The sequence below is a fragment of the Haliotis cracherodii genome, unplaced genomic scaffold (genome assembly GCF_022045235.1).
Source record: "Haliotis cracherodii isolate W230 unplaced genomic scaffold, xgHalCrac1.p SCAF_4, whole genome shotgun sequence".
NCBI lineage: Eukaryota > Metazoa > Mollusca > Gastropoda > Lepetellida > Haliotidae > Haliotis > Haliotis cracherodii.
The window spans coordinates 24767238-25007469 of record NW_027266297.1 but is presented as its reverse complement, the minus strand read 5'-3'; the positions used below and the strand labels follow the sequence as shown (position 1 = coordinate 25007469).

The window sequence follows — 240232 nt, the reverse complement described above, 5'->3', positions numbered from 1 at the left end:
CGAGTGAGCAGGGCGAGTGACATGGGGCGACTAAGATGGGTCGAGTGATCAGAGCAATTGACATGGGGCGACTTAGATGGACCGAGTGAGCAGGGCAACTGGCATGGGGCGACTTAGATGGGCCGAGTGATCAGGGCGAGTGACATGGGGCGACTTAGATGGACCGAGTGAGCAGGGCGAGTGACATGGGGCGACTTAGATGGACCGAGTGATCAGGGCAACTGGCATGGGGCGACTTAGATGGACCGAGTGATCAGGGCGAGTGACATGGGGCGACTTAGATGGACCGAGTGATCAGGGCAACTGGCATGGGGCGACTTAGATGGACCGAGCTATCAGGGCGAGTGACATGGGGCGACTTAGATGGACCGAGTGATCAGGGCGAGTGACATGGGGCGACTTAGATGGACCGAGTGATCAGAGCAACTGGCATGGGGCGACTTAGATGGACCGAGTGATCAGTGCAACTGACATGGGGCGACTTAGATGGGTCGAGTGATCAGAGCAATTGACATGGGGCGACTTAGATGGGCCGAGTGATCAGGGCGAGTGACATGGGGCGACTTAGATGGACCGAGTGATCAGGGCAACTGGCATGGGGCGACTTAGATGGGCTGAGTGAGCAGGGCGAGTGACATGGGGCGACTTAGATGGACCGAGTGAGCAGGGCGAGTGACATGGGGCGACTTAGATGGACCGAGTGATCAGGGCAACTGGCATGGGGCGACTTAGATGGACCGAGTGATCAGGGCGAGTGACATGGGGCGACTTAGATGGACCGAGTGATCAGGGCAACTGGCATGGGGCGACTTAGATGGACCGAGCTATCAGGGCGAGTGACATGGGGCGACTTAGATGGACCGAGTGATCAGGGCGAGTGACATGGGGCGACTTAGATGGACCGAGTGATCAGAGCAACTGGCATGGGGCGACTTAGATGGACCGAGTGATCAGTGCAACTGACATGGGGCGACTTAGATGGGTCGAGTGATCAGAGCAATTGACATGGGGCGACTTAGATGGGCCGAGTGATCAGGGCGAGTGACATGGGGCGACTTAGATGGACCGAGTGATCAGGGCAACTGGCATGGGGCGACTTAGATGGGCTGAGTGATCAGGGCGAGTGACATGGGGCGACTTAGATGGGCCGAGTGATCAGGGCGAGTGACACTGGGCGACTAAGATGGGCCGAGTGATCAGGGCGAGTGACATGGGGCGACTTAGATGGACCGAGTGATCAGGGCGAGTGACATGGGGCGACTTAGATGGACCGAGTGATCAGGGCGAGTGACATGGGGCGACTTAGATGGGCTGAGAGAGCAGGGCGAGTGACGTAGATGGGCCTAGCGAAAGGGGTGTTTGAGATAGGACAAGCGGTTGAACAAAAATTTTAGTAAGCCTTTTCTCCGGTTTCTAACAATGACGAGTGTCCCTAGACTCCTCCCTATGACACATTAAAGGACAATAATAACAAAAAGCACTGGCTATAAACAGGATCCACGTCCTCTATATGGGTCAGTACAAACATCATTGTGATATGTTCATGCTTTGAACAGCGTTCACTAGGGTGTACACTCCGTGCCGGATACAATACATCACCGTTCGTAATATGCCGGATCTGTCACTTCCAAACACAGTTAGAGTCGAAAATTTGTTAAGAATGGGAAATAAATTCACGGGATTGGATACTATCGCACGACAATCTCATACAAAAGAATTATTTACGTCAGTGTATTCAATTTCAGGGAGAAATACTCTTAACGAAAATATACTCTTAACGAAAATATACTCTAAGCGATAATATCCTCTAACCATGAATATACTCTTAGCGAGAATATACTCTAACCATGAATATACTCTAAGCGAGAATATACTCTAACCATGAATATACTCTAACCATGAATATACTCTAAGCGAGAATATACTCTAACCATGAATCATCGCTGGCGTAGGGATGCATGAGTTGAAATTTAACGCCAAAACGGCTGTCTCCGTCATATATATGTATATCGAAAGGGTTTTCCGATTTTTGCTTAACATGATATTTGGGTATTTGTCGTGGAATAAAATTGCACCAATTATTCTCTGACGTGGTATTATCCTAAAGTGACGTCATTGCATTAAAAAGGCAACATTTTGTTCTGATGGCAAAACGATTGGTAGTGACGTCATGTCATAATGCACTCAACAATACAGCAGCATGACATCGTATAGCTCAACCAACCAATCATCTTTGAGTATCGCTAAAATTGAACATGCGCAGATACTGGAAAGTTGTTCCACTCGATGACCCTTATGCTCAATAATGTTACTTATCTTTCTACAGGACCAACCAGTCGCCTAAGGCGCCGCAATTCGTTGTGCAGAGTTGCGTCCCTTGGGCACTCCGGAAATCGATGATCGTGGGTTCGAATCCCGATTCGCCCCGACTATGTTTCAAGGTTTGTCAGCACCAAACCCGTGCTCGTGGGTTTCACTCACCAAAGCGGTAAACGTCTGAGAGACCAGCATCACTTCGGGCTTTTCTCCCACATCAAGTTGACACGCCGTTATATAACTGGAACTCACTCACTCACTCACTCGGACCAACCGAAACTTGAAATGTTATCGTGACAAAGCTAAAATAATGCTGAAACCGACATAGCATCTAGTTCACTCACAACCGAAATATGCTCATAACTTACATCCTAGATGTCGCTTTCCGGTTTCCTTACACAGGTTATGTGTCAACGCCAAATACCTTTCCTTGATCTTATCATTGGCGTTTCCAGGGCAACCAAGAAACATGGTGGACCACTTCAGAGCAGTATCTAAGTTTCTTTCGTTTTTGTTTGATTGTTTGTTGTTTAACGCCGCGCTGTGCAATTTTCCAGCTATATGACGGCGGCCTGTATATAATCGAATCTGGACCAGACAATTCAAAGAGTGACATCATGATGACATGCATCAACTACGTCAGAGACCCTGACCACTCGATCCATTTAGTTTCCTCTTACGACAATCATCGGTTGCTTGTCTTTCCCGGAATCTCAATCGGATTAACATCCAAAACAAAACTAGTAGTAGTAGTAGTAGTAGTAGTAGTAGTAACAGTAGTAGTAGTAGTACTAAACTAGCTTCCACGTGATATGTCGCTTGGGTGATATCAAAAGACACAAGAGTAAAATTATCTTTATCATCTAAACTTATTCTTTCAACATTTACAGTTAATAAAAAAAAGCAGTGTCTCGAGTGTAAAAAACTACAGCTATTCAGCTTCAGAGGCAAAAAGTTTAGTGATGTCATTTGTATTATGATGTCATCGTAACGATGACGTCGCAATGGTCCCCAAAGCATTGATATCAAATATATCAGCACTTATCGATGAAAGTTTTAGTCTCCTCGGCAAGAATTGGAGTTTTTAAGTTTTATCGATTCGTGTTGTGAGATTTTCTATATTTCAGAAAAAAAAAACATACTTCCCAATTAACAATGAATAACTGAGTTGGGCTTAACGCTGGTTTGAACAGTAATGCCGTTGTATCCAAAACAGCAAGTAAACTCATTAAGCATCAAGATTGCAAAGCGTATCCTAAAAGTTCTTCGCAGTACACGTAACATCGGCTGTCTGGCAGAACTTGGACTCTATCCCCTTAACATTTCAATATTCATATCAATGTACAACTATTACCTTCGGCTTTTAGAAGGGAAGAATGACAGATTACTCACTGCCGCCTTCAATGAAGATAAAACATTGAACTCATGAACCTCCTTAATAAATACTCTATTCAACTATCTTTTCCCTGATCTGGCTCACATTAACATCTGTTCTGGAAAATTGAAGGAAACTGTGCATGAAAAGTTCACGTCCATATACCTCAGTGAAACTGACCAAGCTCCATCTACTGAACCACATAAGCTCAGACACCTCGGGAAAATAGGAGACAAATTCGGAATTAAACCATATCGGAAAATAACCACCGCATTAGAACACCACAAAGCAGTTACAAGGCTAAGACTCAGTGCTCACGACCTTTAAATTGAGAGAGGAAGATACTTTAACACTCCAACAGAAGAAAGAATATGGGCCTTCTATGATATTAATGAAATAGAGAGATGCGGAACAATTCCTGCTGCAATATCTCCTATTTCATTTACAAAATATAGCAATATTTGTATTCCATTGTGTATGTCAGTTTTTATAACTTTTCGTTTTAACTAGTCATGTTCATGTTTTGTACTCTGCCCCCTCCCCCCCCCCCCCCCCCCCCCCCCCCGTGGTTGTTAATGTACAATAAATGTTCTTCTTCTATCGCCATTCTATTATGGCTGGGTAATCGAGGTTGACTTACTATGGAAGCAAGGCTGAAGTGGTTCAGATGTTTACCACTTTGGTGAAACCCGCGAGCACGAGTAAGGTACTGACAAACCAAGACTTATAATCAAGGTGAATATGGGATTCAAACCCACAATCATCGGATTCTGACGCGACTAAGGGACGCAATTCTATCGCAGCGCCTCAGATGACTGGATTACCGGTCCCCACACGTTGGGTTCTACGGAACATGGCACAATAATCCATTTAATCATCAATGCCTGTTTTCCTTTTAAAAACAGAAGAATCGGCACATTTAATCTACATCCTGACTGAAATTCAAATAATCTTCTAAATATCGAAGTGCAATGATATAACAAAATGGAAGGTATCTCGAGGGCTGCTTGCTCCTTAACTTGCGCAACATGACGTCATGAGTGATGGCGTCATAAGTCAAAGGGGTTCGGAAGTTCAGCCTCCTTTTGTTGTGTGTTGCGTGCGTAAGTATCTTAAAGGAGTGTAGAGAGGGGGGGGGGGGGGGGGGGGTCGGAGCTCCGCCTGCTTCATGTATATCTTCGTCTTGCTTCATCATATGTTTACAAGCTTTTCTTAACAAGAATAGGGGGCACGGGTGGCCCAGTCGTCTAAGGCGCCGCGATTCGCTGTGCAGAGTTGCGTCCCTTGGGCACGCCAGAAACCTATGATTGTGGGTTCGAATCCCGGTTCGCCCCGATTATGTTTCTAGGTTTGTCAGCACCATACCCGTGCTCTTGGGTTTCACCGAAGTGGTAAACGTCTGAGACCTGCATCACTTCGGGCTTTCCTCCCACATTAAGCTGACACGCCGCGATATAACTGGAATATTGTTAAAAGCGGCGTTAAACCCAACTCACTCACTTAACAAGAATAAGCACACGATAGGAAAGTTACATATATTAGGGATAGGATATAACAATATAATAATTGATTTGGGATTACCCACAATTATAACATCGACACAGCAGTTTTACACCCTTCGGTAACTGAATGGCGTACTTGCAAATCTTTTTCATATGTATCACTTAAAAGTTATGTCATCTTCAGTGCCACTGACTGTTGGTTGGTGTATGGTATACTACAGCATATGCTGTATGATATCATGTAGCATACCCTGTATGATGTTCTGTAATATATTCTGTATGAGGGTACTGTAGTATATACATATTATATTTACAGCTGCCAAAGTTACTTATATGTACCAATATTCGCACAGTACATTACACTTTTGAATCCATCTATCAGCGTCTATGCAACCACGTTTCCAACAAGCTGTAATACTCATGTAATATTTATAAATAAAATAATTTTAAACGTATATGTTATTCCTAAGTCCCAGTCACATGTTTCTGAAAAATATTGGTGTTTTTTTCACAATTCCGTTTGTTCTCGATTAAATACGCGTGAAGCTGTGCTATCCGTTACGGAGATGGCAACAGTTGGTGTGTGCTTGGGACGGTTAGCTTCGCGATAGGAGATCCTTGTTACCGTCCGGGACTGGGAGGGAGGGGGGCTTGTTGTGGGAGGGGGGGAATTGTTTACATTACTCTAAGATTTACCTCATGCGATGAGAGATTCGAGAACTGCACTCTTGGAGAAAAAAATACTGGGATGTGAAAATTAATTTGCGATCTTTACGAATGAAAGTTAGTCGTAAGGAAAGCTGGTTGAATCCGGCATGAGATTTCACATATGGCAGGCACATACGTGGGAATTTACTCGCGTTATTTCACTCAGGTCAAAAACTACAAACACACACTTGCTAAATTAAGATGTCCTTTGCCCCAGTGCGCTTAAATCAAACTATTTTATTGTGAGACGTAACGTTTGTAGCTGTCAAAGTTATTAATGCATTTTTTTTAAATGATCTTGGATACTTAAGAATGTTTGGAATGGTAATGTTCATGACGGTTTGTGTGGAATGATATTATCATATATTCGGAATGTACACTATATGAAATTGATTATGATATATTGTAAAATATCAAGTTATCAAAAAAATATATGCAGACAATGCGGTTACATTTTTAAAAGTTTGGAGTAGGAACTATTTTTTTTTCTAAAACAAATTCGAGACATTTTGTCAATAGCCAAGTTTCTTTGAAATTAAAAATGGCTTTAACCGAGGAACAAAATATGCAGATCTCGCTAGAACGGGCGAGAAAGATTATCTTAATTAAGGGTTGAATTTAAATTTTCATTTTATCACTGCGTAATCATATATGACTGCCTGGGTAGAATCTTGCAGCTGAGTCATGTCTCGTCTCTTCACAAATAATTGATATTTCGCTTCAAATCTACACAACAATGTCGCCAGTATATTAGATCTAGAAGAAAAAGTAATATTCAGCAATTTCCAACGTTCTAACGTCTCTCCGCCGGCTTGTGTGGTTGAGTGCGTCTCAGAAATGTAAATATCGGTTTGTTTTGTAGGGTCATTTCGTTCAAAGGGGAGTTTCAGACGCTAAGGAAATGAAATTATTATTTTGATTAATTTTTATCCATGGAATCTGACATGTATCCTTGAGTAAATAAACACATTTCTGTTTTACAAGTAACAGAGCTAAGAGAAACTCGATACAGTTGGAGATAACTAGCTTACAGGGGTATAAGATATGCATGTCTCGTGGTCTGAAATCAACACCACTTGCACTAAAAAAACCATTCCATTGGACATATACGAGAGAAAGTATCGTAGAAAGGGATAAATGGTAACCCTTTAAACTCATTGAGGGAAATTGACATTAAGCATATTTTCTATATGGTACTTTTTGCCTTTTATGTAGCAAGTTGTTTGAAAGTGTTCGCCTTTTAAAGAAAGAATGTCTGACAAAAATTTCAACACTGAAATTTAGCTTTTAAGTATGCTTCTGTCATCACGCAAACGTATATCCTGACAAATCATAATTAATTACATTCATATACGATAAATATACCAATTCGAACTTATAATTCTCATCGAATTAGGTTAATCACCTTGGCAAAAATTGTTTTAAAGGGTAGAGAATTCACACTTCATGTTATAAAATGTGTCATTGATATTGTTTTGGTGTTTGATGGTCGTATATCCCAAGCAATAAATAACGGAGTGAGTGAGTGAGTTTATATTTGACACTACATCAGATACGCTGGAACATTTTATCAAATACATGACCACTTTCCAATGTTATCCGCTTTCTTGCGTATCTCCTATAATATAAACAGTCTACTTTTTAAACATTAAATAAGAAATCTTCAAGATGTGGGGTTTTTTTCTCTTCCCATTTTCTGTATCTAATGATAAATGTGCATGGACGGCTTAAGTGGTTTCCGTGAGTTTTTAGAATTTCACAAGTGCGTTACAATGTTGAATTTTCCGTCTGAGACGAAATAAAAAGCATATTTGTTTAGGTTTATTAGTCTATAAAATAAATACATGAAGACGGATGGCTCTTATTCGAAAGTGTTGTGCTACACGGAGAACACAACGATAGATACATTTTATCAACAGAGTAGTGTTCTTGATTTTAAATGATAAATAAATAATACATAAACAAATGTGGGTCATGAAAAAGAACGGTTCCAAAACGCCTAGCACATCAAACGGATTACATATCGGAATGAACGAAATAGAATATCCAAATACTCTCGCAGGATGGAATTAATAAAATTTCAAAACTGTTTCTTAATATGAAAGGTTTTAAAGGGGAAAAAAAGAAACCGCTTACCTAAAACAATATATAAAAAATAGTGTAATTCTTGGATAAAAATAATTATCTTACTTCTTAATTTTATTATATGATATTGGGAGAAGTACAGAATAGGTAAATGAAGCTAAAAAGAATAGTAAATGTTGTTGCCATTTTTGCATGAACATAATCATTCTATTCCACTTTAAAATTGGTCTTAGTCAACCTTTTAGAGCCTCTACGTAAACTCGTACACAAGACTCGCAAAGGGCGGTGCCATGAATTCGTGAATGACCATATCTTGATAAGAGATAAGGCGCTCGCGCTCTAATCAGTCAGTCAATTGTAAATTACACAGATATCAAACTGTTGATGGACAACCCACCAGCCAGCCCGGATTCGAAAACCACCAAAAAATGGATGAAAAAAAATTCGTTCATTTACAGGCAAACTGCCCGTACGTGATTTTGCACACATCTCCTCGTGAAATCGACACCAAATCTTGTATATATCACCTCAATCTCCGAGCTGTATATCACTGTGAAAAAATCTCTTGTTGTTAGAACGCAATTCTAAACTGTTCACTGACACGCTGGACTTGTTAATTGCTGTCAATTAGCAGAACCCGACAACTTTCTCGTGAAATGAATTGTTTTCCGATAACATCGTTGACATCTTTACTGACCGTTTGCTATCGCTCTTGCATAAATTTATCCTTTCGCAGATTTGCTTCCTTTTGATGGGGTGATCAAGAGAAGATAAGAGCGTTTACGAAAGGAAACTCGAACCCAAGAAAACCAAAGCTCCGGCTGTGAAAAGACAAGGCGCGTTCTCCCATACGCACAGGTGCTCGTTGTCCGGCTGATGCAAAGCGTGACACTTCGTCACCTCGTGTTTTGACATCAATTTCAGCACGCGCTTTCTAAAAACTCGATACATATCAATCGGGAGGATAAAACGAGCGGAAAAACAGAAATATTGTCTGAATTTCTCATTTTCCTATTTCCCCGTAAACTAGACAACCAACCGCAAGCCTGAAGGTCTTATTCTAAGATGTTTATCAGACTGTTTCTTGTACCCGAAGTTGTGTGCAGAAAGAAAATATTTTGCCCCATTCCACATGAAAAAAGTCTGTTTGTTTACTTGATAATTCAGAAAAAAGTCCCTAACTATCAAGTCTCTTGCAACAACAACTTAAAAGACCATTTCTGGTCGTAAATTGAGCGAAATCGTCTCATCTTTGTCTAGAAATCGGGGGATTCTAGCAGCTTGACATGTGATATACTTACTTTTAAGAATTCCTTACTGATTTCGATCAAAATCTTTTTGTTTGGACACCCCTTGTTTAGAACTAGTGTCAGCTTAATGTCGCAACTGTAAAAGGATCTCTTTAAAACGGCAAAAATTGGATCTGATATTATCGTTAGGAACAGACATCTTGATATAGTGTGCACTAAATGAATTACATATTGCACATAGCTTCCATTTTTCAAATATTTTAGTGTTGGGAATTTGCAGGTTGTTTTAAAAACAGTCCTAAAAACAGTCCTTTAAAAAAATATCTGAATTAAATTTTTGAAATAGGTCAAGTAGACACTAAAACGACACCCTTAAGCTTCGTTATGATTCACGCCTTTCAGAATAAATTCAACCACGATATATCATTTAAATAAGGGCTCATAAGAAATTTTGCAGTAGTCTTTTAACTACCATCCCGAAACGATCGAGATTTGTTTCATAACTTTTGTAAATAATATCAAAGAGAAAAAATAATTAAATCAACGACGTTTAGTTTGCACTGATGAGTGAGAACAGTTGACAGTTTGTGAACTTTTTTCCCGTTCCTATTCATTTAATTTTCAATTTAGATTAATACACAAAGTGAAAACTTATCTCTTGAAAATCAGATAGTGGATAAGAAGGACCAACGTGTTTTCATGTAATATTTAACTAATGTGTTAAAAACATTACACGGCCCAGAGTAATAAGATGCGTGTCGCCTTATCTTCAGTCAAGCATCAAATGACTGCAGATTTCGACAAGGGGGGTAACAATGCCGTCTTTCAGGGTGGCTATCCGCTAAAAAGTTTCATTGTAAATCAAGATCGGGAGCAAAGCAAAAAACTACTCTTCAGACCAGTCTTCTTGTCGCCAGTTGTGTTTGATTGAAAACAAGTCGTGTGAAAAAATAGTTCAACTTTATCATAAGATCTAGATACATAAACTAAAGCCTATTTTTCTGGGACTAGTCTGCAGTAATTTTTACCATGGGCGATTACCGTTTTAAGAGAAGTTTCAATGTTATCATATATTTTTATGAAATTGTTCAAGGGCGTTTAAATTCTAAAAAAATGTTTTATTCGTTTTAAACAAGCTGTGCCAAAATAAATCATACATTGAGGTATAGAGCCGACGCTTGCAACACAAGAACTAGTTAGGGTTGTTTTACAAATCTAGATTACAAACCACGGCAGAAATCACGATTTGATGACGAATGAAATAAGGCTCGCCCTAATATTTATACTTTGATAAAATTGACATTTATTGTGTACTAAATGACTTCATAGACTAAACGTTAGTCTATCATCACCTTTGTTTGATAAAATAGTGTTACATTTTTAATGTTGATTCAGATATTAAAAAAACATTGCTTTTCTTGCACAAGTCAGATTAATGCATAGGAATATATTTCGTCTATATGAAAGTGGGTTATACACGTATTAACCCTAAAAAAAACTTGATATCAGCTTTCATGACGCCAGGAAAATATATCCTTGGATGCTTTTCAGTGCCCTTATTATGATTACTGTTTGTATAAATAACACGAACAATAACTTGTACCTCGTGGGAGTATATATACCGGGTATGTGTATGTATGTATTATGCGAAAATTGATATCTTGCAAACGTAACGTTATTGTGGTTAAGACACGACTCTTATTCAACCTACCTGCACAAATCACATACCGTGTAACTCTGAAAGATAATGAATGATATATGACAAAGGGGGGCTAGGTCTGACCGTAAAATGTCCTGTACAAAAGTCAACCATTTACTCTGCCACTGACACGTATATTTATCAATGATGTATCATTTTAATTACCGAATCACATAATATGCTCGTTTGTGGTATTTTATAGCTTTGGATCACGGTTTTTGCGAAAATAACAAAGAGTATAGTATCTCTGTGAAAGTGTGCAATGCGAATTTCCCATTCACACAAATGTCAGTCAGTACGTATATGAAATCAACACTTTTGAAACAACCCTGCTATTGACAGGAAGAAACGATATTAATATTACAGAAATAAATCTTCAATCAAAGAGTCCTGGCAACTTAATTTCTACAGCAACAGATCGAGAGTGTGAAATCCATCTGCTGTCGTCATCAATGTAGGCGTCCGCGCACAGTCTGTAGTTTGTCAGTGATGAAATCAGATGCTATGTCCATGGAATGAACACGGCGATTGTTGGTCAACGCTCGCCCCCGCATTCAGGGCGGGAGGGAGAATAATGCCCCACTCAAAACATTTCTATAAACACTACAACTTGTGTTTAGGAAATATCCTGTCGTTATGACTTAGTAAAACAATTTTGGTTTGATAAATGCAATGAAAACGTGAGTCCATTGTTTCATGATACGATGATATATATATATATATATATATATATATATATATATATATATTCAAAGACAATGTTATAATGATAGTAATATTTAAATAGTATACATTCAGAGTATGGGGATCCACAATCCCACTATTCTTGTTCCGTGACTGAGAAATATCTGCATATAATTCAATTTAAAAGTCTAAATGATGAAAATGGGCATGTTCATCTAGCTAGAGCAACATCAGCATTAGAAAAAAAATTAAAAGAGGGACAGTTATTGTGTAATAAAGATTTCAAAGACCACATGTTAATCTAAAATCCGACGAGCCTTTTCAATAAAATCTTACTGCATTTCTGGTAATAAAATTGACATTTACCACTTTAAGTTTTATGCACAGTGGGTCTTATTTTATTAAAATAGTAAAATGAACATTGGTATAAAAAATATAATATTGTTTATTAATAATAATAGATTAAATATTTTTCTGCATTAACCTAAATAATTGGGCCTACAAGGATTTAATTCTAAAAGCATGCAACAGAAATAGAGTAGGCTGTCTGGCTGATGCTTGCAATGGACACGTCTGAGATTGAAACCAACACGAAATGCTGATAAGATAAATATACGCAGACGGAGACTCTGGTCTTGTTAATATATCATATAAATATTTCTATATAAACACAGCCTGTTATGACGCCTGGTTGTATATCTTTTATCTTATCATTAGAATCATTGTTGTATTTACATTCCTATAATATAATTTATAACTTAAGCTTATGTTTACTTTACCTTAGAATGTAACAGAATACATGTTTAAGCACCGACTACATGTTTTGGAGATAATGTCCATTTTATACATACATTATATTATACAATATGATAAAAGTGATGGATTGTCATAACCTGACTCAAATATATGAAATGTCATGTAAATAATCTGTAAAATATCTAAACAAAACTTCATAAAGATATGTAAGTTTAAATATTAATCGTGAATCAAATTCGTTGATCGGGGTCAACACAGGTGCCTGATAAACAAAAAGAAATGTTTCAAACTGTATCACTCAAACCTCCCTCGCACGGCGCTAATGAAAAATCATTTAACGTTTACGCTATAAACACTCGCAAAAGGAAATATACAAAGGATGTGACGAAATTCAAACCACAAAGCTATAGCTGGAAAACAAAACGATCTCAAATGACAGGCAAATTTAATAAAATGGAAAACATTAAAGTGCTACACTCTGGCGGGATATCGCCTGTTTGACGCCGAGTAGAAGGGAAATATATTGTTACATACCTTTAATATACAGCTGTTCTATATAGGGAGTGGTCGCAGGCAGTCGCCGTCACACTCTGTATGCTGTCAGGCTCGCTACTACCGTGCTCTCAAATTGCACCCCAATAACCGGTAGCGAATTTCGACCAGCTGAGGAAATGCGAGGTGGAATTTAAGCCTTCACGAGGCACGTGACTTGTACTTGCCTTGTCAATTCCACAATGGTCGCGAGCGTATCACAGGCATCATACACCGTGACGTAGTCGATTGCAGATACATTAATATGCATCACGATTTCGCGGCAAATCTTCTAGCGCGTGTTTTGGCGATCTTCTTGGAGGTTTGCTGGGTTTGTTTGAATGACGTTTTCAACAGTCTAGCGAGGAAGGGTTTTATCTGATAAAACGAAAATGGAGCTGGAAGACAAACAACGATTGTTTCACGATCTTTACCGTTCATATCGGCTGTAATTATTTTTTCACCAACGCCTCTTTGTATTCCGTCTCACGACGGAGAGGACGTTTTTAGTTTAAACATTGTTTTTATTTCTGATATACGACAAGATTTGACATGCCCCGTTTGTCTTTAGATCTTCCAGAACATGTACTCTAAAAATATCCGGGCAAGTCGGATACCAGGCATCAAACACGCTATCACACATTTGACTTCAAACTTCTTATATGGATTTGCTTTGTGAAAGGTGTTGGAACTAGCTTCATTTGTCACTACTGGTTTGATCATCTCAGGAATAGAAGACAAATGGATAGTACTCTTTGGGGGAAACAACTTGATGAACAGAATAATCATTACTCTTTGGAATTCAAAACAATTAATGCATTGATTGCGTGAAAATATTAGATATTGATTTATGTAACTTATTGGTAAGCGATGTGAATGGTTTGTTTGTTGTTTAATGCCGCTCTCGGCAATATTACAGGTATATGACGGCGGTCTGTAAATAATCCAGTCTGGACCAGACAATCCAGTGATCGACTTCCTGAGCATCGATCTACGCAATTGGGATACGATGACATGCATCAACCAAGTCATCGAGCCTGACCACCCCATCCCGACAAGCATGGGTTGTTGAAGATCAATTCTAACCCGGATTTTCACAGGTTCAAATGAAAGGGCGGGAAGTGCATATGGCAGCAAAGACATTAAGTATTGTCACTAGAAAAATGGAAAGTGCATATAGCAGCAAAGAAATTCAGTATTGTAAAAAGGAGAGAGAAAAGTGCATATGGCAGCAAAGAAATAACGCATTGTGACTAGGAGAAAGGAAAGTGCATATGGCAGCAAAGAAATAACGCATTGTGACTAGGAGAAAGGAAAGTGAATATAGTAGCAAAGAAATAAAGCATTGTGACTAGAAAAAAAGGAAAGTGCATATGGCAGCAAAGAAATAACGCATTGTGAATAGCAGAAAGAAAAGTGAATAAAGCCTCAAATAAATTAAGCATTCTGACTAGAAAAAAAGGAAAGTGCATATGGCAGCAAAGAAATTAAGCATTGTGACTAGAAAAAAAGGGAAGTGCATATAGTAGCAAATAAATTAAGCATTGTGACTAGAAAAAAAGGAAAGTGTATATGGCCACAAAGAAATTAAGTATTGTGACAAGAACAAAAGGAAAGTGCATATAGAAAAAAGGAAAGTGCATATGGCAGCAAAGAAATAACGCATTGTGAATAGCAGAAAGAAAAGTGAATAAAGCCTCAAATAAATTAAGCATTCTGACTAGAAAAAAAGGAAAGTGCATATGGCAGCAAAGAAATTAAGCATTGTGACTAGAAAAAAAGGAAAGTGCATATGGCAGCAAAGAAATAAAGCATTGTGACTAGAAAAAAAGGAAAGTGCATATGGCAGCAAAGAAATAAAGCATTGTGAACAGGAGAAAGGAAAATGAATATAGTAGCAAATAAATTAAGCATTGTGACTAGAAAAAAAGGAAAGTGCATAGGTCAACAAAGAAATTAAGCGTCAAATTGGAAATGTCCTCCATATGTCTGACATAAAAACTTTACAAAAATCTTCACTAAGACCTTGCATGGTGTACATTGCCAAGATCAAAGGCTTTGAACAATAGTTCTTTGAAATCTTTGTAGAAAGAAAGATAGAAAGAAGTTAAGCAGGGTGAATAGCAGCAAAGAATGTACATACAGCAGCAAAGAATGCACATACAGCAGTAAAGAATGTACATACAGCAGCAAAGAATGTACATACAGCAGTAAAGAATGTACATACAGCAGCAAAGAATGTACATACAGCAGCAAAGAATGTACATACAACAGCAAAGGATGTACACACAGCAGCAAGAATGTACATACAGCAGCAAAGAATGTACATACAACAGCAAAGGATGTACACACAGCAGCAAGAATGTACATACAGCAGCAAAGAATGTACATACAACAGCAAAGAATGTACATACAGCAGCAAAGAATGTACATACAGCAGCAAAGAATGTACATACAACAGCAAAGAATGTACATACAACAGCAAAGAATGTACATACAACAGCAAAGAATGTACATACAGCAGCAAAGAATGTACATACAGCAGCAAAGAATGTACATACAACAGCAAAGAATGTACATACAACAGCAAAGAATGTACATACAGCAGCAAAGAAATTAAAATGAAAGAAGTGAATAAAGACAGGCGTTAAGCAAGTCCAATAGATGCAAAGAGGACAATAATGAAACAACTTACTCAAACATCTATCAAATCCCAGAAGCCTGTATAGAGAGGCTTCTTACAGGTGTTTTGATTAAAAATAATGAACATTGCACATTATGCTTCAAAGGACTCATTGTGTGAGCTAATGTAGACCAGATAGACGCTTGTCTCCTGACATGATATGTCCAAACAAGTGTACAACAATCCACACCTTGTAAATATCATTAAACGTGCTATTCTATGCGTACATGTTTGTAAATACAAGATAAACATATTTATTGCCACTTGAACTCTACATAAAACATGACTTTACTTATGAATGATGCTTATGTTAGAAAATCCCATAAAAATTAATAGCAAGGCGGTGACAAAACATTAATCATAATGAAATCCACGTATCACAAGGGCAACGTGTACATAATAAACCTCAAAAGTTTCATATATACGACTCAATAAATGTCAAGAACCGATTCTTTCATATAACTATAGTTTATCCATCGTGGCAAATACATGCATAGGAGTAGGCTTAACATATATCCAAGCGGAAATAATACCGTTTCCTTTACCTGCGTTATGAAACCATACAGGAGTCAATTAATATTGCTACATTTATATAAGTGTTAGCAACATTCAAGGCCTCATTTAAGCTTTCAAAAAGTTCTATGGTAGACATGTGCAGGACAAGAATGATGTCCGATGCAATTACCTATTTTGACTTGAAAATATGTTCCCGTGTTTTTTTAGGTGAATAGTAGACTTGCCTTTGCATGTGTTTGTGACGAGTGCAACCGGTGGTTCGGGATACTCTCACCTTTTCGCAAATACCTGGTATCATCACTATTTGATTGTGATTCATAAATACCTGCTCATGATATGGTAGGAATCGTACAATTTGACAGATATTTCTTATGAATAAGGAATATAAGTTGCAGCAGATCACGAGGGGTACATGGGATTTTATATCACTCTTCCGGTGAGTGGTATAAAAACCCATGTACCCCCAGTGATCCTGCTTCAACGAATTTATCTTACCGACATGTATTATTCTGCTATTGTGAAAAATTAAAAACAAATTAAAAATTGATAGAAAACTGTTGCTCGATTGAGCTCAGGTTAACTCATACTATGTCACGTGACTTTCATTGACTCGGAAAAAAGCGTGCGGCTTTGTGCTTCGAAGCGGGGTATAAAGGATTCATTCTCCCGCTGCGAGATCCAGGTGCATCCTGTTTTCTTCATGAAGGGGTATAAGGGATTTATTCTCCTCAGAAATTCTGACATGGAGGTATGATAAAGGGTTTTGTCGCCTTTACTGTACATTCATAGTAAGACTGTTATGGTATTGTTTTCTTCTCTCAAGGTGGATAAGAGAGAAGCAAGATATGACATACGTATGTCGGGTACTCTACACACACATCAGACTGTGTGCTGTACGATACTGGGGAGAAGTTATAGTACTGCTGGAAGGATGCATATTCATTGTGATTATCATTCTTGAATTTATTCGAATAAACTCATAAAGGAACGGCAGTACTATCACATTTCTCGGGCAAATAGTATCATGCCACAAATCATATCCTAACATGAACGATGAAGAAATTGTTGTTTAACACTTATATTTATACGTCTGAATTCTGATCATACTATTCTTTTACCTATTGAAATGAAAGTACATTGTTATAAGACAGGACCACTTCCGATCGATTTGAACACACATAGTCTTGTACTAAATGATGAAGATGCACTGGTGCTGCATGGAGCATGGCTACTCAAGTCCCTTGTGTTGTTAGAGTGTGTCAGTATGTCGTAATCTCCATACTAGTATTTATAATAGCGGACACACTGTGCATATGTCTGGTATTGTGTTTGTTTGTTTGTTGTTTAATACCACACACAGCAATATTGGTATTATGACAAACACGTTACGTGTGTTTCTCAGATATTGTATTTTATAATTACACCAGTAGATTGGCTTCGGAATATATATATTTCTTTTTCCAAATGTGGCCCAGCTATTTCGATACATATGTTATAGTACAGTTAGTACAGTTCTGGTTGTTTTTAATCCCCAGACGCTATGTTTGACGGGATGTTTCGGGTATGGCTATTTATTTTAACTCAGTTCTCACAAAATCAACTAACGTGACTTTGTGAGCACACCGCTTGATGGCTTCATATTAAAGCTATAAAATCAATATAATATTTTCAATTTATGTAGGCACAGTTACTGTTTCCGGTTTGTGGTCAGACATTAAATATGGTAGGCTGGGCAAAAATAGTTGAAAAAATTGATGCGACATGAATAAAAGCGACAAAACCCTTTTCATAATCATAATAAAAGCAGAGTCGATTGTATGATTCCGACTTTACTATGAGCGAAATGGTATCCTGCCTTACCAGTCTCACCAATCACAAATACATGCGTCACGATATGGCTGAAATATTTCTGACGTGGCGTTAAATTTTAACTCACAAACACATGCAAAGGCAAATCAATTGTTCAACTGAAAAAAACACGTCAGCATATGGTCCAAGTTAAAATGTGGAATTGCGGACATACGTTTCGTGACTGGTGCGCCGAATTTGCAAATGTCTACCACTTGTCTGCCTTACCTTTTGCAATCTTCTCTACGGCCACGAATGTTGTCATCCAAAAGAAGCAAGTTTAGAGCAAGGGTTACCAGCAATGTCCCCTGTCTTTCTCTCAAACAGTGTGTGCACACAGATACATGTAGATACGTCACGGTATTGATTTTACACCAACCTAAGAAATCGAACCGAACATTACCGATCAAGATTCATTAAATAAAAATATATTTAAATCATACTGAACCTTTTCAATGCTACCAAAATAATACTTCCAAACAAATTGTATCCATTGCTGGGGAAACGTCAATCGTTAATATGAGGCTGAGCTGACTAAAAACCGGAACAAGACCGATTAATGTGTTTCATTGTGTTATTAATATACTTGGGTTTCACGTTGCATTGAAGAACAGGGATCCGTGTTGTTATCAAGAGACAGTCTCATATGTCGGTGTACACTGCCGGGCAAAAGAAAGTATTCACTTGAAAATTGGATTTCACCCCAAAATTACAAACTTTACCAAAACGTTACTACGTGGAAACAGCCCCCGAAACACGGCAGAGTTACGGTCCAAAAAAACAACGGTGATACCCGTATGAAATACATTAGCATCGAATGACCATCTCGCGTTTCAGCCACCAAGGAAACATAGGTGTATACTTTCTTTTGCTCGGCAGTTTACATCAGGTGTATGCATTATAGCAGTAGAAGATGTTTCCAGTCAGTAATCATTGAGATCTGTTGTACTGATGCGAAAAGTGGGTAAACGGATAGAAATATTATCTGGTGTGTCTATTTCAGAGATGCTTCATATCGGGGATATCTGCTTCATCACGATGCCACCAACTCTCTTGTCACCGTTGTGGAACATACGCGATGCCACGCCAAACATGCGTTTATAACCGTTCCATTATTTCGTCAGTGTATGGGCGGTGAGGTAGCCTAGTGGTTAAAGCGTTCGCTCATCACGCCGAAGACCCGGGTTCGATTCCTCCCTTGGGTACAATGTGTGAAGTTCATTGCTTGTGTCCCCCGCCGTGATATTACTACATGGCGTATGTCATTTATCACATCATTTGTATAGAAATCTTATGATTATTCTTGTCCAGGTTTGCTATGTCTTTGCTCTTAAATTGATGTATAGAAAGGTGAGACATTTGTCAAATGTTATGACTCCAGATTAATTTCATTTAAATTATTCATTATTTCATTGGTAATGAGTTTCTTGGGCGTGGTTTGTGAATGTATTTTTTGATTGCCAAGTTTATGTTGATATCAACACAGAGATGAATAGATAGATTGATCCAAACGAAAAAGACTGGATTATCTTTCGGACTGAAAGATACAACAGTGAATACGCAAACAGACAGATTAAAGAATAGATGAATAAATGATTGAAATGGCAGATTATGTAAACCCCTGACATCATCTAGCTGGCTAGATACAATCAGTACACGCCCTCATTTGAAGCATTTCCTTCAAGTCTCTATGCATCAACAACATAAAAGAAGATGGCACCAACCATATACTTGTGAGAGCAGCATGATTGTATCAACAAGTTTCTACCCAAATTCTTATAAAACAAGTCCAAGTTTTAAGTTACGCTACCTCATTACTTTTTCCCTGTGTTTTCTTCTTAAAATAAACCCGAGGAAATGCAAGGACCGGTCTTAGACAATCTTTCATAAAAAATCACGAAAGCAATGTCTAATCTATCTTAAACTCAAATTCCGCCTTTGGCTTTTCGAAATTTGCTGTAAAAACTCCACAAGAGGTAGGGAAAACAATTTAGATAAGGTTCTCTATTTGCTTTTGTTATAAGATCAGATTTTCGCTTTGTCGTTGAAATTCACAATCAGAAATATCTTTAAGTCTCACATAGAAAGGCGATCGGAGACCGACGGTTGCTAAGAAAACTTAAGCTGTCATTTTTTTACAAACGTCCGTGTAAGGCAACACTTGGTCCGCGGACACACAGTAGAAAACACGTCTGGTACGTAAACATGGATCGTTTACTTTTCACGTCATATATATATTGTAGATTTCATTGGCAGCAGACCCATCATGCTTTTGAAGCGATGTTTTCCTTGGATTCGATTTCCTCTTGTTAGCAAACTACATCTAATTAGTGATACCCAGGAACACGGAACACATGCCCCGTCTTACCATGGGGGATTCAGTCCCCGGGACGGTGTCGGGAAGTTCAGGAACAAGTCACAGAATTTAAATACTTCTGATAATGTAATGGTTTGAATGGCAGGATAGAATGATGACGATGGGGATATTGACTGATCCGAAGATTAATCGTAGCATGTATCCCTCTATTGTCTGGCGACGACCAAGAGGGGTATGATAAAGGTCCAACTTTCCCCTACTGGAAAAAGTAAATTTAACTTTTTAACCCCTTTTCTAACGTTCCAATGATGAGTAAGTCTATGACCGAAGATGAATGTTTCGCCATAGTATTTACTGTTAACTGCATCTTCAAAAGCTATCCAAAAACATGCTTGTGTTCGAAAAATAGAAAAAACACATCTTTAAAACCTCCAAGGATAAAGGATCAACTTTATTGACGCATTAGCTTTCCCAGCTGTAAGTTCTGTGAGGGATCAAAAAAATATTTCCATTCATATCAACATATCTGATATCATTCATAATGACTTCTTACGCATACTTTCTCATTTTTAGTTATACCACATGCTGTATTATTCATTGTAACAGCAATAAAGAACGACCCGTGAAGATTCGGGGTAGAATAGGTCTTCAGCAACCCATGCTTGCCGTAAAAGGCGACTGTGTTTGTAAAAGGCGACTAACGGGAACGGGTGGTCCGGCTCGCTTACATGGTTGATGCATGTCATCGATCCAAATTGCGTGGATCGATGCTCATGATATCAATCACTCGGTTGTCTGGTCCAGACTTGATTATTTACAGACCGCCGTCATATAGCTGGAATATTGCTGAGCGCGGCGTTAAACAACAAACCGACATAAACACCATAACAAAGATTGACGTAGATACACGTCAACGGCCAGATGTACACCTTTTGCTGTTGCGTGAAATTTCTCAGTTTGTAAACCTGGAAAACAATTGCCTTAACATACAACATACAAACGAAACAAAACGCTTCAATGGAAGATCTACTGAGTGTAGGTAGGAGATATTCTGGGTCAGCGTGACCCAACAAGTCGCAACACCGGGCGGCCAATAAATACAGCAAGTCTCCGTTCTGTCGAAGTAAAGATATTAAAGGGACATAATTTAGCTTCGCGATAGGAGGCGTCATTGGAATAGAAGAATAAATGTTCACCTTCTAAATAAAAAGGCCTTGTGCAGATAAACGGATATTGTCTGAACTGTGGGATACCTCCGAGATAAAAACTGTATAATAAAGAGATACGAGTATTGTCTGAGCTGTGGGATACCTTCGAGATAAAAGGAGTTGTATTAGGAGGGACTGGTATTGTCTGAACTATTGGATACATTCGAGACAAACGAAGTTACACTTAGAAAGATGAGTATTGTCTGTACTGTGCTATACCTTCGACATAAAAGGAGTTGTATTAGGAGGGACTGGTGTTGTCAGAACTGTGAGATACCTTCGAGACAAAAGAAGATGCACGTAGAAAGATGAGTATTGTCTGTACGGTAGGATTCCTTCGATTTAAAAGGAGTTGTATTAGGAGAGACAGGTGTTGTCAGAACTGTGAGATACCTTGGAGATAAAAGAAGCTGCACGTTGAAAGATGAGTATTGTCTGCACTGTGGATACATTCGACATAAAATTTGTTGTTTGTTGACAAGAGTAATTTGGGAGAACATTATAATTACAATTCATGATTAAAAAGTTAGCTTACCTGGATTGCTGGCGTGTTACTAAACGGTTTCTTCATCTGTCGTCCTGGATATTGCGTGCAGTCCAAGCGCTGGAAAATAATTGCGTTGTCCGCAAAAAATAAATAAATTAATTGTTATTTTTTGTTGAAAACATGACACCAAATCATCTATTCGTTTATATGCCAACATGAGCTTTGTCGGAACAGCGGGATACCTTCGAGATAAAAGAAGTTGAAAGTAGAAATATGAGTATTGTCTGTTCTGTGGGATATCTTCGACTTGTGGAATACATTCGAGACAAAGTTCGTGTTTAATTAAAAACAAATATTTAATGAAAGAAACATAACACGTATATAACAAGCTGAACAATCTCCATCTTACACTTATAACTCTAAATGCAAGAACGTCCCAAATATTCCACAGACGAAATCAACATTTAAAAATGCCTAAATACCACAACGCTATCGGTTACAAATACAAAAAGCAGCCTAACGTAAAGTAAAGCTGATTATCAAAAGGTTTAATTACCATGGCTCGTTGATGTAATTAGATATTTTCTTTTAAAACGATGAAAAATAGCATGTTTGTTTGCCTATGTTATCATGCGGATCAGCTTGACCGGGCGAGACCTATATACGGAAACAATGCGACTTGGAGGCGGAAGGGAGACTTGAGCTGCTCAAGATGTGATCTTAACCTTCAACATTCCTTCTTTAAACACGGGCAGATAGGACTGGGGCATGACGCGGAATTGTAATAGCTCCAAATATGAGCACGAAGATAGCGAGAGTAGAGGTGGATTTTAAGAGGCACTTGCAGAAAGTTTATTAGCATATAAAGTGGGCGAAAAACACGTCTTTTGAGTACTTATGAAGAGTTTCGTTTTCTGTAAACTCTTTTGACTTTTTTCTGCGGTTTACGGTCAGATAATTACATTTTTCAAGTGTAGCTAGTTTTATTTCAACGATTGACTCTATAGATATTCCAAATCTTGAGTAATGGTATACGTACAGCTAAAGATGTCTATCAACTAATTTTTTTTTAAATTTGATACAAAACAGAGTGAGGAAGAGAATATATGGATGTCAACTTCTTTATTATGAGCAACACAACGTTTCGGAGTATATGCTTACTCCTACATCCTTCATCACCTGATGTAGGAGTAAGCATATTCTCCGGAACGTTGTGTTCCTCATAATAAAGAAGTTGACATCCATATATTCTCTTCCTTATGTGAATCACTTCTAAATGCCTTTCAAAGGCCTGATAAAACAGAGTGGATTTTATATTTTTTCTCTAGGGTCTGGGCGACACGCTGAAGGCCCAGGTATATTATAAATTATTATTATTATCATTGGTAGTAGAAGTAGTAGTAGTAGTAGTAGTAGTAGTAGTAGTAGTAGTAGTAGTAGTAGTAGTAGTAGTAGTAGTAGTATAGGACGGAGCGCAGGTTTCCTGGTGTTCTCACTGTGACGAGTTGCGTCCCTTGTAGCCGTCCAGGATTCCCTGTAAGGTGTGGGAAGCGGTTTCCCTTTCACATGAAGGTGTTGGGCTATGATATAATAATGATACTGTTAACATGGTCCTAAACCCATCTTACTCACTCAACGTTATTCTGGTGACCCACATATTTTACGTTGTTACGCATCTCCCCGAGGCAAGAGCGTCCTCTAGCCCTTTTTATCAAAGTCTGTAACTGAAACTGGGCTCTTATATGGGCTAGTGGACACGCTTGTCCGAAAAAATGATTGTTACACAATGAATGGGATGGTGATTTGTAAAACTGAACAGATCTTCTGGTCTGTCTATCAGTGTTTTTATCGTAATATTTTCATTATTATTTGGCATCATGGTTCGCTTAGCCTACTTTAACATAGACTTGCGATAGAGGCGGCATCATTACATAAACTGATTACATGAAATCATTACATGAAATCATTACATGAACTCATTACATGAAATCATTACATTAACTCATTACATGAAGTCATTACATGAAATCATTACATGAAGTCATTACATGAAATCATTACATTAACTCATTACATGAAGTCATTACATGAAATCATTACATGAAGTCATTACATGAAATCATTACATTAACTCATTACATGAAGTCATTACATGAAGTCATTACATGAAATCATTACATGAACTCATTACATGAAGTCATTACATGAAGTCATTACATGAAGTCATTACATGAAATCATTACATGAAATCATTACATGAAGTCATTACATGAAATCATTACATGAAATCATTACATTAACTCATTACATGAAGTCATTACATGAAATCATTACATGAAATCATTACATGAAATCATTACATGAAGTCATTACATGAAATCATTACATTAACTCATTACATGAAGTCATTACATTAACTCATTACATGAAGTCATTACATGAAGTCATTACATTAACTCATTACATGAAATCATTACATGAAGTCATTACATGAAGTCATTACATGAAGTCAATACATGAAATCATTACATGAAATCATTACATTAACTCATTACATGAAGTCATTACATAAAATCATTACATGAAGTCAATACATTAACTCATTACATGAAATCATTACATGAAGTCATTACATCAACTCATTACATGAAGTCATTACATGAAATCATTACATGAAATCATTACATGAAGTCATTACATGAAATCATTACATTAACTCATTACATGAAGTCATTACATTAACTCATTACATGAAGTCATTACATGAAGTCATTACATTAACTCATTACATGAAATCATTACATGAAGTCATTACATGAAGTCATTACATGAAGTCAATACATGAAATCATTACATGAAATCATTACATTAACTCATTACATGAAGTCATTACATAAAATCATTACATGAAGTCAATACATGAAATCATTACATGAAATCATTACATACATAAAGTTTAGAGCACATTACAATATATAAAAACAATCCATGTTCGCGACTTCACATCACCACGTGATACATTACCTGCAGATGAATGTCACGTTTTGTTTCACTGCCCAGTATATGATTATTTTAGAGATATGCTCTATGAATGTGTCTTTAAATGTGATAGTATTTTTTAGATATGTCAGATGTTGATTAGCTTTGTTTTGTAATGGGTAATAATGATGTCTGTTTCATAACTGCCAAAATCTGCTTTTTAATTCTTAATCGGCGAAAAAATGAATTATATGGTTAATGTTGTATACTGTTTTAATATATAATGTTTATTTATCATTTATATTACCGTGTCTCATGATTCTTCATGAATGGTTCTGTACATAATTTTACAAATATTGTTTGTCATAATCATGCCTTTTAAATGTTTGTACAGAAGTGTGACGAAAATAAACGAAAAAATATTGTCTGTCTGTCTGTATGTTAGCTTACCTGGGCTGCTGGCGTGTCACTCAACGGTAACTCTATCCGACGTCCATCTCGCGTGCAGTCCAAGCGCTTGTGAACAATTGCGTGTTCGCCAAAAATGAATATATTAATTGCAATTTTTGTTGAAAACTTGAAACCCATTGATATATTCGTTTTATCGCCAACATGATTAATATGCTTCAAAAGAGTGTCTGCCCACCAGAAACTCCAGATTTCCGAATATTTCCTGGTATCTGATGTGTTTGTATCAATGAAACCTGTAAAAGTAAAAAGTGTATGAGTGGTTTTACCTGCCTTCACACACATTCCACTAATACCACACGGGGGCTTCCAGCATCAGAGGCGGATCCAGGATTTTGAAAAAGTGGGGTGCACTCGAACCCCTCTCTGGATCTGTCGGAGAGCATTATACCCATTATCGGGAATCGAACCGTGGCCAGGGGAGACTTAAACAAATTATAATCCGATTGACTCTAAAAACAGCAATGATGATAGATCAATATCAATAACGATATGCGAGGTGACGTCACGTGTAATTCATACTGTGGTACATCACGCTAGAGGTCAGTGAACCTACTGACGCCCTTTCATTGTACACAGGCGCCAGGGGCGAAGTGATGCGCCAGTGTTATATTTCCTGTCTTTCAGTAAGGTACTCTAATGCTATCATTCCTTGCTTCCATGGGACCTGCCATTGTTTCTGCACTCCGCAATAAGTCTCTGGCAATCGACCTCCGGAAATGGAACGATATCTACGAACAATGGCACGATAATAATTCAGATGGCGTGACCTTGCTGTCAGTGTGAACCGGATGTGAACCGAACACAACGTGTCCGCAACCCAATATTAACACGGTTATTGGAGTACATATTTTTTTAATAGGGTGAAGTATCTCAGTTTCAACTATGTAATTTGCATGTTGAAGTTTCAAGATGCTTTTTGTTTTCTGGCACATTCACGTTGCAAACTTTTACATTTATGGTTGTGGGGCGGTGGGATAGCCTAGTGGTTAAAACGTTCGCTCGTCACGCCGAAGACCCGGGTTTGATTCCCCACGTGGGTACATTTCTGGTGTCCCCCTCCGGGATATTCCTGGAATATTGCTATAATGCTGCGTAAAACCACACTAACTCACCTACCTACTCATATATGGTGGCGAGTCCCACAGGAATAGTTTACCCATCTGTATAAAGGGGAAAAGGCCGGTATTTATCCTCGGAGGGTACATGGGTCATTGGGTTTGTTTATTACTAGGTGATCGGCCTCGTAAGATACATGGGACAATACTTATTTTATACGTAATTTGTTTTGTACAGCTACGTGTTCCTGAGGTTGTCGTGAGGTGCTATCTTCATTAAGGGAATCATCTTTCTAAGCGTATAGTAATCAAAATACTGTTACATGTTCTCTGTGGATTCTGATTCCGAGGCTGGCAACCCCTTACGGTACGTGAAACTCGAGGGTCTGTTCCGCTGGTATTCGGGACTCAGAAGTGAGGTACGCGTGATGCAAATAGAATCATATTTGGCTCGCAGTTTCAACGTTTAAAAACCTAATGGTGTAGGTAAAAAATCCTTTATACATTTTATATTTTTGATATGTTTTTAGTAATTGAACTTCAAATAGCAACCTTTTCTCAGTGCTTTTGTATTTGTAGTATTCGGGATTCAAGGGTAAGCAATGAGACTCAGAATGGAATAAACACACGACGTAGTTTTTGTTGTTGCTTAATATCTTTTTAAAGCAAGGACAATGAAGCAATTAAATGGCCATGGCTATAGTGCTACGGCCGTGTTGGGCTGCAGGTCCGAGGTTCCACGTATTTTGACAAAATGGGTGTAGTGCTGAACTTGTGAAACCGTGGACTATTTAAGCTAAAAGAGTGTAGCAAAACGTTTACGAGTTATAAATGGTCGTCTAGCGCAATGGTCACTTTGTGGAGCAGGTCGGACTAAGGATTACTTTGCAGCACTAGAGTTTTTCCAGCCCAGGTTATAGTATGGCAGCCCTACAGCTGCTATGTGCTGCTCTGGACACACAGCAACAATGCACACACATACTCGAAAAAGGTCGCAAGAATCTTACATGGGGAAGGAAAGTCGTAAGCATCCCCCAACACAAGAGAAAATCGAACGTTCTCCCAAAATGTTCTGGAAAGTCATATGTTCCCCCAAATCACTCGAGAAAGTCGAGAATTCCTCCCTAAAAAAACGTAGGCTAGCCACAAATACTCGAGAATGTCATGAATTCTCCCCAAATATTCCAAAAAGTTGTAGGTTACCCCCAAATACTCGCCAAAGGCGCAATGGTCCCCTTTTACTCGAGAAAGTCGAAAGTGTACCCCTTATACTCGAGAAAGTGGTAGGTATACCCTTCTATTCGAGAAAGTGGTAGGTATCCCCTTCTATTCGAGAAAGTGGTAGGTATCCCCTTCTACTCCAGAAAGTGGTAGGTATACCCTTCTACTCGAGAAAATGGTAGGTATCCCCTTCTACTTGAGGAAGTATACCCCTTATACTCGAGAAAGTCGTAGGTATCCCCTTCTACTCGAGAAAGTGGTAGGTATACCCTTCTATTCGAGAAAGTGGTAGGTATCCCCTTCTACTCCAGAAAGTGGTAGGTATACCCTTCTACTCGAGAAAATGGTAGGTATCCCCTTCTACTTGAGGAAGTATACCCCTTATACTCGAGAAAGTCGTAGGTATCCCCTTCTACTCGAGAAAGTGGTATGTATATCCTTCTACTCGAGAAAATGGTAGGTACCCCCTTCTACTCGAGAAAGTATACCCCTTATACTCGAAAAGGTCGCAAGTATCCCTATTATACTCGAAAAAGTAGAAAGTATCCCCCTTATACTCGAAAATGTCGTACGTATACCCCTATACTCGAGAAACTCGTAAGCATTCCCCAATGACCAGAGAAAGTCTTGCGTATTCGAAAGGCATTCGTTGTCCCAAAATCCCTCGGATAGTCGTGAGCTCAACACAGTCTAGTAATGAATTCACTGTCCTTTCACCCCTGCTGCATTCTCGGCACTACAATCAAGGAGACAGCGATCTGACCACTTCGCTATATCTGGTCGCAGGGTCCTTCAGGAATCTGAACAGAAGCAACAACAACGGTGCATTCTTATTTCTAGTATCTCCTGTAAGATTTCCAACAGATTTTGTTTCGACTTTTTTTTAAATGAGCCTGTCTTTTATCATTATTCAAAAGGCATCTACAACCAACAAAATACAAAACAAAGCGGTTTCTTTACGGCTTGATCTTAACCACGGACAACTCAAGATAACCGTTTGATTCTTCCATTAAAATAATACCCTTTGATAGCAAGTGTTTACTATGTATCATCTAAGGATAAAACTCAATTGATAAAAAGTTGATAGGGCTCACCCACATCGTACAAATATACATATTCCATCAAATGATTTAATTATGATAAGTGACGTCACAGGATACACATCAAATGATGCTATCCGCTGCCGAGGGATAAAGGTATCCTTTTAGCATGCGGCCGACAGAACATCGCGACACAGACATCAGCTCAACATCTTAATAATCTGTCGACATGTATTTATTTAATAGTTAAGGCAGGGAGGGTGAATGGTACCTCTTTATATTGAAATTTGACATAGGAAGTATACGAGCGTTGTGGACTACTGTTGGGAAATGTAGACTGGGTCTGGTCTCCCATCAAGTTAATTGTAACTGAGTCTACATACGCGGCTCGTACTTGTGAATGAGTTGGGTTTAACGCCGCTCTTAACATTAATCCAGTTATATCACGGCGTGTCGGCTTAATGTCGGAGGAAAGACCGAAGTGATGCAGGTCTCGGACGTATAACACTTTGGTGAAACCCACAAGCACGGGTATTGTGCTGCCAAACCTAGAAAACATAATCAGGGCGAACGGGATTCGAACTCACACTCACAGGTTCTGGCGTCAACAATTAAATTTCAAACGTCAACGCCTGAGAGTAACCAGTCTCGGTTTTTCAAAGCAGATTCCATTAGTCTTAGCGGATTACACATGTCTAGCCTGACAAATGGAAATAATGTTCATTTAGAAATGAATACTCAAACCCGTATTTCTACAAAACGTTATACTCCTAAAATTGAAAATTGAAGTCGACATGGAAGTCAGATCTTATACAACGTGTTCACGGTATTGTTTCATCAAACGCTCGTGCCGGAAGTGAGCTGAGGGCCAACCAAACCCAACCATTTTATTTATTAATAAGAACATTAATCTGCTTCCACTTTTGTAGGGGTGGTGGGGTAGCCTAGTGGTTAAAACGTTGGCTCGTCACGCTGGGTTCGATTCCCGACATGGGTACAATGTGTGAAGCCCATGTCTGGTGTTCCCCACTGTGGTATTGCTGGAATATTGCTAAAAGCGGCGTAAAACAATACTCACACTTACCACTTTTGTAACAAAGACACACGAGAAAGATATTTACAATTGAACATTTCTTTATTATCTTGATTATACGTGTATTCATTCTAAAATACCAGAATGTTGAATTGGGATGACAATCGAAATTAGATATGCCTCATTTTCATTATCTGGGCCATCTTTTTTAGGTAAACTTAAGGCAGCACGTCTGTTCGAGAAATCTAAACAATAAAAACATCAACCTAATTGTCAATATACACAGGCACGTCCGTCTTGCCTCGTTGTGTTACTTCTGTCAAGAGAGTGTTTCTAACTCAAGTTGTCAAAACAAATAATTTCACGTTCAACTGAACATGGCAGTGACTTCAAAGCTCGGCGGGGCGACACAGGCGTCTTGGTCTTCCTTGAACAAATATACTTAGTAGATGTAGGGAAACAACATGGCGGTCGCATAGTTTCCGCTTGACTTCCGTTCTAAGGCAACTATAACGAATTCCTTACTGCCGCAGCAAAGTGTGATTCAATCATCTTGATTTGCGTCGTACTGAATGTGTCGTGTCTTTGTTTGTGATGTGACATAAAATATTATTTAATATTTTTTATATTTCAGAATGGTTGCAATTGCTGCGTTAATGCTGTTCTCTGTACGTAGTGATGTTCCTCTTAAAAGTATAGTGGAGGCTTGAAGAGACACTTCATCAACATAACTAACTAAATAACGATGTAATAGTGGACATTTTGTTAAATGTTCAGTGAAACAAAGTATGTATTGTCCAAGATAGAAATATAAGTAAATTATGCTTGACTTGATATTCGCTGACTAACTCACTTGTGCACTTAAGGTGCAGCAATTCGCTGTGCTGAGTTGCGTCCCTTGGGCACACCAGAAAACCTATGGTCGTGGGTTCGAATCCGGGTTCGCCCTGATTATGTTTCTATGTTTGTCAGCACCAAACACGTGCTCGTGGGTTTCACCAGAGTAGTGAACGTCTAAACAACGCATTACATCGGGCCTTTCTCCAACATTAAGCTAATACGTCGTGATAAAAATATATTACTGTTCAAACGACATTAAACAACCCAACTCACTCACTTATTGCTAAGGTCTATCGAATTCCTGGTACAAAGATGTGTTTCTTTGATGCTTGCCTGTTTCCAGATTTCAGCCTGCTAAAACCGTGATACAAGGGCGTTTTCATTCATATCAGTCTGTAGATGTCCCGGTACCAGGATATGTTTTACTGATGTCAGTCTGTTGACGTCCCGGTACCAGGATATGTTTTACTGATGTCAGTCTGTAGATGTCCCGGTGCCAGGATATGTTTTACTGATGTCAGTCTGTTGACGTCCCGGTACCAGGATATGTTTTACTGATGCCTCTCTGTTGACGTCCTGTTAAGAGAATATGTTTTACTGATGGTACCAGGATATATTTTACTGATATTGATCAGTCTGTTGACGTCCCGGTACCAGACCATGTTTTACTGACGCCTCTCTGTCGACGCCCTGTTAAGAGGATATGTTTGACTGATGTCAGTCTGTTGACGTCCCGGTACCAGGATATGTTTTACTCATGCATCTATGTTGACGTCCTGTTAAGAGAATGTTTTACTGATGTCAATCTGTTGACGTCCCGGTACCAGCATATGTTTACTGATGACGTCCTGTTAAGAGAATATGTTTTACTAATGTCAGTCTATTGTCGTCCCGGTACCAGGATATGTTTTACTGACGCCTCTCTGTCGACGTCCTGTTACGAGAATGTATGTTTTACTGATGTCTGTTGAGGTGACGGTACCAGGATATATTTTACTGATATTGATCAGTCTGTTCACGTCCCGGTACCAGACTATGTTTTACTGACGCCTCTCTGTCAACGCCCTGTTAAGAGGATATGTTTTACTTATTTGAGTATGTCGACGTCCTGGTAACAGGGTATCATTTTGGTATACTGATTCAAAATTTCACAGAACAAAGATTTCTACCAGGGAATCATAAGACACTCACCAGATTACAACGCTTTAAACTTTCATTGTAGGCATAGAATTGCAAAGTGTTTACTACATCCAATTACATATACAGTAGACTACGGTTATAACGAACTCGAGGGCACCACTAATTGTAGTTCGTAATAACCGTAGTTCGTTATAAGCATACATACAGCATATATACAAAAATGGTCGGGACTAAAAGTAAGTTCGTTATATCCGTCAGTTCGTTATAAGCGTGTTCGTTATAAACGTAGTTTACTGTATGTAACATCGACTCGTCAGTGGCAATTGTAACGGTGCTGACAGAAATATGTCTCAGCTACCGATTCCTGAAACCAAAATTAATTGCAAAAAACACAATTCTACTTCATTTTTCATGTTAAATATTGCAACGTCAACACAAAAATAGCGTATACACTTACATTCCTCAATTTCATCACCATTCTTCGTGTCTGACACACAAATGAACTACAGAATTCTCAAAATATTTTTCTTTTTGTTCATGGAAACATATGTGAAAAAGTCCGTATTTTGTAACATGTCTCTCAATCCCTTGATATAGTTACGTGAGCTATGTCAGTATCTGTGCTCGTCAAGCGATGCGAGCGCGATACAGAAGAGATAGGCCATGCTGTAATTTGCCGCAGTTTATGTTGTTGAATATACAACACGTTGTCAGCGTCTACTTCTTCATCTCACGTGGTTGCGTGGGTGATGGGTACATACGAAAATCAACGAAGACCACTGTGTTGAATGCGAGAAGCGCAACACACCAATTCGGTGCCTATCGGACGTTTTCCCACGATGCGTCAACGTGAAGTTTAGGTCGCGGAGTGTAACATTTTATAATATCTTGAATTCCGTTTACTATCTCAATTTTTCTTGTGATAACTACTCTGATTTTTTTTTCGGAAGCACCAGATGATAAGAGGCCCTTGAAGTGATGGCGATGATACTTAGGTGTCCTTAAGATAATTATTAGTCCTCTGTGTTTGAGACATTTCATTTTTTACATAAAAAGAAAATGGGGAAAAATGTATGTCTGTACGTTAAGATTGTAACATTCCATTTGATAGGACTTGCAGTATTTGCCACGAGTAGATTACATTAATTTCATATCTTCTTCCAATGGGTTTTTTATAATTTTAATATAAATAATTATGGTAAAATAAAATAATTAGATACGTAATGTGGACATAAAAGTTTAGCTTGAAGAATGTTGCCGATTCTAAAGTAAGTGTGCGATAAAAGAAATGTTAAAAAAAACAAAGAAACAATCCGGGCGAACCAGGATTCGAATCCACAATCACATACCCTGCTGATATATTTTTAATCGCATGTGGAAAAGACAAACGTCTAAGGCGCCGCGATTCCCTGTGCAGAGTCGTGTCCCTTGGGCACGCCAGAAACCTTTGATTGTGGGTTCGAATCCCGGTTCGCCTCGATTATGTTTCTAGGTTTGTCAGCACCATACTCGTGCTCGTGGGTTTCACCAAAGTTGTAAACGTCTGAGACCTGCATCAGTTCGGGCTTTCCTCCCACATTAAGCTGACACGCCGTGATATAACTGGAATACTGTTAAAAGCGGCGTTAAACCCAATTCACTCACTCACTCACTCATACGTGTAGTAGGAGTCAACTGATGAAGTGATGGTGACAAGGTGTGACCTGGTGCTGTGTCACCGTGACCCAATGGCGTACATCTTTACGTCTGCTATCAACCTTTTTTACTACCCGTGGGGATAACGGGTTAGAATTTATCCCCAGCGACCTATGCCTGTCGCCAGAGGCGATTGTGTGGATCGGGTGGTCAACTTGGTTGATTGCATGTCATCGTATCCCAATTGAGTCGGTTGACGTTCATGATGTCAGTCACTTGATTGTCTGGTCCAGACTCAATTGTTTACAGACCGCTGCCATATAGCTAGAATGTTGCTGCGTGCGGCGTTAACAAAGGTGACATACACAAAAACAGACTGTTTTTACTATCAGAAAGTCACCTGCCTGACCCAGGTGGCATTATTTACAGGCCGCGGGGATAAAACTGGAAAAATACCTACTGTGGCGACCATCTCCGCGGTCCGCCCCGAGAATGGAAGGACGGGTTTCGATCCCCGGCCGCTTGACTCCTGGGAGTTTCAAGGGCTTCGGTCATGCCCCACACTGCACCACATGTACCACATGTGGTGTCTCCTTAGGCAAGTGAATTTGTTCGAAATGTGCCTCTGTTCACCCAGCAGTGAGTGGGTACCTGGTAGGTGGCTGCTAACCTTCTAGCGCCTCACAGGCAGCTTGGGTTGTATACTCCCCAGGGAGCTGAGAATGAAAATCGAGTGCTCACTGATCCATTGTCCGGGGTAATAATAGTGTAGCGCTATGAGCATCCATTTGGATATTATTATACCAAAAGACGTTGGACGATGGTACTTGTTACCATGCCTGGCTCGAAGTCAGTACACTGTCCGGTATTAGGGGCGGTCGGGCAGCCTAGTGGTTAAAGCGTTCGCTCGTCACGCCGAAAACCCGGGTTCGAATCCAGACATGGGTACCATGTGTGAATCCCATTTCTGGTGTCCCCCGCCGTGATATTGCTGGAATATTGCTAAAAGCGGCGTAAAACCATACTCACTCACTGTCCGGTATTCATGTTGAAACTGCGGCATGGTATTTCAGTGGGCTAGCACTATAAAATCCGGACTAGTACAAGCAGCCATATACATACACATAAGTGCAACAATCTTGAACGCGACGTTAAACCCCATTTCACCTCACCTACTGTGTCATTACCCTAAATTAACTTTCACTCACTCAAGGAAAAACGGGTGATTTGGTTTCAATCTAGACTCTAATACAGTCGTGCCCCGCTTATACGGACTTCAGATATCCGGAAACCTCGGTTCCCGGACGATTTTCATTCAAAACGAAATAATTACTATATAAATTAACCCGTATATCCGGAAATTCAGTTTCCGGAACCAGACGGTCATTTCCATACACAAAACACTGAAATGCACACAAAATTGTCTCACTTATCCGGACAATACACTTCCGCTGGTGGTAATCCTTCCGCTGGTGGTAATCCTTTGATTCGTGAGAAGTCAATTAACCAAGTGACACTGTAGCAAGTTTCAGTACAGTTTGAGGACATTTTTACATTATCCGAATAAGTATAGACCTATTGTCAATAAATGGTATATACAGTTCGATCAGTACCAGCTTATAGTCTATCTATAAGATCAGATATCTATTTTATCACTATCATTTATGATTAAAAAAATGATAAAAGTCTGAACGTAAACTTCAGAGAATAGTTAGTCTCGAGTTTCTGCCGAACAGATTCCATCGGGCTTCAAAGCCAAAACATTGGTTAAAAGTATGTGAATGGTTCATCGAAAATCAGTGGTAACGCCAGGTGATTGTGAAAAGGCTAAGTATGCTCTGTGCTACCTGTAAGCACTCGCTACTAGCACACTTTTCATAAAATAAATGTTTGTTGCCTAACGCCGCACCCAGCAATGCTCAAACAAAAACTTATTGTGTAGAGTATATAGGTGTTTATATCGAAGCCTTTATCGTGTATTATATTGTGATTACGAGGCTAAGTAATTCCAGTCTTTTTTATAAAAGTTTTGCTCTCATATGTTTTAGAACGTGACGTAAGACGCAGTTCCAATTCTTTGCAATATTTCCTTGTCCTAAAGTGTGCGGAGGCCGAAATATTGCAAATATGTTAAGGAGAGTTGAACAGTTTGTACAATCACTTAACATAATTAAAATAATAAAAAAAGATGCAGATATCATGTTATGAATACCGAAATGAAAAATTATTTCTTTTCATCTAAAATATCTATGTTGTCATGGATGTAATGCATATATACAATAATATAAAAAAGCAGTGGAACTGAAGTCAACTTAAATCGTACTGTGGGTATCTCAGAGTCTGGCATTGCCATAGTGGGATCATTTCAACACATAAACTTATCAATATAACGAATTAAAGGGACATTTGATAATACATCATCCCTGAAGTAGTGTATGTTTTACATTATCAACAGTCGCTTTGACATGAAATGATTAATTACAACTTTTAAGACAGTTCCTTTCCGAGTGCTCATATCTAGCTAAACAAGCACTTCATTTTCGCACACCGACAGGGCACGCTGGCTCAGTCTTGTGAGGCATTAGTCAACAATCAAGTTGGACATCTTCCAATTACTCCGACAGGGCACAAAGTTTTTCCCGACTTTGATTGAAATTTAAGGATTATTTAATACGAGTTATCTGGCGAAATATTTATGACGAAATTCGCATCACATTAAGATACGATTTACAAAACAAGATCACCCGGGTTGAACCGTCCCTGCTTTTTATTGATGAATTCATTTACATATCTCGCTGAAACAGGACTGTGACGTCTCGTATGGACTCTTCTCGCGCTGATATTGCATGCGGTTTAAAAAAAACTCCATCGCTATAACTGTTGAAGAAACTCTTGAGCTCCTTGCACTAATCAGATAGGCGATAAATCATCTCCTTGTGTTACTCCAACGATCGGAGGCGAACCCGCCGTCGCTGACGTTGACGCAAGGGAGCACGGAAGCGTTTACGGAAAGCCAATTACAATATTTCCCGCAATGAATATCGCCACGTGAACAGGCCCCTTAAAACTCATTTTACGCTCGTTTAATTGAATGCCTTGACTTTTCGTTTGTGCAGAGAGACGTAATAGCTTCCAACGATTTTCGGTTCCTCATTATACTATTCCGTGTGTCAATATTTGTATAACAATCATGGATAAATGAACAGTTTGAAAGCTATAGAAAGGAGAGTTCTAAAGGCGAAATCAATCAATTATTTTTCAACAAATGCAGGCGTAATTGCTCTCTAAATGCCTGATAGTTCACAAGTCGGTGTTGTTTGTCATAAAGTTAAGATATAAGGTGTGGTTCGATGACTTTGAAGAGTTAGAAAGTGAAGCTGTTGACAGCTTGAATATATTTTACAGTACAACAAAAACACAGATGAAAGTGAATTTCTGATATTCCTGCTCCACTTACGATTCGTGGCTTTAAGCTACCTTGATTATTTTCGTTAGACTAAAAGTCTTACATAATGTGATCCCTCTCGCTAGATGAAGAAACCCAAAGTGAGGACTTGTATTGCCTTCAACATTGGTATGGATATACATACATAAACTACTCACAAGAAGTTAAAGAACATCTGATTCTTTCATGTTACTGTAATGCTATATCATGCGATATATATTTAGACGAAGGTAGAACTCAACATGGAATTCAAGTCAATCCATTTTAATTAAATTGCCCTGACAATCATTAAAATGCGTGTTTGTGAACAGACACATTTCCGTTTTTAAGCGCAACACAAGTGTCTATAGTTACAACTAAAAGATATCATATATATTCAGACGAAGGTAGAACTCAACATGGAATTCAAGTCAATCCATTTCAATTAAATTACCCTGACAATCATTAAAATGCGTGTTTGTGGACAGACACATTTCCGTTTTTAAGCGCAACACAAATCTCCATAGTTACCACTAAAAGATATCACCTAGTTACATGATGCAAACATGTACATAGCGTCCGTAGTGTGTGATTAGCATATCTGCTTCAAGTGCTTGCATATATAACCATTAACAGTATATTGTTCTTACGACCGTGCATGTACCTGTATAGCACATGTTACACCGTATGGTCTTACCCGGGGCCACGGGTGGCCCAGTCGTCTAAGGCGCCTCGATTCGCTGTGCGTCCCCTGGACACGCCAGAATCCTATGATTGTGGGTTCGAATCCCGGTTCACCCAGATTATGTTTGTAGGTTTGTCAGCACCATACCCGTGCTCGTGGGTTTCACCGAAGTGGTAAACGTCTAAGACCTGCATCACTTCGGGCTTTCCTCCCACATCAAGCTGACACGCCGTGATATAACTGGAATAATGCGAAAAGCGGCGTTAAAACCCAACTCACTCACTCACTCTTATAAAAAGCCCAGCGTTATATGTTCTCAGGATTGCACGTGGTGTTCACGGTAACAACTGCAGCGTATAGTTTTGCCTAAGATAAATTGACGAATAAGTAATTCTCATCGACATAATTAAATACAAGCGACACAACCCTTCCCACAGCCATAAGAAATCTACTGCACGACCCCAACCACACCATGAACATGCGTCCACGAACTACTCTCAAACCACTCCTTCTTGTAACTGAAAGCTTGTTTCTTTTAGCCTCACAATATTAAACTGCCTGATAGAAGAGCATAACTATTGTTTAAGCACAATATCGATTTAAGTATTAATATGCTTTATTACATCATTTTCACTTCATTATTTTCACTTTTTAAATAGACAACGGAAAACAAATACGTCTTCATAAGCTTTAACTCACTGACGTGCTGTAAGTTCGGGAGAGACACATTGTTAAAGTACCGACATTATACGAGATGGTGGACTATGTAATCTGCCGGACAAAAGAAAGTATACACTTGAAAATGGATTTGATAAAAAAAATTACAAACGTTACTATGCTGAAAACAGTCGCAGAAACACTGCAAACTGAAGGTCAAAAACACAACTGTGATCCCCGTATGAAATACATCACCATCGAATAACCATTTCTTGTTTGTTTCATGTTTCGCCGCCATCAAACACGGGTGTATACTTTATTTTGCCCGTCACTATACTCCTCTCATGTTTGAGGATCTCGATCTGTATTTAGTTTTCGTTGTAATGGCACAGTTTCAGGATTTTGTGACGGAGATGTTGGGGGAGTGCTTTGGACCATCCACTATTCCAGTTATATAACACGGCAGCCTGTAGATATCTAAACCCAAGCAATGTCATTTATAAGTCTTATTCTCTAAAAACGTGAATGGTATTGGGAAAAAAGTTATATAACTTTGAATACCCTGTTCGCATTCATCATCGGCCCTGTCCGATTATATCGGACGAAAATACAACACAGTGATATTTCATTTGGCCGTAGAAAAAGGTTTATCGGATAGACTCATAATACATACGCTGCCGCAATACTGACCTAACCTAGTCTCTATGAGACCAAGGTCGTTGCATCGCGTGACAGTCTCATTAAAATCAGATCTAAGCGTGGCGAGAACTAAAGTCTGATTTTAATGAGACTGGGAGTGTGATCTCTCCGTATGGGCCTCGGAGAGACTGCTGTGGAAATCTGTGTATCTCCGGGAAGATCCGGGGTAGAGTGGGTCTTCATCAACCCATGCTTGCCGTAAGGGGTGACGATGCTTGTCGTAAGAGGCGACTAACGGGAACGGGTGGTCAGGCTCGCTGACTTGGTTGTTGCATGTCATTGTATCCCAATTGCGTGGATCGATACTCATGATGTCAATCACTTGATTGTCTGGTCCAGACTGGATTATTTAGAGACCGCCGTCATATAGCTGTAATATTGCTGAGTGCGGCGTTAAGCAACAAACAAACAAACAAACGCTCGAACAGTCACGTCATGGTAGCTCGTTGAATGAGATTTAGAATATTGATATATTCATTGAAAAACTAACACATGCGCCTTTAAAATTACACCTGTCTCACGCTCACGTGTTGCAAGTGCAATAGCAAACATTAAACATGGTGTTTCACATTTTACATCTGTTGTATTGATATGGAATGCCCTATGAACGCGCGAGAATATGAGTCACCTCCCACACAGAGGTCAAAGGACACATGTGTAACATACGCCCCTATCAGTAAAATTATGTCAGGGCATCGCCAAGGTCGAAGGTCAGTCAACGTAATCTCCAAACTGACGATATGGACGTGTCGTCTGCCAGAAGCCCAGAATAATTAGTAGTTGATGCGATGGAGTCAAACCATACTGATCACTTGATAAAAACTCGCAAAATGCTCTGGTTCGCCCTCTCAGATCTAGGTTTATAGATTATAAAATGAAGATTTGGCAAAATTGTGTCAGCGTTAAGATGCACAATCAAACATGCTGTAGTCGGTTTTTCGTGGCTGTACAGTGTTACGTCCCTTGGGCACGCCAGAAACCTATGATTGTGGGTTCGAATCCCCTTCGTCCCGATTATGTTGTAGGTTCTAGGCACCATACCCGTGCTCGTGGGTTTCACCAAAGTGGTAAACGTCTGAGACCTGCATCACGTTGTTGTTTTTTTCACACACATGAAGCTGACACGCCGTAGTATAACTGGAATACTGTTCAAAGAGGCGTTAAACCCAACTCACTCAATCACGCACTCAATGTTTCGTGCGCCGGAAGAGTTTGTCTAAAGCATGTCTAGACAGACACGTAACAAACGTAAGGTGAGGTGAGGTGAAATGGGGTTTAACGTCGCGTCCAAGATTATTGCACTTATATAGCGACGTGCATGCACGTGTGTGTGTGTGGCTGCTTGTACTAGAACGGACTGATGCCAATTTATAGTGCTAGCCCACTGAGATACCATGCCGCAGTTTAACATGAATAGCCCACTCAGACACAGAATACTGACTCCGAGCTTTAACCCCTTAATGCCGAGCGCCAGACAGGGTAACAACAAGTACCGTCTTTTAACGTCTTTTGGTACGACGCGGCCGGGGATCGAACCGGGCGGACGCTCTATCACGAGACCACGGAGGCGGTCCTAACAAACGTAAGAGGATAGGAGTGACTTGTATTATGATCGTAAGCATTGAAGCAGACGTACATCAATACTGTTTGCCTCGCAGCCAGTATAAATGTGTCTGAGTATCCATGTTAAACTGGGGCGTCGTACAATATACAAGACTGAGTATGTTTACGGTACAGTGAACCCGTGAAGATCCGGGGCAGAATAGATCTTCAGCAACCCATGCTTGCCGTAACCCGTGAATATCCGGGGTAGAACCAGTCTTCAGCAACCCATGCTTACCGTGACCCGTGAAGATCCGGGGTAGAATAGGTCTCCAGCAATCCATGCTTGCCGTAAAAGGCCATTATGCTTGTCGTAAAAGGCGACTAACGGGATCGGCTGGTCAGGATCGCTGACTTGGTTGATGCATGTCATCGTATCCCAATTGCGAAAATAGATGCTCATGATGTCAATCATTGAATTGTCTGGTCCAGACTCGATTATTTACAGACCGCCATCATATAGCTGGAATATTGCTGAGTGCGGCGTTAAACAAAAAAAAACCATCACATTTTCCATTTTGTAGCACTGTGACGGCAGGTGAAATCTGTTATGTGCTTCTTGTACTGTTTCCACACGGGGAATCAAACCCGGAACTTATAGGTGGCTGGCGGAACACAAACAATAACCCCAACGTCCATTTTATATAAAACAAAAGGTAATAACAATATTGTCGTTATAAGTCAGTAAGTTAGTAAGTAAGATAAATAAAAAGAATATTCATACAAAACTGTGAGGCCACAGGTCCATAGTTTACAGCATTTAGGAAGTAAGTTAAAATATGTAGTTTAGATACTGATTAAGGAAGCCCTTGTAAATAGTGAAGTTAGTAAATACGCGCGTAGAATGTACCGAAAACTAAAGCATGTGAGCAAGTACCTATGTATTAAACCTCTTAAAGTGCAAACGTCTTCATCATATTATAAGGAACATGGATTCCAGTTACAGTTCTTAACTAACGAAAGAAAAACAAACATTTTGTATAAACAGACTCAAACTTTGTGAAAATATGTTCGTGATTGCAAAACGTGACCGAACTCCCCCCAAACTGTGTTTATATATAAACAAAGTAAGTAAGTTTTCATATCAACGGCGATGACGTCATGGATCCCCGGGAGGCAGTGACTTTGATGTCCACTTGTAGACGCGGCAGCTGATACCCTGCTCCAGAAGCGTTACATTGTGCAGGAGTCGCTGTGTTTAACATTCCTATCGTGCAAGCAGAAAATAAAATGTGTAGTTTGCCTTTGTGGGTTATAAAAAGAAAGCGTCAATATGCCTCGTATTTCTCGCCGTTAACTCGACACAAATCAGCTGAGGACAGATAGGATTTACTGTGTTTGCAATCTTACCGGGAGAGTTTAATTCTTGAAATTTTTGAAATAGTTTCCCTGAGATATAGTTTTATAATGCATCATTTGCGGAATTTACAAAGCACCAGCACCAGTTGAAAGGAAAGACGTATTAGGCAGTCTGTGGTTGTCAGCGGGCAAACTGCATGTCGCGTTAATCAAGAAATTTTATGATGGTAACCCGAAACAAGCCACATTAATGTCACAATTTAGCATATCCCATGAATGTGTAACTGCATGGCGCTCTCAGCCTAATATGGACATTCCAAGAAGAAAAGGACAATGTCCTATAAATATTAAAGTCGGATTGCTTGCAAAACTTTAACTTTGGTTTGACCCGATACAGTTGGAAATATGTCGATGCTTATGACATATTGATAGTACATATCGTCTTGTTGATATAGAATGACGTTCGTAATATTTATTTATCTGTGCCAAGTGAACCAGTGGTATTGGTCCGAGTGGGTGAAGAGGGGTCTACATCCTTGAGTCGCGGAGGACAAGTTATCCGTAATAACTCCTAGTTTTAGTAATTCCAGGTTATTCCTTTTATTCCACATTGTCAAGAATATATATAAAAGACATGGATTTCAACTAAAGAGGCAAAACAAAGGTACCAGCATCTGGACTGATATAAAAACAAGTTGCTATCCTTGCCTGACAACGGTATAGAGATCTATACCGAAACGTCGCCTTTACAGTAAATAAAGAAGTTCCTATCCATAAATTGTGTCTGCTTTGTCATCCGTCAGCTTCTAAGTAAAGCCCATCACACAATTAATGCCTTTGTATAATTGACACGAAAATGAAACAAAAAAATGATGTTTTTTAGAAATTCAAGTTCTTAGCCTCTTCATCAGAGACGTCTTTGAATGTGTGTATTACTATATAATGTAATTCATTTAAAGTATTTCAAATTGATTTTAAAAAGAATAAAGAAAATCAGTGTATCAACCGACTCGGTCACAAGTCAATATTCAAATCCAATTCATCGCTAATCCAATCAATCTTTGAACGTGAAGACCAAATGTATGAAAATCTTCACTGGGTTCCTGCAAAGTATGGGAAAAGTTTGTTTCCCAGAGAATAATGCATCCTTCAAATGTTCAGTGTTAATAACAATTCCATATGAAAAAATACCAAGTCAAGAGCGGAGTCCAAACTGCGAGCCGGCTTGTATTGTTGCTATTTCAATCAACGACTTTGACACTTCCGCCAATTAATTGCAATATACTTTTGACCTTTCTATAGGTAAGCGTGCTATATAACCCTCTGCGCCACACAATGCCCACTGTTCTACACTGATATTACCCTGCATATTTCTCGGGTTAACAATCATGTAATGAAATAAGCACCATTGGTTCTAATAGTGAAATAAATCAAGTTTCAATATACATCTATTTTCTAAACCATTCGTGGAAATGATATTTGTACAATTGCAAATGAAAGTGAGAATTCATATAAAGTTCTGATAGGTTGATGTCTAGTTAATTTCAAACTGACATGCGTTAAAGCTGTTTCATTCTCAAAGGTACCATGTGTGCTTCGGTGTTTTTCGTTGCTATTCGTGAGTGGTTGAACATTTCCGGAAGACATTTAAAATTTGAATTTTGAAATCTTACTGTTTGAACGATCATTTTCTTCTCTCATAATTATATGTAATTATTATTATTGTTTTGGTTTTTTTCCATATATGTTTTGTCTATTGTATTATTGGTATAAGAGTTTCATTCTGTATTCAGTATAGGGATTGGACCATGGTTTGCTACATAAAAGAGAAAATACTACCAGACTTTCTATTTTAGAGTAAGCATTGCTTTCCTGTCAACTATTTTCAGTTTTCTTATTAACTATGTGAATTGGTGTTGGCGATGTAATGATACGTTGGATATCGACAAATTGGTATTTTGAAAGCGAATTAATTCAAAGTATTTATAAAATGAAGGCTTGTGAAGCTAATGATTTCCTCAAATGCTAGTATAGTTATTTTCGTCAAGTAATGACCACTAATGCAGTAATTCTACACATACATGAAACAGACTGGACGTCCTATTACAAATTGGGTGAGAACAAAAAGTGGAAAAACGTATCGCAGTACCAACTAGGGTACACAAGCTCGTGACAAGTACACTTGTTAACTGGTCATCTGTCAGTGTCATGCAATTTCGACAATTTTACAATGCTGTTACGTGTTTCTGTGTCTGTGAAATATACCTTTTGGACGCAATATACGGTAAATACATTTACATACTTACATACGTTTAAATTGTATGTTCAAGTATATGCAAATATGTATCAAGCACGTAAACATTCTGGTATAAATCTCATGAATTTGTTCTGGTTATTTGCAAACATATGTGTAAAAAATAATTAAAAACCTGTTAATTTCATAAGCAATTTAAAAGTTACCCGCGCAGACAGCATGTATAGCTCAATCAATCAAACAATCAATCAATGTTTTTGTCAGAATGTAGGCCATCCAACCCATAGTTCAAATAATACGTTGATATTACATAACAATTCAAATATTGGTCATAATATATAAGCTCTCCATATTCAATAATGGAAAGTTTTATTTTTCAAACATGGAAACCCCCTCTTGCATACCTGATTTTGGTTATTAGTATTTTCATACCATATATCTCGGATTGTAAGATATTTTGTCAAATCATAAATGTGATAAATATATTTGCCTCCATTTTTACTTAATCTGGTTAATAAAAACAGGAAGAAATTTAATGTTACAGGCTTCTAAAAGTAATTGATGTCAATTGCATTACTATTTGTTTAAGAGTATGAGCATTTTATACACTGATTATATTTTATTAGTCGACCATAACGAGGCATCGTTTAAACTGAATATTGATGTCAGGTTATATTTTCGATAGAAAAGCTAAGATAATGTAACATTAAAATGTTTCACCATTGTTGAATTAAGTTGCGACATGACGTTTGTAAATAACAGGCATGTTGAACTGTAGTCATTATGAACTACTCAAAACAAGTTAAGGAACACCCACACCTGAAGGCTGTGTTGCAATACCCAACAGCCGTGACAGATTAACTATAGTCATATGTACAAAATCTAGTTCTTTAACTTCTTTTGAGTAGTATATATTATAACATGCATAATTCATTAATTCTGAATAATAAATTGTAGTTCCTCAAACTATCGTAGTTAATTCATGTACCCTTCAAGCACAACAGCTTTTTCATCAAGTAACTCCTTTACGATTCTGAAACATTTGAAAAAAAATATTTCTCAGGAATAATTTCCATGATTAACTTTGAAGTATAATACTTGTCAAACTATGTGACTATTCTACGATATTCTACAGTAAACTACGGTTATAACGAACACGCTTATAACGAACTTACCGATATAACGAACTTATTTTTTAGTCCCGGCCATTTGTTGTATATATGCTGTATATATGCTTATAACGAACTACGGTTATTAAGAACCAAAATTAGTGGTCCCTTTGAGTTCGTTATAACCTTAGTTCACTTTTTATGTTTGTAATATCATCGTCAGGATGTATTAATTTCATACTTCTCTATGCAATGGATGGAAGGGAGTAATATAAACAGAGTCAAGTACCTCGTGGCATTCATCAACTATGCTCAATAAAACCTCCACATAAAGATCCCTTTCTTTCTTTTTACTTCCCAAAATAAAAGATAAAATCTTGTAAATAAAAAGATTTAATTCTAATGAGTCAACAACCCATCTGAACATCAGATAAGGCAGACTGTAGCGAAAGGAGCGCGTCTCTCCAATAGCGCGGGCCAAATAAATGACTTGCTAATTACTTTAAACTAAGGGCTGCTTGAGATCGCAGATTTCGATTTGCTCTAGACTAAAGCTACTTCAGTCGAAAGCATTTCTCAAGTCTCTATATGAAGAATTGAAGAATACAACTTAGGGTAAATACAGGACTATTTCCGTAATACTGGAAACAGGCAGGGCTGAATAGAAGCTAGAGCTGATGTAGCGAGCACGCAAGTCAGATTGTGATATTGCTTCATATCAAATTCAGCCCCATTGGAGCCATACGGTACTTATAGTGTTTACAAAATATTATGGCTGTATTGAATTTTGAGATATCAAACGACAGAAGTGTTTTGTAAGAGAAATTGTGGCATGAACTTGAAACAAGTGTTAAAATTTAACGAGTTTTCGATTTAATCCTTTTAAAGCGTGTCAAAGGTTATTATACTATTGCTTCGCCCTACCTCCCCACTCCCCGCCATCCCCGTCTCTGTTGCTGGAGCTTGATATGATCGTCCTTGCACTGTGGTGCAAGTGTCATGGTTAAACCAATGCCGTTACCAAGTGTTTGTTTTCTTATAAACAGAATTGGAAATAAAATCCAAATTAGTAATTTTAATTCTTTTTTTTTATTGACTATGTATTTTTTCACATCCATTAATTCTCACATTTAAAAAAACACAAGGACATACAACAAAGTTATCCCAGAGATCGGTTTCTTGTTAAGTAAAAAAAAGGCTCTGATTTTGGGGTAATTAAAACATTGCTTGATGTTGATATCGTATTTATCTTTGATGTAGGTCTTGGGAATCGGAGATTCTGTTTTTGTATGAAGAAAAACATCGCCAAAGAAATCCACGTGGAGAACAATAAATGTGTGTGTGTGTTGAACAGCCACCCTATATGATAGCGAGGCTCGGTTTTAGCTTGGATAGTGGTCTGTGGTATTATTGTTTCTTGGGTGACAAATAAATTGACAATTTGATAAGGAAATACAAGCAAGGTGATGTTGACTTACGTGATATCAGGAATCTGTCAGATAACGAGTTATGACAGATGTAGTTTTGTACAGTTGTAAAATGGGTAAGTCATCTTTCTGTCTTTGAAAAGAAATAGTGGGAAATTAAAAATGAGGATCTATAAAACGAAATCGGAGATTATAATGATGAAATGCACTATTGTTCTCTAACCAACAAATAGATACAAATTAGATGTATCTCATATGGCAGTGTGGTTTCAAAGGTTTTATGGTAGTCGACATGTTGGTGACTGTTCCAAATGTGACACATCTGTGACAAATGTTATGTCTGATGCAATTCCCTATTTGAATTGTACCATATGTTCCCATGTTGTTGTCTTCCAGATGAACAGTTGACTTGCCTTTGCATGTCAGATCCAGCGTTTATAACGAACATTGCCTCTGTAGAGAATATCAGGCACATATAGACTTTATGGTGTGTGTTAATTGTCAAAGGGAGGCATTCCTCAAAGGGAACAGTCCAATGATGAATCATTTGATGACACGGCTAATCTAGAAAAAAGTGGCTGTTTGTTTTGTAGATTTGAATCTAAAAGTCGTTTCATAACCATAAACAAATATCATAAACTACTATAAATAATATATACTATTGTTACTAAATTCGTGTTTTGCTCTGTTTAAAGCATACAAACACATGTAAAAATTGCCTGTCACGGATTATGCTTTTGCTGGTGATCTGCAGTCTACACTAGCGACTAAACTGAGTGAGTAAGTCTGTTGGGTTTGACAACACGGATAACAGTATTTCAACAGCTTGACACCTGAGAATTTCGGTCCTGCCCCACACTGAAGCACATGGCGCACATGTGACTTTGTTCGAAATATGCCTGTGTTCACTAAGCAGTATATGGATACCCGGTAGGAGGACATGATGACTGTTAACCTTCTAGCGCCTCTCAGGCAGATTGGATTATATACTCCGCAGGGAGCTGATAATGAAAATCGAGTACACACTGATCAATTGACCGAGGTGATAAAGATTCGTCTTAAGCATGATATATAGCATGAAAAAAATCAATACAAAAAGTGTTTTTTTAATAAAAATTAGTTGTAGTAGTAGAAGTAGTAGTAGTAGTAGTAGTAGTAGTAGTGGTGGTAGTAATAGTCGTACAAGAAGTGTTAGTTGTAGTAGTAGTAGTAATAGTAGTAGTAGTAGTAGTAGTAGAAGTAGTAGTAGTAGTAGTAGTGATGGTGGTAGTAATAGTCGTACAAGAAGTGGTAGTAGTAGTAGTAGTAGTAGTAGTAGTAGTAGTAGTAGTAGTAGTAATAGTAGTAGTAGTAGTAGAAGTAGAAGTAGTAGTAGTAGTAGTAGTAGCAGTGGTAGTGGTAGTGGTAGTAGTAGTAGTTTTTGTAGTTGTAATAGTTTTTGTAGTAGTAGTAGTAGTAGAAGTAGTAGTGGTAGTAGTAGTAGTAGTAGTAGTAGTAGTAGTAGTAGTAGTAGTAGTAGTAGTAGTAGTAGTAGTAGTAGTAGTAGTAGTAGTAATAATAGTAGTAGTAGTAGTAGAGGTAATAGTACTAGATGCAGAAGTAGTAGTAGTTGTAGTTTTTGTAGTAGTAGTAGAATTTCAGCTAGTAGTAGAATTTCAGCTAGTAGTAGTTGTAGCAGTAGTAGTAGTAGAATTTCAGCTAGTAGTAGTAGTAGTAGTTGTAGTAGTAGTAGTAGTAGTATTTCAGCTACCGGGACGTGGTGGGAGAGCCAAAGTGATTCTAGCCCAAAGTGATTCAGAAGCTCTGATATTGTGATCATAATCGAACAGACGATTCTTGCTGGCAAGGTTAGGGCCACAAATCTCTGCGTCAATTTGCAGAGATAAGTCATTCCAACTTCAGATGGGTTATCCGAATAAAGCGAGTGAGTATTGCTTTACACCACGTTCAGCAATGTTCCATCAACATCACAAAGGGGGATACCAGAAATGAACTTCACACAGTGTACCCATCTGGGGAATAGGACTCCGAAAAAAGAAGTGACTAAACAAATGTTCGTATTGGTTACCTTAAATGTTTAGGTTTAAAAGATTTCTCGTAGTTCTCCAGCAGTGATCTTTAAAGTTGATTGTAGAGTAAGGGTTTGAATATCTCGGTGCCCACAGTACAGTTACTTCAATAAATAATAACAAATGTAAGTTTACGCTTATATATTCACCAAAAGCGACGTTAGTCAAAATTAATATATTCGTGGAGTGACGATTTATTCTGTCGACACATAACTTTTCAACCAGTTTTGGCTATAAATTCGGTGACGTCGAGCACAATGGATGACTTTATTTACATGGCGTTGATATGACGTCATGTTGACTTGCATCTTCCAAACAATGAACACGGGGGAACAATATGTGTGATCTAGCCAATCAGCATGAAGTAAAAACAATAATGTTCAAAGGGAATTACTTAGAATACATTGCACCCATATAAAGTGTATTATACGAGCATGTGCGTCATAATGATTTTACGAGTGAGTATGGTTTTACGCCGCTTTTAGCAATTTTCCAGCCATATCACGGCGAGTAACACCAGAAATGGGCTTCACACATCATAGCAATGTCGGGAATCGAACGCTTTAACTACTAGGCTACCCGACCAAAAGGAGTCAGAATTCTTGTATTTCCTGAGCGAGAGCGAGGATAATTCTTACACGAGTTTCGTAAAATCAGTATGACACACATGCGAGTGTAATACTGTCTATATTACCCTTGATTTCTTAATCCATTAAGCTCCCCTTGGAGTGCATTGATCACGTTCGCCGTCTTAGACAACCACAATTGTCGAGTGACGTCAACAGCTATGACGTTTTTGCTAGTGTGACGTCATTTCGACATTACGTCACAATAAGATTCGAATGACGTCAACAATGTCGTCCTGATGACGTAATCAATACAGTGGTGCGCTTGAAGTAATATTTGCACTAGTGCACATACGATTTTTTCTTTACTCGGTTATTTCTAACCATATGGGTAATAAAAATAGAACACTAAACGAGATCCCGTAATATCAATTTTATGAAAAGAGTGAATAGTTCTGGTATCTGACGAGCGAAAGCGGGTGTATAGTTCTGGTATATGATGAGCGAAAGCGAGTGAATAGTTCTGGTATCTGATGAGCGAAAGCGTGTGAATAGATCTGGTATCTGACGATCGAAAGCGTGTAAATAGTTCTGGTATCTGACGAGCGAAAGCGAATGAATAGATCTGGTATCTTGCGAGCGAAAGCGAGTGAATAGTTCTGGTATCTGACGAGCGAGAGCGAATGAATAGATCTGGTATCTGACGAGCGAAAGCGTGAGAATAGCTCTGGTATCTGACAAGCGAAAGCGGGTGAATAGTTCTGATATCTGACGAGCGAAAGCGTGAGAATAGCTCTGGTATCTGACAAGCGAAAGCGGGTGAATAGTTCTGATATCTGACGAGCGAAAGCGAGTGAATAGTTCTGATATCTGACGAGCGAAAGCGAGTAAATTGTTTTGGTATCTGACGAGCGAAAGCGAGTGAATACTTCTGGTATCTGACGAGCGAAAGCGAGTAAGTTACCAGAACTCTTTACGAGTTTCATGTGACTGGTATTACACGGGATCGAGTTAAATTTTATTTATTACTTGCCGTTTATAAAAACAAAAAAATCACTGTCGTTTGCAGGCATCTAGGCGATCCACAGCTTACTCCAAGCGGGTTTAACAAAATAATACTTCAAACACGTCAATAGTTGATACTTATTAATTCAATACCACACAACGGCTCACCTTTGGAATTCGGGGGTCCGTACCACAAAGATATCGTAGCGCTAAAGTTATCGTAACTCCTATATTTTAACATAGATTTACGACTGTCGTTGCACTACGGTCGACTTGTGGGACGTGGCCCTTCACCACAAAGTTTACGATCATGTCGCAATGTCCTATGATGTTATTTGTGGAATTCGTTTGCAAGATTCACCGGTTAAACAATGCCATGTGACGTCAGCCTAGCAACAGGGTTGCTGGGTGATCGAGTGTGCATACTCTGCTCTCAGTGATCTATCATCTCTACACGCGATGTCATTGAAAAAGCCCCGGGATGTTAGTGTTTTTCAATATTTGTGAGTGAAACTTGTTCCCGCAGTACATAAGCAATGTGTAATACAGCTGTATGTTTATAAAACAGGTGATCTCTCTTCACAGGCGAGTAATAAATCATAATATTACCTCTGTGGGTAAATAAGTATCTCATTAGTATGAGATAAACCCGTAGCGCTAAGATCGCGTTGTAAATTGAGATCATGGGCGCTGTTCCACAAAATTATCTTATTGCTTCAACTATCGTTAGTCTGTGTCAAAGTGACAGCCTTCGTGGTCTGGGTGCCGTTGTGCAAAGCGTTCTTAGCGCTAAGGTGATCGTTACTCACATACATTGACACAGACTTACGACAGCTGTAGTGCAAAGGTTGTTTTGTACAACGGCACCCTGGTCCATAGGACACATTTACGATGAGCAGTCTACATATACCAACACTATACAACGTATTCATTTAAAAACACCAACCACAAAGTCACCTAGTAACTGTTCTCAGCCTAAAGGTGTATAAAGGTGACCATCTCATCTGAGGATCCACAACTTCCTATGCAATGTTGTGTCACTCAGAAACCCATCGTGGGATCCAAACCCGCAGTCGCCCTGATTATGTGTGTTTTGGGGTTTGTCAATACCCTACCCGTCCGTTCTCGTGCAATACTGCTGTTTCCCTCCCACATCAACCTCACATATGCCATGATAACTGAAATACTGTTGAAAACAGCGTCAAACTAAACTCACTCAGTCACCCAACCTAGGTGCGGTCGGGTAGCCTAGTAGTTAAAGCGTTCGCACGCCATGCCGAAGACCCGGGTTCGATTCCCGACATGGGTACAACGTGTGAAGCCCATTTCTGGTGTCCCCTGTCGTGATATTGCTGGAATATTGCTAAAAGCGGCGTAAAACCTCACTCAGTCACCCAACCGAAAGTATTTGCTATCAGTTATTGTAGTTCTAAGTAACTATTTGACGAGTGTGTACTCAAGAATCCCTCTTACTTCTTGCCAGTCATCTCGCACGTTGTGTACATTATAGATTTGTATGTTTCCATAAACCAAGTATTATTTTTTCATAATTTCTACTTGCTCTACATTTCTCAAGTGCTTCAAAAGGGTTGAAGTATCTGCACCGGGACGTCATAGCAGTGTCCAAAAAGACATTCATGTAAACAATTATTTGTTTTACTTTAAGAATATGAACAAAATGTTCATTGAGTGAGTTTGGTTTAACGTGGCTTTGAGCAGTATTCCAGTTATATTACGGCGTCAGCTTAAAGGGGCACTGATCTAAAGCAATTCCCCGGGACTGGTGGTTGCCTTTGTTATTGTTTTTTCCTCGTAAGTACCCGGATGATACGTACCGCAACTGAGCGTGACAAGAGACTGGGCTACCGTCTGCAAGGACAGCTGAATAAACTTGGAGGCAATAATTGTTTTACTCATTTTTGAACACTGATTGGTTAACCGTGATCTATAAAGATTTCGACAAAGGGCGCATGTTAATTAAATTCTTCAGCCTAAACAAACAGACAAAAAGAAGCTCATCGGATGTCGTCATTTGGAAATAGTTATATGATTGTTATAGTTTAAAAATAAAAGAGTATCCATGCAGTGAAAGCATTTTCGGATTTCGGATTGCGTCGATAATATGATTACTACTCCCTTGTTGTCATCCACGTTTCCTGGTATAACCCTACACTTGTGTGTATTTGTCATTTGTCGTCCGGGAGAATGATACTAAATAATTAAGTGTATTCTATATAATTGTGTTCTTGTATTAATTATACAATTTTATTTACATACACCCCTATTCTTTTTAAATGGTGAATCTGCAAAGCAAATACGATTTTATCTTATTCGAACTGAGGACGTATTGGTAACGTAGGCTTTGAAGGATACAATGTAAATTTGCTTATGGAACAAAAATAATGTTCTTTTATAGTGTCATATTCTGAATACTATTCCATAACTACCGTATTCGACGTAATAAGCGCCCCGCTCTAATAAGCGCCCACGGCGATATTTGCTAATATATTGGCAATTAGCACCCCTTCCGATTGATCAATGTACACAAGACTTATTTATTCGCGTATAATACGCACCCGTGTGTTATATGCACCCTTAATTATGGGCAATTAAATTCTGGAAAAAAATATCAGTCGTACATAAACATTTCAGGCCGTCAGCATAAACCGCGAAATTTATCTTTTATCTGTTTTTTTCCCCACCAAAATAATATTCTAATAAGAGCTCCCTATTTCTAATTTTGAGAGCGCCCTAGGCGCTTATTACGTCGAATACGGTAATACTGAAACAAAGACTTTTTCAAAAGTTCATGCGTGGCCCCAGAAAATGGAAGTACCAGTAACCGGAAGTTTCTGGCCGCTGAACGTGGCAAACACGTACGTCAGTTGATATTCTCACGATCTTACCAAACTGAGAAAGACATGTTTTATTGACTACACTGTATTTTTAAACTCCCGGGCGTCTGATGAAACCTCCCGGACATTTCCGGACGTCTGATGAAACCTCCCGGACATTCCCGGACGTCTGATGAAACCTCCCGGACGTTTCCGGACGTCTGATGACACCTCCCGGACATTTCCGGACGTCTGATGAAACCTCCCGGACATTTCCGGACGTCTGATGACACCTCCCTGACGTAACCGGACACCCCCGGACGTTCCCCGGCGTCCCCGAACGTTACATAGTAGGACCCACGAACACGGGTTATAATATCCCGAAACGATATATAGAGAATCTCACCCGAGTGTCTCGGAAGTCTCGGAATTTTTCCACTTTTATCAACTCGTGTTGATATATTTGATATCAAAAGACACGAGGGTGAGATTTTATTTATCATCCAACATCATTTTTCCCACTTTTTCAATTTGTAGACAGTAATTAGCTGTGTCTTCAGTGTAAAATATACTGCTAACACCTTCAGTAGCAGAGCCATTAGTGATGTCATTTGATTGTGACGTCATGGTAACCAGTGACGTCCAATGGTCTGCAAAGCATTGTGATGTAATTTCATTGCAGCGATATCTACAGTGTAGATATCGCTTGATCTAATCCAAGCGATATTTCCTGTGGGAGCCAGTTTTGGATGATAAATATTTGTAAAAATATTTGATTGTTACAGAGACACGTGACATCGAATACGTTTCTTTGTACAGCTGCAGACGTGTGGGATATTGTTCCTTTGTGTGGATATTCACGGATACATTCCTCGAACAAGGAAGCTGCCTAATATCATACACATAAATTTGGTTGGTTGTAATTATTATATTTTCATTTTGTTTTCCTTAATTTGCTGTAGCATTGAACAGATTCATTCTTGTTCCTCTTCGTCTTGGTTGGGAAATTCTTCGATGCGCGATAGACGTTATTTTCACAAGTCTTTTCCTTTGTAAGCGTGTATATATTACAGTCAATTTGTAAAATGTGATTCTCTCAGGCAATTTATAAAATCTGTAAACCTATAAACATCACAATAGATTATTATGTAGGATTAGAAGCCAAACAAAATAGAAATGTACTTTTCATCGTAACATTTTCAGGCCCTTGGTGATTATATTAAACATAACAATCTTTGGAATTCGTTATCATAATAATACAGATGGACATATTTTCAAGTCAGTTTGTAAAATAACTGAATATTCAGGCTTTTAATAAATTTCCTGAGTGAAAATTTTGCACATTTTGACTGTAAAAAATATAAACACGATAAAATAAGCAATGCTCAGGAGAAATATTTATTTTGTGTTGCAAGTCAAAATAGTGTAAATCAAAAGTTCGTCACCATTATCGATGCTACCCACAAAGATACCTTATTATTTCCAAAAATGTATTCCATTTTGTTGTTAGATGAGAACATACGCCCTTATACTATCAATAAAAGTGACAAATGCGCTTACGAATTGCGCAGCACAGGTCGCCAACTAGTCTAGGTTTCTGCTATATCATCCGGGTACTCGAGCGAAAAAACAATAACAAAGGCAACAACCAGTCCTGGGAAATTGCTTTAGATCAGTGCCCCTTTAATGAGGGGGGATAGCACAGAGTGATGCAGGTCTCAGACGCCACAGAACCACTTTGGTGAAACCCACAAGCACGAGTATGGTGCTGACAAACCTAAAAACATAATTGGGGCGAACCGGGATTCGAACCCACGATCATAGGTTTCTGGCATGCCCAAGGGATCCAAAACGTATGGGATCAAAAACTTACAAAGATAAAATCAACTGATCCTAAACCATCTAATAATCTATATTACCAGCCACTAAAACACTAACTTATGATCCTGCTTCTTTTTATTCATTTTTCTGTCATTTATCCGTCTTATCACACGTAGAAACCATTAAGTGTTTTCTAATAATGGTCACTCTGGGTGCGAAATCTGTTCTTCTTGAAGCGCTTCTTAAATCTCAAAAGTAAGTGTGAGTGAGTGGTTTAGGAAGCAACACAAACCACCGGGGTAAATTTGTTTCTGGTACAAGACTGATGGGTTAATTGAGTTAATTCTCATATATAAGCAGGATGTTTGTGAAAATATGTGTTAGTGAACGCCGCGACCTGCAACTCTACCAACATTTTTTTCATTACGGCGACTCTCTTGTCCATTTTGTAAAAATAATATTTAGTGGTATGCCAAAAACGTCATGTTAAAATTTGCCTCCCTTTCACCGTTTTTCATTCCAGTTCCGGTTGTAAACAAGTGCACGTTTTTCAGATGAAACCATGTCAATAATGTTCCCATGAATGCCATGGGAGGTTTCTGCTGCGTAGATTGATTTTCCTGTTCAAGGTCTGTTCTGTGGTCGTTCTATTTCACGGATAGGTTTCTTCAAATCAGTATGTAAGTCCAGAGTCCATATCAGTATATGGTCACTGGTAAGTCGGGACATTTCGAACATAAAATTATCAAGTCGTACACATCTGGTGCTCACAGTTTTGACAACTGGTCTCTGTTGCTAGTCTCCAGAACTCAGTACCGAGAACCTCTTCAAATTACTACGTAGAACCGGGATACGAAAACATCTTTTAATAGACTGTGTTATTTGTTGTTAAAAGGGAGATAATGCAATGTGGGTTGTAGTCAATCTCAAGTCTTTATTCTTGTCTAAGGATTGACGTTGTAATTAATTAATGGTCCCGCGCAAATTAGACAGGTCTCTTTGAAGGATAGATCTACTCTAGTCTCAGTAATTGCTAGATTGGTATGCATTCTAAAATTGAGAAAAACAAAGTTGGTTTTGAATGACAGATTTTGATCAAAGTCTGGCTATTCCATGTTTGCTGATCTCGCATCTACAATCTTTGTACGACATTTCATTTGTAGATCTCCCGTTTATGATTGTTTATATTACATCTGGTTCAAACTGCAATCAATCACTAACCTGGAACTGGATTTACCATGATTACATAGTGACTCATTATCGTTTGGATCTACTAACATTGCCTAGACTTTCAAGCTAAAGTTGAATTGTTTCATTTTCATTTCAGTGTTGCACATCATCCTTTGTATAGACTGTGAACCAGATAAAATAACTAAACAAGAACCATGGAGCCTTCAGGTACATTTGACAAAATGTGTTTAAATCATTTGTACATATATTCAGGATCATCTCTGTGTTCTAGTGCATAGGGCATTTACCCGTCTACCATTTCACCTCACCTAATCATAATTAAGGTTGAAACTGTGATGTGTGCATATAAGTGGTATTAAAAGCTTTAATCATCAGTCTTTTACACCCTGTGATGATGCCAGTTCCATTGCTTGTCATGGATTAGAGAGGATGGAGTTGTTACCATGGTAACAGTTTGTGACGTGGATGATGTTGAGTCATCATGCCTGATGTGCTAACTTATTGTATAATTGCTTATGTTATCACCCACTGGCTTGTCTATCAATGCCTATCTGAGTTAGCTTACAGTCTGACTTGATGAAGCTGAAATGTTGGTGTAAAACAACATAAAAACATTCATTCACTGATCCTATTCCCCTGTCTACATCATCTACATGCAGATACACAGAAGAAGGCACGGACATTTGACTTCATGGCCATGTTTGAACAAGCCCGCCAGACTGCTATAGAGAGAACACAGGTTAATGAGGGTAAGACCAGTTATAGACAAGGTTTGAGGAACCTGCCTCATGTTTCTAAATACTCAAAATCACTCATTTAAAAATTATTCTTTGGAGAAAGATATATCACCTATTTAACTTTAGTGATTAGTAACTAATTTGAATCACTTTCCAATTACTAGGGACCCGTGGGGAAGAAAGTAGGTCCCCAGCAACCTATGTTTGTCATACAAGACAAGTAAGAGGATGGAGTGATCAGGCTCAGTGACTTGTTTGATCACAGGTCATCTCATCGTGGATCCATGTTCATGATGCCAATTTCGGGATTGTCTGTTCCAGGCTTGATTATTTACATACATGTACTTCCGTCATCTAGCTGGAATATTGCTGAATGCAGCATTAAACAACGAACAAGCAATTGCAATTTGATAGGGAATGAGATTTTGTCATATTTTAATAATCTACTGGTGTTTTTTAGAAAAATAATCTCGGGCATTTCTCAGGCAGTTTTCAAAATAAAAATTGAGTAGCAAAAACAATAGACATGGAGCGTTTTCTAAACAATATGGTGTGTCAGGGTGATTTGAGAAAAGTTAAACACTCACACTGCATGGAATGTTTCCTTGAATGAGATGTCAAAGAGTTACTTCCCTTCCCTGTATTGATTTAGCTGGTAGTCTTTTCGGGTTTATCATTGATGGAATTAATGACTGGATCATCTTACCCCTGAAAAATGCAATTGTCTCTATTTCTGAGCAGGTCCACATGCCGATACCCATCAGTATTCGCATCAGTCTCTCAAAGGATGAGACATGATAAGACAGCTGTTTAATCATATCGATACCATTTTCACTGATATTCCTTCCAGTTGTGACTGAAGAAACTGTAAAAGAAACTACAGAAAAACAAAAAACATCCAATGATGATTCAAGTGACTCCAGTGACTCTGACAGTGACTCTGATAGCTCCTCCTCCTCCTCTGACAGTGAGGGGAGTACAGACAAACTCAGACAGAAGTTGAAGGGAGGTAACTCTGATGATGATGTTATTGGGCCACCACTTCCACCTGGATTCGCTCAAGGTGGAGGCGAGGATTCAGAGATGGCTGGACCGTCAATGTCAAAGAGAGGAGAATCAGAGGAGGATGATGATGATGATGATGAGGAAGATGAAGAAGAAGAGGTATCTGACAAGGATAGATTATGTTAATCAAATTGTTTTCAAATGATCATTCTGATGGGAATTAGTGAAAAGTGCTATGGATCTTAATATATATCACAAACATTTCAGATAAGACAAATGTAGATGAAAGGTAGGTGTGGTAAATGTATCTTTATGCTGCGCTCTATAAACTATTTTGATACTGACTTACCATGCTTACAAGCTGTTCCATAGTGTTTTCCAAGTAGATCCCGAGCCAAATTTGCATTACATTTTTATATGCTTCAGCAAAGGGTATGCATCCTGATCTGCTGTCAAATTCACTTCCTAAGACTCTTGCCTTCAAATATGAATGCTTGTATTTGAGATCGTGCAAATAATGTTAGTATATTCATACATGTATTTATCAAGTTGGATACGGACCAGTAAATATTTTTATCTGCAATGGCCAAAAACCAATACCACATCATGATATGGTTATTGCAGCTAGGTAAAAGAAACCTAAGACCTAGAGTAAGTCTAGGGTAGGAGTCCACTATGTAATGACAAATAAATTATTTTACTAGTTTGTCACCTGGAACCTGTGCTGAGGTATTAACATGATAACACCTATAGCATGGGGAGTGTTGTCATTTTAACCATGTAATCAATAATGTGATGTTTCATTCCATTTGCAGTCACTTGACAAGAAAATTCCATCAAGTCATGAAGTTGTCCTCGATCATGGGGGCAAAACTGTAAGTTACCATTGTTACAGCTACTAAACATTACTGATTATTAGTTTAAGATAATGCTTTGTTTGTCCTTTTTGTAAACTGAAGCAAAATTGCGTTTTTTTGAAGGTTTTGCTAGCCACAGACTGGCATTTATTACCAACTTCTCTCTTTAAAATTACCCAGCCTAGCTGTGAGCTAAAATCAAGAATAAACAGAGGAGAGTTTTGCATTCAACAGTGGCTAGAATGCCAGCCAATCATTTAAAAAATGGGTTTCTTTGGGGCAGTATGAAGATTGGTAGGTTAGCAGGTATATATTTATTTTTTTGTCATCCATGCCAATAACCGAAGAATGACTGAGAGACAGTCATTCATATTTGGGGTTGAATTCTAATAAAATATTAGATATTAAAAAATGGTTAAAAACTTACAGGTGTTTTTGTTTGGACAGGTTGCAGTACACAAATGGTTTCATGTCTGTTACAGGTGTCGGCGCTGGCATTAGACCCATCAGGGGCCCGTCTAGTTACCGGAGGGTTTGACTTTGATGTCCGATTCTGGGATTTTGCTGGAATGGATGGCTCATTACAGAGTTTCCGAAATTTACGCCCATGTGAATGGTAATGATGACTGACTCTAATAACCAATGCTGAATTTTTGTTGTTGACAACCAGTGCTTGTATTTTTGTGTCCTTAACCAGTAACAAATCTGGGCTATACTATTGTGATTCTTATAGAAGTTTTGTTTCTTTATGATTCAATTAACATTAAAATGCAATAAAAATATAAAAGAATTGGTTCTCAGGCAATGGCTTTTTAAAATATAGTGAGGGCGGACAGCTTTTTTTTGTTGACTTGTTCAAACTAGTATGTAACCAAATAAACAGTTGTGTACCATCAACCTGGGAAAGGTCCTCCCTACATAAACAAGCATACAAACTCCTATTGCCGCCATGACCATAACACAAGATGAGCAGTAAAGAAGTTCGCATGGAAAGGGAAGTAACTGGGTGCTATATTGGATGACATTTTTCAAATATTAGGATTTTTTTTTTTTTAAATGGAAATAAAAACGAAACGCGTGGCAGACATTATGATGATATGGGCAGTGCCTGAGAACCAAGACTATTATTGTTTTTAGCCTAATAATGCTGCGATATTGAAAATGTCATTATGATGTACAGTAAGCATGTACAGTCACTCATATGGTGGATGGTTGTCATCTGTACACAAACAACTGTGACATATTTCAGCCATCAGATCAAGTCCCTCTCGTACAGCACTACAGGAGATAAGATTCTGGTAGTTGCTGGCAATGCTCAGGCCAAGGTGATCGACCGTGACGGCTTCGAGGTGCTGGAGTGTGTGAAGGGAGACCAGTACATCGTAGACATGGCCAGCACAAAGGTACAGTGAGACAAACAGGGAGCCTGGGGCTGGGTTGTCTTCCAATCTCATTAAAATCAGATCTTAGTTCTTCCTACTGGTAAGCAAAGATCTGAGGACATTCCACTACATGTCACGTCAGAACGACTTTTCACAGACTTTGATTGACCACTGAAATGAATAACAAGAAGTTGAAATTAGCAAGTCAGAAAGCAGCTTTCTCAAGTTGTAAGGCACTAGTTCCAAACTGGAGATTTCCATTCCAGACTACGCTCTGATTGGTCGGATTAATGGTCTTTTTGATGTGACCCGTAATGGGATCTCTTCAGATCTTTGTGAGAATTAAAATCTGATTTAAATGAGATTGGGTAGTCATCTCAGGAACAGCAATTTACTGTGCAGAGTATTGCTTAAGCATTGCTAAAGCATTTAAGTATTACTCTTTCATTGCATTAAACAAATAAAGACGTGAAATCATCAGTCAACTCAAACTGCACTAATTGGAAAGAAATTGATGTCATTTATTTAAGTGTTTAGAAACCTCTTTTTTTCATGTTAAGATGTAATTTTTCGGGAATGTATGTTTGATTATTCCTGTTACCATGGTTACTGCAGGGCCATACAGCAATGCTGAATAGTGGATGCTGGAATCCCAAAATCAAGGAGGAGTTTCTCACATGTTCAAATGATGGGTAAGGATGGTGAAACTACTTGTGGACATAAACACATGATAAAATAAGCACCTGTAGTTTCATTTGGATGCTTATGTTTTTATCTCAAGGAGACATTTAATACATTCATACTCATTGTATGTATGCAGGGCCATAGACGATCCAGTTATCTTACATCGCACAACTGTGCAGAGCTATCTCCTTTCTAGAATCTGCTGGTAATGGGTTTGATATGATTATGATTATTATTGTTAAAATGACTTTGTTGAGTTTGAACAGTATTCCAGGTATGGCACGGTGTGTCAGCTTAATGTGGGAGGAAATCCCAAAGTGATGCATGTCTCAGACGTTTACCACTTCGGTGAAACCCCAAAGCAAGGGTATGGTGCCGACAAACCTAGAAACATAATCGGGTCGAAACAGGATTCAACCCCACAATCATAGGTTTATGGCATGCCCTAATAACACAACTCTGCACGCTGAATTTCGGCGTTGGGGACGACTGAGCCATTTGTGTCCCTTTCATTATTATGACTTCATTTGGCACCATACTCTTGTGGGTTCCACCAAAGTGGTTAATATCTGAGACCAGTGCTGCTTAGGGCCTCCTCTTCTCATTGCTGACGTTGTAGATAGAACTTAAACACAATTCAAATCAGTGACTTACTCCACTCCATTGTGACTTGTACAGCACGTTGAGGCTGTGGGATTGTAACCAGTCCAAGAGACACAAGGGTATCATCAAACCAAAGTGTAATTCCGGTCGTCGGACAATCCCTACCACCTGCACCTACAGTAACGACGGTATCTACATCGCAGCCGCATGTCAAGATGGCTCTATTCAGCTGTGGGACCACAGGAAACACACATTTGTACGTACATAACATACTGATTGTAGAGTCATTAGTATTATACATGCGGCTCAATATTTTACAGGTGCCATATCCACAGTTTCCTGAATTCCCAGTTTCCATAATCCCCCAGTTTCCATAATCCCCCCCCCCATCCGTTTCCTTAATCCTCCAGTTTCCATAATTCCACAGCTTCCTTATTCCCCCAGTTTCCATAATCCCCCAGTTTCCATAACCCCCAGTTTCCTTAATCCCCAGTTTCCATATTCCCCCATTTTCCATTATCCCACAGGTTGTTAGCTGCAATTACCGTATCCCCTCATTCGTTGATTAATATCACAGTTTTCCTACATGTCACAACTGAAGCTACGGTTGATCAAATAAGAAAAGTCCAGGTTCCTTACACTTCAATCTTATTAAGATCAGATCTTTTACTCTTTGTAGGATTTTGAATCTGTAACTTCATCTTTGTAGAAATTAAAATGATTGATTACTAACTTTCAGGGATGTGAGCAGGTTTTCCTGAAAAAAGAGGAAAAGTCTAGGGGGGTCCGGGGGCATGCCCCCCAGAAAATTTTAAAACATTTGATTGCATTTTAAGCAATTTCGTGCAGTTTGGACAACTTTCACACCAAGAAATGTAATAAGTCAATGGCAAAAGTCAATAAGTCAAATAAACAAGATGGCAGATGCAGTAAAATTTCGAAGTTAAATCAGTACTTTTAAAAAATCGGGCATAGCTTTCGCGCACCTGGCTACCCGCCAGGTCTGGGAGCAATACTGCCATAAACTTCAACCCCCATCCCCCAGACACAAGGACAACTGTCACAAGCGTGCAATGTCTGACCCTTTCCCCATGTTGAAGCATATTGAAAAAAACTTACCTTGTACTTACCTTTTGATGAAAAAAACAAAACTCCATTGCAAACATAAGACATTAATACAACATATATCCCCATGACATGGGGTTTTGGACGCTGAAGAAACATTCATAGTTTTTTCAATTATCACATGAACAACTGTAAAACATCTCATTCACTTACAGGCTAAAAGACAACTTTATCTTAAAAAACAAGCCATCAGCTGACTCTGAGTATTTACAATTTATGTGGGTTTTTTTAAATTTTATAATTGAATTTTTACGCGGAAGATGATTTTTTCCGAGGACTACTGTTTTATAAAACGCGGAGATTTCACATCCCTGAACTTTCTACATGTCTAATTCCACATTGCATTACACAGGTGAATGTCGCTCTCTACAACAGATCAGCCCACATGAATGGAAGCGATACTTCATGTCTGTGTTTTTCCTACGATGGGACTGTGTTGGCTTCAAGGGGAGGTAAGTCAGTCTGCAGGGTGTTTCTCTCACTGTGGCCTGTGTTGGCAAGTTCCTCACAGCAATATCCTGCGGAGCTCTCCAAACTATCACTGCCAACAGTCACAACTCCCCAGCTATGCATGGAGTTTAGCTCACAACTGACTGACTGTTATGTTTTCAAACAAGCGATGACTGTCGTGACTCCTAATACTCTTCTTTCAGTTGAATTATTTTTTTATCAATTTGAATTTCTGTTTCATTTCAATTAATATGTAAATGGTAAGGTGAGATTGTAAGGGGGAAATTGGGTGCTTTTCCATTATCTGGAAAGTAGTAAGTCATTTGTAAACCTTCTCAAAAATGCAAAATGATGGCATTCCCAATCTTTTACAGACAAATATTTGTCACTACATATGGGGTTAGAGGGCAAATTTCAGGATTTTTGTAATGGCCTTGCCACGCTGATAGTAGCCATGTTACCTAGTGTGTCACGAAGGTGTCACACACTGGAAAAGGAGCTTGCTGTGTTGGCTTCAAGGGGAAGTAAGTCAATCTGCAGGGTGTTTCTCTTCCGATGGCCTGTGTTGGCTTCAAGGGGAGGTAAGTCAGTCTGCAGGGTGTTTCCGTTTACGATGGCCTGTGTTGGCTTCAAGGGGAGGTAAGTCAGTCTAATGGGTGTTTCCTTTTACGATGGCCTGTGTTGGCTTCAAGGGGAGGTAAGTCAGTCTAATGGGTGTTTCCTTTTACAATGCCTGTGTTGGCTTCAAGGGGAGGTAAGTCATCTGCAGGGTGTTTCTCTTACGATGGCCTGTGTTGGCTCCAAGGGGAGGTAAGTCAGTCTGCAGGGTGTTTCCTTTTACAATGGCCTGTGTTGGCTCCAAGGGGAGGTAAGTCAGTCTGCAGGGTGTTTCCTTTTACAATGCCTGTGTTGGCTTCAAGGGGAGGTAAGTCAGTCTGCAGGGTGTTTCCTTTTACGATGGCCTGTGTTGGCTTCAAGGGGAGGTAAGTCAGTCTGCAGGGTGTTTCCTTTTACGATGGCCTGTGTTGGCTTCAAGGGGAGGTAAGTCAGTCTGCAGGGTGTTTCCTTTTACGATGGCCTGTGTTGGCTTCAAGGGGAGGTAAGTCAGTCTAATGGGTGTTTCCTTTTACAATGCCTGTGTTGGCTTCAAGGGGAGGTAAGTCATCTGCAGGGTGTTTCTCTTACGATGGCCTGTGTTGGCTCCAAGGGGAGGTAAGTCAGTCTGCAGGGTGTTTCCTTTTACAATGGCCTGTGTAGGCTCCAAGGGGAGGTAAGTCAGTCTGCAGGGTGTTTCCTTTTACAATGCCTGTGTTGGCTTCAAGGGGAGGTAAGTCAGTCTGCAGGGTGTTTCCTTTTACGATGGCCTATGTTGGCTTCAAGGGGAGGTAAGTCAGTCTGCAGGGTGTTTCCTTTTACGATGGCCTGTGTTGGCTTCAAGGGGAGGTAAGTCAGTCTGATGGGTGTTTCCTTTTACAATGCCTGTGTTGGCTTCAAGGGGAGGTAAGTCAGTCTGCAGGGTGTTTCCTTTTACGATGGCCTGTGTTGGCTCCAAGGGGAGGTAAGTCAGTCTGCAGGGTGTTTCCTTTTACAATGCCTGTGTTGGCTTCAAGGGGAAGTAAGTCAATCTGCAGGGTGTTTCTCGTACGATGGCCTGTGTAGGCTTCAAGGGGAGGCAAGTCAGTCTGCAGGGTGTTTCCTTTTACGATGCCTGTGTTGGCTTCAAGGGGATGTAAGTCAATCTGCAGGGTGTTTCTCGTACGATGGCCCCTGATGGCTTCAAGGGGAGGTAAGTCAGTCTGCAGAGTTGACAAGTAGGTCAGTCTGTAAGACCTTCATCAGCTTTCCTCCCAAATTGAGTCAACATGCCATGAAATAACTAAAATTGTGTTCAAAGCATGCAAAGCAAACTCCCTCACTCCCTCCTGCTTGATGACAGGTGACGACACGCTGAAGCTGTGGGACATCAGAAAGTTCAGGGATCCACTTGCAGTTGTCAAGGATCTTGAGAGCGTCTTCCCAATGTAAGTACATGTTATACTAGGCTTAATGAAATAAAAGAATGGTTCTCAGGCAATGGTTTTTGAAAATATAGTGTGGGTGGGCGATGTCTTTTTTTTTTCTTGGGGTCGGGGGGTGGTTGGGGGGGTCAAACTCAGTATGTAACCAAATAAACAGTTGTGTAACCAAATTAAAAGTTGTGTACAATCAACCTGGGAAAGGGCCTTGTATTTCTTGATGAGTGAAATACTGGAATACAGTATTTGACTACTGTTAGACTTGGAATATTTAAGGATTATTTCTTTTAAAATTTGAAAATGGAAATAAAAACGAAACGTGCAGCAGACTATGATGATGCGGGCGGGGCCTGAGAACAAAGATTATTATTTGTTTTAAGCCCTATAATCCTAACATGATGCATGAAACGAAATATAATGCATGACATTTCCATTTGTTTGTTTGTTGATTGTGACAAGTAGCAATTCTGTACATTCTGTAAGAATAAATACCTGTAACTGTAAACAATGGTTCATTCATTCATTAATACTATGATCTTCTACAGGACCGACTGTCTGTTCAGTCCCGATGACCAGATGGTGGTGACTGGGATATCAGTGAGGAAAGGTCAAGGTTCTGGGAAACTCATCTTCTTTGAGCGGAACACACTGAATCGTGTGACTGAGATGGAGATAAGCGATTCAGTAGGTGTTCATGATTTCCTACACTAACATAGAGCCTAAGAAATCTTTTCTTACACAATACATTTCTCTCATCTAATGTTTCATTTTTCTGATGATGTTTTTCACATGGACTGGAATTTCCACACTGCTAACCTGACACGTAACTATTTTTATTATCCGGATTGGTTTTGAAATTATATTCAGATATCGCACAGTCATGGTGCAGGACTAATAATTTCCATTTACAGGACATCTAATAAACTACACCCTTGCTCACCAATGCAGGTATCTTATATATCCAATTTTCCTTGTATTTCATTGAACATGATGAACAACTTTAGCTAGGTCCTTATAAGAAATGGACAAATTGACCTGATGTTTTATTTTGTTGTGATAAATATACCCCTGTTATATATATGTCTTTTGTTGATAAATGATATAAATGTATTTGAAAAGTCTGTTCTTATTTATTTGAAACATATTTTCAGCTTAAGAAATCAATTAATGAAATTACTACTCTGTGTAGATGTATGTTCACATGATCCAAATATTCTGTCTTCAAAATGTACAAAAGGCCATTTGGGCCAAATTGTCAGTCCTATACTGTCTTACACTAACTCCGAGTCAACCACTCCTTGTTTTATCCCCTCAATGCCAAGCTCCTTAACGTCTTTAGGTATGACATGGTCAGGGTATCAAACCACTGATTTTTCACTCTCCGTTCTCTATTCACTACACTGGACGCAATAATGTTCCTGATGAAGATATGTGGGCCTTAGCATGCTTAGGAAAATGTTCCAAACAAAAATGCCTTTAATCTGCTTGATTACAATTAATTAATATCTCAGATGCAATTGTATCTCAATTGTATTTAAAGTGTCTCAAGTAAATCTTGTCCTGAAAGAAAAAGAAACCATATCAGATTTATAATGTTTATAGGAGCTTCAAAGAAATCTTGATTTTAAAAAAGATTTTTTGAAAATTTGCCTGTCAAAGGCACTAAGTTTTGAATACTAAGTCAATCCCTGCTTGTTATGTTGCAGAGTGTGGTACGAGCTCTGTGGCACCCGAAGCTGAATCAGATGGTGGTTGGATCAGGAGATGGCTTGGTTCGTGTCTACTACGACCCCAAGAAGAGTCACAGGTCAGTTCCAGCCCTGAAATGTTCCTTGTCACTATCGGACATTTGCTTGTAACAGACCTGCAGTCTACCATGTCCAGTAATCCATTTGCTCCTTTTGAATTTGAGTAAGCTTTAACTGCTGTCAGTTTGTCTGTTGTTTACAGTATTCTAAGTGCTAGACAAATTTCAGGCTTTTTAGCTCACCTAACTAAAAGTCGCCTAATGATAATTTTGTTACCTTTGGCCTAGCAGTGTACAAGCCTATTCAGTTTGTAAAATCATGTATCCCCCGCTAGTGACACAGGTAACTCGTTGTGATGTCTCTGTTATAGTGCTGATTCCGGGTGTTTTTCAATCCTTAAGCATGAAAAAGTCGATGCTCATGATATTGATCACTGGATTGTCTGGTCCAGACTTGATTATTTACAGACCACTGTCATATAGCTGGAATATTGCTGACAACAAACCAACCAACAAACAATGGATCAATGTGCTCTTGAATTTCATTCTCAGCTCCTTGGGAGTATACAACCAAAGCTGCCTGTGAGGCACTAGGTTAACAGTCACATTACTGTCTCATCCTACCTGGGACCCATTCAACATACAATAAGCCTTGGCATTAAATAATTTTGGCTGTTGCATTTGAGTATTGCTACATTGTTAGAAGGTTAATACTAAATAACAGTCACATTAACATCTCATCCTTCTGGGTACCCATTCATCATACAATTGGCCTTGGCATTTAATACTTTTGGTTGTTGTTTTCGTGTAATGATACTCAGTTACTTTGTCACTACATGTGTCTTTTTTGCAACAGGGGTGCCATGTTGTGTGTTGTCAAGCAGAAGCGGAAGGCCAGACAGGTGCAGGTGATGGCGTCACAGACCATCATCACACGTAAGTCTAGTTGAAGAAGGTGACTAAAGTACTCACGGAAATGGAAAAACCTGTTTTTTCGATCTCAGATTTTAAATAAATGCAGTTAATATACAAAATATATAAATATTCAAACAACTCAATTAGTACTAATTGGGCCTTGGCACAAATACAGCATATCAAAGGTTTTTATGTCTTTTTACACGTAAAAGTGTGTAAAATATGAACAAAACAGACTATTGTGAAACTGAGCATAACCAGGTGTAAGTAGATCAAGGTGAATGTCCATGACCTATGACACCTTGACGTCAGGAGAAAACAGGTGCTTGAAACCCACTTGCATGTGATTTGTCAGTGGTTAGTGATTTGTGAGTGGCATTGTGGGATAGTGAATCATCGTCAAAATATCAGAACGTAAAAGTAACATATTCCCTTCTCAAACAACAACCTACATGTCATTATTATTATGTACATAAACATAATTGTTATTTTTATTGTTTTTTCCAGGCTAATTTGCATAATGCCTATAGCCTGTTTCTACCATGTCAATTTGGACTTAGTTTTATTTTTGAATGTTGAAAGTGCCTACAAATTACCTCCTGTAAAGTACATTTTGTATTGAGCACTGAGATAAAACTAGCAAATCCAGACTAGTACTTTTCCAGTTGTTTTGTTATTTCGTATTTACATCTACGTAATGCTTTGTGTCGATTATTAAATCCAGCAAAACAGATTTTTTTCATTTCCCTCAGTACTTTAGTAGCTGGTATTGTAGCCAGTGAAACCTGGAAGGTATTGGTTAACACTGAGATAGGTTATGATGGAATTAATATGTCTCAGGTTAAGACGGGACAGGGAAATATGCAAGACAGGCAGATGGTATCTGATGGGCAAACAATGTTCTATGACCATTTTAGAAATAGGTTTTTTTAATCAAAATAAGAAAGATAAACAAGTTCTGACATAGTTTTAAATTGTGTGCGATAAGGTTTTTGAAATCCTGTTAGTCGCTTCTTATGACAAGCATAGTCGCCTTTTACGGCAAGCATGGGTTGCTGAAGACCCATTCTACCCTGGATCTTCATGGGTCTTCAGACATTTAGTTTGATATACATGTATTGCTGTTGGAATTTACATTGTTTTGTCGCCTAAGGTGCCGCAATTTGCTGTGCATATTTGCCTCCCAATGGCCTGCCAGAAACCTATGATTGTGGGTTTGAATTCAAGTTCACAATAATTATGTTTTTAGGTTTGTCAGCACCATACCTGTGCCGAAGTGGTAAATGTCTGACACTTGCATGACTTCAAGCTCTCCTCCCACATTAAGCTTACATGCTGTGATATAACTGAAATACTGTTAAAAGCTGTGTCAAACACAACTAACTTTCTATTGTGTTGATTTCCACGTTCCAGCGTATGCACTGCCCATGTTCCGTCAAGGTAAACCCACCAGCACACGCAAACAGGAGGAGAAAGTCAGGAAGGACCCCATGAAGAGCAAGAGGCCAGATCTGCCTGTCAGTGGACCAGGTGAGTTAACCAGTGGTTTTTAGGGAAGGAGAGCGCACTTGTGGACCAGGTGAGTTAACAAGTATGAAGTGGACCAGTAATTTAGCTAATGTAAGCATTTTAGTGGATATGGCGAACGATTGAGATAAAGAGAGTATATTAGTGGACCAAATGTGAAAGCAAGCATAGAAGTGGACCATGCGAGTTAACTAGCAAGATAAAGAGAACATATTAGCAGATCAGGTGATTTAATAATTGAGTTAAAGAGAGCATGGAAGATGACCAGGTGAGGTATGAGTGCATGTTAGTGGACCAACTGATAGGACGAATGTGGAAGTGAACCAGTTGAGTTACAGGAAATTTTAACTTAAAGTTAAAGTGAGTTAAAGAAAGAATGTCAGTGGACGAGACATGTGTGGACTAGGTTGGTTGAGGAGAGCAGGATAGTTGTCAATTTGGGTTGGGGGGCATGTCATAAGAAAATCAGGTAGATTGAGGTGCTGTTGGATAGATTATTGAACAAGGTGACATTTGGATGGGTTTCAGTGATCCACTGTTGGTCGGGGTCCTGGATGAGGCAAATGCATTATGTTGTCGTAGGTGAAGGCGTCAGTGCGTGATATCATACATTTTCCAGTGACTCCCACCTATCATATATTACAGGTACCGGTGGTCGAGTTGGAGCAAAAGGAGCTACTCTATCTCAGTATGTGGTTCAAACGCTCATCAAGCGCAAGCCGGACAAGTACGAGAATGATCCTCGTGGCGCCATTTTGAGGCATGCAAAGGAGGCGGAGGAGCATCCCTACTGGGTGGATCCGGCATATAAGAAGTGAGTAGCTGTGTAACAATTACTGAGCTTGATTGTGAAGACTTAGCAGATGAATAGCACTGATGAACTTTGTGTTGCTTTTTTCTATGAACTTGCGAAAGTAAATACTTTCTTGGCCTTGTTATACCGAGGTTCCGTCCGTCCGTCCATCCGAAAACTTTGTCTGCACGATTTCTCTTAAACTATTCAGTGGATTCATCTCAAACTTAGTACATATAATCTGTCATATGGAGGGGTGCAGTCAAAAGAAAAAAATTGTTTTTATTAATTTTCCATTTTTTTATTGAATTTTTCAAACCCTAACCCTATCCATTATTTAATTTGAAACTACTGACACCCTAGGCGGGTCGGGGGTATTAGTGAGCCATGCTCACTTTTGCCCTTGTTTCACAGTAATTTTACTGGTACGATCATCGCTAATCAGTGTATGGGGGTTACGGTCGACTTAGTGCCAAGACTGTTTTGTGGATTATAGCCCTGGTATTTCTAGATGTTGTTATTGGCAGACAATTGAAATTGCTGTTCTGAATCAGGAAAATATATCTGCATTCAACTCAATTTTTTTTTTATCTAAAATGGTACAAATAGAAGAAACTATTTAATCAAGTGCATAATATAATTTCATATCTACATGAAACTTTAGTTGACTACAAGCCCATTCTATGCAATTTGCTGTCAGTAATATTTGTATGAGATATTGATGTGTGTAAAATAATATTTCTTGTTTGTAGGACCCAGCCTAACAAGGTGTTCCAGGAACCTGAGACGGAGAAGAAAGATGACGATACCCCACATTGGAAGAAGCAGAAGATAAGCTAGAGAGCAGCCCCAACCTCAGCTGGAGGCCCTGTGTATCTCACACTGTTGTCATGACAACTAGTGTGAGCATCCATCTGCATATTTTCCCGAGGCAAGAGAGTTAACTGACTTTAAAAGTCCAGTTTCCACCCTTGCCAAACTAGGCTGGAATTAATGGGCTCGATCGTTGCACCACCAGTGGCTATTACCAGTTATGTCCCTTCTAAGCCTCTCCTAAGGACCAATCAGATTCCACCTCTTGTATTACTTGCATTTGCTTCAAACAAAACAGTGGCTCCCAGTCAAGACGATCTGATTGATAATCAATGTCTTTATTGTGCTAAAACAGGTCTTGCATCGCGAAATGCATCAAATCACGTGAGCACCTTGATTAAAAACATGAAAAGATTTGGAAAATATCTGTTGACAACAAGCTGGCAGTGCACATGCTTTGCAAATCCTGCAAATGACCGAAATCTAAACAACAGTTTACGAACCGGATTTCGATTTCGTTACGCGAATTTGATTGGACTATGCATAGACTTGTTAGCCCAGCCAAAATGTAACTCCATAATACCAGCCTAGATCAGCAAGGGTGGGAACTGGACTTTTATAGTCAGTTAACTCACTTGCCTCGGGAAGATGCCATCTGAACTGTGGATGAGACATTGTTGTCCTCTTTCTGCAATCGGAGTTGAAATGAGCATCAAGAAAGCACCAAACCACTTCCTGGTCAAAACATCTCTAAGACTGGAGTGACCTGCATCATATACATCTGGCAGGAGTGTATTTTAACCTGTGAATAAACAGCGAGTTCCTCATGAGCCAAATGATGAATCAGTCAAAGAAGAATTTAGAAAAAAAACGCTGGCAATTTAGATGAGAAAATACACGACAGTCTACAGATGGAGGGTGAATCAAACTCAGACGAAATTACCTTCCCTTGCAATGTTTAAGCAGAGGTCAATCCCTTGGTCTGTTTAGCTGTCCTTCGTCAGGCAGTTGATGTCCGACCTCGGGGTTCTCCAAATAATGCCTCCAATAATATGTTACCCTTAAAGGAACTACATGCCTCCATTGTTGTTTGTTTTGTATTTACTTGTAAGGACATCATGCATGTCATGTCTTACTAAAGTTTGTTATGGTACATCATGTTTCTTGTTTCAGGATGATATTGGCTGCATGACAATGTACATCGTGTAGCTGCCATGTGGGATTGCAGCTACACCTAGGAGATTATAAAGGATTAAGAGATAGTAGAAATAGGCAACATTCCTTTTGAAACTATTGATTTGTATTTTAAGATTAGATCCAGATATTCATCCATTGTATATAAATTCACAAGACACTTGTAAATATTGAATATGTAATAAATATTCATGATTTAACATGACTTAGTGTATTTAGTGGTGTGATGTTTTCCTTTTCAAAACAGTCCCTTCCACTTCATTGAAGATTTACCAGTGGTGCATAGTATGAGAAATGATTCACACGCCTGCAACCTATGCTTGTCGTAACCCGTGGGGATTCCGGGTTAGAATGGGTCCCCAGCAACCTATGCTTGATGTAACCTGTGGTGATTCCGGGTTAGAATGGGTCCCCAGCAACCTATGCTTGTCGTAACCTGTGGTGATTGCGGGTTAGAATGGGTCCCCAGCAACCTATGCTGGTCGTAACCTGTGGTGATTGCGGGTTAGAATGGGTCCCCAGCAACCTATGCTTGTCGTAACCTGTGGTGATTGCGGGTTAGAATGGGTCCCCAGCAACCTATGCTTGTCATAACCTTTGGTGATTGCGGGTTAGAATGGGTCCCCAGCAACCTATGCTGGTCGTAACCTGTGGTGATTGCGGGTTCGAATGGGTCCCCAGCAACCTATGCTTGTCGTAACCTGTGGTGATTCCGGGTTAGAATGGGTAACCAGCTACCTATGCTTGAGGTAACCCGTGGTGATTCCGGGTTAGAATGGGTCCCCAGCAACCTATGCTTGATGAAACCTGTGGTGATTGCGAGTTAGAATGGATCCCCACCAACCTATGCTTGATGTAACCTGTGGTGATTCCGGGTTAGAATTGGTCCCCAGCAACTTATGCTTGTCATAACCTGTGGTGATTCCGGGTTAGAATGGGTCCCCAGCAACTTATGCTTGTCATAACCTGTGGTGATTGCGGGTTAGAATGGGTCCCCAGCAACCTATGCTTGTAATAACCCGTGGTGATTGCGGGTTAGAATGGGTCCCCAGCAACCTATGCTTGGTGCAACCTGTGGTGATTCCGGGTTAGAATGGGTCTAATATTGCTGAGTGTGGCGTAACAAACAAAACATAACCAACTTGGTGAAACCAACGAGTATGGTGCAGACAGAAGAAGGGTCATGAACCCATAACCATCATGATCATTGGTACCTGACATGGCCAAAGTGTAAATACTAAACTGTGGGTTATGGTGCTGTAATGCCCTAGATTCAAGGGGATGAGAAACACATACAAATAAAATAAGATCACCAAATCTTTCAACATTCCTGATATATTGTTTTCTTTGATAACCTGTAAACTGAACATCAACATTATCAAATGACCCTGAAGCATTTTGCAAATACAAATTATTATTCACTTACCTGAATAACAAAGAAACAGGTCATGATTTTCAGTGTTTATTTGGTTCTATCACATAACTTACATTCAAGAAGGAAGGCACTCTTTCATGTATTGACTCAAGGCTTTCCTGAGAGAAGACTTGTAACAATACCATGCAATTTCTCAGTAAATTGTTCAAAGGAGAATTTTGCAAGCACTCTTTCTTTCCCAGCGTTGCCCATTTTCTTACTGAGGCCAGAATCCTTCACAAACTTGTCCATTGCTTCACTAAAACTATCTGGAATAGGCTGACAAAGAAAGCCAGTTTTCTGGTCCTCGACTGTCTCCAGGGGCCCTCCACTCTTCACTGCAATCACCGGACACTTCATGTACATGGCTTCAATAGGTACAATACCAAAGTGTTCCTTGTCAGGTGTGTACAGGAGACACGAACAGTGAGTCAGCAGTGTTCTCTTCTGGGCGTCACTGAAAGAACGCAGGAATGTGATGTTGTCTGTCAGTTTCAGTTTTTCCGACAGCTGCCGAAGCTCCAGATAGTGTTCTACATTTTCAGTTACCCTTTCATCATACCCTCCTGCCATTATCAAGTGAATGTCTTTCACATCAGGGTGACGCTCAGTCAGCTGACCTGCACAAAACAAAGGACTTGATGATTAAATGCTGTACACTAATCTCTACTGAAAACTAAGGGACCGGTCAATTATTTCAGAGGGGTGGGCGATTGGTCAGAGGTTCCTGACGCACTAATGTACTTAAAATAATCACCCTCACCTTATGCTTGTCATATATTTAGACGACCCTCCCAATGTCCTTGTACGTTTTGTTCATGACCCTCCCCCAAAAAGCACTTTATAATTGATTAAATGTCCATTTATACATGACTCTCTCCAAATACCCGGTATGTGTATTCTTTTAATGACCCTCCCCTTTAGATTGTCATAATAACTGGGATAATGTGATGGACATCCTCACGATTTTTAATGACCCCATAATAAATGACTGGTCCCTAACTGTGAACATGTGAAAGCACATTACTGTATATCCTGCTGTTCTTTATCATGAAAATGAGGAGTGAGAAGAGGGGTTTATTTGCAGAAGCTTGGTATCATGTCAATTTGAAAAGTGTAGTCTAATTTAACCAGTAGCCAAATACTATTATTACAAAAGGACTGTCCATACTTAGCACCTGTTGTACCAAACAAGTCCTGTTCCAAAAGCAAATAAAGTGTTTCGATTATCGATAGTCTATGCGAATAATGATTATCTTAACCATGTTAACACCATGATCTGATTGTGGAACATATTCTTGATCTTCTTTCATGATGAACATACTACACTACAACTACTAGAGGTGTCACAATATGCCGCCCTCATGAATTGTTACAAATCATGACACGAGAGTATCTCAATACTTATTTGCATCTCACATGACAGGTTTATTTATGATTGTTCTAATGGTAGCATCCAATCAGATTTGATCTTTTTTCGTGCTAGGTGCTAAGGGTAATTATCACGCCTTGATATTGTGCAAGTTTATTAACATAAATACCGGTAGTGCTTTTGAATTTGATAAACCAAGATCAATAATTTGAGAAGCATACATATATAAGTAAGGTGGATTAGATTTCATAGAGATGAGCTAGTGACGGAAATACCTTCCAAGTTGCTTCAGATGACTTGATGAAATTACAACAATTATTGAAGTCATTTTTCATGATGATGCTATACTAACCAAAAGCTTCTATTGCTAAGCCAAGATTCTTCTTCCTCTCATATCTGTTGATTGACAGAAATATCAACTTTTTGTTTTGGGGCATCAGCTCCTCGGTAGGTGGCTCCACCGGCTTGTTGAATGCAGTAAAGTCTGGGATAGGGTACAACACCTCTGGCTTCATGTGGCTCAGTGAGCTGAAAGTATCCCTGAACACTCCAGCTGTCAGAAAGAGAGTTGGAAATTAGTGTACATCTGTCAGTGACTGCATTCAGTCTGTTGCTTATTGATAATAACATCAGTTGATCCCTAGCCATCAACAATGTATTTTTGGACGGTCAAGTTAATGAGAATCTAAACAATAAGATTGCTAATCCAAAATGACATAAATAAATGTCTTAAACTGCAATATCAATTGAAGGATCTACTTTGAGAGCATGAGCTGTACATGACTCAATTACTGTAGTAAATATTTTTCATTCAAATTTGCTCAGAAAATATAACTATTGCTAAAGTATTTTTCCTACCTCTTGAAGACAAAATCATTTAAAGATATTTCTCTGCTTTATGTCATAAATACAGTAGTAATCATGGTGATACACATAATTGTCATGCTGTCTTGCCTTTACAATTGGCTTACACAATAATGTGTGGCGTACTTAAGCAAATGCTGAGGCATGCAACTCTGCACAATAATATGTGGTACAAACACATGTTAGACGACGGGTCCATCCATGCTCCCAAAAACTTGGAAGTAACACCATAACACTTATCATCATCATGGCATACATTACCTGTGAATTTACTGTTGACGAGAACACAGTGCGCCATCCCCGTTGTCCGCTCCTCAAGCCAGTCTAGTGGTGTCCGATACAGCTTCTTCAGCAAACTCCTCCGCTGCGTCAGTAGCATGTCAGGGAAATGACAGTAGAAAAGAACTTTGGCACTGCTGAATCTTAACACTGGCATACATGCGGAAATTTGATCACAAAAAATGAGATCAAAAGTTAGAGAACTAAAAACAACCAGGTATATTGCCGCATAGATCATTCTGAGATAGGCACACAGGGCATAACACTTCCCAAATATACTCCGTGGAAGCCAGTCACCAGCAGTGATCACCTCAAAAGTTCCATCTTTAGTTTCTTGAAAGCAATGTCCTGGATCATGATGTGCTGTAACAAATTTGACGTCCATACCTTTTGATTTCAGGGCCAGGGCAGCATCGATCACTGCTCTTTCGGCTCCCCCTATTCCCAGATCGGGATGGAGAAAAATTACTTTTGACATGCTTTGGGGCCTCTAGTATTTTATACACGATGTGAGATAGGTTAAAATCTAATATAATGGTGTATAGAGAGCATGTTGCGTCAGTTCACGTCGTCATCAGATTTACCGGAAGTTGACACCAAGTTGACCTCAAAACTACGAAGAGCTACTTTTTACCGTTTAACCATAATCAAAGTACGGATAAACGACTACTGCGGTTTGTTCATCATACCAAGTTGTCGTTTATGAGTTAATAAAGTACGCGTGTGATTTTACCGATGCGGTTATTTTTCGGAAACACACATTCAAGAACTTGGAGTGTGTGTAAATTGATGTATCTGTATAATCTGAATTGCTGTTCGGCCATTTGCGGGCCTGATGTTAGCTCACCTTACTAATGGAGTCTTAAAATTATTATAGAATATATAGAGAGTGAAAGTCACGGGAGCTTATGTCGTGGCACGTTGTTTGTTGTCCTTCCGTCGTTAACGTTTTGCATTCTTTGCTCTGAAAGTACAAAGTCTACGAAGCTGAAAGTTTGCACCCATTGCTTCCCGGTCGTCCGACTCAAGGAATGAAGTTTGCCCTTGTACAAAGTTGAAATGTCAAATGTTTTGACAGAAATGAACTTGGTTCTTTTCTGAAATTGAAAACAATCAAGCAATCCTTTAAGTTTCTGACAATCTACATGGCAATAAATTCAATTGTCTCAAATATTTTCTGTGAATATAAAGAAAGTCATTCCTTGATTGTTTTAAGTATTATGGGTAATCTTTGAGACAGGGATTTGGTGGTATATTTGCTGGACCCAGCAATATAAATTTATCTCTCTTTGTACGTATTTTTATGGTGCTGTGGAATCCAGTACGAAAGAGGAATGGACATGTCTTCGGGTTTTAGAGTCAAGCCAAAAGTTTTTAATACTTATGCATGGTTTTGGCAGACAGATGGTATACACATTTATGCAATATATATATATACGCGTTTACTAAACACTGATTAGTTAGTTTTCGATATTACAATGGGCGCATGTTAATTTATTTCATCAACCTAAACAAACTTACAAAAAGAATGGGGGAGGCCCATCGAGTGCCGTTAGTTGGAGTTAGTAAGTAAGTATGGTTTTTCGCCGCTTTAACAATATTCCAGCTATGTCACGCCGGGCACGCGAACGCTTTATCCTATGGGCTACCCCACCGACCCCCGTAGTTTGGAAAAAACCATGATAAAAAAGACTTGTCTTTCGTGAAAGCATCTTCAGATTTCTGATTGTGTATGTTATAAGATTACTGAGATTGATTAAGATCTCATTTCTGATATCGTTTCTGTATTTTAAGCTTGATATTTACATCTATCAGTCCATCTTCCCGAGGCAAGGGAGTTAACTGACTATAAAAGTCCAGTTTCTGGACTTTTAAAGTCAGTTAATTCTCTTGCCTTGGGAAGATGCTCTATGATATCAAAAATAAACATTTGATTTATTTGAGACGTAAAAATGAAACCCCATATTTCCATTGCATGGTTATTGTATACTATCGACTATTGGATGCACATTTTATAAAACCTACTCATTAAACTAAATGGGTATGTTCTCTAATGTACTCTTCAGTTTAGTCTCTCAGATTACCTGACAAAGTCTCAATAAGCACCTGTCGACTGTCCTGCTATGGTTCTCATGTGTCATTTCTCATTTATTCAATCTATTAAGATTAAAGGCTAATCCATGTCTGGTGTTGTCATTGTATTACATGTTATGTACTATGCACGTGGCAGTGCACCAAGAGTTGCAAAATGCAAAGGATTAAGCGATAATATGTTGATTGATTAATAATTGTTCTTACACAGGGGATTTGTTAATATAGTAAGTGTTAATATATGTATTTTTACTGGAGCACACGAGATACTCCCATCTGTGGGCGTGTAGTACCTATGCATTTGGTAAAGGATTAACAGATGATACGTTGATTGATCAGTGTTATCTAACTCAATTGATTTGTTTAACCACCCTGGAAATCGTGAAAATAGTTGAACGTCTTTATCTATATGCCTGCACAACGTTTCAGGGCGTTCATTCACGTGGTGAAAGGGCATGAAGTTAGCCTGAAGCGTTGTGTATCTATAATATGAAAAAGTTGTTATTCATAGTCATTCTCAATGTCAAGGTTGGTTTTATTTATTTATTTATTAAATATATTCAGAACATCACATTTTGGAAATGACTTTCAAATCTTATTCATAAGAACACCATGGCGTAGATATCAGAATAATCTGGTTGAACGAAACTACACAACATTTGTGGACGAAGAGACCATAATTTGTACTTCATACACCACATTGCACAACAATCGTGGAGGAAGATCCTTTCCTGCGACCCCCTTCTAGTTCCATCATTATGTTTTACACTTTATACAACACACTACACACCATTTAAGAAAGAAGTGACGTCGTTTACTTTGTTGATATTCTCTAGTTCCAGGAATATATGTTCATATTTTATACAACACACTATAAAATTGTGGACGAAGATAATTTTTTATCACCTTTTTAGGAATTTGTCGGTATCCCCTTCTGGTTCCATGAATGTGTTTTACACTTTGTACAAGACACTACAGATCATTTGCAATTGAGACATTTCTTGGTATCCTGTTCTAGTTTAGTGACTAAGTTGTACACTTTTTATAACACGCTACATCATTCGCGATTGAAGATTCCTCATTTCTTGATATATTTGTTGGTATCCTCTTCTAGTTCCATGAATACTTTATACAACACACTATACACACCATTTGAGAATGAAGCTACGATGTTTTCTTAGAAGATGTGATGGTATTCTCTTCTAGTTCCAGGAATATATTTTTACATTGTACATCACACTTCACACCATTTAAGAATGAAGCGACGTCGTGTTTTTAGATTTCTGTTGGCATCTTCTTCAACTTCCAAGAATATATATTTTGTATAATATACACCACACTACAGAACAATTGTGGGAGCAGATACAACCTTTTCCTGGGTCATTTGAGGTATCCTCTTCCAGTTCATATGAATATATCTTTTACAACACACAACAGTATTTGCGGTTGGAGATACCGCTTTTTCCTAACACATTTTTTGGTATCCTCTTCTTGCTCCATGAATATACTTTATACCTTACACAACACACTACACAGCATAATTGTGTTCATGAATCTTCAACCTTTCCTTGTTTCCAGTGATTCTATTGTTTCCTTGTATCCTCTTCGAGTTCCACGACTATATATTTTGAATAATATATACATCTGCACAAAAATTACAGACGATTATTCCACCTTTTCTTCAGACATTTGTTGGTATCCTCTTCTTGCTCCTTGAGTATGTTTTGTACTTCATACAAGACACTATACTCAACACATGTGAACGAATCTACAACTGTTTCCTGATACATTTGTTGGTGTACTCTTCTCGTTCCATGTGGACGACGGTACTTTTTCCGGAGACAGATGTGTTATCCTCTTTTAATTCCATGAATATAGCTATATATGTTTGATACAACGCACAATACAACAATTATGGACGAAGATACCACCCTCTGGGTGCATGTGTTGGTGTTTTACCGATTAAAAAGATTTTAGCATATTGGGGGGATGGTGAATGACCCTGGATATAAACCAGTGTGAAACCTTGTCATGTGGGCTGCCATTACCACTGTGTTAGTACTGAAAAGGGTCTTTTCATTGTCATTTATTTTACATATTGAAAAGCCTATGGTGTTTAATTACTTAAAATAGTACTGTAATATGAAGACAAACTGGGTTCTTGTTCTTTCAAAGTGTTCCGTTTGCTTCACACAAAGTTCAGAAGTTATTTGTAAAAAGTAACATTTAAGTTATGCTAATGAATAAGTCTCTCTCTCTCTCTCTTCTGTACTTACTTGCAGCTCAACCATCTGACGCCATTCTAAGGGAAACAATGGCGTGATGTCATCAATGACATGACGTCACACTTCCGCAATCAACAATGACGTCATAGATATTGTTGTAGTAACACCCCATTGACGAATCAAATATGCGATTCAGACAGCATTTATATGGTGAGAAATGTGTTCAGAAAATCGAGCAATCACACCTCTGCCTTGTTGCTTAGTTTTAGAAACCTGTGTTTGATGAAAATCATCAATTTTTACCAATGAAATAGATTAATACAACCTCACTTCATGAATGGTTCCTTATTGTAGGAGTGGCCCGTTTATTCGGATGACCGTTTGAGTTCATTTGTTCCGATATAACTACATTTCTTAAAATACACATGACCTGTAGTTCTATAAAAAAAGAGAATAATTTGTTTCGACAACTGTACATGTGAGAGTAATTTGAGGTGTAATTGCGTTAGTTTTAAGTTTGCATTAACGATGGCTCGGTCGTCTCAGAAACAGCAACTATAGCCCTTTTCCGTGGGTGTCACAGAACAGTTTTCAGTTCACACACAGCCGTCTTGATGTGACTGAAATGAATCCCTCACTTATGCTTTGCCATTACCTTTTGTTTGTTGTTTAACACAGCACTCAGCAAACTTCCAGATATATGAAGGCGGTCTGTGAATAATCAAGTCTGGACCAGACAATCCAGTGATGGACATCATGAGCATCAATCTACGCAATTCGGATACATTGATATGCATCAACCAAGTCAGTGAGACTAACCATCCGATCCCGTTAGTAAGCCTCTTTCGACAAACATAGTCGTGTTTTAGGGCAAACATGAGTTGCTAAAGACCTAACCGGTATTCTTCAGGGGTCCTTTGCCATTCTCTTAGAAGTATGTTATGTAAACCGCATGTACCACCACGATCACCGACCCTTCATTGCAGCTTTTCGTAAATAAATGACTGGCATAAAATAATACATTTGGTAGATTGTTTACTGTTTACCTGCAGGATAAGTTGTATTGGGAGAAAAGAGGATCAAACTGTTCTGGTCCCTTAACTACACTCATCTCTGCCCCTTGGTGATTCCCCAGTACAACTGGTCCCAGGCAACCTGAGGTTGTCGAAAGAGTAGACTAAATGGATCTGGTGGCCAGGCTCAGGGATGAAGTTGATTGCTTGTCATTCTAGCCGGAACGTGTGGACCGTTGCTCATAATATCAATCACTGGTTTGTCTCGTCCAGTCTCGGTTGTTTACTCGACTCACGGGGCAGAAATGTGTCCCATAGCCATTGTGCTCTCTGCAGGTTCTCGGCTGACATATAAACGGCTGCACACTTAAGGCATTCCTCTCGCTGTGAACTAAACCTTCACCCACTCTGTCAACAAATACTCACGATCTTAAAACATGTGTTTACATGTATATAGATTTACACTGGTACCTAATTTGCTTCTTTTCTGTTTAGAATTCACATCATGTTTAACAAATAGGTAACTCATGAATTCATTATACAAAATAATTTATTCACAAGTTGCAAAAATAAATACTTGAAATGACAATTTATAACAATTATATATTATGTACGTCACACACCTTATCAACAAAATATTAATGGTCTTCACATAATATGTGGCAACAGAAGAACTTCAAAGGACATCTGGCTATTCAGTGTCACTCTATATTAGCTCAGCTGGGTGACATAAAGGAAGCAGTCTGAGTGGATGTTTTTAACAGAGGTAGACATGAATAAATTAGAGTTCCTAATGCTAACTTGGTTACACTGGAGAAACTAGTATTAACTAACACAATCTTCACTTAATAATTAACTTTTTAAAATCTGAAGTATTTGTCCTCAGACAGTCCCAAAGTGTTTAGATGCTCAATCATGTCTGCCTCAAATGTCTTAGTCCCACAGATTAGCACTAGAAGATTCTCCTTCCTGTCACCTAGCTCAGTGTCCAGCAGTGTGGCAGTCACTCTCCCAGCATGCACTTGGTCTCCATATCTATAACAACTGGACGATTCATCTGTTTCCTGAAAGGCACATGTGACACACTAAAGTAAATTCTTATTCGCAAGTATACTACATAATATATATATATATTAACAAAATAAACGTATTCTATACCAAAATAAGAAAAAACTTAAACAACACTCACAATCAGCAATATTCCAGCTATATTACAGAGGACTGTACATAATACAGTCAGCACCAGACAAACTAGACCTAGGATATCACAAGCTACTATTCACCTGACTGAGAGCGTATGTCACTGAGAAGTTCCAGAAGGAGGACCAAGCGTCTAGTTCAGCCTTCATCAAGATATCAGCGTAGGTGCGGCACGCATAGATCAGCCTCACTCTGGTCTCCTCATCCTCATCTCCCACAATTCCCTGTATGACCTGTGACATCGGGGCTATACCTGTGCCCGCTGCTAGAAGGTACAATGTTTGATACTGAAAAGACAGTAAAATTGAATTACATAAATAAACAACATAAACATGAAAAGGGAACAGAAAAAGAGTGAGTGAGTGAGTGAGTTTGGTTTAACGCCGCTTTTAACAGTATTCCAGTTATATCGCGGCGTGTCAGCTTAATGTGGGAGGAAAGCCCGAAGTGATGCAGGTCTCAGACGTTTACCACTTCGGTGAAACCCACGAGCACGGGTATGGTGTTGACAAACCTAGAAACATAATCGGGGCGAACCGGGATTCGAACCCACAATCATAGGTTTCTGGCGTGCCAAAGGGACGCAACTCTGCACAGCGAATCGCGGCGCCTTAGACGACTGGGCCACCCGTGCCCCTGGAACAGAAAAAGAACAAACTTGATCAACATGGCAGTAAAGTAATGGTGAGCAGTATTTCAGTCAAGTCACAGCATGTCAACTTAATGTGGGAGGTGAGCCGAAAGTCATGGAGGTCTCAGACAATTACTATTTTCTAAATCTCACTGAAATCAGATCTTAGTTCTCGCTACCGCTAAACAAAGATTTGAGGACATCCCATTTCGTGTCACGTCAGAACGACCTTTCATCTGACCAATCAGAGCATCGTTTATCAGATCATGAAAGTGACAGTTGGAATGTGATTTTTGATTGTGCAACCTTGAAAAAAACCCACACACAGCGTATTCTGAACAACAGTTATGGGCTTTATGTCTATATTCATACAATCTAGACCATTTATTAGCCATTCCAGAATGTTCTTTTATTCATTTTATAATTTTGCAATTGAGTATATGTCAAAATATGTTTCGAGGCGTAGTCGCCAGTTTCAAACTTGTGCCGTAAAGCTCGATAAAGCTGCCTTCTGATTGGTTATTGTCGACTTAGTCATTCCATTGGTCGGTCAAAATTCACGCAAGGTCTGTCTGACATGACCCATAATGGGATGTCCTCAGATCTTTGTTTAGCTGTAGCGAGAACTAAGATCTGATTTTAATGAGATTGCCATTTTCTTTAATCCAAGCAGGGGTATGGTGCTGACAAACCTTGACACACAATCACAGTCAATAGTAGAGAAAGACTGAATAGATGTAGAATAAACAATACTACTACTGAATAGCAATAATAATCGTACATTATTTCTAATTATTTTGTCATGCCAGCTCTCAGTAATCGTTAGAATGGTAAGTTTGTTCAATCTTGTTTTCTCAAAGCCACAATTCAAGTTTGGTAGTATAATTCAAATTTAATTTTTGTAGTATTACCAACAACAGAAAAGAGAACAAAAATGTTTATGGGGTCTAACAATATTTGAAAATCACTGCAGAAAGGACTTAAACATGTTGAAAGTGTTTTTGTAAAATGTAACTTTAAGAAACATACAAACCTGGTTCCGCTTGTAGGAGAAACTACCAAATGGACCTCGAATGTCAACATATTCTCCTTCCTTCCATCTTTTAACTATCTGGGACATCTGACCCTCAGGATACGTCTGCAGCAAGCATCATACATGTATGTCCATAATGGTATATTTTGGGGACAGTTTATTCACCATAAAACAAGTGTACTTTAGATAGGCAGGTTTTCATAGTCTCGGATCACATACTCACCTTAATCAAAACATCAAAATAACCCTTGATCTCAACATCAGATATAGGTGTGTACTGTCGGGTTACGGGTGTGGAATCCAGATATCCCCTGGAAAAATATTAAGATGAGATTACTGATACTCTTAACACTTAGAATTGAGTTTACACTTTAGAGCTCTTTTTACATTTTCCAATAACCTACTATCTTATTGCAATACAGGCTTAGGAAAAGGGTGCCATTCGCAGCCATTCAGTGGAAAGGTGGATGGAGTGAGTGGGTGAGTCAATTACATCAGGATTAATGATCCTCACTGTTGGGGTACAATGACACACAATCAGCCTTGTGTCACATTATAAACACTTGCTTAAAATAATAATTTGTTATTCTGTACTTGTAGAGATAAAAAATTCCTATCTAGCCCTGTAAATAATCAACATAATGCTAAATATGAACAAGGCTGATCCATTCAATTATTAATATTGAATTATCTGCCTTACTGTCCATCTTCAACATGGTAACCTTAACAAATGTAAACATTTCTTTGGCAGCGAATTTTTAACTTAAAATCGATATTCATAAATTGGTATTCATACAGTACTGACATTAAAAATCTATGGATACATATCAATATCGCAACATACAATGACATCCCTGAAAAACACTCAAGCATCAAGGCTTTCCTCCCAAATTAAGCTGACATGCCGTGAGTGAGTGAGTATGGTTTTACGTGCTTTTAGCAATATTCCAGCAATATCACTGCGTGGGACACCAGAAATGGGCTTCACACATTGTACCCATGTCGGGAATCGAACCCGGGTCTTCGGCATGACGAGCGAACGCTTTAACCACTAGGCTACCCGACTGCTCCCTGACATGCTGTGATATAACTGGAAGACAGTTCAAGGCGGAGTTAAACCCAACTCACTCACTCACTTCTACAGACCTATCCTGACATTGTTTGGTATGTCCTACCTGATAATGATATGTTGACCTATACACAGACCCAATGATTTTCCTCTTGGCAGCTTCATCCGGTATCTAGCAGAGTCCTTGGTTTCCGTGGTGATAAATATGATTTTAACTCTTCTGTATCTGTCCTTGGATAACACTGGTTCCTGCAGAAAAAGGTATCTGTTTTCTATGATAAGTTATAATACCAAGGCCAGACAATTTGTTTTCTTGTTTGATGAACATGTCTACAAGAGAAATTTAACTGCCGTTTTTCCTTGAAAATATCTTCTTTTTTTACAAAACTTCTATTTCAAGAGCTTCTTGTGGAAATTCAACCATTAATCAACTCTCATAAAATGGTGCAAATCTGAGATTTGAAATCACATCCAATGAGTTCTTCCATCGCTATGGGACATATTTCTGACCCTTGAGTTTTAAATAATTGAGTCTTGATGAGACAAACCAGAGGTTGATATTGTGAGCAACAGACAACAAACTCAGGGTATGATGACATGCAATCAAGTCACTGAGTCTGACCACCACATCACCTCATTTGACATGCATAATGGAGACCAATTCTAACCCAGAATCTGCATGGGTTGTCTGACATGAAATAATACTCCTGATTTTTTAAGACATAAAATATTACCATAGATGTTAAGACAATTAAGTATTTTATAGACAAAGAATATCAAATTTTGGTTTGGTTTCTCAACAAAGAAATTGTTCTTTAACATCAAAGATTATCCTTTGTAACTATGTTTGCATAGTACCTCATCTGCCTCATCTTCTGAGTCAGACACATTTTCATGTTTGTTGTCGCTCTGCTGCAGTTGAAGACATTCCTTTTCCCAGATCTTCACTTCTTCATCATAGATATCCAACACACATGTCACACACCCATTACCACAGCAATCAGAGTCCAGGGGTTTGATAGGCTTCTCAGGCCAATCTGTACATTTAGCCATCATCAGCTTTCACACTAATAAGCAAATAAGACATTAAAGTGTCTGAATTCCCAACAGTCACCAGGCAGAGACTTTTGAGTAATATTTGTTCCAGAATAATCTATTTTAACTTTCATCTGTTCATACTGTGATTCAATAAAAAAAAAGACAAGTTGATCATGTTGACAGATTATGAGGCATTGTGAACAAATATTTCAGTCTTCTGTTTTTTTGACTGCGTGTGGTTTTGTACTTTCATAAGGCATTCCATACATAAGACATGTCCACCATGAAAAGCCTTCTTTAACATGGCATTTGGAGGTGGAACTGGCATTTCTTGTATTGTAGTTATTGTTGTTGTCACTGATCCTGTCATTCATTCCATTATCTATCACTTCCTCCACAACCTGTTCTAACTTTCTCTTTACTTGCTTTGACTTAGTAAGCCCTGAAACATGAAAACAGTATCACAGGTTCTGCAGCTTTTGTTTTTCCTCAAATAATGATAATTCGAGTTCTCAAATGGAAGAAAAACATGACATGATTCAAATCGTAGCAAGATTTGTAGCAAAATAACCAGCGGATGTAGTGAAGTTACAATGTACATTTTAAATACGTTTCCCTTTTCTCCAGAAGTAACAATGGCTGTTTATACTTCTAGATCATTCTTACCACTGCACACATGCTGACTTTCTTCATTCATCCTCAATTGATTTACATCGTTTTAATGACATAAAAGTGCTTAACCTTCAGGCTGCCAGTTAGAGTTATCCCCCTTTAGACATCTTTTGTCCATGAAAGTAATAAAAGTGTCCACTTCCGTATAAAATAAATGCTCACATGTGCAATACCAAATACTGTTAATCTTGCACAATAGTCAATGCATTTTTTTGTGTTGTTATGTAGATAAACTCTGATGTTATTCTAGAAATACTGCATACTGCAGACATCATCGTAACTGCTGTCGAGGACGAGGAGTGTAGAAATGGCTCATCTTAGTCGTGAACTCATTTTGTGTAAAATGATTTCGTCTGCTTCATCCATTAGACAGACGAGACGATGTCTCCACAATAGAAGATACGTCACAAAGATGTTCCAGAATTTTGGAAAAGTTCAGCCAGCTGTGACAGAGTTTACATGTTCAAGTCAGAAGGTTATTTTTTGTCTCAATGTTTAAGTAAAGACCTAAGACTACACACATCATTCATGATGCATTAATTAATACAGATAATTAAATTAAATCATTTTACACATTTTGGTCATCACTTCATACACTGTTCGATGTTAGTAATGGTAGTAAATCCAGAAAAACAAATAACACCAGTTTATTTTTAGATCGTGAGATACTAGTACAATGAATGATTATTTTTTTGGTGAGATATAAATTTATAACGCATTTAGAAGTTGCAATTCTGACATGAAGTAACCAACTTTTAAGAATTTAAATGATGAAAATGGGAAAAACCCTTAGACCCTTAGCCACACACTGCTTTTCCAATTATTATAATAATTTTGAGAAGCAGTAACTAGGGGCAGATGAACATCTACAGCTTGTTAAAAAGTCATTATGTCTATATGGCCAAGGACCTGTTTTCAGCAAAAGCATGTGTTCAGTGCACAATTCGATGGAGAATACATAATGTCTGTACAACCACTACATCAATACACAAAATATAACTCTATGGCTCTTTTGGTATGGTGAAATGTATGCATGTATATACATAACATAATGTGACATATTATGATGATGTTTGTAATGTACTGAACATAGTATGTGACAATCTGAAACACATGTGAATTTAAACATGGTAAACAAATATCTGTTGACTGTGTACATATTGTTGGGGAAATAAAAACTTAAATAAAAAAAATTCTACAAAATTAATAAATCCAGATTGCAAACGGAAATGTGTATTTAGGGAATCCTAAGGATTATTAATTTAATGTGTGTAAATCGAGAAGGATTTTTATTCCATCATTAATGAAATTAATTTTATGTCTTCTGTTTCAGCTGATGTTGTACAATGAAGTCATACAATCATGTCATTCTGGTTCTTACCACATGCTTCCCCTGGGATTGAGAGCTTTGGAGAAACTCATCAAGATCATAGACCAGGAGATGCAAGTTATTGGTGGACAGAAGATTGCAATGCCAACCTTAGCCACTGCTGTAGTATGGAAGAAATCAGGTTGTTAAATGGTTAATGTCATCATGGTCATATATGTTTTGGGTACCAGACAATCCATACCCATAGAGATATGTACCCATAAAAAATGTCTAACCTCCACCTAAAATTCTTGCCTGATCTGCCCCTGATATGGAGCATTCCTACTCTTTTTGGCTGACTCGTACATAAATTTGGAGGACATTTACACAAATCTGGAGGACCCGTACATACATCTGAAGGACCTGTACCCGTTAAGTTTAATATTTGTTGCATTTGTTTTGAGCGGTATTAAAGCTAGATGAGTCGGTACGAATGCACGAGTCCACCAAAATATACAAGGTATGGCTCTCTGTGGGTACTGTTTGTCCAGATTTCTTTGTTTTGATTTTTATTGATGTCAGTAGTTAGAATCTAAGCTTTTGTTACATTGAAGTAATCTGATGATCATCTTGTAGAAAGTTCAATAAAATTAATAAACAATCTTGTGATAAGTCAGTGATCTCTAAGCTATGATCTGTTTCATTTGTCTCTCAGGTCGATGGAAAGAGGCTGGTGCCGAGTTATTCAAACTGAAAGATAGACACAGTATTGAATATTGTCTGGGCCCAGTAAGTATATACAATGTTTAGAAGTGTGTGTGGTATGTCGTCAAACAATGTTGTAATACTGTGATCTAGCATGTTGGGGACATAGTTGAGTACTAGAGGGTGTGTATAATTAGCTTGATTATGTATGTGAGAGTTTGTATAAGAAGCTGATCATTATTAACAAATGTTTGTAAGACATGATGATCATATAATATTGATGAGTTAATCTGTACTAATGAAATGATTAATTGCAAGTTTTCAGAAACGTTTGTGTGAAGAAGAATCCATTAATTAATCAGATGTACATGAAATATAAATACACTCATTGATGTACAACATACAGTGAATCTGGTGTTCCATACTTCAAAGACTGATAATGATAAGCATTTTGATGACATGCTATTTCTGGAAAATATAGGTAAAATATTCTTATTAACAATTTTTTACGACAATGATTGATGTTGAATTCACACTGATTCCAAACACCACAACACAGTTACAGTCTGAGTCAATCTGAGTAAAGGGGTGATACTTTAAATGGCAAGGAAACTCAACATAGCAACTTTTCGATTTTAAATACTTTAGGGCATACTTATTCACAAATGCTTGACCATAATTAATTTTGAAACTAAAAAATACTGTAAAAAAGACGATAAGAAAAAACAACCCAAACAACAAATATCCTGCATTCCCTATCCTGGAGGTTAAGATGGATTCCCGCTGCTTGACGCGCTGCACAATTTCCATGATCGGGTCAGCACCCAGTCTGCCTGGTGGTTTATTAGGGGTCTTCCTACTTGTCTCGCACCTATTTTCTTGGGTACAAATTCACCTGAGTGTGGTGATGGGTAAAACAAGTAATTGGTGAATATCTCATGAAATATATCAACAGGCTACAAATGGAATTACAGACACGAAACAGTTTTCCACTGTATCAAAGATTGTAGGACAAAAGCTCTCATGAACATAATCCCTTTGGGCAAAACCCCCTTGGACAAAAGACCCCTGGGACACTTAGGACAAAGGCCCTTATTTGACAAATGGGTCAAAAGCCCCTTCATGAGCTATCGGCTATTATTTATAATGATTGATTATGATGGATGGATTTGCCTGTCTCCCTACCAACGAGGCCAGCCTAGGCATGCAGTACCTTCAAGACAACACCCCAGCAGGCCTAGAACACCTACTTTGATTCTACAGTAGAACACGGATAGAACGAACAAACGGATACAACGAACTGTTAAAAAACTCGATTTATCTCCTATATGTTATATATAATTTACGTACATAACAAACTCTCTACAGCGAACTAACGGATATAGTGAAGTGATATTTGATCCCCGACAAGCCCATCTACCACTAATTAGTGACGCGTATAGCGAACTGAGAAATCTCACTCAGTGTCAAGTGTCACTCACAATTCAACCTTATTAAACTTGTATTATGTTAATCCTACATGTCCATGTAATTTGGACCAATCTTGTCTGTAAAACAAACATTGATCCTACAATTGGATCAAAATGTTTTGAAGTTGTATCATTGGGTACTTTTTAACTGAATCACCGGTAGATGCGGGAGGAAACGTGTATAAACGTGTATAAATGTGTATGTTTGTATTGTGTTTTGCTTTAGCCAAGATGGCGGACGTTTCCGAGTGAAAACGTATATAACGGACTGGTTCCTCCGGTCCCTTGTTGTTCGGTATAACCATGTTCTACTGTACTTATGTGTCAGAAGAATTCAGCCACCTGCTGTAAACCTAGATGAGGCCCCTCTCTTTCCACCACCCATGTGGAATGTCCATGACGCCGCACTGAGATGTGACAGCAAGATGAACAACATCTGTTAGTCATTAAATTCTGGCTTTAAGCAGCTAGTAGGTCACAAACATCCCTCTGTTTGGACTGCTATACAGGGGTTCCATCGAGATCAGGCAGTGGTAGCAACACTGCTTCAACAGCACGCCAGGGACATAAGGCCTGCCAAGAGACTAAAGAAGTCAAGAGATGTCAGACAGCTCTGACTGCAGAACCTGTGTGTTGAGAGACGTGATTGAAAGATCAGTGTTGTAGAGTTTCTGCACAGTGTAGGACATAGCATTAGGTTAAATGAAGACAGTCCCACTAAGACACTCCCAGTATATGCTATGTGCTGTGGGGGGGCATGGGTAGCCCAGTCGTCTAAAGCTGTGCAGAGTTGCGTCCCTTGGGCACACCAGAAACCTATGATTGTGCGTTAGAATCCCGGTTCGCCCAGATTATGTTTCCAGGTTTGTCAGCACCATTCCTGTGCTTGTGGGTTCCACCGAAGTGGTAAACATCTGAGACCTGCATCACCTGGGGCTTTCCTCCCACATTAAGCTGACACGCCGTGATATTACTGGAATAATTTGAAAAGTGGCGTCAAACCCAACTCACTCACTCACTATGTGCTGTGTGTTAAAAGACACCCAGAATAACACGCTGTTGTGTGTAGTAAAATAATAAAATATTGAAAAAACACACATATCTTCTGTTTCTTTACTAATGGAACTTATAGGGGCTTTTGTCATAGGGGGTTGGGGGTCATGTCCGGGGATCTTTTGTCCAAGGGGGTTTTCACCATGAGGGCTTTTGTCCATACACCGTGTCAAATGTGCAGGTTGATTTACAGTTCCCAATTCTAAGACAGTGATCAGCACTTGGTCTTTGCCAGATACATGTTCACAGACGTCAACTTTCATTCAACCAACCATCATTAAAACCAAAGGAGACTTTGTCATGAAGCAGAATTATATGTCGCTGAACAGAGGAACGATGCCTCAAAACATCTTGAGGGCTGCATCCAACTATGTACAAATTCATTGAGAGAGGTTGAGCAGGATAATACTTAATCATCCCAAACTGGCTCCCACAGGAGATATAGCTTGGGTGAGATCAAGCGATATCTACAGTGTACATACCGCTGCAATGAAACTGCATCACAATGCTTTGAAGACCATCGTGATGTCATTGGTTACCATGATGTCACAATCAAATGACATCACTAATGGCTCTGCTACTGAAGCTGTTAGCAGTACTTTTTACACTTAAGACACTGCTTATTACTCTCTACAAACTGAAAAAGTTGGAAGAATGATGTTGGATGATAAATAAAATCTCACCATCATGCCTTTTGATATCACATATCAAAACAAGTTTATATATTTGATATCAAAAGACTTAAGGGTGAGATTCTCTATGCAATCACAATCCAGGTAGTTTGATACCACCCAAGTATTGAGTTTTATGCCCTTGAGAGAGAGAAGGGACAACTTCTTGCCAGCTAGAATCCAGTGAACGATTATCACAATGCTGTTTCACATTTGGACTGTTAATTATGTAAAATAATAAATTGGCCAAATAAGACAATATTTAATACAGTGATCATTCATGTTTATTATATATTTTGAAGTAAAAGGATGCTGGAAGTATATGGATACTGTTTAAACAAACATGATTGGGATTATCCCTTGAGGAGCTGCTGGGCAAGTAGGTAGTCACCGTTGATAGTACCCAAACAGGATGTTAGTCGTAAAAAGCTCACTACAGACATTAATTGTTATTTTAATTATTCACAATGTCAGGATTATAGGTCGTTTTCAGATTGACCACTTCCTGATGTATCCATATAGCTGCCAAGCTTCACATTTGTCATGTATAGTGCCCTGTTGCACTGGTAGCCCTAGGCCACGCCCCCAAGTAGTTTTGTTTGGGAATGTGTGATTTAAAGGGGCACTGATCTAACGCAATTCCCCGGGACTGGTTGTTGCCTTTGTTATTGTTTTTTCCCAGTGAGTACCCGGATGTAGAGCAGAAATCTAGACTAGCTCGCGACCTCTGTTGCGCCATTCGTAAGCGCATTAGTCACTTTTATGGATACCGGTAGTAATAAGAGCGTATGGTCACATTGATCAACAAAATGAAATACAGTTTTCGAGATAATAAGGAAATGTAGGCATCTTTGTGGGTAGCATCGGTAATGGTGACGAAGTTTTGATAAGTCACTTGCTTGGTAATTTTGCGATTTTCGTTTACACTATTTTGACTTGCAACACAAAGTAAATATTTCATCTGAGCATTGCTTTTTTTATAGTGTGTATATTTTTTTACTGTCAAAATGTGTAACATATTTATTAAACGTATAAATATTCAGTTAGACTGAAAAACATTTCCATCTGTATTATTATGATAACGAATTCCAAACATTTTGATGTTTAATGTCATCACCAAGAGACTGAAAATGTTACGTTGAAAAGTACATTTCTATGTTGTTTGGCTTCTAATCCTACATAATAATCTGTTGTGATGTTTGTAGGCCCTTTTGATCGTCTTAATCAATCTGGACAGATCTTTTAGTCAAAATGACTGAAATATTTACACATTTTATAAATTGCCTGAGAGAATCACATTTTACAAATTGACGGTAATCTATACACGCTTACAAAGGAAATGACCTGTGAAAACAACGTCTATCGCGCATTGAAGAATTTCCCAACCAAGACGTAGAGAAACAAGAACGAATCGGTTCAAATGAAGGAAAACAAAATGCAAATACCATAATTACAACTTACCAAATTTATGTGTATAAATAGGCAGCTTCCTTGTTCGAGGAATGTATCCGTGAATATCCACACAAAGGAATAATGTCCCACTCATCTGCAGCTATACAAAATAACTTATTCGATGTCACGTGTCTCTGTAACTATCAAATATTCTAAAAGATATATATCGTTTCGGGATATTATAACCAGTGTTCGTTTCTCAACTGATCACTTGGATTGTTTCAGGTGTTTCACATAGGTGTCAAGTCTCAAGGGTTGGCTGAGAAAGGCCACGTGACAACTATTTTCATAACGTCCACGGTTCCTAAAAAATCCACTGAGTTTGATAACAATGAGCAACCAATCAACGTATTATCAGTTAACCCTTTGAACAAAGTATGTTGTTTTTACATCGGCACTTCACGCCATGATATGAGTGTATTCCCTTTGTTTTAGTAAACCTAGACATGTAAACACTCACTTTTGACATATCCACTGTGCAAGATAACAGTGATTAATCAATCAACGTATTTTCTGTTAATCCTTTGATGACTAGGAACGATCCGTTGATTTACCTAAAAAAGTAAATCAACTGATCATTCATCTCTTGCTGGGCTGCCACGTGCATATTACATAACGCACATTTCACCTCACTTCAAACCTGGATATAGATTGAATAATTACCCCAGACACAATAAATGCCAAATGAGAACCTTTGTCAGGTAATCTAAGTGGTGCTACCACTAATTGTACCTGTAATAAATTCATTAACTGAGCATCAAGTGAATGACGACAAATACACAAGTGTAGGGTTATACGAGAAAACGTTGATGACAACAAGGGAGTAGTAATCGTATTATCGACGCAATCCGAAATCCGAAAATGCTTTCACTGCATGGATACTTTTTTTAGTATTAAACTATAACCATCTGGGGTATTTCCAAATGACGACTTCCGATGAGCTCCGCCGTTCTTTTTGTCTGTTTGTTTAGGCTGAAGAAATTAATTAACATGCGCCCTTTGTCGAATCTTTATAGATCACATTTAACTAATCAGTGTTTATTCAAAAATGCGTAAAACAAATATTGCCTCCAGCCTCCAAGTTTATTTAGCTGTCCTTGCAGACGGTAGCCCAGTCTCTGGTCACGCTCAGTTGCGTTGCGTATCATCCGGGTACTCACAGGGGAAAAAACAATAACAAAGGCAACAACCAATCCGGGAAATGGCGTTAGATCAGTGCCCCTTTAAGCACTTTGTGTGATTTGAGTGTGTGATTTAAAGATTTTACTTGGACATCAAAATACTTTCTACGAATATCATGATATGTCTTCTCTCTGGAATTGACTCAATATATCTGGGACAATTGATATTCGCAACAAAATCGCAATCATATTTTTCATTTTACTTTCCCTTTTAATAATAGTAACTTAACTTCTCAAGGAAAGTTTGTCATGGCATGACAGATTAACTATAATAATATGAAAGAATCGGGTGGTCCTTTGTTTGAGTAGTATAGTTGTGTATATTGCATGAGTGATTGATAAATGATCTTATCATCGGGGCGGTCGGGTAGCCTAGTGGTTAAAGCGTTCGCTAGTCACGCCAAAGACCCGGGTGTGAAGCCCATTTCTGGTGTCCCCTGCCATGATATTGCTGGAATATTGCTAAAAGTGGCGTAAAACCATACTCACTCTCTCACTCGCGCACTCACTCTTATCATAGTATATGATTTGTTTTGTTACTAATATATCCAATACGCTTTCAATTACAGACTCATGAGGAGGTGGTCACAGGTCTGTTTTCTTCCGTGTCCCCTGTGTCGTACAGACGATTACCGCTTTTACTGTATCAGGTAAACATAAAGCATGGTTCATGACAGACAGGACACTTTCATAAACAGGCTGCCCAAACAATTACTTGCTGTAACTCCAACCTAAACAATGATCTGGCAACAGTTGGCCCAGGAGTCTAAGGCAATTGTGACCTTTGGGATTGTCAGGACAAGATGATTTGGGGTTAGAACTCCAGATTTGCCGTGATTCTTCTTCTTGGTGTGTCAGCACCATACCCATGTTAATAGCTTCCACAAAGTGCATCACTTTGGGCTTTCCTCCTGTTGATTTCTGAAACAAAATTTGGTAAGGCTAAAAAAAATGAATAGACTTGATTCTCAGGCACCTCCCGCATCATCATAAAGTCTGCTGCAAGTTTCGTTTTTATTTTCATTTAAAAAATAAAAAAATAAAAATCCTAATACTTAAAAACAATGTGATCCAAAATAGCACGCAATTACTTCCCTTTACATACGTCCTGCTTTACTGCGCATCTCATTTTATGGTCATGGCGACAGTAGGAGTTTATGTAGGTAGGCCCTTTCCCAGGTTGATGGTACACAACTGTTTATTTGGTTACATACTAGTTTGAACAAGCTCCCCCCAAAAAACAAAAAACACAAAAAGAAACAAAACACTGCCCACCTGCACTATATTTTCAAAAGTCATTGTCTCAGAACCAATTCTTTTACTTTTTTAAGCCTAACAAGTTTCTCAATTTTAGATTACAAGAAAGTTCCGAGATGAGATGGCTCCAAAGTATGGATTACTAAGAGGAAGAGAATTTGAAATGAAAGGTATTTGTACTGCTTCTGTCATTTATTCTTCATTTTGATTCCTAATATCATGCTGGGGCAGTCGGGTAGCCTAGTGGTTAAAGTGTTTGCTCATCACACTGAAGACCCGGGTTTGATTCCTGACATGGGTACGTGTGAAACCCGTTTCTGGTGTCCACATCATGCGTGACACACAGGAATGGGCACAGATGGCCCTGTTGTCTTTGGTGCTGCAGTTCACTGTAAACCTATGATAGTGGGTTCGAATCCCAGTTCGCCCTGATTATTTGTCTAGGTTTGTTGGCATCATAGTCATTGTTCTAGGGTTTCACCAAAGTGGTAAACATTTGAGACCTGTATCACTTCAGACTTCCCTCCCACATTAAGTCGACACGCTGTGATATAACTAGAATACTGTTCAATGCGGTGTTAAACACAAATCACTCACTGGACACACAGGAAAGAGAAAAAAAACAGAAATTAGACTGAATAATTTGCTCACAACCAAATGACTTTTAGTGTCATAATTTTTATGACATTATTTTGCACTCAAACATGTTTTGTTTCAGATATGTACACCTTTGATTCTACAGAGGAATGTGCCAGAGAAACCTACTCCTCTGTGTGTCAGGCTTATTGTAAAATATTTGACAGGCTTGGAGTTAAATATGTCAAAGGTGAGGATATGATTAATTCATTTGGGATTATTGTGAACTTTTTGAATGATGTTGACTAAATTATCATGCAAAAATATCAAAGAGGTGAAGTAAAAAAAAATATATAAAAAAACAAAATAAAAAACAACATCATCATCATCATCATCATCATCATCATCATCATCATCATAAACATCATCATCCATTTATATGGCGCTGAACTCCATGCATAAGCATACTCTAAGCACGTAGACATTTATTACCCTGGTCAATGGATCAATGTGCACTCAACAATCATTCTCAGCTCCCTGGGGAGTATGCAACTAAATTCATGAGTTTCTTTCTTTTGTGTTTGAGATATTTTTGGTTTTTTCTACAGTTTTTCAGTTTTGGGTTTGATGAAACTCCTTTCTGTAGTTGGTATACACTGGTAATGGTTGGTATCCATGACTCTTGTTGCTTCCTGACAGCTGCTGGAGACACTGGAAACATCGGGGGGACCATGTCACATGAGTTTCATCTGCCTGCAGAAGTAGGGGAGGACACGCTACTTGTGTGTGACAGGTAAGTACAGTGTGTGATAGGTAGGCTATATACCGGTATAGTGTGTGTTCTTAACGTCATAAATTGTTTTGGGTTTTATTCTTTGCTTTGAAGTTCACCAAAAGAGTATTATTTAAATGTTTTTTTGGCGACATTATTGGGAATAAATAGATCCCAAATTTGGAATAATTGGTGATATTTTAGCAAAACCATAACCCAAAATTCACAGATATTGGCACCAATGAATAATGACCCCTCTGGACTACTGTGGATAAATTGTTTAATGGTATTTTCAATTTTGTTTTTACAGATGTGGATTTTCTTCAAATATTGAACTCCTAGGTAAAGTATTATTTGTTTGTATTGTTGTTTATATATTGTTTATATACTGGGTGGTGGGGTAGCCTAGTGGTTAAAGCGTTCACCTGACACTCTGAAGCTCCAATTTTGATCCCCCACATGGGTACAATGTGTGAAGCCCATTTCTGTTGTTCCCGCCATGATATTGCTGGAATATTGCTAAAAGCGGCGTAAAACCATAATCACTCACTCACTCATTCTTGTCAGTTCAAATCCCATAGCATTGGCATAGTGCTGACACCATAAAACAGGAGAGTTGGGTGCACAGCCATTTTGAGTAGGCTACTGAGCCACCCTTATCATCAATGTGTTTCAATATGTTTTTACCATTGGCCACGTTAACCATATAGGATTATTGTGATTATGCAATACAGTCGAGTCTCGTTAATCCGATAATCAGCTTTATCGGACACTAATGATTGGAACCGATTAAATCAGTGCTATTTAGACCCATTAATCCGACAGTCTCGCACTCCATCTCCGACACAAACAATTTTCAACAAATAACCGAAATCACTCATTAATCAGTCTCGTTAATCCGACACAGTGATCAGCGTAGGTCATTTTGCCCGCAAGTACACAGCCCGTGTCAAACTTGCGACTTCCATTCCAGACTATGTTTTTAACGAACGTTCAAACTACTTTATTTCTTTTATCCGACATACTCGTTGACCCAACATAATCATATCCAACCAACCATGTCGGATTAACGGGACTTGACTGTAGTTTGCTTATGTTTTCAGAGAATGATGCAAAGAGTGATTTCAAAAAATTCTGTCCCAACAAAGAGAATGACTGTGATATGAAGAAATCGCATGGCATAGAGGTGTGTACAAGATGCATAGAGACTTGATTCATGCACAGGCATGGCATGCATCAGTTAATAGTTAACAAAATTCAAGCCTTGGTGACCACCTCCGTGGTCTAGTGGTTGAGCATCCGCCCGGAGAGCGAAAGGTCCGGTGTTCGATCCCCGGCCGCGTCATACCAAAAGACGTTAAAAGATGGTACTTGTTGTTACCCTGTCTGGCGCTCGGCATTAAGGGGCTAAAACAAGGACTGGTCGGCTCGGAGTCAGTATACTGTGTCTGAGTGGGGTATTCATGTTAAACTGCGGCATGGTATCTCAATGAGCTAGCACTATAAATCGGCATCAGTTCAGACTAGTACAAGCAGCCCCACAAACACACACATGTACATGCACGTCGCTATATAAGTGCATTAATCTTGGATGCGATGCTAAACCCCATTTCACCTCACCTCACCTCACCTCAAGCCTTTGTCTCTAAAATAATTTTGTTGTTTCATCTTGAGGAGTCCATAAGTATCTATAACAGATGAATATAGTGAAATACACACGTATACTACCGGACTGATGAAGATTTGGGTTAGAACAGATCTTCAGCAACCCATGCTTGTTGTAAGAGGCGACTAACGGGATCGGGTGGTCAGACTCGCTGCCTTGGTTGACGCATGTCATCGATCCCAATTGCGTGGATCGATGATCATAATGTCAATGACCGGATTGTCTGGTCCAGACTTAATTATTTACAGACCGCCGTCATATAGCTGGAATATTGTTGAGTGTGGCGTTAAACAACAAACGGCATACTACTGGTATGGCTTCTGTCACAGTCTCACAGGTGTGTCTCAGAAACATGTACTTTTAGGATGTTTTTGACATATTTGTGTTTGGAATCGGTTTTGGTTGATGATCGAGGTTATCCTCTGGAGTTTTATATTCATATTGTCTGTGTCGTTTCATTTGTAGGTAGGGCATGCCTTTCTGCTGGGAACCAAATACTCCTCTGTGTTTGGTGCAAACTGTCAGACTGAGACTGGCCAAGTGGAGTAGGTTATTAATAACACAGTAACGAGTACTGAAGTCATACAGGCGCTGTAGCCAATATATACAACTCAACTTTTGATAGGGATAGTCACATATGTATATATACCGTATTCGACGTAATAGGCGCCCCAGCGCTCTCAAATTAGAAATAGGGCTCTTATTAGAATATTATTTTGGTGAAAAACAGAGCTGAAAGATCAATTTCGTGGTTTATGCTAACAGCCTGAAATGTTTATGTACAACAGATCTATTTTTCCAGAATTTAATTGCCCATAATTAGGGGTGCATATAATACACAAGTGCGTATTATACACGAATAAATTAGTCTTGTGTACATTGATGAATCCGAAGGGGTGCAAATTGGGATTGTTCACTAGCCAATATATTAGCAAATATCACTTATACGTCGTATACGGTATTCTATTAAATATACACCTGACTACTCAAAAGAAGTTTTATTCATGACATTCTGCCATGACAGATTAACTGTAGTAATATGAGTAGCAGCTTTACACTTGAAGTGTTATTGATCTTATAGACTAGGATGTTAGAGGAAATTACAAAATGTGTACATCAGGCTGATTTAGAAAAAGAAAACTTTAGGGTTAGGGGAGTTTTCGGTTTGTTTGTTTGTTGTTAAATGCTGCTCTCAGCAATATTTAAGCTACATGACAGCAGCCTGTAAATAACTCTGGACTAGACAATCCAGTGATTGATATTGTGAACAATGAACCACATCATCGAGTACCGTGACACGCACTGAGCCAAGCGGCAGGGCCCTCACTACCTGATACATTTTGTTCCATTGGTTGCTGGGGGCCTATTCTTACCTGGAGGTCCCATGACAGGCGTTAGGGAAGTACTGCACTTTACCAAATGCTCTGTTTAGTATTTCAAGTGGTACTGCATATCTCAAATGAGGTGTATGTTTTTTTTGTAATTAATATTATTTATTTAATAGTTTCCGTTACAGAATTGATCAGGCATTGTGGGTAATGGCTGACCAGTGTATGACAAAGAAATTAAAAGTCTTTGTTGAAACAGAGGCAGTATCTTAACTAGGTTATATAGGGTATTGATAATGATAACAAGAAAATTTCTAAAGAATTATGGTAATTAGGACTCAGAACTTTATTAAAACATTGACAAACACACGCATTCACATTCATACCATGTTTGCACAGATAAGTTTGAAATAATTTCATCAGTTTTACGTGGGACCTTGAAATATGTCGGATAAATCAGGATGTCAAAGGTGACAGGTGACTGAGATGGATGTTTCTCTGCCATTGTTTCAGACCAGCGCAGATGGGATGCTATGGGTTGGGAGTCACCAGAATCTTACAAGGCTGTGTAGAAGTGTTGTCATCCTCGAAACAGATCCACTGGCCTGGTCTTGTAGCACCGTATCAAGTCTGCATCATCCCACAAAAGGTAGACAATCCGAGATGAATGTGGGACATATATTACCAAGTGCCTCAAAAGAAATTGACAAGTTTTATAATGGGTCTGCTTTTGTACCTGGCTGTAGTCTAGTATCAGAACTTTAATATACATATATATATCTTAGAAGTCATTTTTTCAGCTGCTGTTGGGGGCTTGGGTGTTGACATCCCATTAGGCATGCCAGAAACCTGATTGAAGGTTTATGATTGACGCTATGATGTACTTTATTACTCAGGAAGGGTACGAGGCGGACACCTTATTCAGACTGGCCAATGACTTGAGTGACCAACTCACCTCGATGGCCAACTTGTCAGGGGAGGTAGTCATAGATGACCGCACGCAGATGACCATAGGGAAACGCCTGTATGAGGCGCGGAGACTGGGCTACCCCTACATTGTGGTCATAGGGAGGAAGGTAGGAACATAGTGAATTCCGTATTCGACGTAATAAGCACCCAGGGCGCTCTCAAAATTAGAAATAGGGGGCTCTTATTAGAATATTATTTTGTAGAAAAAAACAGAGTTGAAAGATAAATTTCGTGGTTTATGCGGACAGCCTGAAATGTTTATGTACGACAGATATATTTTTCCATAATTAAATGCCCATAATTAAGGGTGCATATAACACACGAGTATGTATTATAAGCGAAAAAATAAGTCTTGTGTACATTTATCAATTGGAAGGGGTGCTAATTGGGATTGTTCACGTGCCAATATCTTAGCAAATGTCGCTGTGGGTGCTTATTGCGTTGAATACGGTTACTCTAGCATGTCATGTTGTCAGTGCCATGTGCCCAGTGGAGATCGGAGTTAGAAATGGTCTTCAGCAACCCATGCTTGTTGTAAGAGGTGACTGACGGGATCGGGTGGTCAGATTTGGTAACTTGGTTGATGCATGTCATGGTATCCTAGTTATGTCACTGGATTGTCTGATCCAGACTCGATTATTTACAGACCGGCGTCATATAGCAGGAATATTGCAGAGTCAGTGACAGGCAATCAGATGAATTTTCACATCATGGAATAAAATAATTAAAATCAATAATTTGTAAGCCCCCCCATATAGTTTCACTTTTTAGCAGCATGTTTCTTTTATTTTTTAATTTTACATCCTTCTGACTTTCCATTCAAGAAGTGTTTGGTAACTCTATTTCCCTTTTTTGGTAAGCCAAGTAAAAAACAAATAATGTCCTTATTCAACCAACTTCATGGAACCCCGAACCTTATTTATTTAATATGTTAAAGTAATGTTTTCCGACCATACCAACACACTCTAGTACAAGGCAGACTAAAGCATACCCAACATTCTTCTTGCAGGCCCTGGAGGCTGAACCTCAGTACGAAGTAATCCACACGCAGGACGCGGAGCCAGTCTTCCTGTCACGTGACCAGCTACAGCATCGTCTGGCATCAGTAGACACTGTCTCACTATCATGAAGTGCGGGACTCAGTAGTAGATATGCTGTGATCCAATTGGCGAGAAGAGAAAAGTTATCATACTGTGCCTGCTCAGGTATTACCACAGTACAGGCAGGCAGTAGTAGCAGCGGTTCCTGCAAGACAAAGGTGCATTGTCTCGGCAAGTCTGTGATTCTGCAAATCCTGGCAGCAGTACAAAGGGGTGCAGGGGGGGCACCTGGCACTGTTATTAGAGATTATGTTTATGGCCACAGGCTTAAGACAGAGCATTTCTATCTCTCCTTGGAGTTGAACAATTTATTTTTTTTTCCACAATTTGTTTTGAGATCATCCAGCATGTCCCACCAACAGTTTTTTTTAAATACAATCTGAAGAGGACAATGTTGAACAGTAATTTTGGAACAATTTTGTTTGGGTAGGGTGGGGTGGTATATATAATCCTAAGCCCCTTTAGAATACTTTAAACTATCTCACTCCTTTCAGATCCAGGTTACAATGGGTCTTCAGCAACCCATGCTTGTTGTAAGAGGCAACTATGCTTGTCGTATGCATCCCAGTTGCGTAGATCGATGCTCATGATGTCAACCACTGGATTGTCTTGTGCAAGCACGCTTATTTACAGACCGCCATCATAATGGAATATTGCGGCATTAAACAACAAAGAAACGAAACACACAAGCAAAGCATCCCTTAGACCCCTGACACCATCTCAGATCACTGGGTCACGTGACGAGGACGAGAGGATACAGTGATGAGAAATGAACTCCATTGTGGCGTGTCCATGACTACAACAGAAGTCAGGCGGATGTTAGATTCATATTTATTCTGGAGTACGAGGTGTTGTACAGCTGCTAACACTTACGTTCCAGAGGACGCTTGGTGGGTGTCAGCTACTCAACATCTGATGTACTTTGTAAAAAAACAGATTGTATTGAATATATATTTTACATAAATACGTTAGCACTTTCAATGCGAGTTGCTTCTCTACAGTCACAGAAACCATAAGAATATATTAGGCTTTAAAAATATAAAAGAATGGGTTCTAAGGCAATGGCTTTTAAAAATATAGTGCGGGCGGGCGGTGGTCTTTTGTTTTGGTTGTCGAAGCTAGTATGTAACCAAATTTTGTGGAATATTTAAAGATTTTCTGTTTTAAAATGGAAATAAAAACAAATGTGCACAGACTTAATGATGGTGTGGGCGCTGCCTGAGAACCAAGACTATTATTTTTTTTAGCCTTACCAAAGAATAATCCCACATCACGCATGTCAAAATCTTGATTACTGAACACATAGCAAAACAATATTAACTAGGTTGTACTCCTTTCACAACCTATTCTCACGATAATGGCACAGCAGCAGTAAGTAATTTGAGACATGAAATGCACATGTAAAATAAATGAATTTCAGTCCCAGTATCTACCTGTGATTGCTCCACTTTTCTATCCGACACTTGTTCAATGGAATGCACACATGCTACATGATTTTTTCAATCTCATGAATATCAACACTTCAGCACAGATCAAAACATTCCTAAAAAGCAAATAATACAAACCAGTGTTTTTTCAATAAATACGAGAAAATAATAAATTTGTATTAACATAATACAGTAGAACATGGATATAACAAACTACAAGGGACCGGAGAAATAAGTTCGTTATATTTGTTGTTTGTTATATACGTTTTCACTCGGAAACGTCCGCCATCTTGGCTAAAACAAAATACAATACACGTATATACACGTTTTCTCCTGCATCTACCGGTTATTCAGTTAAAAAGTACCAAAGTTTATATGCAATGGTCGGACGAAATTGTATCTGAAATTATTATGTGATCAGAATTAAGATTAACATAATGCAAGTTTAACAAGGTTGAATCGTCACCAGTAATTGTGTTGATTCGCGTCTGGTTGCGTACAGCCAATTGTCAGTGACACTTGACACTGAGTGAGATTTCTCAGTTCACTATACACGTCACTAATGAGTGGTAGACTGGCTTGTCGGTGATCAGATATGAGTTCGGTATATCCGTTATTTTGCTGTAGAGAGTTCATTATGTATGTAAATTTTATAAGATAAAATATAAGAGATAAATCGGGGATTTTTTAACAGTTTGCTGTATCCGTTTGTTCGCTCTATCCGTGGTCGTTATATCCGTGTTCTACTGTACTTGCTGTGTTAGGAAATAATACATGGTGCATTTGGAAACAAATATGAAGGTTCCACAAAGCTCCTCCATCAGCTGAACACCTGACTTAAAGGACTAATACATTAACTAATTGTTTCAAGTGAAACTTAAATATCCTAGCATTACCTAACAACACAGTATCTACCAATATATAACTGAAGCTTTGTTAAAAAGATTCTTGAAATGTGAAACTTTCAGTGGCAATCTGGCTTGGAAATAGCACACGCTCCCTTGAAACTAAGTCTTAGTTTTCAAGCACCAAGGACACATATATTACAAACATTGGGAAAGCCGTTAGTATTAACTCGATACTAAAGTGCTTGAACTTCAGACACAGTTTTGTGTCATTGAAAAAAACAAAAAATGTGTTAAAAACTCAAAAGACGAAAAAATATTAATTGGATGAAGAAGGAACAAAATACGAAAAAAGGCGACTAGTTTCGTTCACATGATGAAATTACATAATGAATTTTGACAATGATTGTTGGCACAATGATTTGCAGTAGGAAGTTGTAACTATGGTAACTGTTAGGTGCAACACTGATTGTTACTTTACTGTCCAACAAAGGACAAGGTATTAGTCCATATGATAAGGCACATGGCATATGCAATATTCATAAAAATATGAGGAAAACGTTTACAAACTGTTATGTAAGTTATCGGATGTGTTCACACAACAATTGCATGTTTGGGATTTATACAACAGTAGCTGAACAGTTAGCGCTAAAAAGGCTGATATTTAGAGGTGTTCAGGAAGCATGTATCAGATACTTGAACACAGCTTACTGTCTCTGGAGATGTAGATTAAGACACTTTAAACATATGGTCCAAACCTTGCAAGTTTATGACAGAAACAAAATCTTGTCAGCCATTTCAATGTCTTGATAATTTTCATACCAGTATTACCAGTGATTACTTAATTTTCTGCAAATCTAAAATTTGACATTCCCTGTGGGTCAAAATGAGCCCTAGTCCTACCATTGATCTACCTAATTCACCATTCAGTTTCACTTAACCTTAGGCGTCTGTTTGAATATGAATAATGTTCACATTCTATTTTTGTAGGTTCAATACAAACCTAAAAATATTCTTTAGTACTGACATTGACTATTAACAACACAAGTTATTAACATGTTAAAGACTCTTAACAATTATGGTTTAAATAAAATAAAGTTAAGTACCTCTTTAAAAAAAATAAAACATTCGATTCAAACAAATCAACATAAAATGTTCAAAACAAACGGCATAAAACAAGAGTTGAACAGTTGTTGATAAGAAAAAGATTTCTACATGAAGTAAGTAGCAAGGGGAATAGTATGAGAGATGCATCACATATATATGGAGTGAATTAGGGCAGTTTAGAGATTCAGGTAGGAAGGAGGTACTCAAAGATATGATATCAGATTGGAAGGAATCATATTTATATTGATATGTTGGTGTTATTAACACACCATTTAGCAACTCAATATTTGAAGCAGTGCACAGTTGTCAGTGTCAGGTGGATGAACTTGTTTTCATCACCTTAATGAAACAAATATAAATACATGTATTGACTGGATACAAATGATACCTCAACTTCTACTGGTGGACAAAGGTTACTCTCACCATGATTGTTATTCATGATAAATTTGATGATTAGAAATATATGGCTTCAGAAACTTCAATTGCGTACACAACAGCTTGTCTCTTCAAAGTGTATTTGTTATGCTGGTCGGGGTAAATGTGAAAGTCACAAAAGTGACAGTATCAGTGACAGAAATTAACAACATCCTGCAAGTTCTGACAACTTGACATTGTCAGGATTGTCATTATTTTGAACTCCAAACAGGTTCCTCATAAAATGGTTCTTAATAGCCAAGATGTTTTTTGCAAATAACCCAAGAATTTACCACTGCATTGTTCAGAACACCAAACATGCTAGGAAACTGTTAAATATTAAATTTGAATCGTCATTCATACCATCAAGAAGCATGTTATTTTTTATATTTGATTCCTACGACCTAACTAATCATTCAATGTAACGATGCATTTATGAAAAATGGGTTCTGCAACCTAATGATGATTTTGACCAGGGCCTGCTTGCACAGATCTTCAGGTGATCGGCCTCCACAAAGGGGGCTTTGTGCAAGCAGGCCCAGCCTCTCCAGTTTACAACGAAATCCCTGAACAAGCCAATGAAGGCCTGGAGGCAGTTTTGTGCTGAGAAACCATGACTTATCATCAGAATGAATGTTGGATTTGAACCCATGACAAGACAAGCCTGGCGTGCCTATGGGGCACAACTCTACAGCACCTAACTTAGGCTACTGGGTGGGTTGGTTGGTTGTTGTTAAAGGCTGCACTCAGCAATGTTACAGCTATATGACAGAGGTCTGTAAGTAATTGAGTCTGGGCCAGACGATCCAGTGATTGACATTATAGGCTACTGGGTACCACATGTCACACCCAACAACAGAGGTAAATTATTCAATTGTAAAACATCATATATTTCTTTTAATGTATCACAAGTCATGGTGACACCCATCATTGGATTGGACTCCAAATGATACAAGAACCAGTGCCTGCTCCTTGTGTACAGCAGTTGGTACCATCAGTAGACACTACCACGGACATGTACCTGAGGAAATACTGGTAATCCATTCTTCATATGATCTACATTCACATGATTTTGGGGGCGGTCGGGTAGCCTAGTGGTTAAAGCGTTCGCTCGTCACGCCGAAGACCCGGGTTCGATTCCCGACATGGGTAAAATGTGTGAAGCCCATTTGTGGTGTCCCCCGCCGTGATATTGCTGGAATATTGCTAAAAGCGGCGTAAAACCATACTCACTCACTCACTCACATGATTTTGACGAAATATTGGCACATACATTCAATATGAACTGACACTTTCAAAGTGCCGGTAGTTATGACCTGATATAAATAATGTTGCACCAGTGCAACTAATCTACTTTCTTTGGTCATGCTTGTAAACATTAGTGGTAACAAACAAATCTGATTTTAGTGAGATTAGTGCCTGATGGGGAACACCATGATGACATGGACTATAAATTCAAGGTAAAGTAACCGGTATAATATTTGGCAATATTCACATAAACAAACCACTTTGGCAATTGTTTTACCCACTCAACCCCACAATACAAAATACAGGTGCCAAATAGCTGGCATCAACATACATATACGAACATAAGGCTTAAAAAAATAAAAGAATTGGTTCTCAGGCAATGGCTTTTGAAAATATAGTGCGTGCGGGCAGTGTTTTTTTGTTTTTGGTTGTTCAAGCTAGTATGTAACCAAATTTTGAGGAATATTTAAAGATTTCTTTTGTTGAAAATGGAAACAAAACCAAAACATGTGCGGACTTTATGATGATGTGGGCGGTGCCTGAGAACCAAGACTATTATTTTTTTAAGCCTAATATAACCATTCACAAACACTGAAAATATGCTGTTGGTAAAAGTGCCTACATCATAATCTGCCCTAAACGTACATCTGTCAGTCCCCTACTACACTGCAATGGTACACAGCAAATATTACAGCCATTATCAGATCCACAGCAAACCTGATCATACAATAATATTCAAAAGAATAGAACACGTATTCTTGTGGCTGAAGGAAAAATCTTCATCAACTTTTATCTGGCTGTTTTTGCAACAGGTCTTGCCAAGGAGAATTCATTTGATTGTGAACTTTATCAGTTTATAGTTTGATGAAGGATGCAAGCTTCTCACTCAAAGATGTATGCATCTATTTCTGTAACCATGGTAACTTGCACATTTCTTCCAATCACAAGTGAATCTACAGCACACCAAACCTGATAGTATTCAATCCTCATTTGGGGTTGATGAAGAAAACAGGACCTATGTTGGCATATTTCAAGGCTTGGAATAGACTGGATGCCTTTTCACAGAGGTCATAGAGGTCATAGAGGTCTGACTAGTCCACGTGAAACATGACTGTTCGCAGGGCATCATCATCACAGATCTCCAGTGTAGCGGTAGCGCCATCGTTAAACTGGAAGGATGAACCCCCATCAACCACCAGACAGGCATCCCACATCCGAGACCGAATTACAACTCTGACAAGGAAGAATGGATGAATGAATAAATATTGCCTTATGTCACGACATCAACATTAAAGGTAATCGTGGCTGACAAGGAAGAGGATGGCATAAATGAGTTCATTCCTGCCAATTGATGTGGTAATTTAGTTATCAGGGCAAAATTTGTCTTCATTTGTCGACATAGATTTTTCTAATAACCAAGTTGTGCAATTGTGAGTTTGGTATAACATCATTTTTAATGTGATTCCATTTATATCACAGCATGTCAGTTTGATGTGGAAAGAAAGCCTAAAGTGATGCAAGTAATTACCACTTTGGTCAAAACCCATGAGCTGACAAACCTAGAAACATAATCAGGGCGAACAGGGATTCGAACACACGTTCATAGGTTTCTGGTGCATTCAAGGTACACAACTCTGCACTGCAACTAAGCCACTAGTGCCCTCCTCAATACATTGTCTAACTTATATAATATATTTAATATACATATATGATGGTGAAATACTGTTTGATGATTAACTTCTCTTTAATATACATACTTGTCAGCAAATCCTCTTGGGTTATTTGTTTTAAATACATCTGAAAGTAGAGAAGAAACAATGATAAAGGTGATAAATAGAAAACACTACAAGCTTTTTGAGGGTCGCATTCAATGTCTATCACAGCTGGAAACAACCATCAAGAAACACTACACTTACCATGTTTACATTCAGGAAATAGTGCCATACTGTGGTTTGTGCCCAGATGATTCTTACAGTGGAAAGAAATGCATATTGAGAGTGTGTACCAATTGCAAAGGTCAAATAAATATCAAAATTTAATATTTCCGCAAAAAGAAGAACATGTATGTTGAGTCTGACCACTAACTACACCTAAAACCAATATCCCTACATATTTAACTAAAATGCCAGAGCAATGGCTATAAATAGTTTTTTCATTAAGGCTGCTATGGTGTCCATATTGAAAATCAGATGAACAAATTTGGGTGTCCACCTTGATGTGAACAAACATGTTCAATGGTCAAATTAAGACAAAATATAAAATATTGCAAAACTGGTGAGTTTTTTTAGCCCAAATACTAACTGCGCTTGAAACAATTTCATTACATTTTTAGTACTGGCCATAGACAGGTTTTTCAATATGGCTGCATTGCCATGTGGGTACAAGCATGTGAAATGTCAGCTTCTTTGGTCCAGTGGTTTCTGAGAAGTTTACTGACTATGCTACTGCCCGATAGCTGGCGTTTAGCCAGGTGTGTTTCTGCACTAACTGTTGCTGTAGCTTTGCAACTGACATCAGTTCTAGAAAATTGAATTAAACTAAAAACATCCCCCGACCTATAACTGTTTGGTCCATGTTACCTGACACACAAATATATTGAGGGGGCTATACAAACACTCTGCTGGTGAGAGAGCAGCAAGATGGAAGTACCGTTTACTACAGGGTCTCTGATGCTGTAAGCCATCCGCGGTTCACTTGGGTCAAAGGTGAGAGAGTAGTTGAATGAGTCCTTGATCTTCTCGAGGAGTGAGCTGTCGTCTACAGGGAACTTGTGTTCAGTGTATTTGTTGGCTAGACAAACAAACGTACTGTCTCAGATCACACATTGTTTATGAGTTTATAGCATGTCTAAAATTGCACATTGTACAAGAGTCAGACAAAACACTCATGATCACATGCTAACCATATTAGTCTAAAATATAGAAATCCTCCCAAGATATTGCTGGAATGGCTAAAAGCAGCATAACACCATATTCATTTACTCATGTAATATATGGATATTCAAATAATATTTGAAATGTGCAAAGCCTTGAGAATATCTGAGAATTTTTAAATTTGGAGGTCATCTTACATGTTTGTTTGTTGTTTAACGCCTCAAAAAACAATATTGCAGCTATATGACAGCAGTCTGTAAACAATCGAGTCTGGACCAGACAATCCAGTGATCGACATCATGAACATCGATCTACGCATTTTGGATATGATGACATGCATCAACCAAGTCAGCAAGCTTGAACACCTGATCCTGTTAGTCGCCTCTTATGACAAGCATGGGTTACTGAAGACCATTTCTAACCCGGGATTGTCATGGGTCTAGAGTTCATCTAGGGACACTGACCTATATCTAGTATCTCCTTGACCCCCTCCACAGGGAGATAGTTTATGTGGAAGAACCAGGAACTCGACCCAGTGCCCGTAGACACCGTGACTCCAGAACTCTTCTGCTTCTCTGAGATTCCCTTGCCCACCGACAACTCGTAATAAGAAACTCTGAAATAGACATGTCAAACATAATCACAAATTATTCTGTGAACAGTCAGTCCGAATATGAACATTGAACAATTTCCCACCATATCATTGTAGCTTGCAGAAAGTGTAACCAATACACTTCACTTAGAAATGCCAGTGTTGAAGACCTCCACACCGAACCTGCCTGAGAGATAGTAGAGAGTTGTGCTTATCTCTTAACAAGTTCATCTAATAAATGGTTTTAGTTTCCAACCACACAGTTTCCATTGTCAATACTTCTGTCTTGTATACACTACATTCCTTATTTTATTCCCTTAAAGCCTAGCGCCAGGCAGGGTAACAACTAGTATAATCTTTTAACGTCTTTTGGCATGATGCGGCCAGAGGGTCGAGACACCAACCTTCCGCTCTCCGGGGTGACGCTGTATCCATTAAGCCATGGAGTTGGTCCTTTAAGCGGGAGGGAAGCCATCTACCCGAGGCAAGAGAGTTAACTGGTTAATAAAGTCAAGTTTCCACCCTTGCCGAACTAGACTGGAATTACTGGGCTCGATCGTAGCGCTACCAGTGGCTATTACCAGTTATGTCCCCTTGCGTTTGTTTCACACAAAATGGTGGCGCCCAGTCAGGACGATCTGATCGATAATCCAGATCTATATTGTGATCAATTGGGTCTTACATCGCGAAATGCATCAAATCACGAGAGCACCTTGATTAAAAACATGAAAAGATTTGGAAAATATCTGCTGACAATGAGTTGGCGGTGTACATGCTTTGCAAATCCTGCAATCGACCGAAACCTGCACGACAGTTTGCGAACCGGATTTTGATTTCGGTGCGCGATTTTGATTGGACTATGCATAGACTCGTTAGTCCAGTCAAAATGTAACTCCATAATACCAGCCTAGTTCGGCAAGGGTGGAACTGGACTTTTATAGTCAGTTAACTCTCTTGCCTCGGGAAGATGGAGGGAAGCCAGCATCTTCGCAAAATACTTCACATCGCTTAATAATGTCATGCATTGACTCAATATCAGGCAATAGTAGTGTTTGCACACTGTTCATACACAGAGGAGGGTTAATTTGACGTTCATCTCCGTTTCATTAGCTAACCAACCAGACACATATCACTAATACATGACACAGCAGCAGTGTGTACACATGGCTCATTGAACAACATGGTGTACACATAACCAGAAAAGTACGACAATGGCAATCTGTGCCTGATGATGCTACAAACATAACATCATTACAATCTATATGTAATCCATCATCAATTTCTTGTTTTTCACCAATGACCAATCAATGCCTAAATTTACGAACTGAAGATTCCTCCTTGGTTCTGTGGTTAAGCCATGATGTTACAAACATCTCAGGCGCTCCAAGGAAGAAAAGGGTCCGGCATTTTGAGAGCTAATGTTTCATAATGTTCAGTCTAGGATTGGTTGATCTCCTGAAAAAACATACTGATGTTTTGAAAGCTGAGAAATCATTGCGTTTCAACACGGAAAGGATGCCAACATATTAGGGCTGGGACGGGTAACTCGGGTACCCGGGTCGGGTGGGTACTGAATAGGACCCGGGTACCCACAGGACTACCCGGACCCGTGGTTAGTCACGTGATATATTGTTTAATGACAAAATATATCAAGAACTCTATTAGTTACGTGATATATTGTTTAATGACAAAAATTATCTAGAGCTCTATGGTAACACTACAAGTCACTAATGTTCGCATTTCTTTCTGACTGTGCACCCATTCCTTCCGATTTTTCATATGGTTGAATGAACATATAACTTAATTCAACTTCAGTGTATGAATGACCAGATTGTTTAATACATGTATCTAAAAACGTTTTGCCAGGGCTATGCTAAAGATGTTCCTAATCGGACATTTTGAGACATCTCCTGAGACAGTGGGTACCCGGGTAATGTCGGGTAATAGTGAGCTGGTACCTGGGTAGTAAATTTGGACCCGTCCCAGCCATAGAACATATTGGTATTTACAGACCCACCTTGCTGACAGTTTTTCTGCAATAAACACTTCATTGAGGGCAAGCACTGGCAGAACGCGCTGTGCTGGAATGTTTCTCACAGAACAAATAGGGTGCCGGACTTGTTCGTTCTCTTGAATGTGTTCCGTGAATCGATGTTCAACAAACTGCAGTTGTTGATCATGAAGCTCTATTGCTTCATCGTTGTTATGGCAACCTGACATGGTGATTCTTATTCTATGACGCCATTTCCACCTAAAAAAGAAAAGTAAGTAGATGTCATGTGTCAGTATCATGATGTTAGCATGTGTGCATATTCTTCATCACAGCAAATAATTAAAAAGAAATATTGTTAATACAATTGTTGTTCAACAAAAAGGAAAGTCAAATATTAAATGTCAACAAAATTCTTTGAAGAGACAATACACTGAACACATGCTAAACTGGGGTAATTTTCTAATTTTTTCATGATCACTAAAACATACTTCCGATTAAGATATGTTCCTAGCAATTGATGTTGATTAGGATGGAGTAACATGATAATAAGTTGCGATACCTGAAATTCCCATCCAGCAATCTCTTCAAAGCAGAATGGAAGTTCTTCCCACAGTAGCCAGTTTTAGGTAGACAAAGATGGCCTTCCGATCTGAACAGGTAGCATAACTATCTCAGCAAAGCATATAAAATGACACACTTTTTCAGCTAGTCATTTCTTTTATTCTTGACAAATTTCATGAAACAAAGTGGGCAAGTGAATGTTGGTTTATGCCACAGCCATAATAATGTGATATCTTATTCTTCGAAGACTTTCATGATAATGGTTGTCAATTCCAATTTCTTGAGCAACTACATCATGTACAAACGCCATCTCCTGTCCCTCCTATCAGTGATATGTGTCAGTAGGATGTTACAAGGTGAATGGACTTCAAGATTGAGGGTCAAGGTGTGTTCACGATCCTGTACACGCCGTTGACACATGTGACAAATTCATCGTTACAAGCTCACAAGCTGTAGAGACTACAGTTCAGTTAAATACATCTGTGTGGCACTAAGATCGACACTGTGTCAACCATCGACTCTCAGTATGATAACTCAACGCTGGAATTGTGTCAACCTTTGACACTCACTATGATAACTCAACGCTGGAATTGGGTCAACCTTCGACTCTCACTATGAGTGAGTGAGTATGGTTTTATGCCGGTTTTAGCAATATTCCAGCAATATCACAGCGGGGGACACCAGAAATGGGCTTCACACATTGTACCCATGTCGGGAATCGAACCCGGGTCTTCGGCGTGACGAGCGAACGCTTTAACCACTAGGCTACCCGACCGCCCCTACTCTCACTATGATAACTCCACGCTGGAATTGTGTCAACCTTCGACACTCAGTATGATAACTCCACGCTGGAATTGGGTCTACCTTCGACACTCACTATGATAACTCAACGCTGGAATTGTGTCAACCTTCGACTCTCAGTATGATAACTCAACGCTGGAATTGGGTAAACCTTCGACACTCACTATGATAACTCAACGCTGGAATTGTGTCAACCTTCGACTCTCAGTATGATAACTCAACGCTGGAATTGTGTCAACCTTTGACACTCAGTATGATAACTCAATGCTGGAATTGTGTCAACCTTCGACTCTCAGTATGATAACTCAACGCTGGAATTGGGTCAGTTGTGGTGTGACAAGCAACTGATGTGTGACAAGTAAGTGACGTGACAAGCATGTGACATCACATCAAACACAATGACATCCTTATGTCTTCACAGGCCAGCCAGCTGACTTGTATGGGCATTTTTAAGAGCGATTGGCCTATCAGAGACAAGGGTCGATTGACAAGTCCTGAGCCTCACATAGAAGCTGATCACAGTATGCTCAAGTTTTGTCCTTTTTTTCTAAAGGTCACAGATCCCTGCTTGTTTTAGTGACCTGTCAAGGCGAAACAATTTTCTCAATTTACTCAAATTGTAGCGCTTATATTGCACACCCCTAGACAGCAGCCTGTCAATAATTCAGTCTGGACTAGAAAATCAAGTGATCAGTATTGTGAACAAAGATCTACACCATAAGAGTACGATAACACACAATCAACCAAGTTACTACGCCTGACCTCCAGATCCAATAAGTCGGCTCTTACGACTGGGGAGCAATTCTAACCTGGCACACACACACCCAACCCACCCACCCCGACCCAGGGGTACAAGCTACCTGAGATAACAAGCACCACAATGATAACCTGGCACCCCCCCCCCCCCCGACCCAGGGGTACAAGCCACCTGAGATAACAAGCAGCACAATGATAACCTGGCACACACACACACCACCCATCCACACCCCCGACCCAGGGGTACAAGCCACCTGAGATAACAAGCAGCACAATGATAACCTGGCACACACACACCCCACCCACCCACCCACACCCACGACCCAGGGGTACAAGCCACCTGAGATAACAAGCACCACAATGATAACCTGTCTCACCTGTCTGGATCAGTGTTGATCCCAATGACAGGTTTACTTTTGTCATTCACTTTACTGGCAGCCAACAGGAATGTTCCGTCTCCTCCCGCTGTGAATATGACATCAGCCCAGTCGATCAGCTCAGTATCAAACTGTAGTCGACTTACAATTCTGGTCTCTATGTTAGCTCCTCTGTAGAAAGAATTGCAGAAAGAGTTGAGTGAATGTTGTTTTACGCAGCAGTCTGCAATATTCAAGCAGTGTTTTGGCAGACTTATATCTGGTCTCGGTGTTTGACAGAATGATTAATGACGCACAAGATCATGTCACACATTATGACCACCTGCTCCTCAGTAGAGAGAGGAAGGTTTACGGGTTGGTGTTCGATCCCCGGCCGCATCATACCGTTAAAGATGGTACTTGTTGTTACCCTGTCTGGCCCTCAGCATTAAGGGGATAAAACAAGGATTAGTCAACCCTGAGTCCATATACTGTGTGTGTGTGGTATCCCTGTTAAACTGTGGAATAGTATCCCAGTGGGCTAGCACTATAAAACCGGCATTAATCTGGACTAGTATAAGCAGCCACACACAGACATGTGCATGCTTGTTGCTATTGAATGCAATAAATCTTTAATGTAATGTTAAACCCCATGTCACCTCGCCTGACCTAGACTACTCTATGACAGCATATTGAATACTGAGAGTCCATTCTGCTCTGAGGTCAACACAGGAACTTAGAAAGGTAAAAGAGATATTATTGACTTAACTTTCAAATAGGATGCATAGAATATTACAAACAATTATAATTATAACCATGATAACTGAAATATTTGCAAGATGGTAGAAATAAAGGTCCATTTTGATTCATAAATGAAAATGTGATATGGTTGTCAACAATAACATGACATGTCTAATAACTGAATAATACTATGATAAAGAACCATGTTGGATATAACTTTATAATCGTGATAATTATGGTCTGTGTAACCAAACACTTACTGTAAATTTTTCTTGATAACTTCCAGTCCTGCTAGATGTGTGTTATGTCGATCCAGAAGTCCTTGATAGTCTGAGTTTTTCGACTCGAGCTAAAATGTTCATAATAATTGAGCATATGTTAAGGCAAACATGGAAAATATTGTTATCAACACAGTTTCTGATAATGGCACTTAACATTATTAACAATGAGTAAGAACAGTCATGAGTAAATGTTGTACAAATGTGCAAACCTTAATGCATTTATCTGTCTCAAGGGTTTAATGTTTGTTTGTGTGTATGTTTGTTGTTTAACGCCCCACTCAGCAATATTCCAGCTATATGACGGCAGTCTGTAAATAATCGAGTCTGGACCAGACAATCCAGTAATTGACATCATGAGCATCGATCCACGCAATTGGGATACGATGACATGCATCAACCAAGTCAGCGACTATGCTTGTCGTAAGAGGCGACTAACGGGATGGGGTGGTCAGGCTCGCTGACTTGGTTGATGCATGTCATTGATCCCAATTGCGTGGATCGATGCTCATGATATCAATCACTGGATTTTCATTGATCAAGCTAGTTATCAATCTTTTGTTCATATTCTCTGAAGTGATACAATGTTGTTTTTGACTGCGCTTAGCTGAATACTTGAAATATGTAATGTCAGCATGTGTGGTCAAGGAAAATGAAGGGAATTAACTCTTGACATTCAAGCAATGCGTAAGCTTGTTTCATACACTACAGAAATCCTCTAATGAGCATCGGTGCTTGTGTCATGCATCCTGACCACTGCCAGGAGAAAATCAGCAGGGCGACCCAATGTATTACACTCATGATCATTAATGATAATCTACTACTGAGGCCTGTCCCTCGGTATATGGTCTCTGCATGACAAGATAGACACAATTTTTTATGGATAACAACTTCTTTAATACTGTAAAAGGCGACGTTTCGGTATAGATCCTTATACCGTTGTCAAGCAAGACTGAATGAGGGGCATAGTGTAGAATATATATAGCAAGTGGATGATAACAATAGAGGATTAACAGTAACAACAGAGGATTAACAGTAACAACAAGGGCATGTATGCCCTTGTTGTTACTGTTAATCCTCTATTGTTATCATCCACTTGCTATATATATTCTACACTATGCCCCTCGTTCAGTCTTGCTTGACAACGGTATAAGGATCTATACCGAAACGTCGCCTTTTACAGTATTAAAGAAGTTGTTATCCATAAAAAATTGTGTCTATCTTGTCATCCGTCAACTTCTAAGTAATGCCTATCAAACAATTTGTCTCTGCATGACACTAGCATTAGCATGATTACTGTACTTGTAAACTTAGTTGCTAGCACATGATAGAATTTAGTTACTATTTAATCAAGTCCACTTTGATCATTAGGTGTATTTCTAATATCATATCACAGGGGCAAATCAGCATATCACCTATGGAATAGAAACATGTCAGTTCAACCTGTCAGTTATCACAATTCACATAAATACTTACATATTTCTTCAGTTCCGTCTCTGACAAGCCGCTACATCGTCTTTTCTCAAACTCGTATCTGGTTATCCTTGTCAAGACTGCAGCCTTACGCGGAGTGAAAACGGGTCTGTCATCAGAACCGAGTTCAGTGCTCAACGAACGTAAACAGAACAGTCTTGATGCCCACGCCTTCCCGGCATCTGTCAGTCGCAAAGGCATCCGATGCATGTGGCAAAACAATCTCGTGACATGCAAACACTGAACGTTCATTGTAGAAAATATGCACTGTATTGGTTGAATGATGAAAGACTCTGATAGGCTTCAGCTTCAGGGCGTATCATAACAACTTTATCGCTTTTCTACTTGAAGGTCTTGGCAGGTCCCCTGAATGGCGGCCATGATACTATAACACGTAGAGCTATCATTCTTTTGGTATTTTGTAATAACTAAACTCCTGAATATTAAATTCCTCCGAATATTCATATATTACCTTTTATGATAATCCGAACTAAAAGAAAAATCTGCGGTACGATATGTCCGAAACTTGGGCAACGTCAAAACATGAAAAGTATTAGGCTATTTACAACAGCAGTTGTTCCCCTTGCAATCAGCGGCAACTCCAAACAGCGCAACATCTCATGATTTAGTACACGCTTAAAAGAATCATAACGTCATAAGGAGTATGAGTTTATCCAAGCGTATTAGCCAAAGATTATTCAGGTTGATATTACCTACTATTTTCGTTTCCACTTATTAAATATTATGAATGAACATGGCTACTTAGCACACCGCGGAGGCTTTGAGGATAAGCTATTTAAAAAATACACATTAAAAAATTCATCAAAGTGAAACGTGACAAATGTTTTGTTGTGTCTATTTCTTTCCCGTTAAACATTTTTATTTAATAACTTAAGATGATTATCATTTAAACCAAAATTGTGAAATAAAAGCCGAATTCGTTTAACATACGATACACATACAACAACAGTGTTTCAGTTGCGCCACAATACCGATGCGGGCATAACTTATAAGTTCAGTTGTCAGTCAGTGATAGTAGACTACTGGTGAAGTATTTTATTTGTAGATTCGTAATATTATGGAATGTTTCTTGGTTATTTATTTTAGCAATATTTTAGACAATTCTGCTTATCGGGTGGTTTTAAAAATATGGACAAGAAGGGGGGTATAAATATTTCACAGAGTATAGAAATCCTGATAAAATTACTTGAAATGACGCATGTGTGTTCTTTGTTTGTCAAATGGTAGTGTCGAAAGGCAATGCGCACGTACGTATTGTGTACTTACTAATAATTTCATAAGGGAGCATTTCTTAGAACATTTTATTGTCCCCAGCTGTAGCAAACAAACTATTTTTTTTACTGAGAACCATCAAACTATCTATTCATTTTTACTATCAACACAAACATTTTGACTTTTTGGGTATTTCCCATAAAACAAACAAATAATGTTTTTCACCACTTAACAGCTAGACTATTCATTTTGGGGATAATTCTGAACAAATTATTCATTTACCCATGTATATTTAGATATCGTAATTACCGGGGTATTACCATGGATTATATAGGATGCGTACAAAACATCAAATAATAATAATAATAATAAAACAGCAACAAAACAATCCTAATCTATCAGCAGTGAATGTATCGTTCCAATATATTTGTTTAAGTACAAAATAATTATTTGGGAATATATTAGTGACTAATTCAGAGTATATATGTAGCATTTACAGTTAGCTGGCCGAATACACACCAACGGCTGATTATCTAACAGAAGCTCGTAAGCTGCCATCTAATTAACGATGGGTGGTTAGGTTACTAGTATCTATAGTCCTTCAGCCACGACAGTAGTGGCGAATCATGTGGAGTTCACACTAGACTGTGTTGCCGGTAGATTACGACCGTTTTTGTACGATTCAACATGTTGCCACTTCACGTAGATGACAAACAGTTCCGACCTGGTTGGAAACTAAAAGAATCTATCCTGGGATGGCTTCGGTGAGATTGATATTTATGGACCGTATGCTAAGACGTGGCATTGCTCTCAAGTATCTGTCAAATGATTGAACGAGTATTGCAGGAAGTGGGCCGTTTGAACTCCATTTGTTTTTCTTTTGCAAACTTCATATTTGATTATTTCCTCTTGGATTTCATTTTGCTCTAACTGTTATTGTTTGCAACATGTTCATGGTCAATTACGCTCAATGTTGAATCAGTTTACAGAGTAAACAAACAGACTTATGGAAGTGTGAGGGTCCATATGTGTGTCCAGTGTTGGTTGATTGAAGCCAAGTTATGACAAATACTTTTACATAGTGCTTTCTAATATTAATATAAATATTTTTTATGTCAATTTTATAAATAGTTTAACATGTTACTGTTATTTCTGTATTTTTTACACTGTAAAACTTCATACGTTGTTTGTACAGTTGTAAACACAATCTTTTCATACCTTGTTTGGTATACTGCTCATGAATTGTCATTCAAGTTTGAAGTTATTACTCCTAGTATATGCTTTATGATTCTTGTTTAATTGTTCACTACCTGAATATCTATTGAATGTCAATGCACATGATGCAGTTTGATGACATTTGATTAATCTACATGATCTATGCATTGGTTTACTGTTAACATGGTTAACATGTGCATCATGTGTTACTTTCAAAACAGTGAGAAATGTAACAGAAATTTACTTAGTGAGAAGTGAAAAATTTGTATTATCCTTTAGCATGTTCAGACATATTAAACATGTCAAAGGGAAGACACTGACAGCTGATAATGCCCGAAACTCATTTGATCATTATGATAATTCAGTATTCATGTGTGGGTCCTTTGTTGAAAGTGTAATAGGATAACCCAAGCACACTCCTGAATCTATAGAAATTGTTTGCTTCGGCATGACAAACCTAAATCATGTGTCAATCTCTATGCTGGCTTCTTTCATGTCAATCTGACAGCTGTCCATGTCAAACATCTTTGAAGTAGTCTACAACTAATTGACTGAGTTTGCCTTTCAAGATGATTTTCAATATATTTTACCATATTTCTTCTGTAATAAGTACATTGGAAATAATACACATTGTTGTGGGTAGCCTAGTTGTAAAGCATTTGTTAAGTATGCCAAAGACCTGGTTTCAAGTCTTTGCCTGGGTACAATATACATGTGAAGCAACTTCCTGGTGTTCCCTGCCATCCTATGGTTGGAATGGGAACTAGTCAACTTGTTCACACTCACAGAGAGATTTGTTCACAAATCTAAACTAATCCATTCTTAAAACAATTGTTGACCCTACATAAATTGGCTGACCCTTGCTGTGTGAATCTGTTAACATGCTGTGTGAGTCTCTGTTAACATGCTGTGTTAGTCTCTGTTAACATGCTGTGTGAGTTTCTGTTAACATGCTGTGTGAAACTCTGTTACATGCTATGTGAATCTATGAACATGCTGTGTGAGTCCCTGTTAACATGCTGTGTGAGTCTCTGTTAATATGCTATGTGAGTCTCTGTTAACATGCTGTGTGAGTCTGTGTTAACATGCTGTGCAAGTCTCTGTTGACATGCTGTGTGAGTCTCTGTTGACATGCTGCGTGAGTCTCCGTTGACATGCTGCGTGAGTCTCTGTTGACATGCTGCGTGAGTCTCTGTTAACATGCTGTGTGAGTCTCTGTTAACATGCTGTGTGAGTCTCTGTTAACATGCTGTGTGAGTCTGTTAACATGCTGCGTGAGTCTCTGTTAACATGCTGTGTGAGTCTCTGTTAACATGCTGTGTGAGTCTCTGTTAACATGCTGTGTGAATCTCTGTGAATATTCTCTGTGAGTGTCTGTTAACATGCTGTGTGAGTCTCTCTTCAATTGTTTTTAATTTGCTTTATTTTCGTAAGTTTAGGCCATCAGTCCATAGTTACATTTGTATTACAATGGACGTGATGTACTCAGATGTTATTGTTCTGACAATAATCGTGATAATGTACTACGAAGTGACATCACTTGATACATATAGATAGCTAGGTGTTTAATTAATTTACAATCAGTTGTAGGCATATTGATATTAAAGTTTTGTTTGGTCGGATATTCACAATATTTCTGTGGCAAGTGATCCACCTGTAACTAGTTATAACCAGGGCAAACTAACAAAAAATGATACTCATCCTCTCTGTTAACATGGTGTGTCAGTCTCTGTTACCATGCGTTATTCAACATGAGCAGTACACATGGTACATGTATTTCGCTGACTGGATGGCATCTGCAGCAGCACAGCTGTTCAATTGTTTGGACAGACTGGCATGCGGGAGACACATTGATTGTATTTGAGTCAATACTAATCAAGTTTACTGCAATAAACACCCTTATTTAATGAAACTAATCCATGGGTCATTGCAGACTAGTGGTTATTGTACAATAAATAGACTGTGTGGAAAATGAAGTAGTGTTCTAGTCACAACTAGCCGACTAGTCATGCTGGTGTCAGTGTCGGCGTGGTCAAACCCTGGTTCATATGTAACAGTTTGATACATACTTGTATAATTCAAGCCTGACTTGTGAATCTCAACCCTGAATCATTTGTTTTTAAATTTAAGAGAACGAAGATGTGATTTTGTAGGGCAGAAATATATGGGTTAGAGGGCACTGTGAATGTTATTGTTATGCTTTTATAGCCAACAGGGAAATATTAAAGAATCTGCATTAGTTGGTTGTTGAACAGTTTAAGGTATAATTCACATATGTTTACACCAATATATCTTGTAATGTAATCATGGTAATGCAGCATGTATCATGTGTATAGAGATACAGGGTTGTAAATCGATATGTTGTATCGTGGGCCTCGGATTGGAATACAACACCGTACCGCCGTATCATGTCACCATGCTTAAGTGGTTATGCTGGTGAGGATTGTTGCTCATGTTATCGCTCACCAGTTTGTCTCTTCAAAACTTGATTATTCAATTTATTGATACAGCTGCAAACTTGAATATTGCTGCATTGTTAAGATGTTGTCATTTGTTACCTGATCAGATTTATGATATGATGAATACAAAATGTTTGACAATGAGTTCCCTGTTTCAGGTTGATATTCTCTGAGAAGACGTCTCGTCGATTGTTTGGATTCCTGGTACTTAATCTGTCATTTGCATTTGTGGAACTTTTTTATGGAGTATGGACAAACAGGTATGGATAATAACTTTTACATGGATGTGTTTCTATCCATTGTCCACCATGGTGCCAATGTTTGAATTAAGTGCTTGTCCACAGGCCTGTGGCAGGTAGATCTCGTGTTCGGGCCTGTAGTTTCAAATGTGTATGGCCTACAGTAAAGAAAAACACTGACCATGTTCACTCTGTAGGGATCATACCTGAAAGAGAAAATGATGAATTCGTATAATATTTACAACTGCTGACAACTTCTGAAAAATATTCCTGAACATTCACCATCCTCTGTTGGTTATGTCACAAAGAGAGAATGAAAAAGTGTGTATTCGTCAAAAATGATACGCAAGAGGACCCTGGTGTAATATTTTCATGAACAGACCCAAGATCTTTCTTTGACGTAAAAAATTCAACGCTGACAGGGAGGAAGTGCACAAATACCACCAACTACACCTGTGTCGAAATGAAACAGGCAGTTGCACATGCAGTTCGAGATGTCGTGGGTACAGAACTTGTTGCACGTGGTGAACGAATCTGCGGAGATACGCGATGACAGTGGAATATTTATGTTGATAGCGGTTACAGCTATTTGGCTGAAATTGTTTGTAGGCAATAATACATGATTAGAACAACAGAGTGGCGTCACAAGAATGATTTATTCTGTTACCATTCCCCCTTATCAATGTTTCTTGTCCAGCAATATGTTACCATGAAAACCATTTTTGCATATTTGTAACCGAAAACTAAAGTTGATATATTTCTTTGTCTCCTACAGCCTTGGTCTCATCTCGGACTCATTCCACATGTTTTTTGACTGCACAGCTCTTTTGGCTGGTCTCATTGCATCGGTAATCTCACGATGGCGCTCAACAGAGGCATTCTCATATGGGTAACTATTATGCTTTGTGCACAATGATTTGAACCCATGTAGATTCCGGGGTGGAATAGGTCTTCAGCAACCCACACTTGCCTTAAAGGCGACTATGCTTGTCTTAAAAGGCGACCAAGGTGGTCAGCCTCGCTGACTTGGTTGATACATGTCATCGATCCCAATTGCATGGATCGATGCTCATGATGTCAATCACTGGATTGTCTGGTCCAGACTCGATTATTTTACAAACTGCAGTCATATAGCTGGAATACTGCTGAGTGCAGCATTAAACAACAAACAATCAAACAAAAACAAACAGTATCAGTAATCTCACGATGGCGCTCAACAGAGGCAATCTCCTAATGGTAACTATTATGCTTTGTGTTCAATGATCATGATGATTTGAAATGATCACATATATTTTAGACAATGTAGAAATTAACCTGGAACTCTATGACATTGCGATTGATAATACACATCTTGAATGAATGAGTCCTCGCTGACTTGGTTGGTGCATGTCACCATTTCCCAATTGCTTAGATTGAAGCTTATGATGTCAATCACTGGATTGTCTGGTCCAGACTCCGTTACATTAGCCGTCATATAGCTGGAATATTGCTGAGTGCAGCGATAAAAACAAACTAACAAATAATATGAGAAAAGTTGTTATTGTTATTATGTTTCTTTTTCATTTTGGCATGTTATACTATTAATATGATTAAGTTTGCATGGACTCTTCGAAAAGAGTTGTCATTTTAGGGATAGATGTGTGATTCTGTCTTCACTTTTTAAACAGACTTGATTCATGATAACTCATTCCTTCATAGCTCTCAGAAGGCCCGCAATGCTGTAGCATTGTAGACCACAGTGATTAAGCTGCTAATGTATGTCATGAGGTGACTAAAAGATTCAAGTGTTTGGGCTCGGTGACGTTGTTGATTACGTGTCACCGCACCCCAATATCATAGATAGTTGCTCATAATGTCAAACACTATTTGTTCTGGCCAAGACATGATTATTTACAGGCCGGCGTCATCTCGCTGGAGTATTGCTGAGTGCAGTGGTAAGCAACAAGCTCATTCTTCAGCCCTGTTGTTTCAGATATGTGCGGGCTGAGGTGATGGCGGGCTTTGTGAATGGCCTCTTCCTCCTCTTCATTGCTTTCTTCATCATGTCCGAGGCTGTAGAGGTAGGTTTTCCCAGCTCTGTAAGGTGTTAAAGATGTTAGGATACGATTTTGGTCAAAATTTGCCTATGTATTCCAGGGACCCTAATGATAGGTGGAAGAATCATATGAGTCATTTTATAAATAAAATATAGTAGCTAATAATCAATGGTCAGTTGAAAAAAAAATATTTAAGAAAAATTAATAATAATCAATGGTCAGATTGGTCAGATGAATTTCAAACTTATTGCTAATATAATCATTCATCAATGATATTCATTCAGAAAACTGGCGTGTTACAAAAATGTTGTATAAGATTGGACTTTAATATAGGTGAGCTTCTGTACCTTTTGTTAGCTGTGGTTTTGATGGTGTTTCCATCTTCTCTCAAGCGTGCTGTGGAGCCACCCGAAGTGAAGCATGAAAGACTGTTCGTTGTATCTGTACTTGGGTTTTTAGTCAACTTGGTTGGTATATTTGCCTTTCAACACGGACACTCTCATGGAGGAGGAGGTAGGTTGTTTACAAATGTCCCTAATGCTGAGGCTAGATTCATGTTACGAGTAGACAGTCCTTTCCTTGAGCAGGCATTGACATGATTGGAACTAAGTTTTCAGTAAATAAGAACCTAATATATTTCTAGTTAGGTCATTTGATTGTCATTAAATTATGTTTGTTAATACTATTTACATTCTCTTACAATGGCTTAAAATAATAAGAGAATTGGTTTTCAGGCAATGGTTTTCAAAAATATAGTGCAAGCAGGCAGTGTCCTTTGTTTTAATAAAATGGAAATAATAACAAAACATGCAGCAAACTTTATGACTTTGCGGGCGGTGCCTAAGAACCAGAACTATTAATTTTTTTAGCCTAAGATGAATAGGTGTTTTGTGTATGTCATTTGTCACATGCTCGGGGTCTCATTTTCAGGTCACGGTCACTCGCACTCGATTGGTGGTCACGGACACAGTCATGGCCTTGGTAAGGATATCCCAACCTTTCCTGTTGATAGGTTATTACTTATTATGTTTGAACTTTGTCACTGGCTCAGAAATGTCAGGTCTAAGTTAATAATAGTCGGTGCCAGAGTTATCGAGGAGGAGGTGTCCCTCAGAACCTGCATTTGTTGTGAGTTGCTGTGCAGTTGCCTCCCTTATCTATGCTGATACTGAGTTTGAGTCCCAGAGTTGTCTCCCTTACCTATATCAACCAATGCTTGTAAGCATCGACTAGCAGATTTGGGTGGTCAGGTTCTTTGACTTGGTTGATGCATGTCATCATATCCCAAATACGTAGATCAATGCTCATGATGTCAATCACTAGATTGTCTGGTCCAGACTCGATTATTAAAAGACTGCTATCATGTAGCTGTTGCTGTGTACAGCTTTAAGCAGCAAACAAACAAATGACATGCCATGATACAGCTAAAGGACTGTACAAAGTTGATGTTAAACCCAACTCACTCACTAACTCACTAGGTGAGAACCTGTATTTAAGGTTGGTTATTTCTTTTTAAGGTTTGCAAGAGAAGGAGGAGGATCATGGTCACAGTCACAAAGGTCATGGTCACAGTCATGAAGGTCATGGCCACAGTCACGAAAGTCATGGCCACAGTCATGACAACCATGGCCATAGCCATGGGGATAAAGGTGATGAAGGACATGGCCACAACCATGCAGGAACCAAGCCTCAATCTTCCCAAAGTCAGATCATGGAGGGTATGTACATCAGGGTTAGAAACGCCTTGCTTTAGAGAGCCTTAGGCATGGTTGTACAGAGATGCAAACCATTACGATTTTGAGCCTTCAGTTACGTATTACGCTTGTCTTTCCTAAAATTACGATTTTTGTGATTTCTTTTTATGGATTATATTACTTCAGAACTCAAATGGGGCGGTGGGGTACCCTAGTGGTTAAAGTGTTTGCCCGTCATGCCGAAGACCCGGGTTCGGTTCCTGACATGGGTACAATGTGTGAAGCCCGTTTCTGGTGTGAATTTGCTGGAATATTGCTAAAAGCGGCGTAAAACCACACTCACTCTCTCACTCACTCACTCAGAACTCGAAACACCACATTGTCTTTCTGAAAGTTAATTAGTGTCTCAGCATCATATGATGAGGCTTGGACCACATGCTTCACTTCCATCTAGGCCTGCCGAAAATATGGAGTCGCAAACCCGTATCGAAGATTTTCAAAGGTGTTAACATTAGTTTTTTCACGTGAAATTACCCCACTGATTAAGCTTCAATTCGGTTGGCATCAATTTGGTCTAGTGGTTGAGCGTCCGCCCGGAGAGCGGAAGGTCCGGGGTTCGATCCCGGCCACGTCATACCAAAAGACGTTAAAAGATGGTACTTGTTGTTACCCTGTTTGGGGCTCGGCATTAAGGGGTTAAAACAAGGACTGGTCGGCTCGGAGTCAGTATACTGTGTCTGAATGGGGTATTCATGTTAAACTGCGGCATGGTATCTCAGTGGGCTAGCACTATAAATCGGCATCAGTCCGGTCTAGTACAAGCAGCCATACACACACACACACGTGCATGCACGTCGCTATATAAGTGCAATAATCTTGGACGCGACGTTAAACCCAATTTCACCTCACCTCACCTGTTAGTTAATGCATGTTAAGGTAAGTAACAAAAATACCTTCACATTACAATAAATGTACAGTGTACTTAAAAGCAACTAAACAACATAAACATACTTAATGGTTGAAACTATTATAAGCCATGAGATTCCAAAGTTTACAAATCTCAATTGAAAGAGCAAACTTACGAAGTTACTTATCCATTCCGTTGATGACAGACAATTTAAAGAAAGTTGTGGAACTACTCTTATTCACTTCTGCTGTAAGCAATACGCAATCTGTCATTCAATGGGAATATATATATAAGTAAATTGATATATATATATAACACCCTATCTTTGTTTTCACTTTTGTGTCATGCATGGCTTCATTTTTGCGATAGACTAAATATATGCTGATACTTGACAGTTAAATGGGAATTTATATATAAATAGTTTTATATATCATTTATATAGGCTAAAGTACTGTTGTTTGTTTCAGGTGTGTTTTTGCATATATTAGCTGACACATTAGGCAGTGTTGGAGTTATAATCTCGTCTGCGTTGATACACTTCTTCGGCTGGATGGTAGCAGACCCTATTTGTTCCATGTTCATCGCTATCCTCATTGGAATCAGGTAACCATCCATACAGACCTGGATCGAAGTATTGATGATGTCTTGGCACAAGCTGAAAGAACAAAATCAATAGGGATTAGTTTGTCTTTGTGACCTTAGACCATTATAGACCAGCAAACTTTGTGATGAGACTTTAATAAACATGAAAACAAGAATGAATTGTACTTGTCAGGGACTGGTCATTTATTATAGGGGGTCATGAAAAAACGACACAGTAAAGAAGGGGGGTTGTCAAAAGTTACCTAAACTATCAGGCTGGGTGGACATGAAAACAGGACAATATTTGTTCAAATAATAAAATTCTGAATTTGAACATTATTTAGAGACTGGTTGTTTATTTAAAGGTTGGGTGGGCGGTGGAAGGGTGTGTGTGTAATGTGTGTTTGTGATGGTGGGTGGGGGGGGGAGGGCTTAAAAAACGTTACATCACATGAGGGAAGGTCAGCAAAAATGATGCAGTCCAAAGACCCTTCTCCTCCTCCTCCCATTTTAAAAGACTGTGATAATTTAATTGTGTGGGAATTATTATTACCTGATATTTGACATGTATACAGATATGGCTAGGTGGGCGTAACAGGTCTTCATTCACATGCCATGCCTTATAATGTGTAACATTTCTGATTGCTCTGTTTTCAGTGTGTTGCCTCTACTCCGAGATTCAATAGGTATTTTAATGCAGCGCACACCACGGCAATTGGACCATGTTCTGCCAGGCTGCTATAACAGGGTGAGTGGACATTGATCAGCGTTAAACAATCATCTTGTCATTGCCCTCATGCTATAGGGGGCACAGGTGGCCCAGTTGTCCAAGGTACCACAATTCACTGTGCAGAGTTCCGTCCCTTAGGTGTGACAGGAGCCTATTATTGTTGGTTTGAATCACAGATTTGCCCTGATTATGTTTCTAGGTTTGTCACCACCATATCCATGCCTTTGGGCTTTATCCCAGTTGTAAAAATCTAAGGCATCCCTTCAGGCTTTCCTCCCACATGAGCTAGTCTGTCATATTGTAACAGAAATACTGGTAAAAAATAAGCATTGGGGCGGTTGGGTAGCCTGGCGGTTAAAGCGTTCACTTGTCACCCCGAAGGCCCGGGTTTGATTCCCCACATTGGTACAATGTGTACACCCAATTTCTGGTTTCCACTGTCGTAATAATGCTGGAATATTACTAATAGGGGCGTAAAACCAAACTCACTCACTCAAATCAGCGTTAAACAAAAGCAAGTCGTCCCTTTCCCATTTCCTTTTTCCTTATCTCGACATTTGATTTGTTGGAAAAATGTTCACGAAAAACAAGGATGGGTAATTTGCGATGGCAAGAACCACAGGAATGGATCCAGGGTTAGTATGGGTTTACCGAAATGCGAGCCCTGGAGATATAGAGGATGGGCAGTACATAGAAACAGACAAAATGTCAATTATAAACCTGATGTATGACAGCATATATAACCATAGCAGATTTCTGATATGGTGCATGATGTTACCTTTTGTAAAGTAGAAACATCTTTTGTTTTAACCCGAAAACCATCAAATAGTGATCAGGTCGGTTGGTCAGGTCAAATGTTTGAGTTGTGTCATTGACCGTTAAGTAATGAGATGCATGTATGTAGATGTGTGTGAATGTGTATAACCGTGTTGTGTTGTGTTGTGTTGTGTAGGTGAGTCAGCTGGAGGGGGTGTACAGTCTACAGGAGCCTCACTTCTGGACCCTCTGCACCGACGTCTATATTGGCACCGTCAAACTGGAGGTTGCTACAAATGCTGATGCCAAATATATCCTAAGTCAGACGCACAATATATTTACACAGGTAAGTCACACCATATGCTATTTCCATGCTCTCAGTTTTCCACCCACCCACTCACTCACTCATTCACTCACTCACTCACTCACTCACTCACTCACTCAGGCCTAAATTGCAACCCTTTGTTGTTTGTAAGTTGGTATGCGGGAAACTTTCTGAGGGATACTTATTGTATATAAATGGTTACGACTTCATGTTGATTTTGTTAAATAACATACACATTTTGACTTTTCAGATTGGTGTGCGGCAGTTATATGTACAGATTGACTATGCTCCAATGTGAAGAGACAGACCAGTTATACTGGACCAATGAAGGGAAGCTACTTCAAGAGGATGGTGCTAGTTACCACACAGCTAATCTGACTCAAATATTATTTGGCAAGCCTCTGCTGGCTAACAGCTTTGGTGTTGTATAATTATCAGTGAAGCTGTTTGCCATGTCACATTTTGGGGCTGCTTCTGTTTGCTTGTGAGAATGACTTGTGAGACTGAGTGTGAGTGTGTGGTTTCGTGTACGTGTCTAACGTGTCGACCATGTAGGTTCGAGCATCTGTGGCGTACTGTCACGTGACATGAATGTTCTCTTATCTATTTGTTTTTAATGCACATGAACAGTCATTCTCTTTTTGTTTTTATTTTATGTTGGCTATTAATTGTTTTAGATTCCTAATAATGTATTGAGCCAAAACGTATATATTCTCTATCATTGTCATCAGTCAAAAGTAGTGGCCCTATTCAGTGATGACGCCTCAAGCAATATTCACTCACTCACTCACTCACTCACTCACTCACTCACTCACTCACTCACTCACTCACTCACTCACCCGCACTCGTTTACACCTTGACACTAGCTCCAGATGTATGGGAACTTTTGTTAATAAATTGATTGAGAGGAACAAACTTTTTCAGATTATTTGCATACGAATTCATTAAATATGTTAATTGCTTACATAATAAATTCAGAATGAGATGGTTGTCGTAAGAGGCGACTAACGGGATCAGGTGGTCAGGCTTGCTGACTTGTTTGATGCATGGCATTGTATCCCAATTGCGTGGATCAATGCTATTGATGTCAATCACTGGATTGTCTGGTCCAGACTCGATTATTTACAGACTGCTGTCATATAGCTGGAATGTTGCTGAGTGTGGCGTTAAACAACAAACAAACAAACCAAAACAAACAGTGAGATGGTATTCTTTCTTTTAACTGTAATCATGTATATTCTGTCAAATTTCTCTGTCCTCATTCAGTGAAGGAAAGCTGTGGGTTATGATTGTATTGTGGCTGTGATTGAGTGAAATATTGCTTAGCTCTGTATTCATAGCACTTCATCATGTTCATGGTGAATACAACGTTAAAACATTAAAATATTGCAATTTGGCAATGATTAAGACAGGAATTGTCTGTTGTGTGTGATACGATTGAAGAATGAATATGTGGGACTTACCATATTTCATCAATTAAACGACTGGCCTCGATTGTACGTTGGGTAAGTTTTATGTATGGAATTCTCCCCATTATTATCTTTGCCACTGTCCAGCCCCAGATACAGTAAGAGTGTCTGAAAGAAATATAGGCCTGGGCGTTTAATGGAGGAAATATGGTATACAGAAACCCTACTGCTTCTAGTAGTGTCAGTTATTATGACCAGCTTTCGCCAAGACCAATGATGTACATATTTTTCAGACTCAGCTACGCTGGGATGATGATTATGAGTGTGAATTGTGTGGGTATAATTTCATCATTCCGAGTGACATATTTAATGTGCTTCCATACAAGCACCTCATCCAATGAAAACTCATGGTAATGAACTCATTACTCGTTGAATCATTGTAGGTTCCTGTTGTCAAATGTTCAGTTGGCTTTGATAAATATAGCCCAAGATTATGTGTCATGAAAGTTGGAAAATATGAAATTGATATATTCTAATCAATTTTCTTTTGTCAGGCTGTTGCTAAAGAAAGTCAATCAAGGTATGACAAAGTCTGATTAGAGGAAATATCTTGATTTAAGTCTGCTGGACATCTGTTACATATGAACAGTCTTAACTTAGAGAAGACAAGATGGGACCATGCCTGATCATCAGGAAGTATGTATATGAAAGGCCTGTCATATTTTTCTTAACAATAAATGTTTAATGCACATAAAATCAGTGGTTAGGGATGGTGCAATTTGTTGGATGACTTGAAAATATTTGTATAGAGGTTTCTACACATGGAAACAATCAGTGATGTTAGGATTGAAAATTTGGTAAACAAAATGATATTATCGCTAAATCAAGTGAGTGAATGTTGTTTTACGCAGTAGTAGGGTTGGGTTGCGTGGGTCCTGAGTAGGACCTGGGCACCCACAGGAGTACCCGGACCCGTGGTTTGTTACGTGATATATTGTTTAATGGCGAAAACTTATTGTAGCTCAGTGGTTACACTGCAAGTCGCTAATGTTCACATTTCTTTCTGACGATGCACACATTCCTTTTGACTTGTAAATGTTTGAGTAAAGATAAAGCTTCAGTAAACTTCAGTGAACGCATGATCTGATTGTTTGATACATGTATCAAAATAGTTTTAGCCAGGGCTGCGGTAAAACAATTACCAATCAGACATTTTGATCCCTACTCTTGAGACTTGCAGTGGGTACCCGGGTAGGGTCGGGAAATAGGGGGTCGGGTACCAGGGTAGTAAATTTGGACTTGTCCCAGCCCTACGCAGCAGTACAGCTACATCATGACAGCCTGAAGTGTTGTCAACCAGACAAAAAAATACCTGTGGGGGTTCAGGGTTAGAATAGGTCACTTGCTTTCTATGCTAGTGGCAAAGGCGACCGAGCGGAGGGGGTGGTCAGACTCGGTGACCTGGTTGACAGCATTTGTTCGTACTCTGATGGTATTGATCGCTGCTCACAATATCGATCACTGAACTTTCTATTCAGGCTTGATTATGTGCAGGCCGCCATCACAAGCTGGAATATTGCCTAGTGTGGCGTTAAATTATCAAACATGCTCACACAGCCACTCAAACCTGTGGTTGATAGCACGAGCAATGATCTATGCTGTCAGGTTAAGATGACCACTATCCTCCAGGCCACACTGTAAACCCAAGATCCCCTGGACGGTCAACTCCTATGACAAGATATGGGAACGTGAATCTGCCCTTAAGTCATGCCTCGATTATCCAGCAATTCATTCCGCGATTCAACTACATAATGGAATGGAGGTATAATGATAAGCTGGATAACGGAGGTTGCCGGAATTCCCACAAGGACATTGCAAGAGTGTGGATGATGATAGATTCCCGCATGGAACAGCTGACTGGTCAGATCTGAGTGAAATATACATGACATGTTTGATGTACTTAACACTTGTTATCTAAGCCCCACCAGTGATCATTGTCATCTCATCATGCATGCCGAATACCAAATAGGATGTATTTTGCATCTTGCGCCCAAATAATATTGAGAGGATGTTTTTTGAGAACATGTTAGTTATCGGAAGAAAGAAGGAATGTCATGGAAGGAGCTATTTTATCAATCCCTTTAGGATACAAGAATAAAGTTCCATTTCTTTTTCCCCTTTTATTTAAACAAATACATGTAAAGTTGGTGGCAGTGGAAAATTATGTAAGTGTGATCATTGTACTGGCAGTAACAGATATGTTGCTTGTTGATCGCATACATAGCTTGTTTGCTAGCGGTTCAGGTTGGTGGTTTGTTTCTATATTGCACAGTGGGTTGCAGTAAGTTGCAGTAGGTTGCAGTTTTTATACTTACCAGCACTTGGTAACATACAATGCAAATTTTTTAAATGAGTTTATTTCTTCGAATACCCTACCTCTATTACGCCAGAGCCTTAAATTAATGTGTAGGCCGGAAATCACAAAATAAAATCTTATAAATGTTCAACTGATGTCCTATTCACTGCCAACATATCTAATAGTTTTGTGGAAAACCCTATCCTTCGCAGGAAGTGCAACTGCACATGCACAAGGTGGGAAAGCATCACTTCTTTCCTGTGTGTGTCAACACTAGAATTAAGATAACAACTACAACATGAGCTATTTGTGTTCTGGCAGGAAGTAGTTCTAACAGTCATCCACTTTTTTTATTTAGATAGGGTCACAGGGTATTAGTAAGTATTGTCAGATTCGTTTAAGCCTTGCAAGTAGACTTCATGAACCAAGTAAGGAGAGAAATAAGAGTTTCTCAGTGACAAGTAACAATGACAAATCCCTTAAGGACACAACAAAATATATTCTTTTTCCATCCTAAAGATTTAGTTGTGAGTTTTCTGATTGTAGTAAAAATACTGTTAGGTAATGAAGTTCCACCCTGCCAGACAGTTGCAGGATAAGACATAATCAACACTATCGAAGCTCAGGAGAAAGTAACAATATGTAAACTGAGTAATATGTAATCATTGGTTTCAGTTCATGAGATATTAACATGGAGCTTGAGAAAATAATGTAATTTTTCAAATCCTGATACAATTATTGAAAGTAAGGAATTTGTAATTGTTATGAAAATGTAAGTGAAATATTGTCCTCCCCAGCTTTAACTTGTGAAGAGATTTGAAGAACTAACAATCAACTGGTGGCCTGAAGTATATTAGTGAATGTGTAGTTAGATGTGTCATCTTATTAACCCTGGAAGCAAGGTGTTTAATGTGCAAAATATGTACAATGATTAAATAGTGCAATATTACTGCTGTCATTCATTTGTAATGACCAGAACAGGCAGAGTATCACAGACCACTAACATGCATGCTTTGGTATTAGATGTCATAGGTTGACAATAGTTACACTTTGGTATCTTGTCCATTTGTCATGATATGTGCAGATATAGATTGCTGCCTTAGTTGTAGAGCAAACAGTTTCTAAACTGAGCAAAAAAGTTAGGGATCATGAATATTTTTTGGGATATTTTCATGAAATTGTTTGCAGTTTTCACTACAAAAAGATTGCCCAGTGATATTCATGATACCTAACTTTTTTGTTCAGTGTTTGTCACTAGTCATGATGTGGAGATGAAACAATCAATCAGGAAAGTGCTTTTGTGTGTCTCCGAGATGAGAATATTTACTGTAGATTCTTACCATGCACATACAGTATACATATATAGTGTTCTGAAAGGTTCTTTGCAACAAGATCATTGCTTTTATTATGTTTGTATTTAATGACAGTATTTTCTAAGCTGGTCGATTCATTCAACAAAGAAAATTTGATAAAAGTTAAAACACATTTATCATTTCAACTCTTCATCCTCACTTCCATAAATTTAACATTTTGATGTCATTGCTAAACTCTTAACATTGTTACTATTTTAGCAACACATTTGTATTATGAAAGAAATGTATGGTTAACTGTATTTCCGCCTGTGCTATAACGTTGTAGGGCCTGAGGCCTAAGAGTACTGAAATATTTTTTTGTTTGAACATTTCAACTCCATATATTTTATTTTGATTTTGGTGACTTCTATATCCTGCGTTTCCTCAAACATTTTTCAACAATAGATATGTAATTTGTTGGAAAAAGGTCTGAAACATCTTACAATATTTCATTGATTTGTGTACGTTGATACAATGATATGCCATCAGCCAAAACATCGGTGTGCAAATAAGACCAGTAACTTGTGCATTTTATTAATCCTGCGAGTGTATGCTGCCAGAAATCTGTTGAACTTACAATTGTTGTTTTGTACATGATATTTACTTTTCAGTTGAAAACTAGTCTCTCTTTTTTTAGTTTTGTAATATAATGTATAATAGTATATTGGTTATGTTGTACATTTTAATTTTATGTTTCAATATTGTTATTGTTGTTATGTAGAACTATGTTTATGCACAGTAAGATACACAGTAAGAAAAATGCTCTTGCCAAGTTATTTCTGTCACAAACTCTAACAAATCTGTCCTATAGTCCTGTTGCACACTACAAGAAGACCATTGTATTAGCCATAAATATTGCAAAGATATTTTCTTCAACATATTTTTGTACCTATATCAAGAGGTTATTTTAAGGAATTAACCTAAAGTCAGGCTTATTGACATTTATTTAATATTTTGACTACATTGACCTACAAAATCAAGAGAGACAAAAACAATTCTATTTAAGATTGTTGGATGTTCATTGAAAGGTCTGGATTGAAGCTCACAGTATTGCTCAACATCAGTTGTAAGGGAAATACTACACTGATCAAACTATCAGTGTCACCTGCATTGCATTCAGTGTTACGTTTTTAGCATATCGAATACTCATTTCAAATGTTGGATGGTAATGTGACATGTACAAGGACAATGTGAGAGTGGGCATTCGTAATACTCACAAGTGACATTCCAAATTATTTCTTTTTCCAACAAATTAACAGATTAACTAAAAACTATAGAACTGTAAAGAAATTCTAGTATTGGCTGGATAGTCAGATGACATCTTCCGTTGACGACATTTAGGGTCAGATTTCGTTCTAAATTCTGAGTTTTGAGTTATCCTGTGGAAATTGTTACCGGAGACTATCTTCCATGCACCAGATCGTCATATTGTTGTGAGAGTATTTATGCTGTTGTATGCTGTTTTTGGTGAAGGACTTGTTTTGTGAGGAGTGAATGAAATGATGAAAGTACATACATGCATGAATACCTGAATCGGGGAAAGGAATAAAATCTTTTGAAGAAGTTGTAGTGTTCTTTAATTCCTTCATATTTATTGACCCATGAAGATCCGGGGTAGCAACCCATGATTGCTGTAAAAGGCAACTATGCTTGTCGTAAGAAGCAACTAATGGGATCGGGTGGTCAGGCTCGCTGACTTGGTTGATGAATGTCATCAATCCCAATTGCGTGGATATTAATCCCTGGATTGTCTAGGTCAAGACTTGATTATTTCCAGACAGCTGTCATATGGCCAAAGATATTGCTGATTATGGTGTCAAAATCATGTTGATTGTTTTGTGGAGTACGAGAGCATGAGTGAGCTGGGTCCACAGCATGTCACTTTAACATGAAATGTAAATTGAAAGCCTGAAGTGATGCAGGTCTCACATTTGGTGAAAACCCGAACACGGTGGAAACATCGGGATGAACTGGGATTCGAACGGGGTTTCTTGTGTGCCCATGGGCCGTAACTCTGCACAGTGAATTGCTTCCCCTTAGATGACTTAGCCACACATGCTCTCACAGACACAGGAATGTTAGTGGGGGATGATGTGACGTGACGTGTAAATGTTCCCTACACTGAAGTGATGAAGGTCCTGCCATCGATACACCCTGGTAGGGCTGGGACGTGTAACCCAGTTACTCGGGGTACTGAGTAAGACTAGGGTACCCACAGGACTACCCGGACCCGTGGTGAGCTACTTGATGTATTGTTTGAGACAAAATGCACTACAGGTCACAAATGTTCACATTTCTGACATATAATTTTGTGTCCCCCGCCGTGATATTGCTAAAAGCGGCGTAAAACATATTCACTCACTCACATATAATTTTGAATAAAGATAAAGCTTCAGTCAACTTCGGTCATGCATGCCCAGATCGTTTTATAGTGTACCTAACTACTTTTTGCCAGGGCTCTGGTACAAAATGTCCTATAGGAAATTGTTTGACCAATCTCTTGACACCTACAGCGGGTACCCAGGTAGGGTTGGGTAATAGGGGTTTGGGTGCCCGGGTTGTACATCTGGACTCGTCCCAGCCCTACATCCTTGGTTTGTAAGAACTATGTTCCTTCATCACTGATGCATTGTGGTGAAGTTGCTATTTTAAACCAATGAACCAAACGACGGCCTGGTTCCAGGAGAGCATTCAGTCTACGCTGCACAAACATGTCTTGCTTGACACATTGCTTCAATACCAGGCTATGTTATAACGAAGTTTGGGCACAGAGTTGGGCTCATTTGACTTCTGTGAATTATACAAGACCTCAGTTCATTAGCTGACTAAAAATAACCAATACAAGTCCCAGACGTATTTTGCGGTAAAAAATACCAACATTCTCCAGCTTTAATTACATAATTCTCATAAAACTTCTATGCATTGTGTCACTGATATTTATGGTGAGATGTAAACTTAGTTTATGTGCTCAAAATACCACAAGAACATTAAAAAGTGAGAATTATTCATTTCAAATTTTGTTTTATTGTAGTATTTATATTTTGTTTGTTTGAATCCAATGTTCAATGTTTAGGCATCATTCGAGAGCACAGTTTTATGGAAAAGCTTGAAAATTAGTGTGTTGAATGAAAAAAAAGGCAAAATCCACGATTTTTCTGCAACTCGTAAGTTATAGTTTCTGCAAATATTCACGGAATCACAGAACTCTCTGGGACCGCAATACACTGCAAAGCAGCCCAATGTATAATACATGGGTAATGGCGAAATCCATGAAGTATTGACAGTGGAGAACAGCTTTCTACCTTGATTCCGTCACAGCTTGTGTGGGTTAGTCTGTCACACTGCTGTTCCCTATAACCTGGTGAACTGATGGATGAGAATACAACAGACTGTTAAGCCCTTCTTATGTTTTATTTCGTCTTCCAGAGGGTATCATAAATAAAGCATGTACACACCATATCTAAAGGTAACATTCGTGCAGTGCGCACCAAGTATGTACACGTTACTATACACAACCTGTATTACAATATAACCTGAAAAACTATAACAATACTGATGGAAGAAAAAAAGGGAACAGTAAAGCTACAGAAAGTATACAGCTATATAAACCGGTATATGTACATTCATATTAACCAAATATGACATCAAGCATGGTCATCTTCAGGTACAGGTTGTCATGGCAACAAATGCTTCCTGTGGCTAAGTTCCTTTATTTATTTCCATCAGTATATGTCCATAACTATTAAGGCTTTTTATCTCTATTCCATAACTAACTTTATCTATACCTAGAATGGCAAGACAAGAAATTGAGATTTCTTTAGCTATATTACATGTAATGCAAGTGATTTGTGCAAAAATACACTAATATAATACTTCAGTGATTACCCCGCAGTTCAACTGAATCCGCGGTATCGTGAAGGGCTTTGTCGCCACAGTAATATCCCTGTGCCCACACCCACATCTTATTCATCTTGTATTACATCTATGTACTTTGTGATTTCATTAACAATAACAGTATAATAATCAAGAGTCCAAACAATGATTTGTGTATGACTTAAATTGTCATCACCCTCTTCGAAAGAACTGAAAGAAACCAAAATACTGCTGGAGGATAGAAGGTAAAAAAAAAATAAAAAAAATAAAAAAAACCATAACATCATGAAGTCTTTGAAAGGCATTTAGAAGTGATACAAAAAGGAAGAGAATTTATGGATGTCAACTTCTTTATTATGAGGAACGCAACATTTCGGAGTACCAGTATATACTTACTCCGTCTTCTGGTGAATGATAATGAAGGAGTAAGCATATACTCTGAAACGTTGTGTCTGTCATAATAAAGAAGTTGACTTTGAGCACAGAATAAAAACACTCGTATAATAAATAGTTGCGCCATAATGAAGATATATATTCCTCCCAGATATATCAACATTTTCTATATCATAAACAAACTTTGGGCTAAAAAACTGATTTTGTAAGTCCCAATGTATGCTAGTGAGTAAGTGAGTGAGTGAGTTGGGTTTAACGCCGCTTTTAACAGTATTCCAGTTATATCACGGTGTGTCAGCCTCATGTGGGAGGAAAGCCCGAAGTGACGTTTACCACATCGGTGAAACCAACGAGCACGGGTATGGTGCAGACAAACCTAGAAACATAATCGGGGCGAACCGGGATTCGAACCCACAATCATAGATTTCTGGCGTGCCCAAGGGACGCAAGTCTGCACAGCGAATCGCAGCGCCTTAGACGACTGGGCCACCCGTGCCCCCCAATGTATGCTAGAGTTCACCAATCCTGATATACACATTGAACTTAAATGCCAGTTACCATGATTCATTGGCATTAATGGTCCCTTTCATCAACCACTGACCAAGTCCTATATCATAACACAGGCTAAGATTGTTTTGTGCAAGCGAGTCCAGAAATATTGGTAACATCTTGTGAGTGTCCACTGGTGAATATAAGAAATAACTAAAATGTAAAGGAATGATGTGCTTGGGGCGATAAATATATGGGACATCGTCACTGGATGAAGATGACACATGACCTTCCTCCTCTTTGAAACATCCCATGCTCCTAAGATGAGGTGGTGCAGGACATGATATGATCTGAATCGTGATACCTGGCCCACAATACCATGTGTCATGAGTGAGTGACTTGGGTTTAGTGCTGTGTTCCAGTTATATCACAGTGTGTCAGTTTAAAGTGGGAGTAAAGCCCAAAGTGATGCAGGTCTTAGACGTTTAACACTTGCTTGCTTAAAGGATGTAGCTATCCACAGCAAACTGCGGCGCCTTAGACGACTGGGCCATCCGTGTGTCATGAGACACTACACACAGTAAATAACACACTCACACAGTGTCACCTTGATCACGACATGCAGGATGCGTAAGTGAACATATCGACCGTAATCTTTAACTTATTCCTTCAAGGCTAATGAATATATTACATTCACAAAATGAACTTTCAAAACTCAAAAAAAATTTTGATAATGGAAGAAGACTTCCTGAATAGATGATATATTACTCTTACAGGATATCAGATGACATACAAAATAAATTGCAAATATAATGTCAGTGAAAAATAGATTAATTTGTATATATTGCAACAAGAATGCCTCTACATAATTAGATAATACTATATGATAATAAATTTAAGTCAATGAGAATAATTTGATTTCATTACAATAAGCTAAAAACAACATTCATAAAATATTCTGTGACAAAATATACCATATTCATTTGTTCAATACTTTTAAGTAGAATAAAAGTCTAGATCCCAGTGAAACATTTGGTGAAGAGAATGGCCATCTTGTACATTGTTGTATGCAGCAAGCCAAGCGGGGTGAAATACCCAATCAGTGTTTGGTTTTGGTTTGATCACATGCATTTTAGGGTTAAAACTAGAAAAGATATTAGTAAGTGGCTTGAAATGCAGTGTGAGAAACCAGTCCACCTGCAGCTGCGACTGCTGAGATCAGTGAACAGTTCAACCCGTTACACCACACTCGATGGTCCGGTCACTCTGAGCATGCTGAGCAAAAGCCACATTAAAGTTGTCATCCATAATATTCCTTGTCATTGCTTTACAGGTTAAGTTGTTATCCAGAACATCCCTTGTCACTGCTAAACAGATTACATTTTCACATTTGCAAAATTTACACTAAACAAAGAATTTATGAAAGTTGTTCTTAAAGAGAAAAATTAAAAATTATTCATGGCTAGCACACCTTCCCACACTCAAACTAAAAAAATCTTCCTGACACCGAATCTATCTCATGATAATTGTTTGGTGGATCTAATATTTATATATAAAATCATATATATACAAATTGTAACTTTGACATATACCATCAATCATACTTAACAGAGAAAGTCAAAATGACCCTTTCAAAGATATCCATAATCAAACAATGCCCCATTGTGAGTCACAACTCTATTAACTGTCTAACCAAATATGCTAAGATTACAAAACTTTCAAACATACAAATAAAACATTTGTTCCCTACTTAACAGGAGCTGTTGCACAAAGCCATACAACTGTCGTAGTCAATGTTAAAGAAAGGAAGCTTTATGCAACGGGCCCCTGGTAGTAAATAGGTGCTCCATGGGAGCAAGTTGCATCCAATGGGACACAACATTCTATCTGTTGCACAAAGCCATACAACTGTCGTAGTCAATGTTAAAGAAAGGAAGCTTTATGCAAAGGGGCCCCTGGTAGTATATAGGTGCTCCATGGGAGCAAGTTGCATCCAATGGGACACAACATTCCATCTGTTGCACAAGGCGATACGATTGCAAGCTTTATGCAACGAGCCCCTTGTAGTAAATAGGTGCTTCATGGGAGCAAGTTGCATCCAATGGGACACAACATTCTATCTAATGCACAAAGCGATACGACTGTCGTAGTCAATGTTATAGAAGGAAAGCTTTGTGCAACAGGCCCCTGGTAGTATATATCACATTTAAGTAAGTTGGTTTAATGCTGTTATTTCAGTATTTATTTCAGTATTTCAGTTATATTACATACGTTAGCTGCATTGAGAATGTCAGTCCAAAGTGGGCCAGAGGTTCAGATCGACAGAGTTGCATCAGCAATCACTGTCTGTTTGTTGTTAAACGTCGCAAGTAGCAATTTTCCACCTATATGAATGTGGTCTGTAAATAATCAAGTCGGGACCAGACAATCCAGTGGTCGACATCATGAGCATCAATCACGCAATTGTGATAAGATGACAAGCAATCAACCAAGTCACCGAGTCTGACCACCCAATCCATTTAATCGCCTCTTACAACAAGCATGGGTTGCTGGAGCCTTTATTCTCACCCTGATTCCCCACAAGTACCATCAAACGATGAACCCAGAAACAAGATTAATAGACCGAGGAATATAACTGGGACAGCATTGCAACCTGAACCCAAGGGAACCCAAGAAGCCCCATACTATTGACTAGAATAGCTGTAGTTCCTCTTGTCCACTGATGACATGGCTAGCTGAATAATATTTCTGACACAGGAGTCACAAAATTCTAGGTGAGACTTTAAAGGTTGATATTCCAACTAAAAAACTATATACCAAACACATCTGTATAAACCATGTTGTAGACAGGCAGTTAAAATATCGTCCTAGATACTCAAGATTTAACACAAAGTGAAACAGTTTGAATTATAACCACAATTATCACCAATTACTAAGTTCCACATAGTGGAAAGCTAAGGTTTTCTTACTCCAATCCCAAACCAACCTTTATTCCATAACATTTCCCCATAAAGCTTCAAGAAAGAAGGAAATGGTTTTTCGGGCATTGGCATATCACTATATTTCCTGCGTCATTTGAGTCAGATTTTGTTATCCACAAAATGAACACAAACGGCACTGATATTGCATTAAAGAGCTGAATTCAATGTGTGCCAATTTGTGTTTGTTGGTATTATATGTTGGAAATAAAAAAAAGTGTTGCACTTCAGTTTTTTTTTGATAAATTATTTGAAAAAGTTGTACCTCTTTACTTTCGAGAAAATTGGCCATAATTTTTTTTTCCTGATTTAGCCTTAATGTTATTCTACTGAAGCTAGAAATAGATAAGTGATATTGTCCTACCCTTCCAATGTTAAAAATACCCTTAACGGTCACCAGGTAGAAATGATTTTATGGATAGCAACTTCTTTAATACTGTAAAAAGCGACGTTTCAATATAGATCCTTATACCGTTGTCAAGCAAGACTGAATAAGGGAAATAGTATATTTTCCTATGAACTGCATCATCCTCCCATTTATGGGAAAAGCCTCCCACATCATCAGCCGCCTCCTCAAACAGCAAACCAACATCGACACCCACTTCACAACATCAACTGGGACAACGTCCAAATCCTCTCCAACTCCATGATTTCACTAAAAGAAAACTAACAGAAGCAGTCCACATTCGTCGCCACAAGACATCAAACAACAGAGATCAAGGCTATTTCATCCCATCCGCCTACTATGAACTCATCAAGCAATAATCACCTATTCTGTTTAACTGGCTTCATGTACCATTGGCTTCCCCCAATGTGTTCTCTGCCCATCGTGTTGTGACAGTATTATCCTTTTGTTGTCAACACCTACCTATGTTATCCCACTCATGTATGCAATTGTTGTTACTGTTAATCCTCCACCTACTATATATATTCTGTACTATGTCCCTCATTCAGTCTTGCTTGACAACGGTGTAAGGATCTACACCGAAATGTCGCTTTTTACAGTAATAAAGAAGTTGTTATCCATAAAATTGTGTCTATCTTGCCACACGTCAACCTTTAAGTAATGCCTATCAAACAATTCATACAATTTAAAGGGTCACGTCTACTCATTTAAATAGCATCAAGATTATCTCACTAGAAATAGACAAATGAATTTTCATGGCATAAACGACCATTCCAGGTGTATGAGATTCCTATGATTAAGCTGTCGTGATGTTGATGTGGATATTGTCAAATGCAATTTACAGATATTGCTTAAATTGGAAAACATTGTTTCGTAGAATGGCATGTAAGAAATGGAAATGTTCATAACACTCCCAAGTACTCCCTTGTCATGATACAACAAAACTCATAGTGAACTCAAGACTCACCGATCAGTCTTACACCCTTATTATTAAAAATACTTGAAAAATGAGTTGCATCATTACACCATGAAAGCATACTGACAATGTTCGAATTCATGAAAGCTTTCAAATGTATCAATCATATCACATTTATAACACATTTATAAACATACTTCATACACAAAGATCATCAATGACTGTATTTTCCTAATACACCTCTTCAAAGTTAAAACTTTTGTTAGATCTGATGCAGACAGGAACGACTTGGATCTTGGTTGTCCAAGTTCTACTCATGAACTGAGGCTCTCAGTTTAAGCAGAGACCATATAATAGATGGTTTATTATATGGTCTCTGGTTTAATATGTACATGGCTTCATGGTATATGCGGTTGCGTTCATCAGTATACACACTTATCAATAACGTACAAATCAAATAATAATATTGACTTTGACTTTCATTCTCACTTTGCAAAATGTACACATACAGAATTATGGCCTCTCGTATTACCAGTCATACATAGCTGTTACACACACTTCATCACATAACTACCATTCACACACAACTCTCATCACTCTCTCAACAGGAGTTGCCTCCCTCCTCACAAGCCTGTCTCAAGCTCCTCACAGCAATGGCCCGTTTGCGGAGCTCTCTGTACTACCAATATGTTAAAAAACAAGTGATGACTGCCGTGACGCCTTGTATCATTACCTCTGCTGAATTATTTTCTTTGTCAATTTGAATTTCTGTTTCATTTCAACAATCATGTAATTGGTACCGTAAGAATGTAAGGAGGAAGTTGGTTGATTTTCCATTCTTCGGCAATCTCAAACAAATCTGATTAAACAAAAGAAAAGGTAAATTCATCTGGTAAATATGGTCACAATTCACTATGATGGCATTCCCAAAGACAAAAGTATAAACGTTACTACATTTGGGGTTAGAGAGTAAATTTCCAGATTCTTGTAATGGCTGAGCCCACACTGGTGGCAGCGATGTTACCGAGAGTGTAACGAAGGCATCATGCGCTGGGAAGGAGCCTGTCTGTTGTCTGTTCCAAATACACATTATGGGCTAGAGGACATCAAAGCCAAGAGTTTTGCGCAGAGTTCCCTCCCTTGGCATGGGGCATGGTCTCCAGTGGCTAGTAATCTGGTCAAACTTGACCAGCAAGGACTGTGTTTATGAGAGAACAGTTATCTCCCTTGTATAGAAGCACCTATTCAGAGCAGTTATATCCCCTGGTTCAATGTTGGTTGCAGTCTCCATGTGCTGGGCATGTCTATATGATTTTCTTTCCTGTACCAAAGAGGGTGTAGACTATCAGTCCGAATATACAGACCAAAGCAGTTTGATTGAACACAGCACTCCAGCTCTTTGTCACTTCTAGAATATGACCCGCCATATATACTCCTATGAAACCTGAAATTACAAACAATATATAATGGAAAACTTGTGGGTAGAAGGTCTGAGACAGCAATGACACATCTCTTTGGTCTGGTTGTTGTTTACGCCAGCCATATGGCAGATGCCCATCCATCTGGATCTGACTTCAAGATCAGAATTGTTGAAAGAAAACCAGCTTGAGGAAGAAAACTAGCTCAATTGTAATTATTTTAGTGAGTGAAGCAAGAGTTGTGCTACAGCGATATTATAGCATGTCGGCCTGATGATTTTCAATACCAGATATGCCAGTGGTTAAAAGCATGAGTACACAGTCACACAATCTGCCAGGTCAAACACTGCATCATCTGCGAACTTTCATCTCTAGTGCTAAATCCAAGTCAAATTCTGTTCAGTCTAGTGAGTGAGCGAATGAGTGAGTATGGTTTTGCGCCACTTTTAGCAATATTCCAGCAATATCACGGCGGAGGACACCAGAAATGGGCTTCACAAGTTGTACCCATGTGGTGAATCGGACCCGGGCCTTTGGCGTGATGGACGAACCACAAGGCTACCCCACTGCCCCTGTTTGGTCTAGCAAGTTCAGCATATTATAACACTAAAATCTGAAGAAAAGATGCCAAGAGCAAAGTTCAGATGGTAGACTTATTTTTGTTTTGGCTCAGACTGCACCAGCTGTTTCTTACCGCAAGCATGGCTGCTTGGGACATATTGCAGAATCCAAACAGGACATAATCATGGATGGTATGCAATGGCAATGGATTCTAAAATATCAGATTTTACACTTCTCAGAACTGTTGCCCGGGTTACTAAGAGATAAAGTTTCTTACCTGGAATGGCTCCCGCCATGTTCATTATACCTGTAAAAGAAGAGTGTTATATTCATATTGATTTGTTACAGGGAAGTAGGTCAACCTTGAGGGTTGAACACAGAGACTTGAACAGCATCTTAATTAGGGCTGGCTAAAAAGATTGATAATTGGAATTATTGTCGATGAGAAGAAATATTAACGATTATGGATATGAAATTGTTGTCATCAATTTACCAAAACAGACTTGTTATTGTCAATAATGTCAATTGTCTAAGACGGAAAGCAATTGTTTTTATTATATCGAAAATGTCCACAAAGTAATCTATGCATAAATGTGTCACTGCTCACCAGTTGTGTGAAATATGTTGATTTCTTTGCACATTTGTTTTAAGATACTTCTTTGATATATATATATATCTATCGATAATTGATTGATATTTAGTCAGTGATTATCGAACTCCATAATCTGTATCAATAGCCAGCCTTAATCTCAATACGGACATTCAGTTACAGCTCGGTACAGTTATGGGTTTGAGTACATCAGCACTGATCGAGATACGCATACACAGATGTCTAATCGGAATAAAGAGGAACCAGTATAGGGCTGGCTACTTATACAGATCATAGCGATCGATAATAGCTAACAAAATATCAATCAATCATTGATAAATAATAGAAAAGGAACTTAAAGGAAATATGCATGAGAGTCCTGAAAGAAATCAACATATTTCATGCCACTGGTGTGCAGTGACACAATTATGTATGGATTACTTTGTGCACATTTCAGACATAACAAAAACAGTTGCTTCCCGTTTTCGACAATTGACAGTACTGACAGTAACAAGTCTGTTGGTAAATATTAACTTTAATCATTCACAATAGTCTATGTAAGTTAGTATGGATGACAACAGTTTTATATTGATAATCCCTTATATATATAATATAACATTCTAATTGTCGATCTTTTCAGCCAGCCCTAGTCACCAGCTAACCATGTAAAATGTACAGTAACACATTTTTAACAAATATGCTTGACTTACTTGCCGTAGAAGAGTATGTACTGTGTCGGGTGTTCCATTTGAGTGAGTGAGTGAGTTGGGTTTAACGCCGCTTTTAACAGTATTCCAGTTATATCACTGCGTGTCAGCTTAATGTGGGAGGAAAGCCCGAAGTGATGCAGGTCTCAGACGTTTACCACTTCGGCGAAACCAACAAGCACGGGTATGGTGCTGACAAACCTAGAAACATAATCGGGGCGAACCGGGATTTGAACCCACAATCATAGGTTTCTGGCGTGCCCAAGGGACGCAACTCTGCACAGCGAATCGCGGCGCCTTAGACAACTGGCCCACCTGTGCCCCCTGTTCCATTTGAATAAACTATGCATTGTCAAACAATAGGCATCACTGCATATGATCTACTGCTTTTTGATATGCTTCTAGATATTCCTATTGCTGAAAAGCACCCCAATAAAACAAAACTAATTTTATGTTTTGAAATAAACTGATAAGTATAGAAAAATTCAGAAATAGCCAATTTATCAATGAAAAACAAACATGCTGAAACAGAGCCAGACACTGATGTTTTCTTAGAATAAAGATTCATGTATGGATAATTCACCATTTACTAAGAAAATCTCAAGGTCAAATTTTCAAAATACATATTTGTTCTTTCTTAGTCAGTCTCAATAAAATCAACTAAAAAATATATGACTGTATTGAAAAAAACATTTTCGAATCTTTTCGAAATTGCAAATAAAAGGCAAGGTAATCAAAAGCTGCAGGCAGCGAGGAACAAGAGAGGGCACCTACCAAAAACTGATCCTGCATGTTTTGGAGCGATGTCCTGTGGATTGACGAGGATGCCGCTGTTGTGGAAGCCGCAGCAGCAGACAGAGAGGGCCATGCAGGTGAGCGCCGCCTCATATGAAGTGGTGTAAGTGATGATGACGAGGAACAGTGCTGTGCCGCCCAGGGCGATGAACTGCATCAGTTTCCTCACAAACGTCACAGAGTACCCTGTAGACACAGTGAGTGACTGATTGGGTTTCATGATGTTATTAACAATATATCTTTGATATCATGTGTCAGCTCAAAAGATGAGGAGAAACTTCTGAAGTGATGCCAGTCTCTTATGTGTACCATTTTGGTAAAACCCACAAGCATCAATTTTAGTGCTGACAAACCAAGAAACAAAATCAGGGCTAATCTAGCATTTGAACCCACAATCATAGGATTCTGGCACGCCTAAGGGACACAACTCTGCACATCGGACACTGATGAGTTGAGGTAAAGCCTTACAGTCTACTCATGCAATAATTTAATGCAATGAACAATATAAGCCAAATATTCTCTATTCATACCCTTGTTGTAGAGCTAGTCCTACTTGAACAAGACAAAAATGGTCACTATGTTTACATTTTCTGTCAGTTTATTCAGTTCAAATTTGAAGAAAAACCGAAGCATTAAGAACTGGTTCAGAATTGCAGCCCTCAAATCATGCAAATGCTAACAGTCAATAAGGTCTACCATTTGATTCTTACTTGTCTCCCCCCCCTACTATTTACTTGTCTCGGGCTAGCAGACAAGCATGAATTTCTAAGGCTGCCCATGCCGTCTGGCTTTGCTGACACACATTCAACCGAGTAACTGAGTGAATGAGTGAGTTGGGTTTAACGCCGCTTTTAACAGTATTCCAGTTATATCACGGCGTGTCAGCTTAATGTGGGAGGAAAGCCCGAAGTGGTGCAGGTCTCAGACGTTTACCACTTTGGTGAAACCCCCGAGCATGGGTATGGTGCTGACAAACCTAGAAACATAATCGGGGCGAACTGGGATTTGAACCCACAATCATAGGTTTCTGGCGTGCGAATCGCGGCGCCTTAGACGACTGGGCCACCAGTGCCCCCACTGAGTAACTGAGCCTGACCATCTGGGCCCCATCACACAAAGCTATCTTAGCACTATGATGATCGTAAGCCTTTGTTAAAGTATGGGAGTTATGATCAGCTTAGAGCTAAGATCCCTTTGTGGAACAGTGCCCTGATCAAGTTTATCTGCCTCAAGCATGATCACATTGTGTGAAGAGATGCAGCACCTCAGAGATGACACACATCACACATGTGGTAACTCGGTGGTGAAAAGTCTGCCTCAGAGTTGCATGACACCGGTTCCATCCAAATAGAATGTATCCAGTTGAAGAATGGGTACCAGGAAGGACCAATTGGTGATTGACTGATGACATTTAAAATGGTCTTAGATAACCGGATTGTAACAGGTGCTTGTTTGGAGCAACTGTACTCATCACTATAACCACCATCATCATCATAACCATAACCATTGCTTACTGATGCCAGACACTCACCTGAGGAAATCATCTTGTCTGCCAGGTAGCCACTGAATATAGAGCTTGGAATTGTCACTACCCAGGGCACAACATTGAACACCCAACCCTGAAACACAAACTGCCATTAATCCACAGGGACATAGATGTAACATACAAGTCAAAGTAATAATTATAATATATATTTTTGTCTTAGAGCAACAATTTCAAACATCATGGACAAAGAATCACAGAAATTATATCTCCAACATATAAGTAATCTGGTTTTGCGTTTCTCGAACTCATTCTGTAGACATGCAGTGAGGCCCTGTGGCCGCAGATGCCCCTTTTAATTCTAATTCAAGGTTACAGAAACTTTAGCAGTTAGAATATTATATCCTTGTGATCACGCTTAAAATTAAAATTAAAATTAAAATTAAAATTAAAATTAAAATTAAAATCAAAATCAAAATCAAAATTAAAATTAAAATTAAAATTAGAAATACCCCAAAACTTACAATAACATTTAAAAAACTAGGGCATGTCATTGAGTGAGTGAGTATGGTTTTACGTCGCTTTTAGCAATATTCCAGCAATATCACAGTGGGGGTCACCAGAAATGGGCTTCACACATTGTACCCATGTCGGAAATCGAACCCAGGTCTTTGGTGTGCCTAGCGAATGCTTTAACCACTTAGCTACCTGACCCCCCCCCCAATGTACACTGAAGTAGATAGTGTTACACATCTGAGTGGAACGAAACTCTCAGCCTAATCAACTTCCATAGCCAAGTATGATACATAAAAAAATACCAAGAATGTTATGTCACTACACATACTTACTACTACACATCAACTTTCACAAATATATATGCAGATACGGCTATTTATGACATTGCATAAAATGAAAATTCAAAATGGCTGCCTAGACGGCCATGTTGAAAAATTTAAAATCAGTGAACAGGTATTACAGGCAAAATTTCAACTTGTGGTTTCAAAGAAGAAATCAATAAAGCTTATGGTACACAATCTGCTATGACATTTGCTTGCAAGAACCTTTGGTTCAAGTAAGCTAGACATCCTGGAGAACCAGCAAACAATATAATTCAAAGTACAGTCTGCATGCATGATAAACACCCATAACCAGGGAACAGACACAGTCAGGGCTACTGTCTTAATGTGGTGCAGGTAGTAACTACAGCTGTATGATCACAAGCAGGAGGAGACAGTTATCAGGCTGCATTCAAGGGAAGCAGAAAGAAACTGTATGGACTCTAGCAATGAAGTAACTGATCATGAGGATGAGATACTTAGTTGCATTCCCATGGGGCGAGAACTGATTCTCACAAACTGCATGTCGTAAACGGCAACTTTGTGGATCGGGTATTCAGGCTCCATGACTTAGTTGATTGCATTTCATTGTGACCTGTGAAGATCCGGGGTAGAATAGATCTTCAGCAACCCATGCTTGCTGTAAAAGCAACTATGCTTTTCATAAAAGCCGACTAACGGGATAGGTTGGTCAGGCTCGCTGACTTGGTTCATGCATGTCATCTTATCATGATTGCGTGGATCGATGCTCATGAATTCAATCACTGGATTGTCTAGTCCAGACTCGATTATTAATAGACCGCCATCATGTAGCTGGAATATTGCTGTGTGCGGTGTTAAACAACAAACAAACAAAGCGTGTCATCGTACCCCAATGGTGTTGGATGATGCTCATAATATCAATCACTGGTTCTTTTGGGCCACACTTGATTATTTACATGTTGCTCACATATAGTTGGAATAGTGCAAGAAGGATCAAACCAAATAGTGGAATAAAATATGACTAACACAATATTGAGACGACAATTTAACGATGCTTAGCGCGCATAGGTAGTATTTACACAGAATTTGAACAATCAAAAACATTGAAGAGGATATTGGTCTATTGTACTATCATTTTTGGAAAATGATTATTCTGATTCATCATTCACGAAAAATTTCCATAATATATGAGCAACTGCCATTTCTGACTCGACCATTGTTGCCGATTTGAAAACATTTGATTACCGGTATCTATTATTCATATGGTAATCCATTTCGCATATCAACTGACTTGAAGGCTTGAGTGCAAAGCTTGTTGAGTAACCTGTAATGCTGTGTCATATGACATCCCCAAAAGTCTTACACATCTACAAAAAAGAGACCTCATATCTTGACAAGAACCATAGTGAGTGAGTAAACATGGTTATATGCTGCTTTTAACAATATTGTGGGGACACCAGAAATGGGCTTCAAGCATTGTACCAATGTGGGGAATCAAACCTGGGTCTTCGGCGTGAAAAGCAAAAGCTTTGACTACTAGGCTACCCCACCGTCCTGACAAGAACCATAAAATGAATTAATGAAATATCAAACTTCTAAAGACTCTCAATACAAATTCATTTTGGGAATTTCAAAGACTACAACTGAACTTGACATACAAGCAAAGGGGTTGAAAATTGAATCCTCAATTTACCCCTGCAACATTGAGTTAACCCATGCCGTTTACCCACTTGTAGAAGCATGCATACAGGCAGCAGGAGGGGAGACTACCGGTAGTCTTCATAAACCTTCAGGATCATTCCAAGCCAGGGACACAGTAATATACCTAGTGACATTGATAAGGTCACTGTAGATCGGTTTATCATCAAAATGTACCTTGGGTACAAAATGGTATTTCGAGTTGTACCTAGATTTTCGTTTCCCTATTGTTTTGTACCCAGACCATGTTTGGAAATCTTGCAATAGTCTATGTCGTAAATGTACCCATAACTGGTTTACAGCATTCAACAACATGGTCGCTCCTTCTTCCGCCATAATTCCCAAATAACTTTTTGTGTATTTACATAGAATACCAATGTTATCCCGAGTTGATTCCGCTAGAAAGAGATTTGAGATTAAGTCCATCAATGGCCTTGTGCAAAGAGTTATCTCCCCTAAAACCATACAGTGGGTAGATGTCATCCTGCTAAATGAGAACAAAAAACTGGATACACTTAGATATCGACTGGGTACAAAATGATATGGCAATTAAAGTCTAGGTACAAACTCAATATAAATCGTCTTGTACACAGGGAACATTTCGACAGTAAACCAATCGAGAGGGACCCTATCAGACAGCCCTAGTGACAGTGTGAGAAGATACAAGTAGGAAGCAACTCCACAAACACCTTCTTCTATTACACTTCAGTTCTCACCTTGCCTGATGGAAAATTGTCATGGAAGTAAGTTGGTGCCCAGAATAGAAGGATTTGAAATGACAGTGAATGGCAAAAGTGTCCAACTAACAAAGCCCTGAAATAATACAAACGTACGGCTTACTGTTAGAACAGTGATAGGAAAGTCCTTGGATTCCCTGGTATTTTAGTTCCATGCTGTTTCTAATGAGTCAGTGTCGATTTATCTAACTTATCAAGAATAATATGAACCAACCTATTGTTTTTTTGTGAACAGCAAATGACATGTTACCATGGTTACAGCTGGTACCACTTGTATTTGTCGTTGACTACAGCTAGTCTACTGGCTCCTTGCTGTCCGAAGAATGGGGTTTGTGCAACTAGCTTCTGAAGGTGAGAACCTTGTCTAGGATGAGTGAGTTTGGGTTTAATGCTGTTTTGATAACTACCAAGTTCATATCATATAACTGACTGAGTATGGTTTTAGGCCGCTTTTAGCAATATTCCAGCAATATCACGGCAGGGGACACCAGAAATGGGCTTCACACATTGTACCCATGTCGGGAATCGAACCCGGGTCTTCGGCGTGACGAGCGAACGCTTTAACCACTAGGCTACCCGACCGCCCTCATATCATATAAAATAGTTCAAGTTTACTGTGGGAGGAAATCCTATATTGATGCATCCTCTATATCTCCAGGGCTAGCACTTCGTTAAGCCTACATTATCCCCTGGATCCATTCCCGTGGTTCTCGCAATCTCAAATTACCCGCCCTTGATTTCCATTTGGCAATTTGATTGGCTACACTACTAGGTCTAATGTACCAATCAGAATGCGAGCTACAAACCAGCCTGCTGGGTTGGCCAGTCCCATTGATTATAATCAAGTTTGCAAAAAATTAAACATTGAAAAACTGACTGACATGCGAAAAAACCCTCCAAAATCTTTTTGATGAAAAGGATGTGTTCATGTCCATTAAAACTGGCCGTGGCTTTGGTTTCTAGGTAATACAAGTTACCTCCTTTATCCTGTCCCTTATGTTGACGTTTGTTTGGTCGGTAAAATGTTAATGAAAATCAAGGGCAGGTAATTTGCGATGGCAAGGACCATGGGAATGGATCCAGTTAGTGTAGGTTTACCAAAATGCAAGCCTGGAGATATAGAGGATGATACTGATGCTGGCGGTAAATGTTTACCAATGTGATGAGAGGTTGGATGGGGACAGCCAGGGATCATATACATGTATAGGTCGGATATGGAATTTGAACCTATTTCATGTGGATCCTGGCACAGTCAAGGGATGCAACTCTGCAAAGTGAATGTTAGTAGCTTCGACCCCTGGGCTTTAAATAGCACACAATGTGACCTCGCAGGTCTTTGGTTGGATAATCCATCACAAGTCGCACATTTCCATTCAATCACTCAGGCAAAACTAAGTCTAAAAGGGTTAGTCAGTTTAGCAGGGGAAACAAGTTTTACTAAAGTTTGTATGTTATTTAATCAGCAATATTCCAGCTATATGATGGAGGCCTGTAAACACTCAAGTCAGCACCAGACATTCCAGTGGTTGCTATTGTGAGTAACAATCCACGCCACCGGGGTACAATGATGTGCAATCAACCAAGTCACAGAGGCTGAACACCCAATCCATTTGGTCGGCTCTTACGACCAGCATAGGTTGCTGGGGATCAGGGTGCTGGTGTGCAAACATACCTTAACATAGACTTACGACAGTCTTGGCGCTTAGCTGTTTCGTACAACAGCACCCAGGTTTACTCAGGATCTTACTAAAGTTTATCATTATTTTGTCCAAAATTGGGATTTTATATAAATTCTGATTTTTTTTCAAATTCAAGAGTACATGTTTTGTAGCAATATATTTTCAGATTGCATCTAATGCAAAAATATGAAACTTAGCATTAAAACCTCTTCTTCTATACTGGTCTTGTTATCAGCAAAATACAGGTTACTTCTACATGCTCTACACACCCATAGAATTACTTACATGTTTTAAATTTTAACATGAATTGGGAATTTTTAATTAGAATCCCTATTGCCAGACATACTGAGCGGTCAAAGCCTATCAATGAAAAAAGTCGGAAGACAAAATATTCATGGAATCCAAGGATGCAATGATATCTGGTCAGCTTCCCAAATCCTTACCTTCGCAGAAGGGAAATTATCATGGAAGTAAGTTGGCATCCAAAATAAAAGGATTTGAAATATCAGTGCTGAAGAAAAATGCCCTGCCAACATTGCCCTGAAACCAAAACAAACGTCAGAACAATGGTCGCAGCTACAAAGGGAGGTAATGTCGTCAGCCATGACAGGTTAGAGTACAACATGCATGCAGACAGCACTTTGAATGATCTACAGTAAACCAGGCAGGAAGGAATTAGTCCCATGATCTTGTATTCCATGTACCAACAACATCACACTTCAACATCTGTCTAAGTATTTCTATGAATTTCAACATTAATCAGTTGTGACGTGCGCGGAGACATCTGTCCGTCGTGTGAAGTTGTGGCACATACAAAACAAAACATTGCGAAGCCAACTACACAACTGATCCCCTTAACACAGACAGCTGGTTTAATGGTTTCGGCAAGGGTAAATAAAAAGAATTCCTGTGAAATCGCAAACAGAATTCTAACTCACTTCTGATATTTTTTTAAAAGGAAACAAGGTGATACATGGCCTTATGGACCAATCAAGATAACAGGAAGGGATGGTAGATGCCATTCTTGTCTCAAACCTTTCACCTTCATTTATTTGTACTGAACCAGAGCTAGAGATATCTAAAATGTACCGAGATAAAAAAAAGTAAAGTTTTGCAAGAATACTGTCCTTCCTAAATCTGAGTCAACTTCAGTTGCAATTCTCTGTACCGCAAGTCTTGAACCATTCCCTGTCTGTGTTCAGGTGGTCAGTCAAGCACTGGGCAGGACACTGAATAACAGTTGGTGGACAAAACTCACCTTGGCTGTGGGGAAATTTTCATGAAAATATGTGGGCAGCCACGACAAGAGGATGTAAAATGCATTGTTTTCACAAAAGTGGCCTACAATTAATGACCTGGAAGTAAGAAGTAGAGATACAGATCAACCAAAGTATGAACATGGAATATTACCCACGTACAGGCACTTGGATATTGGTGAAATTAGTTTCAGTAATTCTCAATGAGTGCTTAATGTTTGGCTTAATGCTGATTGACAAAGTGTTTCCAAATTTGTTTGTCCCATTGTTTTCAAGCAGCCCAGAGCAATGTGACATCATACAAACACAATGCCTAAAATAACTGAATATGATGTCACCCATTTATTGTGACATTGTTTCAACAACAGACTAACTGTGTTGAGGTCTTCCAAACTTGAGATCAGGGGACCCCAATTTTTCCATGTTTTCTCAGAAAAGAGGCTATGGGTAACCTACTTGCAACTTTGAATTACAGATAATCTATCTATTGTGAATTAATGTTGAAAGTTCTTCGCCAAGGCTTGGAAGCTGGAACTTGAAACATTGATTCACCATGTTCACTTGGGACAAATAATGCATGATTTCTCGAAGCTCAAGGGGTTATTCTCCGAACGTCAAGGAATGAGGACTATGGTTGGTTATTTTGATATCTACAGGTTTGTGATACATGGTACTGAATGATGAAAGAAATTTCAAAAAGTCTCACAATTAATGTGAAAGATGATGGCAGAATTTCGGTAAAACCAACAAAAGTTCATGTATGTATACCCAACAAAATATTTATAGGAGGAAAATATTGATAACATTTGTGAAAACATGGTGAATATGATAAAATCACCATTATTACCAATATTTACATGAATTATATTCCGTTTCAAGGAATGTTGAGTTGAAATTCAGTTTGATTGTCTGCCAACTGAAATCTGTCACATACAGACGATACATGAATTATTTTACTTTAGGATATTTGTAGTACATGTAAATATTTTCACAGAAACCTCCCACAAGGTTCATTGTGCCAGATGGATTTAATAAAAAATATGAAGTTGTGCGATGGTAAACTTGGCAAAAAAAAACAACAAAGTTTGGAAAGAAAATGAAAGGGACTAGTCTACAGTGAAGAGTCACCGAAGTGCATCTCAAACCTTGGAGTATCAGTGGAAGTAAAACATGATTTATGACTATTATATATACCGTATTCGACGTAATAAGCGCCCCGCTCTAATAAGCGCCCACAGGGATATTTGCTAACATATTGGCAAGTGAACAATCCCAGTTGGCACCCCTTCCAATTGATCAATGTACACAAGACTTATTTGTGTGTTATATGCACCCTTAATTATGGGCAATAAAATTCTGGAAAAATATGTCTGTCGTACATAAACATTTCAGGCTGTCAGCATAAACCACGAAATTTATCTTTCAACTCTGTTTTTTTCAGCAAAATAAAATTCTAATAAGAACCCCCTATTTCTAATTTTGAGAGCGCCCCGGGCGCTTAGTACGTCAAATATGGTAAAACATGTACAAGACAGATATGTATCCATAGTCCCAGACAGTGCTCACATATGACACTGGGGAATAACGAAGTCTCATCCTTTCAAACCATATATTTTTTCAAACATGTTTAAGTTTATATATTTTGAGTTAACAATTTTGAGTCATTCTTGTCATTTCACGATAATGAGGTCTGACTGAAATCCCATAATTTTCAGGTCTCTTTTTGTTAGTAAATCAATATGGTCTTCCAGAATATGTTGTTGAAAATGTTAAAACTCTTTTGTGTGTCGATACTAAGCAACTTGTGCCATTGATTTTACCAGCACAACAAAGTGTCGGGTGCATGTTACTGTAAAGTTAGAGAAGGTGGTATAGAAAACCATGATGGATTACATGATGGAATGCTTTGTGAGAATGAACAACATAAAAAGAAAATAAAAACACATGATTGTTCAAAATAACAACTTCAGTTAACATTGATAACATTTCACAGAGCTAAGTCTTAACTTTTCAAAACATGCAAGCACCGCTGTTCCTTTTACCAATAGAATCAAATAATGTCAATTCAGTGGCAATGACAAACCTATTTTCTTTCTCATGTTTGTTTCTGGACATTTTGATGTACACCTTTCCAATCATCTGACTCTAGTTGGTAGATGTTTGGAAACAAGTGAGGACTTTCCCACCTTTGCACATAGCAGAGTTGTATGCTGCTTGGTGCTATCTGGGAACAACTAGTGATGAATAGTTGACAGTGAAGAGGACTTCTGTTGAAACTTTGAAAATTCAGTTGTAGTGTGATTGCAGCCAAAATACAGGATTTATGGCAATGATGTAATAGAGGTAGAGGATTGGTAAGCATTGTTATATTTGTATCCCTGTTTGAAATAGAAAATCCTTGCAAGTTTCAGTTCTATCATAAATAAAATAAATTACAAGAAGCTTTTGTAAATCAAGCTTGTTCATTTGTCTATCAACTGAACAAAATGTGAACATCAGCGATCAATATAAAAATAACATTTTCTGCCCGATCATGATGATCCTGTTGTTTGATCATGTCGACTGATCATGTTGACTTGGCAAGAAACTAAATTCGGTTCGTCCTAAACATGTTAAAGCTATAATCCTGATAATAATTTCCTTGAATGATGTTCAAGATTGGTAACTTGAAAGAGATAAAATCCAAACAGTACCAACCATTCTTTCACATACTGTAGTTAAGGAAAACCAACAAGAGAGTGCCCGAAACAGAAGTGCCTCCCAGAGCTCCAGATATTATAAGTGTAAAACATGCAAACTATATCACCATTATCCAATTAATTTTGAATTGCTTGCTTCAGATATACACAAAAAATTTAAAGATCAAATACTGGTATCACACATACATGAACTCCACAGTTTTTAATAATGCACAAAAAGGCTTTACGTGTGACACATTGTTATGGTAATTTAACATGTATATCGTGGTTGTGAGTTTATGCTACACTTGGGGTATCAAAGATACAAAATAGAAGTCACCTGAAACAGCATTTCAAGTAGAATTATCAAAAAATGGTGTAAAATACCTAACATACTTGCCCATAGGAACTAAAAATATATTGTTGAACTAAAGAAAACTAACCAATGTGAAAGATAACTAATTAATAAATTGAGTAAATGCTCAATGGCCAAAAACATTATCTGGTGCACTGGCCTCGTGACAAAGTTGACCTAACATGATTAATCATTTGAAGATTTCTTTTGAGATGTCTGTTACATAGGCACAACCATAAATCAACTTATGTAACAACTGAGTTTCAGCAATTGTCCATTGTCTGGCAGATCAGAGATAATATCAATAATGATGAATGTCTTGGTCTGAATGTCAGCAAGTAGCCAGAGGCAGTCAACACACAATGAAGCGTATTTTGATTTAGACTATCGGTATTTTGATTTTGCAAGGACTTTTCTTAGGGTTTTATGTGTTGTATATTACTCAAAAGAAGTTCAAGAACACCTGATGGTATGACAGATTAACTAGGAAAAAATCTGTTTTTCTTTAGCTTTAGCTTAGAGTTCCTAATAGATTTCGAATATTATTATATTAGAAAGAAACTGTCTTCACACAGCTTCTATCAATCAATTGTTGCTTCAAACTAATTATGTTAACCAAGGTGTTGATAATAACTCCCACAAAAATATCAATTCCAGCACAAAACATACATGATAGACTTCATCAGATGTGAGGCCACAGGTTGATAAGGCCACAATAAATTAATTATTAGATTTTCAACCAAACAAATCTGCAATGTGTAGAGCAACTGTTAATGGATATCAGTGTTGTATATTTCATCAAGTAAAGTTAACTTGAGTGAGTAAAGCGGTGTAAAACCAGAATTATCACGGCGGCAGACACCAGAATAAGCCTTCACACATTGTACCCATGTGGGCAATCGAACCCGGGTCTTTGGTGTGATGAGCAAAAGCTTAACCACTAGGCTACCCGACCGCCTCTCATCAAGTAAGGAAACAAGGCAACACATGAACTGCTTTTCTTCATTTGTACGTGCTATAGGTACTTGGGGAACTGTAGGTACTTGGGGAACTGTAGGTACTGGGGGAACTGTAGGTACTTGGGGAACTGTAGGTACTTGGGGAACTGTAGGTACTTGGGGAACTGTAGGTACTCGGGGAACTGTAGGTACTTGGGGAACTGTGGGTACTTGGGGAACTGTAGGTACTTAGGGAACTGTAGGTACTTGGGGAACTGTAGGTACTTGGGGAAAAATGAATGGTGTGCAGCGGAGTGTTTGGCATCTTCCTGAGGCAAGGGAGTTACCTGACTTTTGAAGTCCAGTTTCCACATTTACTGAACTAGTCTGGAATTTCTAAGTTATGTTTTGGCTGGACTGACGTGTCTGCATAGTCGTAACAAAATCAGCATCCGGTTCATAAACTGCTGTGCAGATTTCATTTGATTGCAGGATTTGCAAAACATGTGTAACATCAACTGGGTGTCGACAGGTATTTTCCAAAACTTTTCATTTTTTCAATCAAGGTGCTCAAGTAATTTGATGCATTTTGCAAGGTGAGACCTGTTTCGTAATAATATATATCTTTATAATCGAACAGATCATCTAGAGTGGATGTCACCATATTGTTTGAAGCAATAGCAAGTGATATGATAGGTGGAATCTGATTGGTCAGCATGAGGGATACAGAAGGGACATAAATCGAAATACCAACTGGTAATGCTGGTGGAGCTACGAGCCTATAAATTCCAACCTAGTTCAGTGAGGGTGGAAACTGGACTTTAAATGTCAGTTAACTCCCTTGCCTCAGGAAGATGGGTGTTTGGTGTTCGGGCAAGGAGATGAAAATCTAATTATCAATTCATTATGGCCTTGCTAGAGATTGACACATCAGTCAAATATCTTAGTCAAATATACAGGATTCCTATGCTCAGGGAAATCTGTGTTCCTTCTAAACACTATCAACAATTCAATAATCATGATCATGATCATAAGAAGGATGTTTTAAAGATATTTTATGTTTGTTGTTTCATAGATTAAATGTGAAAATAGATCCTCGCAAGTTGTGTCTACACTATGATATATACTACTCAAAAGAGGTTAATGAACACGAGATTCCATTAGTACTATAGTTAATCTGTCATGGCATGAAATATTAACTGTAGTCATATGAAAGAATCGGGTGTTCTTTAATTTCTTTTGAGTAGTATATTAATAGCCAGTGCCACTTAATTAATATTACATAAATGTCAAACATGAGTGCTTGCTAAAGTTGGTTCTTTTGGTTGTCAGAAACAGTAATCTAAGCAATGGGCAATCAAATTTGTCTATAATGTTATCCGAGTAGGTTACAGATGCTACTTACCAGAAGGCAGCTTTTGTAAATAAAGTGATCCATGGAACCCCATGTGCTTCTCTTGTTTTGTCTGGGTACCCGGACCCATCATGTGAATGTAAGTTGATATACTTCTTCCTATGACGGTTTACAAGACAGTATCTCATCAGCAACATCCAGCCCAGACCGCACAAACCTATCAAATACATACAGAGTTAGACAATAAGACTATGAGCATTTTTGTGGTATATGAATCTGTAGCTATCTATTAAGAATTGACTTTTGCAGATGAATTTATGTGTAAACATATGCAAAGCAAGATATTGTCAAAGCTAAAAAAATCCCTACCAAAGCAATGTCAACTGTTATGAAAGAATAACAATGAAATTCCATTCTGAGAGCCTCAGGCCAACACTTTGGATGACAATTGTTCCTCTATATGCTATATAACCGTCTCCATTACCAGTCAGTGACTTTACACACTGGTCTGAAGCTGAAGGACAATTCAGGCTAGGAAGCTCAGCTAATGATAATCTATATGACAACAAAATATCATTAAATTCAGAGTGAGTGAGTGAGTATGCTTTTACACCGCTTTTAGCAATATTCCAGCAATATCACGGCGGGGGACACCAGAAATGGGCATTAAATTCAGATCTTAGTGCTCACTAAGTCTACACAAAGATCTGAGGACCTCCCATTACAGGTAACATAAGAACAACCTTTTGCTAACGTTGACTGACCACAGAGATGACTGACAAGAAGTCAGCATCAGCCAGTCAGGGCAGTTTTCTCAAGCTTCAAGGCACTAGTAGACATCCATTCCAGACTACGCTTTGAAAAATATTGAACAAAAATTTGAAAAATGAACCAATGAAAATCCTGGAATGTCTCATAGATGGCCCCGGGCTATTGAAAGTCTCTTCTGTTTCAAATGTTTATCCCAAAGAAGCGAGAGAAAGATGATTTAGATGGAATTAGTCGTGCAGCCTATAACTGTGGGAATACTCTGTGTTACCCTTTTCAAGGTTGCATGATTAGAAAACAAACTGACCTTTGGTATCTTTGGGAGGTAGCGAGAACTGAGATCAGATTTTAATGAGAATGTTTGATAACTATACGCTACTGAAAATGATGATTAGAGACATAATATGGCCAATATATTCAATAGCTTTTGGTACAGACTACCATACAAACATGGTGAAAGAGTAATAGGGCTATTGGAGCTGCTAACAGCCACTACAATGTCCATACTCTATCCCAGAGTGGAGGTCGGCAGTTATACCAAGCTGTAAATTTCTCAGCCTGGGAACAATTGTTATCACTTGAGCAGTGTGTCAAGAAAGAACATTTTGATATCTGTTTTAATCAGCAGGCCAATTGCAAATTACCGTATTTGACGTAATAAGCGCCCCGCTCTAACAAGCGCCCATGGCGATATTTGCTAATATATTGGCTAGCGAACAATCCCAATTAGCAACCCTTCTGATTGATCAATGTTCACTTATTTATTCAAGTATAATACACACTCGTGTGTTATGCAACATTATTATGGGCAATTAAATTCTGGAAAAAATATCTGTCGTGTAAAATACACATAGACTTTTCTTTTGTATCATTTCAGGCTTTCAGCATAAACCATGAAACTCTGTTGTTTTTTCCATCAAAATTATATTCTAATAAGAGCGGCCTATTTCTAATTTTGAGAGCGCCCTGGGTGCTTATTACGTCAAGTACGATATATTTAATAAAAGAGATTCAGCAGCATATTGTCCCATTCTTTATGGTGGAGTTAGTGGGTGTTCTGGTATGTTATCCAATAGGCCTTTCAACTTAGTTTCTAACCCTGAATAATCGTGAGTAGCAAATGGACTACTTACCAATAAAATAGAACGGCATTTGCCAGCCATATCGGTCTAACAGGAGAGACCCCACACTGCCTGTCAAAAGAGTGCTAAAACACAACAAGTGAGTGAGTGAGTGAGTGAGTGAGTGAGTGAGTTTGAGCCCTGTTGAAGCACAGATCTAAAAACAATTATTATAGCACCATACATCACCTGTATATAGCAAACAATGCATAAATGCTTACTGTATGAGAATATATATATTACATTATTTTGATGTACATACTGATTCTTCTTAATGATTTATAGGATCAGTTACACAGATTGCAAACACATCTCATGCACTGAAATTATACGAGGTGTGTGAGTTACTCTGATAAGATTTAATCAAAACACTTTAATGTTCTAAAAAACCCAAAAGAAACGACAAAATACAAGACGTTTTCGTTTGAATATGAATCATGATCTTAAATATGGTTAGCTAGTTGTAGTTTTCGCAGCAACTTGTTTTACAGTCAGTATGTGCAAGATGGCTTATATACCAGTTAGTTTACGAATAAAACTGAAATGCATTGGCGGAACTGCAATTTACAGTCACCCAGCTTATCAAGGTATGTTAAGGTATGATCATTGACACGTGAAATGTACATATAATCAATCAGCTGTTTACTGTTTATATAGGACATGTAACATATGTCTGCCAGCAAACAGCTTTATCTGGCTGAGGTTTCTGGGGTGAATAATACTGCTATTATCATTACTTTCATCATGTATTAATCTTTAATTAAAGTGTGTAAATAATTTATATATGCATCTCTGCATTCTGATTAACCATTTGTTAACAATTTCAGCAACAATAATAATAGCAATCATCAATCAAATTGAACATCAACATGTTTGTCAGTTTTCTGAAAAAGAAAACAGCTTTATCAACAATCTACAACATAAACAGATTTCAGACATTTTGTCAAAAGTAAACAATTTCAGTTTTGAAATCACAGCAAACTTGACTGACATTTTCATGTTACAGTTGTGTCAATATTTGTTAATGGAGAAACAGACATATTTAAGAAGTATGAAATCTGTTTTTGTCATGCTAGCTGATAGAAACAGGCAGTTACATAGATGGAGAAAACATTAATTTCTATCCCTGTCAAGCCATAGGATAAATCAGTTTTTTTTAATGAAAATTCATTCCTAAAAGTATATCAACATCATGACCATGAGTGATAATCACGAGTGTTCAACATAACAATGAGCTACAATACTTTAAGTGACGGGACACTGGGCTCAAACACGTTGACACACTTTGAAAATGCAGTTCCCTTGGTAGTCTCTGGTTGTTTAGAACGAGAATCGTTCTGGTGACTAGAGTGAGTAAGTGAGGTTTAACACCACTTTGAACAGTGTTTCAGTTATATCATGGCATGTCAGCTTGATGTGGGGGAAAGCCAGTAGTGATGCTGGTTTTAACAAATTAATTCCTATTTTGGAATTTTTACTGAAATTTGCTTCAGATATTGGTCTCTGAGCAGGTTAAGATAAACCAATGGGTGCTGACAAACCAAGAACCATACACAGGGTGAATCCGGGTTTCAAACCCATCATCATTGGATTCTGGCATACCTAAGGGATGCAACTCTGCAAAGTGAAGATGTTTGGGTCACCTGTGCACCAAAAAGAGGACTGTTGTATAACCATTATTATTTCCTTGAAATCATTTGTAACAGACACTGCATATATATCATGTTTCAGCATAGATTAATTTAAACTATACCACTAAATAAAAAGATAACGACCAGCTGATTCTTCCTGTCATGTCATGACATATTATCATACCATATTAACGTGAAAGAATCAGGTGGTCCTTAATTTCTTTTTAGAAGTATATTTCATTCACAATTCATTGATAATGAAACTTTGGACATGGTTTTTCTCCATCTATGGAACCTGAGGAGAGAAGACCCTTACCCAAAATGGGATCCCGCTGCTATAAAGCTATATGTGAGAGATCGTTCCTGCTCCACAACCTTCCTTGATATTAAACTTGTCATTCCTGGGTAATGGAACCCTGCCAGAGAGATTAGGCCATAGTAGACAGGGGTAGACAGAGCTGGTCAAATCTAACTAGTAGGGAGCTCATTTTCGTCGATTGTTACAATAAAAGAGCTAGATCTTGGTTGAAAACAACTAGTCCTTCTGGACTTTCACAAGTCTAGGACTAGTCGCCATGTCTCTGCCTGGTAGAGTGTTGGTCTATTACCTCAGCAAGATAAGCTCAGTTATGGCTATCATGTTGGAATTGATGTTGGACACGTGGAAATGTGGCAAGGAAAACACTAGGCACTTGCCAGCTCACCTAAAGCAACCTTCCTCAAAAGTACAGTTTGCCTATATTAAACTATGATGGTGATGTCAGGCTATTGTTGCAGCAGTTGATACTGAGCTAGATATTCACTGGCCATTCTTTGTTGTAGTTTAACAAGAAAAACTGATGCAACTATAGGTCATTACATGAAGAATGTGGAGAATGTATATATCAACCATTACATGGTTGAAGTCAGAGAAATTACTTGAATCTACTTTCTGAAGTAGAATCAACATATTCTTATGATTACTTTATTACATATTTTATTATATTTATTGGTAGAGGGCAGAAAATAGAGCTGATGTCCCTACAGTGGCCAGGATGCTCAAACATGCAGTGATCACATCTGCTAATTATCAATCTTATTTTTACAGTTTAAACTTTATCATGTTCATTAAACGTCAAATATATATTTATTATGTATACTTTATATCTATGATATTTCTTATTAATGACATTTAAGTGGTATTTATAAATTTGAAAATCAGATGAAATCTGTATGTGGCTTGTCAGACAGACAGCTGAAATGTGGCTCAGCATGAACTACATTAAAGGCTGCAATTGTTGTTTTATTTAAATCATCAGTGAAAATTTGAAGACGACAGTGCATAATGATTAGTATGAAAGACTGTGTGTTATGACGAGTATCATATCCCACTCCATATACTGCAATATACACTGACTCTCATACCCGGCTGACCCGTGAAGATCCAGGGTAGACTAGGTCTTCAGCAACCCATGCTTGCTGTAAAAGACGACTATGCTTGTCGTAAAAGGCAACTAACGGGATCAGGTGGTCAGTCTCGCTGACTTGGTTGATGCATGTCATCGATCCCAATTGCGTGTTTGGTGTCACTTGAACAAGCATAAACCAAATCTCATTAAACTCAGATCTTAGTACTCGCTGCCGCTGAACAAAGATCTGAGGACATCCCATTACGGGTCACGTCAGACTGACCTTGCGCGAACTTTGACCGACCAATGAAATGACTGACAAGAAGGCGACATTAGCCAATCAGAAGGCAGCTTTCTCATGCTTTACGGCACTAATATCAAATTGGCGACAACACTTCGAAACATATTTTGACAAATTCTCGATACAAAATTTGAAACAAGAATAAAAGAACATTCTGGAATGGCTAATAGATGGTCTAGATTGTATGGATTCAGCCGTTAAGCCCGTAACTATCGTTCTGAATACCCCGTGTTAAAGTTTTCGAGGTTGCATGATTAGAAATCACATTCACTTTGGTAAGCGACGCTCTGATTGGTCGCATGAAAGGTTGTTCTGACTTGACCCCTAATGGGATGTCCTCAGATCTTTGTATAGCGATAGCGAGAACTTAGACATCCTTAAACATTGTAAATATACCATAAAGTGCCAGGCTAATGATTGATCGTATCGTCCAGCCTATAACGTATCATAATGCACTGTGCATCTGTGGATGAGTTCAGTCTTCTCCCATGAAATACTATCAGCTGACTATAGGTTTCAGAAAGATGAGTACCCTGTATCAAAGGTCATGTTCCTCAACTGACAAAAAGATAGTGTGAATGTTTTGAAATTCAAGCAATATGTTAGTTTGAGTGTAGTTAACATGGTAAACAACTTGTGCCATCTGCCAGTAGCTACTGTCTTTCATTATCTGATGGTACATGAACACAATATTATTTGTGTTTCTTTAGTTAAACGTGACATTTGCCTCTCCAAACTCTCTATTGGCTCAGGCCCAATCCATTTTCAGACAAAGAAAGTCATCTGTACCGACTGTGCAAACGTGTGAACAAAACCCAACTATCTAAATATCAATATCAATTCAGTGGAACAAACTGTTCATATTTTGTACATTTTTTTTATCAAATTAATATTAAATAGGCAAAAAAATTTGCATTTGCATTTATTATTATTTATGTAAGCCGAAAAGAGTAGTAATAGACCCACAAGGCTCTGTAGCTCACCTAACTAATAAAGAAATAATTTTATGACACTTCATCCTTACTTTGGTAACAACAGTGAGTTACAGAAAACATTATGCAAAAGATTCCAGAAAAAAAGAGAGTACAAATAGTGATGCCCTGAACAAACTTAGATCTTCTTATATTCATTAGACTCCCACAAAGCTAAAGCCCTTGTCCTGTGGTTCTTCAGAATAAGATTTTAATACTTTTTGTAAAATTTAATTTTATATAAAAACATTTTTTTTATTTTACAATAAAATCACATTGACTCTGAAATAAATATGATGTTTTTATCAGGAGGAACCTGCATGCCAAAGTTCAGCTTCATCAGTCCAACAGTAGTGGAGGAGGAGATATCAAAGAGCATGGTAAATGTGTAGGGTCAGTGTCTTGTTTACTGGGGGTCACGGGATTGTAGTAGTCTGTCATGTGAAAGGGAACCCTCTTGAAGTTTGTTTGTTTGTTGTTTAACGCCGCACTCAGCAATATTCCAGCCATATGACGGGGGTCAGTAAATAATCAAGTCTGGACCAGACAATCCAGTGATTGACATCATGAGCATTGATCCATGCAATTGGATACGATGACATGCATCAACCAAGTCAGCGAGACTGACCACCTGATCCTGTTAGTCGCCTCTTACGACAAGCACAGTCGCCTTTTACGGCAAGCATGGGTTGCTGAAGACCTATTCTACCCGGGGTCTTCACTCTTGAAGTGCTTGTGGCTGAAGCAATGCGGCAATTGTGGCTTTGGTCAGCCAGGGATAACTGACACCCTAGTGAAATCTGTGGACTGTTTGGATCTGTTTGAACTTGTTTTGCTAGTGCCTCCTATATTCTATATAGGTGTAGGGTGTCAAAACATTGCTTGGACCAATCTATCCTACCGACAGTTTTTCCTCATGTTGCTTGTGTTGCTTGAACCATTTTTTTGTTTGGGTTCCATGGCAAACATGCGAAAGCCTACTTTGTGTTATTGCTCCTCAATGTATTCAGATAATTTGATGAAACATGGTGGCAGACTTGTGTGTGGTGGTATCTAAGATATTATTTTCCAATTTTGCACATAACTAGAAGCTGTTTGCCTTATCAACATTTTAGCTTTGGTGATATCATCTGTTATGCTGTAAAGGTTGAATCAAGGTCAAAATATATGATATACCCAAAATGGAACATACATGTTAGGCCCCACTACCAACTACAGTTATGCTAAATTTCAATACATTTTAAAGAAAATGGCCGATAAATAGCCACTAATGCGTACCTAAATATAGTTGCTGAGGTGGCCATTTTTAACATCGGATCAAAATCCTGTGAGCACTTGTTACAGACACAATAGCTTCATTCATGATGTTTCAGATTCATAGGCCTTGTAAAAAATAAATAAAAATAAATATAAAAATGCCCAAACCTTTATTATATGTTCTTACGCAAACCACACACCCATGGGAATCTGGTTTAGAGTAGGGCCCCAGAAGCCTATGCCGGTCACAAGAGTCGACTAAATTGATTGGGTGGTCTGGCTTGACTGACTGTGTGACTTTGTGCCCTGATGGTGTGGATCATTGCGCACAATATCAAACACTGGAATCAGCTGTTTCTAGAAAAAACATAGCTCGGGTCATTCATACAAAGTTTCAGTTACAAAGGCCTTGTAGTTTCAGAGATGTTCAAAATGCAAACGATAATAATGGATGGGTAGATGGACAATGATTGACTCACAACTAAGCTCCCCTGACTGTCAGCCAGGTGAGATAAAAATCTTTCACTGTTACTATGAACCATGCTGTATGTTGACGCTGTGGAAACAGCTGTCTTCATCACCAAGCCGTGCATCAACAACTGCATCAACAGCTGTTGATAGGTAATGTCTATATTGTATCTGCAATTATTATCTTGTTACGATCAGACACAACAGCTGCTTTTGTGAGACAAGCTCACATTCCAATGCAGTACACAATGCAACTAGAGACTGTAGACACATAGAATATGGGCTCTAAAATAGGGGTTTCAATTCAAGAATTTAATCCTCAACTGATATGAAAAAGCATTTATAACAAAGCTTTAAATACATAGTTTTCCTTAAAAAATATTGCGTATTGAGTGAGTGAGTTGGGTTTAACGCTGCTTTTAACATTATTCCAGTTTTTCGCAGCGTGTCAGCTTAATGTAGAGGAAAGCCCGAAGTGATGCAGGTGTCAGACGTTTACCACTTCGGTGAAACCAATGAGCACAGGTATGGTGCTGACAAACCTTGAAACATAATCGGGGTGAACCGGGATTCGAACCCACAATCATAGGTTTCTGGCGTGTCGAGGGGACTCAACTCTGCACAGCGAATCGCGGCGCCTTAGACGACTGGGCCAAGTACTTCATTATAATAGTATTCTTCTAAGTACTAAGCAATAGAGTACTTAATGTACTCAAAACTTGCAAAACCATGTTGACTTCCTCAGTGCTTGATACAAGTATACTAATCAAAACTAATATTTTCACATGACTGTAGTTAAGCTGTAGTTTCTGACATGAGTGAGTGAGTATGGTTTAATATTCCAGCAATATCACGGCGGGGGACACCAGAAAATGGGCTTCACACATTGTACCCATGTCGGGAATCGAACCCGGGTCTTTGGCGTGACGAGCGAACGCTTTAACCACTAGGCTACCCGACCGCCCCGTTTCTGACATGAAAATCTGCAGTCATAAACTAAAGTTAAAAATAGATTTGTTGTATCCTTTCACATGATCATCACTTGTGTGCATTTTATTCTGTGTTTTTATATGCATGTGTCTCTTGTAAGATAGTATTGATGGTGGGAATGTAACTTCTTTTGAGTAGTATATATTGTTTGAGACCTTTATGGACCTGCAGAAAAGTCATCAGCACAATATTACTACACATGGACATAAACCACAGATAAACTTAATATTCTTCCCTCGGACTGAGAATTAACATTGTTTCTCTCACAGCTGAGTGTATCTTTACATAGGCACAAAGTTTCATATCGGACCATGTTTCAAAGTATACTGCTATTGTCATGATTGTAATCTTTCCATGTTGTAGAGCGTTTTCTTTTTCAGAATACATAAAAAAATTATGAAATAACTACAAGCCTTAAACAGCAACCATTAACGGAGTGAAACATCCACAAATCTTGAATGTATGAACTTATCAGCATTGCATTTGTTGATAAAGAATCGGTGCAAACTACTCCGGCACCAACCATCAGTTTCAATAGCTGCAATAAACTAATACAGCGAATAATTGACCTTACTTGTTGTCAAGAGATAATGCGGGACTAATTTCAGTAAGGATAATTGTACAGAATTCTCAAACTTAACAAGGATAAAGATTTAGATCATATATTGATCATGTACTATGTACAGACTGTGTGCAGGTTTGGGCGCTCTCCATACATATTGACGTAAATACAACCAAGCGCCTCTTCAAAATCAATCCTTAAATCACCACTCCAAACTCTGAACATTCTCTTCAGAATGTTTAATAATCAAAACATCAATAACATGTGTGAATGTTAAACTTGTCAAATAAAACATTAGAATTAAGAGGTCCCCGAGTCCTTGAGGTTTCTGGTTAAAGTATTTAACACTGTGATCCAACGTGACTGAGGACCTTAATGTTATTTTCAGCTATTGCAATAAAACATCTTCAGTTTCGACCACTGTCAGAATATTGCCACACAAATTCGGTTTTCCAGCGGTTTGAGGATTGATGATGTCTAGCTTGTCTATGATGGCGAGGACCCATTGAGCGTGAGTCTGGATGCGAGCCAGGTACTAGTCTACTAGCCGAAGACGAGGACCCAAAGAGTGTGAGTGTGGATGCGAGCCAGTTACTAGTCTACTAGTCTACTAGCCAAAGCAGCAACCCTCGTACTCACCCCCCGTATGTACCAGCGACCACGAGAGAGCAGTATCCGGACCGCTCGGACTTGGCCACGTACTGACAGGTCATACTGGTGGTAGCTGGCATGTGTACACCTTGCACAACAACAGGTCAACACACCACAGCATCAATACAGGCCATGGGGGCAATGATAGAAGCATGAGGAAGTGAAATGGGGAGATTAATACAACTTGATCTAACCAGGGTGCTGTTGTACAAAACAACCTCAGCACTACGGTTGTCGTAAGTCAATGTTAAGGTAAGGGAGTTAAAATCGCTATGATCGCTTTGTACAACGGCACCCTGGTGTTTTATTAGTTCCATAACTAATAAGGCCATTGATGAAGCATGAATGCAAACAATGAAGGGAACATGCATAGCCATTTTCAACAAGGCTTGGTGTTTGGTAGTGAGGCGGGCAGGAATGAATATCTAATAATTTATAATTTCATAAGGTTTTAAATTGGTATAATAGAATGCTTTCATCTTCAAGCATGACAAGGTTGTGTATGAAATTTGCACTAGCCTGCTAGTTCACAGCTAGAAAAAAACCTGACCAAACATAGGCATAAATTGCCTGTTACGCTGCTAAAATACATCTCAAAAACTTTGTCAGACATTAGTTCACTACTACACAAAATTGACCTACTACAGAATTGCAAGCTACCTAATCAGCCTTAGAAATTCATTTTTAAAAATTCTAGTCCAGAGTCCATAGGACTAGTGTAAACCTTTTTCCTCTGGTCCTCACAGTATGTGGCCAGTCCTGCTTAAACAGGACAGAAATGTTTACCATGTTTACATTTTCGGTCAGCTTTATTCAGGACCAATTTGTAACAAACTGCAATGAAGTATTAAAAACTGGATCAGAAAAAATAGCCCTTCAATGCTACTAGTCAATAAGAACTACTCCATTGAGTTTTTACTTGCCTTCAGCACAATTAAGTAGACTTTATCCGGCGGACTAGAGAGAATTTCAAAGGCTGCCTAATGATAAAAGTGGTAGTCCATTAGCATGATTAGGAAATCTCAAGTCTTTTCTGAACTTTCTAGGCTTGGACTAGAAGACTTATGTTAATTTGGAAACCCTGCCAGAAACTACAGGCTACCTCGTCACAAGACTTTCACAACAGATTTTTTTCATGTATCCCATGTTGCTCATATACAGTGAAACCTCATTAGACTGGACCCTAATAATCTGGAAAACCCCACCTACCAAACATTTACTGTTGGGAACCGTTACATAGTGACATTACCATGTACCCATGACTAATTAATAAAGACATTCATTAATCAGGAAGATTTCCCATCACACCATATTGTCACAAGCAAGATCAGAAAAATCAGCTAAAAAGCTTCTAGTTTAAAAAGATAGAGTAAGGGTTAGTAAATGTTTCTGACATACAGCCTGAGTTCGAAATTATGACAGTCCCAGGGTGGTTGAGGTTTGCTCCGATAGAAATTTAAATTTAAGTATTCGATAAATATTTAACATTTAACATTAGGGTTAAGACAAGGACTCCTTAACGTCCATGCTTAATTTTGAACACTGTTGAAAGACATAAGGACATGAAAGACTTTGCTCATACAATTTCGATTCAGGTCTTGAAATTGATGCCATGGTAGCAAGAAGCAAACTTTCCACCTGAGACTGGTCAGCTACCTGAGAAATATATGGCAGAATATTTCAGCTATTGATCTTTTTATCTAACTGACCTAAACAGTATATTGCCTTCAAGTCAACCAGTCCTTGTTTTAGCCCCTTAATGCTGAATGCCAGGCAGGGTAACAACAAGTATATATGTATTATCTTTTAACATCTTTTTGTATGATGCGACTGGGGATCGAACCCCTGACCTTCCGCTGCTTTCAGCAGATGCTCTATTTAACAGACCATGGAGACATTAGTGAATGAAGAGACTACTAAATGGCATCACTTGATTTAACGAAACATGTATTTGGTATATTTGGAATTTGCTGTCATGGAGTTAGAAACTACCTGAAATGAAATTAGTACTAGTAGCAAAAACAGTTTTCAAAACAGTTCATTTCTCATTTCTCTAGCTCTGCAAAATTAAGGTATCAACTGTACCAAATCTGAAACCTCTTATAATATATGATAATTTATTGCAATTTATGATAAGAAAGAAACAAAACGTCAGCACATATCTTGTATCTGAGTGATTTCCTGTTTGATGAAGCAGGGCATCAAACCTCAGTGCTGCAGCAAAATATTTCTATTGTGATGCAAATGTGTCTGAATTCTTGATCACTCTGCCTGACAATGAGTGAGTGAGTGAGTATGGTTTTACGCCGCTTTTAGCAATATTCCAGCATTATCACGGGGACACCAGAGATGGGCTTCAAACATTGTACCCATGTCGGGAATCGACCCCGGGTCTTCGGCGTGACGAACGAACGCTTTAACCACTAGGCTACCCGACCGCCCCTGCCTGACAATGATTATTGACTGCATCCACACCCAGGTATAACAGCACAAGCTGTCATTGTCCCGGGTTTCTTTGGCATGACTGACATCCCTATTCATTATTCAAGATGTTCAAAGAAAGAAATGAACTTTCTATAACCAATCTCACAACCGGGATTTATCTAGGGTTCCAAACTAATTGCCCTTGGCAGGCAAATTGAAAAAAATCTATATTTTGTTCAAGTTCTTATTGTCCTAAATAAAGAGGTATTTTAACTTTGAATTTTCACATTGTATTCAAAGCAATAATATTAGATTAAGCATTAAGGACTCTTCCTCTACATTATCCTGATATTTGTATTACAAGTCATCTTACAAAGCCATAAACAGCATGAATTGGGAAATGTTTAATTCGAATTTAAATTTTTGACTGACATTAGCTGCAGACTTAGGGCTGAATATTGGCCTCTCAGCAGGTGTAGATAAATCCCAGCATAACCATGTTAAGTTAAATTTAACAGCTAAATAAATTCATAATCATTGCATATTTGACCTTTTAGCTTTTGCAGTAATAGATGGGTAAGAGGTGACAGAGTGAAAGCTGTTCTGTTAGGAACATTATTTAGAATATCACTTAGTGATGTGCACCGTTATTGATCTTATACATTGGTAGACAACAAACTGTTTTGCATGAGGAAGATAATAACCCAATAGTGTGAGTATCTGTCTGTGCCACTGGAGACTAATTATGTAATAGTTAATCTAACTAGCATTAACAAATGTACATAATGATACACTACTAATGTGTTTATGAAAATCTGAAATAAACACGTCATATCATATATGATAATGTATGGCATATCAAATAAACATTTTCTCAACAAAAGATTATGGAAATCTACATTTGCTTAAAGCAAAGTTACAGATTAACTGTTTGGTTTGTTGTTTAACGCCGCACTAAGCAATATTCCAGCTATATGGCGGCGGTCTGTAAATAATCAAGTCTGGACCAGACAATCCAGTGATTGACATCATGAGCATCGATCTACGCAATTTGGATACGATGACATATATCAACCAATTCAGCACGCCTGACCAACCAATCCTGTTAGTAACTTCTAACGACAAGCATAGTCGCCTCTTACGACAAGCATGGTTCTCTGATGGTGCTGATGATACTGATGATGAGATCAGGTGTAGATAATAATCAGTTAACTGAATGCTATCATTGAGACCACCTCATGATATCAAAATGAACTCAATAAAGAAATTCAGCATCAATCTCCAAATGACCAAAGTCTGGATAGTCAGACTCACCATTTTAAAACAAAATCACAAAACATATATCATAGAACAGTGTGAGCTTACCTTGGCAAACTCCTAACAGGACTCTGGACAACACAACGATGTAGAGAGACATGTGTTTGTCTGTTGACAGGTATGCAACTTGTGGCGTCCAGAATGTGATGAGTGACCACAGACATGCTGCTATGGGTAGGACAATGTCCCCACCGATGCGGTCACTCAGGTACCCACCCAGAAACTGTGTCATGGTGTACCCCCAGAAAAAGGCCGACAAGACAGTGCCCTGAAAAGGAAATATGTAAACAACTAGTGATATACAACCATGAACACATCAAGCAGCATCCCTGATGAAAACATATATTTTGGATAATTTTCCTGGAAAACGTCATTATCATGGTTTTCATTATTATGGGTGGGGGTGGGTTACCAGTCATCAAAGGTGCCAAACTATTCACTATGCTGGGTTGTGTCCCTTTTGTGTGCCATGATCCTATGATTGTGGGTTCAAACCTCAGATTCAACCTATTAATATTCTATGACGGTGAGGACCATACCCTGGACAACCTATGCTTGTGGGTTCCACCAAGGTGGTAAATGCCAAACACTTGCATCAGGCTTTTCTTTTACATTAAGCTGACAAGACACAAAACTGAGATATTGTTCAAAGTGGCTCATTCACTCATTATAATATAACGTAGCTAATGTGTGTGATAAAAGCAGTGTGCGAAAAGTATGGGTAATATTGGCCTTATGACTAGCCCCACGCTTTCCGGTCCTCCACTGAATCAAACAACACTTGGATGAGACATGATTGGCGACAATGAACTTTTACAATAGTATTCACATTATTGGGATCAATAAAAGCACTATTGCCTGATTGTAATAATTATTCTACGATGCCTGTAAAGCTGTAACAAAACACTGAAGCATGACATGACATGTATTCTGATAGGGTCGTGATATAATACACCTAGCAAAGAGGTAATACTGGAAAGTTTTAAGAATCATTTGTACAAACAAAAACTTTGTGAACTGACATTGATGTACATGATGTAGATGTCATAATATCTTAAAAATATAAATGAAACTTAAATGATATTTTGTTCAGTTGAAAACCTTTATTAATCAAAAACTATTACCATGATTACGCCACGTACAATTCTAACTTTACATTATGTCTTTTATTAGTTTCACAAAAAATGACCAGATGAAACCAGGCCAAACAATTCCAGAAACTGAACCGAACCTGTGTACATTTTCTTTCCATAAACCTAAAACTACGGTAGAAACTAACATGTTTTGTCCTCTAGTCCTTAATGATAACATAGAGCAAACCCTTATAATGGCAAATTTCTACTAGTCCTTATGATACCATAACTATTGGCAAGGACTACAGGACAAGTGCCAATTTCTAACGCTGCTAAAATACTAACCCTGCTAACTGTGACAAATAATTACAAATACATGGAATAACTTTCAGTATTGTAGAGCACAATAAACACATGACAAGGCATGTTTCTTTTATCTGATGAGAAAATGACTTCAATCATTTTCAAAAGCAGCATATTGACTGCCATTTTCACATTCTTGTAAAACATTTTGTTAAAAATCATCTCACAGCTGTTGTGAAAATTGCTATTGATCATAACTCTGCTATGCAACACCACAGTGTCTTTGTTAGAATGCTTGTCCACTCACACTGGAGTAAACCAGATCTATTACATCATGTACATGGAGCAGTGAATTTGATGACTGAATATTGATTTGTTTTCATCAAAAGCATGACATGAATACCAAGATGGCATATTTCTACAAGTTCTTATAGTTAACTATTGGACCCGTGAAGATCCAGGGAAGAATAGGTCTTCAGCAACCCATGCTTGCCGTAAAAGGCGACTATGCTTGTCGTAAGAGGCAACTAACAGGATCGGGTGGTCAGGCTCGCTGACTTGGTTGATGCATGTCATCGTATCTCAATTGCGTGGACCGATGCTCATGATATAAATCACTGGATTGTCTGGTCCAGACTCGATTATTTACAGAACGCCGTCATATAGCTGGAATATTGATGAGTGCGGCGTAAAACAACAATCCAACCAACCAACCTTAACTATTGATCATCTTGGCAAGGACTATAGGACGAGTTCCAATTTCTATCGCTGCAAAAGCATGATATGAATACCAAGATGGAAAATATAACATGTTCCTAATCTAATAATCATGAAAATAGAATCACTTATGATTTTGATATGATACAGCAGCTCACGTTACTGTTTTGTATAACTTGTTTCATCACATATCGCAGTGCACTGAATATTTTGTGAATCGTTACATCCCTAGATGGCATATTATTAGCTGTTATAATGTAGCATGATATAGATGCAAACTATTGATTTCTGTTTCTGGGCATCAATAATTTGTCCCTACAATCTGAACTGGATCAATATCGTTCAGTTGTAATGCATGGAATAGTTGGATCGAGTAGGTCTGACTTGGCCTGTTATACATGGAAAGAACAAAACCTAGCGAATGAAAATTACAAGATGTTTTCAGGACTTTCTATACAAAATATTTGCCAGTGAGAGAGAGAGAGAGTGAGTGAGTGAGTGAGTGAGTGAGTGAGTGAGTGAGTGAGTGAGTGAGTGAGTATGATTTTACGTTGCTTTTCGCAATATTCCAGCAAGATCACGGCGGGAGACACCAGAAATGTAACCATGTGGGGAATTGAACCCGGGTCTTCGGCATGACGAGCAAACCCTTTAACCACTAGGTTAGCGTTTCAATAAAGCAAGGTTACTCATGGCTCAGTTTAACCATATAATCCTTGCACCAGTGCAGCTTTATGTAACATGCTACATCACTAATCCCTGTGTCGTGTATAATTTTGTCATGTTTTCTTGATGTCATCAAACTGGGTACTGCAAGATTATGAATATATGTTCCTCTAATGTTTTACAGCATTAAGTCATTAATTTATATAAACTCATGACACAGTCATCAGAGATTTGCGATTTTATTTATTTAGACTAGTTTATCATCTATGTTTCAACTTTGATAAATTGATGGGACCAGGGTGCACCCTGTTTTTGTCTGACTAGGTTTTCATGTCAACATGCATCCATGTGCATGTTAAATATAGTTCCTTAAACGCCATCCCCTGGAACTATTTTTATAGTCTATTCAATCATCTTAAGACTCATCATTGTTTATTTATCAGATGTGTATTAAAAAGTCAGAAGAATTATCAAAGTAAACTCACTGCTTCTGTCTTGTCCCAAGACATCTCCTCTGAAACTGCAACTACCGCCATCGGCATGATTGTACGAGATGCGTATAACATGGATGTCCCAGCAAATAAGGCCAAGGCCCATTGCCTTTTTTCTTGTCTGTAACGAAGCATTGCATAGACATAGTAAATATTGATTCATGAAATATAAATACAGCGAATACAAATATACATATTGTATGAATACTAGTGTCCCATCACCTGTTTTCATGGGAACACCATTTTCACGATTTTCGAGGTATTTTGATATCACACTACATGTATCTCACAACACAACAGTGTGAAAGATATTAGGAAAGATATATCTAGGACATCAGACTATGAGCAATGTGGGTGGACATAAATACTATCAGATTTGACATTACCTATTTATCATGTTTACAAACAAGTTAAATTTTGGGTGTCGTGCCTGGTTAGAGAAAATCCAATTTTCCCTAGTATCAGTAAAACGAAAACCCAAGTTGGGGTATTTGTCCTACGAAAGCGAGAAATGAGTAATTGCTATAAAAACACCTGATTACCCTTGTTTAGATAAGCGCCCGTGCTACTAGTGTTTGTGCAACTATACTATACTTCAGCATCTACTAAATTACTACTGTGATTACGATATACGCATTTCTGTGTTTTTCTTGTAATTTGAGAGTCCTGGTAAAGCAATATCCCGTGTTTACAGTAGCGTGACCAGTCTTACTGTAGCTTCACGAAAGCGAAGAGATTTTAGAGTTGATTATGGCTAGGTTTTGCTCTTCCGGCCCAGAACCAAATTTTGGGGGTTTGAGGGCGAAATCATGATGGTGCATAGAGACACCAAATAAATCCTGAAAAGCCCTCCAGGAAAAGTGTACTAGCTCTGAAATTTGAGGTTTTGAAAGACCAAAAATGGTTGTTGCTTTACTCAGCATTGTTAGTCAGTGAGTACTGCTCTCTCAGAATGCCTATGTATATATATATATATATATATATATATATATATATATATATATATATATATATATGGTCTTTGAATACAAGTAGCGACTAGTCTACGTGTTACAGTAGCTTCTACATAAATTATGTTTACAGGTTCGCTGTCTCCTTGGTTGTAATCATATAAGAAATCAGTGATCACGCTGCCCTCAAATAGGTAAAGATCAATTAACGCAGTGAATCGGAACGACTTGTTAACACACTTCTGATCTTCCGAGACTCCCAACCACATCTAGTATGATCTAGGCCCTAACAGTTTGCACCGCAACTTCTCTGAACTTTGACTGCCGAGAATGTGACAACAGTCTGGATCAGATTAGCTTATACACACAATCATGAGCTTTAGTGATTTTTACTGTACCTATTCCAGAATATTCCACCAGGAACCTTTTTGTCTTTGATCGAAATTGTGATGTCTGGTTTGTAAACGTCATCTTCGGTTTTCGCCATGTTTTGAAAGGTTGACTTAAAAAATAAGATGTCGGAATACAATAATTAAAATAAATATTTTCTTTGAGACATACACATGTCATCGAATTTCTTTCTTTCTATTGAATATGACTGTCCAAAATTATATGTTATGTTTGATATATAGACAATATTCTTTGGATGTTTCAGCACATTGGCACTCTTATTTCGTTTTAACTTTGTGTTTTACTTTTAAGTCATCTGTTTGTTGCAACTTCCGGTTGGAAAGCACGTTGCGTTGTTATTCATTACTGAAGTTGGATATGTGCTTAAACTGATTGGATTTGTTGTTAATTTCATGTCCAGATGGTGAGGGTGGACTTATTGTTTAAGCATTACAGACTGTGTATTTCGTTTGACAAAATGGTATATTTTGATACAAATACGATAAATCCAAATACGTGAGTTATTTGCACAGCTGATCACAGAATAGGGCATGTACATATTTCTGAATGAAGAGTTCAGTTGTTCACAGATTCGTTGTCTCCTAGCAATCCTGTTTGTACTTAAACGTGTCTCAGAACATCTAATAAACGTGACACAGAGACAGTTGTTCTGTCGCAGCATTTTGATGAAAATATCTTTCCTATAGGGAATCGTAGGGATGCGTGTACTTTCTGATATTAATATGAATATTGACGTACATATGTGGGTTTTACCCAGCTCATGTTATTGAGTCAACAAAATCAGTTTACTGGGTGCAGTTTATATTAAGCTAATTGGCTGAGGCTTGTGGCTGTGGCTCCATCTTCTCATATATATCTCTCTTCAGGCCACTTCGATCCTTCGGGTTAGTTGTGTTAGGGATAGGGTAAGTTACCCCCAACTCTATCCTTAGCCCTTGGAACCCCTTTCCAACCCTAGCACCCTTTTATGATCTTTAGGGTTAGTTATGCCTCTCCGATCAAAAACCCCTTTAGGCACCTTGTTTTTTATGTAATTTCAGGGACATCCGTACATTATTTATATCAAGTTTAGACTTTATATGACTTGTCTTTGTCAACTATTTTCTCATAAATTTGTCATCTGTTTTAGCCTCACAGAAAGAAGAAGAAGTTTATTGATAAGAAGAATGCACAAACATTCCGCTTAGTTCACAGAAGTCAGAAGGATCCCTTACAGGCCAGCGATGATGTTGGACAACGTGTCCTCCTGCCTGTTGAGGATAAGGTATGAAGGGACCACAATCTCATTAAAATCAGATCATAGTGCTTGTTACCGCAACACAAAGATCTGAGTACAGATCAATTACTGGTCACATCAGACCGACCTTTTGTGAACCGCCGAATGAAATCTCACAAGATTTGAATGTGGTCATAATCATGATCATATTCATAACTTCTTTAGCATGTTTAGCCTTCCAACTTTGTGAGCTTGTATAAAATATCCCCATCTATATTATCAATGGATCTGTAGAAACATGTGAAAGGGAGATATTTTTGGACTGTTTGATTGTCATGGTCTTATTGATCATGTTAATGGGTTTATCATGTTTATTGCTCAATGAACATATGCTTTGAGGAAGACATAGGAGAAAAATACTGCATGACGACCATGTCATCATCATTATATACTATTCCACTTTTGATACGGATATTTGTAATTCTCCATGATACACAAAACTTCTAATATCATGAATATGTCAAGTGTATATTTAAATAGAATGACATGTCTGTTTATCCCTATCAAAAGTTGTGAAGTGTGTGTGCATGGAGTAAGTAGCTGTTGACATGGCAAATATAAATCAGTTCTTTTCAGTATTATATATGATGTTTTGATACAGGAAGCGGAGAAACGTAAGAATACTCAACGTGAGTTTGGTGTGTTCTTTGAAGACGATTATGACTACCTTCAACATCTCAAAGATGTCGATGAAACAGTGGAATTTGAACCTGTGGAAAGTGTCCGTGTTCCCAAGTCTTCGCAAGGAGTTAAACAGGTTTGTTCACCTCACGATTCTATGGAGACATGGTAGAGAGCTTATATTCAGAGCTCCAGATAAGCTTTTGGTGTTGTGGGTATTTTACCCATGCATTTTAAAATCATTGGGTATCAGTAATTCTATCTGCGTATTCAAATTTCTGTTACCCACTAGTTTTTACACATGTGGATATTTAAGTTAAATATTTAAAAACACTATTCATCTAGTCCCTGCAAACTGGTGTTGTGTGGGTTCGAGAGCTTTATAGGACTAAAAATACCACGATACTTCCACACGAAAGTGTGATGGCAAATGATCATGATGTGACTGTCATAGTGGAGTTTGGCAAGGTTGATGGAATGCCCGTTTATAATTTCAAAATAAGTTTTGGTAATCGAATACGCAGGGTTACTTCACAATATTTTGATGATACGCACAAATTATATTTTTGTAGCGTATCTGTAATGTTCGTTGCGTATTTTAATACGCTTGGATTATATTTTACTACGTATTTCTGCATTTCTGATGCGTATTTCACGCAGATACGCAGCTTATCTGGAGCTCTGTATATTGTTTAACAGTTGTGTTGAAAATTATTTCTGAAATTTTATTACAATGGACGATGGATACTAAAGTTTAAGAAATAATTTTCAATATGTAATTTATGTAATTGTTGGGGAAATATTCAGTTGCTGCAATTCACTATTTAGACTTATGCCTCTTAGGTGATTGTGGGTTCAATTCCCGGTTCACTTTGATTATGTTTCTAGGTTTGTCAGCACCATGCCCATTCACCAAAGTGGCAGACATCCAATACCTGCATCACACTTACTTATAAACTTGTCAGCTCTCAAGTTGTGTTATTAACATGGTTAACATGTCCCAATCTGCTGTACAAACATTGATGACTTTTGTCATGGAGATTTACTACCAAAAATGTTCTTAAAGGTAAAGAATATCCTAGCTTTGATGACATACTGTCCTTTCACATCAAACACAATATTATACACCATGGACAGTTGTACACATATGAAACTGCTAAATGATGTTAAAACATTTCTTACAGTATAACATTCAAATCAGTGCATGCATATGCAATGTAACCATGGTAACTGGTGAGAAAGTCTAGACAGGAAGTTTTGTTGTTTCATCTCACACAACATGCACAATGTTCAAGGTGATTTTCGTTTATAAAACATGGATTTACATCGTTTAACATGGTGAAGAATCTAATAATATATGAAAGGATAGACATGTGTCAATCAATAATAATTCAGATATTGTACTTGCTGTTGAGTGTTGTTGATATCGATTTAAATATGTCGTATGTTTATTATCCGTATCCTCATCTTTAAGTCTGACGCGACAGCAAGGGATCCTATACTGAAGCTACCGTCAACTGTCTTTGCCTCTCAAGTAGAGACGGAGGTCGGCCTCCTCAACAAGGCAGCTCCTGTCTCAGGTGATCCTAACCTTACATTGTCTACCGGGGTACATCAAGGTGTCCATGGGGACCCAGGGAACGATAGGTCCCGAGTATGCCATGCAGCAGTAGAAACTTACATTTTTAGTCCACTAGTCCTTATAATGTCAACATATAGCAAACCCCTTAAAAGTGGCTAATTTCTGCTCATCCTTACGATACTTTAACAACTAGGCAGTTTGGCAAGGACTACAGGACTAGTGCGAATTTCTAACGCTGCCATGCATGTATAAGAGCTGACTGAAGACAAACATGGGGCGGTCGGGTAGCCTCATGGTTAAAGCGTTCGCTCATCACGCCGAAGACCCGGGTACGATTCCCGACATGGGTACAATGTGTGAAGCCCATTTCTGGTGTCCCCGCCGTGATATTGCTAAAAGCGGCGTAAAATCAAACTCACTCACTCACTGAAGACAAACGTGGTCTCGCTCGGTCAAAGGATTACTTCCCTTCCTGTATTGTCATCTTTTGAAGTAATTCATCTTCCAGTATTTGAAGTCATTAATGAGATAAGTTGACCTGTTAAAAGGTCAGTTGATATAAAACAAAAACATTTCTCTAAGTTTTATTTATAGGATAAATGGTTCTAATTGAAATTCGTCCTGTTGCCCAGTTATCAGTCTTGTTCAGTGTCTAGTCATTAATTACACTTCTTATTAAAAATATGAACACTTCTCAGTGGTAGAAACTAACATTTTTAGTCCACTAGTCCTTATAATGATGACATATAGCAAAACCCTTAAAAATGACAAATTCTACTACCTTAACTATTGGGCAGTTTGGCAAGGACTACAGGACGAATGCCAATTTCCAATGCTGCTTCTTTGATATCCTGAATATTCATGTATAGTAGATTACAGATAATGTGTAATGCTGTCTGCGACGTCAGCCACTAGTCCAAAGCATGAGTCTTGTAAAATTTCTTCTGGTCTAGTAAAACACATTATACTGGTCTACAAGCTAGGACTAAACTTTGCTGAAGATTATTCCAAAAGAAAAGTTTTTGGCACAGACTTCTAATATGAAGGTGATTGGTTTCAGGTCCACGATTAGACTGGGATCCAGACATTGTTGCAGGCTTGGATGAAGACTTTGATTTTGATGACCCTGAGAATGTCTTGGATGATGACTTTGTCCTGAAGGCCAATGATGCTGTTGGAGAAGGGGGTCATGGGGAGGGGGAAGGGGAATGGTAAGGAGCATTCATACTCTTTCGTTAATGCAAAACACTATGCTGAGGTCGAATTAATTTTGTATGTAGATCTAATGTCTCCTTAGTTTTGGACGAGAGCCATTATTGTTGTTATGATAATGGTTGGGGTTCTGTGAAATAGGCCTGTCCATGTTGAAGCCCTATGTTTGTATGAATTTGCTGTAGCAGTGTTATAGAATGCTTACTCGCTCAGAGCTCTAGATAACACGAGTATGTGTGTAGAATACGCCATAATATTTTACCATTACGAATCTCCAGAAATGACATCATGACAGAACAATGTTCTGTCGTGAAATAAACCATGCCTCTTTCTTCATCCTGCTGTGCGATTTATTGCATAGCCATCTTATATATGTGTAGAATACGGCAAGAAATTTTACCATTACGCAATTTGAGGTGGTTGCATACAAATATGCACGAGAAACTAAGCATGGGCCTAGTCTTCAAAGGTGTTGCAATTTGCTGTGCAGAGTTGCGTCCCTTAGGCCCCAGGTACCCAAGCTCCTTCCCAGCGCGTGACACCTTCGTTACACTCTCGGTAACATCGGTGCCACCAGTGTGGGCGCGGCCATTACAAGAATCTTGAAATTTGCCCTCCAACCCCATATGTAGTAACGTTTATACTTTTGTTTATGTCTTTGGGAATGCCATCATATTTCAATTTGAAATGGTTAAAGACTGACCATGTTTTCCAGATGAATTTACTTTGTTGTTTTGATAATCAGATTGGTTCGAGACTGCAGACTAACGGAAAATCAACCAACTTCTCCCTTACATTCTTACTATATCAATAACGCGATAGTTTTAATGAAACAGAAATTCAAATTGACAAACGAAGAAAGTAATTTAGCAGCGATAAGTGTATTCGGCGTCACGACAGTCGTCACTTGTTTGTAAACATAACGGTCATTCGGTTGCGAGTCTAACTCCAAGCATGGTTGTAGCCACCTATTCACAGTGGGGAGTTTTGACTGGTGGCAGTGATAGTATAGAGAGCTCCGGGAACGTACTATCGCTGTGAGGAGCTTGCCAGGTACCCCTTGTTCATGTCTCCCGGGACGGTCGGGTAGCCTAGTGGTTAAAGCGTTCGCTCGTCACGCCGAAGACCCGGGTTCGAATCCCAACAAGGGTACATTGTGTGAAGCCCATTTCTGGTGTCCCCGCCGTGATATTGCTGGAATATTGCTAAAAGCGGCGTAAAACAATACTCACTCACTCATTGTTCATGTCTCCCAATTTGCCAACGCCATAATCGTGGTTGTGGCTTTCACCAGAGTGACTGAACTTGCATCACGTTGAGCTTACCTATCTAGCTGACATTCTGTGATATAACTGAGCATGCTGAAATACTGTTTAACAAGTTCAAGGCGGTATTTAACCAAACTCGCTACAAGACACAGTGATATAGCTGAGTGGGGCGTAAAACTATCTCGTTCAACATGTTCATTCACATCCTTGTTTTCCAGGGCTGATGATGAAGACGCAGCATCAGATGCAGCAGATTTCTCTGACGAGGCCATGGACCAGCTTGGCGATGGTGACATGTTTGAGAACGAGGAGACAAAATCCCGTTTCACTCAGTACTCCATGACCTCCTCTGTCATTCGCAGAACGGAGGGGCTTACGCTGCTCGATGATAGATTCGAAAAGGTGGAGTACCCAAGCAGAAGTTGGATTTAAATTAAACCCTTTTTTACGATGCATGATTTGATAGTAATTATCGTTTGATTTTGACATATTATAAGAATGTCTGGTCATGTAAATATTCTTTTTAAGCTGAATCTCATGTACTCTTTTATCATGTTTTTTTGGTAGCCTAGTGATTAAGGCATGTTCTTTTGAAGCGGTTTGAATACTGGCTAAAAGCAGTGTAAAACTATCCCAACTCACTCACTCACTGCTGTGCCAGCCAGTAGATGCTCATGGTGTAAGTCCATCTGTTCCAGCTGTTCGAGGAGTATGATGAGAGCGAGATTGGAGCACTGGACCATGAGGACATCGATGGCCGAGTTGAACCCAGCAGTCAGATACTGGACAGTGTTCTAGATGAGTTTGAGAAGGAGCAGGCTAAAGTGTGAGTAGGCAGACGTGGCCTTGTTAACATGGTGTGTCAAGTGGGGAGGCTAAATGGGAATCAGGGAGACTTGGTCGTATGAACATGGTGTGTCAAGTGGGGAGGCTAAATGGGAGTCAGGGAGACTTGGTCGTATGAACATGGTGTGTCAAGTGGGGAGGCTAATTGGGAGTCAGGGAGACTTGGTCGTATGAACATGGTGTGTCAAGTGGGGAGGCTAATTGGGAGTCAGGGAGACTTGGTCGTATGAACATGGTGTGTCAAGTGGGGAGGCTAATTGGGAGTCAGGGAGACTTGGTCGTATGAACATGGTGTGTCAAGTGGGGAGGCTAAATGGGAGTCAGGGAGACTTGGTTGTATGAACATGGTGTGTCAAGTGGGGAGGCTAAATGGGAGTCAGGGAGACTTGGTCGTATGAACATGGTGTGTCAAGTGGGGAGGCTAAATGGGAATCAGGGAGACTTGGTCGTATGAACATGGTGTGTCAAGTGGGGAGGCCAAATGGGAGTCAGGGAGACTTGGTTGTATGTACATGGTGTGTTACATGGGGAGGCTATATGGGAGTCAGTTAGACTTGGTCGTATGAACATGATGTGTCAAGTGGGGAGGCTAATTGGGAGTCAGGGAGACTTGGTCGTATGTACATGATGTGTCAAGTGGGGAGGCTAAATAGGAGTCAGGGAGACTTGGTCGTATGAACATGGTGTGTCAAGTGGGGAGGCTAAATGGGAATCAGGGAGACTTGGTCGTATGAACATGGTGTGTCAAGTGGGGAGGCTAAATGGGAATCAGGGAGACTTGGTCGTATGAACATGGTGTGTCAAGTGGGGAGGCTAATTGGGAGTCAGGGAGACTTGGTCGTATGAACATGGTGTGTCAAGTGGGGAGGCTAAATGGGAGTCAGGGAGACTTGGTTGTATGTACATGGTGTGTTACATGGGGAGGCTATATGGGAGTCAGTTAGACTTGGTCGTATGAACATGATGTGTCAAGTGGGGAGGCTAATTGGGAGTCAGGGAGACTTGGTCGTATGTACATGATGTGTCAAGTGGGGAGGCTAAATAGGAGTCAGGGAGACTTGGTCGTATGAACATGGTGTGTCAAGTGGGGAGGCTAAATGGGAATCAGGGAGACTTGGTCGTATGAACATGGTGTGTCAAGTGGGGAGGCTAAATGGGAGTCAGGGAGACTTGGTCGTATGAACATGGTGTGTCAAGTGGGGAGGCTAAATGGGAATCAGGGAGACTTGGTCGTATGAACATGATGTGTCAAGTGGGGAGGCTAAATGGGAGTCAGGGAGACTTGGTCGTATGAACATGGTGTGTCAAGTGGGGAGGCTAAATGGGAATCAGGGAGACTTGGTCATATGAACATGGTGTGTCAAGTGGGGAGGCTAAATGGGAATCAGGGAGACTTGGTCGTATGAACATGGTGTGTCAAGTGGGGAGGCTAAATGGGAATCAGGGAGACTTGGTCGTATGAACATGGTGTGTCAAGTGGGGAGGCTAAATTGGTGTGTCAAGTGGGGAGGCTAAATGGGAATCAGGGAGACTTGGTCGTATGAACATGGTGTGTCAAGTGGGGAGGCTAAATGGGAATCAGGGAGACTTGGTCGTATGAACATGGTGTGTCAAGTGGGGAGGCTAAATTGGTGTGTCAAGTGGGGAGGCTAAATGGGAATCAGGGGGACTTGGTTGTATGAACATGGTGTGTCAAGTGGGGAGGCTAAATTGGTGTGTCAAGTGGGGAGGCTAAATGGGAATCAGGGAGACTTGGTCGTATGAACATGGTGTGTCAAGTGGGGAGGCTAAATGGGAATCAGGGAGACTTGGTCGTATGAACATGGTGTGTCAAGTGGGGAGGCTAAATTGGTGTGTCAAGTGGGGAGGCTAAATGGGAATCAGGGGGACTTGGTTGTATGAACATGGTGTGTCAAGTGGGGAGGCTAAATTGGAAACAGGGAAACTTGGTTGTATGAACATGGTGTGTCAAGTGGGGAGGCTAAATTGGTGTGTCAAGTGGGGAGGTTAAATGGGAGTCAGGGAGACTTGGTCATATGAACATGATGTGTCAAGTGGGGAGGCTAATTGGGAGTCAGGGAGACTTGGTCGTATGAACATGGTGTGTCAAGTGGGGAGGCTAAATGGGAGTCATGGAGACTTGGTCGTATGAACATGATGTGTCAAGTGGGGAGGCTAAATGGGAGTCCGGGAGACTTGGTTGTATGAACATGGTGTGTCAAGTGGGGAGGCTAAATGGGAGTCAGGGAGACTTGGTCGTATGAACATGATGTGTCAAGTGGGGAGGCTAATTGGGAGTCAGGGAGACTTGGTCGTATGAACATGGTGTGTCAAGTGGGGAGGCTAAATGGGAATCAGGGAGACTTGGTCGTATGAACATGGTGTGTCAAGTGGGGAGGCTAAATGGGAGTCAGTTAGACTTGGTCGTATGAACATGATGTGTCAAGTGGGGAGGCTAATTGGGAGTCAGGGAGACTTGGTCGTATGAACATGGTGTGTCAAGTGGGGAGGCTAAATGGGAATCAGGGAGACTTGGTTGTATGTACATGGTGTGTCAAGTGGGGAGGCTAATTGGGAGTCAGTTAGACTTGGTCGTATGAACATGATGTGTCAAGTGGGGAGGCTAATTGGGAGTCAGGGAGACTTGGTCGTATGAACATGGTGTCAAGTGGGGAGGCTAAATGGGAGTCAGGGAGACTTGGTCGTATGAACATGATGTGTCAAGTGGGGAGGCTAATTGGGAGTCAGTTAGACTTGGTCGTATGAACATGATGTGTCAAGTGGGGAGGCTAATTGGGAGTCAGTTAGACTTGGTCGTATGAACATGATGTGTCAAGTGGGGAGGCTAATTGGGAGTCAGGGAGACTTGGTCGTATGAACATGGTGTCAAGTGGGGAGGCTAAATGGGAGTCAGGGAGACTTGGTCGTATGAACATGATGTGTCAAGTGGGGAGGCTAATTGGGAGTCAGTTAGACTTGGTCGTATGAACATGATGTGTCAAGTGGGGAGGCTAAATAGGAGTCAGGGAGACTTGGTTGTATGAACATGGTGTGTCAAGTGGGGAGGCTAATGTCTGAATGGGGAGACTTGGTCGTATGAACATGGTGTGTCAAGTGGGGAGGCTAATGTGTGAATGGGGAGACTTGGTCGTATGAACATGGTGTGTCAAGTGGGGAGGCTAAATGGGAGTCAGGGAGACTTGGTCGTATGAACATGGTGTGTCAAGTGGGGAGGCTAATGTGTGAATGGGGAGACTTGGTCGTATGAACATGGTGTGTCAAGTGGGGAGGCTAAATGGGAATCAGGGAGACTTGGTCGTATGAACATGGTGTGTTACATGGGGAGGCTATATGGGAGTCAGTTAGACTTGGTCGTATGAACATGGTGTGTCAAGTGGGGAGGCTAAATGGGAGTCAGGGAGACTTGGTCGTATGAACATGGTGTGTCAAGTGGGGAGGCTAAATGGGAGTCAGGGAGACTTGGTCGTATGAACATGGTGTGTCAAGTGGGGAGGCTAAATGGGAGTCAGGGAGACTTGGTCGTATGAACATGGTGTGTCAAGTGGGGAGGCTAAATGGGAGTCAGGGAGACTTGGTCGTATGAACATGGTGTGTCAAGTGGGGAGGCTAAATGGGAGTCAGGGAGACTTGGTCGTATGAACATGGTGTGTCAAGTGGGGAGGCTAAATGGGAGTCAGGGAGACTTGGTCGTATGAACATGGTGTGTCAAGTGGGGAGGCTAAATGGGAATCAGGGAGGCTTGGACATGTTGTATTGGTTCTGATGCCAGCTTTGGATAAATGTAGAGATTAGAGTATTTGCCTGAAGCAGATATATTCAAGTAAAACCAAGGGCAAAAAATAATAATATTTCACTTCTTCATATTCTTATCTTGCCCAGAATCTCATGTCCAGTAATTAATGTTTTGTTATCATCTTATCATGCTTATTATTAGATTTCTGTTTTTGTTCTTGCAGAAAATTGTCGGATGTAGTTGGGAATAATGTAACTGCTGATTCTGAGAGTGATGATGACACAGAGCTGGTGAAGATGGTCATCGAGGAGCCTGGGGAGAAGTGGGACTGTGAATCTATACTTAGTGAGTCATGCAGACAGAGCTTCATCTTTGTGGGGATGTAGGAGCACCTGCTTCTTTGTGGGGATGTAGGAGCACCTGCTTCTTTATGTAAGATTGTAGAAGCACCTGCTTCTTTTTGCGAGATTCTAGGAGCACCTGCTTCTTTTTGTGGGGATTGTAGAAGCACCTGCTTCTTTATGGGGATTGTAGGAGCACCTGCTTGTTTTTGTGGGGATTGTAGAAGCACCTGCTTCTTTATGGGGATTGTAGGAGCACCTGCTTGTTTTTGTGGGGATTCTAGGAGCACCTGCTTCTTTATGGGGATTGTAGGAGCACCTACTTGTTTTTGTGGGGATTCTAGGAGCACCTGCTTCTTTTTGTGGGGATTGTAGAAGCACCTGCTTCTTTATGGGGATTCTAGGCGCACATACTACTCTCTCTGGTGATTTTAGAAGCTGCTATTGCTCTTTGTGTCGATTGTGCTAGACTTTCGAGCACCTGTGCCCTTTTTGATCAAATGTGCAGATAGGTGCACTTTTCGAGTTACGCAATCATTGGCTGACGTCATGACATTTTTCAAATTACCTCCCCTTGTGACCTAACGTATCCTTGGTAACGTTGTTCTATCAGTCCTGTCAGTCAAGATGGTGTATCCACATCTATTATTGATTTGTGAAATAGTTTCGTTAAGGGAAAAATATGGCAAGCATCCTTGTGCTATAACTATACTGGTTCAGGGAAAACTTTAGTGTACTTTATTGTATCATGAACTTGCACTGTTTCCTTTGTTCTCAACAGTTCAGTAACCACCGATACGCCAGCGAGGGGAGTCATTTAATTATATGAGACCTATACCTCTTATTACTGGTCCATCAAGCATATCCTGTACCACCTGGGGGAGTAGCCAAGTGCTACTCACACGCATGTTGCAAGGCATACCCATGGCCTTTATTATGACAAATGTCAGCAAGAATGGAAAATTTATTTCACTAAATATACCTAAAAATATCTCATGATGCACCAGCCAAGTCATTCAGTAAATGTTACTTACTCTTCACATGGGGGTAGAACAAACTTTATTACCTAATTAGAGAGCATCTTCCCGAGGCAAGAGCGTTAACTGACTATAAAAGTCCTGTTTCCACCCTTGCTCCACTAGGCTGGAATTTGCAGGCTTGATCGTTGCGCCACCAGTGGCTATTGGAGTTATATCTCTTCTATGTCCCTCCTATTGACCAATCAGATTTCACCTCTCATATCACTTGCAACTGCTTCAAACAAAATGGCAGCCCCAGTCAAAACCATTTGATCGATAGTCAAAATCTTTGTTATAATAAAACGGGCCTTACCTCGCGAAATGCATCAAACTACAAGAGCACCTTGATATTAAAATCATGAAAAAGATTTGCATAATATCTGTTGACGCCCAATTGACAGTACACATGATTTGCAAACCCTACAGTCGACCGAAATATGCACATCGAAATCCATGTTGTTTACGAACCAGATGTCAAGTTATTTACCCGATTTTGATTGGTCTATGCAAAGAATCGTTAGTCCAACCAAAATGTAACTCCGAAATTCCAACCTAGTTTGGCAAGTGTGGAACCTGGACCTCTTATAGTCAGTTAACGCCCTTGCCTTGGGAAATATCTCGTGATACACTCTTCAAGTCACTCAATGAATGCTACTTACCCTACACATGGGGGTAGAGAGAACTGTATCAACTAATTAAAGGGGTGCTGCACCTCTATGTCCGGAGACAAGAGTAATGGTCACTCCTATCCTGCAGATGTGTCGTTGTTTGTGAATCTCTATACCTCTTTACTTCAGGCACCTACTCCAATCTCTACAATCATCCCAAGTTGATATCAGAACCAAGAAGTCAAAATGTAAGTAGATGGTTGTTGGCCGTGTTTACACGGCATGATCCATACTGGTAGACTGAAGTCAGTGATACTGATAGACACAGGACAGAAGCATGGATAGGGGATACTCATTAACTGAAGTGGGGAATTTCTGCTAGCATTCTGTTGTAAGCATGGTAACAAAGATTCAAAAGGGTGTAAGGCTAATAATATAATAGTCCTGGTTCTCAGGCACTGCCCGCATCATCATAAAGTTCGCAGCATGTTTCATTTCCATTTTTTTTTAAAAACTGAAAAAATCTTCTTCTCAAGAACAACATGATTTCGCCGAAATTATTGCAAACAAAATTTGGTTACATTTGAGCTTGAACAAAAAACAACAAAAAAAACACTGCCCTCCCTCACAATATTTTCAAAAGCCATTGTCTCAGAACCATTTCTTGTATTTTATTAAGCCTAATTAATCTTTTTTAAGTGAAGTTTGCTATATATGTGTTAACATGAGTAATAATAGGGAAGCAAATAACAAGGCTACAAGAACATGATGAATTTAAATGGTTATACTATTTGAAGCAACAATTCAGATTCTAATACAGAGCATGTTTGGTATTGAAAGTTATGCATTTAACATTTTTGCTAGTGAGGCTCTCAATGAAATAATTCCCCAAAGCCTTTGTCATGAATCTCAGAATTTTGCCACAAGGATGTAGTGATATTGTTTTTAGAATAAGAACATCAAGTTAACCTCCAAGCTGGGGATTCCCCTTGACGGGCTGCAGCAGCCCGGCCTGACGCAGAAGCAGATAGAAAAGGAGATGCACGCCTCGCAGAAGGCCGACCGGGCCAGCACATACAGGCCTCGGGGAGAGACGCCAGATGAAAAGAAGGCTCGGAAAATGGCCATCAAAGATGAGAGGAAGGTCAGTGTACATACATTGCTGGCTGGATAAAGGAGAATCCAGGTGTGCAGAGCTTAGATGTATACCAGTCTAGCTGCTTTAATCTTATATCTGTGCTGCTTTGCCACCCGATCCCGTAAACCGCTTCTTACAACAAGCATGGGTTGCTGCAGATCAATTATAACCAGTATGGTCTCCACTATGGTGAAAGCCAAGAGCCCAAGAATCATAATCAGGGCAGATTAATGATTTGAACCAAGGGGGCCATGACACATCTGAAGGAACAAACTTTGTAAGGCAAATTTCAGCTGATTCGACCAACTGGCTATTTCAGCCTTAACCAGACAGCCTGTGTGGTGTGTGATTGGGTCTTATACAGGCATCCTCATGTAAAAACTTCTTTTCTGGGTGGGGGGGGGGGGGGGCACGGGTGGCCCATTCGTCTTAGGCGCTGTGATTCGCTGTTTTAGAGTTGCATCCCTTAGGCACGACAGAAACCTATGATTGTGGGTTCGAATCCCAGTTTACCCCGATTATTGTTTCTAGGTTTGTCAGTTTGTGGGTTTCACTGAAATGGTAAATGTCTGAGACCTGCATCACTTCGGGCTTTCCTCCCACATTAAGTTGACACGCCGTGATATGACTGGAATAATGTTAAAAGCGGCGTTAGACCCAACTCTCTCTCTCTCACTCACTCACTCACTCACTCACTCACTCACTCACTCACTCAACAGGCTGCTGTGCTATGGCTGAATTTGTGACTTGTCTGGCATTTAACAAACGAAATGCTAGAGGGTTGAATCTTTTTTCATAGGGTGAGATTCTTTTATATAGGTTTTGAAGATAGACTTCAGCATGAGTGTGCTGCTTTGTTAATATTATGGTATGTTTTGCTTCAGGAAAGACGAGAGGAGAAGAAAGCTAACAAGGTGGCCTTTGGTAAGGAGAAGATACGCCAGGATAAGGAACAGCACAACCTGAGACAGAACTTACAGGGCGTGAAGATGCTTTAGCCCTGGTTGGGACGGAGCTCTTGACTCTCTGACTGTACATGACTGTACATAACATATGGTGGGTGAAGAGCCTTTAGCCCTGGTTGGGACGGAGCTCTTGACTCTCTGACTGTACATAACATATAGTGGGTGAAGAGGCTTTAGCCCTGGTTGGAATGTAGCTCTTGACTCTCTGAGTCAGGGGGTGAAGATGCTATGACCCAGGGTGGAATAGAGCACTGGATTCACTGACTCTTGCTACAGACCCAAAAGGGGGTGAAGTTGCTTTAACCAAGGATGGAACAGAGCCCTTGACTCTCTGACCTGTACAGATCCTACAGAATCGTCAGGTGGTGAAGATGCTATGACCCAGGGTGGAACAGAGTACTAGATTCACTGACTCTTGCTACAGAACCCACAGGGGGTGAAGATGCTTTAACCAAGGATGGAACAGTGCTCTTGACTCTCTGACTGTACATAACATTCATGGGGTGCAGATGCTTTAGCCCTGGTTGGAATGTAGCTCTTGACTCTCTGACCGTACAGATCCTACACAATCTTCAGGGGTTGAAGATGCTCTGACCCAGATGGAGCAGAGCTCTGGACTCACTGACACAACAAAACCCTGGTTCCCTGTTGTATAAGGCAGCTGTCATAACCGTCTTGAAGGACAGATCATTGCTAATCATTCAGCACTGCCAGTGTCTGTTAGATTTGAAATTTCTCTTGTGTTGAACAATATTTGACCGTGTAAAAAATGTTCATCAAATTAGATATTTTGAAAGTTCAGACTACATATCGAATTACATTAATAATTTATTTGAAGATATCAATCAATGCTTACCTCTGACAGTACCGATCCTTTCTGTGTCACTACAGGGGCAAGGGTGGCCCAGTCGTCTAAAGCGCCGCGATTCGCTGTGCAGAGTTGCGTCCCTTAGGCACGCCAGAAACCTATAATTGTGGGTTAGAATCCCGGTTCGCCCCAATTATGTTTCTAGGTTTGTCAGCACCACACCTGTGCTCGTGGGTTTCACCGAAGTGGTAAAAGTCTTAGACCTGCATCATTTCGGGCTTTCCTCCCACATTAAGCTGACACGCCATGATATAACTGGAATAATGTTAAAAGCAGCGTTAAACCCAACTCACTCACTCACTCACTCTGTGTCACTCTAGATTGACTAAATTGGTGATGAGATGACAAGGAAGGTTAAGGTCATAAGGGCATGAGTATGTTGAGATGTGTGAGTGGCATGTTAGACTGACCAAACTCTGTCTCCCTGAAAAGAAGTCGATATGAGGATGCCTGCAAAAGACCCAATCACACACCACACAGGCTGTCCGGTTAAGGCTGAAATAGCCAGTTGGTCGAATCTGCTGAAATTTGCCTTACAAAGTTTGTTCCTTCAGATGTGTCATGGCCCCCTTGCCTCAAATCATTAATCTGCCCTGATTATGATTCTTGGGCTCTTGGCCTTCACCAAAGTGGAGACCATACTGGTTATAACTGATCTGCAGCAACCCACGCTTGTTGTAAGAGGCGGTTTACGGGATCAGGTGGACAAGCACGGTGACTTGGTTTCATGTCATCATATCCCAATCGCATAGATCGATGCTCATGATGTCAATCACTGGATTGTCTGGTCCACACTTCGATTATTTACCGACCGCCATAATATAATGCTGAAAGCGGTGTTTAACAACAAACAAACAAACACAAAACTCACCAAAGTTGTATAAATGAAATACTGTTGAAAGGTGTGTTAATCCCAGTATTCACTGACAGTAGTGTAACACCAAGAACACACAGTGCTGTTCTACTTCAAGGAGGGCGGTCGGGTAGCCTAGTGGTTAAAGCGTTCGCACGTCACGCCGAAGACCCGGGTTCGATTCCCGACATGGGTACATTGTGTGAAGCCCAGTTCTGGTGTCCCCTGCCGTGATGTTGCTGGAATATTGCTAAAAGCGGCGTAAAACCATACTCACTCACTCACTCTACTTCAAGGCTTGTTTTCTTTTTCCAGACATTCTGTTTATTGTTGCATATCTGGAGTTTTTAAGACACGTTGCACAAGAGAGATGTTTCATAGTGTTTCTAAGTTTGCACTATTATTTTGGTTGATAGGCAAAATATTGGATTGTTTTATTGAGAATTTTATCATTTAAAAGTTTTAAAAATGTTTTTTTATTTGTCGATGTGTCATTCTATCGAAATAATCGTTAGGGTCAGAAAAACACTCCTGTGTCCTTGTTGTTTATGAGGAAAGTATTTACTGTTAATCTCTTTTTGTTTATTTCGTGTTTGAAACAGAATAACATGAAATAACTCTTTCAGATGTACATAAGTGTTTGCGGTTCTGTCTGAAGTGTATTCAGAGAGAATGTACATAATATCACTGAGGCTGGAATGATTCTCCACATAGTAATACATCACACTGTTAAACTCTACAACATAATAAGCTTTGTTCAGCTTTGTAGGGGCGGTCAGGTAGCCTAGTGATTAAAGCGTTAGCTCGTCACGCCGCAGACCCGGGTTCGATTCCCGACATGGGTACAATGTGTGAAGCCCATTTCTGGTGTCCCTCGCTGTGATATTGCTGGAATAGAGCTTAAAGCAGCGTAAAACCAAACTCACTCACTCAGCTTTGTAAAATGAAGTGAAGTGTGTGCTGCAATCTCATTGGTTTACAAGTATTCAATGCCCAGAAATATGTATCGAATAACCGATAACGCCTGAACATCTGAAAGCATGTAATGTATTTATCATAATATACCAGTTATAAATAAGTTAAGGAACACCCCCAGGTGGAAGGCTATGTGTGGCTATACCCACTAACCATGACAGTTTAACTATAGTTATATGAAATGAAGAAATGGGGTGTTCTTTAATTTTTTTTGAGTGGTATACATGATATATATGTTGTTTTAACATATTGCGTTAAATGTGTTCAATTTAAAAAGTCAGGGTTTATTTTTCGGGTAACTTAATATATTTCTGAACAACTGGTATCCGGATGCAAATAATATGGATATTTGTGACTTTGGTGAGTCGTTCCGCCTGATTATCACCATACACTCCAGAAGTGTGAATACTGTATGTATGACTTGGGTGATACAATGAAATAATGTAGCAGAAATATACTGGACAATATGCTCATAAACCAAGTGTTTTGTTTTGAGGTTTTTGCTCAACAGTCATCACGTGGAGTTGCTATGGTGACGCATGATGCGTGTATACAATTCCAGGTCAGACAGTCTATGTTTTGCTGAAACTTGTTTGCTCATGATTGTAAACCCAAGTTATGTTGGGATAAAAATTGGGTCACATGACTTGAAGGCCACTGGACATACGGAGATTGTCTTGCACCAAGAGCCAAGGTTGTGGTAGGATTTTGTTCGAGCTTTGTAGTTGGTTTTGCTGGCACATGAACCACACCAGGAGACCCCGATTAGGGTAGTTTTTGAAGGTATGAGGGCAGTTCTGACAACATGAATTTTGGTTTGAGCAGTTCCGACATATTACCTCTTTCCAAAGTAGATTGCCACATTCTGAGACATATTACCACTTTCTGAGGGACATTACCACTTTCTGGAGCATATCAATACTTTTCTACTCATATTACCACTTTCTGAGGGACATTTCCACTTTCTGGGGCATATCAATACTTTTCTACTCATATTACCACTTTCTGAGGGACATTTCCACTTTCTGGGGCATATCAATACTTATCTACTCATATAACCACTTTCTGAGGGACATTACCACTTTCTGGGGCATATCAATACTTTTCTACTCATATTACCACTTTCTGAGGAACATTACCACTTTCTGGGGCATATCAATACTTTTCTACTCATATTACCACTTTCTGAGGCATATCAATACTTTTCTACTCATATTACCACTTTCTGGGGCATATCAATACTTTTCTACTCATATTACCACTTTCTGAGGCATATCAATACTTTTCTACTCATATTACCACTTTCTGAGGGACATTACCACTTTCTTAGGCATATCAATACTTTTGTACTCATATTACCACTTTCTGAGGCATATCAATACTTTCGTACTCATATTACCACTTTCTGGGGCATATCAATACTTTTCTGAGGGACATTACCACTTTCTCGGGCATATCAATACTTCCATACTCATATTACCACTTTCTGAGGCAATTCAATACTTTCGTACTCATATTACCACTTTCTGAGGCATATCAATACTTTCATACTCATATTACCACTTTCTGGGGCATATCAATACTTTTCTACTCATATTACCACTTTCTGAGGGACATTTCCACTTTCTGGGGCATATCAATACTTTTCTACTCATATTACCACTTTCTGAGGGACATTTCCACTTTCTGGGGCATATCAATACTTTTTTACTCATATTACCACTTTCTGAGGCATATAAATACTTTTCTACTCATATTACCACTTTCTGAGGGACATTACCACTTTCTTAGGCATATCAATACTTTTGTACTCATATTACCACTTTCTGAGGCATATCAATACTTTCGTACTCATATTACCACTTTCTGGGGCATATCAATACTTTTCTGAGGGACATTACCACTTTCTCGGGCATATCAATACTTCCATACTCATATTACCACTTTCTGAGGCAATTCAATACTTTCGTACTCATATTACCACTTTCTGAGGCATATCAATACTTTCATACTCATATTACCACTTTCTGAGGCATATCAATACTTTTCTGAGGGACATTACCACTTTCTGGGGCATATCAATACTATTCTACTCATATTACCACTTTATGAGGGACATTACCACTTTCTGGAGCATATCAATACTTATCTACTCATATAACCACTTTCTGAGGGACATTACCACTTTCTGGGGCATATCAATACTTTTCTACTCATATTACCACTTTCTGAGGGACATTACCACTTTCTGGGGCATATCAATACTTTCGTACTCATATTACCACTTTCTGAGGCATATCAATACTTTCGTACTCATATTACAACTTTCTGAGGCATATCAATACTATTCTACTCATATTACCACTTTCTGGAGCATATCAATACTTATCTACTCATATTACCACTTTCTGAGGGACATTACCACTTTCTGGGGCATATCAATACTATTCTACTCATATTACCACTTTCTGGGGCATATCAATACTTTTCTACTCATATTACCACTTTCTGAGGGACATTACCACTTTCTGGGGCATATCAATACTTTCGTACTCATATTACCACTTTCTGAGGCATATCAATACTTTCGTACTCATATTACAACTTTCTGAGGCATATCAATACTTTTCTACTCATATTACCACTTTCTGAGGGACATAACCACTTTCTGGGGCATATCAATACTTTTCTACTCATATTACCACTTTATGAGGGACATTACCACTTTCTGGGGCATATCAATACTTTTCTACTCATATTACCACTTTCTGAGGGACATTACCACTTTCTGGGGCATATCAATACTTTTCTACTCATATTACCACTTTCTGAGGCACATTACCACTTTCTGAGGCATATCAATACTTTCGTACTCATATTACCACTTTTCGAGGCATATCAATACTTTCGTACTCATATTACCACTTTCTGGGGCATATCAATATTTTTCTACTCATATTACCACTTTCTGAGGCATATCAATACTTTCGTACTCATATTACCCCTTTCTGAGGCATATCAATACTTTCATACTCATATTACCACTTTCTGAGGCATATCAATACTTTTCTACTCATATTACCACTTTCTGAGGGACATTACCACTTTCTGGGGCATATCAATACTTTTCTACTCATATTACCACTTTCTGAGGGACATTACCACTTTCTGAGGCATATCAATACTTTTCTACTCATATTACCACTTTCTGAGGGACATTACCACTTTCTGGGGCATATCAATACTTTTCTACTCATATTACCACTTTCTGGGGCATATCAATACTTTTGTACTCATATTACCACTTTCTGAGGCATATCAATACTTTCGTACTCATATTACCACTTTCTGAGGCATATCAATACTTTCGTACTCATATTACCCCTTTCTGGGGCATATCAATATTTTTCTACTCATATTACCACTTTCTGAGGCATATCAATACTTTTGTACTCATATTACCCCTTTCTGAGGCATATCAATACTTTCATACTCATATTACCACTTTCTGGGGCATATCAATACTTTCGTACTCATATTACCACTTTCTGAGGGACATTACCACTTTCTGGGGCATATCAATACTTTTCTACTCATATTACCACTTTCTGAGGCATATCAATACTTTCCTACTCATATTACCACTTTCTGAGGGACATTACCACTTTCTGAGGCATATCAATACTTTCGTACTCATATTACCACTTTCTGAGGCATATCAATACTATTCTACTCATATTACCCCTTTCTGGAGCATATCAATACTTTTCTACTCATATTACCACTTTCTGAGGGACATTACCACTTTCTGGGGCATATCAATACTTTTCTACTCATATTACCACTTTCAGAGGGACATTACCACTTTCTGAGGCATATCAATACTTTTCTACTCATATTACCACTTTCTGAGGGACATTACCACTTTCTGGGGCATATCAATACTTTTCTACTCATATTACCACTTTCTGAGGGACATTACCACTTTCTGAGGCATATCAATACTTTTCTACTCATATTACCACTTTCTGAGGGACATTACCACTTTCTGAGGCATATCAATACTTTTCTACTCATATTACCACTTTCTGAGGGACATTACCACTTTCTGGGGCATATCAATACTTTTCTACTCATATTACCACTTTCTGAGGCATATCAATACTTTCCTACTCATATTACCACTTTCTGAGGCACATTACCACTTTCTGAGGCATATCAATACTTTCGTACTCATATTACCACTTTCTGGGGCATATCAATATTTTTCTACTCATATTACCACTTTCTGAGGCATATCAATACTTTCGTACTCATATTACCCCTTTCTGAGGCATATCAATACTTTCATACTCATATTACCACTTTCTGGGGCATATCAGTATTTTTCTACTCATATTACCACTTTCTGTGGCATATCAATACTTTCATACTCATATTACCACTTTCTGAGGCATATCAGTATTTTTCTACTCATATTACCACTTTCTGTGGCATATCAATACTTTCATACTCATATTACCACTTTCTGGGGCATATCAATATTTTTCTACTCATATTACCACTTTCTGAGGCATATCAATACTTTCGTACTCATATTACCCCTTTCTGAGGCATATCAATACTTTCGAACCCATATTACCCCTTTCTGAGGCATATTACCACTGTCCAGTGCAAGTTACCGTTTCAACATTCCAAGCATATTGCTGGTATCTCATTAATAGGCATATTACCACTTTCCCAGGCATATTACCACTCTCCCAGGCAAGACAGGCTGGTGGCTACAAAGACAAGACCACAGCCCATTAGCATTCCAAGCAGCGTCTATATAGATAAAATGAGTGAGAGTGTGAGTTGGGTTTTACGCTGCTTTTAGCAATAATCACGGTGGGGGACTCCAGAAATGGGCTTCACACATCGTACCACTATCAAACGGGTCATCTGTCTTGCTGTAATCCCACCCCATACCATAACGCTGCCGCCCCCGAACCGATCTTCTTCCATGACACAATGATTGACGTAACGTTAACCTCGACGTAGGTGCACCGGAATCCGTCCATCGCTGTGGCTGAGGTGAAAACGAGACTTGTCAGTGAATAGAACTTGTCCCCACTGCATGGCTGTCCAGCGTAGACGCTGTCTGCACCACTGTAGACGTGCTTGACGGTGGTTTCCTGTCAAAATGGGACGTCTGGCGGGTCTTCAGGCGACAATCCCTGCACATCTGAGGCGACGACGTACGGTTTGTGAAGATATTCGTCGAAGGCCAGGGATGCTTCTTGCAGTCACTGTTGCTGGCTGGAATCGATTTCGTAGGTGTGTTGCTCGAATCCCGTTGTCTTGTCGATTATTGCTTATGCGTGGCCTGCCATTCCTAGGATGGCCTCTGACTGCATTCGTCTGTTGCCAACGCTGCCATAAACACCAAATGGTGTTTCTGTGGACGTTAAATTGTCTTGCAACATCACGTTGACTCGATCCTGCTTCAAACATACCAATGGCTCGCAGACGGTCATTTTCGTACATTGTGGCATTTCGTAATGTTAAATAATTGCGTAATTTTGTTGTTTTTCTGAGTGGTTGTTGTCAGCACGATGCTAAACAATGCATATGAAATTCCGTTAATGCACATGTTTTTATACCCATTCTTGGGGAGTGAAATGCAAAGGGCTTGCATAAAAGTCAACTTTTGCATGGAATGCAAGCTTTTCTGTAGAAGTTGCGTTTTTGTGACTTCATTCCATACATGTACTACAATATTGAAAACCAAACCTTACTTGTTTGAAAAATACACTAAAATATTGGTGTCACAGGAACTTTTGTTGTTGAGTATATATAGAAAAATGTAAAGGGCAAGAGAGAGAGAGAGAGAGATATTTATCTTGTTAAATGCCTCATAAAACAGCTCAACTGAGACAAACGTGTCACAAAAAATCCATATCCAAATTTCAATGATAGCATCCAAAGCAATCCATTGAAGCTGAAGTTGTGATATATATTAAAAACAGTTGAATTGTTTAAATATGTAGTTGCATGTCACAGTTTGTTGGGGGATTACAAGTCCACACCTGATGTAAAACCATAATGGTGGGATTGGAAACATGTATTGTTGACTTTATACAAGAGGCGGTGATGCATGTTGCAATACATTTTCATCTATTATGCACTGAACTCGTTTATATTAATTTGGTTTTAATCTAAATTAAATCCGGGAAGCAGGTGGTGATACGCAGACATGGTTTTCTATACACCATTTCATTGCCTGCGAAAAGTCCCAAAATAATTATCACCGTTTTTGCCTGGATCCTTCACAGGCACACCATTCACACACTCTGATATACCACCCACACACTGACGCTTTCACACGAACACCATCCACGCACTCTAATATATACCATCCACACTCTGACGCTTTCACATGAACACCATGCACTCTGAAATACCATCCACACACACTGCATGACGCCTGCACACGAACACCATCCACGCACTCTTAAATACCATCCACACCCTGACCCCTTCACACACGCATGATCCATGCACTCTGAAATACCAACCACACACTGACGCTTTCACACGAACACTATCCATGCACTCTGAAATACCATCCACACATTTTGATATACTATCTACACACTGACGCCTTCACACGAACACCATCCAAGCACTCTGATATACCATCCACACACTGACACCCTGACACGAACACCATCCACGCACTCTGATATTCCATCCACACACTGAAGCCTTCACACGCACACCATCCACGTACTCTGATATACCATCCACACACTGACGCTTTCACAGGAACACCATGCACTCTGAAATACCATCCACACACACTGCATGACGCCTTCACACACGCATGATCCATGTACTCTTCAATACTAACCACAAATTGACGCCTTCTCACGAACAACATCCACGCAATCTTAAATACCATCCACACTCTGACGCCTTCACAAACGCATCATTCACGCAATCTGATATACCATTCACACACTGACGCCTGCACACGAACACCATCCACGCACTCTGATATACCATCCACACATTTTGATATACCATCTACACACTGACGCCTTCACACGAACACCATCTAAGCACTCTGATATACCATTCACACACTGACGCCTGCACACGAACACCATCCACGCACTCTGATATACTATCCACACACTGACGCACCATCCACACATTTTGATATACCATCCACACACTGACGCCTTCACACGAACACCATCCACGCACTCTGATATACCATCCACACATTTTGATATACTATCTACACACTGACGCCTTCACACGAACACCATCCAAGCACTCTGATATACTATCCACACACTGACATCCTGACACGAACACCATCCTCACACTCTGAAATACCATCCACACATTTTGATATACTATCTACACACTGACGCCTTCACACGAACACCATCCACGTACTCTGATATACCATCCACACACACCGTCACCTTCACAAAAGTATCATTCACGCACTCTGACTTACCATTCACACATTGACACCTTCAATCGAACACCATCCACGCACTCTGAAATACCATCCACGCACTCTGAAATACCATCCACGCTGTGACATACCAAATATACGCTCTTACACACCATCTACACACCGACCTTTTCACACGCACACCATCCACGCACATACACCCTTTGATACTGTCGTAACTGCGTTTGGGGGTTAACTGAGCCCTGTTACAGTTACCTATGTTATTGTCGTTCCGTGTTGTCATAGGCAAGGTAAGCCATGACTTGGTAGCTCGCTTGGTCAGAATGGGATCATCTTACTCAAAGAGTGATTGGTCTATCGACTCTTACTCCGAACTGTCTCTATCAACCACATATACCGGCCCTTGCACCCACCAGGAGTAAACACAAAACATAGGTTATACTCACATACTTTTCATAACACTCCAGTTCATCTTCAAATACAACTTCTACATAAGACAGGGGCGGTCGGGTAGCCTAGTGGTTATAGCGTTCGCTCCTCACGCTGAAGATCCGGGTTCGATTCCCGACATAGGTACAATGTGTGAAGCCCATTTCTGGTGTCCCCCGCCGTGATAATGCTTGAATATTGCTAAAAGCGGCGTAAAACCATACTCACTCACTCACTCTACATAAGTCAGGCTGGAATCGTCAAGGGCTGGACAAACAGAGTGGTATCGCTCGCCTCAGTCACTGCCAAAACCGCGCACTACTATTGGTGCTGCACGTATCTTTTCAAAGGAGTCGAGTCTAACCTTTCTTTGTCTATCAACGGTTTGGTTTGTTACTATTTGTTACCATTTTCTGATGTTTTTGAGACGCATTTTAACCTTATAATAATACCCACTCCATTCACACTCGGACGCACCATTCACATACTCTGACGCACCACCCACACACACTGTCGCAACATCCACACTCTGACACACTATCCACACATGCTGACACACTTTCCACACTCTGAAGCACCATCCACACGCACCACTTACCCTCTCTGACGCACCATCCACACACACTGACGCACCATCCACACTCTGAGGCACCTCTTCACCCATTCTGACGCACCATCCACACACACTGTCGCAACATCCCACCCTGACACATTATCCACACACGCTGACACACTGTCAACACTCTGACGCATCATCCACACGCACCACTCATCCTCTCTGATGCACCACCCACACACACTGTCGCAACATCCACACTCTGAGGCACCTCTTCACCCATTCTGACGCACCACCCACACACACTGTCGCAACATCCCACTCTGACACACTATACACACATGCTGACAAACTGTCCACACTCTGACGCATCATCCACACGCACAACTCACCCATTCTGACGCACCACCCACACACACTGTCGCAACATCCACACTCTGACACACTATCCACACACGCTGACACACTGTCAACACTCTGACGCATCATCCACACGCACCACTCACCCTCTCTGACGCACCACCCACACACACTGTCGCAACATCCACACTCTGACAAATTATCCACACATGCTGACACACTTTCCACACTCTGACGCATCATCCACACTCACCACTCACCCTCTCTGACGCACCATCCACAGTCTGAGGCACCACCCACACACACTGTCGAAACATCCACACTCTGACGCATCATCCACACGCACCACTCACCCTCTCTGACGCACCATCCACACACACTGTCGCAGTATCCACACTCTAACACACTATCCACACAAACTGTTGCAACATCTCACTCTGACACACTTTCCACACTCTGACGCACCATCCACACGCATCACTCACACTCTCTGACGCACGTCCCACACTCTGACGCACCATCCACACACTCTGACTCACCTCTTCACCCATTCTGACGCACCATCCCCACTCTGACGCACCATCCACACTCTGACGCACCATCCACACACTGACGCACCATCCACACTCTGACGCACCATCCACACTCTGACGCACCATCCACACTCTGACGCACCATCCACACTCTGACGCACCATCCACACACTGACACACCATCCACACTCTGACGCACCATCCACACTCTGAGGCACCATCCACACTCTGACGCACCATCCACACACTGACGCACCATCCACACTCTGACACACCATCCACACTCTGACGCACCATCCACACTCTGACGCACCATCCACACACTGACGCACCATCCCCACTCTGACGCACCATCCACACTCTGAGGCACCATCCACACTCTGACGCACCATCCACACACTGACGCACCATCCACACTCTGAGGCACCATCCACACTCTGACGCACCATCCACACTCTGACGCACCATCCACACACTGACGCACCATCCACACTCTGACGCACCATCCACACACTGACGCACCATCCACACACTGACGCACCATCCACACACTGACGCACCATCCACACTCTGACGCACCATCCACACACTGACGCACCATCCACACTCTGACGCACCATCCAAACTCTGAGGCACCATCCACACTCTGACGCACCATCCACACACTGACGCACCATCCACACTCTGAGGCACCATCCACACTCCGACGCACCATCCACACTCCGACGCACCATCCACACTCTGACGCACCATCCACACTCTGACGCACCATCCACACACTGACGCACCATCCACGCTCTGACGCACCATCCACACTCTGACGCACCATCCACACACTGACGCACCATCCACACTCTGACGCACCATCCACACTCTGACGCACCATCCACATTCTGACGCACCATCCACACTCTGAGGCACCATCCACACACTGACGCACCATCCACACTCTGACACACCATCCACACTCTGACACACCATCCACACTCTGACGCACCATCCACACACTGACGCACCATCCAGACTCTGACGCACCATCCAGACTCTGACGCACCATCCACATTCTGACGCACCATCCACACTCTGACGCACCATCCACACTCTGACGCACCATCCACACTCTGAGGCACCATCCACACACTGACGCACCATCCACACTCTGAGGCACCTCCCACACTGACGCACCATCCACATTCTGACGCACCATCCACACACTGACGCACCATCCACATTCTGACGCACCATCCATACTCTGACTCACCATCCACACTCTGACGCACCATCCACACACTGACGCACCATCCACACTCTGACGCACCATCCACACACTGACGCACCATCCACACACTGTCGCACCATCCACACTCTGACGCACCATCCACACTCTGACGCACCATCCACACTCTGAGGCACCATCCACACTCTGACGCACCATCCACACTCTGACGCACCATCCACACACTGACGCACCATCCACACACTGACGCACCATCCACACTCTGACGCACCATCCACACTCTGACGCACCATCCACACTCTGACGCACCATCCACAGTCTGACGCACCATCCACATTCTGACGCACCATCCACACACTGACGCACCATCCACACACTGTCGCACCATCCACACACTGACGCACCATCCACACACTGACGCACCATCCACATTCTGACGCACCATCCATACTCTGACTCACCATCCACACTCTGACGCACCATCCACACACTGACGCACCATCCACACTCTGACGCACCATCCACACACTGACGCACCATCCACACTCTGACGCACCATCCACACTCTGACGCACCATCCACACACTGACGCACCATCCACACTCTGACGCACCATCCACACACTGACGCACCATCCACACACTGACACACCATCCACACACTGACGCACCATCCACACTCTGACGCACCATCCACACTCTGACGCACCATCCACACTCTGACGCACCATCCACACTCTGAGGCACCATCCACACTCTGACGCACCATCCACACACTGACGCACCATCCATACACTGACGCACCATCCACACTCTGACGCACCATACACACACTGACGCACCATCCACACTCTGAAGCACCATCCACACTCTGACGCACCATCCACACTCTGACGCACCATACACACACTGACGCACCATCCACACTCTGAAGCACCATCCACACTCTGACTCACCTCTTCACCCATTCTGACGCACCTTCCTCACACTGACGTACCATCCACACTCTGACGCGCCATCCACACACTGACGCACCATCCACACTCTGACGCACCATCCACACTCTGACGCACCATTCACACTCTGACGCACCATCCACACTCTGACGCACCATCCACATTCTGGCGCACCATCCACACTCTGACGCACCATCAACATACTGACGCACCATCCACATTCTGACGCACCATCCACACTCTGACGCACCATCCACACACTGACGCACCATCCACACTCTGATGCACCTCTTCACCCATTCTGAGGCACCATCCACAGTCTGAGGCACCTCTTCAACCATTCTGACGCACCTTCCTCACACTGACGCACCATCCACACTCTGACGCACCATCCACACTCTGAGGCACCATCCACACTCTGACGCACCATCCACACACTGACGCACCATCCACACACTGTCGCACCATCCACACTCTGACGCACCATCCACACTCTGACGCACCATCCACACTCTGACGCACCATCCACACTCTGACGCACCATCCACACTCTGAGGCACCATCCACACTCTGACGCACCATCCACACTCTGACGCACCATCCACACTCTGACGCACCATCCACAGTCTGACGCACCATCCACACTCTGACGCACCATCCACACTCTGAGGCACCATCCACACTCTGACGCACCATCCACACTCTGAGGCACCATCCACACTCTGAGGCACCATCCACACTCTGACGCACCATCCACAGTCTGACGCACCATCCACACACTGTCGCACCATCCACACTCTGACGCACCATCCACACTCTGAGGCACCATCCACACTCTGACGCACCATCCACACACTGACGCACCATCCACACTCTGAAGCACCATCCACACTCTGACTCACCTCTTCAACCATTCTGACGCACCTTCATCACACTGACGTACCATCCACACACTGACGCGCCATCCACACACTGATGCACCATCCACACTCTGACGCACCATCCACATTCTGACGCACCATCCATACTCTGACGCACCATCCACATTCTGACGCACCATCAACACTCTGACGCACCATCAACACTCTGACGCACCTTCCACATTCTGACGCACCATCCACACTCTGACGCACCATCCACACTCTGACGCACCATCCACATTCTGACGCACCATCCACACTCTGACGCACCATCCACATTCTGACGCACCATCCACATTCTGACGCACCATCCACACTCTGACGCGCCATCAACACTCTGACGCACCTTCCACATTCTGACGCACCATCCACACTCTGACGCACCTCTTCACCCATTCTTACGCACGATCCATGGGGCATTTGTCACTAAACGTGATGATCATCAATATATAGTTAGATCTTTACCTGCAGGTTCAGGACAATTTGTCAAGAATGAAAGCAAATGTCATCTGAAGTTTACTGAGAAAACAATGTGTGAGATGCTGAACATCCATGCAAAATTCATGGCTAAAACATGTAGGCAAGAAGTAGGCATCCCAGTGGGCACTAATTGTGCTCCCGTCCTTGCTGATGTGTTGCTTTATTAACTGCCTCGGGAATGTCTGCTCGGATTGGCAAAAACTATTCAAGAGAATCCGACTGAGAGATTTAACTTTAGCTTGAGGTATATCGATAATCTGATGGTGTGATGGTCAACAGTGGTCAAATAGCAAGTTGCCTTCCACTGATTTACCCACATGAGCTAGAATCAAAGGAGACCATTGAGACCGCTCCATCTGTATCATATTTAGATCTATGCATATAGATTCGGTGACAACAAAGTGTCAAAATGGCTGTATGACAAACTTTCCCTCTGTGTCAAGCAGTATTCCAGAGGCTCCACCTTGTTGCAAACACGTAACATCATCGGTATGTGACAGTCATTCTCAATCACACGCTATGTTATACTCGTAACAGTATACTGGATTTTTAATGCTTATGGAAATGATATCTTCAGCTAAACCGGACATAGATATCATCCTACATTGTTATCAGTGATGAACATGCGATGCTATCAAATAAGTTGCTGTGTCAGTAAAACAATGTCTTACACTTCTTTCCGCTTGGAGTTATGTCTATTTAGAGAGTCCGCTTTGCCCAACCCATGATGATTCTTGAAAATGCACACACACACACACACACACACACGCACGCACGCACGCACGCACGCACGCAAACACACACATACATTCAGGCGTACAGAAAGACGCACACATTGAGACACACACAAACTCAACACACAATTAGACACACACTCACACAAATATATATATAACCTTTGTTTTACAGTTTACTTCAAAGCAAATCATCGTCACTGATAGTTAAAGCAAACGATGGTTAATAAATACTGATCGTAGTAACCATGTGATCATATAAGATCTCTTGTTCATACGTTATAATTGTAATGTTTTATGTGTTTGTGTAGTAATGTTGTATATTTTAACTCTTTGTATATATTTCCTCAAGGACTTCATTTCTTGAATATATATTTAAACTACTGGCATCACTAAACCACCCGGTTACATTAATATTGGTGTCAATGGCAAGAAAGATGTTACAGTGATGCACCTGGTCACACACGCACGCACGCACGTACGCACGCACGCACGCACGCACACGCACACACACACACACAGACACACACAGACACACCCTCCAAGCCCCAATCATTTGTGCCACAGTTGACAGTAATACACCACGTCGAACAAGAACATTTTTTTAATAACCTTTTGAATCTGTTATTAAGCAACAAACAATGACCACACCTGGCAAAAGATTCATCAACAGTTTTTGCGTTTAATTAACAAACGTTAACTGGAATGTAGCCATTTATTAGCATATCGACTCTGCTTCATGCAGGGATTTCCATTGAGATATGGAAAGGGTTTGTCACTTTATTCATATGTACCGACATAATTGGGGACTGCGAGGCCACAGATATGACTGCCATTGTTGTCAGTCCTTCCACATATACGAAACTCCAGATTTATTTCGTTTTTTTTCAACAAAATTAGACAATGAAAATGCAAGGTGACCAGATGCATCTGAAGATATGAACCAGTGTGAAACCTTGCCATGTGGGCTGCCATTACCACAGTGTTAGTACTGAAAAAGGGCTTTTCATTGTCATGTATTTTAAATATTGAATGTTTGAATATTTACAGAAAATATTCCAGTAATGTGAATGAAGACAAAGTGAATGAAGACAAAGTGAATGAAGACAAACTTAGACTCGTTTGTTTCACACAAAGTGTAACAGTTATTTTTTAAGAAAGTAACATTTAATTTCTCTCTCTTTTTTTCAGAGCAAATCATCGTCACTGATAGTTACAGCAAACTATGGTTAATAAATACTGATCATAGTAATCATGTGATCATATAGGATCTCTTGTTCATACGTTATAATTGTAATGAAGACATACGCACACGCACACACACGCACACGCACACACACGCACACGCACACGCACATACACACACGCACACTCACGCACACACACACGCGCGCGCGCGCACACACACACACACACACACGTACACACACAGAAAGGATACACAAACGCATGCACGCACGCACGCACGCAGAGAAAGGATACACACACACATACAAACACATGCACGCACGCACGCACACACACACAGAGGACACACACAGAGGACACACACACACAGAGAAAGGATACACACACACACACATACAAAATTGTAACATCACCTGAGTCACAGTCGACAGTGATACACCACAGCGCACCAGAATAATGTACAAGTTTTTTTCAATACCTTTTTGAATTGAATCAGAATTAACTTTCCACTTATTTTAGCAGCCAACAAAAACCATACCAAGTATTTCAACAGTATCTGCGTTTAATTAGCAAAGACATCACAAAACATACTGAAATGTTTCCATTAATTAGGTGATATGTCCCTACTGATATGACTGACTGTAAAGCAATCGATATGGTATTGTGAAAGATCTCCATTATTAATCATTCCAGATATCCCAAACTTCAATTTTATTTCGTTTTAATTAAAAAACACGACAGTATTCAAGTTTTTTAAAAACTAGAAGTTTCTGAAGAAGACAAAAGCGAAACAAAATGAGGGATATGTAATAATAATGCGACACGTTGTTATCTTTGGCTATTCTTCTAATGACTATATATACCGGAGTGAATTTACCTGACACAGTGGTTGAAGACTTTTTACACAATGCTACTCTATACATTCATCAGTGTTTGCGTTTTGGGGGTTGTTGCTGCGTGTAAGTATTGTTTATGTATCAATTTTATTTTTATAATTCGAAATGATCTTTTTCCTACCGTTCCATTTGCTCTGAACGGTGTTAGAACCTACACCGAAACGTCGCTCCTAATTGTAATAAAGAAGTTGCTCATCCATATATCTTATCCTTATTTAATTTGCTCTGAGATGTAGATTTATCTTGGGATATATCTTGAGTGAGATGAAGTGATATCTCCAAGGATATATCGCTACAATAAATGTGTAGTACAATGATTTGCAGACTCTTGAGACGTCATCGGTTGCGAATGACAACACATTGAAATGGCATCACTAATCAGGTTTTATACTGAGGTGGTTATTATTGTTTCCAAACTGAATCTCTTGTGTGTCTAGGATATCAAATTTTATTCTTTAGTCAGCAATGTCAAAAGTATGTCTTGGTTTAAGGCCGCTTTAGACATCACTTCAACTACATCACGGTGTAGCAGCATGTTTTGGAGGAATGTCAATAGAAAGACAGAAAAAGAAGACGATTGCCAATTTGGTGAATCCAATGAAGACTTGTACAATGCAGCTGTCCAAGCTACGAATCATAATCGGGGCGAACGCTGGCATTCCTGGACCTGTATTCTTGGGGTCTTTGTCATATAGATTACCGGACTAGGGGGCACAGGTAGCCCAGTCGTCTAAGGCGCCGCGATTCGCTGTGCATAGTTGCCCTTTGGCACGCCAGACACCTATAATTGTGGGTTCAAATCCCGGTTCGCCCCGATTATATTTCTGGGTAAGTCAGCACCATACCCGTGCTCTTGGGTTTAACCGAAGTCGTAAACGTCTGAGACCTGCATCACTTCGGCCTACCTCCCACATTAAGCTGACACGCCGTGATATAACTGGAATACTGTTAAACCAAACTCACTCACTCAGTAGATTTTACCGGACTAACAAAACAACTATGCGCCCCATGAGAGCTTAGAGACATTTTACATTTACATGGACTATACCAATAATTGTTTCTTTGTGTGGACAATAGTAGGCCAAAATCAGCTGGTCTTTGCATTGTACCCTTCGAAATGTCTTTGGTCTTTTTGCAGCTTCTGAGAGAGTGTGGCACCCTGGAACGAAAATTACAGAGATTGTCACTCGGGAGAAGGGTCGCCTTAGCTCAAGGGTCAGGTAGGTTGTTGGATGCGATACGTCACTGTTGTGTAAATTTGAAATAACATGGACATTTATAAAACTATATGTTAGACGAAACTCCTTTGTTTGATGTCAGATGTTCAAGTAGTTTCAAAATAACACTTGTAGTACACAAATACAGTGGCAATGGTTACGGTCGCGTGATTGTGGAATGTGGCTCTCGTGGCTATGCTGTCAAAATATGCTTTGTGATTCTAACAGGTTACCGTATTTAACAAAATAAGTCTTGTTTTTCATTTTTTATTCAGATCATAACAGGGATAATATATTCAACATTACATTGATGGATATCATGACAGGTCATATTACATTGTCACATTACAGGTCACGATTGTGTAATGAATTGTACTTCCTTCTTCGTGAAGGTTCTGACCACTGCTGAGTGGATTTCAGGACTGCAACCTCTGTGAGTGACTGCTCCCGCTGAAAGAACTTCACTACCTCGTAGATCGGCACTTCGGGTGGCACTTCTTGACAAGTCTCTTTATCTTGTTGTGCCACCCTTCTAGGTGATTGTTGGTACGGTGGCCTTGGTTGTCGAAGTGATTCCAAATCACTGGCATCAAGCCACACATCACCCACCTTGTGACGAGGTGGCGTGGAGCAACTCACCCTGAGTTGTGATCCTTGCAGTGCACTCCTTGACAATACAGGACCAGTTTTTTTCTTTCACCACGACTGCTCTTACACCGAAACTTAAAGCCATCATAGTACAAAATGACGCCTCCTCTGCCACTTTCAATGAACTTTATTTGAACCAGTGCATTTGCCATGGTTCTGACATGGAGTGAACAGGACGTCACTTAAATATGTTATGAATAACAGGATTAGCTCAATGTCAATTAAGAACGTTTACTCAATTCAAATGTGGGACACTCATTTAACGGTATCGGTAATCTGATTAATTAATTACCGGCTAGATTAGGTGAAATGCACACAGTTGAAAATGTGGCGCATTCGGCATTAGTCATTTTTTAAATGTGGCTCAACCGGCTAGACACCCCGTAGACCTAATAGCCAGAGTTTGTTAGAAAAAACATGTAAGCCTTGTCTGGACATGCTGGAACAAATATTCTGCCTCTCACAAAAATCCAAGGAATGGTAAATTGTCGATAAGTTAAAATTAATCACACTGGATATTGTAAAAACATAGTGAAAATATGAAAGTGTTGAAATTAATAAATGTCGTAAATATGAGAGTAACACTATTTGACAAGCGCAATTGTACCTGCTAATTATGTTTGCACCAAACTCTAGTTGAAAGTGTGCACTTGTTGCTTATTTCACCTGATACCTGATTACCTGACTCCAGCGTCTGCGTGGACGACTTCATCTTCCGCCCAGAAAGTGGAATCTGCAACAACCTCAACAACCCAGGATGGGGAGCGCCTCTACAGGACATGAGGAGACTCATCGCCCCAGACTATGATGACGGTATGTGTCTGTAAAAATGGGTTTAGAAATATGAAAGTACTTTATGCTTAAGTAAAATTACATAAAACTTTATTTTCAACTCAATGTGTAAATGGTACATATTTTCTATGAATCACAATTTTCATTGAACTATTTTAAAATTTGTTATTTACTTTAAATGTAAACAATAAATTTCAACAATACATTTGTTTTAAAGCTTCAATGTAATTAATTAAGACGGTATTTATATATACATGTTTACATGAAGATCTCCATATATACCTGAACGAGTTAATGTCACTTATAGCTACAATTGAAGGGTCTACCCAGTGCCAATCTTTTGTCATTTACTTTAAATGTTCACATTAAATTTCAACGATATTCTGTTTTGAAACTTCAATATCGTTCATAAAGATGGTAATTATATACATTTTTATATGTGTATCCATGTAGGTCTCCACATATAACTGAACGAGTTAATTTAATTTCACTAACAGCTACAGGAAAACCTCAGTTGAATGGTCTACCTAGCGCCAGGGCGGTTAGTGTTGGGTGTTTCTCCGCCGACAGTGACAGTAGTCTGGAGCCAACGCAGAACCAGCTTGTCATGCAGTGGGGGCAGTTCATGGCTCACGATTTTGCTGGCACACCAAAGACAAAGAGTAAGAAAGTTTAAATATTCAACCAATTATTACTCCATTGTTATTTTCCTTCCTGCAACAATATCCCCTTTACTTCTTTCTATCTGAGACAATATATCCTTTATCTCTTTCTGATTGCAACATTATTAACTTGATCTCTTTCTGTCTACATCAATATGGCCAAAACCTCTTTTTATCTACAAAAATATTCTCTTCATATCAAGAATATTCCCCTGACCTCTTTCTACCTTTCTTTAATTATTTCTTTTTGCCTGTAATAAAAAATTCTTATACCTTTTTCTGTCTAGAACTATATCCCTTTACCTCTTTCTACTTACAACAATATCCCTTTTACCTCTTTCTATCTACAACAATATCCCCTTTACCTCTTTCTATCTACAACAATATCCCCTTTACCTCTTTCCATCTACAACAATATCCCCTTTACCTCTTTCTATCTACAACAATGTCCCCTTTACCTCTTTCTACCAACAACAATGTCCCTTTACCTCTTTCTATCTACAATATCCCTTGTACCTCTTTCTATCTACAACAATATCCCCTTTAACTCTTTCTACCTACAACAATGTCCCTGTACCTCTTTCTATCTACAACAATATCCCCTTTAACTCTTTCTACCTACAACAATGTCCCCTTTACCTCTTTCTACCTACAACAATGTCCCTGTACCTCTTTCCATCTACAACAATGTCCCCTTTAACTCTTTCTACCTACAACAATGTCCCTGTACCTCTTTCCATCTACAACAATATCCCCTTTAACTCTTTCTACCTACAACAATGTCCCTGTACCTCTTTCTATCTACAACAATATCCCCTTTAACTCTTTCTACCTACAACAATGTCCCTGTACCTCTTTCCATCTACAACAATATCCCCTTTAACTCTTTCTACCTACAACAATGTCCCTGTACCTCTTTCTATCTACAACAATATCCCCTTTAACTCTTTCTACCTACAACAATGTCCCTGTACCTCTTTCCATCTACAACAATGTCCCCTTTAACTCTTTCTACCTACAACAATGTCCCTGTACCTCTTTCCATCTACAACAATATCCCCTTTAACTCTTTCTACCTACAACAATGTCCCTGTACCTCTTTCTATCTACAACAATATCCCCTGTACCTCTTTCTATCTACATATCCCCTTTACCTCCTTCTATCTACAACAATATCCGCTTTACCTCTTTCTACCTACAACTATATCCCCTTTACCTCTTTCTACCTACAACAATATCCGCTTTACCTCTTTCTACCTACAACAATATCCCCTTTACCTCTTTCTACCTACAACAATATCACCTTTACCTCTTTCTATCTACAACTATATCCCCTTTACCTCTTTCTACCTGCAACTATATCCCCTTTACCTCCTTCTATCTACAGCAATATCCGCTTTACCTCTTTCTACCTACAACTATATCCCCTTTACCTCTTTCTACCTACAACAATATCCCCTTTACCTCTTTCTATCTACAACAATATCCCCTTTACCTCTTTCTACCTCCAACAATATCCGCTTTACCTCTTTCTACCTAAAACTATGTCACATTTACCTCTTTCTACCTGCAGGGATATACCCTTACCTCTTTCTACCTAAAACTAATCCCCTTTACCTCTTTCTATCTACAACAATATCCTTTTACCTCTTTCTACCTGCAACTATATCCCCTTTACCTCTTTCTACCTGCAACTATATCCCCTTTACCTCTTTCTACCTGCAGCAATATACCTTTACCTCATCTACATGTAAGAATATTAACTTCACCCTCACGCCCTAAACACCTTTTTGGCAATAATGTTGACTCACCTTGTATCTCAGATAATATTCTCCTCTTTTCTCATGTTCCCCCTTTGCTCACATTGCTCACTGTGAATGTCATACACTCAATCGGCCCGTTATGAGTGAGTGAGTATGGTTTTACGCCGCTTTAAGCAATATTCCAGCAATAACACGGCGGGGGACACCAGAAAATGGGCTTCACGCGTTGTACCAATGTCGGAAATCGAACCCGTGTCTTCGGCGTAACGAGCGAACGCTTTAGCCACTGGGCTACCCGCCACTCGGCCCGTTATGATCAAGAATACCTACAACCGTTCACAATATAATTCATTGTCATGTTCTCATCTGTTATTAGAAACTGGATGCTGTACAGGATTGGACAGCGACGGCAAGCATCCCGACTACGACTCTGAGTAAGACATTCCATATAAGCAATATTTGAGAATATGCTCCTATTCACTACACAAAACGATACAATATAACTAACGATATGATAACGATATTATATAATAATTTATTTTTTTCCTTTGGAGTACAAAACATATGATATTCTCGTGACATTATTGGTACACATCACGACAACAATCTTTGCAAAATATATCTTGTGAAAGTGTTATAGAGTTATTTGATCTTCTAAAGATTTCGTTTGAGCCTTGAACGATACAGTTTAAGAATCTAAGGCCGAACTATGTTGTATTTTCAGTGGGAATTGCTTCCCTATCGTTATACCGTCCGGAGATCGTTACTTTAACGAATGTCTGCCATTCACCCGCTCTGCAGCCTCCCCACATAGTAAGTATTACTTATCTACCACTACAGATGTTGTATACAGTCTTGCACTAGACCCTCATGGAATATTATCGTCCTTAATTTTCCGTTCTTTGTGTGATGTTCAGTTTTGTTGAGATGGACGTGATTAAGTTTAATGTCACAGCAAGAAAAATAGAACCTTAAAGATATACGTTGTAAAAAGTATTTAATACGACTGTTCCATGTTTGTCAAAGTTACAGAAGGAACGCATTAGCGAGTTTAACATCATTTGAACATATTGTTTAGCTATATCAATGTCAGCATAGCGCGGTTGACCCTACCGGAACTTAGGTCAGAGTGATGTGAAGTGAAATTGGGTTTCCACTCGTCCGGACTGATGCTGGTTTTATGGCTGCTAGCCCACTGAGATACCATGCCAGAAAGTCCTTGTTTCATCTCGTAATGCTGAGCGCCAGGAAGGATAACAACAAGTGCCATCTTTTGACGTCTTTTATTGTGGCGCAGCCGGGAATCGAACAACGGAAATCCGCTTTCCGGGCAGACGCTCCGTCCACTACACCACGGAGGCGGTCACTTAGGAATGAGACTTTTACCACGCGAGGTTTTGCAACGTGCAAAGCATTTACATGCCATGTTTCTGGTGGGCACACGTCAGAATACTGTTGTCTAGCCCAGGACAGATAAGTTAAAACGATGACATTAAGAAAACCGTTGCAAACTGCCACACAGATGAGAGACTGGTTGCAACAGACAACTGGTGTGAGAGTACATGGCCGACGTCCATGTGTCATCCCACAACCTACATGCACGTCATTTGAATCAGTGGCGTCAGTATGTAGTGAACGCCAACACTGGGATTGTCATGTTGCCGGAGAATCCAGGTTAACTCTAGACTTCCATGACCAAATGAATCGAGTTTGGGCGTTTTATGGATGTTTTCGTCGTACAGCATGATCATTTTGGGGGTGGGTCCATGGTGGCGTGGGTGGTATAAAAGAGTCACGGGTCAATACCATCAGGACAACATTCCACCACGTTCCATCTTTCAAGATGATAATGCACGTGCTCATCGTGCAACGATTGTTGCCCAATTCCTCCAAAAGCAAAACATCCATGTCATGCCATGACCAACACTCGGTCCTGACCTTTTCTCTTTTGAACATGTCTGAAACGTCTTTGGCAGACGTATACGTCAACGTCAGATTCTACCCACCACTCTTAATGAACTCGGTGTTGCTCTCACCGATGTTAATGGCTTTGGCTGCCAAGGGCAAATTTCAAATGTGACCCCGACCCCTTTTCCGCTACAATCTCATCAAACCAATCATCATAACCAATTAAATTTACTCCCCACCAGCCGAGCATACCATTTTCAGTTGCCAATACCATAATAGATCAGAAATGTCAGGATGATTGCCACTATCCTCCACTTCTTTCTGCAAATATATATTTACTCACTCACCCCTCACCATGTTCTACAGACACGTCACCTCGGGAACAGTTCAACATCCTCACCTCCTACATCGACGCCAGCACCGTTTACGGTGGCTCAGTTGAGGAGGCGGACGAATTAAGAACCAAATCAGATGGTAAGTATAATCTAAGACACCCACGCATTCTGTGCAGGAACTGTGATTAATACGTATGTGTATGATACTATTTTATCCATTTCGCACAGCATCGTTACATGACATCAACAAAATAACATCTGAATAAACAACATGACCCTATTTGTGCACACGGGAAGACGATGTCGGTAAGGCGGCCGGTTTCCCTTAGACACTAAACAAGGTGGTGAGGTGAAATGGGGTTTAACGTCGCGTCCAAGGTTATTGCACTTATATAGCGACGTGCATGCACGTGTGTGTGTGTTTGTGTGTGTGTGTGTGTGTTTGTGTGTGTGTGTGTGTGTGTGTGTGTGTGTGTGTGTGTGTGTGTGTGTGTGTGTGTGTGTGTGTGTGTGTGTGTGTGGCTGCTTGTACTAGTCCGGACTGATGCCGATTTATAGTGCCAGCACACTGAGATACCATGCCTCAGTTTACCATGAATACCCCACTCAGACACAGTATACTGACTCAGAGCCGACCAGTCCCTGTTTTAGCCCCTTCATGCCGAGCGCCAAACAGGATACTTTTGAGGTACACTCGGGCATGCTCTTCTTCGAAAATAAAACAAAAGTTGTTTGACATTTCCAAATTTGACGCCTGGTGCTATTCTTTATTTTGACTTGTACCTCATGTTGCCATGTTTGTTTTCGCGAACACCTTGTATTATCACTTTGTGAGAGCGATTCTTAAACACATGCTTATGGCATTGTCAGAACCGTACAACGGACTCTGATTTAAGCAAATATTTCTTATGATTATAGAAAGGGTTGTGTTCACTTTAATCCTGACCATGCTCTGTCATCATGCAGGTTTGCTGAAAACCACTTCTGGGGGCGACAACCTGCCAACTTCCGACAAGACGTTTTGCCTACAGAGATCCGGGAATAAGTGCCCGGATGCTGGTAGGTATTTTTACATGTCATTCTTATGGGATGAGTATATATTATTAATATATTTATTAAGCAGAAGACGTGTTTGTTCATTATTTAGACGCATAGTACAATATCTGTGAAATAAAATGGTGCTTCTAAAAGGGTTATATTATCAGTTATAGAGTCTTCAGTTGCCGTATACTGTCATATTAGGTGAGCAGAAAAATATTGGACAGGCGGCAGAATGTTTCTGCTGATCTAATATGACAACTGCAGAAGCATACAGAATGTATTATGCCGAAACCTTTACACTATCTGCTATCTTTATTAAAATGAAAACTTGATACTTACAACCGTTGACGTTAAGGGTTAAAGGGAGACTACTCTTTAAACCTTAGAGCCAAACGTTGAACTTTCTAAACTTTAACGTGTTTTGCACATCACAATTAATGAAATTAAAATACCAAACAGTGTCGAATAATAATCTCAGTAACAACATTTTCATGTGAAATATGTGAGGTGGGTGTTGGATAATTCAAGATGACTGTTATTGACGGTGCACGATCTCACATTAAGTAAATAACAACCATCTTGGATTTTTACTGGCGGTATACAGGCTCATATAGGATTAGCATTTCTGCTATCCGACTGGCCAATCTCACTTTCAAGCATAATAAAGCATCATATCGTTACACTATCAAAAACATTTTTGAAGGATATTAAGTCGTTATGGCATATTACTGTACACAATCGTTTTATACTGTGCAGGTACTTGAAATGTGTGATTTCTGGTGTCCCCCGCCGTGATATTGCTGGAATATTGCTAAAAGCGGCGTAAAACCACACTCACTCACTCATAGGAACAGACAGTGGAAACTTGAAACAGTCGTCCACTAGTTTGGAAACACGGCTGCGACCTGCTGTCATAGATAATCATATTCCGGGGTAAATGCTTGAGACCGCATTACGTTTTTCAGCCACCCAATCACCAGTTACAGGCCCTTCATGAAGAACCGGTTTGAGCAACCCGTGCTTGTCATAAGAGGCGACTATTAACGGGATCAGCTCGCTGACTTGGTTGATGCATGTCATCGTGTCCCAGTTGAGTAGATTGAGGCACATGATGTCAATCACTGGATTGTCTAGTCCAGACTCGATTATTTTCAAACCGCCGTCATATATGTAGTTTGAATATGTCTGAGTGCGGCGTTAAACAACAAACCAACGCACTTGTTTCAGGCGACTGGCGGGTCAATGTCTTCGCTGGTCTGACAGCCACGCACACGCTGTGGGTAAAGGAACATAACAGGATTGCAGGGGGTCTTGCCAATGTACACACTGACTGGGACGATGAACTTCTCTACCAGGAAGCTCGCCGTATTGTCATTGCTGCCATACAACATATCACTTACAAGGACTGGTTGCCTCTGATCCTTGGAAACGATTTCTACGATGCTTTTGATCTCGGCACTACGTATTCCTATGACGCTTCCGTTGATCCAGGGCTGTACAACAGCTTTGCTACTGCTGCTAACAGATTTGGCCACTCTCAGCTCCGCGCAACGTACAATGTGAAGGACAACGCCAATCTCAAGATCGAGGATATGTTCATGGATGTAGCCTATGCAACTAATGGCATCAAAGAGGTCTTCGAGGGGCTCCTGGCGGCCAAGAATCAGAAGTCCGATGAGAAGTTTACTAATGGTGAGTGCGAAAACATTTTGAAATCGTTTATTACTGAAACGATTTGGGTTAAAAATTCGATGATATTTTAACAATTATATATAATCATCGTTCTATATGAAACCGGATCTCTGGTTGAGGATACTGGTTATTTAGTAGTAAACAACGACCACGAGTCTTTTATTTCATATATGAGATATCAACGTTATGGACAGCCTCTTAAAGCTTGTTGAGAAAATGTGCAAGCTTTAAAAATAGTCACCTCAATTTTAATAATGATGAAGCCCTGAATAGAATCCGTCCTCGGCAATGTCAGACATTAATTCTTAATAATGTAATCTGAGCCTGACCGCTTGACGAATCCACCAGTGACAATCTTGACAAGACCTTCACAAGACTAAGCCTACCTGTTCTGCATGCCTATATGACTCCCCACAACATATATTTCATTACTACAGACTCGTCTAGAGGCTTCTTTCGGCTACAAATTGTATGTTTTTCCTTTCTCTATTGCTACTTTTCCATCCCTATAATAATTGAGGTGAGGTGAAATGGGGTTTAACGTCGCGTGACTGACTGGTATAGGAGATTTAACGTGCGCTTTCCGACTGTAGCGTATTTCGCACACGGAACGTCGCGTCCAAGATTATTGCACTTATACTGCGACGTGCATGTACGAGTGCATCTGGATTCCCTGCTTAGATACATATTGTTTTGGCAGTTGTGACTGATCATCTGTTCGAACACGCCTGGCACTCCTGCTCAGATACATATTGTTTTGGCAGGTGTGACTGATCATCTGTTTGAGCGCGTCTGGCACTTCTGTTCAGATACATATTGTTTTGGCAGTTGTGACTGACCATCTGTTCGAACACGCCTGGCACTCCTGTTCAGAGACATATTGTTTTGGCAATTGTGACTGATCATCTGTTTGAGCGCGTCTGGCACTCCTGCTCAGATACATATTGTTTTGGCAGGTGTGACTGACCATCTGTTTGAGCGCGTGTGGCATCCCTACTTAGATACATATTGTTTTGGCAGGTGTAACTGACCATCTGTTTGAGCACGTCCAGACTGTAGATGGGGCTAAAGACCTCGTGTCCCTCAACATTCAGCGAGGCCGGGACCATGGCCTCCCCCCCTACTCAGACTTCCGGGACAAGGCCATCCAGTTCGCCACCGACAATGGGATCACTATTACAACACCAACAAACCCTTCATGCGCTTCTTCTGTGTACACGTGAGTGTTTCCTCCATGTTTCAAAACCAGTTCCTTTTTGTTTTTTAGTTGTACTGATTGATAGGTTTGAATAAAATTAAAACAAAATTTACCACCAGTCGACCTGAAGATATTACAAGCTGAAATTTATGATAATGGCCTGATCATCGCATCATTCCCGTAAGTACCTTCAAAGGTTAATAACAACATCTCTATTTTCAGGGACACAAGCAAAATCGACCTATACGCAGGTGGTATGAACGAGGCCCCTGTTACTGGTGGTGTGGTTGGTCCAACTTTTGCCTACATAATGGGACAGCAATTTAGTGACATACGGTCTGGTGATCGATTCTGGTACGAGACAACCAATACAACTCTTGGTTTCACAGCAGGCAAGTGAAGTTGGTTTCTCTGATAAATGCTGGCATGGTCCAATACAACGTTTGAGTATTCCTATTGTTTCGCAACCGTCCAAGGATTGTTTACAACACCTACTTAAATGTTGATAAACTTTAGATCTATACACATTTGGGTCCTTTAATGTTACCTTGGAGGACGTGTTGGCTCTTTTGTTACATTATCCACGAATATATGATTGTTATATGCACCCTTAATTATGGGCAATTAAATTATAGAAAAATAAATCTGTCGTACATAAACATTTCAGGCTGTCAGCATAAACCAAAAAATGTGTCTTTCAACTCTAATAAGAGCCCCCTATTTTTAATTTCGAGAGCGCCCAGGGCGCTTATTACGTCGAATACGGTATGTGTGATGAGTATGGATCTGATCTATAGACACGAGTTCATGATATATTCGTAATCGTACAATCGACTCTGCATTTGGCAGAGATTTCTTGTGAATATAGAACGGGATTTACCCCACTATTCGACACTCACAGATCCATCATATGCTCGAACAGTTGGTCTCGGTTATCGGTAAATTGGCAATTGACAGGGCCCTCTTGCACAAAGCGATCTTAGCGCTACGACTGTCTTTAGTCTAGGTCAGAGTATGGGAGTTACGATCATCGCAGCGCTAAGATCGCTTTGTGCAAGAGGGCCCAGGGGTGTTGTGGAGTTGATCCAGTTCGAAATAATTCATCGAGACATATTCTAGTAATTATTTAAAGTGTTGAACTGTTTTTTATATAAATCTGTGAAACGTAGTTGTTGAGAAACAGGGAACAGATACTAGTACCTAGGTTCTGATCGTAGCACGTCACACGCCACCACCTGAGGCACACAGCCTCGCCATCGGCTCCATCCCGTGGCTTCTTGCCATCAACACTGGTGCACCGGATCCGGGTCACTACCGGGTACCCCTCTTGGGAGGATTTGCTTGTTTGACAAAATTTAGGAAAGAACGACCCCTCATTGCGACAGGCACAGTGGCCTCTTACCGTCAACAGTGGGGAGCTTGGGGTGTTATCGAATCAGGGTTCATACGTTGTATTGTACCACTGTTTGGAGTATTTGTTTGTTTGCCAGAATTTAGGAAAGAACGGCCCCTCATTGCGACAAGCATTCAAAATGTTATTTGACAGAATGATGCACATGTTCCCTGTTCGTCCCATTCGATGCACGTTCAATATTGTCATACCGTTTTACAGATCAAGTAGCCGAGATCGACAAAATAACTCTGTCTCGTGTGATCTGCACCAACACCGGCATAACATCCATCCAGCCCGACGCCTTCAGCATCCCAGACGCAACGTAAGAATACTTTACTCTTGCAGCATACGTGGTTGGTGTCAGAGGTTAAATTCACCGCTGTGTTTCCCGGATTTTTGTTCAAGACATACAAATTGCATATCTAGCCGAACTTTCTTTTGTGAGGAATTTTTAAGCATTTTTCAGCAATTTTATTTTCCGAAAACCGATGTTAGAACCAAGAAATTTTCTTTAACAAGTACTTTACAAACTTGACAGATTTCCACTTCATTATTTTCATATAAAAGCGAGAAAACGTGTTTGGTTGCAGAATGTCTATTATAGCATTTGGAAACTGCATATAATTACGACAATGACTACTAAAAGAGACGTGATACGACAAAGATTTGAATACTGTTATGGATAATAGCTTCTTTATTGTACTTACACAACGTTTCATGGCTACTTCTCGCCCCTTGATCAAGTGAATGGCAGGATGGGAGAACATGACATATAGATACAACTGGCTTTGCTTATAAATTTATAATTAAACTAGATTCATTTGTATTTGTTTGTGTGTGTCATGTTCTCGCACCCTGCTTACTCCAAATAAGTTGCTATCCATACTATTCCTTGTCATAATTTCTATATTATCCTTTGTGAAAATATTTATCTAATCGGCTGGGTAACGAAGACGTTTGTGAAAAATACAAGCAAAAGTGTACATATGGTGGCAGTGGTTCCTGCTGATAATAAAAAATAACGTTTGCATCATTTCAGGTCTAACGAAGAAATCAGCTGCAGCAGTCTTGGCGACATTGACTTTTCCATATTCTAATTGTCCTGACAGACTCTCCAGTAATGTCAACCACTTAGTATCCGGAAGAAATAAAAACTATTTCAGCAGCAAACAATCTTCTTTGTTGTATTAAGGCTTTTCACTTGGTGGTACGCCCATTTGTGAAGTCATTTCTTTGTGGTCTCAATCGTGATACTGCTTCAGGTGAGGTGGGGAGAAATAGGGTTTTAGTGGGGTTTAAAGATAGTTTGTATAGGTGGTGACTTATAGCGCTAATCCACTCAGATATCATTCCCATATACATTAATGCCGAGCGCCAGGGTAATAACAAGTATAATATTTTAACATCTGTTGGTATGAGGCGGACGGGGAGTCGAACGGCCGTCTTTCCGCTCCCCGGCAGACTCCCTGTCCATCAGATGACGGAGACGGTTCCCATAAACCAACACAGAAGTCATAGCCACAGGAAAGGCCGAGAATAGTTGTTTATAAGAGAAATGAAACAGGCAACGTATAGGCACTTGCCATCAACCGAGGCATAACGCCCAGCCATCAGTTCAATTAAGAGGCCTTTTACAATCGACTCTGGGGAGGTCGGGGCCCATTCGGATCCTGGTGCCCACGGGGTACCCCTCTTGCGAGTATTTGCTTTCTAAACAGAATTGTAGGAAGGAGATCGAACCATCGACTGCCGCTGTCCTGACTGACGCCTTATCCACTAGACTACCAGAAGGCGCCGAAGTCATGGTCACATGCAGGAACGGTAGCAAACCAGAGCACACCGGTAGCACACCTTGGCGCACCATCCACACACCTTGTCGCACCACCCACACAACCTGACGCACCATTCACACACCCTGACACAAGATCCTCACACCCTGACACACCATCCTCACACCTTGGCGTACCATCCCCCAAAAAATGACGAACCACCCACACACCCTGACACACCATCCTCACACCCTTACGCACCATCCACACACCTTGGCGCACCATCCTCACACCCTTACGCACCATCCACACACTCTGACACACCATCCACACTCTGACACACCATCCACACACACTGACGCACCATCCACACAATCTGACGCACCATCCACACACTCTGACGCACCATCCACACACTCTGACACACCATCCACACACTCTGACGCACCATCCACACACCCTTACGCACCATCCACACACCCTTACGCACCATCCACACACCCTTACGCACCATCCACACACTCTGACGCACCATCCACACACTCTGACATACCATCCACACACTCTGACGCACCATCCACACACTCTGACACACCATCCACACAATCTGACGCACCATCCACACACTCTGACGCACCATCCACACACTCTGACGCACCATCCACACACCCTTACGCACCATCCACACAATCTGACGCACCATCCACACACTCTGACACACCATCCACACACTCTGACGCACCATCCACACACTCTGACACACCATCCACACACTCTGACGCACCATCCACACACCTTGGCGCACCATCCTCACACCCTTACGCACCATCCACACAATCTGACACACCATCCACACACTCTGACACACCATCCACACACTCTGACACACCATCCACGCACTCTGACGCACCATCCACACACCTTGGCGCACCATCCTCACACCCTTACGCACCATCCACACACTCTGACGCACCATCTTCACACCCTTACGCACCATCCTCACAATCTGACACACCATCCACACACTCTGACGCACCATCCACACACCCTGACACACCATCCACACACCCTTACGCACCATCCACACAATCTGACACACCATCCACACAATCTGACACACCATCCTACCCTTACGCACCATCCACACACCTTGGCGCACCATCCTCACACCCTTACGCACCATCCTCACACCTTGGCGCACCATCCTCACACCTTGGCGCACCATCCACACACCTTGGCGCACCATCCACACACCCTGACACACCATCCACACAATCTGACACACCATCCACACACCCTGACACACCATCCAGACTCCCTGAAACACTCCAACGCACCATCCACACACCCTGACACACCATCCACACACTCTGACACACCATCCACACACTCTGACGCACCATCCACACACCCTGACACACCATCCACACACCCTGACACACCATCCACACACTCTGACGCACCATCTTCACACTCTTACGCACCATCCACACACCTTGGCGGACCATCCACACACCTTGGCGCACCATCCACACACCCTGACACACCATCCACACAATCTGACACACCATCCACACACCCTGACACACTCCAACGCACCATCCACGCACCCTGACACACCATCCTCACACTCTTACGCACCATCCACACAATCTGACACACCATCCACACAATCTGATACACCATCCACACATCCTGTCACACCATCCACACTCCCTGAAACACTTCAACGCACCATCCACACACTCTGACACATCATTCACACACCCTGACGCGCCATCCTAACATCCTGTCACACCATCCACACACCATGACACACTCCAACGCACCATCCACACACTCTGACACATCATTCACACACCCTGACGCACCATCCTAACATCCTGTCACACCATCCACACACCATGACACACTCCAACGCACCATCCACACACTCTGACACATCATTCACACACCCTGACGCACCATCCACACACTCTGACACATCATTCACACACTCTGACGCACCATCCTAACATCCTGTCACACCATCCACACACCCTGACGCACTATCCACACAAACTAACCCCTTCAAACACACCCAGTCACACAGCTATTAGTGATTATACAGTGTTATATAAACTTCAGCAAACGACTGTAACAAGCCACTGATTTACTCTAAATAGGTACAGCTGCACAAGCATTATGTGTTTACTTTGAAATTTAACTGTTTGATATTTATGAAAAAAAACAACACACAATCGCATGTTCTACGCCTCTTCATACTCTTCAATTTAAAACACGTCGTGCATTTTGAACGAAAAGAAAGCATTCTTTCGTTTGACTGAAGCTGTTGAATATAGCTGATATAAAGCTTACCTTGTAAGACTGCATGCTTGAATTGCTCAAAGTAATGATGTGAACACTTTTCCGGTGTCACTTAACAAACATACAGACCAACGTTGTAGGTTTTTAAAAGGAAAAGTCCTAATAAGACTGAATAAGCGATTTCTTTAATATAAGATTGTATGCGGCCTTGAATATGGAAATGCAGTTGAAGATGTGCCCGTGAAATGCCTGGATGACTTGATAGGCAGTTTTGTTGGATTTGATTTATACTATTGAAGATGTATTACTCATTTTTACCAAAGTAAAAATCCTATACAAATTCAGGTTTATGATCATGATCATGATGAAACCGAGGATATAATCGTGTGATATAAACCCGTTGACTGTGATGAACCCCAGAATATAACAGTGTGATATAAGCCCATTGACTGTGATGAACAGCAGTGCATAATCGTGTGATATAAGCCCGTTGACTGTGATGAACCCCACTATGTAATCTTCTGATATAAGCCCGTTGAGTGTGATGAAACCCAGTATATATTAGTGTGATATATACCGGTTGACTGTGGTGAACCCCAATATATACCAGTGTGATGTAAACCCGTTGACTTTGATGAACCCCAATATATAAGAGTGTGATGTAAACCCATTTACTATGATGATCCCCTGTATATTATAGTGTGATATAAGCCTGTTGACTGTGACGAAACCCCAGTATGTAAAAGTGTGATATAAACCCGTTGACTGGGACGAAACCCAGTTTATAAAAGTGTGATATAAACCCGTTGACTTGATGAGCCTCAATACATAACAGTGTGATATAAACCCATTGGCTGTGATGAACCCCAATATATAACAGTGTGATATAAGCCCGTTAACTGTGATTAAACCCAGTTGATAATAGTGTGATATGAGCCCGTTGAATGTGATGAAACCCAGTTTATAATAGTGTCATATATGCCCGTTGACTGTAAAAAAAACCAAGTTTATAATAGTGTGATATTAGCCCGTTAACTGTGATGAAACCAAGTATATAATAGATTGATATAAGCCGTACCGGTTGACTGTGGTGAACCCCAATATATAACAGTGTGATGTAAACCCATTTACCATGATGAACCCCAGTTTATAATAGTGTGATATAAGCCCGTTGAGTGTGATGAAACCCAGTATATATATTAGTGTGATATATACCGGTTGACTGTGGTGAACCCCAATATATACCAGTGTGATGTAAACCCATTTACTATGATGATCCCCTGTATATTATAGTGTGATATAAGCCCGTTGACTGGGACGAAACCCAGTTTATAAAAGTGTGATATAAACCCGTTGACTTGATGAGCCTCAATACATAACAGTGTGATATAAACCCATTGGCTGTGATGAACCCTATTATATAACAGTGTGGTATAAGCCCGTTAACTGTGATTAAACCCAGTTGATAATAGTGTGATATGAGCCCGTTGAATGTGATGAAACCCAGTTTATAATAGTGTCATATATGCCCGTTGACTGTGATGAAACCAAGTTTATAATAGTGTGATATTAGCCCGTTAACTGTGATGAAACCAAGTATATAATAGATTGATATAAGCCGTACCGGTTGACTGTGGTGAACCCCAATATATAACAGTGTGATGTAAACCCATTTACCATGATGAACCCCAGTATATTATAGTGTGATATAAACCGGGTGACTTTGACGAAACCCAGTTTATAATAGTGTGATATAAGCCCGTTGAGTGTGATGAAACCCAGTATATATATTAGTGTGATATATACCGGTTGACTGTGGTGAACCCCAATATATACCAGTGTGATGTAAACCCGTTTACTATGATGATCCCCTGTATATTATAGTGTGATATAAGCCCGTTGACTGGGACGAAACCCAGTTTATAAAAGTGTGATATAAACCCGTTGACTTGATGAACCTCAATACATAACAGTGTGATATAAACCCATTGGCTGTGATGAGCCCCAATATATAGCAGTGTGAAATAAGCCCGTTAACTGTGATTAAACCCAGTTGATAATAGTGTGATATAATCCCGTTGAATGTGATGAAACCCAGTTTATAATAGTGTCATATATGCCCGTTGACTGTGATGAACCCCAGTTTATAATAGTGTGATATAAGCCGGTTGACTGTGATGAAACCCAGTTTATAATAGTGTCACATAAGCCCGTTGACTGTGATGAAACCCAGTTTATAAAAGTGTGATATAAACCCGTTGACTGGGACGAAACCCAGTTTATAAAAGTGTGATATAAGCCCTACCGGTTGAAAGTGGTGAACCCCAATAAATAACAGTGTGATGTAAACCCATTTACTATGATGAAGCCCAGTATATTATAGTGAGATATAAGCCCGTTGACTGTGATGAACCCCAGTTTATAATAGTGTGATATAAGGCGGTTGACTGTGAATGAATGAATGAATGAATTTCTTTATTTCCTCCAGAGTTGAATCCGAAGATTTTACATGGGCAAATACATTATTTACAGTACATCAAAGAAATTACTTGACTATATACAAAGGAATCATGTTATACACTGCTATGAATAAATAATTTACGATGTACATTTTGAGAGCAGTTAGGTATCTAGTAGATATACATAAGGTGTTTCTTTAAATTCCATATGAAGTGGCAGAAAGTCATTATGATGCTTTGCCAAGTATTGTAATCAAGTTCGTTAGTCAAGTCATGAACATCTGCACCGAGAAAGAATGAAAGCATATCATCATCGTCAAGCACATCTATTTTCACATATACATCTACATCAAGTTTATCAATCAGGCATGAGAAGAAATTATTTCTGTCAGGCATAAACATTTCACAGTGCAAAATGATATGGCAATCATAGTCATAGCAATGTCTATTGCAATGGTTACATTCTTTCGACACTTTTGCTCTTGATCCGATTTTAATACAAAGTTGCAGGGGTTGTCTTAGATGTGGATAGAGATACATTACATTATAAAGAACATGCATTTGTAACCGTTTATGAATTTTATGGTATCGTGAAAGATCACGGTCTCTGGGCTAGTCTCTCTCTCTCCAGATGTACTGTTCATTCTCTGATAGACGTCTGATTACAAGAGCTCGCCAAGCCGATTTTGTTGGGAACGAACCGCTATCAGTATATCCCTTTATATAGTTATCCAAATGGTATTTTTTAGCAGTATATAGAAGGATGTTGCATATGCTTACTGGACGGCTAATATTGACAAAAGCGTTGGTAGCAATGTGAGCACAAAATAGGTCTTTTGTTATTGAGTTACAATCGTTATTGCAGAGCCTTCCTAATAATTGTAGTCTACATTTATCAATGTAGCCATTCATTGACCACATTCCCAAGTTAGAAATAGACGAATCGGTTGGATGTCTTTTACCAAATCCTTGTATATGACGAGCAAAGTAACGTTGTGTACATTCAATCATTTCAAGTTCTTTACCGTAAAAGGCTGGTAACAATTCACATCCATAAAAGCTTGTAGATAAAATCATTCTTTTCCATATATTGACACATGCAACTGGGTGTAGGTCTGAGTCGTTAAGGCCGAGTGATCGTAGTGAATTAACACTTTTTCTTGCTTTTGAGCAACATGTCATGATTCTTTCTTGACAGGATAAATTACTGTTTATGATTATTCCGCTATATTTGACTGAGTCGGAAGGGTCAATTATTGCATCGCCAAATTTGTAGGTTACTTTATTCTGACGCTGGCGTGTTTTGCAGAATACAAGTGATTTACTCTTGGAGGCATTATAGGTGAGTCTCCATTTGTTGGCATATAAACGAACTGAATCAAGGGAAGACTGTAAGCCCCGTGGGGTTGTAGACAAGAGCGTTGTGACATCGGCCAATAACACACAGGGTATATAGATGCCATAAACAAAGAGGCCATCGTTTGCTTTCCTTAGTTTACATATAAGGTCATTTATGAAAACAAGAAAGAACCATGCTGACATAACTCGACCTTGCCCAACACCTTGTTTAATAGGAAACTCATCAGATCTTTCTCCGTTGTAGGATATAAAAGCACAGCTGTCTGTATAGCTATGGAAAAGTAAGTTCCATAATTTACCTTTCACACCAAGGTCATGTAATTTAACAAAAAGACCATCTTGCCAAATACGATCGAAAGCTTTTTCATTATCTAAAAATGCAGCAAACACTTGTGATTCTTTTTTTAGGTAAAAATTAACACATTCTAAAACGGTGAATACAGACATGATTGCTCCATGTTCCTTTCTGAAACCAAATTGTAAAGCATCGGGGAATGATTGGAGATTACTAGGTGTATATTTTTCTATTCTACTTAAAATGATTTTCTCTAGGAGTTTAGATAGACACGATGTAAGAGTTATGCCCCTGTAGTTACGTGGATCATGTTTGTCGTTTTTGCCTTTATATATAGGTATTATCATGCCTTTTCTGAAGGCGCATGTGATATGAGCCCGTTGAATGTGATGAAACCCAGTTTATAATAGTGTCATATAAGCCCGTTGACTGTGATGAAACCCAGTTTATAAAAGTGTGATATAAACCCGTTGACTGGGACGAAACCCAGTTTATAAAAGTGTGATATAAGCCCTACCGGTTGAAAGTGGTGAACCCCAATAAATAACAGTGTGATGTAAACCCATTTACTATGATGAAGCCTAGTATGTTATAGTGAGATATAAGCCTGTTGACTGTGACGAAACCCCAGTATGTAGAGGTGTGATATAAACCCGTCGACCCTGATGAAACCCAGTTTATAATAGTGTGATATAAGCCCGTTGAATGTGATGAAACCCAGTCTATAATACTGTGATATAAGCCCGGTGACTGTGATGAAACCCAGTTTATGATAGTGTGATATTAACCCGTGGACTGTGATGGTTATTGATTTTCACAAGACATGTCATTAAAGCTATACTAAGGGTAATTAATGTATATTGTTTTGTTCATTTCAATTCTCTGAGTTGACTCATAGGTGCTGGCGAAGCGTATTCCCAAAATGCCACTAGAGAATATAAACCTGTATAATATCATTGAGAGCAACTTAAGTCAGTGCTCAGTGTCATTGGTAGCGTGCACATAATTCAAAAGAAGCAAACAGAATAAACTCATCCTTTTGCCCAGCCGGCTGTCATCCAAAGTCTGGCTGTCCTACATTAAAGGTTTGTGGTTGCTCCCACTGACAAGGCCTCAAATAAATAACCATTATACGTAAGCATCTTTAGATTATTTTTTTTATCAAAGAACTTGTTTTAGTGACATATAAAATAATGCAACAGATAAGGCCAATATGGCTAGATCGTTAACAAAGGCAGAAATCTGTCGAAACCACGCATCAATACCATCATGCTTTGGCTTGATTCCAAAACCTGAAGACACGCCAATTTCTCTTTTGTACTGGATTCCAAAGCTCCAAATAAAAGAGATATATTACCGGGTCCAGCAAATATACCTACGAATCCCTGTCACGTAGATTAACCATAATCTTAAAACAAGGAAGTATTCGAAACAAGTGGAATTGATACCACGGGAATTGCAATCTCAGAAAAGTACCAAGTTAAATTATGTGAAAACATTTGAATTTTCCAACTTTGTACACCACTATCCCACATTATAAACTTTAGGAAGATCGTCATTCCTTGATCCATGGGGCATTTGTCATGGAATGTGGTTACCATGGATATAAGTCTCCATGATGTCCGAAGGATACAGATATACTGTGATACGTTCGACTCTGCGCATCGGTTTGTTGTAGAGGAATAGCATAAGGTTATTTTAAAGACTATTTTCACTTTTTTTTATCCATTTTAGATATGTCATTCTTATATATATATATATATATATATATATATATATATATATATATATATATATATATATATATATATATATATATATATATATGGGGTGGGGGGTGGGGGGTGGGGAGGTGAGTGACCCTGGATATGAGCCAGTGTGAAACCTTGCCATGTGGTCTGCCATTACCACTGTGTTAGAACTGAAAAAGGGCTTTTCATTGTCATGTCATACCACAGGACTGTGCCACAAATGTGGTCTTGTGTATCGTGATCCAGTGACACGTGCAGTTGTTGAGTGTGAATGTACGTGTGACATTCGGGATCAGCTCTGGATGGAGTTGATCAATATCGGTGATGGTGACTTTAGCTGCTACCTGCATGGTATGGACTCAGCAAAGCTCACTGAATGCCGGTTGTCGTGCAGAACAGATTACAGACTATGTGACAAAGATGCTGATGTCTTTGCAAGAGTGTATGTAAAATATGTCAAGCCAATGTTTAAAATGGTGTTCAACTATCTCTGGCTCAATATATCAGCATAACCATTCTGCATTTTTAATGCAAAATAATATGTTGTTCTGTTAAATGTTCATCTATTATTTTCTGCTTTTTTTGTACTCTTCTTTATGTAGGAATAAAAGTTTATATTTATATATGATTTCTGTTTCGTCTTCATCTCGCAAATAGAAATGATTAATTTCTCTTTGGAAAGGATGTGTGAATGTTGTTTAACGTCGCTGTCATCATGATTTTACAGTTAATCAGACTATAGAAATAATCCAGTCTGGGCAATTGATTATTTACTAGTATATTAAGTGAAATAATGGATGCCCGAAACATTGTCTGCAGATCTGTTGACATTGAGTGAGTGAGTTGGGTTTAACTCCGCTTTTAACAATATTCACGGCGTGTCAGCTTAATGTGGGAGGAAAGCCCGAAGTGATGCAGGTCTCAGACGTTTACCACTACGGTGAAAACCACGAGCACAGGTATGGTGCTGACAAACCTAGAAACATAATCGGGGCGAACTGGGATTCGATCCCACAATCATAAGTTTTTGGCGTGCCCAAGGGACGCAACTCTGCACAGCGAATCGCGGCGCCTCAGACGACTGGGCCACCCGAGCCCCTGTTGACAATGACCTGCATCAATAACATAAATGATGGTTCATATTTAGGAAGAAGAGTTCCTTGTTTTTCGTTACTTTTTCCGCATTTTTTTCAATGAAAAGTTTCGTTAGCATACGCAATTTGTACATTTACTGTGTGCCTTAATTGTTTGTCTGTTGTGTTACCATTCTTCCATTAAACCATTACCCTAATTATAGAGTGTTTCGGTTTCACACAATTGACTAGTAGTGAGTGAGGGTGGTTTTACGCCGCTTTTAGCAATATTCCAGCAATATCACGGCGGGGGATACCGGAAATGGGCTTCACACTTTGTACCCACGTCGGGAAACGAACCCGGGTCTTCGGCGTGACGAGCGAACGCTTTAACCACTAGGCTACCCGATCGCCCCAATTGACTAGTAAATAATCAGCGCCTAGACCTAGACTTTGCTCCAATTCATCGCCCTCTGACCACAGACAGTGACACGTGGTAGGAGTGTCACCATAAACCAAAATATCGATATATCGCTCTTGGTATGTACTTAAAGTCAATAAATCGATTGTTTAATCAGTTTCCGATCAATAGTATCGATTTCAGTTAGACATATCGATAGTTTCGATTGTATTTAGCATATCAATAAAATACATGCAATGCTGTACAAATTTGTTTTTCTTTTGATCATGAGTGGGAGTGATTTACACATGGTAATGTGGAAGTTTCTTTTTCTTAAATTATTAGAGTAAAGAAAAAACAAATCAGTCATATCTCAAACTTTACTTTTTATTTGTTGTTATGGTTATCACATTCAAAGGAAACTTCAGTTCCGAGGTTTAATCCAACTCTAAAATTCATCTAAATTGATATGGATAAAATTATCGATATTTATCCTAATAGTTGCTTGCAACATCAATAGTTATCGCAATAGTTTCTTTCAATATCAATAGTTATCGCAATAGTGATTTCCAGACCAATAGTCACCCCTAACTCGGGGCAAGCAAGCAGTATTATATATATGGAGGTGACACGTACAGTTAGTTACTCAAAGATTGCTAATGCTTACGTTCGATTTCAAAACCCAAGACGACCCAGGTGAGCCGGTGTTGACCAAGGTATAACCCAAGTAAACGTTTGTTGACCGATGTTAGCTCTTTTAAATTTATTTTCGTCATACGAGGGTTGACCCAAGTTCCCCATACCAACTCGTTTTTGGTCAGTAAATATAAATATATACCCCCTACTTACATGAAAAGCCAAAGATAACAAACTCAACACACTATTAGACACACATTCACACAAACAGACACACATACAAAAAAAACCTCCCAACCCCAATCATTTGTGCCACAGTTGACAGTGATGCACCACGACGAACAAGAACGTGTTTTCAATAACATTCTGAATCTGTTATTAAGCAACAAACAATGACCACACCTGGCAAAAGATTAATCAACAGATTTAGCGTTTAATTAACAAACGTTCACTGGAATGTAGCCATTATTTTGCATAGCGACTCTGCTTCATGCAGAGTTTTCTATTGAGACATTGAAAGGGTTTTGTCATTTTATTCATATGTATCGACATAATTGACCACTGCCATGCCACTTATATGGCAGTGTCATTGTTGTCAGTCCTTCCACATATACCAAAGTCCAGATTTACATCGTTTTTTAAACAAAATTAGACAATGAAAATACAAGTTGGGGGATATGTATCAGTGTGACACGTTGTTATCTTTGGCTTTTCAACCGATGACTATATATACCAATGCGAATGTACCCGATTCAGTGGTGGCAGACTTTGTACACAATGCTACTCTATACACTCATCAGTGTTTGTGTTTTGGGGGTTGTTGCTGGATGTAAGTATTTTTCATAATATTATACATTTTTAATTTCATTGGGAAAAAATATGCGTTTGCTCTAAAGTGTAGTCCTATCTTGGCATATCTTTCTGGTGAGATGAAGTGACGTCTCCAAAGTCATCACTTTTTACACTCCAGGCTCTGGTTATTACAAACTGAATTTTGTGTGTGTCTGGGATATCAATTTATATTCGTTAGTCAATATTGTCAAAAGTGAGTATGTCTTGGTTTAACGCCGCTTTAGACATCACTTCAACTACATCATGGTGTAACAGCATATTTTGGAGGGAAGTCCGTAGAAAGACGGAGGGAGAAGACGATTGCCAATTTGGTGAATCCAACGAAAACTTCCTTTATGTAGCTATTCAAGTCATTGATCATATTCGGGATTTAAACCCATGGTAAGTGCTTACACCTATGTATCACAAGAGACTTAGTCAGATAGATTACTGGACGAATAGAACATCTATGCGCCCCATGCGAGCCTTGGGTTATTTATTAACATGAATGATACCGGCAATTGGTTCTTTGTGCGGGCAATAGTAGGCCTAAATAAGCTGGTCTGCATTATGCCAGCCTGAATGTCTTTGGTCATTTCCAGCTTCTGAGAGGGTGTGGCACCATGGAACGAAACTTGAGGAGATCATTACTCAGGAGGAGGGCCGCCTCAGTTCAAGGGTCAGGTAGGTTGTTGGATACAATAGGCCACACTACGAAAATTGCCATAATAAACTGTCGTGTAAATTTGAAATGAGACAATGATGTTTTTGCGATGTCAGATGTCCATGGTGCTTCAAAATAACACTTTGTGTTGTTTGTTTGTTGTTTAACGCCGCACTCAGCAATATTCCAGCTATATGACAGCATGTATATAATCGGGTCTGGACCAAACAATCCAGAGATTGTTATCATGAGCATCGATCAACGCAATAGGGATACGATAACATGCATCAACCAAGTCAGCGAGCCTGACCACCCGATCGCCTCTTACGACAAGCATAGTCACCTTTTACGGCAAGCATGGGTTCCTGAAGATCTATTCACAGCTAATCATATTCAATGAAATGAAGTGACTTCAGGTATTACGTGTAAGACCAGGGTTCGATTTCCCACATAGTCCTTTAAGAGATGTAAGCCCATTATCAGTATCCTCGGCGCTTAGTGATACGACTGAGATAATAACATGCTGTATTGATGCATGGTCTGACATTCAAATTCCAATAAAAAGATGAAAAGCTTAAAATTTCAACATTGCTATTATAATTCACTTTTCCGACTTTTGAAGATTAGAAGCTCAAGACAAAGTTGTTTGCTACAGCTATCTGTTTTTTTGTATGTTATTATGATGACATTAAGTGTTACCACATCCATGTCCAGGATACCCGTATATCCTTGTCAGTTCACCTTTCTATCTCCCTTAACCCCGTGTGGAATATGTCCCCAGAAAACTATGCTCGTCTCCCCACTGGGATCCCGGGTTAGAAAAGGACCAAAGACACCTGCATGACTCGTAAGAGACAACAGAATTGACCGGGTGGTCAGTACTCCGACCGCGGGGAACGTTGTTCCTAATATACTAGTAAATCAAGGGATTGTCTGGTCGAGACTCCATTACTCACATGCCATATAACAGGCTTATTGCTAAGGGCGGCTTTTAACAAATATACAAGCAAACACCATTAAAAATAATGGAAAGCCACATCTCTCTCACAAACCAACATTGAAGCTCTTGCGTTGAAAGAACATCTCAAATCAATCCCAGGCATTGCAAGTTGCGGATCCTTAAGTTACGACTAGTCTTACTAGATATTGTGACAACGTGAAAATATGAACATGTTGACGAAAACGTTAATGAATGGCGACACTATTTGGCAAGCTCAACTGTACCTGCTACTTATGTTTGTACCAAACTCTAGTTGAAAGTATGCACTTGTTGCTATTTTCACCTGATACCTGATTACGACTCCAGCGTCTGCGTGGACGACTTCACCATCCGCC

The 240232-nt window shown here is 39.6% G+C and overlaps 9 protein-coding genes across 11 annotated transcripts; 5 read left to right on the top strand and 4 right to left on the bottom strand.

The window, feature by feature from the left end:
- Nucleotides 1-55352: 55352 nt before the first annotated feature.
- Nucleotides 55353-72019, top strand: LOC139478527 (WD repeat-containing protein 70-like). Of its 3 annotated transcripts, XR_011654310.1 has the most exons (18): nucleotides 55353-55459; nucleotides 56158-56228; nucleotides 56681-56770; nucleotides 57609-57922; nucleotides 58579-58638; nucleotides 59103-59236; nucleotides 59870-60023; nucleotides 60618-60694; nucleotides 61365-61545; nucleotides 62767-62866; nucleotides 64801-64885; nucleotides 65425-65563; nucleotides 66586-66686; nucleotides 67483-67562; nucleotides 68955-69071; nucleotides 69714-69882; nucleotides 70614-70763; nucleotides 71848-72019. XR_011654310.1 is itself a non-coding variant. In XM_071261020.1 (17 exons), exons 2-17 carry the CDS (start codon nucleotides 56216-56218, stop codon nucleotides 70699-70701), a joined length of 1902 nt encoding a protein of 633 aa, XP_071117121.1. In that variant the 5' UTR covers nucleotides 55353-55459; nucleotides 56158-56215; the 3' UTR covers nucleotides 70702-72019. The 3 variants fall into 3 exon arrangements, 2 of the variants coding, with proteins under 2 accessions (XP_071117121.1, XP_071117122.1); XM_071261020.1 differs by having other exon boundaries at nucleotides 70614-72019; XM_071261021.1 differs by lacking the exon at nucleotides 55353-55459 and adding an exon at nucleotides 55655-55739 and having other exon boundaries at nucleotides 70614-72019.
- Nucleotides 72020-73317: 1298 nt separating this feature from the next.
- On the bottom strand, nucleotides 73318-76375 carry LOC139479248 (alpha-1,3/1,6-mannosyltransferase ALG2-like). Its single transcript, XM_071262106.1, has 3 exons — nucleotides 75780-76375; nucleotides 75007-75207; nucleotides 73318-73902 (listed from the first exon to the last, which is right to left on the bottom strand). Exons 1-3 carry the CDS (start codon nucleotides 76273-76275, stop codon nucleotides 73391-73393), a joined length of 1209 nt encoding a protein of 402 aa, XP_071118207.1. The 5' UTR covers nucleotides 76276-76375; the 3' UTR covers nucleotides 73318-73390.
- Nucleotides 76376-81717: 5342 nt separating this feature from the next.
- LOC139479761 (NADH-cytochrome b5 reductase-like) lies at nucleotides 81718-86852 on the bottom strand. Its single transcript, XM_071262618.1, has 7 exons — nucleotides 86764-86852; nucleotides 85918-86539; nucleotides 85166-85308; nucleotides 84214-84301; nucleotides 83991-84095; nucleotides 82410-82613; nucleotides 81718-82190 (listed from the first exon to the last, which is right to left on the bottom strand). Exons 2-7 carry the CDS (start codon nucleotides 86113-86115, stop codon nucleotides 81987-81989), a joined length of 942 nt encoding a protein of 313 aa, XP_071118719.1. The 5' UTR covers nucleotides 86116-86539; nucleotides 86764-86852; the 3' UTR covers nucleotides 81718-81986.
- Nucleotides 86853-86948: 96 nt separating this feature from the next.
- LOC139478643 (probable proline--tRNA ligase, mitochondrial) lies at nucleotides 86949-103636 on the top strand. The gene is made up of 13 exons (XM_071261203.1): nucleotides 86949-87244; nucleotides 88103-88280; nucleotides 88794-88867; nucleotides 95179-95259; nucleotides 95964-96036; nucleotides 96585-96692; nucleotides 97142-97235; nucleotides 97525-97556; nucleotides 98318-98400; nucleotides 99346-99425; nucleotides 100722-100857; nucleotides 101105-101284; nucleotides 102187-103636. Exons 1-13 carry the CDS (start codon nucleotides 87077-87079, stop codon nucleotides 102304-102306), a joined length of 1407 nt encoding a protein of 468 aa, XP_071117304.1. The 5' UTR covers nucleotides 86949-87076; the 3' UTR covers nucleotides 102307-103636.
- On the bottom strand, nucleotides 103102-118122 carry LOC139478644 (NAD kinase 2, mitochondrial-like). The gene is made up of 9 exons (XM_071261204.1): nucleotides 117746-118122; nucleotides 116252-116340; nucleotides 115272-115442; nucleotides 113336-113425; nucleotides 112801-113034; nucleotides 110656-110807; nucleotides 109968-110108; nucleotides 109076-109115; nucleotides 103102-108551 (listed from the first exon to the last, which is right to left on the bottom strand). Exons 1-9 carry the CDS (start codon nucleotides 117992-117994, stop codon nucleotides 108410-108412), a joined length of 1308 nt encoding a protein of 435 aa, XP_071117305.1. The 5' UTR covers nucleotides 117995-118122; the 3' UTR covers nucleotides 103102-108409.
- Nucleotides 118123-119586: 1464 nt separating this feature from the next.
- Nucleotides 119587-136598, top strand: LOC139478319 (zinc transporter 7-like). Its single transcript, XM_071260745.1, has 11 exons — nucleotides 119587-119739; nucleotides 122808-122909; nucleotides 123664-123777; nucleotides 124861-124948; nucleotides 125317-125437; nucleotides 125855-125905; nucleotides 126442-126642; nucleotides 127993-128128; nucleotides 128765-128855; nucleotides 129790-129939; nucleotides 130169-136598. The coding sequence occupies exons 1-11, from the start codon at nucleotides 119663-119665 to the stop codon at nucleotides 130214-130216; spliced, it is 1179 nt and encodes a 392-aa protein (XP_071116846.1). The 5' UTR covers nucleotides 119587-119662; the 3' UTR covers nucleotides 130217-136598.
- A 6646-nt stretch (nucleotides 136599-143244) lies between these two features.
- On the bottom strand, nucleotides 143245-179683 carry LOC139478225 (voltage-gated purine nucleotide uniporter SLC17A9-like). The gene is made up of 11 exons (XM_071260625.1): nucleotides 179604-179683; nucleotides 178250-178376; nucleotides 175054-175273; nucleotides 171253-171352; nucleotides 163058-163131; nucleotides 161208-161373; nucleotides 155834-155930; nucleotides 149692-149779; nucleotides 148140-148346; nucleotides 146347-146376; nucleotides 143245-145534 (listed from the first exon to the last, which is right to left on the bottom strand). The coding sequence occupies exons 2-11, from the start codon at nucleotides 178328-178330 to the stop codon at nucleotides 145395-145397; spliced, it is 1203 nt and encodes a 400-aa protein (XP_071116726.1). The 5' UTR covers nucleotides 178331-178376; nucleotides 179604-179683; the 3' UTR covers nucleotides 143245-145394.
- Nucleotides 179684-179930: 247 nt separating this feature from the next.
- On the top strand, nucleotides 179931-197399 carry LOC139478224 (protein LTV1 homolog). The gene is made up of 11 exons (XM_071260624.1): nucleotides 179931-180019; nucleotides 180746-180880; nucleotides 181494-181649; nucleotides 182988-183093; nucleotides 184156-184306; nucleotides 185794-185977; nucleotides 186274-186401; nucleotides 190399-190520; nucleotides 192333-192391; nucleotides 193093-193287; nucleotides 194166-197399. Exons 1-11 carry the CDS (start codon nucleotides 180017-180019, stop codon nucleotides 194277-194279), a joined length of 1353 nt encoding a protein of 450 aa, XP_071116725.1. The 5' UTR covers nucleotides 179931-180016; the 3' UTR covers nucleotides 194280-197399.
- A 15302-nt stretch (nucleotides 197400-212701) lies between these two features.
- LOC139479882 (thyroid peroxidase-like) lies at nucleotides 212702-226515 on the top strand. The gene is made up of 13 exons (XM_071262802.1): nucleotides 212702-212767; nucleotides 213843-213924; nucleotides 215261-215382; nucleotides 215859-216023; nucleotides 218163-218220; nucleotides 218511-218599; nucleotides 220061-220168; nucleotides 220996-221088; nucleotides 222298-222762; nucleotides 223783-223981; nucleotides 224183-224352; nucleotides 225573-225675; nucleotides 226393-226515. Exons 1-13 carry the CDS (start codon nucleotides 212716-212718, stop codon nucleotides 226448-226450), a joined length of 1764 nt encoding a protein of 587 aa, XP_071118903.1. The 5' UTR covers nucleotides 212702-212715; the 3' UTR covers nucleotides 226451-226515.
- Nucleotides 226516-240232: the final 13717 nt, after the last annotated feature.

Excerpts from the sequence above, each read along its gene's own strand:
- LOC139478527 (XM_071261020.1), top strand. Across the intron at positions 61,546-62,766 it reads ACCACAGGAAACACACATTT|GTGAATGTCGCTCTCTACAA; the intron begins GTACGTACATAA and ends TGCATTACACAG. Across the intron at positions 67,563-68,954 it reads GTCACAGACCATCATCACAC|CGTATGCACTGCCCATGTTC; the intron begins GTAAGTCTAGTT and ends TCCACGTTCCAG.
- LOC139479248 (XM_071262106.1), bottom strand. The coding sequence starts at position 76,275 with ATGTCAAAAGTAATTTTTCTCCATCCCGATCTGGGAATAGGGGGAGCC. Across the intron at positions 75,208-75,779 it reads CGTCAACAGTAAATTCACAG|CTGGAGTGTTCAGGGATACT; the intron begins GTAATGTATGCC and ends TCTTTCTGACAG. Across the intron at positions 73,903-75,006 it reads CTTAGCAATAGAAGCTTTTG|GTCAGCTGACTGAGCGTCAC; the intron begins GTTAGTATAGCA and ends TGTTTTGTGCAG.
- LOC139479761 (XM_071262618.1), bottom strand. The coding sequence starts at position 86,115 with ATGATGGCTAAATGTACAGATTGGCCTGAGAAGCCTATCAAACCCCTG. Across the intron at positions 84,096-84,213 it reads ATTTTGATGTTTTGATTAAG|ACGTATCCTGAGGGTCAGAT; the intron begins GTGAGTATGTGA and ends TGCTTGCTGCAG. Across the intron at positions 82,614-83,990 it reads TCTCCTACAAGCGGAACCAG|TATCAAACATTGTACCTTCT; the intron begins GTTTGTATGTTT and ends CTGTCTTTTCAG.
- LOC139478643 (XM_071261203.1), top strand. The coding sequence starts at position 87,077 with ATGGCTCATCTTAGTCGTGAACTCATTTTGTGTAAAATGATTTCGTCT. Across the intron at positions 88,281-88,793 it reads TGTAGTATGGAAGAAATCAG|GTCGATGGAAAGAGGCTGGT; the intron begins GTTGTTAAATGG and ends TTTGTCTCTCAG. Across the intron at positions 97,557-98,317 it reads TTCAAATATTGAACTCCTAG|AGAATGATGCAAAGAGTGAT; the intron begins GTAAAGTATTAT and ends TTATGTTTTCAG.
- LOC139478644 (XM_071261204.1), bottom strand. The coding sequence starts at position 117,994 with ATGAACGTTCAGTGTTTGCATGTCACGAGATTGTTTTGCCACATGCAT. Across the intron at positions 113,426-115,271 it reads ATCAACACTGATCCAGACAG|ATCGGAAGGCCATCTTTGTC; the intron begins GTGAGACAGGTT and ends CTACCTGTTCAG. Across the intron at positions 110,109-110,655 it reads CAAGGAGATACTAGATATAG|CCAACAAATACACTGAACAC; the intron begins GTCAGTGTCCCT and ends TTGTTTGTCTAG.
- LOC139478319 (XM_071260745.1), top strand. The coding sequence starts at position 119,663 with ATGTTGCCACTTCACGTAGATGACAAACAGTTCCGACCTGGTTGGAAA. Across the intron at positions 123,778-124,860 it reads ACAGAGGCATTCTCATATGG|ATATGTGCGGGCTGAGGTGA; the intron begins GTAACTATTATG and ends CTGTTGTTTCAG. Across the intron at positions 125,906-126,441 it reads CGGACACAGTCATGGCCTTG|GTTTGCAAGAGAAGGAGGAG; the intron begins GTAAGGATATCC and ends TTTCTTTTTAAG.
- LOC139478225 (XM_071260625.1), bottom strand. The coding sequence starts at position 178,330 with ATGTTATACGCATCTCGTACAATCATGCCGATGGCGGTAGTTGCAGTT. Across the intron at positions 161,374-163,057 it reads AATGCCGTTCTATTTTATTG|GTTTGTGCGGTCTGGGCTGG; the intron begins GTAAGTAGTCCA and ends TGTATTTGATAG. Across the intron at positions 148,347-149,691 it reads AGACAAGATGATTTCCTCAG|GGTACTCTGTGACGTTTGTG; the intron begins GTGAGTGTCTGG and ends CTGTGTCTACAG.
- LOC139478224 (XM_071260624.1), top strand. Across the intron at positions 181,650-182,987 it reads CTTCGCAAGGAGTTAAACAG|TCTGACGCGACAGCAAGGGA; the intron begins GTTTGTTCACCT and ends CTCATCTTTAAG. Across the intron at positions 185,978-186,273 it reads TCGATGATAGATTCGAAAAG|CTGTTCGAGGAGTATGATGA; the intron begins GTGGAGTACCCA and ends CATCTGTTCCAG.
- LOC139479882 (XM_071262802.1), top strand. The coding sequence starts at position 212,716 with ATGCTACTCTATACATTCATCAGTGTTTGCGTTTTGGGGGTTGTTGCT. Across the intron at positions 218,221-218,510 it reads CATCCCGACTACGACTCTGA|TGGGAATTGCTTCCCTATCG; the intron begins GTAAGACATTCC and ends TTGTATTTTCAG. Across the intron at positions 225,676-226,392 it reads TTCAGCATCCCAGACGCAAC|GTCTAACGAAGAAATCAGCT; the intron begins GTAAGAATACTT and ends GCATCATTTCAG.